Below are 288,358 nucleotides of genomic sequence, written 5' to 3'. Positions count from 1 at the left end.
TTCTTGCAAATAGACAAAGAGGAAATCAAACCATTGTTATTAGACTAGTTTGACCTTGATAACAAAATCATAAATAATTATTGGGTAGGTAAATCACAGATGCAAAGTATTTGAAACTAGTTCCACAAAGAGTTAGGTTTACCTCTCCTCTACAGTATTTAATGCTTATACTGCCTTTTTAAAAAACTAACAAAATATGGCAGAAGTGGTGTAATGATAATTCTGGACCTAACTTTTAAGAGGACTGATGGGTACTACCTTGTTTGCTTGGAGCCCTGAACTACTGTGGAAGAAGTGTAACTATCCTGTTGTATAGACTATGCAATGAGACCCTGAGACTATATGGAGAAGGAGAAGGGCCCAGCTGAACCCAGCATTCCAGCCTTCCCTGCCAATGCACCAGGCGTTTGATTGAATTTGTCTTGGACTTCAGCTCAGTTCTGTCACAAGCTGACTAGCACTGAATGATCTTAGTTAATGGCATACAGAAATGAACAATTTTCCAGAGAAGCCCTGCCCAAATTTCCAAGCCACAAAACCAGGAGACATAATAAAAGAGTTGTTACTTTAAGCCTCTAAAGTAAGTACTTTGTTATGCAGCAATAAAATAGCTGGAACAGACTGTATGGGGGAGCAAATTTGTAATCCAATATCAGATATGAACATAGATGCAAAAATCCTAAGCAAACTATTGGCAAATCAAATCCAGTGAAATAGATATAAAATATATATATTATAATATATAATATATAAATATATATATTTTATAATATATGCATTTTATATGTATATTATATATAGTACATTTTTATATGTATATTATATATATTACATATAATATATATGCCAAATTGGGTTTATCCCAAGTATGCAAGGGATTTTAATATTAGAAAATTCACTGCAATAATGTAACTCACTGCAATAATGTAACTCACTGCAATAATAGATTAAAGGGAAAAATCATAATTTTATTTCAATAAATGAAAATAAGGCATTTGAAATGGCAATGCACATTCACTATAAAAACTCTTAGAAAAATAGGAATAAAAGGGTCTTTTTTTAATCTGATGAAAATTATCTACCAAAAATGAACAGAAGGCATCCTTTTTAATGGTAAAATACATTAGCATTTTATTTAAAATCGGGAAAGTTGTTTATCATCATTTCTCTTTAACATTGTATTAGAGATTCTAGAGAATATGTAACTTGAAAAAATATTAAAAATACCATTTATAATAGCAATAAAAATAGGCAAATAGGTACAGAGTAACAAATCTAACAAGAAATCTGCAAAGCTTTATGGAAACAATTTAAAACTTTATTAAAATATATTAAAGAAGACCTATATAAATACAGACATAACACTTCATGAATAGAAAGACTAAATATCATGAAGATGTGTGTTTTCCCCAAATTAATCTTTAGACTTAATGAAATTCCAAGAAAATTCCAATGGTGGTTTTAGTGCAACTTGACAAGCTGATTCTAAACTTTTATATGAAACAGCAAAATCTCAAGAATAGGCAAGATATTCTTTTTTTTTTTTTTTTCCATGAGGCATTTTATTTGTAAATGTATGTATTATATCCCTAGAAAAAGAATCCCAGGATTTTCCCTCCTGTGTGTTTTCGTCTTGCTGCTTCATGGTCCAGGATGCCAGCTAAGGTTGTCAGTACAATGAAACCAAACTGGTGGGATGGAAGCAGGTTATTCTGCCATTTTTCTAGATCTTTGAGTTGCATATCAAATCTGGGCTGATCCCTCCACACTTGTTTAGCCTGCCTGTAAGGTTCACAACAATTTTCCCAGCTCTGTGATCATCAGTGATTTCAAATTCGCCAATGTAACCATGCTTCATCATCCCAGTGAGAAACCGGACGATGACTTTGGAGCACGGCCTAATAAGCACCTGGCGTTTGCCTCTCTTTTCGGCATTGTTGATGCTCTTGAGAGCATCAGCCAGGACATTCATGCGCACCATTGTGGCGGCGCGGGAAGATGGCGGAAAGGGCGTAAGACATTCTTAAAGAGGAAAAATTTTAAAAAATAAATTTGAGAGGACTTGCCATGTTAGATATCATATATATTATGAAGTTATAGTAGTTAATATACTTCATATTTGTGAAAGAGTAGGCATACTCATTGGTGGAACCAAATAGAGAACAACCCAAAATATGTAAACATATAATGTTATATGTATAATAATATCTATAATAATCAAGGAATACTAAATGTAATAGAGATATTTCAGTAGAAGCTTTAAACTAAATAAACCATTTTTCATAAAAAAATCACTCAGAAGGGATAGTATATGCCAAGAAATCTGATTTTAAGAACAGGAAATTTATGACAACTAACCACAAGTTTTGTATATTTGCACCTAAGTTGAGTACACTACTGTGTCATGCCTCCAATGACTATTCTGTTTTCTCTATTGCCTGATTAGTTCCTAATCATTTTTTAAAAACCTATTTCAGATATTGAGATGTTCTCTACTTAATTGTCTCCGGCCTACCTTAAAGAATAGCTCATCAGTCTCTTTTGTGTACTGTTTTGTAAGGAACATAAATTACTAATGTTTTTGGACTTCAATCACAGTAATGCAATTTACTTACACATTTGCCTTATTAGACTGAGTTCCTTGACAACAAATACTACCCTTTTAATAGATAACAATTTTTGCCAGCTTCTGTACTAGATACATATTAGAGATACAGAAATCAATATGGATTGAGAATGTGGTTGGATTCATAAAAAGGATTAAGATAAGAAAGAAAAGGAAAGGAAGAAAATATAGTAGCATTTAAAAATTATTTTCCATGGTCTAAGCACCATGCTAATCACATTTATATGTAAGGAGTCATGGAATTACAGAGCTGGAATGGACTTTGAGATCATCTCTCAAACCTTCTTATTTTACAGAAATAACTATGTCACAAAGCAGTTAAGTGGCTCATTCAAGGTCATCTGACTATTTGGTTGTAGAAGGCATCAAAGTCCAAACATCCTATCTCCTAGTTCAGTGTTATTTCCTCTACATCATACTGCTTCCTGTTGTGGCCTTTGTAAAATACAAGAACAGAATTTAGTGTCCCAGACCCCTGTATATTATCTGACTATGGCTCATCATCAGAATATCCTTATATTTCCAAAATAACGGTTTTAACTTTGCCTGAGAGGTTATTTTGTATCATTACCTTCCTATGAGAAATCAGCTACAAATGTTTATGGATTAAGTGATTTAATACTAAATTATGTGAGATGGTTTTATCTCTGTATTATTCATGAAACCCAAATGTTATCAAATTATTCTAATTTATGTTAGAGAGAAAAATATCTGTATTAACCCTGGGCTAGACTAGTAGCATTATTCTTATGAAAAAACTCAAGTATATGTACATTTACAGAATTAAGCTTTTTTTCCCCATAGGTTATTGGGGTACAGGGGGTGTTTGGTTACATGAATAAGTTCTTTAGTGGTGATTTGTGAGCTTTTGGTGATACTTTGATTACATGACTGTTTATAATTACATCAAATCAAAGCCTTTCCCTAAAAATTGGTTTCAACCTGGTTTATACCCAATTAGTTAAGACACTTTTATTTAATATTTGCTTTTTTACTTTTGCATGAAGTTTAATAATTCACCTAATTTGACTTAATTTTCTAAAGCCTGAAGTGTTTTTGAATAAGCTTTGCCTTTGGTTGCTATTAGAATTCCTCTTTTCTCATAAACAACTTGGTCTCATTTAGATTGCAAGAAATACACAGAAAAAAAAGTAAATATTTTTCCTGGCTCGTAATGATGTCTCAATTTGTATCTGTGCCATTGAACCACCCAGTTAACTAAAAATAAAAATTTTATACATAATACCAAAGTTTTAGATGTTAGACCATTAGGCACTTCCAGATAGCAACTGATCATTTGTCAGAGATCTGAACTCAGCTAAATAAGTTTCTTTTACTGAAAAACAAAACAAAACAACCAATGACAACATCAGAGTTTGGTGTAGACTGCTCAGCTGGGATATAGTCAATTCAGATACCAAGTCCTACCTGAAAGTGTGAGTTAATCTAGAAAGCACATAATATTTCCTGTTCTCTGGAAACAGAACCTGTAAGAAGCGGAGCCATTGTGCACAGAGATAAAGGATGCTGAAACACCATCTCACTTCTGTATTCTGAGTCACTATGGATATTGACTAACACATCCCCAGACTGTTGAACAATGTATTGGAAATTTTCTCCTATCTTCCCTGACCCCTCCAAAAGTAAGTATTTGATTAATCCACTTTAAGGTCTGAAATTCTCAATATTTCCTAAAACAAAATTTCTGAAAATCTACCTATATCAGTAACAGATTGCTAAGGAAGGTATGTTTATTAAAATCTTCAAAAGTGATGTTTGAATGGCATGAATATGATTTGACTCCATCTATTTCCACTGTGTGTGTGTCTTAATTTGTGTCTTATTCTGTTTTCTCATTTATGAATGGGAAAAATAACTTTCCTGTGGCTGATACCAAAGAGAGCTATTCTGAAGCCAAAATGATTGTGGTTCTGTTTCTGTACCCTGCCACTCTGCTTCTTTGGGGGAAGTGCCCTGTGATTTTGCCAGGGGCAGACAATCCCATAATCACACACCCAATGCCCTGGTCACAGGGGTAGATAACCAGCCAGACTGAGCCAATCAGAGTGGTTGCTGTGGCCTGGCCAGGGGCAGCCACGGGTCTAGAGCAGGTTGGCCAGCGTCCTTCTCTAGGGTGTTCTAATCAGAAGCTGGGAGAGAAAACGTATCTTTTCTATGTGTTCAGGAGCTGTGAAAATGTGGGATGTTCCCTGCCACATGAAAAAACTGAGAGCAGTGGCATTATGCAGTGATGAATAAAATAGGGCAAACAGAGAGAGAGAAAGCAGACAGGGCTGACAATGTTTGAATTCTTGTTTCAGGCCCTGTCCCTACAGGGGCCCTCGTTCCTGTTGTTCTTTCTTCAATTTGGGGGCATAACCCAGGTTCTTCAGGAAATACCCTTTCACTCAAATGTATTTCTTTCCCTTTGCTTTTCATTTTTTCTCTTTCTGAAAACAAAAAGCATAGGCCATTAATTTTGGCTTTTTAATTCTATCTACATGCTGATATAAAGCAGTTGCAACTATATTTTTTCCTTTGAACACCGTATCCCATCAAGGATAGGCAGCACATATAATTTTCACTCAGTTCAAAATATTTTCCAATTTTCCCTGCAATATTTTTGTTTTGACCCATGGATTGTTTAGAATTGTGTTAATTTCCACATATTTGGTGATTTCCACATATTTTTTGTGACTGACTTGTAAAATTGCATTGTTGTCAAAGAACACGATCTGTCTGATTTCTATCTTTTTAACTTTATTGAGACCTGTCTGTGGCCCTATATGTGGCCTATCTCTGTGAATGGTCCTTTGTACAGCTGACTAGAAAGTGTATTCTGCTCTTTTTAGGTGAAATGTTCCAAAAATGTCTATTAGGTCTACTTGGTTGATGGTGTTGGTCACTTCTACTACATGTGTACTCATTTTCTGTCTACTTGTTCTTTTACTGAAACAGGAATGTTAAAGTGACACTCAAATGGATTTGAGTTATGTTTTCTGGATAATACAATTAGTTGCCTATTTAAAAACAAAGCAAAAATAAGTATAAAAGGCTTCTAACAGTAGACACTGTTTTACAGAGTCGTGTATTTATATCTTACGTGAACAGTGGACGAACAGCAACGTGCTCAAGAGTTTCTTCCTTGTTTTGTTAGTTTGTGGAAATGTTGGGAGACAAGAAAATATTCGGAAATGGCTTCTTTCTATGGGGCCTTCACTTCTTATAACAGGCTCTTGGACGTCACGCCAAGTTGGGAGTGGGTGGGAATGGTTGAGTTGGCTACACTCTCTAGGCAGCAGTGCTTCTTCTGGTCTACACCAGTATCCCAAGACCACCCAGGAATGCACTGAAAAGAGTGACTCACTCACCCACTCAGCCCAATTAGAGTTGTACCAAAATGAGCTTTAATGGAAATCTGCAGCACTGATGTTGTATTCAAAAGCTTCTCTCCTTATTAGCACATTTATAAACAAAATTTTAGGCAGAAAATTTATGATAGTGTTAGCTCCTGTAGCCTTCACAATATTTCAGCAAGGAGGCAGGTATTATCTTGTTTACTAGAGAGAGGGACACAGAAGACCAGAGAAACAGGTACTCCCCCCAGTTTTCTGAGTGATGTAAATCTAACAACAGTATGTTGAAAAATGATATGGCATTGGGAAGCATAGTAGCTTTGTCAAGCTCACATGCATGCTCTGAAGTTCCTGTGATAAAAGTAAAATGCTTTTAAAAATTATTTTGAAAGCTGCTACATTTCTGAAATATGCTATAATAATACCAACTTCTGGCAATGGAGCTGACATATTTCAACTTAAAGTATACACATACAGATGTTATTTTAAAAACAATAATTCAGCAATTACCCATGATGTGATAACATTCCTGACTTTATTGAGTGGCAGTGCTTGAGAGGAAATGTTGGATTGTAATTGATGATATCAATATGAAGTTTCATACAATAAAAGTGAAGGATGGGAACAAAGACAACATATAATTGTTTGACAATATTTAAAAGCAATGTCCAGTTGTGGTGAGATTCTCCTGTGCATTTTAGGTAGAGTTTTGTAGTGTGTTGTTTGCTTAGATTAGAGTTTATTTCAGCATTTGAAAAACATTGCCTATTTTTGTTCTTAACCATCATCATAATAGATCTGTGATTATTTGATTTGATAGATGGTAGGATATTTTTTGTGGGACTCAGTTTCATTTAAAAAGCTGTCTTCCGTGTAACGTATGCTTTTGCTAGTGGATCATAATAGTTATTAATAAAAATTAATACATTGTGTTTATTCATCTATTTCATTGGAAACAATTGATAATCTTTCTTAATTACAAGACAAAATGAGTTCTAATGATTGAACTAAAAAATTGAGACAAATTTAAGGAGTGAAAGGAATTATTATCCTTGAGTAAATGCAGGTAGTGATGTAATTTCTTTGTACATTGATGTGAATATCATTACTGAGTTATGTTTTTATTTTTATGTAATTTTAGGATTCATGTGCATGTCCTGTAAGCAACTTTTCAAGAGGGAAGTTGTCTTGGAATATGAGTGGGTTAAATGGAAATTTCCCATATGGATATCACGTAGACAAGCACCACCCAAAGTGTGATCTGTGGACCTTCATTGTCTTCATCACCTGGGAGCTTGTTAGAAATTCAGAATTGTGCTGAACCAGAATCTCTTTGTTGGCGAGGAGCTCAGGAATTTGTTTTAACAGCTCTTTTTTGTGTGTGATTCAATGAATGTTGAAGTTTGAGGAGCATTGATCCACACACATTATACATTTCAGTGCTGGTATCAGGTATAAGAGCTGACTCAGACTCTGTATTCAACAACCATCATAAGATCTGGGTTTTACCCTTCTCCCATGGACACTTACCTGAAAAAATAATCAGATTCCTTTAGGGAAGAACTGGTTAATTACTACCGTTGTGTCTCGACTCCTTCCTCATGGGGTCCTGCTCATTCCTTTGGTAGATGGTTGAGTCAATGAGCTGGCTAGGGATTGTGATACTCCATTGGGGCAACTTTATTTACAGAGTTTTAACTTTTTGAACCATCACTACAATACAGTTTTAGAACATTTCCATCACCCCCTCCCCTTAACTTCTCTCGAGGCTGTCTGAAATCAGTCCTGTTTCCCACCTTTGTTTCCAGAAAACCTCTGATCTGCTCTCTGTCTCTACACAGTTGTCTTTTTCTTGAACATTTCATATGAATGGAATCATACAATGTGTACTCTTTTGCATTTGGTTTCTTTCAAGTTGCATAATGTATTTGAGGTTCAGCCATTTCGTAGCAAATACCAGTATTTTGTTCCTTTTTCTTGCTGAATAGTATTTCATTGTATGAGGATCACATTTAGTTTATCCATTCTCAAGTCGATGGATGTTGGAGTGTTTACAATTTCAGAATATTGTGAATAATGCTGCTAGGAACATTTGAGTACAAATCTATGTGTGGACATACTTCCAGGTCTTGTGGGTAGATACCTCAGAGTGGAATTCCTGCTCATACGCTTACCAGTGGAAGGTGTCCAGGATCTTGGCATTTTGAATAAAGAATTGGACAAAACCCACAAACAAAGCAAGGAAAGAATGAAGCAACAAAGGCAGAGATTTATTGAAAACAAAAGCGCATTCCACAGGGTGGGAGACGGCTTAAGCAAGCAGCTCAAGAGCACTGGTTACAGAATTGTCTAGGGTTTAAATACCCTTTAGAGATTTCCCATTGGTTACTTGGTGTATGCCCTATGTAAATGAAGAAGATGAAGTGAAGTTACAAAGTTATTTACTTGGTGTGTGTCCTATGCAAATGAAGAGGATGTTTCCTGCCATAGCTGAAGTGAAGTTACAAAGTTCTTTATTAATACTTGGGTTTAGAAGGTTGGGGTTTTTCAGTTTAATTTAGTTCTAGGAATTCTTTAGGTTCCCTGTCTGCAGAGCTTATTTCCTGCCTCAATATCACTTCTTATCTTTGCTATTGATTACCTGAAATAATCAATACATTTTAAAATATTACTTCAAATGTACAATTTGGCTGAGAAAAGTTTTTTATATATCACTTTACTCAGATCATGTCAGATAATTACCAAAGATTTTCTGACTGTACAATACTGGTAGATTCATCAGTTTTCAGAGAAATTTATTGACTGTCATTCTCTGAATAATAATTGATCCTTAACTTACTTTCTGTTCATAGCTGCAATTCCGAAATAGACTCTTATTTGACAGAGGCACTTTATCAATCATTTTATTTGCTTTGTCCCCAGTCACTGCTTTTGCATTTATTTGCCTGTAGGATTATATGTGTTTCATCAATTATTTTACAGCAACATAGGGAAGGTTTCTCCAGCTTTTGTGTTCTTATCCATATTACACACAATGTTAGTTCTTAGGATGCCTGAATATTCTTCTACTTTGCCTCAGAAATTTTAATAAGTTTCTCATAATGTTCTTTGTGTGTGTCAAATGACACCAGTATTTTGAGACACAACCTACAATGAAATAGGTTCACTCTCAGCTGACAATTAAATTGCAAATTTCAAACTATTTTTATCATTTTTGTGTACCGTTATTTTTGTTGAAACTTGCATTTTATAACACAAACAGATGATTCAGTCATTAATTAAGTTTTGCCACGATCAACACTAGTGCTCATATTTGTTATAAATGTCTTCTATTATGTCCAGAAAGTTTTTAAACCTCTTAATCATAATAGAATCCATTTTTTTTAAACAGTTCTTCAAAACCACGATGCAATACCAGCTCACACCAATCAGAATTGCTATTATTAAAAAGTCAAAAAAAAACAAATTCTGGCAAGGTTGCAGAGAAAAAGGAATGCTTATATACCGTTGGTAGGAGTGTAAATTAATTCAACCATTGTAAAAGACAGTGTGGAAATTCCTCAAAGGCCTGAAAACAGAAATACCATTTCACCTAGCAATCTCATTAGTGGGCATATCCCCAAAGGAATATAAATTGTTCTGCTGTAAAGACACATGCATGTGTATGTTCACTGCAGCACTATTCACAATAGCAAAGACATAGAAGCAACCTAAGTGCTGATCAGTGGTAGACTGGATAAAGAAAATGTAGTATAAATACTCCATAGAATACTATGCAGCTATCAAAAAGAACAATCGTGTCCTTTGCAGGAATGTGGATGGAGCTGGAGGCCATTATCCTTAGCAAACTAACACAGGAACAGAAAACCAAACACCACATATTATCACTTATAAGTAGGAGCTAAATGACAAGAATACATGGACACATAGAGGAGAACAACACACACTGGGGCCTATAGGAGGGTGGAGGGTGAAGGGTGGGAGGAGATGAGATCAGGAAAAATAACTAATGGGTACTTGGCTTAATACCTGGGTTGCAAAATAATCTGTACAACAAACCCCCTATGACACAAGTTTACCTATATAACAAACTTCCACGTGTACCCCTGAACTTAAAAGTTAAATTTTAAAAAAGTTCAATCTGGATTATAGTTCATGATAATATGTATGTACATTTGACTTCTAGAAGTGCTGAATTGATATATCACTAAGAAATACATGATGATGAGACTGGAAATTCAATATATGAGAAAATATAGTGGTCATTTGTATACTCACAGTATCCTTACATCCAAGGCAGACATTTTAATTATTGACACTTCGATCCATTCATGGGTCCGCATAAGTAACCAGAATTAGTCCGTGGCATTACATATTTTGGCCTTATGGCAAGTAATACCATTTATAAATGATACAACCTCGCCAGTATCTGTTATTTTAAAATTTTAATAGTAGCCATTCTGACTGGTATGAGATGGTATAACATTGTGGTTTTGAAGGACTCTTTTTTTAAAAAAAAATGATCTTTCTGTTTTTTTTGTTTGTTTGTTTGTTTTTTGAGACAGAGTCTCGTTCTGTCCTCCAGGCTGGAGGAGTACAGTGGCACGATCTCGGCTCACTATGTCCTCTGTAATTCTCCTGCCTCAGCCTCCCAAATAGTTGGGATTACAGACGCCTGCCACCATGCCTGGCTAATTTTTTTTATTTTTTATTTTTTGTAGAGCTGGAGTTTCACCATATTGGCCAGGCTGGTCTCGAACTCCTGACCTTAAGTCACCCGCCTGCCTCAGCCTCCCAAAGTGCTGGGATTACAGGTGTAAGCCACTATTTTTAAATTATGGTTAAGAGGTTTAAAAATATTCCTAGACATAATAGAAGACATTTCTAACAAATAAGAGCACTCGTGTTGAAAGCTGTAAAACTTTATTAATGACTGAATCACCTGTTAGTGTTACGTGAACCCGGGAGGCGGAGCTTGCACTGAGCCGAGATCGTGCTACTGCACTCCAGCCTGGGCGACAGAGCGAGACTCTGTCTCAAAAAAAAAAAAAATAAAAAGAAAAATAAAGTTTATTCTGCTAGTTTGTTTCCGGATAGATGTTAAAAATATTGGCTAGGCACAGTGGCTCATGCCTGTAACCCCAGCACTTTGAGACACCAATGTGGGTGGACCACTTGAGCCCAGGAGATTGAGACCAGTTTGGGCAACATGGTGAAACACCATCTCTACAAAAAATACAAAAAAAAAGTAGCCAGGCCTGGTGGTGTGCACCTGTGGTCCCAGCTACTTGGGAGGCTGAGGAGGGAGGATCACTTGAACCTGGGAAGTCAGGGCTGCAGTGAGCTGAGATCCTGCCATTGTACTCCAACCTGGGTGTCTTGTCAAAGCAAGACACTGTCTTAAAAAAAAAAAAAAAAAGTAACTTAAAATGTTAAAACTATATAGCTAGTAAAATGTTCAAATGTTAACCTAAAGTTGTGTCGAGGACTAGCAGTGGTATATGGGATGTGCTTGGGAAATGCTGCTCTAACCTATAACATCAGGACCATGAGTCACCTAAATAAACCCACTATCTTCACGTCATCTCACCACTCACATTGAAGATATAAACTGGGCTGGGCACGGTGGCTCACTCCTGTAATCCCAGCACTTTGGGAGGCCAAGGTGGGTGGATCACGAGGTCACGAGTTCGAGACCAGCCTGACCAACATGGTGAAACCCGTCTCTACTAAAAATACAAAAATTAGCCAGGCACGGTGGCATGCACCTGTAATCCCAGTTACTCAGGAGGCTGAGGCAGGAGAATTGCTTGATCCCGGGAGGTGGAGATTGCAGTAAGCCAAGATCATGCCGTTGCACTCCAGCCTGGGCAACAGAGCAAGACTCCATCTCACAAAAAAAAAAAAAAAAAAAGATATAAACTGTTGGCCGGGCCAGGTGGCTCATGCCTGTAATCCCAGCATTTTGGGAGGGTGGGACAGGTGATCACTTGAGCCCAAGAGTTCAAGACCAGCCTGGGCAACATGGTGAAACCCCATCTCTACAAAAATTAGCCAAGCGTGATGGTACATACGTGTAGTCCCAGCTCCTCGGGAGGCTTAGGCAGGAGGATCACTTGAGTCCAGGAGGTTGAGGCTGCAGTGAGCTGTGATTGCACTACTGCACTCCAACTTGAGTGGCAGAGTGAGACCCTGTCTGAATAAAAAAAATAAAGACATAAACTGTCATGAAGAATCTATCAGTATTCTTAATTCTTGCTTCTGAATCTAACTTTTAAAAAAATTACCAATAGTTGGAATGATTAATAAATGAAAGAGGAAAAGAAAAATTGGAATGAAACCCCCTTCCACTCTCTCCTCCATGTTTATCTAACCAAGGAGCAATCAGGAAGGATTCTGTGAGGTTGTTTTTTTTTTTTTTTTTTTTGAGACAGAGTCTCGCTCTGTTGCCCAGACTGGAGTGCAGTGGGGTGATTTCGGCTCCAGCAAGCTCCGCCTTCCGGGTTCACGCCATTCTCCTGCCTCAGCCTCCCGAGTAGCTGGGACTACAGGCGCCAGCCACCATGCCTGGCTAATTGTTTGTATTTTTAGTAGAGATGGGGTTTCACTGTGTTAGCCAGGATGGTCTCGATCTCCTGACCTCGTGATCCATCCACCTCGGCCTTCCAAAGTGCTGGGATTATAGGCATGAGCCTCTGCGCCTGGCTGAGGTTTTAAGATATCAAATGTAGCATGCCTGGCATAGGGCCTGGTGCATAATAGATATTCAAAATATTACAGGTACTTTTATTTTTATTTTTATTTTAGAGTCAGGGTCTCTGTCTGACACCCAGGTTGAAGTCCAATGACCTGATGATCACAGTTCACTGTAATCTCAGACTCCTGGGCTCAAGCAATCCTCCCACCTCAGCCTCTTGAGTAGCTAGGACTACAGGCATGTTCCACCACACCCAGTTAATTTTTATTTTATTTTATTTTTTTTGTAGAGACAAGATCTTGCTATGTTATCCCAGGGTGGTCTTGAACTCCTGGCCTCAAGCAATCCTCCTGCCTTGGCCTCCCAAAGTGCTGGAATTACAGGTAGTTTTAATCCTTTTTTTTGTTTGTTTTGTTACGCTTGTCGAGCTAAGAATATCCCCCCATATACTTTGTGTGCTACTGTAGAAACTAAGTTACATTATAAAATATTTTCCAAATTGCCTATTAAATATGAACAACATTTTCTTTGAAAATTCCAAAGGCATCAACACATCTAGGGAGGATAAAGAATGGAAAAATTTAAATATTTCTAAAATATAGTACTTTTGTCACAGTGAGAATAGTTTAATAATGTGTTCAAAATGTTGGATATTTTGAGATCTTCAGATGAAAGGCACTGCAGAAATAAGGTGTCATTACAGTTCATTTGAGTACGCCTTACCAAACAAATTTTTTAAAATTATGGAATCAAAACATGTAGCTCACCCTTCCTATCATATTATCCCTTAAAACATGCAGAAAATCTCTAAATTATTAGTGAACTTGAATAACAATATATAAAATTATGATCCCAAAAATGAAAACACAGTATTGTATCCCTTAAATAGTGAACTGATAATTAAATAATATGTATGCATTTATTTATTTATTTTTGAGACAGAGTCTTGCTCTGTCTCCCAAGCTGTAGTGCAGTGGCACAATCTTGGCTCACTGCAACCTCTGCCCCCTGGGTTCAAGCAATTTTCATGCCTCAGCCTCCCAAGTAGCTGAGATTGCAGGTATGTGCCACCATGCCCAGCTAATTTTTTAAAATATATTTAGTAGAGATGGGGTTTCACCCTGTTGGCCAGGCTGGTCTCAAACTCCTGACCTCAAGTGATCCGCCTGCCTCGGCCTCCCAAAGTGCTGGGATTATAGGCGTGAGCCACCACGCCTGGCCTAAATAATATTTTATAGAGAGGAAAAGGTGAAAGCTGTTCAGACAAATTAATATTTAAAGAAAAGACTTCTCAACATAGAATATGTAAAGCAGCTAAGATGATATCTCATCTTAAATATTGTCATCACTTTCATTACTTTCCTTTCCAAGAAAAAAGAGTTTATTTGTGCTGAGAATTTAGGAATGAATTTTAATACCATGTGGTTTAGTTTGATGATTTCTTTTTGGAGAGACAGACTACCTGGAATGATGTAATTTTTCTCAATTCATTCCTGTTTTTCCTTCCATGTTCATGTATTTTCATTCGTCACAAGTATTATGGGATGAACCCACATCAAAGGACCTTGACCATAAAATGTTAAGAATACCAGAAAACCAATGAAAAACCTTAACACCATTCAAAGACTTGTGTCTCTTACAGGCACTGATGACATGTAGTAACACAAAAGAATGTGGTCACCCTTCTGGAATAGTGAGTGAGTCAAGTAAACTTGTATTCGATTCAGGTCATGTGTTGTTTGGCTGGGCTATTCAACACTACTGTAAACTCAGAAATGGATGCACCAAACACACTTATTTTCTTTTAGGTTGTTTACAAAATCTTTCTAAGTAATTTTGAAACTTAAAATGTATATTTCTTATTATAAAAACAACATGTGTTCACTGCACAAAAGCTAGACAACAGGAGAAAAAACGTATTTTGTATTCTGTTTAACATTTTTGTTTAAATCCTAATCTGTCCAAAAACATTCTCGTCTTTTCCTTTCTATAAACATTAACTCTTATGAATAAACACAGTATTTTTTATTATTGGGATCATCATTTTGCATACGCTATTTAAAATTTGCTGACATAAGAAACAAGAAACAAATAAGAACATACAAATAAGCAAAACCCCACCAGTAACCCTGTCATTAGGTATAATCACTATTAACTTGTTGGATGTCTATTTTTCCAGAATTTTCTCAATTTGCAAATCATTGTCAGAAGCAATAGGTCTTAAATTGATTTATTTGTAATCCAAAAATGCATTGGCTCTATGCATTCTGAAGCTATACATTGTTCCATCTTCTACTCTACATGCTGCTAAGAACTATTGGAAAGTCACTTTTAATAAGTTCATAGTTGGCAGTGGGCAGGGCCTTGCTGAGGACCCCCGGCTGGGCACCTGCTGCGGGTTCATCTACGCGTTCCCTCAGCTGCCTCCTTTCAACCTTGTCCACCCATTGCTGTCTCTGGTGCCGTGGTGATGGTTCCTGTTCCTGCCGCAGCTCTCTCCCCTTCTTCCCTCTCCACCAGATCGCAGAGGTCACTCACCATGGTTTTACCCAGTGCGGCTGCCAGGCTCTTGGGAAGCAACAGTGCATCTTGTCTTGTTCTGCTGCCTGGCGTGCCAGTGCTTCCTCCAAGAATTTGAAAGACTTATTGGCTGACCTGATAGTTAAGGAGCAGGCCAGAATTAAGACCTTCAGGCAGCGACATGGCAAGAAGGTGGTGGGCCAAATCACTGCAGAAGCAATGTATGGCGACATGAGAGGCATTAAGGGACTGGTGTATAAAACATCCATTCTTGATCCTCATGAGGGTTTCTGTTTCCAAGGCTTTAGTATCCCTGAATACCAAAAACTGCTACCCAAGGCTAAGGGTGGGGAAGGACCCCTACCCAGGGGACTTATTTTGGCTGCTGGTAACTGGACAGACCCCAAGAGAGGAACAGGTATCTTGGCTCTCGAGAGAGTGGGCAAAGAGGGCAGCTCTGCCTTCCCATGTGGTCACCATGCTGGACAACGTTCCCACCAATCTATACCCATGTTTGAGCTCAGTGAAGCCATGGCAGCCCTAAACAACTTTCCCTGAGCACATGCAGAGGGTGCCAGCCAAACCAAGTACTGGGAGTTGATTTATGAAGACCATGTATATCTAATCACAAAGCTACCTTGTGTTGCAGCAAAGGTCTACCAAAATCTCTACTGAGAGGGCAGCGGTATTGGGGCCACTGACTCTAAGCTGGACTGGTCCCACAGTTTCACCAACATGTTAGACTATACTGATGCTCAGTTCACTGAGCTCAAGCACCTGTAGCTCACCATCCACAGTGACCATGAGCACAGCAATGTAAGTGCTTATAGCAGCCACTTGGCGGGCAGTGCCCTTTCAGACCCTTCCCTGTCCTTTGCAGCAGCCATGAACGGGCTGGCAGGTCCTCTGCATGGACTGGCAAATCAGGAAGTGCCTGTCTGGCTAACACAACTACAGATGGAAGTCGGCAAAGATGTGTCAGATGAGAAGTTACGAGACTACTTTCAACTCGAGATGGGTTGTTCCAGGCTATGGCCATGCAGTGCTAAGGAAGACTGAGCCACAATGTACCTATCAGCAAGAGTTTGCTCTGAAACACCGCATAATGATCCCATGTTTAAGTTGGTTGCTCAGTTATACAAGATTGTGCCCAATATCCTCTGAGATTAGGGTAAGGCCAAGAATCCTGGGCCCAAAGTAGATGCTCATGGTGGGGTGCTCTCCTGTACTATAGCATGATGGAGATACATTGCTATGCGGTCCTGTTTGGGGCATCACAGGCAGTGGGTGTACTGGCACAGCTCATCTGTAGTTGAGCCCGAGACTTCCCTCTAGAAAGACCCAAGTCCATGAGCACAGGTGGTCTGATGAAGTCTGTGGACTCTATGTCAGGATAAAACTGGATACTGGGAGAAACTGACTATCAGAAAGTGAGGAAACCTTAAAAAATGTATATTGTTGTTTCAGGGGGCCTTTAAAGACTTAAGATTAAATTCTATCTGAGGCACTGATAATATGTTTGAGGTTAAAATATTAATTTAGAGTTTAAAAAATGAAAAATGATCCCTTCTTCCCTAACCAGCTCCCTTCCCCTGCCTGGTATGAGTTGCCCATCAACTGTAGGATGACCAGAACTAATGCATGTGCTGTGGTTTAGGTGTGGTCCCTCTGTATCTCTAGAGTGAGAATGTGGCTCCTCTTTCTCTGGGTCAAAGCCAGTTGCAGAGAATCTATAGTCACGTTAGAGCTTTTGCTGCTTCTCTGTCAAACCTCAACAAGCCAGCTAACCAAGACTCTGCCCCTTCTGTTTCCATAGGAATCACACTGGATAGTCAACAGTACCAAGCCCCTTGGCACTCTCTCATGCACACGAACACCTCCTAGAAAGACCTTTTGGTTAGCCAGACAGGCATGCTTTGGCAAATCTTTAAGATACCAAGTGACCATAAAGGCATGGCATTTGTGGTGACTGGCACCCAACGTTAGATTCTATTTCGATTTTTAAAACTATCCAATTAAAATTAAGGCCTGGGAGTGGTCTGTTTCCCATTACTTCAATACTCACCTCCTCCCAGACTTTCCACACCTGTTGTATCTCGAGCTGAGGATGTTCTGGACCTCCTACTCTTGGTCCCTACTAGAAACCTCTCAACAGATCTGTGGTCCCAGTGATTGGGTTTTATCAGTGCTTAATATGAACTCAGGTTTTTTACTTCCACAGAACACAAGCCACTACCTTCTGACTTTCCCTTACCCTTCTAATATGTTGTGGGGCAAAGAACAGGGACTCAGGAATGACCAGCATGGTATTTTCAGAGTCTGGTCCCTGGGGTATTAGCACCACTTTTTGAACAGGGAACTGATTCAAGATTGGACGTGATCTCCTCTGATTATCATGTCCTGGGGTGGAGGGCATTAAAAATAGTAAGCCTCCCTCCTCATCCGCTGCCTCAAGAAAATGCCCCCTTATTTATCAACATCCTTTTCCTGTACCTTCCCCAAGAGCTCACAGTACAATGTTTGTTTTAGAGGCCCCATTTGCACAGGTTTTCAGCAACTCAGAATGCTATGCTGTCTTTGAGGTGGGCTTGAGATACATTCCTGCTGTGCCTCCTTCTTCCCTCCAAACTCCTGCCTTTGTTTGTGTGGATCCCCAATCCCAGAACCACGGTGTTCAGTTGGACACACGTAAATCCCTGGGTAGCCATCAAGTCATGAGGCAGACTTCAGGCTGTTCTGTATAAAATGCAAAATAAACATCTTTATTAACAACAGCAAAAAGTTCACAGTTAAGTGGAGGAATCAGACAAGCATATCACTGTTGTCATTGACACCATATGCTGTAGGGAACTGAGGAGTGGCACCTACTGAGCCTAGAGGAATCTGAGGAGCCTTCACGGGGAAGTGATATTAGAGTCTTGAATAAGGAATAGAGTGTTCATCATTCAGGCAAGGCAGGGGAGGCCTTTGCAAAGAATGTGCAGGGCTGGGAGAGAATGTAAAATAATCAGCCCTGAGTAGGTTAATATGGTGTATGATAGTGAAAAATAAATCTTGAAAGACAGAGACCTGACTGACCATGCAAAGACCTAATGTGCAGATAAGAAGCCTGGGCTTCATCTGGTAGGTCATAGGAATCTATTTAAGGAAGGTATATGTGTGTGGGTGGAAGGGGCTTCTACAAGAAATACACAAGTAATCTTTGGATAGTGCCTTCGGTTTAGTTTCTGAAGACATAGCCCAAAATGGGGATTGAGTGAGCAAAAAAGGCTGAGTGTAGCTGTGGACACAACAGGACACGTGCTTCCGTCTCACCTCTGGGGAAGCTCTGGAGCACAAATTGCACCACAGGGTTAATACCATCCCAAGGCATGGGGTTGCCCTACCTGGGTCGATTAGTCCTTGGCCCAGGGTTTGGTGAGAAGGGAAAGAGGTAGAGCTTCCTGTGCTAGCACTGGCCGAGAGCAATTCTCAGGAGAAGGGGGCATCCATCAGTACTCACAGCTCCCATCACAGCATGAGTGCAGAAGCAGGTAAAGAGGAACTGAGCAGAGCACCAGCAATGCATCCATTGCAGAGAGCTTTAACTAAATGGCACAAATGTATTCTCGATGAACATTTCTGGCTCTTCCTCTGAAAGTTTGAAACTCTGGTATGTCTACATCCATCAGATGAGGAGAGTCTTGTGGTGTTGACAACCAACTAATCATCCCACATTGAGAGAGTGAGTAGACCCAGAGTGTGCTCTTCTGGGTCATAAGGGAGAATTTTCTATCTACAGGGAGAGCCTTGGGGTTGAGGAAATCATATTTCAACATGTAAAAATATTAACTAACAGCAGAAAAGTTAAAGATGTTCATAAGGCAGCAGTACAGCAGCTCACAAAGAAATAGAAGACAATTGTCACATGAATGGCTGTGTCTTCAGTTGGACTAGAGTCACTCATTTGCTCTTTTGAAACACTTTCTCTCTGATACTTTCAAGATACTTGAGAAGTGGCATCAGTTTCACTGCTATTAGCTTACCTGAAGTGTATACACAACATGGGCATGGAAGCAATGCTGCCTGCCTCTCAATATGATGTGTGCATTCATTCATTCATTCATTCATTCATTCATTCAACAAATACTATGTGATATGCAGTGCCCCAGGTGAGAGAAATATCACAAAGAACAGCTCAATATCCCCGAGATTGGGAAGCTTACATTTTAGATTTGCAGAGGCATACAGGCTATATGTAAGTAATTAAGTAAGAATGAATGTCAGCTTGTGATAGGTATAAGGTAAAAAATAAAGCAGGTGAGCTGGGCATGTGGGTGGGTGGTTCACGCCTGTGATCCCAGCACTTTGGGAGGCTGAGGTGGGAGGATTGCCTGAGCTCAGGAGATTGAGACCAGCCTGGGCAACATAGTAAGACCCTCCCTCAACAACAACAACAACAAAAATAGCCAGGTGTGGTGGTTCATGCCTATGGTCCCAGCTACTTGGGAAGCTGAGGTGGGAGGATTGCTTGAGCCCAGGAGTTTGAGACTGCAGTGAGCCATGATCGCACCACTGTACTCCAGCCTGGGTGACAGTGAGACCCTGTCATAAATAAATAAATAAAGGAGATAAAGTGGGTAGAAAGCACCAGAGTGCCAAGGGGTTGATGTTGATTTCTATTTTATTTAGAGTAATCTGAGAAGGCTTCACTTATAATTTAGCTTGAAGAAAACATGAGAGCAAGTCATGCAATGTTCAAGTAAGAGTGCAGCAGTCAGAAGAAAAAGCTATGCAAGGGCCCTAAGGTTGAAAGTGTTCTTAGTGTGTTTGAGAAACATCAAGGAATGTGCAAAAGGCAGAGTGATAGAAGATGAGATCAGAGAGGTGAGAGGTGGGGAGAGGTGTCACATGTGTCCCTGGAGGCCATTGTAGGGCTTTTGCCTTTTATTCTGAATGAGGTAGGAAGCCTTTGTAGTGTCTTGAGCAGAGATGTGATATGATCTGGTTTATGATTTAAAAGACCCAGTTGGGTGCATTCAGGACTGGCTACAGTTTGAAGGACCTGGTGAGAAATGAAAGTGTGAGGCTATTTGTTCAAAAATTAAGATGGCAACAGCACAGCATTAAACCGAGCACTGGGTCCTTGTGAGTGAGGGGCCCTGTGTGACTGCACGGGTCATATGCCTATGATGCTGGCCCTGGCTGTATTGAGTATAGGCTGCCAGGAGTGAAGGGCAGAGGCAGTGAGACCTGTAAAAAGTCTGTGCAAACATCCAGTGGTGGGTGAAAGTATAGACATAGCAGTGGAAGTGGTGAGGAGGAGGCACGCACTGTTGTTGTTTTTATATATATTTTTTGAAGGTAGAGCTGATGGCATTTGCTAATGGATTGGTTGGAATTTATTGAGACAGAAAAGAGGAGGAGCAGATCTTTAATGTAAAGCAGAAGTTCATAGTTGGACTTTAATAAATGTGAAGTCATTTGAAAGCAAGGGGAAGATGACATTTAAGCAGTTGGATGTATGATTCTGGAATTGAGGAAAGAGATCCAGATTGCAGATCCAAATTTGGGAGTCTCATCTCCATAAAGAAAGCATTTAAGATCACAAAAACAGATAAGATGGGACAGATAGGAAAAAAATGGGGAAAGAGAAAAGATAAGGAACAGATATATAAAGGAGAAGAGCAAAGGTAGGGTGTAAGACACTCTACTTAGAGATCAGAGACATTGGGAGGAACAAACAAAAGAGAACTAGAACTGTGAATGAGGAGAGATGATCCAGAGGCCACATGAGAAAAATGTGTCCAGAAGAAAGTGTTAATCATGTCATGTGACCCAGTAGCTGAAGACTGAGGATCAACCATTGAATTTAGCTTCATAAAGGTTGTTTGTGTTCCTGGTAGGAACTGCTTTGGTTTAACAGTGAAAATAAAAACTTCTGTAAAGTGCAAACAATTTAGAATGAAGGGAGAGGTAATGAAAGATAGCAAACACATACAACTCTCAAAGAGTTTTGAAAAAAGGGAAACAGAGGAATGAGTGGTGACTGGAGGGACATATGGGGTTATGTGATCGTTTTTTGTTTTGTTTTTAAATTGTGAGAAATAAAAATGTTTTATTCCCTCTAAAAATTATTTAGAGGAAATTATGTAGTAGAGAAGGAAAATTTGATGATGGAGAAACAAAAGGGACAATTGCTAGAGCGATGTCCTGAATAATAAAGAAAGGATGACGTACAGGGCCCAAGGGAAGTAGGTGGCTTTGCACAGAAACAAAGACAGTTCATTTATATTAATGGAGTTGCGGGGAGAGAGCAGGGTTATGGGTCCAGATGCAGGAAGTGGGTAGATGTTATGTTGGGAGGGTATAGGAATTCTATTCGGATTAATTCTCATTTCTTCACAACAGAGGAAGTAAATTCAACAACAGAAATCGAGGATAAGGAACATGGTGTTGCAGTTCAAACCAGTTCCAGCCAAAATGGACTCTAGTCACAAACAGATAGTCATAACAATCCAAATCGGTGGCTGAATAGAGTTCTGAGGTTTTGAGAAAGAGGTAAAGTTATGAAATAGTTGTCTAGGAGCAGGCAAAAAAGTGGATTAGAGAAAATTAGAATTGCTACTTAGCACTAAGGAGCCACTTGAAATTAGAGGTGTTACATGAAGAGTGAGATTTGAACTGAGTTTTAAAGAATGTTAAGAACTTGGATGGAGAGACAAGGGAGAGAACTTTAGACAAAGATGATCTGTAGGCCCAAGGCCTGCCGTTCGCATCATTATTGTTTGCCTTAGTTTGTGTATCCTCTACAAGCCCAAGGCGAGCATTTATTTGGAAGGGGATTTCAGGAAACACAAGTGAGGAAGTGAGTGAAAGAGAGGTGGGGTAATGAAAAAGCCAGTAAAGGCTTTGTTAAGCTGGCCGCCACTGTGTTCAAATGGCGCTCATTCTCACTGGGGATTCTCTGAGAAAGCTGAACCATGCCTCAGAATTATTCCACCAGCAGGGAGGGAGAGGCGGAGGCATTCATCCACCAGCTATCACATACTCCTTCCATGGGTTGAAAGGTGTATCCCCAATATTTTAATTTGTTCATGCTTGTGGCCAGCAGCTCTTGAGGCACAAGAGAAAGCCTGCAGAAAGAAAGCTTCAGCATGGGAAAAACTGTCTTGATTGCTCTGTCACCTCACCAAAGCAATTTCTCCCTCAGTCTTCCCCAGTTCAATAAATGGCAGCACAATGTAGTCAGTAGCAGGAGCCAAAACTTAGCAGTCATTTATTCACCCTTTACATTTATCAAGTACTTTTACCATGCCTAGCACTCATTCAGGTGCTGGGTGCTAGCCAGACCTCTATGCTGAACTCCTGTAAAATCCCAAATCAGTCCTCTTCTCTCCAAATCCCTTTGTATATCTATAATTTGCAATGAGGCTGGCCATTTAAAATTGTTGCTAAATTGAGACGAAGGGGCTGAGTCTTTGTAATCCTCACTGAGCTACTACCATGCTCCATTCCCATGTCTTTTCCCCGTATGCTTTTGTCTCTGATCTTCCAGACCCCTGTCCAACTAGCCAAATCATTCACCTTGCATATGAGTCTATGTATATTCCTGGCCTAAGCCACTTCTCCCTCTACACCCTACCTAGATGACCAAGTGCACTGTTTACAGCCATCCCCAGTGGGAGGATTTTTCTCTCACTTCCATCTTTCAAGGCACTGTGGGTTGAAATGTATCCTCTCAACGATATGTTGAAATCCTTACTCTTGGTACCTATGAATGTGATCTTATTTGGAAATAGGGCCTTTGCAGATACAATTATTAATATGAGTTCATACTGGATAAGAGTAGCCCTAATTCCAGTGTCAATGCTTTTTTATTTTATTTTATTTTTGTATTTTTTAGTAGAGATGGGGTTTCACCTTATTAGCCAGGATGGTCTTGATCTCATGACATTAGGATCCGCCCACCTCGGCCTCCCAAAGTGCTGGGATTACAGGCGTGAGCCACCGCGCCCGGCCCAAAGCTTCTTACACATAGAAATTTTGGAGACACAGAGAAAGGGAAATAAGGCCGTGTGGTGGAGGCAGACATTGGGGTTATGCAGCCTCAAGCCAAGGAAGGCCAAGAATTGCCAACGACTACGAGAAGCTAGAAGTGGCAAGGAAGCATTCTTCCCTAGAGCCCTTGGAGAGATCATAGCCCTTCCAAAGTCTTAACTTAGAACTTCTGGCTTCCAGAAATGTGAGAGAATAAATTTCTGTTGTTTTAAGCCCCTTGGCTCATGGTGTTTATTATGGAAGCCCTAGGGAGCTAACGCCCTGGCTCACCCTTGAGTGGACTGTGGTATAACAGCAGTCCATTCTCAGCTTGCATGCACTTTTGACACCTCCACCAGTGAAGCGACGCTGTTCTTCCCCTTTATTGTTGGTCAGAAGGGATCCCCGGCACTTATGAGGTGGCGCAGGTGTGAACTGGGAAAGTGATGTTAATGCAATAGTGGCAAATGGCGTGGAAATCTGGGCGGTACACTGGCACAGTGTATTTTTTAATGCCCTCTGGCCCTGCTCACAACTGATTATAACTGATCCTATTCTCACCCCACAATGAACTGCAGCTGTGCCACCTCACCTCGTGATGTGACGACTCTGACAGGATGCACCTCGTGATGGTCAGCTCTCACCCACAGTCACTTGATGTCCTATGGTCGGAAGTCTTTTCACTACCAGGGTTCAGTAGCTCTAGTAAACCAGGAAACACCAACATGTTTCTCAAATGGTATATACTTGTTTGCTGCAGATGGCATGGTCTTGCTGCAGACTGTAGGCGCTCTATGTTATGATTCTTCTGCCGTGGCTTCCCTAAATTCCACGTTATCTTTTCACAGCACAGATACCTTTAGTGACCTAGACTCTTCTGGATCATATGGCCCAAGACGCCAGTGTGATTGCACTGCAGTCTGGACCTGCTGCAGATGCTTTCCCACTCTAAGTCCCACTCAAAGCTGGTAGCCTTCCTCTTTGCCTGGTGAATGGGTTAGAGCTGTATTTCCAAGTGTGAAAAATGCTGCTCCAGATCCCAGAGACACGTAACAAGCTCTATGCTTCCTTCCTAGTGCTGGAAGTGGTGACATGCAGTAATGTGCCCTTTGCTTTTAAATGGATGTTCTTGTGTGCTTCAAACTTTATTCCTTAGACTCTTGCTCCTCAGACTTGGCCCCTAAAATCTTTACTGTTGTGGCCGGGTCATTATGGTAGATATTTGCTGTGATCCTACTTAATAGGGACCCAACTTATCTTTCAATCAATAGGCTTCAGGTCTAAGAATTAGCTCAGGTCTGGAAACTAGGGAAAGGATTGGGAGTTTTTGTTGGAGTGACTGACCCCGTTTTTCTGCTTAATGCACTCTTGATTGTCTTTGATTATAGAGATGTCAATAAATATATATAGCAATGTCTTGTTGGTTGCCCGTTTATCCTGCACCTTTAAATGCCATGTTTTTTATGGTATCTCCATAGAGCCCTGCAAATCAGGCCCTCTTGGCTGTCCTTACAACTTCGTTATTAATTTCACCAACTATTCCCACCTTGCTCCTGTCATTGAAATGGTACCATCTGGACTCTGTTATTTCATGATTATGTAATCTCCATTGACACTCAGGGCCGGGTTTTCTAATAGCATCTCCTGCTGTTAGCCATGACTCAAGGAGAAGAACCACAACTGAGCTTTTCAATGATGCGGATGCCCTTCTCACCAGCACATTTCTCATTTCTTTGGTAAATGGAGTGTTCTCTGGGTCCTCCTATAGAACAGAGCTGGCTGGTGAATTGTTAGGCTTTGAGAAGTATATTCACTCTTGCATACTGTCTTCTCTGAGCCTTTTGATTTCCTTCTCCACTGTCCTCCCCAAAAGATCTGGCATTTATACTGCATGTAGTGTGGGCCATTGATTTTCTCCAACTGCCAAATTAGTAGCATCTCCTTTGGTCTTTGTTAGGGTGTTAAATTTTGTATTATAGGAAGGTACTCCTGTATAAAAAAAACTCCCTTGTTCATTTTTATGTTGCATCCCTTAAACCACCTGTCATGTTCCTGTTCTATATATACTCTCCTGCCTCATGCCAGTTCATGTTGGATAACCCTATACACTTTTAGTGTACAGTTCCTTTCCCTTCCTTAGCAAACCCAGAACATTTTCAGGTTATCCTAAGATTTGACCCTAACTAGGGGTCTAGTGGCTAGGAGGTAGGTGGGGGTAGATCCTGAGGGTGTGATGTGTTGTTGTTCTTCAAGAATAGATCATTGCATCAAATACAAGCTAGAGGGGCAGGCTAACCGTTAACAGGGAGGAGTGAGACACATTTGCTGGCCCATAGGGTTCAGCTATATTTGGGTTTACAGGTTCTCAAATGTTATTGACCCAGACGCCCCCATCCTAATCCAAGGGTCCCACTTTTTAAATGAAGCCTTTTTTCTAATGTTGCAGAGCTGCTGGAGTTAACAGTTCAACCTTCTCTGAGGTTCCACTACACTTATAATTAAATTCTTGCACTGACCTTAGCTTTTTTCACATTTTAGCAGGTGATTCAGCTCAAAAGTTTTGTTTAGAATCTACTTCCTAGGACACACCAGCTTAGGTTGAGTTTCCCCGAATCAGATCTGTGTTGGAGGTTTGTGTGCATGATGTTTATTGGGGAGCTTCCCCAGAAACAACACCTTTAAGTACGGGAGACAATTGAACAGGGAGAAAAATCCTGTAGTGATAAAATTATAACAGAGTCTTAGGTAATCCTTTGGGGCTCTCTGGAACTAAAACGGCCCTTCAAAATTATCTATAAATTGATGCAAGAGGAACACGTCTTCATACTTCACGTTAAACAGTCATCAGGCACAGGCTACCCTAGGAGAAAGCTTGTAACCTTGGATGAAGTAGGTTCCTTCGACAGAAAGCAATTCCAGAAGAGAGATGTACCTATGAAATACCAGCAGCCAGTACTCCCAGAAACTCTCAAGTGATTGCCTGCGTCCTGACAGAGGTGTCTGAACAGTGCAGTATGCCATCCAGTACATCCTGTTTCTACTTTTATCTGTTTATTTTAAGACAATAATTAGAATAAGCTCCAAGAGAACAGAGACCTTGTCTATCTCATACATTGATATCCCCAGAATTTAGAACAGCTCAGTATTTACTCAATAGGTATTTGTTGACTAAGTGATTGAGGTGAATGAGTAATTAAAGTGTATTTATAGGTGCCACATTTTGTAAACTATCACTTGGCATATCATAGAGAATACTAATAAATGAAAACACAAATAGGGAAGCATCTCATAATACTTCTTTATTCTCATATTAAAGTATAAATCTCTAACATAAGATTTTTTAGACCCCCATTACAGCACAGCTACTCTGTGAAAATATGGCCAGACTACTGTTTTAAGCAGATCCCTGATCCTGTTCCTCCTGACTGGGCAGGACCTCCCGACTAGGGTCTCCAGCCACCTTCTACAGGTGCCTTGGGGCAGGCAACAGGTCCATACCTCCCCGGCACAGGGCTTTCGGAGGGAGGGGCGGGCCACCATCTTTGCTGTTTTGCACCCTCCACTGTTGATACCTTCAGGTATTGGAAAACCCAAGGAGACTAGGTACTAGAGCAAACCCCCAGTAGCAGCCCTACAGAAAAGTGGCCTGTTCCCATATCTCCTCACCATGCAGGTCCTCCAGGCCTGGACCTCTACCCACACCCTGCTGGGGCTATGAAGCCAGTAACAGCTCTGCAACTGCCTCGACAGAGCTCCCAGTGGCTGGGCCGTGGGAGTGTTGCCATCTTCACTGTCTTGCAGCCCTTGCCCTTGCTGTCTCCAGGCTTGGGAGAGTCTGTGAGGACCACGGACTGGTCTGGACCCCCAACAAAGAGCAACCCCCTTACAGAAAAGTGGCCAGACTATTCTCCACGCAGATTCTGGTCCTCACTTCTCCTCATTAGGCAGTGCTGCCTGACATGGGACTGAAGCACAACCACCCAACCCTTGCCTGATCACCACAATCAAAGACAGCCCAGCATTTCTTCAAGGAGGAAATCACAGAGTCAACCCACAACCTCTCCACCACTACAGGTGCAGTGGCTCAGCCTTTACAGCCCTTGGACTGGGAAGGAACAAAGGGCCTAGTCATTACACTGGCACCTCCAGCACACCGCAGCCGATATATGGAGGGAAATCCAGACTCCTCTTCCCTGGGGACCAGCACCCTCACTCTTCACCAGGCAGGGGCCCCGGCTCATGAATGCAGAACAGTTGCTCCGCCCACAGCTGAGCAGACCCACTGGTAGTGGCCCAGAGTTTCCCCAGGGAGAGGCTCCAAGAGGCATACAACAGCCCTTCTGCCACTGCTACAGTAACAATTCTATCCTTCCTGCCCTTGGTCTGGGGAAGAAACAAAGAGCCTGAGGACTACATGTGAACTTACAGTACCCCACAGCCACCATATGGAAAGGAGACCAACCTCTCCTCCCTGTAAGTCTTCAACCCCCTGCTCCCCACCAAGCAGAATTCCAAGCTCGCAGCAGCAGTGCAGCCACCCTGCCCCACTGGCTGAACACCCCCCAGTAATAGTCGCTCTGAGTTTCTTAGAAGTGGAGCCCCCAGGGGCAACCAAAAGCCTCTCTGCCACTGCCTCTGCAGCAGAACTGCCCTTGCCACCCTCAGACTAACAAAGGAGCAAAGACCCTAAGTGCTTTATCCACACCTGCAACAAACCAAACTGCTGTTAACCCAAGGAGAGAAGGCCAGCTTGTCTCCCATGGGTCCCACAGCCCCCCTACCCTACTTGTCACCAGACAGGGAACCCCAGCTTGGACCCACAGCACAGACCCTCCATTCTGGGATGATGGTACTGAGTGATTGCTGAACTGCATCTCTCTGGGGTGGAGCCTCCAGGAGACAAGCAAAAGATCCCTGACCACAACCATTACTAAGGTTCCTTCCTCTACTGCCTCCAAGTAGGGAAAGGAACATAAACCCTGAGATTGCCCCAGAGCTATGGTGGGCAGTCCAAAAGCGCCAAGCCTCAATCCATAGCCAGCACTCAAGTGGTAGAGGAGCCCACACTTTCAGAGCATTGAGAGGAAGCATGGCTGCAAGCATGGCTTACCACGTGACCAAGTAAGAGCCTACCAAGTGACCAATATGCCTAAGCACCACCTACTGAATCACACCCCAAAGCTTCAACACCAAAAACACCTTGCAAACATACCCTCTTGTGAAACCAGACACAAGAAGTTTGATGCAAATAAAGACCCTGCTCAAAGCCTTGGCCCTGTGAAAACATCCAGCAGAGAAGTTTATTGACTATACTCAATCTATGCTGTAGTTAAAGGAGCACTCACACCCAGAGATGAGAAAGAACCAACACAGGAACTCCAGTGGCTCAAATGGCCAGAGTATCGTATGTCCTTCAAACAACTGCACCAGTTCTCCAACAAGGGTTCTTAACCAGGCTGAGCTGGCTCAAGTGACAGAAATAGAATTCAGAATGTGAATAGGAATGAAGATAATCGAGATTCAGGAGAACGACAAAATCCAATCCAAGGAAATTAAGAATCACAATAAAATTGTACAGGAACTGAAAGATAAAATAGCTGGTATAAAAAGGAAACTAATGGGTCTGATGGAGCTGAATAACACAATACAGGATTTTCACAATGCAATCACAAGTATTAACAGCAGAATAAACCAAGCTGAGGAGAGAATCTCAGAACCTGAAGACTGGCTCTCTGAAATTAGGCAGTCAGGCAAAAATAAAGAAAAAAGAATGAAAAGAAATGAACAAAACCTCTGAGATGTATGGGATTATGTAAAGAGGCCAAATCTATGAATCACTGGCCTCCCTGAAAGGGATGAGGAGAAAGCAAACAACTTGGGAAACATATTTCAGGATATTGTCCATGAAAACTTTCCCAACCTTGCTAGAGAAGCTAGAGAAGTGAAATTCAGGAAATACAGAGAACCTCTGCAAGATTCTACATAAGAAGATCATCCCCAAGACACATAGTCATCAGATTTTCCAAGGTTGAAATGAAATAAAAAATGTTAAAGGCAGCTAGAGAGAAAGGGCAGGTAATCTACAAAGTGAACCCCTTCAGGCTAACAGTGGGCCTCTCAGCTGAAACCCTACCAGCCAGAAAAGATGGGAGGCCTATATTCAATATTCTTAAAGAAAAAAACCTTCAACCATGAATTTCATATCCAGCCAGACTCAGCTTCCTAAATGAAAGAGAAATAAGATCCTTTTCAGATAAGCAAATGTTGAAGGAGTTCATTATCACCAGGCTTGCCTTATAAAAGATCTTGAAAGGAGCACTAAATATAGAAAGGAGAGACTGCTACCAGCTAATACAAAAGTACACTTAAATACACAAACCAGTAACACTATACAGCAACCACGCAAAGAAGCCAGCATAATAACCAGCTAACAACACAGTGACAGGATCAAATCCACACATATAAATACTAACCTTGAACATAAGTGAGCTATATGCCCCACTTAAAAGGCACAGATTTGAAAGCTGGATATAAAAGCAAGACCCAATTGTGTGCTGTCTTTAAGAGACCCATCTCACATGTGATGAGAAGCATACACTCAAAATAAATGGACGGAGGAAAATCTACCAAGCAACTGGAAATCAGAAAAAAAGCAGAGGTTGCAATCCTGATTTCAGACAAAAAAGACTTTAGACCAACAAAAATCAAAAAAGACGAAGAACGGCATTACATAATGGTTAAGAGTTCAATTCAACAACAGGACCTAACTGTTTTAAATATATATGCACCCAACATGAGAGCACCTAGATTCATAAAACTAGTTTTTAGAGACCTACAGAGAAGCAGAATCCCACACCACAATGGGAGATTTTAACACTCCATTGAAAATGCTAGACAGCTCATCAGGGCAGGAAATTAACAAAGATATTCAGGACGTGAACTCGACATTGGACCAAATGGATCTGATAGACCTCTACAGAACTCTTCACCTCCACCCCCACCAAAAACAGATATACATTCTTCTCATTACCACGTGGCACATACTCTAAAATCAACCATATAATTGGATATAAAACAATCCTCAGCAAATGCAAAAGAAGTGAAATCATACCAAACACATTCTCAGTCCACAGCGCAATGAAAATAGAACTCAAACTAAAAAAATCACTCAAAACCATGCAATTACATGGAAATTAAACATGTTCCTGAGTGACTTTTGAGTAAATAATAAAATTAAGCAGAAGTCAAGAAGTTCTTGGAAACAAATGAGAACAAAGATAAAACATAGCAGAATCTCTGGAACACAGCCAAGGTAGTGTTAAAAGAGAAATTCATAGCACTAAACACTCATGTCAAAAAGTTAGAAAGATCTCAAATTAACAACCTGACTTCACAACTGAAAGAATTAGAAAAGGACCCAGCACTTTGGGAGGCCGAGGCAGATGGATCACGAGGTCAAGAGATCGAGACCATCCTGGACAACATGGTGAAACACCATCTCTACTAAAAATACAAAAATTAGCTGGGAGTGGTGGCATGCGCCTGTAGTCCCAGCTACTCAGGAGGCTGAGGCAGGAGAATCGCTTGACTTGCAGTGAGCCAAGATTGTACTACTGTGCTCCAGCCTGGTGACAGAGTGAGGCTCCGTCGTTTAAAAAAAACAAAAAGATTTTAGAGAAGCAGAACCAATCAATCCCAAAGCTAGCAGAAGATGAGAAATAAAATTCAGAACTGAACCAAAGGAAATTGAGACTTGAAAAACCATTCAAAAGATCAACGAATCCATGAATTTTTAATTAATAAAATAGGCCACTAACTAGACTAATTAAGATGAAAAGATCCAAATAAACACAATTAGAAATGATAAAGGGAATGTATGAATTGACCCCACAGAAATAGAAACAACCATCAGAAACTGCTACGAACTCCTCTAGAAGAGGTGGATAAATTATTGGACACATACACCCTCCCAAAACTAAACTGGGAATAAATCGACTCCCTGAACAGACCAACAATGAACTACAGAATTGAATCAGTATAAATAACCTACCCACCAAAAAAGCCTGGGACCAAATGAATTCACAGCTAAATTCTACCAGATGTGCAAAGAAGAGCTGGTACCATTCCTATTGAAACTATTGCAAAAATTTGAGGAGGAAGGACTCCTCCCCATTTCATTCTATGAGGCCAGCATCATCCTGATACCAAAACCTGACAGAGACACAACAACAAAAAAGAAAACTTCAGGCCAATATCCTTGATGAACAGTGGTGCAAAAATCCTCAACAAAATACTTGCAAACCAAATCCAGCAGCACATCGAAAAGCTAATCTGCCACAACCCAGTAAGCTTCATCTCTGGGACGCAGAGTTGGTTCAAGATACACAAATCAATAAATGTGATTCATCACATAAGCAGAACTAAAGACAAAAACTACATGATTATCTCAATAGATGCAGAAAAGACTTTTAATAAAATTCAACATCCCTTCATGTTAAAATTCTCAATAAACTAGGTATTGAAGGAATATATCTCAAAATAATAAGAGCCATCTATGACAGATTCACAGTCAACATCATACTGAATGGACAAAAGCTGGAAGCATTCTCCTTGAAAGCCAGCACACACAAGGATGCCCTTTCTCAACACTCCTGTTCAACAAAGTGTTGGAAGTCCTGGGCAAAGAATCAGTCAAGAGAAAGAAAGAAAGGGCATCCAAATAGGAAGAGAGAAAGTCAAATTACTATCCATGTTTGCAGATTACATGATCCTATATCTAGAAAAACCCATAGTATTGCCCCCAAAGCTCCTTCAGCTGATAAACAACTTCAGCAAAATTTTAGCATACAAAATCAATGTGCAAAAATCACTAGCATTCCTATAAACCAACAACAGCCAAGCTGAGAGCCAAATCAGGAAGGCAATCCCATTCACAACTGCCACAAAAACAATAAAATACCTAGTAATACAGCTAACCAGGGAGGTGAAAGATCTCTACAAGGAGAATTACAAAACACTGCTCAAAGAAATCAGAGAAGTCACAAACAAATGTAAAAACATCCCATGCTCATGAATAGGAAGAATCAATATCATTAAAATGACGATATAGCTCAAAGCAATTTATAGATTCAATGCTATTCCTGTCAAACTACTAATGACATTCTTTTTGAAACTAGAAAAAAACTATTTTAGAATTTATATGGAACCAAAAAAGAGCCCAAATAGCAAAGACAATCCTAAGCAAGAAGAACAAAGCTGGAGGCATCACATTACCCAACTTCAAACTATACTGCAGGGCTACAGTAATCAAAATAGCATGGTTCTGGTACAAAAACAGACACATAGACCAATGGAGTAGAATAGAGAGCCCAGGAATAAAGATGAACATCTACAACCATCAGATCTTTGACAATGCTGACAAAAATAAGCAATGGGAAAAATACTCTCTATTCAATAAACGGTGCTGGTATGACTGGCTAGCCATATGGAGAAGATCGAAACTGAACCCCTTTCTTAAACCATATACGAAAATCAATTCAAGATGGATTAAAGACTTAAATGTAAAACCCAAAACTATAAAAACCCTGGAAGACAACCTAGGCAATACTATCCTAGACATGGGAACGGGCTAGATTTCATGATGAAGACACCAAAAGCTATCAAAACAAAAGCAAAAATTGACAAATAGGATCTAATTAAACTTAAGAGCTTCTGCACAGCAAGAGAAACTATCAACAGAGTAAACAGACAACCTACAGAATGGGAGAAAATTTTTGCAAACTATACATCTGATAAAGGTCTAATATCCAGCATCTATAAGGAACTTAAATTTAAACAAACAAACAACCCTATTATAAAGTGGGCAAAGGACATATACAGGCATTTTTCCAAAGAAGACATACATGTGGCCAATAGGCATATGAAAAAAGCGCAATATCACTGATTATTAGAGAAATGCAAATCAAAACCACAATGAGATACCATCTCACACCAGTCAGAATGGCTATTACTAAAAATAAAAAAAATAACAGACGTTGGCACGGTTGCTGAGAAAAGGGAACCCTTATACACTGTTGGTGAAAGTGTAAATTAGTTCAACCATTGTGGAAAGCAGCCTGGAGATTCCTCAAAGAGCTAAAAGCAGAACTGCCATTCGACCCAGCGATTCCATTACTGGGAATATACCCAGAGGAATATAAATCATTCTACCATAAAGATACATGCACATCAATGTTCATTGCAGCACTATTTACAATAGCAAAGACATGGAATCAACCTAAATGCCCAACAATGACAGATTGGATAAAGAAAATGTGGTATATATACACCATATATTTCTAAGCAGCCATTAAAAGGAATGAGAGCATGTCCTTTGTGGGAACATGGATGGAGCTGGAGGCCATTTTTTTTTTTTTTTTTTGAGACAGAGTTTCGCTCTTGTTGCCCAGACTAGAGTGCAATGGCGCGATCTCAGCTCACTGCACCCTCCGTCTCCCAGGTTCAAACATTTCTCCTGCCTCAGCCTCCTGAGTAGCTGGGATTGCAGGCATGCACCACCACGCCCGGCTAATTTTGTATTTTTAGTAGAGACAGGGTTTCTCCATGTTGAGACTGGTCTCGAACTCCTGACCTCAGGTGATCCGCCCGCCTCGGCCTCCCAAAGTGCTGGGATTACAGGCGTGAACCACTGGCGTGAACCACTGCGCCCGGCTGGAGGCCATTAGCCTTAGCAAACTAACACAAAAACAAAAGACCAAATACCATGTGATCTCACTTATAAGTGGGAGCTAAGTGATGAGAGCTCATGGACACAAACGAACAATGGATACTGGGGCCTACATGAGGGTGGAGGGTGGGAGGAGGGAGAGAATCAGGAAAAACAACTAATGGAACTAGGCTTAATACCTGGATGTTGAAATAATATGAACAACAAACCCCAGTGACTTGAATGTATTTATATGACAAACCTGCACTTGTACCCTCAAACCTAAAATAAAAGTTAAAATAAGCTTTTTTAGTTTTCTGAAGTTGCAACCACTTCTAACACATTAAGAAAACTGACAAATGGCATGGGCTATATACTCATTTTAGCCACTACCTTCTACTCTGATGCAGAATCGTAATTAACTGACTTGGCTGTTACCGGTGTTAAAGAATATTAAAAGAGGTATTATAATTAAGTCGGCCCTTATAGTTAGATTGACTCACACAGGTAAATTTGGTTTTGCACCTATGTTGCACAAATACTCACTTTCAGCTGCCTCCCAACAGATGTCTGCTTTTGATTTTAAACATAGGTTTTCAAACATTTTTATGAGACTATAAACATATAGAATCATCTGAGACATTTTTCTCTAACCATATTCTATTCATATTAGCACTCTCTCTTATGGTGTGAGAAAAAATAAATTAAGTCTGAAATGTCATTTTGTCCATTCTTTAAATATTTCCTATTGCAAAATATCATAAAAACTCAACATTAGTAAAACACTGTTCCTAATTTTAACAACTACCATGTGTGAGTTCAAGTTTACAATCAAAAACAAATGACCAAACTTGTTATAATGAACAAATATCAGGAATGGCAGTCATGAAGAGTTTTGTGGACCCACTCCCCAGCAAAACAAGCATAACTAGTACAAATTATTTTTTAAAAACCTCAACCATTTCAAGTCTCTGGAACTTGTTTTAAGGGCACACAGCGGATGAAGAAACACTTATTTAAGAAAATCGACCAAAGTCAGTTAAGAATAGCAAGACTTTGTGGCACTTGATCCATGACTGTCTCTTCAGCGCAACTTGATTGAAATTCCATTCCAGGTGGGGGTAGCCGATAAATGGATGCCTTTCCTAAACTCACAGCCAAGGATACAGCATCTCACAGGGAGGCACAGGCTTCTAGCCTCTGTCATACTCCAACTCTGAGTTACAGAAGCTAAATCCCTGGTGAGTGTGGCTGTGGTCATGGTGCCCTGCATTCACCCAGTTGTAACTCATAGGGAGGAGGCTCTACCCAGATATGGCAGGCTGAGAGTACTGGGGCCCTGGTAACTTTTGCCACAGCTGACTAATGGAGTGGAAGAGCCATGCCAGGAGAAGCAATCTGGGGAGACCCGAGGCTACTGCTCCTGCGCAGTACTCAGACCAATCTGCTCAGATATTTTTTTTTCCCCAGGTAGGGAGGCAATCTATAGAAACAGAGAGCTCCCGAACTCTCCTCACAGGGATTGACTTTATGTGAAACCGAGTGTGGTAAAGTTCAAGCCTAAGGGTGCTCTGAAAAACAATGGAGATGTTGGCAGAAAGCAGTTAAGAGGAGGTTGGTACATCTATGGGAGTAACAACCAAAACCACAGGCCAGCTAATTTACCAGAGGCAGCCGGCAAGAGACAGTTAAGAGGAGCCCTCCAGGGGAACAAACCTCAAAAACTGTCCTCCAAAATATTCTATCCCTGAAAAGTGGCCCAAATTCAATAAGATCAGACTGTGAAACAATTTATGCCCAAGGGCATTGCCAAAAACAAGAGATCAATCAGCCAGCAGTCAATAGAGCAATCAGCCAGCAGTTAGTGGAGCCTAACAGCTCGGTGTGATACCAAAGGAGGCAGACAGCTTAACAGAGAGATCAGGAAAAGGAGCAGTCAAAGAAAGTGTTGCTGAAATCACTATCAAACCAGAATGACTGCTTGCATGCCCAAAGCTATGCCCTCTGAAAAGCAGCATCCGAGGTTTCACACTGTAGGGGGAAATAGACTTCACTAAAATTATCTGTCTGAGCCATTAAAAAAGTAAACAAGTAGGCAACAAGAAAAACAAGCTTCAGAGCGGGGAGAGGGGAACCAGTATCCAGTTTCTGCAATATATTGCCCCAATGTCCAGTTTTCAACAACAGCAAAGAATGAGACATGATAAGAAACAGGGAAATGTGACCCATACTAAGGAAGAAAAAGCAGACAAGAGAAACCGCCTGTGACTCAAGACAGTAATATGGATCCATGTGATCAAACAAAGAACACTGGCAAAGGTAACTAAGCAATGATAAGATACAGTATACACACATTTCTTTTATCTGATTTCAATGCAATTGTGTAAGAATATACATACAAATTGTGTTGTTAGACCTATAACACATAGAAATGCAATGTGTTTGCCAATAACAGCATAAAGAAGGTGGGTGAGAGCAAAGATGTATTGGAGTAAAGAAGAGACACCAGATGGTAACTTGAATGCACAGGAACAAGTGAAGAGAACCAGAAATGATAAATAGGATCAATATAACAAATTCTATAAATATATACTTGCTTTTTTTCCCCTCAGCCTCTTTCATGGACAGAAAAGTATATAAAATAATAATTATAACAAAATATTAACAGGTTTGAAACATATTGTAACATAACAACAATAGCTCAATAACGAGGAAGTGAGAGTAGGCCTATAAAGGAATAATATGTATATATTTCACTGGAATTAAATTTGTTTAGGCTGGGCACAGTGGCTCATGCCTGTAATCCCAACACCTTGGGAGGCCAACGTGGGCAGATCACCTGAGGTCAGGGGCTTGAGACCAGCCTGGCCAACATGGCAAAACTGTCTCTACTAAAAATACATAAATTAGCTGGGTGTGGTGGTGGGTACCTGTTATCCCAGCTACTCGGGAGGTTGAAGCAGGAGAATCGCTTGAGCCTGCGAGGTGGAGGTTGCAGTGAGCTGAGATTGTTTTTGCCGCTGCACTCCAGCCTGGGTGATAGAGTGAGACTCTGTCTCAAAAAATAATAATAATAATCAATAAAGAAAATAAATTTGTATCAATCTAAACTTGATTCTGATAACATATGTTTATGTTTATGGTAAGCTCTAGAATAACCACTAAGAAAGTAAGTGGGGAAAAAAGCGAGAAAAGAAATTAAATGTGAAGACTGAGGCAGAGATTGGAGTGATAAAGGTACAAGCCAACGAATGCCAAGAATTGTGGTGTTGGGGCTCAGAAAACAACACCCTAAAATGAAGGCCTCAGAAGTGAAACTTTTTCTTTGACCTTCTCCTGCCGTCCTGTTTCTCAGTCCAATTTTCCTCTGAGGTTAACCATAGAAACTAGAATCCCTCTTCCCCAAAGCCATAAAACCTAAAAAGAGTACTCTCACTTTCCCTCTGCCTTTTGGTGTCAAAAGTGCCTTATTTGACTGTGGGTCATAATACCCCTATGCCAGAGAGAACCCTGTCCCACACCCAGAAGGCAGGAATGCGTGTTCAGAGAGGCCGAGAGGAATCTAGACGGACAGGCCTTGCTGGCTTTCCCCGTTTGGTCTATTAGCATTGGATCACACCCTTCTTTTCCAATCATATTTCTACATGGCTGTCCGTACTTTGTTGAACTTAAGCATAAACATGGACAATTTTCCCTGTTCTTTAAGTCTTCATTCTGGAGGCTCCTATGTATACATGTTAAATAAATTTGTATGCCTTTTCTCCAATTAATCTGACTTTGGTGAGCTGATTTTTCAGACAAACTTTAGAGGGCCAAGGGGAGCTTCTCCCTTAAGACAGGAGAAAAGATTCTGGCTGGGTGTGGTGGCTCACGCCTGTAATCCCAGTACTTTGGGAGGCCGAGGCAGGTGGATCACAAGGTCAAGAGATCGAGACCATCCTGGCCAACATGGTGAAACCCGTCTCTACTGAAAATACAAAAATTAGCTGGGTGTGGTGGTGCACACCTGTAGTCCTAGCTACTTGGGAGGCTGAGGCAAGAGAATCGCTTGAACTCGGGAGGCGGAGGTTGCAGTGAGCCGAGATCATGCCACTGAATCCAGCCTGGCAACAGAGCGAGAATCTTTCTCAAAGAAAAAAAGAAAAAAAGGAGAGAAGATTCTTCCCTAGAGCCTTCAGAGCAAGCACAAACCTGTTGATACCTTGATTTGGGGCTTCTAGCCTCCCAAAATATGAGAATACATTTTTGTTTTATTTATTTTCTTTATTGATTTTATTTTGTTGAGTTAGGGTCTCACTATGACCCAGGCTGGAGTGTGGTGACACATTCACAGCTTACTGCAGCCTCAACCTCCCAAGCTCAGGTGGTCCTCCCACCTCAGCCTCCTGAGTAGATATAGGCACTGGTCACCACACTTGGCTCATTTTTTGTAGAGGCGGGATTTCGCCAGGTTGCCCAGGCTGGTCTCAAACTCCTGAGTTCAAGCGATACGCCTGCCTCAGCCTCCCAAAGTCCTGGGATTACAGGTGTGAGCCACTGTGCCCAGCTATCTCTGTTGTTTTAAGCCATTCAGTTTGTGGTAATTTGTTACAACAGCCCCAAGGAAACTAATAATACATTGAAAACAGTTCTCGAGTATTTTGGGAAATGAATGTTGGTATTATTTCTTAACACTTAGAAACTGAAGAAAAGTCTCAGAAAAACTTACACATGATTGTGAGTCCTGCCCTCCCCCTGATTCATATATTGAAATTCTAACCTTCAGTACCTCAAAATGTGACCTTATCTAGAAACAGGGTTGTTGCAAATGTAATTAGTTAAGATGAGGTCATACTGGACTAGGATGGGTCCCTAATCTAATCGGATGGATTTCTTTATGAAAAGTGGACATTTGGACACGGACACACAGGGGAATCCCATGTGAACACAAGTTGTGCTGGCACAAGCCAAGCACTCACCACATGCTAGGGGTCCTGGCACAGACCCTCCCGTCCTTCCCTTGGGGCCATCAGAGGGAGCAAGGCCCTGCCAGCACCTCGATCTTGAGCTTCTAGCTCCAGAACTGTGAGACTATAAATTTCTGTTATTTAGGCCACTCTGAGTACTTTGTTATGACAGCTCTGGAAAATTGTAACACCCGTTATGCCATTTCCAAGTAATAACAACCGTTAATTTTTTGGTTTCTCTTCTTTCAGTTTCATATCTATAAATATAGAGACCAAAGTTTACTTATATGCATACATACATATATGTAGTACCCATCTAAATATTAGAGGCAAATTCCTCTTAAGAACATTGTCTATGGCCAGACGAGGTGGCTCACGCCTGTAATCCCAGCACTTTGGGAGGCTGAGGTGGGCAGATCACTTGAGATGAGGAGTTCAAGACCATCCTGGCTGACATGGTGAAACCCCATCTCTACTAAAAATACACAAATTAGCTGGGTGTGGTGGCAGGTACCTGTAATCTCAGCTACTAGGGAGGCTGAGGCAGGAGAATCACTTGAACCCAGGAGGTGGAGGTTGCCATGAGCCAAGATCGTGCCACTGCACTACAGCCTTAACGACAGAGGGAGATCCTGTCTCAAAAAAAAAAAAAAAAAAAGAACGTTGTCTAAAATTTGGAAATAAAGCAGAAGGATAACTGTGTGACCTTTCAAACTCATACTAAAGACTAGGTAACAAGCTGATCTGAGTCGTCTATCACACTAAGCAAAGGTAATTTGTTTGATTTACTATTTACTTTTGGTAACAGCCCAGATTCTATAAAGTGCAGTCAATGTGGAGAAAATGGATAAATTGCAAATTAACTTTTATTTTCAATGGCGATTCAAATGATTTTTGTCCTATAGAAAAAATAACTTCCGAGGATTATGATTTCATTGCCCTGTATCTAAATTAGCAATCTTATTTCAGTTTTTTTCCTTTAGTAACTCTTTTTAATTTCTCAAATCCTTTTTTGAAACAGGCTTACCATCCCTGCTGATTCTTTCATTAGTCAGTTCAAAACATCTTTGACGTCTGTATACTATATACCTATATAAGAGTCATGTTTTTAATTTTTTGAAAATTGTACTTTGACATGATTTAGATTAGTGGTTCTCAGACTTTCAGATTTCATAAAGAAGAAAAAGTATTAAAACAAAATAAAGTTGGATGCCAGTTTTAATCTTCCAAGTAATGTCCTTTTAAAAATCACAAAATGGAAAACTATCCTCTACAAATACCAACATTTTATCATAGGCAGTGCAGGGCTTTTTAATACTAAAAGAGTGGAATAAAGTGTAATATAAACCACATAATATTATGAAAGTTTACCCCATTCTATTTATTTTCCTCATTGCACTGCATTTTGGTAAGAAACTCAATGGCAGGCATAATTTAGCAAGACTGTGTATAGATGACTGGTTTCCTTTGTACTCGTGCAGCTTCTTTTATTCATTCATTGCAGGTCTTCACTGAGGTCTTTCTATGTTCCAAGAAGTGCCGACTATGAGAGAAAGAGCACAAATTACATGCGAAGGAGCTATCTTCTATGTACAAACATGGTTCCTGATGTTCTGGAAAATATATTCTAGTGGAGGAAGATTGACAATTAATAATTACAAAATTAAGTGATTATATAATCAAAATTTTGACCAAATTATTATATGACTAAAATTTTGCTAAATATTATAAGGAAAGAGCACGCGTTTAACAATGTGCATTGAGCTGCTTGTATGCCAGTCATTTCTCAGTGAAAACTACTACCCTGATAGAAGGACCCAACAAATTATTCTCAAAATTGCTTCTCCCAACAAAAGAAAGCCATTCCTTAAGGATTAAATATGTGCCTGAAGGTAGCAGATAATCAGTAGTAGTTGACTTTGCCTTGCAGGGCTTCACAAAACCCTCAGAGAAAACAGGGACCTCTTACCTTCCCCTTCCTTCCTTCATCTCTAAAAGAAAGAAGCTGGGCACTGAATAGTTTTCCCTAGAGAAAATAAAGTATAATGAGGTTAGTTCATAAGTTAATCTTTCTGAGAGACACAAAAGTGTGCTGTTCAGCTGATAATATTATTTACTTAATTGACGCTAATTAGCTCACAATCCAACAGATTTAGGCCCCATCTCTGTGAAGCAATTCTACAAGGAGGGGAGAAGAGTATTATCATGTGCAAATATCCCTTCTTACAAACTTTCTGGAGAAAAATTTTGACCTGATTGCATAAGTGTGGGCAACTTGGGCTTCAGGATAGTTTGTAAATGTATAAGAAGAGAACCACGAACAGTTGAGACACTTCGTGCTCTTCCATGCTGCGTTTGAAAGGTGATGGGGAGGACAGGAAACCAAACCCCCTAAAAATTTCTTTAACAAATGTAGGGGTGAATAGAGAGAAAGACAAGGTAAGGTGGTTTGACTAAGAATTGGAGACTATTAAATCGGTTGAGAAACATAAAATAACTGACTCCCAGAAAGCAAAGCCTGTTACATATGCGACCAAAAAAGTGGTTGGGAGGTTTCTCTTTGTTAGATAGTCAGGGAATAACCTTCCATATTTGTGTATGAAGGCAATTTTCACAAAATAGGTTTGGCAGAGGAGTGGGGCAATAAATAATCTTCTCACTCTTCTACCATCACCAAGATTTATCTGTACTCCTCTGTAGACTTCATGGTGTGGGGATGAGCTACCCAAGTTAGGCTCAGTGAAGGTGAGGGATGAAAGCCTTTATACACTTTTGAAAAACCAACAAGAAACAGGTATTTAATTTTATAGAAAACCAGTCAGGTAGGATACTCTGAGGACAAGAGGCCCATTTTGCAACTCAGGGTAAGAAAAGATGGATGAAAAGTTTAGCAGTGTTAACGCTCTACTCTCCCCACTCCCAATAAACCACCAGAAAAGACTATCAATCAACCAAGACTGAATTTATTAGACTTACTAATAAATAGTAAGAGAGAGGACACCAATTTAATAAAGTATTTATAGCTTCTCAAAATGGAGGTATTTATAGGGTTTTACAGCTACCCAGTTTGGGAGATTTCAGGCTGAGTCTGGAAAAGTAGGTAACTTGGTACTGGGCAGAGTTTATGATATGGTAACTTTGACTTGATAAGCACAGCAAGATGAGGTACTTGAAAAGAGTCTTGATAAACAAATTGTTAGTCTTGCTAAATAAGTTGTTAAGTCAGTTCACAGTTTTATTGTCTTGACAATGAGTATTTCCTAGAGGAAGACGAAGTCATTATTTTTACTTGCTTCAGTATTGTTTCACATAAGAATAGGAAAGTATGCCCAGTCCCAGTAGGGTTTAACATAAGGCCTCGGAACTCTGTTGGTTTCAGTTCTCAGGAGTCTTTTTCATTTTTCTCCAGCCTAAGCTACAGAATAGATGATTGTCATCTAGGGACATGATCAATCCAGATTTATATCACTGTTTGATATGTTGTGGTTATATGAAGGGTTTCTGATGATAGTCACTCCATCTTTTATTAGCAACAGATTTTTTTGTTGTTGTTCATTTTGTTGGAAGATCATGTTTGAATCATTTTATGGAACAGCAACTGCATAGCAGAATTTAAAACTCCGGAGAGCACACATTTGAGAGTGGCAACATAATCCCTTCCCTTCCCTTCCCTTCCCTTCCCTTCCCTTCCCTTCCCTTCCCTTCCCTTCCCTTCCCTTCCCTTCCCTTTCTTCTTTCTTTGAAGTCTCACTCTATTGCCCAACCTGTAGTGCAGTGGTGCAATCTTGGCTCACTACAACCTCTACCTCCTGGGTTCAAGTGATTCTCCTGCCTCAGCCTCCCGAGTAACTGGGACTACAGCTACGCACCACCATGCCTGGCTACTTTTTGTATTTTTAGTAGAGACGGGGTTTCACTATGTTGGCCAGGCTGGTCTTGAACTTCTGACCTCGTGATCCTCCTGCCTCGGCCTCCCAAACTGCTGGGATTACAGGCATGAGCCACCGCGCCCGGCCCAACATAGATAATTTCTATGAGAAATATTATGGTATGAACTTGTAGTGACTTTTAAGGCAGAAGCCAAGAGTGACCTAATTTTATCCCCAGTATGAAAAGGCCATATAAGCAGATAGGGGGTATTAGCCAATTTTTATGTTTGCCACCCAGATAATTTTAGCAACATTAAAGATCCAAGAGAGGTCTGTAATAATGCAGGTACAACATTCTTTCCCTAAGTCAGCACACATCCTACCTCAAAAGACCTGTTTTGAACCATCGCCTGTCCACACTTGTGAACCTCTTAGGTGAGAAGTTCTACAGCTGTAGCAATGTTGCCATCCTCTCGCTGTTCTCTGTATCATTGTCTGTAGAATCCTGCCTACTTGTCAAGTCTCATGGAAAGTGTGAAATGAAGAAGAAAGCCGTCTGAAATGTTCTTTCAGTGGTTACTTTTAAAATGTAAATCAAAGTTCCGACATTTTTCCTTTTTGAATTAAAGTATCTAAATGGCTTTTTTTCCTAGAAGGGAAGTTTGCCGGTCAAAATGGAGGCAGCATAATACTAAGAACTCTCCTGAAGGCAGACCTCAGTTTACTCACATTATAGATTCCTGTTCGATTTACAGATCGCGGATTGCAGTCAATAGTCTTTTGTGCTTCGAATACTCATACGGCGATGTCAAATAGAATTGCCCTGGCATAAAGTCTATCACCTAGTGCTAGGCCAGCTCTATCTGACATCCCCATATGAGCATTTCCACTGAAAGCAGATCACTGGGTAACCCCTCACAACTAGTATTGGATATGAAGCACAAAAGACTATTGACTGCAATCTGTAAATTGGACAGAGATGGGGGTTTAGCTTAACTAATGCACCTTTCTTGCAAGGTCTGTAAAAGTTAGGCAACGTTTTAAATATACCCCAACGGTTCTCTGGCCTTTTCTACATTCTATTTCTGTAAAGGGTTGATTGCAAAGGCTAACCCTTCTGTGTATTTTTTTTCCTACAGAAAAAGCAACACTTCATTTATAGGTTTGACATAGCAGAGACTTTAGGTTTCTTGACTATCTGGTCTGTTACGGTTTTTGTCGTCTAAAAAGTGGATTGGTGGTTGAATCCAATTAACTAGGAAACCAACTTATTTATAACAAGGAAAAGGTATCAAATAAAGCTGGGTGGCACCCAGATAAAAATGAGTACAAATCCAAAAGTCAGTTTGATGGTATTCTTTAGCCAAATTGCAATAAAATTGCTGGCAGGTATTGGAATCACGCCAAGAAGTATGTAAGCTTGCCAAAATATTATTAAGGATGGGAACCGTACAGATATTATGTTTAAGAAATAATAACTTTCTGTTAGCAATCAGAAACTTTAACAAAGAGGAGAGAAAATAGCTAGGGAAATAAAGAATGATATATTACACATTAAAGCATGGGAATCACTGGTTCTGGTCATCTGGATCTTGTTCATAGACCTTGAATGGAAGTTGTCTACTATTCACAGTTGTTTCCATGATCTGATAGTCTTGATTTGAAGCTGTCTCCACCCTCAAAATCTATGCTTTTGGAGAATTCCTTAGTTCCTAAGGATCCTCAGCTTGAAGTCCTGCTAAGATAGTCTTTTCAGTGATTTATGGATGAATTATATTTCTTTAATTGAGAGATGTGGATCTTAGAGTCCACACCCTACAGTTTTTCTTTTGTGTTATGTATTAATAGGATCTGAATATATCATTTTCATCAAGCTTCAAGGACACTTTTTTTCCTGTGATCTCTCTTTCAAAATCTAAATCTTCTGGATATATAGCGAAGCAAAATTCTCTTTTAGGTATGTAGTCAATAATAACTCTGGGAGTAAGAACACATTATGAAGAGTGAAGACATTGACAAACCTCCAGGGCCTTTGATTTGTGCTATAAAGTAGACTGTGATCAGCCCTGATTAATATAAGTATTGGAATCAGGTAACCTAGATATCAAATATGTTAGACAATTATTATACCAGTCTGTGCACATGAACAATAGCATGCTTATTTTAACATAAAAATGTGTATAATATTAAAATGTTTTGATAATTAAGATAGGAAGTGTAAACTTTTGTGATATGTCCTTTGTTTGTTAAGTTGAAAAATAAAAGGTCTCTCTCTTCATTTTTGACTTAAAAACATCTGGAGAATGCTAAATAAACCTACTTATCTCCATTATTTTTACTTTATGAGGTAAAAGGAGCAGAATTTTGTGTTACTTGGTGGAAATTCCAGGAAATCTAAAAATAGTTTCAGCAGAAAAGACATCTTAACAATTTGAATAATCTGAATTTATGGACTGAATTCAGAAAATCATAAATTAAGATTGTTTTTCAGAAGAAAAAACATTTAAATACAAGTCCTAGTTTTAAGCAATATTTTGAAAATGTACAATGATACATGACTTTTAGTAACTTATTTTCTCTAAAAAAATAAAACTTTTATCAAAACAAATGAGGAATATGTCAAAAACTTAGAGAAATATCTTGGTGATAAAAAGTTCTTTATTATTGAGCAAAGAACAGCTGAAAATTTCACAGATTTGGTGAGGGAAAATCAATGGACAGATCTAAGAAGCTCAGCAAGTTCCAAGCAGAATAAACTTAAGAAAAATCTTCCAAACACATTATAATTGAACTACTGAAAACCAAATATGAAAAAGAAAATTGTTGAAAAGAGTCACTGAAAAATGTCAATGGACTGGGGGACAGGGACTCAGCTCATAATCCCAGCATTCTGGGAGACTGAGGCAGGAGGCTCACTTAAAGCTAGGAGTTCGAGACAAGCCTGGATAACAAAGTGAGGCCCCATCTTGACAAGTTTTTGTTTGTTTGTTTGTTTTTTAATAGCCAGGCATGGCAGTACCCTTCTGAAGTCCCAGTTACTCAGGAGGCTGAGGAAGAAGGCTTAAGTCTGGGTGTTTGAGGCTACAATCAGCTATGATTGCGCCATGGCACTCCAGCCTGAACAGAGTGCGATCCTGTCTCTAAGAAAAAAATAAAAAATAAAGAAAAAGAAAAGTGTCAGTGATTTGAATAATTGAAGGTATCAGAAACGATGGCGATCAGAAGATGGTGTAATAACATTTTTCAAGTGCTTAAAGAACAAAACTATCAACCCCAAATTCTATTACCAGTGAAAAAATTCTTCAGGAGTGAAGGCAAATAATACATTATTACATGAAGGAAAACAGAGAGTTTATTGTTATAAGACCCTGCCTTAAAAGAAATGCTAAAAAAAGTTCTTCAGGTGGAAAGGATTATAACAGAGTAAAAATAGGAACTTTATGAGGTAAGGAAGAGCAACTGAAATGATATCTGTACTGGTTTCCTAGAACTGCCATAATCAATTACCACATAACTAGTGGCTTAACACAACAGAAATTTATCCCTTCACAGTTCTGAAAGCCAGAAGGTGTGGCTCAGGCGAAGAATCCTTCCTTGCCTCTTCCAACTTCTGGGACTGTCAGCGTTCCTTGGCTTCCTTGACTGCACCATTCTAGTTTCTGTGGTCACATTGCCGCCTTCTCTTCATGGCTGGGTTTTCTTTTCTGTCTCTCATAAGGATACTTGTCATTGAATTTAGGACCCACTTGGGCAGTCCAGGATGACCTCATTTTGAGATCCTTAACTTATTTATATCTTCAAGGACGACTTTTCCAAAGAAGGTCACATTCACCTGTATCAGGGGTTAGGACAGGGATGTATTTTGAGGGGGACAGCATGTAATCTACTACCCATAGTAAATCTATGGGTTACTTGTGGGATCTTATGTACTCTTAGTCCATTTTGGCTGCTATAACAAAATAACATAGACTGGGTAGCTTATAAACAACAGAAATTTATTTCTCAATTCTGAAGGCTTGGAAGTCCAATATTAAGGTGCTAGTGTAGCTGGCATCCAGTGAGGGCCCATCCCTCATAGGTAGCACTGTACCTCTGTATCCTCACATGATGGAAGGGCTGAGGCAGCTCTTTCATAAGGGCACTAATCCCATTAACCCTCATGCCTAATTACCTCCGCAAAGGCTCCATCTCTTAATACCATTGCCTTGGGGATTAGGATTTCAGCATACTAATTTGGAGAGGGGTGGCTGTTACACATATGTAGTTCATAGCACGTACTTAAAATATATCTATATCTATCTATTTTTCTATTGAAATTGAAAATTATAACATTGTGAGATGGGGTTTTCTATGCAATTTTTTCTATGCATTAGATATAATATATGTCACAACTACAATAAGGGGGAGGTAAAGGTAATTATGGATTGTAAAGTTTAAATAGTTGTCTCAAAGGGTAAAATATTGACTCTCAGTTTATACTTTAGGTAATAATTCAAAATAAGGTAAGTATGTATAGTATAATTCCTAGAGTAACTATTCGTGTTGTGTGTGTGTGTGTGTGTGTGTATGTATGAGGAGGTATAGGAAAACACCAATGGATAAAAAAATTCATGTAATCCAAGAGAAAAGAAAAAAAGGCAAAAAGGGAACCAGAGAAATGAAAAAAAAAAGGGGCTATTAAATAACTAATAATAACAATATAATAATATATAGACCTAAATCCAGCCACATAAATAATTACATTAAATGTAAACTTTTTGTATTAAATACAGCGATTGTCAGATTGATGATAAAACCAGGACATAACTATATACTGTCTACAAAAACACTACGTGAAATATAATGATATAGGTAGGTTAAAAGCAAAAGCCTGAAAAATGATATACCATGAAAACACTAATACAGAAAGCTGGAGTGGTTATATTAATATCAGACAGAATAGGCTTCAGAACATGGAAAATTACCAGGAATAAAGAAGGACTTTAAACAATGATAAAAGGCTCAATTCATCAATGAGACATTGCTATCTTAATTGTGTATGCATTTAATAACAACTCTAAAAGCTCTGTTTTACCTAATATAGGCAGTAACAGAACTGAAAGGGATAGACAAATGCACAATAATAGACTTTAACCTTCCTCTTTCAGTAATTATTTAAAAACCATGTATAAAATCACCAAGGATGTAAAAGACTGGAACAACACTACCAAGATGTTTAATCTAATTATCACTATGGAGCACTTTAATCAACAACAGAATACTTATTTTTATGTGTACATGAAATATACACCAAGACAGTCCATGTTTTGAGTCACCAAAAATTTATTAAATTAAAATAAATGAAATCATACAAACTATATCCTATGACCATAAATGAATCAAAAAATCAACATAAGAAAGTTACTTGAAAAAAACCTCTGAATCTTTGTAAATTAAATGACATAGCCCTATAGATTACATAAGTCAAAGAGGAAGTCTCAAAGAAAATAAAAAAGTATTTTGAAAATAAAAATATACTAAAATTTGTGGAATGCAGTTAAAACAGTCCTCAGAGGGCAATTTATAGCACTAAAATCCTTATACTGAAAAAAGAGATAAATCAATAAGGTTAGCTTTCATATTAATAAACTAGAAAATAAGTGCAAACTACACCAAAAGCAGCAGAAGGAAGAAAATAATAAAAATGAGAGTGGACATCAAATAAATTGAACACGTAAAAACAATAGTGGAGGGAGGCTGAGGTGGGCAGATCTCAAGGTCAGGAGATCAAGACTATCCTGACTAACGCGGTGAAACCCCGTCTCTACTAAAAAGACAAAAATTAGCCAGGTGTGGTGGTGAGTGCCTGTAGTCCCAGCTACAGGCTGAGGCAGGAGAATGGTGTGAACCTGGGTGGCAGAGCTTGCAGTGAGCCGAGATCACACCACTGCCCTTCAGACTGGGCGACAGAGCGAGACTCCGTCTCAAAAAAAAAAAAAAAAATAGAGGAGAACCAATAAATAATACCTTGGAAAGATAAAGAAATTGATACATTTTTTACAAGACTGATGAAGAACAAAAAAGAGAGGACACAAGGGCAGTCTCATGCCTGTAATCCAAGCATTTTGGGAGGCCAAGGCAGGTGGATCACCTGAGGTCAGGAGTTCAAGACCAGCCTGGCCAACATGGTGAAACCCCAACTCTACTAAAAATACAAAAATTAGCTGGGCATGGTGATGCACATCCGTAATCCCAATTACTTGGGAGACTGAGGCAGGAGAATCACTTGAACCTGGGAGGTGGAGGTTGCAGTGAACCGAGATCACGCCACAGCACTCCAGCCTGGGCAACAGAGTAAGACTCTGTCTCAAAAAAACAAAGAGAAGACATAAAATACTAATATTAGTTATGAGAGAAGAGATATTACTACAGACCCTACACACATTAAAACTATAATAAGAGATTACTATGAATAACTCCATGCACATGCATTTGACAACTTGGATAAAATGGACTGATTTCTTGAAAGATTTAAATTAAAAGAAATAGAGAACTCAAGAGTCCCATATCTATTTTAAAATTGAATTCATAGTTAAAAATGGTCCCCAAAATCCCTCCAGGCCGAGATGATTTTATTGATGAAATATCAAACATTTCTGGAAGAAATAATGCCAATTTTGTACAATTTCTTTCACAAAATAGAACTATTTGTTAATATATTTTATGTAGCCAGCATTGCTCTGACACCAAAACCAGACAAAGATAGTACAAGAATGGAAAATTGTAGACCAATATCTCTCATAAAAACATGCTTAAAAATCCTCAATAAAATAATAATGTAATAACAAATTGAATCCAAGAAATTAAGTGACATAGGTCTATAGATTATATGGGTCAAGAAGAAAATTTCAAAGAAAATCAGAAAGTATTTTGAAAGTAAAAATACAACATACTAAAATTCGTGTGATGCAGTTAAAGCAGTCCTTAGAGGGAAATTTGTAGCACTAAAATCCTTATACTGGAAAACAAAAAGATAAATCAAGAAGAAAAGCCTTCAAATTAATAATCTAAAAAATAAGTGCAAACTACCCCAAAAGCAAGCAGAAGGAAGAAAATAATAAAAATGAGAGCAGACATCAAATAAATTGACCACATAAAAACATAGAGGAGAACCAATGTAGAAGAAAAATAATAAAAAAAACTCTGAACAACCATACATCATAAGTAAGTAGAGTTTATTTGGGGGAATGCAAGTCTGGTTCACCATTCAAAAATCATCAGTGTAATTCACCATACTAACAGACTTAAGAAAAACCATGTGGTCATATCAATAGATGCAGAGAAGTCATTTGATAAAATTCAATGTCCATTTAAGACAAAAATCTCACAAACTAGAAAGGAGGATGGAAACTTTGCAACATAATAATGCTCATCTTCAAAAATCTCCTAGAACTAACATCATATCTAAGGTGAAAGACAAAATGTTTGTCATCTAAAATCAGGAACAAGGCAAAGATATCCACTCTCATCACTTCTATTCAATGTTTTATTGGAAGTTCTAGTTGGTGAAATAAGCTAAGAGAAAAAAAAGGCATAAAATCAGAAAGGAAGACATAAAATAATGCATATTAACAGAGAGCATGATTGTTTACACAGAAAATCCTAAGGAATTGATTTTAAAAATCCAAGAACTAATTCATTAGCAAGGAACAACTAGAAATCAACATTTTAAAATCAGGATCATTTTTCAAAAGACTGAAAAGTTGCCTAGGTGTAATCTAACAAAATCATTTTAGGATCTATCTGCTAAAAGTCTCTAAACACTTGTGAACAATATGAACGAAAATCCCAATAAATATAGAAATACAGTGTAAATGCAGTGTATTTATACATTTGTATAAATTTATACAGTGTATTTATACAGTTTATAGTTGAAAAACTCAACATTGGCAAAATGCCAATTCTCTCCAAATTTACCTATAGATTTAATGTACTCCCAATTAAAATTCTAGGAGGATTTTTTGGTAGCTATAGATAAACTCTTTCTAAAATTTACGTGAAAATGCCAAGACATTAGAATGGCCAAATTATTTTGTATGAAAACAAAGTTGGAAAACTCACACTACCCAGTTTTAAGATTCACTATAAGGTTAGAGTTGTCAAAATCTTGTGGTATTGGCAAAAGGATCAATAGAACAGTACCAGTGGATCAGTATCTGGATTCCAGATGTAAACTCACATTTTACTTACTATATGGTCAATTAATTTTTTATAGAGGTGCAAAGGCAATTCAATGGGAAAAGTATAGCCTTGACAAAGGGTACTAGAACAATTGGACATTCATATGCCAATAAAATGAACATCCACTCTTACATGACATCATGTAATAAAATTTAACTCATAAAAATAAAAGGTAAAAATATAAAAATTTTAAAAGAAAACAGGAGAAAATCATTGTGACCTCAGGTTAGGCAAAGAGTTCTTAGATAGTACACCAAAAGCGTGAGTCATAAAAGAAAAATCAATATCTTGAACCTCATAAAAATTTAAAACATTTGCTCTGTATTCTTTTTTAAGAGAGTGCAAAGACAAGCCACAGATAGGGAGGAAATATTTGAAAATTATATATCCAACAAATAACTTGAGTTCAGAATATGCAAAGAATTCTCAAAACTCAACAATAAGAAAACAGCCCAATTGAAAAAAAAGTCAAAAGATTTAAAGAGACACTTTATCAAAGAAAAAATATAATTGTCAAATAAGTGCATCAAATATGCTCAGCATCATTAGTCATTAGGGAAATCCAAATGAAAACCAAAATGAGATACCACCACCCACCTCTTAGGATGACATTTTTTTTAATGACAGTATCAATGCTGGCAAATATATGGAGCAATTGAAACTCCTATAAATTCCTGGTGGAAATGCAAAATGAAATAGCTACTTTAGAAATGTTTGGCAGTTAAACATACACTTACCATATAACCCAGGAATCTGATTCCTTGGTACTAACTCTAGAGAAATAAAAACTTACATTCACACAAAAACCTGGATATGTATGTTTATAACAGAACAGCATTATTCATATTGCCCAAAAATAGAAACAGACTAAAACTTCTTCAGTGGGTAAATGGATAAACAACCCATGAAATACTTCTCAGCAATAAAAAGAAATAAATTATTGGTACATGCAACAACATAATTGAATCTCAAATGCATTTACTAAGTTAAAGAAGTAAATCTTAAAAGGCCAAATATGTATGACATTCTAAAAACAGCAAAAATGTAGGGAAAGAAGATCAGTGGTTGCAAGGCTTAGGCTTGAGGGGAGAGTTTGGCTATCTACTGAGCAGGAAAAGGGACATTTTGGGGAGCATGTGGAATTGTTCTATAACCTATTTGTGATGAAGCTTACAAGAATTTGTGCATGTGTTACACTCCTAGAACCATACAAATAATGGAACTTTACTTTAAAAATTGAATTAGAAGAGTAATGTAGAAATTAAAGTACATAAATACATTTTATGTATAAGTAAATGTATAAATGTCTGCATAGTTGATTTTATTAATTACCACATTTAAGAAAATTAACCAACTTTTATTTTTCTGGAGCCTGGAAAGTCCAAGTTTTCAAGAGAAAACTGGAAGATAGGTAACCAAGATCAATAAAACTATTTTTATGAGCATGCAAGTTATTTTACTTAAATAAATTTTAAGATGGCAAAGTAAATACATTTAATATAATTTAAGGATATTTGTACATCTCCTTAATCTGTAGTCATTTTATATATAAAGGTAAAATAAATTTAAAATTATATTTAATAATCAAAATTTTGTTTTTTTCTTATAGAAAAATTATATATCCAAAGATTATTTATTAAATAAAACAATTTAACATTAGTTTAACATCTTAGAGTGACTAAATATCTGGAAAGTACAATTTAAGTCAGAAGATTAAATCCTATGATTTGTAGTATTAGTGAAGTTCACAAGATTATATTCTTTTCGAAAAACATGTGTCAAGACAATTTCATTTAAATTATTTATATACACACATATATATGTATGTATGTGTGTGTGTTTGTGTATATATATACACTTTTATCTTATCTTAAAACTTTTCTAGACAGAATTATATCTTCCAATACCCAAGAAACTAATGGAGGACATTTTTAAAATATAAATTATTGGAAATTAAGCCCAAGTGTTGTATTAAGTAAAATATTTTGCAAACATTATTTTTTACATGATGACAGAACCAAGAAGAAGACATAGAGTTGTTTTTATTGTAAAATTAAATCACTCTAATTTTGTCCAAAGACTCATCTATCCTCAATGTAAACTCACATGTTACTTACCATATGGTCAATTAATTTTTTATAGAGGTTCAAAGGCAATTCAATGGGAAAATTTTTAAGATTCTTGAGTTTATTCTAAACTCTCAGTGTCTATCTTTTCTTCTCATTTGAAATCCAAGGTCATTAACCAAATTTGCAGTTAAACTTATTCTCTAAGTTAGTGTTTTATCTGGGAAAACATACGAAAGAAACACAGTTTAACATTTCTCTTTCTTTTTGACTTTCTTGGCTATTTATCTGGAGAAGATACTCTTAGAGTGTGTACATTAGTATAGAACCATTTCTAAATAATGAATCTCCAAAGTTTCCTAAGAGTAGGGAAAAGGAGAAAGAAAGGAAGAAAAAACAAAAACACAAAAACACAAAAAGCTGGCATCAGATAAATATAATATTAACATTGTAAAGGCTCATTATCTTCCCTCTGCAAGGAAGGGGTGCTATGATTTGAATGTTTGTCCCCCCCAAACCTCATGTTGAAATTTGATCCTTAGTGTTGGAAGGGGAGCTTCCTTGGGTGGAGGTGTTTGGGTCATGGGGTTGGATGGACAGATTAATGCATTCTCTCAGAGGTGAGTGAGTTCTCAGTGTGTTAGTTCCCCTGAGAGCCGGTTGTTAAAAAGAGCCTGGCACCTCCCCCATGTCTCTCTGGCTTCCCCTCTCACCATGTGATCTCTGCATACCTGGCTCCCCTTCTGTCTTCCACCATGAGTGGAAGCAGCCTGAAGCCCTCACCAGATGCAGATGCAATCTTGAACTTTCCAGCCACCAGAATCATAAGTCAAGTAAACCTTCTTTTCTTTATAAATTAATTACCCCATCTTGGATATTCTTTATAGCATTACAAAACAGACTACGACAGGGTGTCTTAATCCATTCAAGCTACTATAATAGAATACCATGCATTAGATGGCTTCAACAACAGATGTTTATTTCTCACCGTTCTGGAGACTGAAAAGTTCAAAATAAAATTGTCGAAAGATTTGATGTCCTGTGTGTTAGTCCAAACTGCACAATTTTGTAAGTCCCTCGCCATTTCCCAGACCTTGGTCAAAGTAAAACATTCCATGGGGATTCAGGCCATGAGAAACAGCCCGCCCAGCCACCGGACTTTCTTATCATATTCTGCTGAGAGAAAGTGCAAGGAACATCATATTCTGCTGGAATAAGGGCCAAACCGCCTCATCATGAGAACATATTACTGACATTTTCCCAGGCAGCAGGCCGCGTTCCCCACATCCCTCCTGCCCAGAGCTATAATTCCTCCAGCCTGTAAGCAGTGGTGGGCACTGGCATTAAGCTGGTGTCCCACCTCTGCAGGTCATATGCTGGACATAGAGCCTGGATTTGCTGTAGAGCCACCACACTCTCTCTCTCTGTCTTTCTTTATCCCTTGCCTTCCCTTCAAAACCTAACACTGTGAGGGTCTGCTTCTGGGTTCATAGATGGCACCTTTTTGCTCCATCCTCAAATAGTGGAAAAAGAATAAAGTAGCTCTCTAGAGTCTTTTTTATGAGGGCACTAATTTCATTCATGGGAGCCCCACCCTCATAACCTAATCACTTCCTGAAGGTCCCACCTCCTAATATCATCACATAGAGGGTTAGGATTTCAACACAGGAATTTTAGGGAGACACAAACATTCAGGCCATAAGAGAGGGAGTAGTCACAGATGTAGGAAAACTCATTTTTCACACACATATATATGCACATACACGGGATTAGGTGAGAGGAGAGAGAGAGCATGTGAGAGGCACTAAGCCAGTTTAAACAGTAACTCAGGCCCTTGACAATTCTATCAAATTTATAATTTAAAATGATACTTTTTAATTCCCTGAAGTACAAAAGCAAAGAGAAGGGTTTCTCCTTTATGGAAGTTATCTCTCTTTTAGATTGACAAGACAGAAAATCTCCTCATGAGGGTTTCCTCCTTTTCTCTTTGAATGTACCTCTCAAATGAATAATCTTATTCATGTCAAAATTTTCCCCAAATGGTCACTAAATATCATGTCCCTGGTGGAATTATGCCAGTTAGAGATAAATGCACATGAAATAAAATAGGAACGGAGGAGGCATTCTGTCTGGTAGGCAAACAATGAGAAGATCCTATTCAAATTGCAGGGGTTACTAAGAATGATGCTTGTGCAAACCTCTGATCTCTAGAAACTGACCAAAGATTATTTATCACCAGTTGGGATCCAGTGAACCCTCCCCTTCTGAGCAGCAAAACCAAATAAAGCAGTTCTCAAGGATACAAAGACAAGACTGAGGAAGATCCTAATAAGGTGTGGCAAGGTGACACAGGGCAAACTTTGTCCAAAGGAAATTGATCTGACCAGAACTTCTGGACTTGTCAGTTCTTAGGGCTGACTTGTGTATCCTCTTTCTATTGACTTTGGCTTACTAGACTCAAGCAGAAAGTGACAGGGGAAGAAAAGGAAACAAACAGAAGCAAGTTTCCAAGTACAAGGTTTAAATCAGGAAGAGCCAATCAAAGATTATATCTGGAGGACTGCTGCAAACTTGTGATAAATGACCAAATAGTATTTTTATAGAAGGTGGAATGAATGACAGACTAAAGATTTCAACTGATTAAATAAATTATGGAGTGTATCATTCTCCATGTGGTTGAATTTTATTAAGTGTCTTTTCTGTATCTCTTGATATAATCATGTGATTTTTCAGCTTTAATAAAATGTCTTAATATTGAACTGCTCTTGTGTTACCGATATAAAACAAACTTGCTTTCATGTTTCTTTATTACACTTCTGGAATAATTTTATAACATTTTATTTAGGATTTTGGCATCTATATTTATAGGTGCTGTTTCAAGTTTCATTAGGATAGCTCAAATAGAGCTTGGAATTGGTTTAAAGAGCAAATAAGAACTCCTTGTTTCAGAAGTGTTTGATGGAGCCTTTCTCTAGAATCATCTAGTACTCTTGCCCTTCTGGGTGAAAAATCTTTCTTTTTTTTATTACCAATTTAATTCATTCAGTGACTCCACATCTATGTGCTGAATGGCTCTAGAGATCCAGTAACTCAGTGAGGCAGTCCATGCGGGAGTAATCACCATGGTGGGTGGTACACTATGCTCCAACTTTCTGCCTATTTGGACCTAAGGATCAGTTCAGATTTCTTACTTCCTCTTGAATTAGTTTGATAATTTTTGTTTTCTTAGTGTTTATGTGTTTTATCTGGGTTTTCAAATTTATTATAGGATATACGTTGTAGTCTCTTAAAAATTTTAAATTTCTCTCAATTTCCCCCTATATTTGTAATAGTCAACTTTTTAATCTTTTTTCCTTCTTATTTTTGGTCAGACAGAAGATCTAAAAAGATGAATTATTCTAAAATAGTTAATGTATACATAGTATTTCCAATCTGTTCTGTTTTATTCATATTGTTTTATTTAACCCTCACAAAACTTTCTGAGGTGGAGCTACCCTGAAATCCTATGCATTTTTAAAAAGCCTATGCCAATTTTCTGTAACTGGTATATTGAAATCTTCATCTTAGTGTCTTGCTATTATTTCTTTTCCCTGAAGGAATATTTCTGTTCCTTCCATTAAAAATTTTTAAGTATTCACTATTTCTGCAAGAAATAATCACTAGGGTGAAAAAGTGAGAATACTACCATCACCACGGAAAAAAAAAGTGATTTTATAAAAGAAGTACCTCTTGCTGCCTACAGGCACAAATGTTTATTTGTTATATGACTAAACGTTCTAAAAGCTTTTACCAAAAAAAGGTAGGAAAAAGTAGATATACAGGGATTATAAATATTACAAATCTGCTTGGGTAGACAAGAAACAGAAGATAATATTTTAAAATATTTCTACTGGGGAAGACGTTCTGGAATTGAATTTATGTAGGTACAGAAGGCAGAATTAAATTTAAAAAAGTTTATTAGAAAGGAAATTTTGAATAAGTGTGAGGAAGAACTTTCTAGCAATTGTAGCTTCTAACCATGGATGAGAAGGGCTGTCTTACAGCGTAATGGATTTCCTTCCCAGATAGGGTGACCATATACAAATTTGAGAATAAAATGGCATGCTTATAATTATAATTACAGCCGGGCGCGGTGGCTCAAGCCTGTAATCCCAGCACTTTGGGAGGCCGAGACGGGCGGATCACGAGGTCAGGAGATCGAGACCATCCTGGCTGACACGGTGAAACCCCGTCTCTACTAAAAAATACAAAAAACTAGCCGGGCTCGGTGGCGGGCGCCTGTAGTCCCAGCTACTCGGGAGGCTGAGGCAGGAGAATGGCGTGAACCCGGGAGGCGGAGCTTGCAGTGAGCTGAGATCCGGCCACTGCACTCCAGCCTGGGCGACAGAGCAAGACTCCGTCTCAAAAAAAAAAAAAAAAAAAAAAAAAAAAAAAAATTATAATTACATAATTACTGATTGCTAAATTGATTGTCTTTTATTTGTAAACTTATGTAAATTCTATTCAAAAACTATTTAAAAATGAAATAACAAGGTATAATCATAATTTTAAAAATGTCATTGCTTTAAAATAAAAAAGTAACGAAAGGAAATGCACACAAACACTGTGTTGGTGTTTGCTGCCCTGTCAGCTTACCGGTTTTTTGGCGATGGAGTCCCGCTCCTTTTGTATTTTAAAGCAATATTTTAAAAGTACTTATATGAATTATCTGTATATAATAATTATATAAGCAGGAAATTATTTTTTTGGTACTTATTTGGGTACTATAGTCAATGACCTATAGCAGCTGGATGCAGTGGCTCATGCCTGTAATCCCAGCACTTTGGGAGGCTGAGGCAGGCAGATAACTTGAGGTCAGGAGTTTAAGACCAGTCTAGCCAACATGATAAAACCCTGTCTCTACTAAAAATGCAAAAATTAGCCAGGCATGATGTCGTATGCCTGTAATCTCAGCTGCTCGGGAGGCTGATGTGGGAGAATCGCTTGAACCTGGGAGGTGGAGGTTGCAGTGAGCTGAGATTGGGCCATTACACTCCAGCCTAGGTGACAGAGCAGGACTCCATCACCAAAAAAAAAAATTACCTATAGGTTAGGACATCTCTGTCTTTATTTCCCCTGCACATCTCATCTTAATTAACCCTATAATTTTCCCTATTTCTCAAAGACTCCACCAACTGGCGAACTGACGGTTTCAGGTATCCTGTTAGCTGTCGCAAGGCCTGTAGTAAGAATCACTGCATCGACCATGCTCCGCTGGATGGGCCACCAGTAAGATGACAGGGCAGCAAACACCAAGACAGTGTTTGTGTGCATTTGCTTTTGTTACTGAGTCCTGTATGATGTCTGTCTTAGTTTGTTCAGGCTACAATAACAACATATCAAAATCTGGGCAACTTATAAACAAAAGACATGTATTTCTCGCAGTTCTGGAGGCTGGGAAGTCAAGATCAAGGAGCTGGCAGAATCTGTGTCCAGTGAGGACATACTTCCTGGTTCATAGTGTCTTCTTGTTGCATCCTTACATGGTAGAAGGAGAGAGGAAGCTCTCTGTGATCTCTTTTATAAGGGCACTAATCCCATTTATGAAGACCGAATCTCCCAAAGGTCCCACCTCCAAATACCCTCACATTGGGGTAAGGATCTCAGCATCTGAATGTTGGAGGGACATAAACATTCAGCCTGTAGCAATGTTCTTGGGAAGTTGCTGTTAGTTATTTTGTGTTTAGAAAGGGTTGGGAGTCAATCAGATTTCACCATGTGTTAAAGTCGGAACTCTGCTCACTGCACAAAATCTCAATTAGATCAGACCGAAGTTTGGAAAGTCAAAGTCCACCAGACCCATCTTAGCATGTTTAACGCAACTTTTGCTGATAGCACTAGGTTAAAAATGGAAATCCCTGAGCAAATGCTAAACTGAACAGGTCAACGATACAACGAAGTGTACGTGGCGACTATCCCTGACAAATTAGTCATGAAGATATCAGACATACGAGTTGAATTCTCTTTTATTTAAACATAAATGCCACACAGGCAGAAGAAAGTCAGAATAAAAATTCCATGGGGTGTTTTAAGTATGTCCAAAATGGGATGACTCTCAGTCATTTGCATCGTCCTTCCTGCCCTGTTGGAGGCATCCAAGAAGGGAAGAAAGTAGCCAGCTGGTTGCCTTCTTTCTCTTTGCCCCTGTCAGAGGCTTGGGCAAGGAGTGCAGCCTCCTGTGAGGGTATGGACTGTGGAGCTGAGTAATCTGCATTTGAATCTGGGCTTTGCCTCCTGCTGGCTGTGTGGCCTGGAGCAATCCCTGTGCTCCGCTCAGTGTCTCATTGTCTCCTCTGTACATGGAGATAACAATAGTAACTACGCCACAAGGTTGTTCTGAGGATGAAATGAACTAACACTTGTAAAATGGCATTCAATATGTAGCTGTTCGTCAAAATAAAATAGGTTCCAGAGTCATGTGGGAGAGAGAATAAAGTGGAAGCTACTGTGTTCTATTCCTTAGCAGACTGGCTAGGGCTTCTCTTCAGTCTACAAGGAAAAAATTGCCTTTGGTGCTAAAATAAGAATCCTATTTGATATGGGACAAAGATACAATGACACGAATGCTACTCTCAAAGGGCCCTTAATGTAGGACCATCTTGCTTGTGATTAGAAACTCGATTAAAGGCTTTTAGGTCCTTGCACTATGGTTAGGAAATATCTTTGAGATTCTGAAACCCAGAGCTATCTATAATCCTTTCTCCAAAGAGTATCAGCGGCAGACAGTAAGTAGCAGCTTCAGTGAATGAGTTGAAAATCTCTTCAGACTCCCATCATAGTTACAAGAGAGAACAAAATGTTAGCACAGTAAACAAGACTGTGACTCATCAAAATATGGTCCCTGAAATTATGCTCATGAAAACCAAAATGCTATGCATAAGAAATCATATAGCAGCTTCAATGTACTGTAAGATTATGTCATTATTCTGGTTTTATATTAAACTACCTGTCATTCCATGTTTATGCTAACCCCACACTACTGAGGGGCATTTGGTATTATTTTCATTCTAGAATAAAATGTTCTTTAACTGAAAAATTGCTCAAATGATTCACAACCTAAGAAGTACACGTGGGCAGCTCATAATAAAATAAAAGCATTACCTTTGCTAATGCATTAGAATAATTTTTTAAAGCAGTATATACTTTGGATTCAATAGTATTTGCTATGTTTTTATAACAGCAGTTGAAAAAAGCATGTGCTGCTTTTTTTCTTACCTGCCGACGTACCTAAATTTTAGTGCTTCTACATGATGCTGGATGCACTTTTTAAGAAAGTAACATCCCAGATTTAGCTACAAATTAGGTTAATCTGGTCATAGCATTCATACTTTTCACAACACCCCCATCCATTATCATCTCGTTACGTGAGTCTCAGCTCCAATTTTTATTATTCTTCAGACACTGTGATGAAAGGAGTTTGAATCATGCGTCAATAGGTAGCTCTTGTCTCACTCAAAATCAAGGGTCAAGCTCTATGCATATACCTCTGGAGTGGACTTGGCTTAATTAAGACTCGTTGAAAAGCTCTCTGCAGGGCTATGTTACAAAGCAGTTTGTTGCTAAGGGATCAAGAGACCTGATTAGCCGCATCGGAACATAGAATGTCCACAAACAGTTCACACACATTTCTATCTGTTCAAATTCTTGGACCCTTGAAAGCAGAGGTCTGAGAGTAAGAAGAGGAACACAATTAATGAAGCTCTTCCTCTTAAATTCCAGGGTTTCCTAATATTCCCCAAAAGTTTAGGTAGTAAAAGTAACAATTTGTTAAGCAGGAAAAAAGTTCTTAGGAGTGGAGATTTTGTTTGTATAAGAAGGCTCATGTATTTTAGATATGTGCAAAAAAAGAATTTGGGTCTTTATTAATTTTGTTGGTGAGGGGTCATTTTTCATAGGTATAACTCCTTTGTGGTTTCATCAGTAAAAGACCAAGTAATTTATATTTGAAACTCAGACATTTAGTTGTATTGATTTAATTGATGCATGAATTGGCAAACCGTGTCCCGAAACCCAGTGTAATCACCCGTTTTTGTAAATGTTTGTTAGGACATAGCCATGCTCATTCATTTGCGTATTACATACGGGTGCTTTCGCTCAAAGACCGAGTGGAATTCAGTTTAAAATAATTACTATCTGGATTTTTACAGAAAACGTGTGCTGAACTCTGGATTAATGCATGATTTCATAAAACTTCCTCAAACACCTCATGGGTTTTCTGTACGGTTGCTCGCCTTACGGGTCCTGCAGGAGCGGGGGGGATGTGATGTAGTTACAGCTGGGCTAAGATCTATTCAGTGATTTTATAGGACTCTGTGCTGCCTTTGTTTACCCACCCAGGCAAAGTTACTTCTTTTGTGTCTTTCTAGACTCTAGAGATGTCTATTTTTAGAGCCATTATTCTAAATGCTTGTGTTTCCTGTTTGATGTGGAGTAACTTGAGAGTAAGGCTCATGCTTGACTTAATTTTTTACTCCCAAGATCTAATACAAAGCTTGGCAGAATACTACAGAATCGAAGCAGTTGAATTAAACTGAGCAGAATCTCCCAGCATCCTCAAAACAGGAACATTTTGTGATGGGTGCAAAGAAAAGAGGCTGAGAGTGCATGCTCCCTCACATCAATTTAAATTGCTTTTTAATAATTTAATATCAACTCTAATCCTAGAGTTACATGAAGGAAAAGGAATTGAAAGCCTGTGATGTGTCTTGATGACACAGCTCAAAGTCAGTAACCAGGAAGTATAGTTAACAAAGACAAGGATTAGTTTTTGCTTTTGATTTTAATTTTTATTTTAAAACAGTTGAACACCATGAACTTCTAGTAACTGAAATGACTGAGGGAATGAAATTTAATAGTTAATTTAGTAATCTGGCTAAATATTAATGGGTTTTTAGAGGGAAAATGACAAAATAAATAATTATAAGGTCATACTGAAAAATGTTAAACTTGCTTTAATGATTCAGAAAACACCTCAGGATCTCGAAGTAATACAGTTATCATAATGAACATAAATAGTAGGTGGTCAAATACTTATTGATTTGAATTCTACACTTCTAAATAGACTGTCTAAGAAATTAGGTGGAAAATATGCTGACCCTATGGTATATTTTTGAAATTGCTTCAGAAACTCTTGATATCAGCTTGTTTACTTGTCATTTATATCTTTCACATGAAAGTAAATTGCAGTTTTAAAAAAGTCAGTTATTTGAGTTTCTTAGCTATTTGCCTCGTAGATAAGGAAAGTTTTATAGTTCTCATATATCTTGAGATTTGGCAGACTTCTAAAACTCTTTTCCTTTCACTTTTGATGCCAATAGTAAGTGTTAGTTTGTACCCATCTTAAACATCAAAAACAAATATCCTACTATTAGTTTTCTTCAAAAAGTTTGGAAAAGAGATGAAGTAATACATATCCTTCTACCAGCGATTGATTTTCTGTCTCAATGCTCAAAGTAATGATTGGTAAGGGCTATGGCTCTAGATGGGTAAAGATAAGTTTGAATCCTGACTGAGCCCCCTATTAGTTGTGTGATCATGGACAAATTATTTGATCCCTCTATGTTTAGATATCCTCATCTGTGGAATAAAGATACTTAAGTCACAGGACTATGGTAAGGATTAATAAGTTAATGAATATAAAGTCTTTGGCTAGGAAGGTCCTGGCATGTAGTTAGAGATCTGAAAATGATAACTATTTTTTCCTTAGAGTTTAAATTATTAAAAATTTTTGACATTTTATTTTTTAAATAAATTTAAATTTTATTTAAATTTTACATATGGTCAAATTCATTTTTGATTTTTGGTGTAGAGTTCTGAGTTTTAGCACATGTATAGATCCATGTAACCACTATTACAATTGAAGTGCAGAACAGTTTCATCATCCCCCCAAAATCTCTTATGCTATCTCTTAGCCACACCCTTTCCCCAGCCCTAACCCATAACAAACACTAACCTATTTTCTGTAGCTATAATTTTTCCCTTTTAGAATGTCATATAATTGGAATCATCAATTTTTGAGACTGGTTTCTTCACTCAGCATAATGCATTTGAAATTCACCCAAGTTTGTATGTGTGTTAATAGTTTGTTCCTTTTATTGCTGAATAGTACCCTACAGTAAACAGTTTTTCTATTCACTCATTGATAAACATTTGGGTTAGTTCCAGTTTTTGGCAGTTTGGACATGTGTGAACATATGTGTGTGTGTGAACATATGTTATATGAACATCTGTTTTCATTTCTCTAAGGTAAATATTGAAGAGTGGGATTTTGGGTCATGGCAAGATATATTTAACTTAAAAAGAAACTGTCAAAATGTTTTTCAGAGTAGCTCTAGCATTTTTCATTTCAGGAATGTATCAGAGTTCCAGTTGCTCTCCATCCTCACCAACACTTGGTAGTGTCAGGTTGTTTTTTTTTTAATTTTAGCTTTTCAGATAGATGGGAAGTGGTACATCATGCTTTTAATAATAATGGTGAGGATATTTTCATGTGGTTATTTGAAAATGTTGTGGGGTATTTTTGGTGAAGTGCCTATACAAATAGTTCACCCATTTTAAAATTTGGTTATTTGTTTACTTGTTGGTGAATTTTTAGAGTGTTTTTTAATATTCTTTATATATTCCATATATAGGAGATATGTATCTTTGTCAGATATATGATTTGCAAATGAGTTCTCTCAGTTAATGACTACAGAATTGATAGTATAGAATTGATAGAATTGATAGACTGTAGAATTGATGCTATTTTCAATCTTTTTACTTTTATTTTTTGAGACAGGGTCTTTCTTGCTCTGTCACCCAGGCCGGCATACAGTGGTGTGATCATGGCTCACTGTAGCCTCCACCTCCTGGGCTCAAGTTGTCCTCCCATCTCAGCCTGCTGAGTAGCTGGAACTATAGGCATGTGCTGCTATACCTGGCTAATTCTTGTATTTTTCATAGAGATGAGGTTTCTCCATGTTGCCTAGGCTGGTCTCAAACTCCTCGGCTGAAGCGATCCTTCCACCTTGGCCTCCCAAAGTGCTGGAATTATAGGTGTGAGCCACTGTGTCCAGCAGTCTTTTCAATAAGCATCCCTTCACAAAAGTATTAACATTTGACAAAGTCCAATTTATCAATTTTTTTCTTTTGTGAATTGTCCCTTTGATGTTATGTCTAAAATCTCTGTCTAACCTCATGCCATGAAGGTTTTCTATGTTTTCTTCCAAAAGTTTTATAGTTTTATGTTTTGTATTTGTATCCAGGATTCATATTGAATCATGTTCCAGTGTGGCTAATCAGGTCTCCTGATCCCTTAGTATCTAGTGACTTTGTAACGTAGCCCTTCTGAAAGCTTCTCAACAAGTCTTAATTGAGCCAAGTCCACTCCAGAGGTATTGAGTTTTGAGATTCAATTTTTGCATATAGATGTTCAGTTGCTCCTTGTAAGATGATAATTTCTCCATTAAATTGCCATCACATCTCTGTAAAAAATCATTTGGCCATATTTGTGTATTTGTGTGGGTCTGTCTCTGTGCTTTATTTTTTTCCATTCATCTTTGTGTTTATCTCTTCACCAATAGCACACTGCCTTGATTATTATAGCTTTGTAGTAATTCTTAAATTACTTTCAAGTTCATTCTGCTGTTTCAAAATTGTGTTGGTTAGTCTAGTTTCATTGCCTTTCCATATAAATTTTAGAATCAGCTTGTATATGTTTACACAGTCCTGTTGGGATTGATTGGAATTACATTGGAATTGACACTTTTATTATGCTGAATCTTCTAACCCATAAACACAGTATGTCTCCACTTATTTGGGACTGCACTGACTTCTTTCCTCAGTATTATGTAGTGTTCAGTATAGGTTTTACAAATATTTTGTTAGATTTCTACCAAAGATCAATTTTTGTGTGTTAATTATGTATCCTGAGACTTTGCTAAGCCCACCTATTAGTTCATCATGGTTTTTTGTGGATTACGTTGGTGTTTCTTCATTGACAATTTCATCTCTTGCAAACAGGACCAATTTTATTTCTGCTTATCCAATCTTTATGATGTTGAATAGGAGTGATGAAAGTGGACATGTTTTTGTTGCTCCTGATCTAAGGGGGAAGGCATTCAGTCTTTAGTCAAGTATGATGTTAGGTAGAGGTTTTTATTGTTTTTGTTGTGTTTTGGTAGATGCTCTTTAGCATGTTAAGGAAGTTTTCTTCTATTCCTACTTGGCTGAGAGACTTTTTTTTTTTTTAAGAATTAAGTGATGGTGAATTTTATCAAATGGTTTTTCTGCATCTTTAATATGATAATATGGTTTCTCTTCTTTAGACAGTTAACATGGTAGATACATAGTTGGTCATGGTGTCCAATGGTCATTATTTGTTTTATATATTGCTATATACTATTTGCTGATATTTTGTAGAGAACTTTCATGTCAGTGTTCAGGAGTGAATGATTCTGCGCTGTAGATTTATTTTACTTTATTGATCTTTTTGTCTGGTATTGATATCAGAGGAATGCTGGCCACATAAACAGATTTGGGAAGTGTTACCTAAGCTTTTATATTCAGGAAGACTATAGAATTGATGCTATTTCTTTAAATACACAAGTGAAATAATGTAAGCCAAGAGATTTCTTGTTTAAACTTTTTTTTTTCATTAAAAAATTCAATTTCTTTAATAGTTAAAAGGTTGCTCAAGAATATCGATTTCATCTTGGATGTGTGTTGTTGGTTTATGGATTTTGAGATATTGGTCCATTTCATATAAATTATCAAATTTATATATAATGAATTGTCCATAGCATCCCCTTATTTTCCTTTTAATATTTGTAGGGTCTGTAATTATATCCCCTATTTCACTCCTGTTATTCGTAATTTATGTCTTCTCTCTGTTCTTCTTTTTCAGTTTTGCTAGAGCTTTATTAATTTTATTAACCTTTCTAAAGGTTAATAAAAACTAATTTTTCCTCTCTATTTATTTATTTATTTGAGACAGAGTTTCTCTCGGTTGCCCAGGCTGGAGTACAATGGTGTGATCTCGGCTCACTGCAACCTCCGCCTCCCAGGTTCAAGCAATTCTCCAGCCTCAGCCTCCCAAGTAGCTGGGATTACAGGCGCCCACCACTACCTCCACTAATTTTTTTGTATTTTTGGTAGAGACAGGGTTTCGCCATGATGGCCAGGCTGGTCTCAAACACCTGACCTCAAGTGATCCTTCTGCCTCAGCCTCCCAAAGTGCTGGGATTATAGGTGTGAGCCACTGCGCCTGGTTGGGTATATATATTTTTTAACTTTCCTTGAGATTTTCTCTTTGACCTGTATGTTGTTCATAGCGTGTTAATTTCCAAGTGTTTAGAAAGTTTTCTGGCCGGGCGCGGTGGCTCAAGCCTGTAATCCCAGCACTTTGGGAGGCCGAGGGGGGCGGATCACGAGGTCAGGAGATCAAGACCATCCTGGCTAACACAGTGAAACCCCGTCTCTACTGAAAAATACAAAAAACTAGCCGGGCGAGGTGGCGGGCGCCTGTAGTTCCAGCTACTCGGGAGGCTGAGGCAGGAGAATGGCGTGAACCCGGGAGGCGGAGCTTGCAGTGAGCTGAGATCCGGCCACTGCACTCCAGCCTGGGCGACAGAGCGAGACTCCGTCTCAAAAAATAAAAATAAAAAATGAGAAAATTTTCTGTCGTCTTTATGTCACTGATATCTAGTTAAATTCTATTATGCTTAGAGAATATGTTTTGCATGATATCAATTTTTAAAAATTTAAGTTTTGTTTTGTAACCCAGGATATAGTCTATATTGGTGATTATTCCATGTGCTCTTGAAAAAAATGCACTTTGCTTTATTTGATGAAGTTTTCCATAAATATGAATTTAATCCACTTAGTTGATACTGTTATTCAGTTCTACATTCCTTTTTGATTTTTGTCTGCTTGTTCTATTAAATACTGAGAGAAACTGAGGTTGTCAAATATAATTATGAGTTTGTTTCTCCTTCTTTTCTGTCGGTTTTTGCTTCACATATTTTGATGCTCTGTTGTTATGTCCATATTCATTTTGAAGTGTTTTGGCTTCTTGGTAAATTGATCCATATTATATTAATGGAATAACCCTTCTTATCACTTTAGCTTTCCTTTGATTAGTGTTTACATGATATACTTTGTCCATTTTACCTTTAACTTAATTTTAACTTACCTTTAATTTGGATTTAGGTATACAATTTTTATTTTTTCTATTTTTCCTTTTCCATATTCTACTGTTCTGTTTCTCCTCTATGTCCTTCCTCTGGATTACATAAACTTTTGTCGTATTCCATTTAATTTATCTATTGTGTGCTTGACTCTCTTTTTTTTTTTTTTTTTTTTAACAGTTTATGTAGTGGTCAATCAAGAGGTATACATGTTTAACTTTTCATGGTCTCTTTAGAATCTATATTTTACCACTTCAGTTAGAATGTAGAAAGCTTACCACCACATAGTTCCCTTAATATTCCTCAATGTATGTTGTAGCTTTCCCACATATTTCATTGATGTACATTAAATAAATCATCAGATAATATGATAATTTAGTTTTATCTATCAAATGTATTTTAAAGAGCTCAAGAGAAGTTGTCTTTACCCAAGTATCTACCATTTCTGTTGCTTTCTCTTTGTTCCTGATATTCAAAGTCTTCCTTTTACTTTTCATTTTACTTTGATCTGAAAAACTTCCCTTAACAATTCTTTTGGAGTAAGTTTTCTGGCAACAAATCCTCTTGGTTTTCCTTCATGTGAGAAAGTATTTATTTTTTCTTTATTCCTGAAGGAAACTTTTGCACTTGAAAATGTTGAGTCACTTCTTTGTGGCTTCCATGATTTCAGTTTGGAAATCCGCTGTCATCTGAATTATTGTTCCCATTTTCTAGTTAAGGTCTTTCTTTCTCACTGCTTAAAAAAATCTTTTTTCTTTATTTCTTAGTTTACAGATGTTTGATTATAATGTGTCTTGGCATGGAATTCTTTGTGTTTATTCTGTTTGGAGTTGACTAATACGTGTGGCCAGCCAATTAGATCAATAAGTAAGGGGAAACTATGCATGCATGTTGTGGTTTGTGAACATGTCCACAAACTTTTTATCACTTTTTTTTTTTTTTTTTTAAGACAGTGTCTCACTCTCTTGCCTAGGCTGGAGTGCAGTGGCATGATCTTGGTTCACTGCAACCCCCACCTCCCAAACTCAGGTGATCCTCCTATCTCAGCCTCCCAAGTAGCTGGAACCACAGGCATGTACCACCACACCCAGCTGACTTTTTTGTATTATTTTTTATAGAGACAGGGTTTCACCCATTGCCCAGGCTGGTCTCAAACTCCTGGACTCAAACTATCCCCCTGCCTTGGCCTCCCAAAGTGCTGGGATTACAGGCATAAGCCACCGTACCCAGCCTAACACTCTTTTCATCAAAAGGTTTGCTTTAACTCCCCTCCTCTTTAATATTGTTCAGTGTTATATTTGTCATTTGCATCTAACAAATAGAATGTATTGAAAAGTAATGCTGTGTCACTACTACCACAGTCATGCTAAAAAAGTCAACAGCTTCTATGTGACTTTCTTTCTTGAGAAACTCCTCCTTGGAAATCAGCCACCATGTTGTGAGGGCACATGTAGACAGCACATATAGGTGTTTTAGCTGACATCCACAGCTAATCCAGCAGATGCTGAGCAGAACAAAGACACATGATCTCTGCCAAGCCTTGTCAAATTTCCGATTTCTGGGAAATATAAATATTGCTATTATTTTATGCCGCTAAGTTTTGAAGAGGTTTGTTACATAGCAAAATGTATCTAGACTTCTGTGAAATAGAAGCTGTTTCTGTTAAGCTCTCTTTTCTCTTGCTATGGAAGAAGTTTTATCACTTACTGTATGAGCAAAATATACATCTACTTATTTTATTGTTTTGTAATTTTTTAAGAATTTGGAATGAACTTGATGTATTGAGTGGATACTGTTTTGAATTGCCTCTTTTGAACTGTGACTGCATACTCTGTACAGCAGAAAGAGCAAAATGGATGTTTGGTGAGCAGGTAGGTAGATTATCAGAGATAGGACTGATTAAAGCTATTTCTTCTTCCTCTTCTTCTTCTTCTTCTTCTTCTTCTTCTTCTTCTTCTTCTTCTTCTTCTTCTTCTTCTTCTTCTCCTCCTTCTCCTTCTCCTTCTCCTTCTCCTTCTCCTTCTCCTTCTCCTTCTCCTTCTTCTTCTTCTTCTTCTTCTTCTTCTTCTTCAATGCCTTGAGCCTTTTGGCAGACTGCTAAAGCATATGTTGTTCTTTTCACTGTTTTTTTTTACTTTGCTCTGAGGACACTATGGTCTAATGACCATGACCACAGATAGATACAAATTAAAGCAAACAAGTGGCTGCTCTGCTCTGGCTTTCTGTTATGGTAATTATATCAATGTTGCCTCTGATAGTTAAATACTACAAGTTGTTCTCCAGTATTATGCAATCCTACCATCTCCACTGACACTAAGGATTCTAGTCCCACAATAGCATCTCCCCAAGTCAATCCTGAGCTACAAAGTAGAGTCACCCAAGAGTGTCTCAGTGATGCTCGTGTCCCCCTCACTGGTGCATTCCTTGCTTCCCTAAAGAAGGATGTGCCTTCCCTTTCCACGGAGCATAGGCAGTAGGTTCTCATAGCTCACATAATTAATCAATTGAAAGATGCCCATTTCCATGACCATTTTGTGCCCTTTATCAATTCCCTGAACACAGTCTGTTGTCTCTAACTCATTTATTACAAGACAGTGTCATGTCCAAGCTCAAGGGAATCACTGCAGCATCATCTTAGAACTAGCTCCAGGTGTCCTTGCTAGTACATTAACTTTTGAAAGAGTGCAACCATGTTAATCATTTGCCCCCACTGTGAGGCTTATATGATGCCCCATATCCTCGGGTCTATTATTCTCAAGATCCACTCCCAGCTTTTGTCAGTACACACGAGCCAAGACTTGCAAATCTTTTGGTAAGCTATTTACTCTTGTAGCAAGAACTATTCTTCCTTGCTATTACTATGCTGAGGTCTTTAGTTACTGGCTGGGAGTCAATGAAGGGAAGTGAGGGCAAGTCTTGAGCATTATCTTACAAGCATCTACTTTAACATCACTGCATGGTCTCCTGGCAATAGAAGGCTGCTTTTCTAGCAAGGGGCAGAGACCACTTTTGATGACCTAGAGTTTAGGATAAGCTGGGCATTCTAGGCTCTCAGTCATACCTACATATCCCATTCTTTTAATTACATTTACCCCATACCATTCAAGTGATATAGATGCGGCATACGCCTTTTGCCTGTACCACATCCCAATATGCCATAGATAAGCATCTTAGTCATTGTGAGGCCACAGCAATCTAGGAGTTCACTCCTTTCCCAACACTTGCCACATGTGACAGTTGCTATCTGACTGTTTAGTAATTCAGTTTCAAAGTCTATAATGAGGGGCATTTTTCTAGAGCCTCTTCCCACACCGATGCTTAAATTGGATTGTCATGAAAGCAGAGCCTGAGATGACGACTTGGTACAGGTAGTTTATTTGGGAGATAGTCCCAGGAAACAGAAGTGAGACAGTGAGGAGAATAAGACAAGAAAGAGAGAAAAGCCAATAAATCTTACTGTGTTGGTTGCTGCTGAGAATAACCGGAACTCAATGCTACTTGCAAACTTCGAAGTTTATAGAATGTGCCTCAGAATTATCTTGCTAAAGAACTCGAGACTGGTCTGTTTACATAAACACTACTGTTTAGCATGGTTCGAGTGTTGCCCCCATGGTTAATAATCCTTCTGCACTTCTGAGCTGCCCCTTGCATCTACTGAGTGACCTTCCAAGACTTCAGATAAATCTCTAAAGCAAACAAAACAAAACAAAATAAAAACCAGAGAGATGTCATACCTGCAGAGAGTCTCTGACAGTATGCATGGAATTGTTTATGTCGGCTGCACTGAAGTCAGATGGACTGAGTAGATATGGCTTTGGGCACTACCAGTGTCTATCATACCTACATTTATAATGGAAGGAAATGCTAAATTTCAGTTTGAGGTTAGAATGGAATTTCTTTTTTTTTTTGGAGACGGAGTCTCGCTCTGTCGCCCAAGCTGGAGTGCAGTGGCTGGATCTCAGCTCACTGCAAGCTCCGCCTCCTGGGTTCACGCCATTCTCCTGCTTCAGCCTCCCGAGTAGCTGGGGCTACAGGCGCCCGCCACCTCGCCCGGCTAGTTTTTTGTATTTTTAGTAGAGACGGGGTTTCACCATGTTAGCCAAGATGGTCTCGATCTCCTGACCTCGTGATCCACCCGTCTCGGCCTCCCAAAGTGCTGGGATTACAGGCTTGAGCCACCGCGCCCGGCCTAGAATGGAATTTCTTTTCCATCTAAGCTAACAGAACTTTTGGTATCCCATGAAAACCATGTCAAAAACTCTAGGCCTAGACTAGCTGTGGTGGCTCATGCCTATAGTCCTACAACTTTGGGAGGCTAAGACGGGTGGATTGCTTGAATCCAGGAGTTCAAGACCAGTCTGGGCAACACGGTGAAACTCCATCCCTACAAAAATACAAAAATTAACCAGTGGCAATGGCACGCCACCTGTGGTCCTAGCTACTCAGGAGGCTGAGATGGGAAGATCACTTGAGCTCAGGAGGTGGAGTCTGCAGTGAGCCAAAATTGTGCCACTGCACTCCAGCCGAGTGACAGGGTGAGACCTTGTCTCAAAACAAAAACCAAACCAAAAACAAGACAAACTCCTGGTCTACAAGCTCAGTAATTGTGCATTCTCTTTCCTGGCATAGGGGAAGCCTCACTCTTCATCTAAGTTGATCACGTGACTGGGTTCTAGCCAGGCTAGGTGACAGAAACAAAGTATACCACTTCCATGCCTAGCCCCTGAAATTATGCCACTTCTTACTTGACAGTCAAGAGAAAATTCAGTGTGAAGATGATGGAGTCACACAATAGAAGGAACCTGAATCACTGAGTCATCACTCGGAAGAAAGCAGCCCAGGCTAGTCACCCAACTCCCATCAGACAGTGACCGGAGTGAGAAATAAGCCTTGTGTATGGGGTGTGTGTGTGTGTGTGTGTGTGTGTGTGTGTTTCTGTGTGTGTGTGTGAATTTGTGGGTATTTTGGGCTGCTTACTTTAGCAGATTATATTACTTTGGCTGACACAGTCAATGTGGTATCTTATATAAGATCGATACTTTCCTGATTTGTACTGCACTTTGGTCATTGAAGAAAGTATTAGTTATCACCTCTTTATCTTATAGGCATGTGATGAACATCGACAGAATCATGTTTGAGGTTTGCTTTTAGCCTTTTAAAGACGAGGCAGAAGGTTAGCTCAAAGCAGTGGTATAATTATTTCCAGATAAATGATTCCTTTCCTCCTAGTTAGGGAGAATCATCCATTGCTATCTTGCACTTGCTGAACACAACTTGACAAAGAAATCCTCCTTCACAATCCCCAGATAATAAACGTGAGAGAAAGAACTAGTATGAAATACTGTCTGCTTTCTCTTTTCTCATGACTGGTTACGAAAATGTCCTGGATATAATGCATAGGAAAGACACACAGATAATCATTCAGATTTTAGATGAATAAAAATGAAGCTGTTTAGTAATATGTCTTATCATTAAAAAAAAAAAGCAAAAGGGTACTATCTATCCAGTATCAGAGATGGACAGTGACAAAGAGGTAAGAATACTCCCTCTTGTGGTTCTTGAGAGAAATAATTCCTGCTACGAGATCATATTGAGAAAATAGAAATACTGGATTCAAAGATCACTTCCGTGGATAATGAAAGCTTATCCTTTTCACTGTGACCTGATTTAATGAAACTAAGTAACCATTTTTGGCTGTGTTGGTGTGGATCTTCCGGCGAGTGTGAGCTTGCACCACTAACCTCAGGGGACAACTAAACATGTGACAGGAGGAGGAAAGGACTCTTCAACCTGAACTGGAGAAGAGCTGCTTTCTACCTGGATTTTTTTCCCTGAAGGGTAAAAGAAACAGTCATTGTCATCAAATTTCCTCTTTCTCTAACTTGGATCTGGTTCCCCAATGTGGCCATGTACTTGCTCTCGGGGAAGCTTTGATTTAACAGAAGTGAATTTGGTTTAGCGCCCTATTTACTCTAAAACACAGCTCATGCTATTATTTTGTGTGGGGATATAAATGTGTCTCTCGGATATATGCTTTTCCCCTTTTTTGGGTGGAATCTTACTTAGCAGCTTTGTTTTCCTCAAGGGAGAGTTGGCTGCAAAATGCCCCAAAATAGGAATTTCCTCATTTCTTAAGAAGTAAAATAGGATGACACAACTGGAAGACAGCACAGATCCAATGTCAGCAGACATTTGATGTGCAATTGTGATTTGTTTTCTCACAATTGATGTCCCTTACTTTTTGCTGCTAGTGTTTCACCATGAGAAATATGATATCCTCCAGTTACGAGGAGGGTTGACATCTGCATGGGAAATCAATAGCATCTATCTATCTATCATCTATCTATCTATCTATCTATCTATCTATCTATCTATCTAATCTGACTCTCTATCTCTCTCTCTATCTATCTATCTATATCTTTCGGTCTGTCTGCCTAGAGAGGTCCTGGTTTATGCCACTGTCTCATTTGGTTTAAAATTTGTTCCTTTTTCATTTTTTTCCAATGAAGAATAGAATTATTTCAATTTTATTCATCACAAAATGTAACTTTAAGAACATTGGAGGTAATTTTATTTAAAAAGATTTAAATATTACATTAAAAAACACATTTTTCAGAAAAATACCATGCATGATGTTAAAAGCAAAGAAACTGATTAAAGTGCATTAATGTGTACCAAGAATAATTGTTCAACTTTTAGCATTTTAAATGTTCAACCAATCAATATAATAAGTTTTTAAAAAATTTTGCAGCCTCTAAGATGGCCCCAATGAGACTCACCTCCTGATATTTATTGCCTCGTGAGATCTCTTCCTTGGCAACATTGAGGGCATACCATTTCCCTGATCAAGTTACAAAAGACTGTGACTTCCATCTTGCTAGTTGACTCTCCCTGTTTATTTCTCCACATAATGCTTTAATGAAGCAAGGTGCCAGGTTGAAGAGGTCCCTTTAGCAAGGAATTGATGGTAACCTCTGGTCAATAGCCAGTGAGGAACTGAGACCTTCAGTTCAAAAGCCTGTTGACTGCTAACAACTAAGTGAGCTTGGAAGTGGATCCTTCCCCATCCAGCCTTCAGATGAGACCCCAGCTTTGTGAACACAGCCGAGGAGAGACCCTGAGACAGAGGACCCAGCTAGACATGCGCACATTCCTTAGACATACACAGATTCCTAATCCATACAAACTGTGAGATAATAAATATGTGTTTGTCCTAAGCTGCCAAGTTTATGGTTTAATTATTTATTGCACAGCAATACCTAATGCAAGCTCAATCCCTTCTCCCAGCCCAAATCCATGTCAGAGTTTAACTTCACTAGGGTGAAGATTGAACTCAAAGTGAGGCTTAGGCAGTTCTGAATTACCCAAAAGATGTAATAAGTATGTATTAAAAATAGAGGTAGTTTTTTTGGGGGGGATTTGAAATTTCAAATTCAAAATAATAAGCAGAAACACATTGGGGCTGGGTGTGGTGGCTCATGCCTGTAATCCCAGCACTTTGGGAGTCTGAGGCAGAAGGATCACTTGAGCCTAGGAGTTCGAGATCATCCTGGGCAACATACAGAGGCCTCTATCTCTACAAAACATTACAAAAAAAATTAGCCAGGTATGGTGTCATGTACCTATAGTCCCAGCTACTTGGGGGCGCTGAGGTGGAAGGATTGCTTGAGCTGAGGAGGTTGAGGCTGCAGTGAGCTGTGACTATTGTGCCACTGCACTCCAGCTTGGGTGACAGAGTGAGACCCTGTCTGAAAAAAAAGAATCACTGGGGGAGTCATTATGAAAAAAATCAGAAGTTTGTTGAAATGCTTCATATATATTTTATGATTAAATATTATTTATATTTACAATTACAGTTAGAGACACCACAATCTTTTTCATACCTAGAACCTCTAAAAATCTTAAAATGACTTTAGCCTCTGGCATGGAAGAGCCAACACTGAAATGGACTTGAAAGTGCAAGAGGTTTATTGGAGGAGAAATGCCTATGAAAGATAAAACAGAGAGGAAGCAAGAGTTGGCAGGAAAAACCTTCATATCATGCTATTGCTCTGACATGAAAGGAAAGAATGAAGAACTCAAATAGGGCAGGGGGAACCTCAAACCATGATGCAGACGTGACAAAGTCTCAGCCAATCCAACAATGGGCAAAGATTGTGAGCAAAGATTGCCATTTGAGGAGTCTCACATGAGGCATTAAAGGCCAGGCCCTCACACCCACAGTGTGCCCAGTAATTGGCTAAAGTTGCTCAGGAAGAACACAACCTCAGCTGAAGGCTGAGGCATATCTTGGAGATGCCAGCGGTTGGCAAATTCTTGTGTAAGGGGAGATTGAATTCTTTTTTAATGGGAGATTCAAGGAGCGTATATCCATGGCCGACACAAGGCGCAGCATATTCATGGCTCTCCTCTGCTAATTTAATCTGTCTCTTGCTTATCCCTGCAAACTTACCTTGTTTTTGGTTTCTTTTTTTTTGTCTATTTTTTCATGGATTTTCTGTTTCTCTACAACTTAATCTCGCTTTTGACACTAACTTACCATTTGGGCCCCCAGGTGCCACATAAATTTAAAGCTTGGCTTTTCCTAGCAAACTGATTTAGTACATGTTACACCTCCAAATTCCTAGGTAAGAGAATTTGGTCAGGTAACCATACTGAGGCCATCAACTCTAATGGGAAAAGAGGGCCAGATTATTTGAGACACAGAGCTATTCTTTAGAGAGGCTACTAACAGAGTAATGGACAATTTGCTAATTTCTATGGCTTAGCAGAATACAAGGTATTTCATCCACATGAGTCTAATGCAGATTTTGGGCAGTCTTCCTGGATAGCTCTCCTCCAAGTGCTGTCTCAGAGACTCAGGCCTTCTCTCCTTCATAGATGGCTCTGATATCCTCACCAAGGGCCTTTATTGTCACTTCAGAGTGATGGATAGTGTGAAGAAGACACCTGTGCTCTCAACTGCCTCAGGCAGAAAGGGACACATCGCTTTTGCTCACATTACATTGGTGTGAACTTGACATATGTCCCCATCTTACACACAAGAGGGCTGGAAATGTAGCTTACCAGTATCCCCAGGAAAAAAAAAAAAAAACATTTGATGAGTATCTTATAAGCTTCTGTCATAGTTTGTCCTTTTGATCATCAAATACCAATTTCATGCTTCCTCTCACACATAGAATATATAAGCCCCTTTCTTAAGTGGAAAACACAAGATCTCATCCAGTCAGTCCCTGCTTCTAGCTCTAAGTCCAAGATGTTCAAGTGATGTGAAATTATCTCCTTTAGTCCTAGATGTGGCTCCTTGTGCTTGCGTAGCCCATGATCTAAAAGACAGTGATCCGTTTGCTCCCCTCCATCCCCAACACACAGTTAGTAAAACAGGAACAAGACAGCCTGTAAATATTCTCATTAAAAAATCAGCAGAATGAAAGACACAGGAAAATCATCAGGCTATGGCAATTCTGAAATTCCACTTAGTCAACATTGTGAGGATTTCCCACTCTGGGGTAGGAGAAGTCCTTTGATTAGTGCCAATTGCTACTGTCCTTGAGGATTTTTTTTTTTTTTTTAGTCTGTTGCTTTCTGTGGCCCCTGGCTTTGATCTCTAGCAATTTCTTCCAAGTTTATTATTTTCCATGGCTTTCTCTGAACTGGGTATTAAGAGTAAGCCCTCTTTGGGAGTTATACAGCTTTCCTAACTTTATTTGTTCATGGAAGTTAAAGACTCAAGCTTTTTGTAAGTCTTAAAAGTCTGACATTTTAATTCAGACTTCTGGTACTGGGCAATGTATTTTTCAAAGAAATTTAGCAGCTTTCTACTGACTCATTTTCATGTATTTACCAAACCCAAAGTACCTTCCTAGAAATAGTTCTCAAGGGTACTTTACTTTGCTTCTTCAGATCCCTGTCTCACATACTCAACTTAATGATGGCAACCCTGAAGCTGCCAGGCTCGAGTGGGAACACCACAGTCTTAATATGTTTTTGCTGAAAGACTGTCATTCTATCCAAGAGGGTACTAGGCTTCCCTCTAGGCTTCGTCTCTGTTTTTAAATATCATCTTCTATGATTTCAAGTTAAGAAATAGTTGACTTTTCCACCCAGCAAGCCCTTGACTTTCTGTACTCCTCATTCCCTTTAACATCTTTCCCCAAACTGGCCAGTCCTTTCCTGTGCTTTTTTCTTGTAATACTTTGCTGCCAGCGGTCAGCAACAACCAACGCACACTATTCGTTCTCCGTTTCCCAGCCTCTCCCCGTAAACCTACTTGCTAAGTAGGTATGTAGTACGCCTTCCATTTGATGGCAGATGACAATTTTAACAGATACTATGTCACTGTATGGTATGACTCTCCAGGCATTCTGCCTATTATCGCTGTGTTCTTGCTCTTCACTGCCCAAGTGCCAAGCTAGTGACACATATTTCACGTTTTTATTATAGCAATGCTCCACTTCGAAGTACCAATTTCAGTGGCAGGGTAAATAATACGGCTGTAACAAACAACCCCCAAATCTCAGCGGCTTATAATAGTGTAAATTTATTTTCCACATAGGCAGAGTCAATTACACATGTTCCTGGTCAAGCAGCTCTCTTCCAAATAGTGACCCAAGGATCTAGGCTTTCTGTGTAGTATTTCTGCCATCTTCAAAATGTGGCCTCCAGGATTACCCTGTGAGGGGAAAAGAAACTGCCCCAGACTGGATGAGACACATAACTTCTGCTTCTGTTCTGTCAGAGAGGCCTGTCATATGGGCCACCTGGATGCACGACTATTGGACACTATCATTCAGCTGCTGGCCCAGAAATAAGAAACAGGTTTGAGGAATACGTAGTCAGTCTCTGCCACGTTATCTCAGAATAGGAGGAATGAAGAAAGGGGGCCATGGAAGACACACGCAGTAGAAAAACAAGAAAGGTTTTCTTTATACCTTATAGGCAAGGAAACTGAGGCTCAGAGAAGTTAAGAAAAATGCCTATAGCCACACAGTCACAAAAAGGGCAGAATTAGGCACCAAACATAAGTCTATGTGACTTCTAGTCCCAACACTTACCGTTACATCTCAAAGCTCTTTTTGTAGTTTTCAGCAATTAAGCACTATTTACATCTTTATCCATGGTTAACAGAAGCTAAGATTTAAGTGATTTGGGTTATTACTTCTTGTTTTACCTGAATTTTAATACTTGCACATATTTTTTGGAAGCCATGGCTGGCTAAGTACAAATATGGAAATGATTTATATATACTTGTCTTCCAATAATTTAGATTCAATGTCAACTTTCTTCTTGTAAAAATTCATTACCTTAATTCTTCATAGACAGGAAATAGCCTCTCCTTTTCCCCATGTATCCACTTACTTTATTTTTCATTTTTGTTCTGATTTGAAACCACAGTTAGAAATAGACAATTATTATAGGATTATTGTATCTCTTATAGGAGATTCTATCATTTTTCCTTGGTTAAGCATAAACATATAACCTGGTTGTTGCTCAAAGTCCTTAGTTTTGAGGGGGAGTAGAATATAAACCTGGAAGGTATCTCTCCTCATGCCCATCATTCTCTTCTACATAAATTATCTTGAGACTCATAAAAGGAAAATAAAATTCTGAAATTAAATTCTTCATTGCCTTTGTTGGCTGATTTTATTAACTGTCTATTGAATGGGTGGCTTAATAGAAGAACTCCCTAAAAACGTGCAGTACACTGACCAATCTGTTTGGCTGTTTTCCACATTTTTTCAGAAGTCAAGACACAAAATCTAACTTTTTTGTTTTTGCCAAACAATGAACAGCATTATGTGGATCTTAGACTTTGAAAAAAATATATGACACATATTATGTAGCCTGAGTACTAGTGCTATGTCCTGCTTTTTGAAGTTACTTTCCGGCAAGGGTGATTTTATCCGACACCAGTGGCCAATCAAAGTCAAAAAATACTAAAGATTGGTTGGTGGCCTTTTTTCCCACTTGCATTTCTGTCTGCCTTCTTCACAGTTCAGTCAGTTCACAGTTGAGCTGTGTGTTTAAAGCAAACTGGATGAAAAAAGTAAAAGGAAGGGACTAAATCATTCCTTCCCATAATGCAAATGCCATTCCTGTTTTGATTCTGCTATTCTCCATGCTATATTTAGAAAACAAGGCCTAATTTTTTTACTTAACTCTGGTCCTGCAGACCTTCTTACAGAAATGACACGGAATAGTTCTCTACCTGTCCTTTCTGGCACTGTGTTTGGTTAATTGGTACTTTACCCTTGCTCTTTCCAAGCACAAAAAGTCTGAGGCTTGTCGTTTGAGGAAGCGCATAAACGAGGGAAGCATAAATCCCCATTTGTCTCAAATGACAAGTCAGACATTTAGCTGCTGAGCAAGAAACATGCTCTCTGTGTTCCTCGGAGAGAAGCAGCTCAGAGTGCTCAATGTTCTCTGAGACAGGAAGCTTGGAGATTCCTTATCAATAGTATGTAAATGGAGTAAGAGAACAGGCTGTAGACTTAACTGGAATTCAGACAGGTCTGGGCATGCCTGGTGTGCTGGTAAGGCCATCTCCCCAAAAGAATTTTCCTGAAGGACTGATATTTCCGAGAAAGTATTTGTCCTAATCTGTGATAAAGCGTTAGTTATCTTTGTGGTTGTGCAATTCTGTATGTAGCATCAACCTTTGCACTTTCATTTGACTTGTAGCAAAGACCCCATTATGTTTTGGTTGAAATACTGTGGAGAGCAATGGGTCTATATGTAAATCTCCAAAGATCTGATCTTCGAAAAATTCTTACATATAAGTACACAAACAATGCTTTACTGGACCTCTCTGAAATAGTGGGAAGCAGAGATGAAAGAGGCTCTTCACACAGTAACTGGGAGGCAGGATTCTAAAGACGCACCCGTGCCCAAGACTTCTGACCTCTGCTTATTCATTCAAATACAAATCCAGGTACTTCTTTGAAGGGATTTTGCAGATATAATTAAAGTCTCAAGTGAATTAATTGACCTTAAAGTATGGTGACAATCCAGGTGGGCCTGATCTAATCAGATGACTCCTTTTAAGGCAGAGCGTTTTCTGTAGGATCAGAAGAGGAAGTCAGAGATTGAAAACGTGACAGGGAGGTGATGCGCTATTGCTGGCTTGAAGACTCGGGAGAGCAGGTTGTGCCACAGAATGCAGGTGGTCTTAAAGAGCTGAGAGTGGCTCCTGGCTATAGCCAGCAGAGAAACGTAGACCTATGTCCATATTTGGCCAACAACTTGAATGAGTTTGGAAGCAGATTTCCTTCCTAGGGCCTCCATATTAAAAAGTCCAGCTAAGTGAATATCTCATGTCAGCCTTGAGAGACCCTAAGCAGAGAACTCAGTTGAGCTATGCCAGAATTCTGAGCTACAGAAGTGTGAGATAATTTGTGTTACTTCAAGTCACTATGTTTGTGGTAGTTTTCTACGCAGCAATAGAAAGTTAATGCAGTAACACGATGTGATGAGGCTTTGTATTTTGTGGGACCCAGGCCTTAGCTGTGGTGGAAGGCCTCAGCATGCCAGAGACTTCACGGTATGCAGTGTTTGCCCAGTGGTAAAAGATGGCGAATGATAAGAACAGACTTGATGAGTGCTTGTGAAACCTCCCCTAGGAATTCCTAGAAATTCTCCTGGGTGGGGAAAAAGAACACTGAAATTTGTATTATTACAGTCAACATGAATGACTAGGACCTACAGGCTGATGAATTCCAAGGAAATTGATTGCACACATTTCCATAAAGTCCAGATTAGTTTGATCTCCTAGTATATGCTTCATTTACCAAAAGGAACATGGGGTTTTTTTGTTTGTTTATTTTGGTTTTGTTTTCTGTTTTACTCCTCCTACTCCTAAATTCCCTTGCCTTATTCACAGACCCTGACCTCTTTTGCTAGATGCCAAGGGAAGGATTTAGTAAGCACGTCCTTGGATGATTGTGACAGTAGAAAATATCTTTTTCTTTGTTAAATCTTTGCTGCTGAGACAAAATAGCAACTTATTCTTGAGAGATAGATGACCTCTTTCAGCATACTTAGATGCCTTTCACAAACTTCCTATTAAAAATAATGAGCAAACATTTTGTATTGGATTATTAAGAAAGGAAACTTGGTGACAATTTAGAAGAGTATAGGATTTTCATCTTCTAAGTCAGGATACAGATTAGTACAGAGATGAGTGTGCTATAATTGTACTGTAATTTTATAAAAATATTGTTGGGAAACAATTTTCCACAGATCTTTTGCATTTCTGTACATCTTCAGAGCAGATACATTGACAGCTTTTATTCTGAAATGTCTTTTCAAGTGTGTTTGCATGGAAACAGTTTTGGAAGATAAAGATAATGTCTCCCTCCAAGGCAAAGGACAGATTTGCTTGCTATTTACGATAATAAAGATAATGTCTCTTTCCATTGCAAAGGATGGGCAAGTTACTGGCAGTCCCTTGAAAAGTTTGCTATCTCCTAAGCTCAGAGAATCTCAGCTTTTATATAAGTCTTGTGTGTACAGGTTGACCAACTTGTCAGAGTTTGCCTGAGACTTTCCTGCTTACAGTACGGTAAATCTTGAATATTAGGAAACCCTTTGGTCTTAGGTAAACGGGGGAGGTGGTCACCCTAGTGAGCTGCATCCATCTGAGATGCACCATATCACTTCCATGAGATTTGGAAGACATGGAAACCAATGAAAAACTTGAAGCTCATGCTGCTTGCTGTGTTGTAAGAAATAAATTTCTTTAGCTCTGACCCAGGAGTCTTGAGCCTTCTTCTAGCATCCTTAAAATTGTGATAGGCTAACTTCTTAGGTAGCAAGTAGAAAAAATATCAGACAGACCCTTCACAGTTCTTTAAAAACATAAGTCTAGTAATTGCTGGAATTATAATTGGAAAAAATAAAGCTTAGAGAAATGGAGTAAGACCGTAAGCTTCCTCTGAAGCTTTCCAAAATCTGTTTTATGAAATGGCTAATTCAAAAGCATATCAACTTGTAAAAGTGATTTGTAAGAACCGGCACTGTTTTTGTGACTTCCATTGCATTTCCCCCCCCTCTTTTTAATAGATTATTTAAAAGTATATTGCTAATTTCCAAACATTTAGGAATTTTTCTAGTATCTTTATGTCCCCATCCTTTAGTCTAATCCCACTCTGGTCAGAGAACATACTCTATGAGAACATACTCAATTCTTTGCAATTTGTTTAGATTTGCTTTGGTTTATTTTGGTAAATGTCTAAGTGCACTTGGAAAAAATGTGCACTTTGCAGTTGTTGGCTATAGTGTTGTCTATATGTCAATTAGGTTAAGATGGTTGATTATATTGTTCAAATTTTCTATATTCTTACTGATTTTTTGAATTTTCTGTCTGCTTGTTCTGTCAGTGATTGTAACATTTCCAAGTATGATTGTGGATTTGTCACTTGTCTTTATATACTGTATTAGGTGATACAAATTTAGGAATGTTTTATTTTCCTATTTATCATTTTGACTATTTCCAGTAACACTTATTGATATGATTTGACTGTGCACCCACCCAAAATCTCATCTTGAAATGTAATCTGAATTATAATCCCCATGTGTTGGGGGAGGGAATTTGTGGGAGGTGATTAGATCATGGGGGCGGTTCTCCCATGCTGTACTCATGATAACAAGTGAGTTCTTATGAGATCTGATAGTTTTATAAGGGGATTTTTCCTACTTCTCTCTCCAGCCACTATGTGAAAAAGGACATGTTTACTTCCCCTTCTGCCATGGTTGTAAGTTTCCTGAGGCCTTCCCAGCCATGCAGAACTGTGAGTCAATTAAACCTCTTTTCTTTACACTTACCCAGTCTTGGGCAGTTCTTTATAGCAGGCTGAGATTGGACTAATACACTTATCTTAAAGTCTGCTTTACTTGGTATTAATAAAATTATGCTAGCTTCCTCCTGTTTAGTTTCTGCATGGTATATATATTTTCTATACTATTCCATGGTATATGTTTTTACTTTCAAATTTTCTGTGCCCTTGTATTTAAAGCGTGTCTCTTGTACACAGCATATAGTGGATTTTTTTTTTCTTTTTTTTTTTTTGAGACAGGGTCTCACTTTGCCACCCAGGTTGGAGTACAGTGGCATGAACACAGCTCACTGCAGCCTTGACCTCCTGGGTGCAAATGATCCTCCCACCTCAGCCCCACCAAGAAGCTGGGACTACAGGTGCATGCCACCATGTCCAGCTAATTTTAATATATTTTTTGTAGAGACGAAGTTTTGCTATGTTGCCCAGGCTGGTTATTGTTCATTTTTGTTTGTTTGTTTTTTGTTTTTGTAATTTAGTATGACAGTCTCTGTCTTTTAATTGAAGCCTTTGGTCCATTTATATCTCATATAACTACTAATATAGTTGGATTTAAGTCTACCAACTTGCTGTTTGTTTTCTATATGTCCTATCTGTCCTTGATATTTTACTTTTCCCTTCTTGAATTATTTTGGATTAATCAGTGTCATTTATTCTTCCACATTCCCTCTATCAGTTTTTTTAGTTACACATTTAAGAAAATTCTTTTAGTGCTTTCCATATAATTGTAATATATTCATCCATATCTTATTGCAGTCTTAAATTAGTAATTTCACCAGTTACTGTCAAATATAAGAACGCTCAACAATTTAACTCCATTTGCCCACCTGTCACTATTTGTGCTAGCATTAGTAACATGACTTGAGGAATTTGAATGAAGATTTTTGTATCCTTCTCTCAATTTATTTATTATTTGAAATTTTGAGACTCAATTCCAAGCCACATTGGCCGCTCTGAACTCAGACCTGTCTCCCTTCAGTCCAGTAAGACTGTTACTTTCGGTTTGAGCTGTATTCCCCTTCGGCATGATTTGAAAAATGCTCTCAGAAAAAAGTCATAGCATGAATATAGACCTCACCATATGTGCTTTCCTTCTTTCAGGAACTGAGAAAGTCCGGCTTGTACTGTTTGTTTGCCAATGCCTTCAAACAGTTGATTTGTATATGTCAACCAGCTTTTATAGTTGCTTTTGGCAGAAGGGTTAGTTCAATACCAGCTACTTCATCATGCATGGCTGAGATTGGAAATCCCTTAGAACATTTTTACAAACAGAAATTTTCCTTCATCTCCTATTTAATAGAACAGTGTTACAGTTCATGTAAATACGTGATTGTTTCAAAATCATGTTTTCAAAATAATAAGATGATTCCCTAGCATCCCCCAATAATTTTTAGCATAGTTAGGAACTCACATACTTAAACATATTTGTTGTGCTTTAATCTGTTGCAGGTATGATTCTTTTTATTTATTTTTGAGATAGGGTCTTGCTCTGTCACCCAGACCAGAGTGTGGTGTCACAATCACATCTCACTGTGGACTCAACCTCCTGGACTCAAGCAGTCCTCCTGCCTCAGCCTCCTGAGTAGCTGGGACTATAGGTGTGCACCACCATGCCCAGCTAGTATTTTTTATTTTTTATAAAGATGAGGTTTCACCATGTTGCCCAGGCTGGTCTCAAATTCCTGGGCTCCAGTAATCCTCTTGTCTCAGCCTCCTAAAATGCTGGGATTATAGGAATGAGCCACCACGCCTGGCCATCGTAGTGTTATTCTTAATGATGCCAAAATGTTCCTATCTTTGACCACTGGAAGCCTCTCTAAGTTAGCTCCTGGGTCCTTCTAATATGTCCTTGGGTGTCTTCACTATCTTCTTTGTTATGTGTATGACAAGACATTCCAAGCTCATCTTGTGCATTTTTTCTCTCTAGCGCTGGAATCAACCAAGATAGAGTATGAGAGAAAGATCAAGGGTAAGTTGTGTTCTCAGGGCACTGCCAAGTTTCAGTTAAAGCAAAAAGGTTATAGAGACTAACCAACGGGAAAGCTGAATTCATAGGCTATTTTTCTTTCTTTCTTTTTTAAATTATTATCATTATACTTTAAGTTCTAGGGTACATGTGCACAAGGTGCAGGTTTGTTACATATGTATACATGCGCCATGTTGGTGTGCTGCACCCATTAAACGTCCTTTACATTAGGTATGTCTCCTAATACTATCCCTCCCCACTTCCCCCCACCCCACAACAGGCCCCGGTGTGTGATGTTCCCCACCCTGTGTCCAAGTGTTCTTATTGTTCAATTCCCATCTATGAGTGAGAACATGTGGTGTTTGGTTTTCTGTCCTTGCGATAGTTTGCTCAGAATGATGGTTTCCAGCTACATCCATGTCCCTACAAAGGACATGAGCTTATCCTTTTTTATGGATGCATAGTATTCCATGGTATATATGTGCCACATTCTCTTAATCCAGTTTATCATTGATGGACATTTGGGTTGGTTCCAAGTCTTTGCTATTGTGAATAGTGCCGTGATAAACATACATGTCCATGTGTCTTTATAGCAGCATGATTTATAATCCTTTGGGTATATACCTAGTAATGGGATGGCTGGGTCAAATGGTATTTCTAGTTCTAGATCCTTGAGGAATTGCCACACTGTCTTCCACAATGGTTGAATTAGTTTACAGTCCCACCAACAGTGTAAAAGTGTTCCTATTTCTCCACATCCTCTCCAGCACCTGTTGTTTCCTGACCTCTTAATGATCACCATTCTAACTGGTGTGAGATGATATCTCATTGTGGTTTTGATTTGCATTTCTCTGATGGCCAGTGATGATGAGTATTTTTTCATGTGTCTGTTGGCTGTATAAATGTCTTCTTTTGAGAAGTGTCTGTTCATTTCCTTAGCCCACTTTTTGATGGGGTTGATTTTTTCTTGTAAATTTGTTTAAGTCCTTGTAGATTCTGGATATTAGCATAAGCAATTTTTCTGATGGTAGTTCATGCTTGCAGCGGGGCAGAGAGAAAGATTATTAGAAGTAAGCAAAGGGTGAGAGATTATGTAAAATGAATTGAGGAGAAGAAGAAAAGGAGGTGAGATGAATGAAAGCCCAGTAAATACTAACATGTATTTTAAGCAGATCAGCATATGTGTGGTTATTGTTTGTTCTAAAAATTTTTGGTATATTAAAAATCACCATCAATCAATTTCCACGTCCCTGATAGTTGCATAGACTCAAGCACTGTGTAGGAATTGACTGTTTAAGGATATTTTTGACCATGCCTTTGTTTTGATCAAAGATTTACCTGAAAAGCATTTCTTTACAGAGCTCAGAAAATTGTGAAGATTTTCTCCTTCTCATTGTCTTGGTATTCTCTTTGCTTTGAGTAGTGGGAATAATTGTCAGACACTATAGAGAAACAGTAAAATGCACTTTAATTTGTACATTTTATTCATTAGTAAGTCTCCTCCATTCCCTACTACATTACTATAATTGTAATACATTTAAATGCATTTATTTCATCTACATTCATTATGTAAAGAATCTCAGGGTGTAAACTGCTGGTCAATATTTTCTAGTGAAGAATGGATGGATTTCAGAGAAGGTCCAGGGATGAACAATACTGTATTATCACTTGTAAGGTAATCTTCCTGGGCAGAAGTCTCTTGAAATAGTAGAGATGCTAATGATGGTAGTTGAATCGCAAAGTCATGTTAACAGTGATAATAAATGGTGTGTGTTTGTGCGTGCTTCAGATGATTCTCATTGTGATAGATGCAGCAGCATCTCTAACTTCAAGAATCTCATTAAGTCTAATGCTAGAGGCAGGTAAGTTATACAAAATATTGAGGATAAGTAGTAAGTGCTTTAAGAAAGTAGGCTTGGGCTGCAGGGAGCATTGTAGGGTTCTCAGAGGAAATGATCCTTGCTCCTTTTTGGAATCATTCCAAACAGAGGGAACAGCAAGTACATGTGTATATAGCGGGGGAAGGATAGGAGATAAGGTTGTAATGTGGCTGTATCTCATGGACCTTTATGCCATACTAAAGAGTTTGTACTTTATCCTATACAAATTAGGTAAGGGCAAAGGAATTAGGTAAGGGCAAGGGAAATTTAGTTAGTAGACTATAACTAGAAGATTTTTAGTAAATAGGTATGGGAGATTAGGGGAAGAGACAAGTTAAGTGTGCTTCCCAGGTCTCTGATTTTCATAACCCAGTGAATAATAGAGTGGCGTTGGTTGGGATACAAATGAGCAGCCACTGGGGAAGTGTGAATCTGATGAATTTGGTATTTATATGTCTCTATTAGTATATTTATCTATAATTGTGTGTGAGTGTATCTCTCATGGTATTTTTTAACCTTAGATATCTCTTGGGATAACCTTTCTACATTTCGCAGATAACAAAATGTATTCTCATGTTTTGACTAGGAAACATTCATCTTGTCTTGCTGCCCTTTTAGTTGTTTCCTTGTTCTGTACACTTTCTTGTTTTCTTGAGTAATGTTATGTATTCAGTGGATATTTTTATAATGAAAAGTCACACATAGGACTTTTTCTCACAGATATAATATTATTCTCTTTAGGAAAGTGTCATCACACAAAAATGGGCCAGATTCAAAGTCAGAAGAATATGTCTTGCTGGTTGCAGCTATGACAGGGGTTTCATACTTGCCAACTGATCTAAATTTTAAGGTAGGAGTTAACTGAAAATCCTTGAGAAAGACAAGGGCAACATGGAGAAAGACAGACAGAATAATGCTAGAATGGAAAAGAAAGCACAGTTTACGAAACTGCTCACACACATTTTTGGCTAGCACAACAGTATGCCAGATTAACTTATTTGTTTCGTGTATAATTTTAAAACGGAAACATTTATACCTCTGAAAGTACAAATGTTGAGACAGATGTGGATTTCCATTTTTTTATTTCACCAAATCCCCTGGCTTTAAAGGAGTTAGCCCAAAGTTATGAAGAGTTGTGGAGCACCACCCAGCATATCTCATGTGTCTTTTTTCTGCCTTGGTTTAGCCTCTTATTACCTCACTCTTGAGCTATTGAAATAGCTTCCTACCTTTTATGTCCCTAGTTCCAGATTTCTTTCCTTCTAATATATTTCAAACACTATTAGAAAGAACTTAAAATGTCATTCTTCCAGTCTTAACAATATGTGTGTTCCTTGAGTCAGTTTGTTATCTACAACAAGACTTCTAGCTTTGTTTTTAACTTCAATATGGGGTTAATGTTTTTGACATTTCTCTCCAAAAGGGTTGAATGAAGTCCAAATATTTTACCTCATTGTTTAAAGCCTTCCATGATCTGACTGCAAATTTATTAGCAGCTATTCTTCCCTTCAGTCATCATGAACCACGTCACATTTCTTATTCATGTCTCTTCAACTTCATATGGCCTTGCTACCCATCACTCAATTATATGCACCATGAGGGCTGATCTCCAGAGACTAAAGCAATGGGGAGATTTTGAAATGAAGAAAAGCATGAATCACTCATTCATCTTAGCACATAGTAAATGCTTAGCAATTGTTCCTTGGACCCATTAATTAATAATTAAAGTTAAAAACCACCTTGGAGGTGTTTTATGGTTTGAAAACTCATGTTAAAATGTAAGTACCGTTGACCTGTAAGGGTTAGGTCATGAGGGTTCTCAGATCATGGGTGGGATCAGTACCATCATAAAAGGGCAAGTTCAGCCCCTTCTTGCACCCTCTTCTTCCACACTTGTGGATGCAGCAAGAAGGTCCTTGCCAAATGCTGGCATCTTGACCTTGGACTTCCCATCCTCCAGGATTGTGAGCCAATACATTTCTGTGCATTATAAATTACCCAGTCTCAATCATTCTGTTATAGCAGTGCAAAAGACAAAGTGGTTGTTGGATAGGTTCCTAAATCTCTAGAATAGGTTATCTCTAAACACAAACATAGATCTCTCTTTTTACAAACAATCAAAAACCAGTGAAAATGAAATTACAGCCAATTTTGGTATTGCCATTTCAGTGATTAGCAACTTTGATAATAGCGGCCATGCTTTATTGAAAACTGTGCCAGCAATCTAATTACTTTAAGTAAATGATCATGGGATCTTTAAAACTACCTTGTGAGGACTCTATCCATCTAAATAATGAGCATATTGAGGCTGGGGCTGTCTTCTATTTGCTAAGTACCGGAACTGAGATTTAAATATTGATCTGAGTGACTCCAAAGCTCAACCCAGTCAGCCATCTGCATCCTTTCATTTAGGAAATATTTTTTTTAACTGAGTGAAATGTCTTGTGTGACACTCACAGTGGAGAATTGTGACCGAGAAACCTGGGTATCTCTCCCTAATGGAGATGTGATGGCTATATTGCCAACAAAGGAAGAAGATACCCTGAATAAAATTTCTAAGTGAAGTTTCAGAATTTAAGTCCATTCTGATCATCATTTTCTATAGCAATTGAGTATTACAAGCTGGAATCCAGTGGTGAAAGTGAATTTTGAGAATATTCCTAACTGTGCTACCTGATTACAGTTTAAAGACCTGTATATTCTGAAGAACAGGAGGTCCCACGATTGCCTTTCTCTATGCTTCCTCATTAACCTAATTTCCTCTGCCTACTTTATCTCCAATCATCCCTAGGATACACTAATTGTAATGTCTCGGTGGGTCAGTGGAAGGTAAAACCACACAGGTACAAAACAAATTGACTGCAGAATCACCAGTTTTATTTTACAGCATCAGCAGATTTTTGTCTTTATGATTTTTGTTTTAAAAGAAGATGTAGTATGGCTAAGTCAATGAACTTTTAATTCTTTAATTGTGTAGTGGGTGCTCGTTATCTGTTACAGGGGAACCACGGAATATTGCCTTTTTGATTTTCCTGAGTTAGGTCAGTAAGGAATGTTCTAGCTCCTTCTTGACTGCCTTCTTCCTGCTTCTCTAATCAGTAAGGAAATTTTTTCTCTCCACTTCGGATCTTCTTTTAGTACCTCCCAGTAGTAATAATTAATACATGAAGATCCCCCATGATTTTGGTATTGTGACTTATATGTGGCATATTGATTATCTTATTTTAGCCTTAAATTACCATCAAAAGAAGGTAGATTGGTAGCATTTTCATTTCTATTTTACAGATGAGAACACAATCCTGTTCTTTCTGAATGTAAAACAAAACAAAACAAAAACAAAAAAACAACTAGTATTTGTAGTCCTGCTACCATCAGAAAACATCAGCCTCAGTTGTAGCAGAGGACCAGGAGAAACGTAAGCTGGACTCGGGTTCCTATTCCTCATTTTTCTCTTGTATTTATCAATAAGTATAGCCCTGAGTCAAGAGCATGACCTTGGACTAGCACAGCAGGAGACGTCACAGCTCTGACACTTTGTAGTTGTGTGTTCTTGGGCAAGTTACTTGACCTGTCTACATCTCAATTTCATGTTCTAAAAAGGTCAGGATTCTAATATTTAAAACCTACCTCAATGAAATAATGTTAGGGACTATTTAATATCCAGATCATCCTCATTATACTTACACTTATCTATTCAAACTGCATATGTTGTTCTAGTATTCGTTCATTCCTCCAACAAATATTTGAATGTCCACCATGTATTAGACATTGTGCAGTGAACCAGACACACATAGTCCCTGTCCTCATTAGAGTGTACATAGCAGAGTATCTGGTTCATTCAGATATCAGAATCTACACAGTGTATTTAAGAACACTCAAATGTCAAAGGTCAGGATTTTGATAAGGAGCTAAATAGGAGATGGACAATGAACTTCCAGTAAGGAAGAAGGAAAACCAGGCATGTACTGTTGTTCTAGTAACCAAGCCAAGAAAGTGTTTCCAGATGATGGTAGTGATCAATTGCATTAAATGCCTCTGAGAATTAGAGTAAGTGAGAGTCTGAGAATGAAACTGATTTGTACAAGATGGACATCAGTGGTGTTCTTGATAAGGACAGTTTTAGTGAAGAATGGGAGAACAGAAAACAACTACTTGGTACATATAAATTTTCAGGAATGAACTTCTAGCATCCTTACCCCATGATCACTAGAATTCTTTTGTTCTCAAAAAGAATATTCATCTTTGGGTAGTGCAGGTGACTTACTCAAATTGACCCTCTGCAGTACTGCTATCCAAGTACCTATTCACCATCAAGTCTTTATCACTGTTATCATAATATCTGGAAATATAATACGTCTTTTGAACTAGCCTATCCATTGCTGGTTTGCCTTTATACTTACCATTGAGTACACCCTAATATCTGGTGATAAACATTCATCACCCTATCTTATTTTTCAAATATCTAGAATTTTTTTTTTGAGACAGAGTCTCGCTGTATCATCCAGGCTGAAGTGCAGTGGCAAAATCAAGACTCACTGTAACCTCTGCCTCAGCCTACCAAGTAGCTGGGACTATAGGCACACGCCACTACACCTGAATTTTTTTCATTTTTTGTAGAGACGAGGTTTCCCATATTGCCCAGACTGGGATACCTAGAATTTTATAATGTGTGATAAAAACGTAACTCTTGATGGTCTGATGAGATGTTCAGTATTTTGAGAGATTTCAGCCATTTTAAGAAACTCGTGCCACCATTTTTAGGCTTCTTTTAGTACGTGGCACTTATTTCTCATGCAGAATGAGACATGGACATCTTTTCTTCTCGGATTTATTTCTTACAAAGTAACTGGGAGACAAGCACATTTGAGTAAATCTCTCCTTTGGAGTTTGTTTGTTTTTTTTTTTTTTGGTCTCAAGTATTAAGTGTATAAGCTCTGGCATTTGATTTCTTGTTTGGGGAGAATGCTGAGAGACTTGAGAGACGGCGTGCAAGCTTGCTTTCGAGCTTCACTGCCAGGGCTGGGGTATCCAACTTTGGATGATAATCACTCTCATATTTGACACAAGGGCAGGGGCACTCACTCTAGAAGTTATAAATGATATTTCAGCCTGGATTGATTTATCAAATTGAAAAAACCAAAAAGAATCCATTCAGAGTGATTTTATTACTTCTTAAAAAAGATTTGAAATTTTGCTTCTATTAAAAAATTACCATAAATGGAATATTAAATAAAATGTGTGATTGTAACATGACATTTAACTGTAGTGCTTTCCCCATGTTATTATGAGCATGTAAAAGAATTCTAGTATCTTAATTTTTAAAAATGTAACGAAGATTTAGAGAATGGCTAGGATTTTTGTTTTTTAATTTAACTGTAAGTATTGTGTAAGTGAATAAGCAGGGTTTTGTTTTTCAAAAAAAAATTACCTCAAGGCTTCTTTATTAATATATAAAGTTGTGGAAATTGGCTTTATTGGTTACAAACACCACATACTTTCAACATTTGAAAAAAATGCTATTTGTTTGCATTTTGGTTTGTAAAGACAGAATATTTATTTATTTATTTATTTATTTATTTATTTATGTATTTATTTATTTTGAGACAGTGTCTTGCTCTGTTGCCCAGGCTGGAGTACAATGGTATCATCTCTGCTCACTGCAACCTCTGCCTCCTGGGTTCAAGCTATTCTCCTGCCTAGGCCTCCTGTGTAGCAGAGATTACAGGTGCGTGCCACCACGTCCAGCTAATTTTTTGTATTTTTAGTAGAGATGGGGTTTCACCATGTTGGCCGGGCTAGTCTCAAACTGCTAACCTTGTGATCTGCCTGCCTCAGCCTCCCAAAGTGCTGAGATTACAGGCATGAGCCACTGCACCCAGCATAAAGACAGAACTTTTAAATGGATACCTTTAAGATTTTTTTGTAGAAATAACCTTACATAAGTTTTCTGAAGCTAGAGCCTTTCTTAGACTGCTTTCCTAACCAAGTATGAGTATAACAAACTTTTCACCCTAGGATGAGTTACCTGTCTCATGTAGATGGACCATGAGCAATGTAGGCCATTGCTTCATTATGTGAGATAGAATATGTTCAGCTATTTATTTACAGAATCTATGAGTGCTTGCCTATCATTGAATATGTGCAACAAATCCATAGGGTGAATGCTATGAAGCTATTCCATCAAGGAAAAGCTATTCACCAAATAGATAAATTACAGCTATCATGTTTAAAGGTATACATACATCTATAAGAAAGGAATAGGGCCTCCAGTGCACATATCATGCCATTTCTTTGAGTAGGTTGCACTGGGGAATAATATTTTAAGAAATATAGGTAGTACTCATAGCAGATAGGAATAGCAGATCATTTGCTTCTTGCTGCTCACATTTGCTAAGACTGTTATGAAGATTTTCCCTGGGCACATGAATCAGTTTAATAATGATTGCTGCCAGTTGGTGGCTAGACATCAGACTGCCAGCCTACTCAACAGTGTTGCCATCTGCTATTTGGATTCACAGTGTGTTGCTGCTACGCACCACCTCATTAAGAACGGGACCCTTGTGAGCCATAGACAGTGGCTTATTCAAGCAAGCGAAGTAAACTCCTCCCTAAGCCAAATTTGTAGAGGCTGCATGCATCTCATCTTATTTGGAAATTGCTCTATGCTGATCATGTAGTCTGATAGCTCATTGTCTCTGATCACTTAGGTTTAGTATTTCAAGCCAGCTCCTTATTTCAAATTAGTGTCAAAATACAAATATGATTATTTCAAAGACTTGTAAAAACTACTCCATTTTTTTTGGTAATGCATTCATATCTTAAAGTGGTATTAGTCAGTGGGTTGCCAAACACATATTTTAATAAGTTATTATAATCCACTGGGCTTTTCTGGATAGTTCTTCCAGTCCTGAAGATTTTTCAGTTTTGTAGAATTCCTACTGCAGTTTTTATTTCTTGGAAATGGACTTTCAAAGGCTTTAATCATATTTCCTCTTTTCCTCTCCTGTTAAATATCTAAAAGCAGCTAGAATGCAAAATATTTGTATCTGTCAGATAGACATGAGTGCATTTTACCTGACAACCACGGATTATCTTAAAGTTTTAAACCCTGTTACAGAAAAAGAAAATTTATTTGCACAGGTCATATAATAGTTAGATCCTCTCCATAGCACCTCCATAGATAGTAGATCCTGTAGTACTTTAAGCATTAGGGTTACATATCAAAATTAAGCTAGTTTCAAATCTCAAAGGAATTCATAAGCTGAGATTTAAGTCTTGAGTACCCCTCCCCTTACTTTCCACACAGGTACTTAGTTCTCACACTTGCACTTACCAGCATCCAGAATGTATTTCTTAAGCCCTACACTTGTTAGGTACTCTATGAAAAAGGGCTTTAGGCCAGGCATGGTGGCTCACACCTGTAATCCCAGCACTTTGGGAGGCCAAGGTGGGTGGATCACTTGAGGTCAGGAATTTGAGACTAGCCTCACTAACATGGTGAAACCCCATCTGTACTAAAAATACAAAAAGTTAGATGGGTGTGGTGGCAGGTACCTGTAATCCCAGCTACTTGGGAGGCTGAGGCAGGATAATTGCTTGAGCCTGGGAAGCAGAGGCTGCAGTGGGCCGAGATCACGCCACTGCACTCCCTTCCAGGCAACAGAAGACCCCATCAAAAAATCAATCAATCAATAAATAAAATAAAAAAAAGTTGGGGGGTGAGCTTTGATGGGCAAAGAAAATTAGAAAGTGGGGTGTCTCAGACAGCATTCTCCAGGATGCAGATTCTGAGATATACTTTAATTGTAGGATATTTATTAAGAAGTGCCTTTTGCCAAACATTTGTTAAAAGAGAGAGAGAGAGAGAAGTGGAATTAGGTGGAGGGAGGAGATGAGTTATAATGCAGGTCCAACGACAGCCTTGGCCAACCCCACAGGGAGCTCTGGAGTTAAAATGGCCCTCAGAGATGTCCTGAGATGGGCAAGAGAACAACTCTGTATCTCCACACTGATCAATCCTTGGCTATGGGCCACTCCACAAAAAAGTGTGACCTTAGGTGAAGTGGTTCTCTACAGCTATGCCAATTCCTGAAGAGGGCTGTCAGCTGCAGGCTGCCTGCTAACATTACACCCAGCAAGTGGGGTGCAAGCCGTTCTCTGAAGGGGGATCTGGGTTGCACATCATACTACTGCCACATGGAACACAGCAAATCATCTCTTTTGGAGAGCTGCACTAAACATTCACATACGAATGGCTTTGAGAATCTGGCACTGAAGGAACTTTCTAATTTAATTTTTCTCCTGGTATCAGTTCATATCCTATGGAACTAGTTTTCCACAGAACGTAATTTGATAAAGGTCTCCCTAATCTTACAGTGCCTTGCAGGCTGTTAAAAGAACTGCATATAGATGGTTTGCTCTGGGCTTGCCTGCCCTTACAACAGGGTCTATCAGTTCTGCCTGAAAACTTTGGTGTTGCTATATTAGTTAAGGACCTGCTATACAATGGCATGTATGTACTGTGATGAAATGAACCATCACACCTTCATAGGGGTCAGATGAATGAATATGTGATGGATATACTGTGATGAACATGTCATAAAATAGTGACAATTCACTAAGGCCGCCAAGAATGAGCCTGTGAGAGGTTACCAGTATCACTAAGTACAGTAGTGGCTTTACTCTTTAGACCAGGGCTGATGGTAAATGAGGTGGTCAGAGAGCTGGGATTGTTAATGATTCAGGGGTTGATGGACCCTCAAATGATAGAGGGCCCTGGAGGACTAGTGCTTAATTACCAAAAGTCAAGAGGCCATAATTACTATAACAACTGGTGAAATCGGAGGGGTAGTTAAGGGGGTTTGATTCACAGGGTGTTTAGGAGATAATTAATTGAAAGTAACACCCCTACAGGCAAAATAGATGGGCACATAACAAGAATGCTGCTTAACGCCTATAACCAAATAAGGCACGAATGGAACCGCACTCCAATGACACATCCCTTTCTCAGTTCCCAGACCTGAAGCACTTTTCACGTAAGGAACCCACAGATGGAAGAACACATAAGTGGCTGGGTTACTAGGTCACAGGTCACTAGGAGGAAGAACCCTGCTATACAGGTATATACTTTGATGAAATGGCAAGTTCTTCCCCAAATAGATTTCTGACTATATGCTGGCAAGCAAGAATATCCAGACACTTCCAGGTTTACTGGGCACACAGCCTGAGTTGACAATGACACCTAATACTCTTCCTGGCAGCTAGGCCTGAATAGAGCTGTGCAGCCCAAGGGGTGGACTGAGCCAGCGTGGAAATGCACCACTGAGATCTTTTGCTGTGGAACATAATTGACTGGGGGGTGTCCCCGCTACTCCTCTCCATATCCATTGATACAGTCATGTCAAGGCTACATTTCTCGTGAGTTGTTTCCATAAGAACAACAGTGAATGAATGAGGCAGGTATACTAATAATGCAGGCCTATTCCTGTGCGGTAGGGGGCTCCTCCAATGGGCAACTTTGGTTTGAGTGTTCTTCATCTGACCACAAACTTTATCAGAACTGTGCTACAGTCTAAGCTTTTTGCTGCTCAACCATCCTTTCTTCCCTCTCTCCTTCTGTATTAGTCAGGGTTCTCCAGAGAAACAGAATCAATAAGTCCTATGGATCTATCAGTCAATCTATAAGGATTTATAATCAATCTATACGGATTTATCCTTATTTAATTATAAGGAATTAAATATAAATCCTTATTTATTATAAGGAATTGGCTCACACAATAATGGAGGCTGAGAAGGCCCCCAATCTGCTGTCCGAAGGTCTGAGAACCAGGAGCATTGAGGTGTCAGTCCCAGGTCAAGGGCAGGAGAAGATGGGTGTCCCAGTGCCACAGTCAGGCAGAAAATTCAAGCTTCCTCCACCTATTTTATTTGGGTCCTTAGAAGACTGGATCAAGCCCATCCACACTGGGGACTGCAATCTGCTTTATTCAGTCCATCAATTCAAATGTGAATTTCTTCCAGAAAATGCTTCATGAACACAACCAGAAATAATGTTCGATCAGATATGAGGCATCCTGTGACCCAGTGAAGTTGACACCCATAAAATTAACCATCACACCTCCATGGAGGCCAGAAATTTTATGTATTCTGAGGACTCTGTCTCTCTGACTTCCTCTCTCTTTAAACCCTTAGCCATTTTCTCCCCACCAAATAAATGTCTTGTAAATTGAATCCTGTCTTTCCATGTGTTACTTTGGAGGACTGGAACTAATAAATTTGGAGTTCGTTCTGGCAGGTAGTTTAGTTATTTACAGTTCAGCTTTATACTATTGAGGCTTGTTTTTAAGCTTTTTGTGTGGGTGGGGAGCAAATGTAGTACAGTTTTTAGTCAGGATACTTTAGCCCTACTCATATAACACGTAATCTTTCTGGGATCTTTAGTGAATGCCTGGTTTTCAGTCAGGACTCTCCACTGTGACTGGATGGAAATTAGATATTTCCCAATCACACGCTAATTTTGAGACTCGTTAGGCGTAGTGTTCCGCTAGGTACACAATGGAGCCACTACGTAGATTTCTGGATTTTTTTGTCTACCTTCTTCCTTGTTGATACTTTGTCCTAAAAAATTCAAACTATCTCAGTCTCAACTCCAATCTTCCTCTCCTCAACTCAGCAAGACTCTGGTCTCCTACGACGGAATCCAGAGTGCTCGCCTCGGAAAGGCAGGGTGATCAGAGGTCTCACTTTGTTTCCGTTCCTCAGCGATCAAGTTGTCTAAACTTTTCCCCCGGCTTCTGGAAACACTGATAGCCAACCTTTCTGTAAAATTTCTAACATAAGTACTTAGAGCTTTAATACGCTGTATTTTCATTAAAATTCATTCAAAATATTTTTGCAATTTTGCTGTGATTTATTTTGTGACTCCTGGGTCATGAGATGTATGTTCCTTAAATGAATGCATTTAGGAAATTTTTTGTTACCTTTATGTACTTGATTTCTGGTTTAATTCATACTCTATATGATTTCAATCTTTTGAAATTTCTTAAGACTTGATTTGTGATACAGCCTAACATGCACCCCAGAACATGTGGTAAATGTTTTGGGGTACACCTTAAAAGAACATGTATTCTGATGTTTTTGAATGTAATATTTTATGTCTTATTCATATTTATAGTACCAATACATAGCACATAGTAGAAACTTAACATATATTGAGTTAAATAATTCAAAGGTTTTATCCTATTGGTGGCAATTCAAGACCAAATAAGAGAGGATAATGATGATATCACTATTTCTGTTAAGATAGGGCTTCATACAACATACAAGAATGTCCAGTCAAGTCACGCAGTTTCTCCTCTATTCTAACCAATGTTAATGCTAACACTTTATATGATGAAAATTATCCCAGTATTTTTCTTCCTATGTGTCTATCAGTTTTCCCTTCATTGATTGTAAGAGCTATTTGACAGTAGGAAACAATTATCTTAGGAAAAGTTAGTGACATTGGTCTATAAAGCTCACAGAGACATAAGAAATGGTTCATTTTATTTTTTCATTTTTCACCAAACAATTCACGATTGTTTCTGAGATTACAAAAGATTAGACAATAGCTAATATCTCTATGCAATGGTCAAATTTTTCAAGTAGAATCATTTTTTAATTTTCCGAGTTCCAATGTCACTTTCTCCTTGAACATGACTCAAGGTTAAAACTTATAAATATACACCTTCTAATGCATTTAACTTTCCTATTTAACCCTTCTGCCAACATTATTCTGGACACTGAAGTTTTGATTATAAAGAAGGAACAAAACAGATTTCGATGAGTCTAACACTATGTTATGTAGGCTTACAAGATGCTTCTTGTGTACGGTCCCATATCTTTTCAACCTCTGAGTCCAGTCATGGCTCTGTTGAACAGTTATGGAAGATATTACACTGCTCTGTGCTGACACTGTCTCACTTCGAGCATGCACCAAGACTCTAGTTTCGTGTCTTAAGACCTCTCTGATGTAGCAATGTGCGATGCTGAGGTACCATGTGGGCTCTCAGCTCTTTGCAGCCCAGAGGGATGGGGTGGTGGGGGCGGTGAGTTAATGCCCCAAAGGAGCAGCCCTCAACAAACAGGAGGTGACTGCTGATGGAGAAATATTTCTCCATTCTCCCTAAGGCAGACAGTTCTGAGATAAAGTTTAAGAAGAATCCTAAGAAAGTTCTGCATTACGTAGCCATTAATAGGGGTGGACCACTTGATAACAGCAGTATCTGGTTTTGCTTGGACTTACTTTCCCTTTTCCCATGTTCACTCCCCTGCCTCTCATTCCTGCTCCTGGGTGCTAGACTCATAAATAGAATGTGTCTACCTTTGTCTCAGGCTCTGCTTTCAAGAATAACCTAGATTAAAACAGTGGGTAAGTGCATTGTTGGTACATTACATAATGCAGGGATGTAATTTTCCTTGACTCTGTGCATGCTACAAAGAAACACTTATTCAGATGGCAGCATAGTTGAGGATTTCCACCTTTTTCCTTTTTGAAAGCTCATGGTCCATCCTGAGCCTGACCACCTAAAGAAAAAAAAGTTGTCGTAATTAGGTTACAGTTAAACAGGCAAATATCTTTGTGAGGATGACTCTAAGCATTTTTTTTTTTTTTTCTGTCTGAGGGAGTCCTCAGCAATTTGGCTGGATATTTTTGTCTAATATGGAAGAGCCCTCAGTCTACTTAATCATGCAAAGATTTGTTGCTTTGGAGACAAGCATATTAAATTTCTTATTTTCCTTGGTAAAAAATCTGGATCTTGGCTGGGTGTGGTGGCTCACCCCTGTAATCTCAGCACTTTGGGAGGCTGTGGAGGGTGGATCACTTGAGTCCAGGAGTTCGAGACCAGCCTGAGCAACATGGTGAGACCCTGTCTCTATTAACAATATAAAAAAATTTTTTAAAAAGTAAAACAAAAAAGCTGGATCTTTTAGTGCTATAACCCCTTTTTGTTAAGATAAAAAAACAAAAATTACTGGAACACTATCAGGGCTTTCTTCATTCGTGAAGGAATGAAGGAATCCTCTGAAAGATACTGAGAGTTATTAGAAATAAATTGAGGTTGTCCATATGCTAGCACTAAGTGAAAACGTTAACAATGATACTTTTTCACTCATTTGGTTCTGAAGACACTTCAGAGAACAAAATTGATTAAAACCCCTCTCTTATTGAAACTGTATTCCAGTGGAACAGAAAGTTAAGACAATAAACCAAGTAAATCATTACAATACATTGAATTTAAAATAAAGGCTACAGCCAGGCATGATGGTGCACGCCTGTAATCCTAGCTACTCAGGAGGCTGAGGCAGGAGAATTGCTTGAACCCGGGAGGGTGGAGGTTGCAGTGAGCTGAGATCGTATCTGTACTCCAGTCTGGGTGACTGAGCGATGCTCCATCTAAAAAAAAAAGGCGGGGGGTATGCAGATGAAAATAAACAAGAGATGGTGTATGGCCTGAATTATGTACCCCCAAAATTCATATGTTGAAGGCCTAACCCCTAGTACCTCATAAGGTAACTATGTTCGTAGATAAGGTTTTTAAGGAGGCAATTAAGTTAAAATGAGGCCCTTTGGATGGGTCCTAATCTAATCTAAATGCTGTCTTTATAAAAGAAAATTTGGGCATGCAGAGAGACACCAGGGCACTCACTCACAGAGAACAAACCATGAGAGGACACAGAGAGAAGGTGGCCAATGGCCAGTCAAGGAGAGAGGCCAAAGGAGAAATCAAACCTGCTGCCATCTTGTTCTTGGACTTCTAGTCTCCAGAGCTAAGAAAATAATTTTCTGAGGGTTAAGCCACTGGGTCTGTGGTGCTTTGCCATGGCAGCCCCGCAAACCAATCCAGATGCTGAGAGAATGTGTAAGTTTTTTGTTTTGGTTCAGCTCACTGAGAAAAATGACATTAGAACAAAGACCTGCAGAAGAGTGAGTTATATAAATATTTGGGGGCAGGAGCATTCTGGAAGAGGGAAAAGCAATCCCCAAAGCCCTGATCTGGAAGGAGGCCAGGGAGGTTTGATACACAGAGCATTAGAAGATGAGGTTAGAAAGGTATGGGACAGGGAGGCAGATCACAGGAGAGAAGGGTTCTCAGTGGATGCAAGTCCGTACTGTGCACCAACAGGATATTTTGAAAAACTGTGAGGAATTTTGGCATTACTGTGATTGCGGTGGTGGTAATGTTAGTGGGCAGGCAACATTTATGTTAAAAGAATAGCCATGCTTAGGACCCTTCCACCTGGCAAAGTATTTTTTCCACATTCTATGTGACTTTAAAATGCCCTGCTGCTCATTCATGGAGATGTAACACTTTATAACCTTTTATGCTAACCTCTAAACTCCATTAATGACAAAATAGGTTACTGGGATCAACTTCTCATTAAACAAGTAAACATTCTGGATACAAATATTTGATCAAATTTGGGGAATCTTTGCTAATACTTTTTCAAGTATTTTTCTGCCTGATAGTTTCTCTCCTTGACTTCTGAAAGTCCAATTTCATGTAAGTTAGATGTCTTTATATTATTTCATGAGTCACCATGTTCTGTTTATTATAAACTTTTTTTTTTTCTCAGTGCACTTTAAATTTGGATGATTTCTATTGACTTTTTTTTTTTTTTTTTTTTTGAGATGGAGTCTTGCTCTGTCGCCCAGGCTGGAGTACAATGGCGCAATATCAGCTCACTGCAGCCTCCATCTCCCCAGTTCAAGCGATTTTCCTGCCTCAGCCTCCCGAGTAGATGGGATTACAGGTGTGCACCACCACATTCAACTAATTTTTGTATTTTTAGTAGAGATGGGGTTTCACCATGTTGACCAGGCTGGTCTCAAACTTCTGACCTCTGACCTCAAATGATTTGTCCACCTCGGCTTCCTAAAGTGCTGGGATTACAGGCATGAGCCACTGTGCCTGGCCCTCTATTGACCTATCTTTAAGTTTCCTGATTCTCCTTACTGTGTGTCCAATCTACTGATAATCCCATCAAATAATTTCAGTTATTATATTTTTCAGTTCTAGGGGTTCCATTTTGTTCTTCTTCTATTAGTCGTATTTATCTTGAAATTCCCTGTCTTCATTTATCATATCTACCCTTAGTAAGAATCTTTAATAATTTAAAATAGCCATAAATATATTTGAAATTCCTTTTCTACTGATTCCAACATCTGGAGGTCTATTTCTATTGATTTATGACAAAGGTGATGTTGCAGAGCAGTGGGGAAAGGACTTTCTTTTCCAAGAAAAACTTAGGTCAATTGGATAGCTACATGAAAAAAAAAAAATAGTCCTCACTTGACACCATATGCCAAAATTAATTTTAGGTAGTTAGCACATCTAAGTGTTCCAAGAAAAACTTAAGGTTCCAGATGGTAACGTAAGAGAATGCCCTTGTCACCTTGGAGTAGGCAATGATTTCTTACAGGTTAGCAAAAGCACTAACCATGAACAAAAAGTGATAAATTAGACCTCAATAAAAATTAAAGATTTACCTTTATCAAAATCTAAAAATAAGAGAGTTAAAATGCAAGCCTTTAATTAGGAAAAGGTGTTTGTTTGCAGCACTTATCTAGAATATACACATCAAGTAGAAGAAGATTAGCCAATAGAAAAATGGGTGAATGCTTAAAAGCCACTTTACTAAAGAGGATATCTGAGTGGCCAATAATTACATGAAAGATGCTCTTTATCTTTAGTCATCCGAGAAATGTAAATTAATACTATATAAACCCCAAATGTTGGAGAGGATGTGGAACAATGAGAACTCTCATCATATAATGCTGGCAGGTCTGTAAATTTAAAAAACTGCTTGGCACTGTAATTATAGCTGGTTATGAGCAAACCTTTGATATGTATCCCAATAGAAATGTGTATCTATGTGAACCGATTCACAGAATAATGTTCATGGAAGTATTATCTGTAATAGCTCCAAACCTGGAAAGAACTTGAATGTCCAGTATCAGCATAAGGGACCAGTCACAAAAGACCACATATCATACGATGCAATTTTTGTGAGATGTCCAGAATAGGCAAATCTATAGAGCAGAAAAATTAGTGGTTGCTTGGGGCTAGAAAGGATAGGGAATTGGGGTTGTGGGAGTAATTGCTAAAGGGTATGAAGTTTCCAGGTGATGGAAATTTTCTAAAACTGACTGTGGTGATGGTTGCATATATCTGTGAATACGCTGAAAGCATTGAATTGTACACATTGAATTGCACACTTTAAGTGGATGAACTGTATGGCATGTGAATTATATCTCAATACATCTGTAATTAAGAAAAAATAACAGCAAAAAGAATAAATTGTGTATACTCATATAACTGAATTTCATACAGCCTAGAATAAAATTTTAAAAAAGACTTGTTACATGCAATGACATGGATGAATTCAAATATAATATAAAGTGAAATAAACCAAGTATTATAAAATATTTACCAAGCAATTCATTTCATGTGAAATGTCAGAATAGACAAAACTAACAGGGGGATGAAGAATGCTACTATTAGTTAATTTCTTGAGCTGGGTTGTGGTTGCCCGGACATGTTTGTGTTAATCTTTGAAAGTTTACTGAAACGTATTTGTCATTTGTACGCTTTCCTGTATGCTGTACTACAACACAAGTTTTATTAAAAGTATTTCTAAAAATCCAATTGTTCAGTAAGTTGTCCTATAATATGCATTAAAAAAGAATTTAAAAATACACGCGCATTTCAAAAGTTATTTTTTGTGGGTTAGGGTTATGGAGAATTTATTTTCTCCTATATATGTCTCAGAATTTTCCAAATGACCATGGAAATTTACATTTATCACCAGAAAAAAATACTATTAAAATACAATTGTCTGAGATAATCTTGTGTTACTTTTACACTAAACTCATTTAGTTCAAATGTGGGGACTTCAGCTTTTGCTCCCAGATGAAAAGAGCTTGTCATTTTGGAGCAAAGGAGGGCGTGGCAGTTGGTCAGAGTGTTTCCTGGTGGCCTAGGAGACTGCCAGGAACTCATCACTGGCCACCAGCCTAGGGGGAGGAGCTGAGGTGCAGGTGCAGGGAGGGATTCAAGAGACTGAACTAAACCTGGGTGGGTCCCTAGTCCTCATAAAACCTGGATCCTAACTGCAAAACTATGGTCGGGCCTAGGAAGCGGTGGAGGACTCACTGGCGCTCTAGCCTCTGTGCTGGGTGCATTAGTGATTAGGCTTTAATCATCACAGTCCTCATGATTCTATTTTTGTAAGGCCAGCAGCTCAGAGTGGTTTTTACATTGTCAAAACAAAGACGAATACGCGACAGAGCCAGTTCCAGGCCCAAATTCTAGAGTATTTGCTTTCTGGCTCTTTACAGAAAAAGTGGGTAAACTTCTCGATTAGAGACTCTAGGCAGAATTCTAAGGTATTTAAAATGTTTACCTGGGAATGCGCTTGCTGGCGAGGCGGAGCCGGCGCCGGCGTGAAGCAAGTGTGCCCAGGGGCACTGGTACCACCCGATGCTGGATTGCCTAGGCTGGTCAGACGGAGCAAATCGGAATCCACCGAAGAAAATTCACCTCTGAAGGATCCAGTCTGGAAAGGGATGGCCAGGCTCTTCCTGGACAGGGGTGACCAAATGGATGAGGATGCTCTCTGCAGCCCTCGGCGGATCGCAAAGGAGCAGGGCTCCGGTCTTCTATCTGGGAAAGCATCTTTGTCACTCGTCGAGAAGCCAACGGAGCCCCTGCGGAGTTTTCTTTCCCTTTCTCTGCGGCGGGCAGAAGCAGCGCATTGAGCAGTTCGCCCGGCTGTCTGCAACTTTGCGAGCTGAGCCGCGTGGGTGCGGCCGGCCGACCGGCGCGTGCGCAGTGAGCTCTCAGCGCCTCCCACCGCGCAGGCTCGGCGTTGGCCTCCGCGCCCCGGGCTAGTGTGCCCTTCTCGGGTCCCCTAGGTCGCGGGGCAGCCGGGGCGGAAGGGCTCGTTCATTATTTTGAGAGTTTGTTGTGAACGTCATAACCCTTCGTCCTTAAATATTGCCGATACTTGACCTACGCAAGAGACAATGTCATGTGATTCAGCCTAATATCTCAGTATGTATCCCCTCAGAAAAAGGGATTGTTCTACATTCTCAACCCCGCGCTATTGACATTTTGGGCAGGATGAGTTTTTGCTATCTGTGCCCGTAAGGTGGGGGTGACGGGGTGGGATGGGGGTGTCCAGAGCTAAACAATCACTATTTAGCAGCATCCCTGGCCTCTACCCATTAGGTGCCAGTGGCAAACCCCTCCCCCAATTGTGACAACCAACGATGCCTCCAGACACTGCCAAACCCAAAAGGTGTGGTTGGGGGGTGGAGAGGGGAGGGGTGGTGGTGAGGGTTGGGGGAAAAAGGAGAGGTGCAAAATTGCCTCATTTGAGGACCACAGGATCACAATGCGCATCATCATACTTAGGAAATGTAATTGTTAGATTACAATAATCGTATATATTTCATATTTGAATTTCCTCAGTTGTCCCAAAATGTCCTTCTTTACCCTATAGTTTGTAAAATGTAAATCCGAGATTTAACAAGAATCACATAGTGCATCAGTAAGAATCATATATTGCAGTTGTCAAGTCTCTTTCGCTTCCTTCAATATAGAACAGTTCCCTAGCCTTTTTTTGTTTGTTTCTCCTGGTATTGACATTTCTGAAAAGTCTAGCCCAGTGGTCTTCCAGAATATCCTTCAATTTAGAGATGTCAGATTGGTTCCTCATTATACGATTCACGAGTAATATGTATGTACACACGAACATATATGCAGGAATTCTACCTACGTGAATTTTATCTATTTTCAAATGACTTTTTAACTGTCATAACATTTAATTTAAAAAGCACCCTCTGACCAGCGATTTGAAATATTTTTATCACATCCATAAATTTCCACATTATATTTGGATCTAAGATATATTTTCTTTTTTTTCCACGTTGATCTTATTGTCTGCTTATGGGCTAATATTATACTGTTTTTATTAGAGACTAAATTTCAGTATCTGGTAGGGCTAGACTGCGTTATTGCTGTTTTCTGAAGTTTTTTTTTTAATATGCTTGGTTATTTTTTCATGTAAACTATAGAATATAGCTCCGTAAAAATACTTTCTAAAAAAAAAACTTCTGCATATCTTTTCCATTTATGATGTTGCATTTTCCTTTTGACATTTTTTTCCTTTTGAAAAGCAAGGTTTATTTTTTCTCTTTCTCAAGTTTCAGCTTTGTGTCTTTCAAGAAAGCTTCATAAAGGTTTTTCACTTGTTAAATTTATTCTTAGAGTATTTCTCTTTTTTTGTTGGAATTATCTCTTCTACTTTTCCTTATAACGGCTAGGTTCTTACATAAATTAAGGTACTGATTTCTGTGTCTAATTTTGTATCTTGCAACCATATTGAATCTCCTGTTGCTTCCAGGAGTTTCATGTTGATTGTATCTGCATCTCTGTTTACACTTTTATATAATTGCAGTGATTATCCATTTTGAATTTCAAATTGCCCATCTTTGGTCATTTTTGGCTCCTTTATTTGACACAAGCTCAAATGTCTTGATTGCTTTCTGACACTGTAAGAGTTCCAGTGTCATATTGTACATTTACTGCCTCACACGTAGAATCAGTCATTTCTCAAAGGTTTCCTGATTGCTTCTAGTGAAAAAGGTATTTGGATGCTACAACCTGCACTTAAAGATGTTCATGGTTAAATGGCTTATCCCTTCCCAGACTCTTCAACACAAGATCTAGGAGAGATGTAGTTTTTCAAAGAAAGATGAAAATAAATAATAACTTTGTGTTGATATTCCAATTCTAATAGAAGATTATAGGGTTTTTACTTACTTGATTTTATATTGCATCTCTTCCCCGATGCTGAAAATCATGGCTCCTAAATGATATTAACAGAATAATTTACTTTTCTCCATAATATATATAATAGTTTCCAAAATCTACCAGTATTACAACTGTTAGTAAAAATGTTAGATGTAGTTAAATACAGTTAGGCTTATTTATCTCATATTTTAAAATCTAGGTTGCTTTCTGGGTGCAGTGGCTCACCCCTGTAATCCCAGCACTTTGGGAGGCTGAGGCGGGTGGATCACTCAAGGTCAGGAGTTCAAGAGCAGACTGGCCAGTTGCGCCACAGTGCTGCAGCCTCGGTGACAGAGGGAGACTCCAAAAAAATAAATAAATAAAATAAAAAACTCGATTGCTCAGTTAAAAAGAAAATTAAATCCAAAATCCAAAAGGGAAAAGAACCTTAAATATATCTAACGTTTTCTTTTTGAGTGAAATATCTAATTCATACATTTCATTATTTATTTAAATTATCAGTTTTGTTCTGAACACTCTAGCTGCATCTTGTCAATTCTAATGTCATGTTTTCATTTTTTTCTAGAAATTCTCATTATTAATTGATACTTCCCTTTGCGGCAAGCTATGTTTAATAGAAAAATTTTAAATTTCAAGATGGGGCTTTCTTATGTTTTGATTATAACTTTCTAGTTTTATCATTATGGTGAATATTTATATTATATTTATGTGATTTATTGAGGCATACATGTCTGTATTGTAAATTACAGTCAATTTTCATAAGTGTTTTTGTATTTTTTTGTCTAAGGTAAATGTACTATAGTCTGCTATTATTAGTGTATTTCGATTTCTCTTTGAATCTCTTATAATTCCTACGTATGAAAGTAGCTGCTGTGTTACTCACTGCATACCTTTTCGTAAATCTTTTATTTTCACTGTGAATTGTAGCCTTTAGGATTATAAGATGTTCTTTGTCTCAATAATGGTTTTTGGTCTGAATTTTATTTTATTGAATTTCAAAATCTCAATTCTTTCTTTTTTTAATGTGCATTTTCTTAGTAGACCTTTACCCATCCTTCCTTTCATTGTTAGCATTTCTGAATTGTTTTGTTTTAGGTGGGTCTTTGTCTTTTATATACAGCATAGAGTTGGGTTTTCCTTTAAAATCAACCTATTTTTCTTTTTGTTTTAACACTGAAGTTGAGCCCTCTGTTGGCTGATATGTTTGGTCTCAGTTATCTCCTGTATTATATTTACCTGTGTAATATGTAGCGTATTTGATGGTGATAAGTGCTATTGAGGAAAATAAAGGAGAAAGGGTGCATAAAAAAATGCTGGGGAGAATATTCTATTTTAAATAGGTGGTCAGGGAAGGCCTCACGGAGGAAGTGATTTTTGCACAAACACTTGAAATAGGCAAAGGAATGAATCATTTGGATAAATGAGATAAGATTGTTCCTGACAGAGGACAGCTAGGCCCAAGGCCCCGAGGCATAGAGTACCTAGTATGCTCTAAGGAACAGCAAGGGAGCTGGTGTGATCAAAGCTGGTAAGCAGGAAAATAGTAGGAGATAAGGCCAGAGGATCAGATAGGGCCCTGTCAGTAGGGAGCAAAGAATCCCTCCTTCAAGAGGAATTTTGGTACCAGATGTTGAAATAATACATCTGCTATACCACAGTAATAAATTAATGACTCTATGAGAACACATAAATAACCCTGGGAATTCCAGTCGAGGTAGGAGAGGAAACTAGGCTTGCGGGTATGATATTTTGGGTACAACTCAAATTATGCATAAAAGAAGTTTCATATTTGCTAACTTTGAGGGTTGGATTACTAAGAACCTTTCCCAACCTGTACGATTGCAACAATCCTTGAATATTCTTCAAGTCGCTCATATTTCAGTTTGTACTTCATATTCCACCTCCAAACATATCAGATATAGATAACAACTATAGCTTTTGGCTATTTATCTGAAGCTGTGCATTTACAGAGGAAGAATCTTATTGCAACATTCCCATTAATGAAAGGTATTTTGACTAATGTTCAAAAAGCATGAAAAACTAAAATTCTATACTCAGAAGCTTGATAAAGGACAGAAAATGAGAGATTTTTTGAATTTTTTTAAAAAAGTCAAGTATTTTAAAAGAGTTTTTTGTATTTTTTGTGTTGTTTTTCTTTTTGTAAGAAATCTGTTTTGACAGAAAACTATATGGCAGATGTGTGCGTGTGTTTGTGTGTTTTGGGGAGGAATAGGGATGAATTCAGTCTGTAATCTGGAAAAACTGTGTATAGGATGGGAACAGAGAAGGGACAAACTTTATATGTATACACAGGATTACTTTTTCCTTTTCATGATGTGTTTTATTTGGAAGCATTTACATCTTCTCTTTTTCTTTTCCTCCTTTTTTTTCCTTCACCTTTCTTTTTCTTAAGCTAAACTGTCACAGTGAAATACTGTGACTAAGCCACAACTCATATAGAAAACTGAACGGTGCATTGTAAAATAGGACACAAAACAAAAGACTTCATCTGAGAGCTGAGATCATCACGAGTACACAGACCCACTGCAGTAATTCAACAGTGTTTCTCAGAGCCCGGGACAATTTCTTCAATTCTTGGTATCCTACTGCCCCCTGCTGTTCATGTGGAAGCACTGACTACAGAAATTAAAGTTTTCATAACATTGCACAGGTTTTAGTGCAATATTAACGTGCTATCAGAGAAAGTTAAGTAGTTCAAAGATTTAAACAGAGTAATTTAAGGAATTGCTTTCTAAAAGACTGAATATCAAACATATTACACAGCAGCTTTCTCGACTCTCTAATATGTTGAAGAGAAATCTAATCCAGTTATTTGGCTTGTGAATCTGGTTTCGTTTTTAAGTTTCTGAGGGGAGCAGAGCAGGAGGAGGCAATTGAGGTAGCTTAGAGATAAATTGGTAAAGAGAAAGCAGGGAGTAGATGGAGAAAATGAAAGGAAAAATGTGCAAGAAGGAGGGGGTAATGAATAATTTACATCCTCGAGGGTAAAGCAGTTCAGTCCTGAACAGATGGTTTACATTCCTCAGGGGGGTCGGGCAGAAACGGGCTCCACGGAAAAGCCCGGATGGACCATTTGTGAGCCTCACTTCTGCTTTCTGCTCCTGGATTTGATCATGGAAACCTCTCATAGCCGTTAGGATGTGAGTTGGGGCCTCTGAAGCAGGGCAGAGGCACATCATCTTTGGAGCTGATTTCCTGGCCTTCTCTGCAATTTGTGAAGAGCTCAGGGGCTGTGTCCTGGATGTAAGTCAGCCCACGTGCAAATGCGTATGTGTGAGCATGCGAGTTGGATGTTATATGTTCCAGGTTTTAGACTCTGAGGGCTGCTAGTTCCTGCATGGCAGACCTTCCCCTTGGGATTAAGTAATAAGGCGCCAGTGTCCCCTGTCACTTAGTAAAAGTAGTTAGAAGCTTGGGGCCTTGCTTCAGCATTTGTTTTTTTTGCTGAGACTCTTTCTCCATGAGGAACACGATTGGAGAAGAAACATTCAGTATTTAGAAAATTAAATGTATCCATGTTATGATAAACGTAGAAATCCAGTCCAAACTGCTCTTGAAAGATGTAGTTTTTGCTATAAATACTATAGGAGTGTCACTTCTAAAACTTCCGAAGTTCCTACTTCAAAGGCACAATGATGGATTTTAAGAAATAAAACTTTAAGACAATATTTACGTGGTTTATTTCAGGTAACAATTAATAACCTGATTCCTTAATGCTTGGGGCTATGTTCATAGCATTGCTTTTAGTGCTATCATTTTCTATTTCTCTTGTATGACATATTGTATTAGTCCGTTTTCATGATGCTAATAAAGACATACCTTCACAAAAGAAATAGGTTTAATTGGACTTACACTTCCACGTGGCGGGGGAAGCTTTACAATCATGGCAGAAGGCAAGGAAGAGCAAGTCGTCTTACATGGACGGCGGCAGGCAAAGAGAGAGAGCTTGTGCAGCGGAATTCCTCTTTTTAAAACCATCACATCTCGTGAAACTTTTTCACTATCACGAGAACAGCACAGGAAAGACTTGCCCCTGTGATTCAGTTACCTCCCACTGGGTCCCTCCCACAATACGTGAGAATTAAAGATGAGATTTGGGTGGGGACACAGCCAAACCATATCATTCCTCCCCTGTCCTCCCAAATCTCATGTCCTCACATTTCAAAATCAATCGTGCCTTTTCAACAGTCCCTCAAAGTCTTAACTCATGTCAGCATTCACTCAAAAGTCCACATCTGATACAAGGCAAGTCCCTTCCACCTATAAGCCTGTAAAATCAAAAGCAAGTTAGTTACTTCCTGGATGCAACGTAGGTACAGTCGTTGGGTAGCCATTCCAAATGGGAGACATTGGCCAAAACAAAGTTCCTACAGGCCCTGTGCAAGTCTGAAATCCAGCAGGACAGTCAAATCTTAAAGCTCCAAAATGATTTCTTTTCACTCCATGTCTCACATCCAGGTTATGCTCATGCAAGAGGTGGGTTCCCAAGGTCTTGGGCAGCTCCGCCCCTGTGGCTTTGCAGGGTATAGCCTCTTCTTGACTGTTTTCATGGGCTGGCGTTGAGTGTCTACGGTTTTTCCAGGCGCACGCCGCAAGCTTTTGGTGGATCCACTATTCTGGGGTCTGGAGGATGATGGTCCTTTTCTCACAGCTCCACTAGGCGATGCCTCAGTAGGGACACTGTATGGGGCCTCTGACCCCACATTTCACTTCCACACTGCCTTAGCGGAGGTTCTCCGTGAGGGCCCCACCCCTGCAGCAAACTATTGCCTGGGTGTCCAGACATTTCCATACATCTTCTGAAATCTAGGTGGAGGTTCCCAAACCTCAATTCGTAGGCACCCACAGGCTCAACACCACATGGAAGCTGCTTGGGCTTGGGGCTTGTATCCTCTGAAGAAACAGTCTGAGTTGTACCTTGGCCCCTATTAGTCACCATTGGAGTGCCTGGGACGCAGGGCACCAAGTCCCTAGGCTGCACATGGCATGGGGACCCTGGGCCCAGCCCAGGTAACCATTATCTCCTAGGCCTTCTGGCCTGTGATGGGAGGGACTTCTATGAAGACCTCTGACATGCCCTGGAGACACCTTTCCCTTTGTCGTGGGGATTAACATTCAGCTCCTCGTTATTTATGCAAATTTCTGTAGCTGGCTTGAATTTCTCCTCAGAAAATGGGTTTTTCTCTTCTATCACATTGTCAAGCTGCAAATTTTCCAAACTTTTTATGCTCTGCTTCCCTTTTAAACTGAATGCCTTTAACAGCACTGAAGTCACATCTTAAATGCTTTGCTGCTTAGAAATTTCTTCTGCCAGATACCCTAAATCATCTCTCTCAAGTTCAAAGTTCCGCAAATCTCTAGGGCAGGAGCAAAATGCTGCTAGTCTCTTTGCTAAAACATAACAAGAGTCACCTTTGCTCCAGTTCCCAACAAGTTCCTCATCTCCATCTGAGACCACCTCAACCTGGACCTTATTGTCTATATTGCTTTCAGGCTTTTAGTCAAAGCCATTCAACAAGTTTTTAGAAGTTCCAAACTGTCCCACATTTTCCTGTCTTCCTATGAGCCCTCCAAACTGTTCTAACCTCTACTTGTAATCCAGTTCCAAAGTTGCTTCCACATTTTCAGGTGTCTTTTCAGCAACACCCCACTCTGCTGGTACTGATTGACTGTCTTAGTCCGTTTTTCATGCTGCCGATAAAGACATACCTGAGACTGGGCAATTTACAAAAGAAAGGGGTTTAACTGGACTTAGTTCCATGTGGCTGCTGAAGCCTCACAATCATGGCAGAAGGCAAGGAGGAGCAAGTCATGTCTTACATGGATGGCAGCAGTCAAAGAGAGAGAGCTTGTGCAGGGGAATTCCTCTTTTTAAAACCGTCAGATCTCATGAAATTTACTATCATGAGAACATCACGGGAAAGTCTTGCTCCCCTGATTCAGTTGCTTCCCACTATGTCCCTTCCATGACACGTGGGAATTCAAGATGAGATTTGGGTGGGGGCACAGCCAAGCCATATCACTTACTAGTATTTATTTTCTCAGAGTTATATTCTCCATTTGGGCAGTGCTAAAGATGTGAAGAAACATAGAGCAGGCTGTGTCTTTAAGACCTTTATAGTAATTTAGAAAAATGTAGAACCACAGCATGATAATCATGTAAGAGTGAGGTGGGGCCAAGAGTAAGATAATAATCTCCCCATTGTCTTTTATTCTATCAGTTTACCCCATCCCCTCCCCTCCCTTTCCCTCCCCTCCCCATCCCATCCCATCCACATCCCCTCCCATTTCTCCCTTCACCTCTTTACTATTTCATTTTATTTGTATTGATATTTAAATTTCAAATCAAGAATACTGGCTATTCTGTTTATATAATTTTGCTCAATCTGTAGTACTCCAGGACATAGTACAATGTTTGCATATAGTTGCAATAAATCTCTGTTGCATGAACACCAACACACTTATTAATTGCCTAGCATTATGCTGCTCCTGTGTAAAACAGATGTACATTTGATTTCAGGAAAGGAGAAAAGTTAAGTTGGAGGGAATTTATGTAGACCTATAGAAAGAATTAGAAATATTTGTTTGTATTCAGATTCTTAGGGGCGATGAGAAAGTTTGTTAATGATAAAAGCTAGAACACAAAAATTTCACCTTGTAAGTACCTGTGGAAATATTTATCTTTAATGGTTTTCTTATGTTGCTAAGAATGATCAACTTTTAACATTTCCCTTTGTGTAGTTCCTTATCAGATCTGTGTACACGCACCTACCAAAGATAGGGTGGGAACTTGCATCTTTTATCAATCCTGGAGAGCAGATGAACATGAGGCCTGTTTTTCAAAAATAAATTTAAACTTATTTTTTTTTTTAGAATCAAGAACTAACTTACCAGTGTTTCACTGTACAAAATTTACAGTTAATCGAAACCTGGTTTTGCCTTCTTAACTGTTTGCGACCCAAATTGCCTGCTCTTATTTAATTGTTTTACTTAAATTGTATTGAATACTAATATCTAACAAAGTTGTAGCCCTAAGTGATTCCAAAATTTCATCAAGTTATTGAGAAGTGGATCTTCTCTGCAAGTGTATTGTGGTGTATACTATAAAGTTGTATTTATATTCTCTTTTCTTCCCCTTCTACAGTGCCAGGGACTCCTCATAGAAAGTTTGGAACTATTTTCTGTTATGTGGTAGTGGTAGAAATTTGGATGGAGGAAGTTCACAGGGTTAAAAAAATAAATTGTTGATAATAACAAAATAGTTTCAAGGCCTCTTTTAATTCTCGTATTTTGTGATTTTCCTTCACATCAGACATTGCATACAGTATGTTTAAAAAAGGTCCCAACTTTTGAGTTTCATTTCAATTAGACAGTAGTTTACTGTCCAATTCAATCACTAGGAAATATTTTGTGAGTGTTTCATTGCGTAGGGTGCTGGAATAGATGCTGATTAGAGAGAACTGCACAGACGATGTTCCTGTCCTCAGGTTATTTATAATAGAATGTGAGATGAAAATTTACAAAAGGTCAAAACACAGAATTAGAAGAAAAGATGAGTAAAGTATTTAGCATTTTACTTCTATTTCAGTAAAATGTCTCTTGGAAGCCTTGGGAGGCAGGATAGAATGATTAAAAATGTTCAAAGAACAAAACTTCATCTCAAATTATCCACCTAAAAAGTTGGAATTCGTAAGTGTAGACCTCCTCTATAGATACAGCAAGGAATCAGACTTCCTCTATCCGCAGACCCCCTACATCTTGTTTAAGCCTGGATCATCTCAGTTTGGATTACGGAAAACCAGTGGAAATTGTTAGAGCTTCTCCTTATTGATCTTCCTTGCAAAGCCAGATAGATAATATGGTTGAGATTTAGAAGGAAAAAAAAGGTCCACGTGACTGAAAAAAAAAAATGTGTTACTGAGATGCTGAAAATATATGATTAAATAGCTCAGATAGACATTACAAATAATTTATGTGTCTTTTAAGTTGGTCAGTATGAGGTTTGTATTTAAATTGCATCTCTCCTCAATTCAAATTGCCTTAGGCTTTTGGGTATTTAAAAATATTTTGTATTCATGAACACTTCTTTTATAATTGATGTGGATGTTTTCTTATAGCCCAAGTCTAATTTGTAAGCTGGAAAGTTCATTTATTTATTCATTTCACATCTATTATATATTTACTATGAGCCAAATATGATGGTATGATAGTAGGGAGTTTTTTTTGAGATGGAATTTTGCTCTTGTCGCCCAGGCTGGAGTGCAATGGCGCGATCTTGGCTCACTGCAACCTCCGCCTCCTGGGTTCAAGCAATTCTCCTGCCTCAGCCTCCCAAGTAGCTGGGAATACAGGCATGTGCCACCATGCCCTGCTAATTTTGTATTTTTAGTAGAGATGGGGTTTCTCCGTCAGACTGACGGATTTGGTCAGGCTGGTCTTGAAGTCCTGACCTCAGGTGATCCGCCCGCCTCAGCCTCTCAAAGTACTGGGATTACAGGCATGAGCCACTGTGCCAGTCCTGGGATTGTTTTTTAAGTTAACTGCAAAGCTTACTTACATTATCATGAGCTCTATTTACCTAAATTCCAAGAAATTCTGCATGTGGGACAAAGCAGGGTCCCACCAAGTGACCCTGCTACACCTTGTCTAGATCTCTGTTGTAGCACTTACTGCATTTTTCTTTTTGACATTAATTTTGTCAGCTGGAATGAGAGCAGAGCGTGGTCTGGTTCGGTCTGATTGTTACGTGTCCTCAGCACCTAACAAAACCTACAACACAATAGAAACCCAAAAAGGGTGGCTTGGATGAGCAAAGCATCATGTACACATGCATTGCTCTAAGGGCAATTTTATTCTCAGTGGTTGTTAAGGCCATTTCACACTCTGGCATATCATCTCTAGGAAAAGGCAAAACCCCTGTTACCTTAATATCTTCCATAGTTTGACTGAATATTGAGCCAAAGCATTTTAACATCACAGTGAAATCTGATTCAAGTCATTTTTGTAATAATTATACCTTAAGGTTTAGATTGAGTTATTTGGGTGATATTTATGAGAACAACTATTTTATACTATTCTTAAGAATATTTTTCAATTTCCTGGTGGGTAAAATCAGGCTTTGGAGAAGCAGTTCTTGCCTGGAGAGACTGATGGGGGGTTCTCTGAGACACCCTTCCTAGCCATCCAGCATTAATTGCTTTCCATGTATTCAGTGGGTTTATGTCCACATAAATATATTTTATGAGTACTTTGAGAATGAAACAGTGCTGAAAGGAGACAGCAGTCATATGCAGCCAGAATTTATGTGAAATTACTAATCATTCTCATTTCGGGTGGGAGTAAATGATGGTACTTTGGAGTGAAATTTCTGGTTCTGTCCTTATAGCTCATACAGGATTGTCATTTACTGCTGAGTGGATTGTGCATTGCACAAAGAAACACATCTAAAGTGTACACTACTTATATAATAGACATTATAAATTTGAATATTTATTAAGATAATTTTATGAGCAGTAAAGTGTCTTGTTTTAATAAAATCAGTATATTATGGCCAATTTTATTACAGATGGAATAAAATTTGATGAAGAGGTACAGTGTTTTTTTGTTTTGTTTTGTTTTGTTTTTGATATGGAGTCTCACTCTGTTGCCAGGCTGGAGTGCAGTGGCACGATCTTGGCTCACTGCAACCTCCAACTCCTGGGTTCAAGCAATTCTCCTGCTTCAGCCTCCTAAGTAGCTGGGATTACAGGCACATGCCACCATGCCTGGCTAATTTTTGTATTTTTAATAGAGACAGGGTTTTACCATGTTGGCCAGGACGGTCTCGATCCCCTGACCTTGTGATCCACCTGCCTCGGCCTCTCAAAGTGCTGGGATTACAGGTGTGAGCCATCGTGCCTGGCTATTGTTTTTAAAATTTGTACAAAGGCTGTATATGGACTTGTGGTGGCCTGAACTTGGACAAGTTACATAACTTCTTTGGCTTTCATATGGAGATATTAATACCTACCTTGCTAAATTGGTTATAAATATTAGCTGTGTGTGGCACACAGTCATTGTTCAATAAATACTTTAGAATGAATATCAAAGCACTAAGCATAATGTCTGTGATAAAGATTTGGTAAATTGTGGCCCATTTTTGCCTTGAATGAGGGAAATTTTAGATTAATAGTATATATGTAAATATATGCCTTTGAAGATTCTTAAGTGTTTCATATTTTGCACTTAATTACTGCATGGTACTACCTAAAATGTTCCTAATAAGATGTTTGGGATCCTTCTTTAATTTCCTGAGGAGTACACATCCAGTATAAAGGAAATTATGACTATATGACACATTGAAAGGAAAAATTAGTGACTCATAGTTGAGCTTATTTTAGAATCCTAAAATATTGGAATCCTAGGTTTGGAAGGAAACATTTAATCCAAACTACCATCAGTTACTTGAATTTCACTTTATTTATCAGATATATATTGATCAGTTATTATATGTTGGAACTGTACTATGCTTGAGGACTACAAAGATAAATGAGATATTCTTGTTGAGAAGTTACAGGTCTTCACGTGAACATTTCCAGGGACAATTCACAATTACTAACCTTATTTTTAGGAATCTCTCTTATGACAATTCAAAATTTATCTTTCTCTATCTTTCATTTATTGGCTTAGCTTTTCTATTAAGAGTACAAATAAGTAAGCGTAATTATTTTTTAGAAAAATCTTTCTTATACATGAATGAAATTGAGTTTCTTCTGAGACATCTGTTCTTCAACTGAAACATCACTGCATTCCTCTGCTGTTCCTCAAGCCTCTTCACCATTTTGCTCACTCCTCTGAATGCCTTCCAGGTTGTCTGCTAAGACGTGGCACACATACATACCAGGGTACCCAGGCTCCAGCTGTAGATCAGCTATCACAGAGCAATTACTTTCACATATCAGATACCGTCTTTCAAATCTGTGGCATGATTAATACTCATAACTGTCTGATCAATATATACTATAAACTGTTTCATCCCTATTGTTTTTCAAAAATTGTATTTATTTTGCACATGTTACTATAGAAGGTATTTTTGGAAGAATATAGATGATCTCTCTAATTCCTTAAGGAGCTTTTCATATACTGTTCCAACCATCAAAATGATAATAATGAGGGCAAACCTTGCTAGAGCTCTAGATTATTGAATTACTATTTGGAAGTCATTTTTGTCCAGTTAATTAATATATATATAATTTATAATTATTATATATTTATAATAATATATTAATATATTATAGATATATTAATTATAAATATATAATATATGATTATATATTTATAATTAATATATCTATAATAATATATTAATAATTTATAATTATTATGTATAATTAATAATTATATAATTTATAATTTAAGCCACTGTAATTTATACAGTTTACAACAGGTAGGTAGCTAAGTAAGGACTTCTATAGCTTTGCAGATCTGTTTTCTATAAATTGCTGTCTCAAACAACTATTTTTTCAATAAACAGTGTGATAATTAATTCTACTTATAACGCTAAGCACTTACTTAAAAACCTTAATACTTGTTCACTTTTTATTTTAATTAACAAATGCATGAAATGCCTCTTTGTACCAAGTGTACTCTGACTCAGCACTTGGGACAAGTGCCCTGCTAGCAGAACAGTAGAAGAAGCCAGTTCTAACTCAGTGACCATTTATAGCTGTGCACACTGCTATGCGTTGCTACTTATAGAAGAAGGAAAGGACAAACAGGTATAGTAAGGAATTGGAAGATGGAGACAGAGAAGAGACCTCTGTCTGGATGAAGGCTGAATGTTTAGAAGCAGTGGGAGAGGTAGACTCGGATAGATGGTATGTTAGTTTCCTAGGACTGCTATGGCAAATTACCACAGACTTTGTAGCTGAAAACAATAGAAATTTGCTCTTCCATAGTCAGGAGGCCAGAAGTTTGAAATCAAGGTTTTGACCTGGCCATGCTACCTATCAAGGCTCTGGAGAAGAATCTTCCTTTGTCTCTTTCTATCTTTGGTGGCTCTTGACAATCCTTAGCATTCTTTGGCTTTTATATGCATCCCTCCAATCTCTGCCGTTGTCTTCACATAACCTTCTTTTCTGTGCCTCCTCTGTATCTCTGTGTTCAAGTCTCTCTCTCCTTTTTTTTTTTTTTTTTTTTTTTTGCGATTAAGACACTAGTCATGAGATTAGGGCCTGACTTAATCCAGTATGACATCTGCAAAAACCTTATTTCCTAAGAAGCTCACATTTACTGGTGCTGGGTAATTTAGTCTGTTTGTGCTTCCATAACAAAATATCACAGACTCAGTAATGTATAAAGACCAGAACTTTATTTCTTATAGTTCTAGAGGCTGTGAAGTCCAAGATCAAGGCACCAGCAGGTTCATTGTCCGGTGATGGTCCAGTCTCTGCATCCAAGATGGCGCCTGGAAAGCTGCATCCTCTAGAGAGGATGAATGCTGTGTCTTCACACAGCAGAAGACAAAATGGCAAAAAAAGATGAACTCTCTCCATCAAGCCGTTTTATAAGAGCAACTAATCTCATTCATGAGGCAGGAGCTCTCATGCCTAATCACCTTTTAGAGGCGATACCTCTTAATACTATCACATGGGCAGCACACTTGAATTTTGGAGGAGACACTTTCAAACCATAGCTAGGAGTTAGGACTTGAACATATCTTTTAGGGGAGACAATTTAATCCATAACAGGTTAGATGGACCAAATTATGGAACACTTTAAATGAAGGTGGAAGAGTTGGGTTTATTTATAAGTCGGGGGGCCACTAGAAACTTTAAGTAAGGGTGCTAATAAAATAGTTATTACAGGAAGGTCTGGTGGAAGTATGCTATAGCATGCTGAGCTGAAAATTAAATTTAGAGATGAGAATATTAATGAGGATATCACAGCAGTGTTCCATGGATAAAGTGAAGGAAAGTTTATAAGGGAAGATATAGAAGAATATATTTTTCCAAAGATGGCCACAGCAATGTCTCTCATACCACTTGCTCTTTGTAATGAGACCTTCTCACAGCCTCATCAATAGGTGGTATCTGTTTCTCTACCGATGCATTTGGGCAGACCCAGTGACTATTTTGACCAATAGAATAGGGTAAAAATGACACCTTGCCGATTATTAATATATGCATAGACTTTTCCGGCCCCTTTCCTACCCTGAGAACACCAAGCTGTGAGAAGCCTGAGCCATGGAGCCATGTAGAGAGGCCCTGGAGGCAGGACCAGGGCCAGGGTGAGGCAAGAGAGGTGTCTTGTACAAAATTTAAGGAGGCGCTCTGAGGTGCATTTGTATGACATTGAGAAGAAGTGTCCCTTAAATTCTGCACCCAAGGCACCTCTCTTAACTCAATTCACACTAGTTCTGGACCTGCCGAGGGAGAAGGAGAGGGAGAGGGAGAGAGGGAGAGGGAGAGGGAGAGGGAGAGGGAGAGGGACAGGGAGAGGGAGGAGAAACACCATGGGAGGTGCAAGACATTGAAGTAAGGAAGCCATCTTGAACATTGGTCCTCTGGCTCAGGCTAACAGCTGGCACCAAGTGGATCAGTGGTGAACCACCAAGCTGATGCATCCTAAACTCATCTACAAAATGATGAGTGAAACAAAATTGTTGTTTTCAGTCACTTAGTATTGAGGTAGTTTGTTATGCCACAATATATTACCTAAAACACCCTCGTGTCTTGCCAGTATTATGTGAAGCTAGTAATTGATTGAGTAATACCAAGTTGCTTTCTATTTACTGAAATTTAACAGAGCTGAATGTTTGATAGTTCCTTAGGGTGAAAGGATGAAAGAAGTGATGAGAGAGATTATAGCGGGTAGCAGTCTAGGAAATATAATTTAATGCCTAATTTCTTCTGTTCACTGCTTAAGCTATATAGCCATATGGCTTTTAATGTTTAGGATTGGCCGGAACAAAAAGGTACGCACACTCACAGTTGGAGTCTTTATAGAAACAAAACTCATGTCTGTTTAGATCTATGCCATGTAGAGTGCTGTGAAATTCCCATTTTCAAGCCAATGGTCTGAATCCTGATGCTAAATGAATAAAATTTTCCCTGGATCTCATTAGCCTCCACTTGGGAAGGAGGGGAGTCAGTTTACTTACTTCTTCTTGGCTTTGTCTGAACCAATCAAGCTTTGAATAACAGGTTTATTTTTATGAAGACTGAAGTTACTAATTTTCATTGAGTATCTCTATTTTACAGTAATTTACACGTTCTTTTGAATGGTTGTTGGCACATTTACTTATTGTCCTCTGAGGCATTTTCTAATTACTTGTAAGCAAGGCTGAGTAAAAAGAAAATCCAGAAAAAACATTAAGAAAGGGACTGTTTGGTAGACAAGGTGTATTACACATAAAATTAAAATATAATGGATACTTTTAAAAGCCTTTAGTCCATTTTATAGCTTTCTCTGCTTCTACAAGTACATAGTAAGTGAAGATTTCCCAACCCATTATTCATTTCTACATGATGTTAGACATTTTTATGACCTCCTAGAGTACTTATAATCTGTACTACACAATTTAGCACCTAATTATATTCTGTTCATTATTATATCATTATAAGTTCTCATCCCCTCAAGTAGATTATATGATCTTAAAAGTCAGAGACCATGTCTTACACTTCTGCATTCACATTCCAACTAGCATAGCCACCACTTGGAACATTTTAATTGATAGAAGCGTATTGAGTTCTAGTCCCTCAAATTTCAGTGAATGTATCTAGGGAACACCTGCCACAGCTCTGAATATAGGGGCAGAAGTAGGCAAGTTACTTTTTCTTTCCCAAGGAGTTTGTCAACAAGTGTTAAGTACCAAGTACTAAGGCGAGGGATTACTTTGATAGAGTGACTTCCTTTCTCTTTTTCCTTTAGTGTCAGAACAGAGCAGAGGAAAAGCAGAGAGCCATGAGCCACCGTGTCATCATTATCATTTTGATGTAAATGGATTATTGGCATTTTTTTACTTCTCCAGTTGGAGAAAACAACTAATGGTATCTGACCTAGGGAGTCTTACTTGGCTGAGCCACTAGGCTAAATGGTTGGCAGCCTTACATTTCTCTTGTTTTGAGTGAGCATCAGGATATCAGATTCACATTTTTTTTTATTGTGATAAGACATACATGACATAAAATTTACCACTTTAATCAGTCTTAAGTGTACAGTTTAGTGGTATTAAGTACATTCACATTGTTGTACAATCACCACCATCATCCATCTCTAGAACATTTTTATCATCCTAAACTGAAACTCTGTACCCATTAAACAAACACTTCCTATTCCTTCATATCCCCATTGCCTGCGAACCACTATTCTACTTTCTGTCTCTATGAATTTGGCTATTCTAGGTACTTCATATAGGTGGAATCATACAGTATTTGCCCTTTTGTATCTGGCTTATTTCCTTAGCATAGTATTTTCAAGGTCCATCCAAGTCGTATGAGGTGTCAGAATTCCATTCCCTTTTAAGACTGAATAATAATCTGTTGTGTTGTAATAATATTCTCTCTATATAATATCTATATTATATATATCTATATAAATAATATCTATATTATGTATATCTATATAAATAATATCGATATTATATATATATCTATATAATGTTTTGTTGAACCACTCATCCATTGGTAGGCATTTGGTTGTGAATAATGCTGCTATGAACATCGATATACATACTGATCCCCATTATTCTGAACACCAACACTGATTTAATGCTCATGTAAGCAAAGTACCTTTCTTAGCCATTAAAATGCCTGGAAGAGTCAGTGAATCTCTGCAATTTCATAACTTGAATTCAGACTTAAATATTCATCAGGAAAATATGACTTGGCAACATTTTTGAGATTAAGATCATGACCAATACTGGGATTCAGCAAATATGTCCTGTTTGTTTGTCCTTCAGAGTGTTTCCTGTCTCCGTTTTTTTTCTATTCTCTCATGGCTTCATTGTATATCCTCATTGCTAGGCAGCAGGACTCCAGCAGTCACATTCTAACTGGTCTCCACCTTTCTGATTTTTCTTATAAAATGCTGCTTTTATCGTTTTATATTACTGAACAAAAATTTTCAGTGGCTCCCCATCATGTACAGGACAAAGCCCAAGCTCGTTTGCCTGGCACATAGGCCTCTTGGGATCTGGCAGCAGCTTACCACTCAGGCCCCACTTCTCTCATTTCATGTAGAAACCCTGCCCAATCCAACATTGTCTTCTCATTACCCCTCTGAATAAATTATCATTTTCTTGGATTTTCTCACTGCTGTTTGTTCCATCATGTATAAACATTTGCATACTGTCTTCAAGTTTTAGCTTAAATATCAGCATCTCTGCTAACTCTTTTTTTAAAAAAGGATTTTAAATGATTGCTTGCTCTTTTGAATATGTGTGCATTTATTGTAAGACTAATCATGATAATGATGTTTTTGCAATAGCTAACATTTTTGAAAAGTGCATTATTTTTATAGCATTTTATATGAAGTATATACTATCATTATCCATTATACAGATGATGAATTTGAGGCTTTGAGATGCTGACTTGTCCAAAATGACACAACTGTTAAGTAACAGATCTAGGTCTTGATCTGAAGTTTTTGCTACCAAAGCATCATTTAAGATGTATGTTTATTGCATTAATTAGATTGTAGGCCTGTAAGTGAATAAGGGCTTTACTGAATCCTGCATGGGAGCTACCCATCAGTGGTCAAAGTCAGAAAACAGCTGTCCATTGAGTGGAAATGTTTTTTAAAATTAGCCCACTGTGGATAAGCTTAGCATGATTTTTCAACTGGATACTTCATACTGTTTCTTCAAGATGAGGAAAGCTTCACAACTGTTCATGTTTGATTAGGTGCACTCCTGAGGCTTGTCTTTCTGTCATAGCACTGACCACACTGACCATAGTTATCTGTAAGCTGTGTGTTTCCAAAACATCTTTGCTTGGATTCCTGGTACCTAGAACAATAGCCTGCCTGCACAGATGCTCAATAAATGCTTATTAAATGAATGAATGTATCTGTGACTATTGTCCATCCTAAAAATTACTTTCTAAATGTGTTGCTGTTACAGAGTTGAGTAATATGTAAGTCCAGTAAAGTCAAATAAAGTATATCCTCAAGAAGGCAAAATGACAATGTAAATGAAAACTATATTTTACAAATTTGTACTGCAACTTACCTTTCATGATGTAATGGTATTTGTGGTAGCATTTAACAAAGGATGCTTGAATGTAAGCGGTTGATGTCTATAGTCATGGAAAAGAGATCCTGTGTATTAAAGGCATGAGTATATTTGGTCTATAGGCGATTTTCTATCGAAAATCTGAAACAGTAGGCATGTTTCAGTTTCATACAGTGTTCTTTAAAATTAGCCGATTCAATTTTGTCTGGATATGTGCTTTCCCAACAACCTTCTGATTAATAATTGAATTATTCAAATACCTTGATACTTAACATCCAATACCATAGAGAGTAGATATTAACATTTCAGTCACTAGGAAACGTATATTCTACACAACAATAAAAGATGAGTCTTTGTGTTTTAATTATTTATGAGTTTGTTAACTTTGTTTATAAAATGGAAGCAGAAAAGCTGAAGACCTACCTGACTTAGACAGCAGTGACACATCTAAAATATTTCCCCCAGAGTTCTTGCCTGAGAAGCTAGTAAGATTTTTCTTAATGTTTCTATATAGATAGATCCATCATTATCTGGCACATTGCTTCGCATACAGTGGACATATACTTTGTTTTTATTTTGTCAGTTCAACAGAATATAGTACTCTAAAGCAACAGCTGTCAATCATTTTCTCTTTATGACACACATAGTAGATGTAACTTCAACCTTCTAATACATTTCTGCTTGCCAACTCAAGTCTATGCTTCATTTTATGTATACCAACTGTAGCTGCACTTTCTGCCTTCCATTCTGGAAGCATATGGAGATGTGCGTGAGAATGCGTTATTGTAGAGGTGATAATAATAAGAAATGATAACAACAGTAATACTATAGCGAGACTATTTCAAATACCAGTCTAATCACTGTTTTGTTTGTAGCCTTGCAATAGTTTCTTGTTGCCTAGAGCCAGTTCCCAAACTTGTGTTTGGGACACAGAACTCACCATGGTGGTAGTACTGGTAGCAGCTGGGTGCCTCAGCCCCTGCAGGATGGAGATTCACTCTGGCAGACCTCCAGGACCCTTCACATCTCACACCATCTGAAAAATCTCCAGAGATGTAGGAATTACAACTTAGCATTCGTTGTGAGCTCATCTTGCTTCCCAGTCAGATGCGGGTATGTGTAGATTCCTGGATAGTCCAGGATTGTGAACTACTCTAGGGAAATCTCAGAGGCAATTTGATATGATCTCTACCTTCCTGAGAGTTTGTTAAAAATGCAGTAACAGAAATACTTTGGCCTGCTATGAAGTTAAAGAAACTGCACAACAAGGATAAACTTACTTGACTTTGAAGATTTTATTTTTGAGCACTATACTGCCACTTCCCATTTCATTAGGAGTTTAATTCTGATAAAAATTCAGCTCCTCTGCACAACAGAATATTAATTTTCCTTGAATTTCAGACATTTTAATAACGTCCATCCTAAAAATTACTTTCTGAATGTTCTTTTGTTCTTTTGTCTCTTATAGGATAGTTTATGGTACTTCCTAAAGGATTCCCAAAGCAATTTGGAACAATCAAGTCATTGATGGGCTGTCTTTTAATATCCTAAAGCTAAAATAGTAAATTATTTATTTATTTACTTATGTATTTATTTAGTGAGATGGAGTCTGTCTCTGTTGCTCAGGCTGGAGTGCAGTGGTGCGATCTCGGCTCACTGCAACCTCCACCTCCTGGATTCAAGTGATTCTCCTGTCTCAGCCTCCCGAGTAGCCGGGACTACAGGAGCGTGCCACCACACCCGACTAATTTTTTGTAATGTTTTTAGTAGAGACGAGGTTTCACTGTGTTAGCCAGGATGGTCTTGATCTCCTGACCTTGTGATCCACCCATCTCAGCCTCCCAAAGTGCTGGAATTAACAGGCGTGAGCCACCACACCTGGCCAATAATTTATTTTCTTCATACTCACATTATGGTATAATGGAAAGAGTGACTAGGTTCAGATCCTGCTTCTACAACTTACATGCTAATTAGACATTGGGCAATGCAGTTTCTTCATGCATTCATTCATTCAGCAGATGTTATTGAGTCCTTACTTTGTGGCAGACATAGTATTAGGCTCTGAGAAGAGAAGTCACTAAAAATAATCTCTGAACTTCCACGGAGATTTTAGTCTATTGGGGGAGACTGGCAAGCAAGTTAGCAGTTAAAGTGGTGTTACCATGGAATTGTGTAGCAGGGTAGAGTCCTGTGGAACTTAAAACCAAGGCAGGTGTGAACTGAGAATGGGGGAGAGTGTTAGGGAAGGCTTGTTGGGGGAAAGCAGTGCTTAAGCTGAGTCTGAAAGCCAAGTATAATTTAGTTGAGTATAGGTATAGAAAGGAGATTCTAGTAGCATGAACAAACTAACAGGGAAACATAAAATAATAAAACATGTTTACAGATCAGTAATTACTGTTTGTGATTACCGATACAAATGTCCCATCTTGATGAGACAAAGGAGATAAATCTAGGCAAATGTTTCCTTTTCTCTAAAATGGAGCTAATTATATCTACCTTGTAGATTTGTTGTGAGCACTCAGTAAAACAGCCTTTGGTGCATAGCCCAGGCATGGTGTTCAACAATACCAGCTCCTTTTGCTCCCTACCGTCCACCCTTTCTCTTGCCCTTTCTCACTCCTAATTTTCCTAGGTAGAAACACCCTGTGATGACTAAGTTATCGGTTTGGAAATGATGGCCATGTGTCGGAATGCAAAGTCTGTTTTGTTTCTGACCTGGATTGTGGAATTGAATGGGGGCCGGGCTCAACAGCAGCATCCCTTATTTTGACCCTGCTCAGCTTCCTGTGTCATCGCAGTTGGTATTTGAGGAGGGCACAGGCTCCCAAAGGGCGCTGTATTCTTGTGCTTTGCTGAGCTTGCATGTGCACTAGAGTGCCCGGAAAAGCCTTTGAATAATATCGTTGTGTATGCTGTCTTGTTTTTCACCACTTTGAGGTCTCTAAATTTGGATGTGCATCAGGGAACACAGTTTTTCAGTACGTATTTTTTTTTCTGGAGAGCAGGTCCATAGCTTCCATAATCCAGCAAATATTAAGGACCCTTCCCTTTGGGGATTTTAAATCTACATTTTAATATTTCTTTCAAGGAGCGTTGTCTCAAATACTGAATTGGGTCACTGGAAAGAATTACCTAGTGTGGAGAGATTTTCCTCATCCCATAGTCTATTGTCAGTAAGGAGCTGTTATTTATGTTCAAGTGAAGGTTTCCCAAATGTTTGCCATTTGCAAATCTCTTTTATTAATTTTGTCATATCCATGGACTATCTATTCTATAACCTGCTTAATATTTTTCTTTAAATCTCCAGCCTTTTAAAAACATACATAAGTTTAGTTTCCTCCCAAGTAATAATAATTGTGAAGTCATGGGCTTGATGTGCTGGTTATATTTTTCTAATATATTTTCAAGCAAATCTTTAAAAATTGTTCATTTCACCACTTAATAAAGGAGTTGGCAAACACAGCCAAGCCATTTTAAAATAGATTCTCTATGGCAGCTTTTAAGCTATAATAGCAGAGTTGTCGAGACAGAGACAATATGGCCTGGGAAAACAACCATGTTTATTATTTGGCTCCTTAAGAACAGGTTTGCCAACCCCTGATCTTAAATTATCTCCGTACTATGAGCAGAACATAAACCTACTCTGCAGAATGTCACCCAGTGCATTCATCAAGAGACAGTGTATTAGATCCTTAACATTTTTTCTAGAATCAGCAAATACTTTACCTTTTTATTCTGAACGTGAAATATTTAATCAATAATATATGTTCTGAGAACTTTGGTGACAAGTCTATTTGAGATCAAAAGAAAAACACAGACATTAAGGATAATTTATATATTTTTAAATAAAGGGAATTTTTGCCTATAAAAATATCTAATGGTAAAAAAAAAAAAAAAAAAAAAAAACCAAAAACAGAAAAGCATAAAGTAAGAAGTCAAAATTTCCCGGCAAGGAAACTCCATTCTCACCCATTCAAAACAAAATTCCTTGTATTTCCTGCAAATCATTTTTCTGTGCCTATTCAAGAGAAAATACATTCTTTTTGTTTTTTAAAATATAGTATCTTTTTTAAAATTAAAAAACATATAAATATGCACCACTTGTTTATAACGTATATATACTTCTTTTGTTTAGAAGTGTAAGTAATATGCCTACAATTATGTTGTTTTATATTCTTTCCAAGTATTTCTTGAGTTTTATTGAGATGTAATTTCTATATTGTAAAAATCACCTATCTTAGGTTTACAATTCAGTGATTTTTAGTAAATTTACAGACTTGTGCAACCATTACCGCAATCCAATTTGAGAACATTTCTACCATTCCCGAAAGATTCCTCATGCCCATTTGCCTTTAATCTGTGTTCCTGCCCCAGCCTCAGGCAACCACTAATCTACTTTGTTTCTATGGATTTGCCGTTTCTGGACATTCCACATAAATGGAGTCATATATCATACAATTTTTTGTATCTGGTTTCCTTCACTTAGCATTTCAAAGTGACTTTAAGGTAAAAGGGGGAAAGGTTCAAATAGCCCAAGGTATCTTTATTCTTTTGCTTAGGTTGCTCTAGTTAAAGTCAATGATCTGTTTCCTTTGCTTTGGAAATTTGCCTTTGAGTCAAGCAGTGATACCAGTGCCAGGTGACCTTTGATGTTTTAAAAGCAGTTCCTGACATTCACCACTTCCCAAACCTGTATGGCACTCATGGAAATGTTGATATTTGTGCAGCACTCTGGGGTGAAAAGAAGAGGCTGCTCACCGCTGGTAGCAACAGGTCCAGGTGGCTCAGGGCCCTGCCTGGCCACTTTGAGGGGAATAATATCTTGGTACAGCTGTAGCAAATGTGCATCAGCCCAGTGTGCTCTGCCATACAGGCTAGGAAGTTCTCCTACAAATCTTGTGGTTTTGATGTAACAAAACCTTCTCAGTGTTCTTTTGAAAGTATTATATGGGTCCAACTTCGAGATCCCTTTTCTCAGCTCAGCTTTTATCTAAAAGGATGACTAAAAGCCTGTTCAGAGGCTGCCAAAACCAGTGAGAAGCTGAGTTAGTCTTCTCTCTAATATGTCCACAAATATAGATGTACCTATTCCTTTTGTAACAACTGAATTAGAATTCCATTGTTTCAACATAATTAATTTGATCAGTTCATTATTTAGTGTGTTTCCTTCGTTTTTCATTATATGAGCTGTGGTAAAATTTCACATTGCCACTTGCATGTTCTTTCCTTCTTGTGCAAATATCCATAGAATACATTCCTTCAAGTAGGCTTGCTGGGTCACAGACTGGGCGCAATTCAAATGTGGATATCTGTTACCTGAAGTGGCAGGTTGATTAGCGGGATCCTGGCCACAGCTGATGATGGTATCAGTGAAAGGCTATGGGTACTAGAGCAGTGGTTCACAGGGTGGGTGCAGGTGGGTGAGGATGAGTGTATTTCAGTGTGTCCTGGATGTGGAAGCGGACTGGGGATTCTGATACAGGCACCACTGTACATGCACAGGTTCACTTCCAGACCACTGCAATAAAGTGAATATTGAAATTAAGCAAATCACATGAATGTTTTGGTTTCCCACTCCCTATAAAAGTCATGCTTACACTATACTGTAGACTGCTGTGAATGCAATAGTGTTATATCTAAAAAACAATGTATATACCTTAATTAAAAATTGTTTATACTAAAAATGCTAATGATCATCTGAGCCTCCAGTGAGTTGTAATCTTTTTGCTGCCGGAAGGTCTTGCCTTGATGTTGATGGATGCTAACTAATCAGAGTGATGGTTGCTGAAGGTAGCGGTGGCCATGGCAATTTCTTAAGCAACAGTAATGTTTGCTGCATCAGTTGACTCCCTTTGATGAAAGACTTCTCTATAGCATGCAATGCTGTTTGATAGCATTTTAGCTACAGTAGAACTTCTTTCAAAATTAGAGTCAATCCTCTCAAACCCTGCCACTGCCTTATCAGGGAAGTTTATGTAATATTCTAAATCCTTTGTTGTCATTTTAACATGCCCTCAGCATCTTCACCAAGAGTAAATTCCGCCTCAATAAACCATTTCTTTTGCTCATTCATAAGAACAACTCCCAGTCTGTTCAAGTTTTATCATGAGATTGCAGCAATTGTCATGTCTTCAGCTCCACTTTTAATTCTAGTTCTCTCACTATTTCTACCCCATCTGTGGTTACTTCCTCCATTGAATCATTGAACCCTTCAAAGTCACCCACGAAGGCTGGAATCAACTTCTTCCAAATTCTTGCTAATGTTGGTGTTTTGAGATCCTTCCATGAATCATGACTGTTCTTAATGACATCTAGATGAATCCTTTGCAGAAGGTTTCCGATGGACTTTGCCCAGATCTATCAGAGTAATTACGATCTATAGCAGCTAGAGCCTTATGAAATATATTTCTTAAATAATAAGATTGAATGTCAAAATTACTCCTGATGATCCATGGGCTGCAAAATGGATGTTGTATAAGCAGGCATGAAAACATTAATCTACTTGTATTTCTCCATCAGAGCTCTTGAGTGACTAAGTGTCTTGTCAATGAGCAGTAATATTTTCAAAGGAATATTTTTTTTGAACAGTAGGTCTCAACAGTGTGGTTAAAATATTCAGCAACACATGCTATAGACAGATGTGCTATCATCCAGGCTTTGTTGTTCTACTTGTAAAGCAGAGGCAGAGTAGATTTAGCATAATTCTCAAGAGCTCTAGGATTTTTGGAATAGTAACTGAACATTAGGTTCAACTTCAAGTTGCCGGATGCATTAGCCCCTAACAAGAGAATCAGCCTGTTTTTTGAAATTTAAAGCCAGGTGTTGATTTCTCCTCCCTGGAACATGCAAGCGGCAATGTGAAATTTTTCTCTATGTCCATATGGAGTCCTATATGGCATCTTCTTCCAATAGAAGGCTGGTTTGTCTATGTTGAAAATCTGTTGTTTTCTGTAGCCATCATCATCAATAATCTTAGCTAGATCTTCTGGATAATTTGCTGCAGCTTCTACATTAGCATTTCCCCTTGCACTTTTATGTTTTATAGAGATTTTTTTTTCCTTAAACATCATGAACTAACCTTCACTAGCATCAAATGTTTCTTCTGCAGTTTCCTCACCTCTTTCACCCTTCATAGAGTTGAAGAGAGTTAGGGCCTTGTTCTGGATTAGGCTTTGGCTTAAGGCAATATTGTTGCTGGTTTGATCTTCTATCCAGACCATTAAAACTTTCTTCATATCAGCAACATTGCTGTTTTGCTTTCTTATCATTTGTGTGTTCACTGGAGTAGCACTTTTAATTTGCTCCGAGAAATTTTTATTTGAATTCACTACTTGGTTAACTGGTGCAAAATACCTAGCTTTTTGGCCTGTCTTGGCTTTCAACATGTCTTCCTCGTTATGCTTAATCGCTTCTAGCTTTTGATATAAAATGAGAGATATGCAACTCTTTCTTTCACTTGAACACTTACAGGCCATTGTAGGGTTATTACTTGGCTAATGTCAAGATTGTGTCTCAGGGAAAAGGGAGGCTATATGACAGGGAGAGAGATGTAGGAATGACCAGTTGGTGGAGCAGTCAGAACACATACAACATTGATGAAGTTTGCTGTCATGGCTGGGCGTGGTGGCTCACGCCTGTAATCCCAGCACTTTGGGAGACTGAGTCAGGTGGGTCACTTGAGGTCAGGAGTTCGAGACCAGCCTGGCCAACATGGTGAAACCCCATCTCTACTAAAAATACATAAATTAGCTGACCTGGTGGTGGGTGCCTGTAATCCCAGATACTCAGGAGGCTGAGGCAGGAGAATTGCTTGAACCCAGGAGGCAGAGGTTGCAGTGAGCCAAGATTGCGCCACTGCCCTCCCGCCTGGGCCACACAGTGAGATTCCATCACAAAAAAAAAAAAAAAAAAAAAAAAAAAAATTGCTGTCATATGGGCACAATTCATGGTGCCCCAAAACAATTACAGTAGTAACATCAAAGATTGCTGATCACAGATCACCACAACATATATAATTGTAATGAAAATGTTTGAAATATTTTGAGAATTGCTGAAGTGTGTCACAGAGACATGAAGTGAGCACGTGCAATTGGAAAATTTGTGCTGATAGACTTGCTTGGCGCAGGTTTGCTGCAAAACTTCAATTTTTAAAAATCAAAAAATGCTATTTTCTGTGAAGAGCAGTAAAAGGAAGGGCAATGAAGTGAGTTATGCCTATACTAGAGTTTCTGTGTTTTCTGCCCAAATGGTTGAATGCTGTTCTGATTGTATTTGGCATCAAGCTAATCAGAGCTGTCATAAGGGGAACTATGGTTTTGGGGTTTGTTGTGCTTGGCAATTCTAAGGAAAGTAGCCAGTAGAGCAGAAGAAAGTGGCCTTACAAACGGATGCTAAAAATATCCCTGGTCTTTGTAAAGAAAATACACACAAACCTCTCATAACCTTTCTTAAAGAAAGAGTAGAGTTACCTTTCCTACATATCAAACATTCAGTCTCTATACTGTCCTTTGATGATGGGATTTTTTTCTCTGCCAATCTACATTCACTGCTTATTTTAAACTTTGGAAACGAGCAAGCAAGCGAGGGCTGAGAGTGAAGAAGCTGAACACATAGAAACATTTATGTGGTTTTGTGCACCATCAAGTAACAAACTGTAGTCTTTGGATCTCTGGACATCTACTTTTGCCCTGTAATAAAATAATTCTAGGGCATAGTTTCAAGTTATAGGACAATGATACTCTGTGAGTTTCAAGGATGGGGGAAAATGAAAAAGGATGTTTTTAAGTGGGGGTAGAAACACTTTCAAAATGAATGAAACTCTTTGAATTACAGTGTACTGTGAAATAAAGAAACAGTTGTGGGTCAACTTCAAAATTCTGGTGTTTTCATCTCTTGGAATTTCTTGGCAGTGTCTCCCACTTGAAGGTTTATAGTGAGTATAATGTACCATTTCTACTGATCAAAGAAAGTTACTGGGTGTCAAAAAGCTACTTGGGAACCAGCCTGATTACTGGGTTATTTCTTAATGAGTTCTGGCACATGGTTCTCATCTTTTTAAGAGGGAAAAATGTAACTCGGCAGCACCAAGTGGAAACATAAGCATTTTGGCAAGTGTGGAGATGCAGCACAGCTGGAGAAAAACTCCCCGCTTTGAAATCTCATATCTCAAATGCTACATCCATTTTTAAGCACATTGCACTGTCAGTTCAGGTTTCAATATGAAGAGGAACTGGGGCCATTCAGTGATACAGTAATAAATCAAAGATTGGGATCTATTCGCTGGATTGCTCGCTCTGTCTTTTTTTTTTCTTCACAAATAATTTGTGAGGACAACAGGTGAGGGACAGTGAGGGAGGAGAATACGATGCACGGGTGTTGCACTGTCGGCAGAAACCTTGGCAAGCAGGACACTTAAGACAGTAATTTATCCTATGGCATGATCTTCACCTCCTGAATCAGCATTCCTCTGGTTAATCAGGGGAACACAGGACAGTGATAATTTTTCTCTTAAAAGTACCTTTTATTTTTTATTATAAAGTGATACATGCCTATTAGATAAAATATAGGAAATAAAGGAAAAATTAATTGGTAAAGATGTTGCCTACTGCAGCTCTCAGCTTTCCGTCTTTTTTTCCATCAACAAACATACATCAAGTTGCGTACCCTGAGTCAGGCACTGGACTAGGTGCTGAAAATACAAAGGGAACACAGATTTGGTCCCTGACACACAAATCTTAATGGATAATGGAAAATGATGAGCAATTAAACTAGTGACTAAGTCTGGGAAATTACTGGATATCTGAAGGCTGAATGAATCTGTATAAAGACTAAAAGAGAAGAAGTGTAGAAGTGGCATGTGTTTTTTCTATGAACACATGTGTTTTCTATGAATCTTGGCTTCCTCACCTGTGAAATGAGGAGGTTAGACCAGATGGTTTACTGGATGATCAACTTGTCCCGGCTTGCTTGGTACTTTCCCAGTTTCAGCAGTGAAATGTCCTAGGAATCTTTTTAGTCTCTGTTTTACAACTGAAAGTCCCTTGTCCTGGGAGCCCCCAAAGTCCTGGGAAAACTAAGAGGGTTGGCCATCCTTTTATATGGTTACTTCTAATTCTCATATTCCGTGATTGTATTTTGAGAAAGAGTACTTGGCGAGGTTTATGATATGGCCACAGGGTAAGACACTTAGATTGAAATATATGGACATTAGCAGTACTATTATTATGTTTTCAATCCTAAAGTGTGATTTATTTATACACATTTTAGGCAAAACAAGCTTTGTGTTCTAGCTTGTGACAAAAACATTAGTATTGTATTTGTGGGAAATTGAGTTTTATTCTTCCAAGAAAATATCTCACAAATAAATATTTGCAAGCACTTTGCAGGGTCACAGAGTTTTATGCAAGCAGTTTTTTTTTGTTGTGATTCTCAGTTGTGTCCTCTGAAAGTCTGGTGTAGTGGAAAGAGTACTGGCTTTGCAGTCCGGCAGTTTTTGCTCTTTTACTTACTAGCCATTAGAGCTGGAGAAAATAACTCCTCTGTGATACAGTTTCTTCTTTTATAAAATATGAATAATGGCCACCTGGTACGGTTGTTAGGAGAATCAGAGTACCTGGGCAGGTAGAAGTGCTCAGTGCTGATTTTTTTTTTTTTTTTTAATTTCTGTAAACAGTTTGCTTTCTGTTATTCTTAAAGGGATCTGGATCTGTTTAGGATTCAGGTGAGACATATGATCTTTATAGGAGTGCGTCAACAAAATCTTGACTATGAATACATATCTATGCAAATACACAAGTATATACATATACAAATATATATTCCTCATTAATATTGCATGAAAGAGCCAAGCCATGTCCTAAATGTTACTACTCAAAATTAAGATCCAATCTAGGCCCTAGAGTCTTGTAAACCCCATTTAAAATAGGGTTGAAAATGTAACTGTTATAATGAAGTAAAAGTGGATTTAACTTGTCCAGTAGCCGTTAAGTCTAATGATTTATTTGTATTTTAAAATACACAAAAAAGGACTAGATATTTGCAGGCAATACCTTACTGAATGCTGATCCATAGGTTACTCTAACAAGGGTAATTTTACATTTTAAAAAGTAACATTTAAAGTCAAAATTCTTAAATGTATACCACGAATGATGGCTAATGAGTAATAACAGCTTAAGTTAAAAAGCTTAGCAATAAGTTAATTCTTGTGTGCGTATATTCCAAACACTACTGTGAGAAGTAATGGCTAAAGTAAAAAAGAGGGCAGAAAAAAACATCTGATGCTATAACGCATCTAAATAAAGAATGTGAAACATAAAGTTCTGTTCTACATCTTCACTGGAGATTTAAAAGGGCAAAAAGACCTAGCTCCTTGAGATGTATGACTATTTGATGCCAAGTTGGAGTGTCGGTAGCCAATGTTCTAGAAAGTGAATAGTATAATTCCTCACCAGCTCTACACTGATACATTTCTTAGCTAGGAGACAGGTGCCTACAAAGATACAGCTGTGAATATTGAATGACCCAGTGCAGTATCCATTACCTGAATGTTGTTGTGTCCCCACTGTATGCAGAGGAGCTGTGGTAGGCATTGGGATGGGTGATGACGATGATGGTAATTAAAAGAGTGAACAGACAAACAAACAAATGGCAGGCATATTTCCTACCCTCTCAGTGTTTACAGTTTTGCTGCAGAGGAATGATTGTATGAAATAACATAAGCAATTTAGCTGAGATTATTTAAACATGAGTTTTTGGAACATTTTCCCCCAGAATCACAAAAGTAGGGTCGGGGCCAAAGCAGCCAGTTTCAAAGTGATGCTCTAAAACCTTAGAAGTTTCCTTGGAGTAACAAAAACTTTCCAGGAAGTGAAACAGTTTATAAATAGTTTCAGATCTTTGTGGAAATACACAGAGAAATTGGCAGAAAATAAATCCATGGAGATATTGACAAGACCCTTCTAAGCAAGATCTAAAGACAACATCAAATGGAGTTGCCTGTGGATTATGTATGTATTGTCAGAGACATTTCATGCAAAATAATGGGTTAGGTGGTGACAGGGTTACAGCTACAACAAGAAAGTGAGATACAGTTAGTGGAATTCTCAAGTGCTCTCTTAGGATGAATAAACCTTAAGAAAAACACCCTGCTTTTATAACGGATGAAGAAAGGTTATGAAAGAGACAGATTCTGGTAAGACAGAGCATTCTCTAACACTAAAGATAACATTTCTGATCTATGGGCACGGGCTTTCACATGGGTTAAATGGGTGCAGCAAATAGTGTTACAGCTGTTTTTGGATTAAATGAGCTGTTCAGGATTTGTAATGTAACAGGCATCCATGGAAAACATTTCAGTATTTTAGAGAGCCGTACCTTCTATGTGTCTCAACAGTGTTGTTTGTGAGCTCTCTGGGAAGGCTTCCCTTATCTAATTCTCTCCCAAACTTTTGAATATAAGTCCTATTATTAGCAATTTCTGTGTGGTGACCATCATCATTTCCCTTTGTCTCTTTTTGAAGGTGAATAATTGCCGAGAATGGAAGTACCCTTTCTCCATCACACATTGGATGAGTGCTTATTAGATCACGTTCCTGATTGAGGACAAAGATGGGAAAACTTGAGAACACTTCTCAGTATAGAAGGGGGAGGGGTGAAGAGAGGCTGCAGAAATGGTGTTAGAGTCCCAGATGACGACAGTACTGGCTTATCAATGTTTTCAGGACTCTGCCGAATGAAACATGAGATTTGGATACAAGAACGTGAGAGCTAAGAAATGTTTACTTTGCCTAGGAAATACCAACTGGGATACTGTTAGGATGGAAGTAATGAGGAAATAATAATGATGATAATATATTTTTTAAGTTCTCTCAGCATTGTTGAAAACTATGATTATAACATTGCGATGGTGGACAACTTATCAATACGAACTTCCATGTAAATCTAGGTCAAAGAAAACCTAACCACAGGCCGAAAAAATAAATCCATGAGACGGCCTTTAGCAAGGTCACAGAAGAAAATAATTTCCAGCCCTGAGAACCCCGTGATTTCCTTCCTGCTTCTTTTCATCTTTATCCATTCTGTATTCCAGTATTTTGTATCTAATGTTCTTCTCCCAACCCTATGCCTTTCTCAGTATGGATATTTTCAGTCCAAGACCTGAGTTTATTGCCACTGTTTTGGTGATTGCTTTTGCACTTGTGTAGCAGCTTTTAAATTCCCATCTTTTTTAGCAGCTGCAGCCAGACAAACATATGAGTCAGTGGGAGGGGTTTAGAGGAACTGGCTCAGTTCTCAAGGGAGCAGTAACCTTTTGGCAGTCCAACAAAAAGAACATTTAAAGTCCAGTGACTGCAAAAGCTCTCTCTGTACATGTGATAGCAACTGCAATTTTCCCAAGGTCTACTAAGGGTTTTTTTCAGGAAGAGTCAGGTTTCTGCCTATAGAGAGACACATTCCTGAAGGCTTAACTCTGACCTCATAGCTCAAATGGATACAAAATAAAATCTGGAGACAGCTGGGAAGTGATAAAGGGCAAGGAAGAAATTTGGGGATCTGAAAGTGACAATGTTTTATTAAATGTTCTCACTGGGTTTTGTTGCCTGTATACCCTACAGTGCAAATAATGAAAGACAGCTAATCTTTCTTTTTTCAGTAGTAGCTCAGGGTATAGGATCTTTCTCTTTACTGTGTTCACATAAGAGATTCTCCAAGAGTTGTTTCCCTACCTGTTGGTCCTTCAGAGCCTCCTAGAGGAATGGGCATTTTCAACTCAATCCTTTTCACTTGTTCATCCTCCAGCAGAGGTCCACAGGCTGGGATGTGCCTGTGTCTGAAACTTCTACTTCAAGCAACTAGTTGCTGATATTTGACTTTTTACAAAAATGCCAGTTAGATCAACTTAAGAGGAATACAAACATAAGAGTGGCTTGTTGATTTCTACAGGAAACCAATAAATGATTCATTGTTTCTTCACTTCCTTGCATTGTTCTTCCCTGTACATTATTTTCTTTCTTCTTCATTGCTTATCATAAAAAGAAGAGTAGGGGAGTCTTATGTGGAAGGGATGAATAATAGAATTTTTTTTGTGTGTGGCAAGTAGAAACAATAGATTCTTTTGCTAAATGAAAATGTAGACAATACTTTATGTGATACACGTTTTGCTAAGATAAAATGTCACAATCAAGAAGTCCGTTTACACTGAAATAGGCAACATAATAGTATCTTAATTAACATAGAAGAAAGTGGCAATTAGAGGTCATTTGGAAAGCTGGAGACAGTGTCCCAATGAGACTGGAAAGTTTTACTTCATGACTCAAGGTACTAGTCTGGGTTCTTAGTTGCAAATAACAGAAAACCTCTGTCCAACATAGGCAGAAAAATAATTTGTTGGAAGGATATTGAGTTTCTTACAAATTGGTGAGAGGACTAGAGATCAGATTTAGAAAGAGATTGGAAATCAAGGGAGGGTAAACAGCTGAGGATCCAGCTGAGATCACGCCATTGAAGCAGCCTGTTGAGGATCAGTCACTATTCATGCTGCCATTTCAAGTGCTGCTTCTGGCAACACACCAGCGTACTGCTGGCCACTAGCCTCTGGCCTCTGCTATGGGGCCAAGAATATCTCTGACTCTTCCAGCAACTTGGAATCTCTCTCTCTCAAGAATCAAAGGTCTAGTCAAGAGCATCTAATTGGTTGAGCCTAGGTCACATGCCTTTGTCCAAACAGCTAAGAATGGTGCCCAAGGCCAGGTGGAGCGTTGAGGGGAAGGAGACTGGGAGGTGGGCATTTTCATTTCCAACTTGATTTGATCCATGAACTCATCCTCCAGCAATGATAAGAAGCCCTATATTTTTTTTAGCCTGTTGGAGGTAATGACATCTACCCTCCTTGTACTTTTGCAATACTTCATATATTGGTCTTACACTGTATTGTTCTATTTATAATTTATATGTGTGTTTTTCCCCACCTGACAGAATTTATGGAGAAGAGGGATTGTGTTGTATTTTTAGCATCATAACCGACAGTGCCTTACATGCATTAGATGCTTAAAATAGATGGGTTTAATAAATTATGTTTAATGATGATGTCACAGGGAAAACTAATATAATGCTAATAAATAATAACAAATGTTGAAGGAGTACTTGTTATATACTGGACATTTTCTCATTTCATTCTTATAACAATCCTGTGAAGTAGGTTCTATTCTTTTTCATTTTATGCATGAGGAACTAAGGCTCAGGTTAAATAAGTTGTCCTTGTTTATATAACTGAAACTGACAGGGCAGAGATTCTAGCTAGGGCGGTCAAATTCCAGAACCCATCATCGAAACTGTACTGCCCCCTGGAGGTAAATCATAGAGAAGAGGAAGATGGATCCAATCTTAGAGAACAGTTGCTATATTCTCAATAGATGTTCATTTAGAGTGTATCGTATTTATTTGATAGGAACCAAGGAATAATTTTATATTTACTGATATAAATGAAATCTTCTTTTGGATTTAATATTGTTCTAAAGTAACAGGCATAGCATAGTAACTTGACTAAAAAAGCATTCTTTTTTTGCAGCATTCCTGGTTGTATTTGCCTCATAATATAATAAATATAAATAAAATAACTATAAATGAATATTTATTATTTATATTTTATATTAATATTTATTAATAAATATACATTTAAATAAGTAAAATATAAATAAATATACATGAATCCACATGAATATAGAATATTCATATGAGAATCTTTAAATTTTGTATCTCACATCAAAATTTTTTTAACTTAATTATCTGAAGTCATAAGATAGAACTTCCTATTTTACTCCAAAACTTAAGAATTTTGATTACTTTTTCTTTTTCATCAAAGATTTTCTTGCCTAAATATCAATAGGCTTGTAGTTTAAAGTAACAGTACCCCATTTTTAAGGCATAAATGTATGTATTTTTATTTTTAAGCTGAGTTATATCTGAGAAAGAACACATGCTTTCATCAGAAATGATAAAAACATGGTTTGGAGAAATGTTTCTACAAAAGAACAACACGTCAGACTTTCATGTACTGTAAGTTCAAAGAGACTGTTTCATGCTGAGTAAGCACAAAGGAAGGATTGGTCCTTGGAAAACACTGAAAGCAGCTCTTCTCCATGAGACTTAAGAAAACAGAATCAAGTGAATCTAGAAAGAGTTACCAACCTGAATTTAAAGGTGATTGCTTGTATTTTTCTAATTAAATTTTTTTTTGTCTTTCAAACCAATATTATTTTATTTAGTTATTTTTAATTTTTAAGTTTTATTTTAGGTTCAGGGGTACATGTGTAGGTTTGTTATACAGAAAACTTGCATATCACTGGAGTTTGGTGTACAGATTATTTCATCACACAGGTAATAAGCATAGTATACAATAGGTAGTTTTTTGATCCTCTCCCTCCTCCTACCCTCAAGTAGGCCCAGCGTCTGCTGTTCCTTTCTTTGTGCCCATGTGTTCTCAATGTTTAGCTCCCACTTGTAAGTGAGAACATGCAGTATTTGGTTTTCTGTTTCTGTGTGTGTTTGCTTAGGATAATGATCTCCAGCTCCATTTATGTTGCTGCAAAGGACATGATCTCATTCTTTTTTTATGGCTTTATGGTATTCCATGGTGTATATATACCACATTTTCTTTATCTGTTCTACTGACTGTTACTGGGTATTTAGGTTGATTCTATGTCTGCTATTGTGAATAGTGCTGCAGTGAACATATGTGTGCATGTGTCTTTATGGTAGAGTGATTTATATTCCTTTGGGTATATACCCAAATGGGATTGCTGGGTTGAATGTTAATTCTGTTTTAAGTTATTTGAGACATTACTACACTGCTTTCCACAATAGTTAACCTAATTTACATTCCCACAGCAGTGCATAAGTGTTCCCTTTTCTCCACAACCTTGCCAGCATCTGTTATTTTTTGACTTTTTAATAATAGCCACTCTGACTATTCTTATTAATAATTCTTATTCTTTTTAATAATAATTATTCTCACCTACATGGTATCTCATTGTGGTTTTGATTTGCATTTCTATAATAATTAGTGATGTGCATTTTTTCATATGCTCACTGGCTGTGTATATGTCTTCTTGAGAAGTGTCTCTTCATGTCTTTTGACCGGTTTTTAATGGGTTGTTTGTTTTTTGCTTGTTAATTTAAATTCCTTATAGGTTCTAGATATTAGACCTTCGTTGGATACATAGTTTGCAAATATTTTCTCTCATTCTGTACCTTGTCTGTTTACTCTGTTGATAGTTTCATTTGCTGTGCAGAATTTCTTTAGTTTAATTAGGTCCCATTTGTCAATTTTTTTTTTGTCGTAGTTGCTTTTGGCATGCTTGTCATGAAATCTCTGCCAGCGCCGATGTACAGAATGGCATTTCCTAGGTTATCTTCCAGGTCTTTTATAGTTTTAGGTTTTACATTTAGTGTTTAATCCATCTTGAGTTGATTTTTGTTTATGGTGTAAGGAAGTGGTCCAGTTTCAATCTTCTGCATATGGCTGGCTAGTTATCCTGATCTGCTTGTATTTGGATAACAAGTTGCTAATGTGAAGAGATACTGTTATGTCATCATTTTTTCCTGATATTTGAAGCATTTTCACAGAAAGATGCAGATGTCATACCTGTAATTGTATTTTTATGCCTTTTTGTATAGTTTTGGAGTAAATTTCTACAAGGCTAAATTTCTACATATGGACTTACTTAGATTATAAGTTTCAACTAAATGGACAAGTATTAAGGGCAGATATAGAAGAACAATTGATTTTGAATAGGCTTATGGGAAAGATTTTGTAGGTGATGAAAGATTGAGCATATTTGTACTAGAGGGAATAGAGTTGTGGTGAAGGAAAGAGCAAAGGTGTGAGGGAAGCAGGAGATTGGTTTATTAGGCTGCAGATTGTTGAAGAAAGTAGAAGAAAAATGATCAGGTTCAATAAAGGAGAGATAAGTGGTGGAGCCCAGAGAAGGGAAATAGATAGATGAAAACTGTCAAGCTGGGGCATTTCCAAGAGATGATAGTCTGCAAAGTGGGTGAAGTGGATCACGGTTGTAGTTGTTTGACATTGAGAAGGTCAAGAAAACTGTGGTGGCAGATGAGGAGCTGTAGATTTTTGTCTTAGGTGCTAGAACTATTAAGGAATTGAGGAGGTGTCCTGGAGCTCACCAGATGGTAGTGATAAAGATGTAGGAAAGTGCATAAGGGAGCAAGTGTGCCTCAGCAGAGGATGCTCAGGGCTGGTGAAGGGCAATTTTTTGGCAGCAGCAGTGTAGAATACACAACACTAACTCCTCCAGGCCACGGAATTAAGAGGAAGGAATGCAAGATAGCTCCCACAGGACAGAAAACTGGCAGTGAGTATCAACTAGGAAAACTGAGATTTCCAATGCAGTCAGGAGAATGTACATCTCATTTTGGTTGATATGGTTTGGCTGTGTCCCCACCCAAATCTCATCTTGAACTGCAGCTCCCATAATTCCCACATATCATGGGAGGGACCTGGTGGGAAGTAATTGAATCACATGGGTGGATTTTTCCCATGCTGTTCTCGTGATAGTGAATAAGTCTCATGATCTGATGGTTTCATAAAGGGGAGTTTCTCTACACGAACTCTCTCTTGCTTGTCACCATGTAAGCCGTCCCTTTGCTCTACATTTGTCTTCTGCCATGATTGGGAGGCCTCCCCTGCCATGTGAAATGGTGAGTCCATTAAACCTCTTTCCTTTATAAATTACCCAGTCTTGGGTATGTCTTTATCAGCAGTGTGAGAACAGACTAATACATTGGTTCTGTCTTTAATTACTAACACTGTCAATGAGCAGTAACAATGTGGTAGACATCATGCCAGATATTGGGAATTCAGAGATTTAAAACAATGCACCATTATGAAAAGTGGGTGCACGTTGAATACAGCTGAAGTTAGCTTTCAAATCTGACATAATCACCACCAGCTCTGTGGCCCCACTAAAGTTCTCAACTTCCTGGAGACCCAGTTTCTTCATGTATAAAATAAGAATACTAATAATTTACCTTTTAGGGTTGTTTTGAGGATAAATATAATGTAAATAAAAAGTCTGTCATACTGCTACCTGAGAGTTGCTATTATTATTGTTATTGTTATTTTGGTTTCCAATATCAAAATCTGTTGGGGCAAATGTATGTAACTAACAATAAATTGGTGGAAAGACTTAGGTTAAATCCCCCCTGACAGTCTTACTTTGGGAACTCTGGCATTGGGTTAAGATTTAATGAGCTACATAGGCCAGGAAGTTTTGTCACTGAGATGAAATAGGGAGATAGATCACAGGTGGGGGATAGTAATAACACTGAAGTTTGTGTAGTGATCATGGGTGCAGCCTGGAAGTAAGGTTCATGGTCTGTCTTGGGAACACATTGGTAGAGGAAGCAATTGCATCAAAAACCAGAGAAACCATCTATCTGGGCTTCAGTTTCTCTTTTATTGGAAAAATATACCTCCCCCCTCCTGTTTCATCATTGTGAAGATTACATGAGATAATGTAAGAGAAGGTGCTTTGACAACTGTGAAGGGTATATCTATATCAGGATGGTATGTTTATGAATATTTGTGGGCAGAATTTCCAGTGGCTGCTGTTCCCACCATCCTGATGAGACACGGAGAAAACATGCTATTCTCTACAGGACAGTAAATCTAAGAGTTAAAAAAAAAACAATATTATTGAAACATTTGTGAATTATAAGAAAGAAAAATTTTGTAGTTCTGAGGAGAGAGCTTCTCTGGTAACTTCTAGTGTTATTCATCACTAGAAAATATTTTGCTTAGTAACAAATACTGTAATATGATGAAATGTGACCATTTTCTAAGCCATTCTTGGATTCTTCAAGGGAAAAAAAACTTTCCGGTGTTTATTTGGAATAATATCAGAAAATAGAGCTTTCTTGTCTGCTAATATTTCTATTCAGACTCGTTTGGCTCTTCTCTTTAAGCAGCCAGCCATCATAGCACATGTTCATCCTTCCCTTTGCTTATCTTTTGCCTGGTTGGAGCAGGTTCTCCTAATTGAGTTAACTCTTTATACATTTGGCCTCCAAATGATCTGTTGAAACTAATTTTTTTTTTTGAGATCTAGCCAGGCTAAACATGGTAATAATAGGTAAAATGAACAAGTAGAAGAGATTCATTCTCCAGAAAATACTGCCCATTTTAAGACCAGATGTAAAAGATCAGCATTCATAATGATCATAGCATAGTGAATGTAATGATGTAGCGGGTGCTGTTCCTGAAGTTCTGCATGTTTCAACCTGTTTAAAGTCCTCACAACAATGCTAAAAGCTGTTATCATGACCCTATTTTAAATGTAAGGGGTTTGAAGTACAGAGAGGTAAAGTTACCTGCTCAAGGACTCCATCTAATCAGTAGTGCCAGAGTTGGGACTGGAACCCAGAGAGCTTAGCTTTAAGCACTAGGGTACGCCTTTTTTTTTTTTTTTTTTCCAGTTTTGAAAGACTCACAGAAGAATGTTAAAATGGAAAAAAATCAATCAATCAATAAAAGCACTGGAAAGGATAATATATTTAGTTATTATATTTTAGAATGTGAGGAGTAGGAATACTTTTTTAAATTTGAAAGAGGTAAATATAGCACAATAATTGAAAATGTGTTTGATAAATTTATGCAATTTAGTAACCCAAGAGGTGATTCAGACTGGAAACCCACTCTTTAAAAAAAGTTCCAGTGAAATAAATGTACATTTGGTATCCTTGCTCTTTGGGTATACATTCTCACATTTTCAGGCTTTTTTCAGGACCAATCATTACACTCACCTTTTATTCTTGAGGTGCTATTGATAGAACCATAGTACTGCACTGTCGGAAACTGTTTCTTTCTTTTTTTTTTTTCTTTTTTTTTTTTTTTTTGAGACTGAGTCTTGCTCTTGTCACCCAGGCTGGAGTGCAGTGGTGCGATCTCAGCTCACTACAACCTCCGCCTCCCGGGTTCAAGTGATTCTCATGCCTCAGCCTCCCAAGTAGCTGGGATTACAGGCACCTACCACCACGCCTGGTTAATTTTTGTATTTTTAGTTGAGACAGGGTTTCACCATGTTGGCCAGTCTGGTCTCGAACTCCTGACCTCAAGTGATCCACCTGCCTTGGCCTTGCAAAGTGCTGGGATTACAGGTATGAACCACCATGCCTGGCCAACTTTTTTTTTTTTTAATTGTATACATATATTTAAGGTATACAACATGATGTTTTGATATACATAGCAAATATTGTATATAGTGAAATGATTACTACAGTCTTGCAAAGTAACATATCCATCTGTAGGAAACTTTTATGCTCTGACTTGTGAGATCTTGTTAAATTCCTTGTGTGGGTTTGACTTTAATCTCATGTCTGTGTCTCCCCAGGGAAGTTTCTCTTAGCTTTTCAAAATCACTTTACTGGATTCTAAGAATAATTGCCCTCCCTTTGGCTTGAGAGACTAAATTTTGGGTGTCACCCATACAACATTAAATAGGGCAATGATATTGTGATTGGCAAGAGGCAAGAGGCTTAGGTTTCCAGTGATTTCTATAATAGCTGAATTTATGGTTACTTATAAGTACTCTAAGAAGGAGCTTTACATTATGAAGTCAGCATAACAGATTTTTGGATTTCAAAATCTGTCTTTGCAATATTATTCTGTGCTAGTTTGTTAAAATGTGACACTGGATCTTTCATTCAGAGATATGGGTACTGACTTGGTGTCACTTGTAGCTGTGAATTTTTATGACATATCCATTTCACTTTAAATTATGTAGAAGGAATGGGTCAGACGCGGTGGCTCACGCCTGTAATCCCAGCACTTTGGGAGGCTGAGGCAGGTGGATCACCTGAGGTCAGGAGTTTGAGATCAGTCTGACCAACATGGTAAAACCCCGTCTCTACTAAAAATACAAAAATTAGGTGGGTGTGGTGGTGGGCACCTGTAATCCCAGCTACTCAGGAGGCTGAGACAGGAGAATCACTTGAGCTCAGGAGGTGGAGGTTGCAGTCAGCCAAGATCACGCCATTGCACTCCAGCCCGTGTGACAGAGTGAGCACTCGTCTCAAAAAAAGAAAAGAAAAGAAAAAAAGATTGCTTTATTTTTTAAGTGATTTCATTTGTTTTTGGCCAAGTTTCTCTTTAAGGTAAGATTGTACAGTTATTATATTAATAGGGCCAGAACAATGGTGTATTATTATTTTGCAAAATATTTTAGCAAAAGAAAGGGCCAAATAAGGAAAGTGATCATTCAGTAAGCTTGCAGAGACACACTTATTGTAAACTCTCTATGCAGTTACTCCTATGGTGCTCCTGCTCTTTTGCCAGTAACAGGAATTTATTTGATTATATAGTTTAGAAATACCAAATTATGCATTCTAAATCATGTGTATTGAGATATGCTATGTAAGTCAAATGGCCTGGTGTTTTGTTTAGAGCTTGGAAGCTGAGATGTTCCAGCTACAGTTCCGTGTTTCCCTAAGGGACTTGTGGGGAAATGGGACAGCCTAGTTCTCGGCTTCTGTGGCTGTAGCAGGAGTCGGACTGGCGGCCTGGCCCAAGGGAAATATCCTGGTCTCTTGGTTGCGTTTCTTGCACCCTCTGGGTCTATATGCTGCATTCTCTCAGGCACATTTCATGCTCGCATGAGAGGAAAACACCCTTATTGGCACTTTCAGGCATCAAGAGGCCTTTACAAATGTTGTCTCTGACAGCTTCGGAAGGGGCTTTTCAGCTGTCCCTGTGACCCCTGCTGGCCTAAACATATGTTTAAAATATGTGGAGGAATGGTCAGGTTTAGAGGCTCTGCTGCTGCTCAGTATTATTCCTGGCTCTATTTTCTGCATGACTTGCCAACATGCTCATTGTGTGGGGCTTGCAGCTGCCACACAGTCATACATACTAGTCTCGATTTGGTGCTTCCGAACTCCCAAAGATTCCACCACTTCTGCCAGAAGTCCTGCTGGTTGTTACCACCCAGAATACTTTCAAGTTAGGAGACAAAGCCGGGGAGACTGCTTCTCTCTCTCTCTCTCTTTCTGTCTCTCTCTGTCTCTCTCTCCTCTCTCTCATTTAATTACATACTTCAAGTTCATGGAGAAAAGCTCTGTTAACTGCCTGTGTGGTGTCCACCACAGGCTCTGTGCAGAAGAGTGCTTAATGAATGGCATAGGATCACCCACCAATGTTTTTCTAAGAGTGTCTGGGTTATCTTCAATGCTTCTATGAAGCAGAGGATTCTTCCATTGTAGTAATGCAGATATAAATTGATCATGAGTAGGAGATGTCGTGATATTTGACAGCTTTTCATAAAAAAGATCTACCAGGTCTTTTTGAATGAACCCTTCAACTTCCTGCCATCTCCAGTCACTAAATGTGGCAGTCTAGATTTTTTTCAGGGTACAGTAAAATAGTAGACATGACATATTTTGGTTGTCCCATGAGATCTCATTAAAGAGTCTGTAGTATAGTTGATGCTGGCGTTTTTGAGTTGCAGCACTGAGGAAAGGGGAGAAATGAGGTTTGGAAAGCAACTAAAATGTTTCTCTTCCGGGAGCCACGTTGGGATCTTTATAAGCATTTTCTCATTTAATGCTCACAAAGCCCTATGATCTAGTCATTTCCCTCCTATTTTAAAAATGGAAAAACTGAGGCTTAGAGGGCTAAGTATCACACCCTAGAATACATATATGGTAAGTGGTAGAAAATTTTAAATCCAAGTGGGTCTGACTCCAAAGATAATGTTCTTTTGCTTGCATATAGTAGCCCCCAAATTAGTTCACATTTACTTTTGTAAGTGTATAAATGTATATGTGTTCATTTTTGAAGGCTATTTGCCTGTGCTGTTATCATCTGCCAAAGCTATTGGCCAGAATTATTACCTACTTTACGAGTTATAAATATAAATTAATGGGGCTCCTTTAAGAAATGTTCTGTCTCTATTTGTGCCAAGTAAGAGCTGCCCCCGAATATCATATACATCAGGAGGCTATGAAATGACACCAAAGCCTGTTACTGCTTGTGGCATTTTAGAAAGTTCTTAGAAATTGCTTTCAGAGCTGATTTAGAAACGATTCCTTATAAAGTGCTTGAGAGGAGTCAGTGTTTTCTACAAGAGTACAAGTAAGAAAAGACATTCTGGGTGGCAGCCTGGATAAGCATATTGGGATCTTCCAAAGGAGTTGCCATGGCTAAAATGGAGAGTACTGGCAAGTGATGGACCTGGAGCAACAAGGGAGGTCGTCCAGCACTGTGATTAAGAGCATGGACCTGGGAGACAGGAGATTTGGGTGAACCTCAAATCTGACACTTAGTAGCTTGTGACTTTAAGCAATTATTTCATTTCTCAGATTCTCTATTTCATCATGTTTAAAATGGGGATAATGATTCCACCCTCTTTCTCACAGAATTTTTGAAAATAAACAATAAATTGTGTTTTTAGAGCTTTAGCACAATGGCATGCAGTAAGCACTGATAAAGTGTAGCTATTATTTCCTACAACTAGCAATGAAATGTCTTCCATATTTTGCTAAGGGGTTTAGATGTTTTTCTGAGGCTTTCATAAATAATATGATCAGCAAGTGTCTTAACGCATTGTATGTTGCTGTAACAGAATACCACAGACTGGATAGTTTCTAAGGAACAGAAATTTATTTGGCTTATTGTCCTAGAGTCTGGGAAATCCAAGAGCATAGCACTGGCATATGGTGATGATCTTTCTGCTGCACCATCCCATACCAGAAGGCAGAAAGGCAAGAGAAAGTGAGAGCAAACCAGCAGAAGAGGGTCAAACTTGCCTTTTCAAAAAAAATTTTGTGGGTATATAGTAGGTGTATATATTTATGGGGTTCAGGAGATATTTTGGTACAGGCATGCAATGTGTAATAATCACATCATGGAAAATTGGATAGCTACCCCCTCAAACATTTATCCTTTGTGTTACAAACAATCCAGTTATACTCTTTCAGTTACTTTAAAATGTACAATTAAATTATTGGCTATAGTCCCCCTGTTGTGCTATCAAAATACTAGGTCTTACTTATTCTCTCCCCTCCCCTCCCCTCCCCTCCCCTCCCCTTCCCTCCCCTTCCCTCCCCTCCTTCTCTGCTCTCTTCTCTTTTCTTTCTTGGTCTTGCTCTGTCACCCAGGCTGGAGTGCAGTGGCATGATCTTGGCTCACTGCAACCTCCACCTCCCAGGTTCAGATGATTCTCCTACCTCAGCCTCTTGAGTAGCTGGGACTACACGCGCCTGCCACCATGTCTGGCTTATTTTTGTATTTTTTTGTTTGTTTGTTTGTTTTTGAGACAGAGTCTCTCTCTGTCGCCCAGGCTGGAGTGCAGTGGCCGGACCTCAACTCACTGCAAGCTCCGCCTCCCGGGTTTACGCCATTCTCCTGCCTCAGCCTCCTGAGTAGCTGGAACTACAGGCTCCCGCCACCTCCCTCGGCTAGTTTTTTGTATTTTTAGTAGAGACGGGGTTTTCACCATATTGGCCAGGCTGGTCTCAAATTCCTGACCTCAAGTGATCTACCTGCCTCGGCCTTCCAAAGTGCTGGGATTACAGGCGTGAGCCACCGCGCCTGTCGCATTCTTTCTATTTTTTTTTTTGTACTCATTAATCACACCCACCTCCTCCACTACTGCTCTTCCCAGCCTCTGGTAACCATCCTTCTATTCTCTATCTCCATGAGCTGAACTTACTTTTATAACAATGGACTCTCATGATAATGAACCCGCTCTTGCAAAACAACATTAATCCGTTCATGAGGGCAGAGCCCTCATATCCTTGTAATCTCTTGATGGTCCCACCTCTTAATATCATTACAATAGCAATTAAATTTCAACATGAGTTTGGGAGGGGGCATTCACACTATAGCAGTAAACAACATATTAAATGGATGTTTTTGCAAAATAGTACTGTGGAAAATGAATTGGAAGGTTTTGAAAGTAGACACAGCAAGTTTCAGAAACAACAGAAATAGTAAGATACTGCAGGAGCAAAGAAGAAACAACAAATAAAAAACATAAAGGAGATCAAATTGACTGCTCACTCACTGGTGGACATGAGAAAGAAGAAACTAGGTTAATTCTGTTGGGGTCTGGATGAATGGGTGGCACCAGCTTCCACGAAAAGAAATCTAAGAGCAAGCAGATTTTAGCTAAAAGTATTATTTTTGAGATGTTGGATTTGTGATGCCTTTGAAAGAGGCAGGTGACAGCATATGACCTAATGCCCATCACCCAGAAGAAAGTCTGGTATATAGAAAGTGCTCATAAATATTTCGTAAATAAATGGGAGAAGAAAGCCTGGGAACCATATATATGGTGATAGAAGGCTTAGACGTTAATGATATTATCCAAGAAGGTTGAGAAGAAATCCAGGGCTAGACTTGTGGGGACCCATTAACACTAAGGAGTTGAGAAAAATGAAAGCAGCTCAGAGAAGAGATGGAGAAGGAATTACCAAAGAGTAAGAAGAAATAAACGAAGGTTGTGTTTTGCAAGTTCAAAGAAGAGTTCCAAGTAGAAAGGAGTCTTCTACAATGTTCATTTATAGAGAGGAGAAGTGAGATGCATACTGAAAGGAGTCCACACTGATAATGAGGTTAGTCATTTTCATCCTTGTCAAAGGACATTCAATGGTGGTAGGGGCAAAACATGGCTTAAGAGAGTTGAAAATAATTGTGGGTGAAGATGTGGGTATAGCAAATGGTGACTGAATGTAACTGTTCTTTCAGTGAACAGAGTTGACCCCATTTTCTAATCTGCTCCTGTGCATATTGACGGTTGGGAAGGGGCAGAGATCACCTGACCAAGTTGGAAAACTTCAAAATAGTATTTTCAAAAAGATGTAGCTGTTCTTGGTCTATAACTTCAGCCCAATGTGAAAGCCACTTTCACTGTAATTAAAAAAAAAAATCAGCTAATTCTAATGATATCTTTTGGATGACAAAAACAAATAAAATCAACTTATAGCTAGTTATTACATTTATATTCAATTTGAAATGTAAAATGGTGAATGAAGTTGATGAGAAATTAATTTTTTTTATTGCTTAGGTTCTAAGCAATAAAAAGAAAATACAGGATTTTTTTAATTGCCTGTGCTCTCAGTTTTAAATCTGAAGACAGAAGTTGGTTTTCATCATCTGGGGCAAAACACATGAAGAACTTTAGTTTTAAAAAGTACAGCTTACATTATTCAAGTTTATAATGACAATACAGAGTCTTGGTATGTGAAATGAGCGACATATTTGTCTTTTAAAAAACAATTAACTTTATTTACATTAGAGATTATTTCAATGCTAAACTAGCATGCTATTTCATGAATAATATCTATCTTTAAGTAAACTGCACCCTACATACAATAATGAGATCATTTAGTGTAAATTTACAACTTGTATATTCTGATAAGTACGGGAATTTCTAAATGTCACAGAATTGTCATAAGTAATATCTTCACTGAAATTGCTTATCTGCAAAGAAGGTACTCTCCTTTATTAATCTACTGAATAATTTATATATTTTGGAAATAATGTGTTAATTTCTGTGAAAAGTGATGATACTATTTATTGAAAGGTCCGTTTTTCTGCAAATAAATGGTTGTCTAATCTGCAAACATTGTAGGTATAAATCAAGTTACAAATTAAGTTAGACACAGATTGATTTGACAATTGCCTTCTAGTGAAATAGCCTGGACCCAGTAAAATTCTCTCCATTGATTTCTAGAAATGGCATTTGGTATAGCCTCATGGTATTAATGTGATGGTCATGGCCTGGTATTTGTACTCAGCTATGGTAGCAGAATAAGCTTAAATTGATAAGATTGGATAAATAGCATTCTTCAGATGTTCTGGATGACAGCACATTTAATGTAATTGCATTTGTCTGCCAGTTTCTATGTGTTAGAGCACAAAAGAGTTTGAACCATGCATAATTTTGATAGAGAAATTCAATCCACTTCCTTCTATAATATACCACAAATTATAAATGTTCATTACAACTATTCAATCACTTGAGATAAGAATGCATTTCAAATCAGGTTCCATGCCAAATACCTCATTTATGGAGCTATGCTGCTTAAAATTGGACAAATTGATTACCTTACTGAACATTGAAAATACTAGTTGGAAGCATTAAAACCATCTTTATTAGCTCTAGAATCTAGTAATACATATACTTGTGTGATAAATATTAAGAGCTACTAATATACCAGCTTTTAAAGTGTGAGAATTCTCATTTGCTTAATTGTCGGGATATGATTACGCAGGCCTGAGTGTGGAAACATGACTAAAACATTCAAGAATCCTATCAGCTCCTTTGGGCAGATAATAAATATCCCCATTATATAGTCTGACGAGATACTATGGGCTTCAAAGCCTGATCATAGTTGTGACTTATGCCTGTATGAGTACTTTTATTACAAGATCATGAAAGGCTATGCGATCACTCACTAACTGAAAACCATAATTCCTTTAGGAGCTAAGTGGCTAGTATTTATTTTTTGTTGCTTTAGTATCTGGTTACTTTTCAAGATGCTAATATTTTAATCAATTGCTTTTGGCCCCAGTAACTACATAACTGGAATATATAATACTGAATTGAACTATAATATTTATAGTTCACTTTAAAAAAAACTCATTTTTTCAAAAGTTTTATTGCCAACCCCATGCACCCTTCCCTTACTTTAAAATTTTAGATATAACTCTGTAGCTTTACCAAAGTTTTCTGATTTTTGTCATGTAGAATCAGAGAATCATGATTGCAAGTGATCTTTAAGGTTTCAGAATGTGACTCTAAGCTTGAATCTCCTCCCAGCCATCTCTGAATGATGGGCATTGGCCAGGACCATATACATGTTCTCTGGTGTTTGCACTGAGAAAGCCCTGATTTGTGTCCCTATCTAATGAATCCAGTGGGGTTTATTGCAAATTTTTCAAGATAAACTTTTTAGTTAAGAGCCAGCTTGAATGGCTGTAGTTTTATTTTTATACCAAAAAATAAAAATTTCTCTTGAAATGGCCCCAATGTGGCTCTAGGAATTAATAGAGTATGTTGCTTCTACTATTTCAGCTCTTTTAATGACTGATATGTTTCCTTTAGTCTTCCATACTCCATGGTAAATGATTCTAATTTCTTCAATCCCCAAGTATTAACATGGTTTGCAGAGGTCAAGAAGGTCCCCCTCATCAAGGTTTTCTGGTGTTTACAGTTGTCTTGAATTGCTGTTTCCAGAGTTGAACATGCTGGTGAAAAACAATAATAGCTAACATTTTTTTTTTCTAGGCCAAACACTGTGCTAAGTGGTTTATATATACATTAGGTATTCTTTAAAATTAAACTTTTTATTTTAAGGTAATTGGAGATTTTATCACATGCAGTTGTAAGAAGTAATGCAGCGTGATCCTATGTACCCTTTACTCAGTTTTCCCCAATGGTAACATCTTGCAAACTATAGTCTATTATCATAACCGGGAAATGGACATTGATGTAGTTTATCCATCCTATGTGGATCCCCCTAGTTTTATTTGTACTCCTTTGTGTTTGTGTATTGTGTTCTATGCAATTTTATCTCATGTGTGTTTGTGTATCTACCACTCCAGTCAAGATAGAGAGTATTTCCACCACCACAAAGATCCCTGGTGTTGCCTTTATGTGAACATACCTATTTCCTCTTTGCTTCCCCTTCATAACCTCATCCTTAGCTCCTGGTAACCCCTAATCTTTTCTTTGTTTCTATAATTTTGTTGTTTCATGAATGTTATATAAATGGAATCATACAGTATATAGAGTTTAGGGGACTGGCTTTTTTTCACAAAGTAGAATTCTGTGGATAATCATCCAAATTATTGTGTCTATCAATAATTGGTTCCTTTTTATTGCTGAGTAGTATTCCGTGGTATGGATATGTACCACAATTTGTATAACTATTAACCTGTTGAAGGACCTCTGGGTTGTTTCCAGTTTGGGGCTATTATGAACATGAATACATTGTGTACAAGTTTTTGTGTGAATATAAATTTTTGTTTCTCTGAGATAAATGCCCAAGAATGCAATTGCTGGTATGTGTGATAATTACATACTTAGTTCTTAAAGAAACTGCCAAAGTGTTTTTCAGATCTCCCCAGCAGTAATTATAAGTGATCTAGTTTCTCTATATCCTTGCCAGCATTTGATGTTAAGACTTTTTAAAAAAATTATCCATTTTGATAGGTATGTAATGATATCACATTGTAGTTTTGATTTGTATTTATTTAATGGCTAATGATTTGAACATTTTTTTTCTTGTGTTGTCATCTGTATATCTTTTTCAGTGAAATGTCTCCGTGTGTGTCTTTTTTCCATTTCTAATTGAATTGTTTGTTGTTTTGTTTTGAGAGTTCTTCATATATTCTAAATACCAGTCCTTTGTTGGATGTGTGCTTTGGAAAATTTTCTCCCAGTCTATAGCTTGTCTTTTTATTCTCTTAAAATGGTATTTCAAAGAGCAAGAATGTTTAATTTTGAATCGGTCCATTTTATCAGTTTTTCCTCTTATGGGTTGTGCTTTTGGTGTCAAGTCTAAGAACTCTTTGTCTAGCTCTAGATTCAGATGATTTTCTCCATTAGGTTGGTTTAGGTTGGGGTTCAATTTTTTTTGTTTATGAATGTCCAATTGCTCCAAGGCCATTTGTTGAAAAGACTACCCTTCTCCCATTGAATTGCTTTTGTACCATTGTAAATAACCAATTGAGCGTATTTGTGTGGGTCTATTTCTCGGTTCTCACCAGTATTTTGGAGGGGATTAGGTCATGATGGTGGAGGCCTCATGAGTGAGATGGGTGTCTATATACAAGAGGCCCCAGAGGCTTCTCTTGCCTCTTCTGCCATGTGAAGACACAGTGAGAAGATGGCTGTCTATGACCCAGGAAGAGGGCTCCCACTCTGCTGGCACCTTGATCTTGGATTTCCCAACATCCAGAACTGTGAGAAATAAATTTCTGTTGTTGATAAGCCACGTAATCTATGGTATTCTGTTATAGCAGTCTGAATGGACTGAGGGAGAAATTGATACTTAGGAGTGGGGGTAGTGCTGTTACAAATACCAAAAAGTATGCATGTGGCTTTGGAACTGGGTAATGGGTAGAGGCTGGAAGAGTTTTGACATGCATACTAGAAAGAGCCTGCATTGCTGTGAACAGACTGATAAGGATGATTCTAGTAAAGGCTCAGAAAGAAAAGAAGAGAGCCTTAGAGAGTGTTGGTGGAAATAGATGGTGAAGGCCATTCTGTTGAGATCTCACATGGAAATGAGGAATATGTTATTGAGCAATGGAGTAAAGGTCATTCTTGTTATAAAGTGGCAAAGAACTTGGTTGAATTGTGCTCATGTTCTAGTATTCTGTGGAAGGTATAACCTGTGAGTGAAGAAATTGGGTATTTTGGCTGAGGAAATTCCTAAGTGTTGAAAAGTGACCTGCTTTTTCCTGACAATTTATAGTAAAATGGAAGAAGAGAGAAATGACTTAACGGCAGAATTGTTAATTAAAAAGAAATCAGAACATAAAGGCTTGGGAAATTCTTAGCCTATTCATATTGTAAAAATAGAAAAAGCATGTTCAAGAAAGAACACAAAGGGTATGGCCAAATGACTGTTTGATAAGGAGATTTGTTAGCTCTTTAAACAGAAGTCAGGAGCTGTTCAAGAAAATGGAAGAATGACTCTGAAGGCAGTTCAGAGATCATCAGAGCTGCCACTCCCATCACAGTGTAGAGGCCATTGGCACATGAAGGATCACAGTGTACCCTGCCTGGTGCCTCCTCACATTGCAGGCTCTGCTCACTTCACTCCAGTGCCCATGCTCCTCAGCTGCTCCACATGTGGCTCTGGAGGGCCCTGGTGTGGTATGGCTGCACCCAGCAAAGCTGTGGGGCCATGTTGTTCCTACCTAGATTTCAAAGGATCAGGCCTCCCAGCTGAGGCACAGGGCACAGGCAGAGAACAGCCATGGGGATGGGGGCCAAGGTACAGAGCTGCTGGGTGAGACAGGGCCACCTAAAGCTATAGGAGCAGTGCTACATGGAGTCTTGGGGTCCCCCTGCCTGGCAAAGCTTTGTGGACAGGAACACTGTTCAAGTGTGTCTACTGGGTAGGACCTCTGCTCCAGTGGATCTTGAGGTTACAGCATACAGCCAAAGAAGATTATTCTCAAGCTTTAAGGTCTAATGGAATTAACTCCACTGGATTTTGGACTTGAGACCTGTCACTACTTCTTGCCTATTGCTCCCTTTGGAATAGGAATGCCTATCCTATGCCTGTCCCACCATTGCATTTTGGAAGCACATAAAATGTTGGTTTCACAGGTTCACAAGTGGAGAGAAGTTTGCCCAGGTTGAATTAGACCTTTTGTCTCTTCCATATCTAATTTAGATGATATTTTGGTGAGACTTTGGACTTAGACTTTAAAGTTGTAGCTGAGATAAGTTTTGACTTTTGGGGCTATTAGGGTGGAACAAATGTGTTTTGCACATAAGAAAAACATGAATTTTGGGGAAGGAGGTCAAAAGCAGAATGCTGTAGACTGTATGTTTATGTCCCTCCAGAATTTATGTGGTGAAATCAGATCCTTAATGTGATGATATTTGGCAGTAGGGCCTTTGGGAAATGGTTAGCTCATGAAAGTAGAGCCTTCATGAATGGGATTAGCACTCTTATAAAAGAGACCTCATAGATTTCCCTCTCCTCTTCTACCATGTGAAAACATAGCAAAAAGATGGTCGTCTGTGAACTGGGAAGTGGGTCCTCATTAAACAACAGATCTGCCAGCACCTTGATCTTGGAACTCCTTCTCTTTAGAACCATGAGAAATACATTTCTATTGCTGATAAGCCTTCCAGTCTATGGTATTTTGTTATAGCAGCTGGAATGGACTAAGATACCTATAAATCAATTGGGGGAGAATTGACATCTTTACTATGTTAAATCCTCAAACTATGAACAGAGTATGTATATCTTTTTACGTAGATCTTTGGTTTCTTTCATCAGCACTTAATAATTTTCTGCATACAGATCTTGTGCATGTTTTGATAAAATTGATAAAATTATACCTGATTATTTTAGTTTCTTTGGAATGATTGTAAGGGTACTATGAGTGTTGTTAGCTGTAGGTTTTTTGTGGATGTTCTTTATTAAATAAAGGTAGTACCACTCTATTCCTAACTTGCTGAGAGGTACTTTTTCTCTCTTTTTGGTCAAATGCTTTTTATACATCAATTGATATGAACAGGTAATTTTTCATCTTTAGGTATTAGTATGGGGGATTGCATTCATTAATTTTCAAATGCTGAAACAACCTTTTATACCTGGAATAAGCTTGTCATGGTGTTTAGTTCTTCTTATATATTACTCAATTTGAGGATTTTTTTTTTTTTTTTGCTTATATTGTTGGGGATTTTTATGTGTAAATTTTACGAGTGATATTAGTCTATGGTTTTTGGGTTAATCCTATCTTTGTATGATTTTTGATATTCAGACAATACTTCATAAATGAGCTTAGAAGTGTTCCCTACTTTCTGGAAGAGATTATGCAGAATTGGTGTTAATTATTCTTCAAGTGTTTGGTAGTATTTTCCAGTGGAACCATTTAGCCTGGAGATTTCTTTTTTGGAAGCTCCTAAGTTATGGATTCCATTTCTTTAATGGTTGTAGGGTTATTCACTTCATCATAATCAAGATTTGGCAGTCGTGGTGTTTAGGGAATTGTTATATTTTTTCAAAGTTGTTGAATTTATGAGCACTACTTTGTAGTATTCCTTTATCATTTTTTAAATGGCTGCAGGATCTGTTGTGGTGTTTTCTGTTTCATTGTTTATATTGCTAACTTTTTCTCCTCTTTTTTAAAAATATAGTCATTCTTGCTAGAGGTGTGCTAATTTTATTAATTTTTTTGAACAAGCAGCTTTTGATTTCATCGATTTTCTCTATTGTTTTTCTGTTTTCAATTTTATTAATTTCTGTTCATGTATTTACTATTTTCCTTTTGCTTGCTTTGGGTTTAGTTTGCAATTTTCTTTTTCTAGTTTTTTGAGGTAGCATCTTAGGTTATTAAATTGAGATCTTTTCTGACATGAACATTTAGCATTATCAATGTTCTTCTCAATAATACTTTAGCTGTACCCGTATATTTTGATCTATTGTATCTTCCTTTTCATTCAGTTATTTGTGGATTGCTCCTTTTATCATTATGTAATATCCTTTTTTGGCCCTAGTAATTTTCTGTGAATTTTCCTTGATCTGAGTGTACTTTATCAGGTATTAATACAGCTTCTTTTTTATTGTGTGGTATATATTTCAACCTACCTGTATTGTTGAATTTGAGGTGACTTTCATGTAAATAGCATAGGGTTAGGACATATTTTTCTATCCACTTTTTCAATCTATGCCTTTTAATCAATGATTTTAGATAGTTTACATTTTAGGTAATTATTAGTATTTTAGGGCATAAGTCTGTCATTTTATTAGTTGTTTTCTCTTTGTTACTTCTGTTTCTTTTTTGTGTTTCTTTTTGCCTTCTCTTGGGTTATTTGAACATTTCTTAGGCTTCCATCTTGACTGATTTATGTTGTTTTTAGTGTATTCTTTGTATATATTCCTTAGTGGCTCCTCTGTGTATAATAATATACATATGTTTCTTATCACAGTGTTATCAACATTTTACTACTTCCAATGAAGTGTTTACCTTACTGCTGTTTAAATTCCTTTATGTTTTCTGCTTTTAAATATCATCATATTCAGTATCAGATAGCGTTATAATTTTTTTCAATAGTCAATATGATTTATAAAATTCATGGGAGATAGTTTATTTTATGTACTTATATTTGTGTTCTTTCAGTGACTCTTTTTCCTTCCTGATGCTCCAAGATTATGTTTTCCTTATCATTTTTCCCAACAGTTTAATAAGCCACACTTGAGTTTTTCTCCAAGGTAAGGTTAAACCTCATAGTTTCTGGAACCACTGTACCTATTACAGATTTTTTCTTACATTCTCTGTATTCTGTCATTTGAAATCTTTAAGAACTACATGAATTCTGTATCTCATGCTTGGAATATAATATATGACTATGGAGACTTGCATCATTTAAATAATTTTGATATACTCTTTTTTTTTTTTTTTTTTTTGGAGACAGAGTCTCACTCTGTCTCCCAGGCTGGAGTGCAGTGGCGCGATCTCGGCTTGCTGCAACTTCTGCCTTCCAGGTTCAAGTGGTTCTTATGCCTCAGCCTCCCAGTTAGCTGGGATTATAGATGTGCACCATCATGCCTGGGTAATTTTTGTATTTTTAGTAGAGACAGGGTTTCACCATCTTGGCCAGGCTGGTCTCAAACTCCTGACCTCAAGTGATCTGCCTGCCTCAGCCTCCCAAAGTGCTGGGACTGCAGGCATGAGCCACCGTGCCCAGCCAATTTTGATATACTCTTATCTCATTGTGTACACTTTTCCCTATCTTTAACCATTCCATACTGTTATTCTTTCCGATAGTGTTTTACAGGGATTTCAATACTATCATTCTTTTCATTTTATCATTTTTTAATCATTTTTTTTTCTGTTTGAGGAATTTCTTTTAGCCATTCTTTAAGGGAATGAATGTATACTATCAGCAAATTAGTTTCTTTCTCTATGGGAATTTCTTTATTTCTTCTTTGTTTCTGGAGAATAGTTTCGCTGATTATAAAATACATAGTTGACTGCTTTTAACACTTGAAAAACATTCCACCATATTTTTCTGGCCTCCATGGTTTCAGATGAAAAATCTGTCATTCAAATTGGTTTTCCCTATACACAATGTACTGTTTCTCTCTGGTTGTTTTCAAAATATTTTGTCTTTATTTTTCAGAAGTTTGATTAGAAAGTCCTTGAATTGAATTTCGTTTTCTCATATTTGAGATTTGCTCAGATTTTTGCATTTGCATGCATATGTCCTTTGCCAAAACTGGGACCCTTTCAGCCATTTCTTCAAGCACCTTTTCAGTCTCAATCTCTTTTCTCCTTTTGAGAATCTAATGATGAGTTGGATCTTTTGCTAATTGTCTCTCAGGTTCCTGAGGTACTCTTCACTTTTTAAGATCAGCTCTTTTGTTCAGATCGAATACATTCTGTCAATCACTGAGTCTGTCCCTTGTCATCTTCAATGTACTATCAAGCTCATTTAGTGAGATTTTTCCCACCAGTTATTGTACTTCTCAGTTCTATTATCTCCATTTGGTTATTATTATTTACAAATTCTGCTATATACTCCAGACTTCCTGTTTTTTCATTTAGAAATTTGTAATTGCTTGTTGAAGTATTTTTAAAGCACTTTTACAGTTTTGTATTCCATATATTCATCTTTATTCCTTCTCTTTTTAAAAAATTGTACTTTGTTGAGGTATTTTTATGATGGTTGCTTTAAAATCATTGTTCGATAATTACAGCATTTAATTAATCTTGCTGTTGGTGTCAGTTGATTGCTTTTTTTTTTTTTCATTCAAGCTGTGATTTTTCTGGTTCTTCATATAAGGAGTGATTTTTAAAATTGTGTTATGGGCAGTTTGGTTATGATGTTAGAAGGTTTTGGGTCCTATTTAAATCTTGATTTGAGCAGGCCAGGCAGTCATCACTTGTAGGTTTAGTCTTTAGGTCCTGGCCTACTTTTGTTGATTGCAGTTCCAGTAGAAGTTAATTTTAAGAGCTTTTATGCTACTGTTTTCATCTGTTTGGTATCTGGTACTGCCTGAGCTCTCATGGATTCCTTCTGGCGCTGCCTGATGGGGGTCACGGAGCTTCCCCAGTCCAGGCTTTCCGGTGACTCTAATTAGGAGAAGGAATTCTATGGGGATGACAAGTACTTCCTAGGCAGACTTTGTGTGTGTGTGTGTGTGTGTGTGTGTGTGTGTGTGTGTATTGCCTAGGAAAAAGGATTTTCTGGCCCATAAAGACCAAAAGGCTTCCTAAGCTAAGCCAATGAACTTGGTGTGATTCCTCTTTGCTGGTGCTACATGACGACCCTCAGGAGGAGAGCACAGTCTCAGGCCCAGCAGAGAATGAGTGCTTTCTGTGGCCTTTTATTGTCCTTGGGATTTCTGATCAATCTGCCAATACTGATAGGCTCACCTAATATTGTTGTTGGGACTCCCGTTAGGACTGGGGAAAAAATGAGCCTGTGTGGTTTACCTTCTGCTGATAGATTGGATGTTGGAAAATGCCCGGCCTGGTTTACCTTCTTCTGTTGAGTCAGAGGTCATGACTGCTGTATTCTTCCAGTCCTGGAGTCCCTGTCAGTCTGTCTTCCCCTTTCCATATTTCAGTGTTCTCTTTTAACTCCTTCTTGCATTATTTCCTGGGCTTGTATTTGTATTTAGTGAGGACGAGCAAAGAGAAACAAGTTTATGCCATGTTGTCTACCATATACTATATATATGTTAATTATAGGAACTACTCTTTGACATAGGAATAGTTGCCTTCCTGCTGCTGCCTGGCGTACAAGACACTTTTCTTCAGTAATTGGTGTTACAGCTGTCAAAATGTTTTGAAAATTATAAAAGGGGATTTTATTATTATATTAATTTATAGTCTAGTAAAATCTAAAATCATATATTTGGGAAGATTATATTTCAAGTATTTTTCCAGTGACTATACTTTCCTTCTCATTTTCCCCAATAGTTTAATAAGCCACACTTGAGATTTTCTCTAAGGTGAAGTTAAACCTACTAGTTTCTGGAACCATTATACCTATTTAAGAAATTTGCTTATGTTCTATATTCCATCATTTCAGATCTTTAAAAACTACATGAATTCTGTGTCTCATGCTTTGGGATATAACATATGAATATGGAGACTGGCATCATTTAAATAATTTAGATATACTCTTATCTTGTTGTGTACGTTTTCCCCTTTCTTTAACCATTCCATACTGTTATACTTTCTGATAGTGTTTTACAGGGATTTCAATACTATCATTGATTTCATTGGTGAAAATGGGAAAAAAATAAGAGTTGAATAGTTCTGTGTTCTTTGTCGTTTGTTAACAATATACTACTTTCTCCCTAAAAGGACTTATTTATCTTTAGGACATCCATTTGTTCTAAATGGAAGTCTTGTTCTTTACTATATTCTCCATCATTTTTCCTTTGATGTTTACTCCAAAACTTCTTTCTAGGTCACACAATTCTTACTACTTCTAAGCAGAGAAAATTGTCATTGTCATTATGTAAGGAAAATGGTTAGTTTTTTCTCAAATATGAAAGTAATATTATTGCATGTAGGTTCTTACTAGGTTCTTACTAGTTCTCCTAAGCAGAGAAAATTGTCATTGTCATTATGTAAGAAAAATGGTTAGTTTTTTCTCAAATATGAATGTAATATTATTGCGTGTAGGTACTACATAGTATTATGTGCGGTTCATCATATACAATGATAAAAATGATATATTATCACATCAGAATGAAATCCTTTTGGATGGCATTTTTTGGTGTTGATGAATCTTGTTTTTATTTGTCTGTATGGTTTCATCTTTTTTCTCCTTTGTAATCAAGGACATGTTTTTGAGGTAACTGTCAGAGATAGGGGTACAATTAGAATATGACAACTAATCGTATGAGATTTGAACCCAGACATTAGCCTCAAAGTGCTGTTTGGATTGAGCTAGCTAGCTATCTGACACTATCATTAATGATACTATGGAGAATTTTTGTCAACTGAGTTAAGAAGTTACTTTTTGGCCGGGCGCGGTGGCTCAAGCCTGTAATCCCAGCACTTTGGGAGGCCGAGACGGGCGGATCACGAGGTCGGGAGATCGAGACCATCCTGGCTAACACAGTGAAACCCCGTCTCTACTAAAAAATACAAAAAAAAAACTAGCCGGGCGATGTGGCGGGCGCCTGTAGTCCCAGCTACTCGGGAGGCTGAGGCAGGAGAATGGCGTGAACCCGGGAGGCGGAGCTTGCAGTGAGCTGAGATCCGGCCACTGCACTCCAGCCTGGGCGACAGAGCGAGACTCCGTCTCAAAAAAAAAAAAAAAAAAAAAAAGAAGTTACTTTTTGTCTTACATAAAGGTTGTTTCAGTTTCTGAGGATATACTCGATATTTTTTCTAACTATTCACTCTTAGGAATACATGGTCATGAAAGGGATATTCATTACCTAAAGATGAATGACTTATTCAGATGAAACTTGTTTTGTAGGTTACTCTTATTTTTAGACAAACCCTATGTCCCAAGGTTATTTCTCATCCTTATTTTTCATATAAACAAACATACCTCCTATATTTTTAATGTTTATCTTCTTCCATTTTTCTAGCCAACAATCCTAGATATGAGGAATTATCTTACCCTTAGACCAGAGGAGGCAGCAGATGCCACAGCTCAGTACATGGTTTTGTAGTCAGACTGTATCCAAACTCCACAACTTAGTGGCTTAGCTTTGTGAACTTGGGCAAGTAAATAAATTTGGCATACCTCAGAACAAATTGGCAAGATAATAGTCTATTTTTCAGGTGTTCAATATTTAAAGTTAATTTAACTATAGTTGTGTTTTGTCTGCTATGGGTCCCACCCTATGGGCCTTATCCAGTGATATCCATTTTTTCTTCCTTGTTCCTTCTTGATAAAATTCACATAGTATAAAATTCGCCATTTTAAATGCACAATATTATTGAATTTAGTATAGTTATAAGGTTATACAACCATCATCATTATAAAATTCTAAAACATTCTTATAATCCAAAAAAGAAACCTTGTACCCATTAGCATGCACTCCCTATTTCACGCTTCCCACTAATACACCTTCTGTCTCTATGGATTTGCCTTTTCTCAATATTTCGTGTAACAGAATCATAAAGAATATGGCCTTTTATGTCTAGCTTCTTTCACTTAGCATAATGTTAAAAGGTTCATCCATGTTGTAGCAGTATTTCATTTTTTTTTTTTTTTTGCTGAATAATATTCTATTGTATGGATGTGCCTATTTGAATTATCCATTTATCAGTTCACGGATATTTGGATGGCTTTCACATATTGGCTTTATGATAATATTAACATTTATGTATGAATTTTTGTGTGAATATGTTTCAATTCTCTCAATTATGTACCTGCAAGGGGAATTACTGGGTCACAAGATAACTCTGTGTTTCTACATTTATTTAACTTTTTGAGGAACTGCCAAAATGTTTTTCAAAGTGATTATACTATTTTACACTCCCACTAGCAGTGTGTGAGAGTTTCAACTTCTCTCTACATCCTTGCTACCTAACACTTGTCATGTTTTTTATTTTTGTATTTGGTAACAGTCATCTTTGTGGGTGTGAAGTGGTATCTCATATCTCATTGGCATTTAATTTGGATTTCTGTGACCATAAATGATGTTGAGCATCTTTTCGTGGGCCTATTGTCCGTTTGAGTATCTTCTTTAAAGAAATGTTTATTCAAGCCCTTTGTCCATTTTTCAAAATTGGGTTATTTACCATTTTAATGATGAATTTAAGCATTTCTAAAAATTCTTGATATTAGACTCTGATCAAATCAATCATTTGCAAATATTATCTTGAATTCTGTGGATTGTATTTTTACTTTGTTGATGTTGTTCTTTGAAGCACAATGTGTTTTAATTTTCTGAGGTTCAATAGAAAGTAAAACTAGATTATTTTTACTTTAGTTTCTTGTGTTTTAGGTGTTATATATAGGAAAATATTGCCTAATTCAAGGTCATGAAGATTTACTTCTTCTAAGAGTCTTCAGGTTTTAGCCGGCTGCAGAAATTTGCATGAGTAAAGAGAAGTCAAATAATAATGGCCAAGACAATGGGGAAAATGTCTCTAGGGCATGTCAGAGACTTTCAAAGAAGCCCCTCCCATCACAGGCCCCGAGGCTTAAGTGGTAAAAATGGTTTTGTGGCTCAGGCCCGGGGCCTAGCTGCTCTACACAGGCTTGGGACGTGGTGCGCTGTGTCCCAGCTCCTCCAGCTCCAGCAATGGCTAAAAGGGGCCAAGGTACAGCTCAGGCTGTGGCTTTGGAGGGTGTAAGCCCCAAGCCTTGGCTGCTTCCACGTGGTGTTGAGCCTGTGATGTGCACATGGCAAGAGTTTGGGAACCTCTGCCTAGATTTCAGAGGATGTATGGAATTGCCTAGATGTCTAAGCAGAAGTCTGCTACAGGGGCAGGGCCTTCATGGAGAACCTTTACTAGGGCAGTGCAGAGGGGAAATGTGGGGTTTGAGTCTCCATACAGAGTCTCCACTGGGGCACAGCCTAGTGGAGTTGTAAGAAGAGCGCCACTATGCTCCAGACCCCAGAATGGTAGATCCACTCTTAGCCTGCATTGTGTACCTGGAAAAGCTGTAGGCACTCAACAGCCATTCAAGAAAGAAGCCATGGGGGCTGTACCCTCACGAGCCACAGAGGGGGAGCTGCCCAAGGCCATGGGAGTCCACCCCTTCCATTAGCATGCCCTGGATGTGATACATGGAGTCAAAGTAGATTATTTTGGAGCTTTTAGATTTAATGACTGCTTTGCTGGGTTTCAGACTTGCATGGGGCCTGTAGGCCCTTTATTTTGGCCAATTTCTCCCGTCTGGAATGGGAGCATTTACCCAATACCTGTATCCCCATTGAATCTTGGAAGTAACAAACTTGTTTTTGGTTTTACAAGCTCATAGGCAGAAGGGACTTGCCTTGCCTCAGATGAGATTTTGGACTTTTCACTTTTAGATTAATGCGAAATGAGTTAAGACTTTGGGGGCCTGTTGGGAAGGCATGATTGTGTTTTGAAATGTGAAAAGGACAGGAGATTTGGGAGGGGCCAGAGGCAGAATGATATGGTTTGGCTCAGTGTCTATACCCAAATCTCATCTCGGTTGTAATCCCTACATGTCAGGGGAGGGGCCTGGTAGGAGGTGCTTTAATCATGGGAGATGACTTCCCTTTATTAGTCTGTTTTTACACTGTTATAAAGAACTTCCCTGAGACTGGGTAATTTATAAACAAAAGAGGTTTAATTGACTCACAGTTCTACATTGCTGGGAGAGCTTCAGAAGACATACATCATGGTGGAAGAGGAAACCTTCTTCAAAAGGTGGCAACAGAGAGAGCAAGAGAGAGTGTGTGTGTGAAGCAGGAACTGTCAAACACTTTTAAGTATGATCTCTTGTGAGAACTCACTCACTCTCATGAGAATGGCATGGGGAAACCACCTCCATGATACAATCACCTCCCACCTTGTCCCTCCCTCAACACATGGGGATTATGGGGATTACAACTTGAGATGAGATTTGGGGGACACAGAGCCAAACCATATTTTTTCATTCCTGGCCCCTCCTAAATCTCATGTCTTCAGATTTCTAAACACAATCATGCCTTCCCAATAGTCCCCCATAGTTTTAACTCATTTCGGCATTAACCTAAAGATCAAAAGTTCAAAATCTCGTCTCAGACAAGGCAAGACCCTTCTGCCTATGAGCCTGCAAAATCAGAAACAAGTTTGTTACTTGCAAGATGCAATTGGATACATTCTCTTATTCCAAAATTGGCCAAAACAAAGGGGCCACAGTCCCCATGCAAGTCCCAAACCCAATAGGGCAGTGATTAAAATTAAAAGCTCTGAAAGGATCTCCTTTGACTGCATATCTCACATCCAGGGCACGCTGATGCAAGGGGTGGGCTCCTATGGTCTTGGGCAGCTATGCCTCTTTGGCGTTGCAGGTTATAATCCCTCTCCTGGCTGCTTTCATGGGCTGGCATTGAGTGCCTGCAGCTTTCCCAAGTGTAAGGTGCAAGCTGTCAGTGAACCTGTCATTCTGGGGTCTGGAGGATGGTGGCTGTATCTCACAGCTCTACTAGGCAGTGCTACAGTGGGGACTCCTTGTGGGGGCTCCAAACTAATATTTTCCTTCCACACTGCCCTAGCAGAGGTTCTCCATGAGGGCTCCACCCCTGCAGCAGACTTCTGCCTGGACATACAGGCATTTCCATCCATCCTCTGAAATCTAGTCAGAGGTCCCTAAACCTCAATCCTTGACTTCTCTGCACCTGCAGGCCCAGCACCACATGGCTTAGGGCTTACATTCTCTGTAGACCAAGGCTTAGGGCTTACATTCTCTGAAGCCATGGCCTGAGCTATATTTGGCCCCTTTTAGCCACAGCTGGAGTTGGAGCATCTGGGATCCAGGTCACCATGTCCCAAGGCTACACACAGCAGCAGGGCTTTGGGCCTGGTCCATGAAACTATTTCTTTTTCCTAAGACTCAGGACCTGTGATGGTAGGGCCTGCTGTTAAGATCTCTGACATGCCTTGGAGACGTTTTCTTCTTTGTCTTGGCTATTAACCTTGGGCTTCTCATTATTTATGCAAATTTCTGCAGCTGGCTTGAATTTCTCCTCAGAAAATGAGTTTTTCTTTTCTATTGCATTGTCAGGCTGCAAACTTTCCAAACTTTTGTGCTCTGCTTCCCTTTTAAACATGTTCCAATTTTAGATCATCTCTCTTAAGTTTAAAATTCCAAAGATCTTTAGGGCAGGGGCAAAATGCTTTCAGTCTCTTTGCTAAAGCATAGCAAGAGTGACCTTTGCTCCAGTTCCCAAGAAGTTCCTTATCTCCATCTGAGACCACTTCAGCCTGGACTTCCTTGTTCACATCATTATCAGCATTTTGGTCAAAACCATTCAACAAGTCTCTAGGAAGTTCCAAACTTTCCCACATCTTTTTATCTTTTTTTCTGAACCCTTCAAACTGTTCCAATCTCTGCTTGTTACCCAGTTCCAATGTCACTTCCACATTTTCCAGTTACTTTTATAGCAGTACCTCACTCTCCATGGTACCAATTTACTGTATTAGTTTGTTTTCACACTGCTATAAAGATACTACCCAAGACTGGGTAATTTATAAACAAAGGAGGTTTGACTTACAGATCTGCATGGCTTAACAGGAAGCATGACTGGGAAGCCTCAGGAAACTCACAATCATGGTGTAAGGTGAAGGTGAAGCAAATACTTGTTACCATGGTGGAGCAGGAGAGAGAGACCCAGGGAAGGGGTAAGTGCCACACACATTCAAACAACCAGATTGCATGAGAACTCACTCACTATCACAAAAACAGCAAGGGGAAATGATATGGTTTGGCTCTGTGTCCCTACCCAAATCTCATCTTGAATTGTAATCCCCATAATCCCCACGTGTCAAGGGAGGGACTTGTGGGAGGTGGTTTGATCATGGGGGCAGTTTCCATTATGCTGTTCTGATAATTTTTAGTGTCAGGAGTGATTTTTGTGGGCCAGGCCCAGGGCCCTTTTGCTGTGTGCAGCCTCAGGACTTGGTGTCCTGTGTCCCAGCTGCTTCAGCTCCAGCTGTGGCTAAAAGGGGAGAAGATGTAGCTCAGGCCATTGCTTCAGAGGGTGCAAGCCCCATCCCTTGGTGGCTTCCACAGGGTGTTGGAACTGCAGGTGCACAGAAATGAAGAATTGAGGTTTGGGAACCTCCATCTAGATTTCACCTCTCTCCAGGTCTCTCCTGAAAAGTGTTTCATTTGCAGTTGAGAAAAATGTATATTCTGTTGTATGGAACATTCAGTAGATATCTTCTAGGTCTAGGTGGCTTATGGTGTTGTTCAGGTGTTTTATTTTCTTGTTGCTGTTCTTCCTGGTTGTTCTATTCATTATTGAAATGGGATCTTAAAGTTTTCAGCTATTATCATTGATATTTCTCTTTTTAATTGTCACTTTTTCCTTCTCAAATTTGGGGGCTCTGTTGTTAAGTGCATATATATTTATAAATGTTATATCTTCTTGATTTTGTCATTGTGAACATCCTTCTTTTATCTGGTAACAATTTTTGTCTTAAAGACTATTTTGTCTGATATTAGCATATCCACTCTACCTCTCTTTTGGTTACTGTTTTCAAGGTATATGTTTTATCGTTTATTTAAAAATAAATTTAAAAATAATTGTTAAAAATTATTTAACAATAGTTTTTGTCTTGTATGCAGTATGTAGTTGGATTATGGTTTTGCATCTGTTTTGCCAAGTCCAATTAAAAGTCCAATTAAATTATAAAATTATAACCAGTCCAATTAAAAGGCAGATACCTTTAGGTTAGTAAATTTGCATAGTCCTCTGTTTTATATAGACATTTGTACATTTGTTTCCTCAGGATAGATTTCTATAAGTGTAATTTTTACTTTAAAGTAAATGCCTGAGTTTTATTTTGATTTTTTTTTCATGTTTTTTTTTTTTTTTTTTGAGCTGACTCTTCAATTTTAGACCACTTTTCTATGGTACACTCTAATAGGTAATCAAGACTTATTGCAAGATAGCCCAAAGATTTAATGGAAAATATGGTTTTCACAGTGATAAAATCTTGCTTGAGTAACCCAATTCTGAGATAGATATCTTTCCTAAGTGTCCCCACAATATGACATACTTCTATTATGATCGCTGTTTATTGGTCAGTATCCCTTGATAGACTGTAAACTCAGTGATGTCTGGTGCTGCTGCCTTGAATTGTATTTTACCTGTAATTCCCAGCCTCTGCCTCAGTGCTTTGTGCATAGTACATACTTGATGAAAATAATTAAATTGAAGAGCAGAAGAAATACATTTCAAAGAATTTTGTAAGTACCTCCAAATAATTCATGGTACCTAAAGTAGGACAGGCACTGCTCTCATTCAACTTCCATCCTTTCATTATTTAAAGCTCTTTTTATTCTTTTTTTAAACTTTTGTTTTAAGTTCAGTGGTACAAGTACAGGTTTGTTACATAAGTAAACTTGTGTCATGAGGGTATGTTATACAGATTATTTCATCACCCAGTTATTAAGCCTAGTACTCATTAGTTTTTTTTTTTTATTATCTCCTTCCTTCCACCCTCCACCCTCTGAAAGGCCCCACTGTGTGTTGTTCCCCTCTATGTGTCCATTTGTTCTCACCACTTAGCTTCCACATATAAGTGAGAACGTGCAATATTTGGTTTTCTGTTCCTGTGTTACTTTGTTAAGGATACTGGCCTCCTGTTCCATCCATGTCCCTGCAAAAGACATGATCGTGTTCTTTTTTATGGTTGCATAGTACTCCATGATGTATATGTACCACATTTTGTTTATCTAGTCTATCACTGATGGGTATTTAGGTTGATTCCATGTCTTTGCCGTTATGAATAACACTGCAGTGAACATACATGTGCATGTGTCTTCCTAATAGAATGATTTATATCCCTTTGGGTATATACCTAGTAATGGGATTGCTGGATCAAAGGGTATTTCTGTCTTTAGGTCTTTGAGGAATTGCCACACTGTCTTTCACAATTGCTGAACTAATTTCACTCCTACCAACAGTGTATAAGCATTCCTTTTTCTCCACAACCTTACCAGCATGTGCTGTTGTTTGACTTTTTAATAGTAACCATTTTCACTCATGAGAGATGTTATCTCATTGTGGTTTTGATTTGCATTTCTCTAATAAGAAGTGATGTTGAGCTTGTTTTCATATGCTGTTGGCTACATATATGTCTTCTTTTCAGTAGTGTCTGTTCATGTTCTATGTCTACTTTTTTTATGGGGGCTGTTTGTTTTTTATCTTGTGAATTTGTTCCTTAGGGATGCTGGATATTAGACCTTTGTCTAAGGCATAGTTTGCAAAAATATTCTTCCATTCTGTTGATTGTCTGTTTACTTTGTTGATAGCTTATTTTGCTGTGCAGAAGCTCTTTAGTTTAGATCTCATTTGTCAATTTTTCCTTATGTTGCAATTGTTTTTGGTGTCTGTCATGAAATCTTTGCCTGTGCCTATGTCCTGAAGTTATTGCCTACATTGCCTTCCAGGGTTTTTATAGTTTTGGGTTTTATATTTTAATATTTAAGCCATCTTGAGTTATTTTTTGTATATTATTTTGTTAGTCTATTCTCATACTAATATAAGGATACTACCCAAGACTGGGTAATTTATGAACCAAAGAGGTTTAACTGACTCACAGTTTTGCATGGCTGGGGAGGCCTCAGGAAACTTACAATTATGGTGGAAGGTGAAGGGAAAAGAAGCGCCTTCTTCACAAGGTAGCAGGAGAGAGAACACAGGGGAAACTGCCAGACACTTAACAAACAGCAAGATCTCGTGAGAGCTCCCTCACTGTCATGAGAACATCATGGAGGAAACTGCCCCCATGATCCAATCACCTTCCACAAGGTCCCTCAGTGAACATATGGGGATTACAATTTGAATTCCAACTTCAGATGAGATTTTGGAAGAGACAAAGTCCAACCATACGATTTTGTCCATGCCTCCTCCCAAATCTCATGTCCTTTTCACATTTCAAAACCAAATATGACTTCCCAACACTTTCTCAAAGTCTTAAATCATTCCTGCATTAACTCAGAAGTCCTCGGTCAAAGTTTCATCTGAGACAAGTCCCTTCTGCCTGTGAACCTGTAAAATCAAAAACAAGTTAGTTACTTCCAAGATACAATGGGAGTGCAGACATTGGATTAATGTTCCTATTCCAAGTGGGAGAAATTGGCCAAAACAAAGAGCCACAGGCCCCATGCAAGTCCAAAACCTGGCCAGGCAGTCATTAAATCGTAAAGTTTCAAAATAATCTACTTTGACTCCATGTCTCACATCCAGGGAATGCTGATGCAAGGGGTGGGCTCCCACAGCCTTGGGCAGCTCCACCCCTGTGGCTCTGCAGGGTATAGACCCTTTGGCTGCTTTCACAACCTGCCATTGAGTGCCTGCAGCTTTTCCAAATATATGGTGTAAGCTGTCAGTGACTATCATTCTGGGGTCTGGAGGATGGTGGGCCTCTTCTCATACCTCCACTAGGCAGTGCCACAGTGAGGACTCTGTGTGTGGGCTCCAATCCCACATTTACCCTCTGCATTGCCCTAGTAGAAGTTCTCCATGAGGGTTCTGTCCCCGTAGCAGACTTCTGCCTGGAAATCCAGGTGTTTCCATCCGTTCAGTGAAATCCATCCATTCAGTGAAATCTAGGAGGTTTCAAAGCTCAACTTTTGTGTTTTGTATACCCATAGGCCCAACACCACGTGGAAGAAGCCAAGGCTTGGGACTTGCACCCTCTGAAGAAATGGCTTGAGTGGTACCTTGGTCCGTTTTAGCCATGGTTAGAGCTGGAGAAGCTGGGCCACAGGGCACCAAGTCCCAAAGCTGCACAGAGCAGCTGGACCCTGGGCCTGGCTAGTGAAGCCATTTTTCCCTCCTATGCCTTTGGGCCTGTGATGGGAGGGGTTGCTGTGAAGGTCTCTGATATGCCCTGGTGATGTTTTCCCCATGGTCTAGGCTATTAACATTCAGTTCCTCATTACTTATGCAAAATTCTGCAGCCAGCTTGAATTTGTCCACAGAAAATGGGTTTTTCTTTTCTGCCACATGGTCAGGCTGCAAATTTTCCAAACCTTTATGCTCTGCTTCTCTTTTAAACATAAGTTCCAATTTCAGAACATCTCTTCATGAACACATATAGCTGAACACTTTCAGAATAAGCCAGGTCACAGCTTAAATGTTTCGCTGCTTAGAAATTTCTCCTGTCAGATACTCTAAATCATCTCTTTCAAGTTCAAAGTTTTACAGATCTCTAGGGCAGGGGCAAAAGGCCCCTAGTCTCTATGCTAAAGCATATGATGAGTGACCTTTTCTCCAGTTCCCAATAAGTTTCTCATCTCTATCTGAGACCACCTCTTCCTGGTCTTCATTGTCCATATCACTATCAGCATTTTGGTCAAAACCATTCAACAAGTCTCTAGAAAGTTCCAAACTTTCCTACATCTTTCTGTCTTTTTCTGACCCATCCAAACTGTTCCAGCCTCTGCCTGTTTCCCAGTTCCAAAGTCACTTCCACATTTTCACTTTATCTTTATAGCAGTACCCCACTGTGCTGGTACCAATTATCTGTATTAGTTCATACTCACAATGCTATGATACTACCTGAGACTGGGCAATTCATAAACAAAAGAGGTTTAATTGACTCAAAGTTCCACATGGCTGGTGAGGCCTCAGAAAACTTACAATCATGGCAGAAGGTGAAGGGGAAGTAAGCACTTTCTTCACAAGGTGGCAGGAGAGAGAGAGAACACAGGGGCAACTTACCAAACAACCAGATCTCATGAGAGCTCCCTCACTATTATGAGAACAGCATGAGAGAACCTGCCTGCAGGATCCAATCACCTTGTACCAGGTCCTTCCCTCGACACATAGGGATTACAATTCAGATTACAATTTGAGATGAGATTTGGGTGGGGACATAGCCAAACCATATCAAAGATGTAAGTATGTGGTCCAGTTTCAGTCTTCTGCATATGGCTAGCCATTTATCACAGCACCATTTATTGAATATGGAATCCTCTCTCCATTGCTTGTTTTTTTTTTGAGGTTTTCAAAGATCAGATAGTTGTAGGTGTGTAGTCTTATTTCTGGGTTCTGTATTCTGTTCTATTGGTCTATGTGTCTGTTCTTATACCAGTACCATTCGGTTTTCATTACTGTTGTTCTGCAGTATAGTTTGAAGTCAGGTAGCATGATGCCTCTAGCTTTGTTCTTGTTGCTTAGGATTGCTGTGGCTATTTGGGCTCCTTTTTGGTTCCATATGAATGAATATTAAAATAGGTTTTTCTAGTTCTGTGAAGAATGTCAATGGTAGTTTAATGGGAATAGCATTGAATCTGTAAATTTCTTTGGGCAATATGGCCATTTTAATGATACTGATTCTTTCTATCCATGAGCATGGAATGTTTTTCCATTTGTGTGGGTCATTGCTGATTTCTTTGCACAGTGGTTTGTAGTTCTCGTTTAGAGATCTTTCACCTCCCTAGTTAGCTGCATTCCTAAGTATTTTATTCTTTTTGTGGCAATTGTCAATGGGAGTTTGTGTTTTGGCTCTTGGCTTGAGGTTGTTGGTGTATAGGAATGCTAGCTATTTGTTTTTGTTTGTTTGTTTGTTTGTTTTGTTTTGTTTTTGAGATGGAGTCTTGCACTGTCACCCAGGCTGGAATGCAATGGTGCAATCTTGGCTCACTGCAACCTCCACCTCTTGGGTTCAAGCAATTCTCCTGCCTCAGCCTCCCAAGTACCTGGGATTACAGGCACCCAGCACCATGCCTGGCTAATTTTTTTATATTTTTAGTAGAGACGGGGTTTCACTATGTTGGCCAGGATGGTCTTGAACTCCTGACCTCATGATCTGCCTACCTCAGCCTCCCAAAGTGCTGGGATTACAGGCAAGAGCCACCATGCCTGGTTGAATGCTAGCTATTTTTGCACATTGATTTTGTATCCTGAGACTTTGCCGAAGTTGCTTATCAGCATAAGAAGCTTTGGGGCTGAGATGATGGGGTTTTCTAGATATGGGGTAATGCCATCTGCAAACAGGGATAATTTGATGTATTAGCTCGTTCTCACACTGCCATAAAGAACTACCCCAGAGCAGGTAATTTATTAAGAAAAGAGGTTTAATCGGCTTATGATTCTGTGGGCTGTACAGACTTCTACTTCTGGGGAGGTCTCAGAAAATTTACAGTCATGACAGAAGGTGAAGGGGATGCAAGCACATCTTCACATGGTGGGCAGGAGAGGGGAGAGGTGCTGTAAACTTTTAAACAAGCGGCACTGGGGGGGATGGTATTAAACCATTAGAAACTGCCTCTATGATCCAATCACTGCACACCAGTCCCCTCTTCCAAAACTGGGGATTATAATTTGACATGAGATTTGGGCAGGGACACAAAGTGAAATTATATCATTTGATGTCCTCTCTTCCTATTTGTGCTTTCTTTCTTTCTTTCTTTGCCTAATTTCCTTGGCCAGAACATTCAGTACTATGTTGAATGGGAGTAGTGAGAGAGGGCATACTTGTCTTATGCTGGTTTTCAAGGGGTATGCTTCCAGTTTTTGCCATTCAGTGTGATGGTTGTTGGGTTGCCATAGATGGTTATTATCATTTTGAGGGATGTTCCTTCAATACCTATTTTATTAGGTATTGAAGCTTGTTAAGTTTTTGACATGAAGGGATGTACAAAAAAAGTACTGGTAGTGTTCCTACTGAAACTATTCTAAAAAATTAAAAAGAAGGGATATTGAATTTTATCAAAAGCTTTTTCTACAGGAAATAAATTCTGTATCCCTTCATGTGAAAAACTTAAGTGATTATCTATTGAGATAAGCATGTGGTTTTTTTCTTTGGTCCTGTTGATGTGATGAATCACATTTATTGATTTGTGTATGTTGAACCAGACTTGCATCCCAGGGATGAAGCCTACTTGATCATGGTGGATAAGCTTTTTGATGTGCTGCTGGATTTGGTTTACCAATATTGTGTTGAGGATTTTTGCATCAATATTCAGCAAGGATATTGGCTGGAGTTTTCTTTTTTTGTTCTGTTTCTGCCAGGTTTTGGTATCACGATGATTCTGGCCTCATAGAATGACTTAGGGAGGAGTCCCTCTTTTTCAGATTTTTGGAATAGTTTCAGTAGGAATGGCACCAGCTCTTCTTTGTACATCTGGTAGAATTTAGTTGTGAATCCATCTCATCTTGGGGTTTTTGCAGTTGGTAGAATATGTATTACGGCCTCAATTTCTGAACTTGTTATTGGTTTGATCAGGGACTCAATTTCTTCCTGGTTCAGTCTTGAGAGGGTGTATGTGTTCAGAAATGTATCCATTTCTTCTAGATTTTCTAGTTTATGTGAATAGAGGCATTTGTAATATTCTCTGATGGTTGTATTTCTGTGGGGTCAGTGATACTATCATGCTTATTGTTTCTGATTGTGTTTATTTGAATCTTCTCTCTTTTCTTCTTTGTTAGTCTAGCTAGTGGTCTCTTTATAAATTTTTTCAAAAAACCAGCTCCTGGATACATTGATCTTTTGAATGATTTTTCATGTCTCTATCTCCTTCAGCTCAGCTCTGATTTTGGTTATTTCTTGTCTTCTGGTAGCTTTTGGATTTGTTTGCATATGGTTCTCTAGTTCTTTTAGTTGTGATGTTAGTTTGTTAACTTGAGATCTTTCTACCTTTTAGATGTGGGCATTTAGTGTGATTAATTTCTCTCTTAACACTGTGTTAGCTATGTTAAGAGATTCTGGTATTGTTTCTTTCTTCTCATTAGTTTAAAATAACTTATTGATTTCTGTCTTAATTTCATTATTAACCCCAAATAATTCAGGAGCAGGTTATTCAATTTCCATGTAATTGTATGGTTTTCAGTGAATTTCTTAGTCTTGAGTTCTAATTTGATTTTGCTGTTGTCTGACAGACTGTTACTATTTCAGTTCTGCATTTGCTGAGGATTGTTTTATGTCTGATTATGTGATCAATTTTGGTAATAAATGCCATATGGCAATGAGAAGAATGGATGTTCTGTTGTTTTTGGGTGAAGAACTCTGCAGATATCCATCAGGTCCATTTGATCCAGTGCTGAGTTTAGGTCCTGAATATCTGTCAATTTTCTGTCTTGATAATCTGTTTAATACTGTCAGTGGTGTTAAAGTCTCCCACTATATTGTGTAGGAATCAATATCTCTGACATTCTTTAAGAACTTGCTTTATGAATCTGGGTGCTCCTGTGTTTGGTTCATCTATATCTAGATATATATATATCTAGATATATATAGAGAGATATATATTTTAAAATGGAGTTTCGCTCTTGTTGCCCAGGCTGGAGTGCAATGTCATGATCTCGGCTCAACACAACCTCTACCTCCTGGGTTCCAGTGATTCTTCTGCCTCAGCCTTCCGAGTAGCTTGGATTACAGGCATGCACCACCACACCTGGCTAATTTTGTATTTTTAATAGAGACGGGATTTCTCCATGTTGATCAGGCTGGTCTTGAACTCCTGACCTCAGGTGATCCACCCCCCTCGGCCTCGCAAAGTACTGAGATTACAGGCATGAGCCACCGCGCCCAGCCTTTGGTTCGTATATATTTAGGATAGCTCTTTTTGTTGAATTGAACACTTTACCTTCTTTGTCTTTTTTGATCTCTGTTGGTTTAAAGTCTGTTTTGTCAGAAGGTAGGATTGCAATCTCTGCTTTTTCTTTTTTTGTTTTTCTTTCAAGATGGAATTCCATTCTGTCACCCATGCTGGAGTGCTGTGGTGCAATCTGAGCTCACTGCAACCTCTGCCTCCCAGGCTTAAGCAATTCTCATGCCTCAGCCTCCTGAGTAGCTGAGATTACAGATGCATGCTACCACGCCTGGCTAATTTTTGGTATTTTTTTGTAGAGACACAGTTTCACCATGTTGGCCAGGTTGGTCTTGAACTTCTGACCTCAAGCTGTCTGGTCATCTCGGCCTCCCAAAGTGTAGAATTACAGGGTGAGCCACTGTGCCCAGCCACTCCTGCTTTTTTTGTTTTCCATTTGCTTGGTAGATTTTCCTCCATCCTTTTATTTTGAACCTATGTGTGTCATTGCATGTGAGATGGGTCTTTTGAAGACAGGATACTGATGGGTCTTGACTTCTTATCCAGCTTGCCACTCTGTGTCTTTTAATTGGGGCATTTAGCCCATTTACATTTAAGGTTAGTATTGATATGTGTGGATTTGATCCTGTCGTCATGATGTTAGCTGGTTATTTTGCAGACTTATTTATGTGGTTGCTTTATAGTGTCACTGGTCTGTGTACTTCAGTGTGTTCTTGTAGTGGCTGGTAATGGTTTTTCCTTTTCATATTTAGTGCTTCCTTCGGAGCTCTGGTAAGGCAGGTCTGGTGGTAATGAATTCCCTCAGGATTTGCTTATCTGAAAAAGAACTGATTTCTCCTTTGTTTATGAAGCTTAGTTAGGCCAGATATGAAATTCTGGGTTGGAATTTCTTTTCTTTAAGAATGTTGAATACTGGCCCCCAATCTCTTCTGGCTTATAAGGTTTCTTCTGAGAGCTCTGCTGTTAGTCTGATGGGCTTCCCATTTTAGGTGATCTGGCCCTTCTCTCTAGCTGGCCTTAAAATTTTTTCTTTCATTTTGACCTTGGAGAATCTGACATTATGTTGGGAATGATCTTCTCATGGAATATCTTACTGGGGTTCTCTGCATTTCCTGAATTTGAATGTTAGCCTGTCTTGCTAGGTTGGGGAAGTTCTCATGGATGATATCCTAAAATATATTTTCCAAATTGGTTCCATTCTCTTATCTCTTTCAGGTACACCTGTCAGTCATAGGTTTGGTCTCTTTACATAATCCCATATTTTTTGGAGATTTTATTATTTCCTTTTCATTCTTTATTCTCTATTCTCATCTGCCTGTGTTATTTCAGAAAGACAGTCTTCAAGCTCTGAGATTCTTTTCTCCACTTTGTCTATTCTGCTACTAATACTTGTGATTGCATTATGAAATTCTTATAGTATGTTTTTCAGCTCTCTCAGGTTCATTACATTCTTCTCTATACTGGCTATTTTGTCTGTCAGCTCCTGAAATGTTTTGTCATGATTTTTAGCCCTCTTACATTGGGTTACAACATGTTTCTTTCACTCAGCGAAGTTAGTTTTTATTCATATTTTGAATGCAACTCCTGTCGTTTCAACCACCTCAGCCTCAGCCTAGTTCTGAATCCTTTCTAGAGAGGTGATGTGGTCATGTGGAGGAAAGAAGACACTGTGGCTTTTTGAGTTTTCAGTGTTCTTACACTGATTCTTTCTCATTTCTGTGAGCTTATCTACCTTTAATCTTTGAGGTTGCTGACTTTTGGAATTTTTTTTTTTTTTTTTTTTTTTTTTTTTTTTTTTTAACAATCTGGCCACTCTTCTGTATGGCTGCTGCAGTTTGCTTGGGGTCCACTCAAGTCCCTAGTTGCCTCCAATTTTCCAGTTATTGGAGGTATCATCAGTGAAGGCTGTGAAACAGCCATGATTGCAGCCTGCCCCCTCCTATGGGAGCTCCATCCCAGAGAGGTACAGACCTGTTGCAGCCTGAATGTACCTGTAAGAGTTGGCTGGAAGCCCCGGTTGGGAGATCCCCACCCTGTGAGGAGGAATAGGATTGGGGACCCACTTAAAGAAACAGTCTGGCCGTGTTTTGGTAGAGCAGCTGTGCTGTGTTCGGGGGTCCTTTCTGCCCCTGGTTGGCTTGGACTCTTCAAAGCCCAGAGGCTGGAATGGCTGAGTTCCCCAAACTACAGACATGGTGGCCCATCCCTCCCCTCCCCTGAGTACTTCATCTCAAGGGGAATTCCAATTTCTTTTGACTGAAGAACACCTGCAGGGGTGGCTTGAGGCCCCAGTTCAGAGGTTCTACCCAGTGAGGAGGAATGGTATTGGGGATTCACTTGAAGCAGTCCGGCCGCACTTTCATAGAGCAGCTGTGCTCTGCTGCAGTATCACTTCTGCCCTGATCAGCTTGGGCTCTATTTTTAATTTTTTTTTTTTTTTTTTGAGACAGGGTCTTGCTTTTGTTTTCCAGGCAGAATGCAGTGATGCAGTCATGGCTCACTGTGGCCTCAACCTTCTGGGCTCGAGAGATCCCTCCACCTCAGCCACCTGAGTAGCTGGGATCACTGGTGCATGCCACCATGCCTGACTAATTTTCTTGCATATTTTTTTTGTAAAAATGGGGTTTTGCATGTCATCCAGGCTGGTCTCAAACTCCTGGGCTCAAGCGATCCACCTGCAATGCCTTAAATTGTATTTCGTCCTGGAGAGTTGGTATAGTGTCTTGTCCCACCAAAACAATGTGTGAAACTGGGGATATTAAAGTTTTAGAACTATGCAGATCAGCTTTCTTTGCATATCTGGAAAGCCCAAACTTCTTTGATTTTCCTAGTTTACTCTTTTCATGTTCAAATTCAACTTGTGAATGTACTAATGTTCTTTCTTAAGTACCAACTCTTTATCTCCTGACATTTAAGCCTGTAGCAATGTACCCATAACCTATATCTTCAAGCTCATTTCCCATCTTTTCAACTACATTGCACTAGTAACACTCAATTCAAGCTCATCTACTTTTGTCTTTTTTTTTTTTTTTTGGAACCTATTGAATTCCCTATTGTTGGAATATCCTTTCCCATCCCTATTGTTGGAATATCCTTACCTATACCTCTTTTGGCAATACTTTTCATTCTTGAAGGCTCACGATATATTTTATCTATGAAATAATCTCTATTTCTTTCATATAAAAGTAATCTTAAAATCATTTAAATCTCTGCGGAAAGAAAATAAATCTCAGGACCCCAAACTCACTATGCCAAAGGGAAAAGTCAAGCTGGGAACTGCGTCACACAAACCTGCCTCCCATATGATTTCTAAATAAGACAGCTAAAAGATAAAAAAGCTATACACCATTCCTCACAATTTTCCGACAAAGAAATTCCTTATGGGTCTCATGATCTTCATGCTAAAATAGTTCTGTTGAATTTCACACTGGCAATCAATTGAAAGCTTATCTTCACAGGTGCAGGACAAAGGACAGAACTCAAAGTCATCCTGCTCACCTGAGACAAATGCATATCTGATTGCTTCCTCTGCCCTATTGTTTATGTTATGTTATGTAAAACTGCAGATTCACTGAGCCAGATGTAGGCATCAAGGGAAATGTCAAGGGGACATTTCTATGTGACTATTTCTGTGACCACCCTTCTCACATGAAAAATGTGTATTCAGGGAAAGGTTGATCAAATACTCAAAAGGATTCAACCATTTGTCTCATATCTACCAATACATTTTTAAAAATATTTTTTCTTCTTCTCCCATTGTCTGCCCTTTCCCCTGGCTGGCTTGCTTGCTTGCTTCCTTCCTTCCTTCCTTCCTTCCTTCCTTTCTTCCTTTTCTTCCCTTTCTCTCTCTCTTTCTTTCTTTCTTTCTTCTTTCGAGATGGACTCTTGCACTGTCACCCAGGCTGGAGTGCAATGGCATGATCTCAGCTCACTGCAACCTCCACCTCCTAGGTTCAAGCGATTCTCCTGCCTCAGCCTCCTGAGTAGCTGGGATTACAAGTGCCCACCACCATGCTTCGCTAATTTTTTGTATTTTTAGTAGAGATAGGGTTTCACTATATTGGCCAGGCTGGTCTCGAACTCCTGACCTTGTGATCCACCTGACTCAGCCTCCCTAAGTGCTGGGATTACAAGCGTGAGCCACTGAACCTGGCCAGTATTTTTTTTTTTTCTAATTTTACTTTAAGTTCTGGGATCCATGTGCAGAACGTGCAGGTTTGTTACATAGGTATACATGTGCCATGGTGGTTTGCTGCACCTATCAACCCATCTTCTAGGTGTTAAGCCCTGCATGCATTATGTATTTCTCCTAATGCTCTTCCTCCCCTTGCTTCCCACCCCTTGACAGGCCCCAGTGTGTGATATTCCCCTCCCTGTGTCCATTTGTTCTCATTGTTCTACTTATGAGTGAGAACATGTGGTGTTTGGTTTTCTGTTCCTGTGTTAGTTTGCTGGCAATGATGGTTTCCAGCTTCATCCATGTCCCTGAAAAGGAAATGAACTCATTCTTTTTTATGGCTGCATTGTATTCCATGGTATATATGTGTCACATTTTCTTTATCCAGTCTATCATTGATAGGCATTTGGGTTGGTTCCAAGTCTTTGCTATTGTAAATAGTACTGCAATGAACATACATGTGCATGTGTCTTTTTAGTAGAATGATTTATAATCCTTTGGGTATACACCTAGTAATGGGATTGCTGGGTCAGATGGTATTTCTGGTTCTAGATCCTTGAGAAATCACCACACTGTCTTCCACAATGGTTGAAGTATTTTACACTCCCACCAACAATGTAAAAGCATTCCTGTTTCTCCACATCCTCACCAGCATCTGTTGTTTCCTGACTTTTTAATGATCACCATTCTAACTGGTATGAGATGGTATCTCATTGTGGTTTTGATTTTCATTTCTCTTATGACCAGTGATGATGAGCTTTTTTTCATATGTTTGTTGGCTGCATAAATGTCTTCTTTTGAGAAGTGTCTGTTCATATTCTTTGCCTACTTTTTATGGGGTTGTTTTTTTCTTGTAAATTTGTTTTTAAGTTCCTTGTAGATTCTGGATATTAAATCTTTGTCAGATGGATAGATTGCAAAATTTTCCTCCCATTCTGTGGGTTGCTTGTTCACTCTAATGATAGTTTCTTTTGCCATGCAGAAGGTCTTTAGTTTAATTAGATCCCATTTGTGAAATTTGACTTTTGTTGCAATTGCTTTTGGTGTTTTAGTCATGAAGTCTTTGCCCATGCTGATGTCCTGAATGGTATTGACTAGGTGTTCTTCTGAGGTTTTTATGGTTCTAGGTTTTACATTTAAGTCTTTAATCCATCTTGAGTTAATTTTTACATAAGGTATAAGAAAGGGGTCCAGTTTCTGTTTTCTGCATATGGCTAGCCAGTTTTTTCAGCAGCATTTGTTAAATAGGTAATACTTTCACCTTTGCTTGTTTTTGTCAGATTTGTCATATATCAGATGGTTGTAGATGTGTGATGTTTTTTCTGAGGTCTCTGTTCTGTTCCATTAGTCTATATATCTGTTTTGGTAGCAGTACCATACTGTTTTGGTATGGTAGCCTTGTAGTATAGTTTGAAGTCAGGTAGTGTGATGCTTCTAGCTTTGTTCTTTTGGCTTAGGATTGTCTTGGCTATACAGCATGTTTTTGGATCCATATTAAATTTATAATTCTGTGAAGAAAGTCAGGGGTAGTTTGATGGGAATAGCATTGAATCTATAAATTACTTTGGGCAGTATGGCCATTTTCGTGATATTGATTCTTCCTATCCATGAGCATGGAACATTTTTCCATTTGTTTATGTCCTCTCTTATTTCCTTGAGCAGTGGTTTGTAGTTCTCCTTGAAGAGGTCCTTCATGTCCATTGTAAGTTGTTTTCCTAAGTATTTTATTCCCTGCATAGCAATTGTGAATGGGAGTTCACTCATGATTTGACTTTCTGCTTGTCTATTATTGGTGTATAGGAATGGTTTTGATTTTTGCACATTGATTTTGTATCCTGAGACTTTGCTGAAGTTGCTTATCAGTTTAAAGAGATTTTGGGCTGAGATGATGGGGCTTTCAAAATATACAATTATGTCATTTGCAAACAGACACAATTTGACTTCCTCTCTTCCTGTTTGAATACCCTTCATTTCTTTCCTTTGCCTGATTGCCCTGGCCAGAACTTCCAATACTGTGTTGAATATGAGTGTTGAGAGAGGGCATCCTTGTCTTGTGCCAGTTTTCAAAGGGAATGCTTCCAACTTTTGCCCATTCAGTATGATATTGGTTATGGGTTTGTCATAAATAGCTCCTATTATTTTGAGATACATTCCATCAATACCTTGTTTATTGAGAGTTTTTAGCATGAAAGGACATTGAATTTTATCGAAGGCCTTGTCTGCATCTATTGAGATAATAGTGTGGTTTTTTGTCATTGGTTCTGTTTATGTGATGGATTACATTTATTGATTTGCGTATGTTGAACCAGCCTTTCATCCCAGGGATGAAGCTGACTTGATCATGGGTGGATAAGCTCTTTGATGTGCTGCTGGATTTGTTTTGCCAGCATTTTATTAAGGAGTTTTGCATCAATGTTCATCAGGGATGTTGGGCTGAAATTTTATTTTTTTGTTGTGTCTCTGACAAGTTTTGGTATCAGGATGATGCTGGCCTCATAAAATGAGTTAGGGAGGAGTCCCTCTTTTTCTCTTTTTTGGAATAGTTACAGAAGGAATGGTACCAGCTCGTCTTTGTACCTCTGGTGGAATTCAGATGTGAATCTGTCTGGTCCTGGGCTTTTTTTGTTTGATAGCCTATTAATTATACCTCAATTTTAGAACTTGTATTGGTCTATTCAGAGATTCGACTTCTTCCTGGTTTAGTCTTGGGAGGGTGTATGTGTCCAGGAATTTATCCATTTCCTCTAGATTTTCTAGTTAGTTGTATAGAGGTTATAGTATTCTCTGATGGTACTTTGTATTTCTGTGGGATCAGTGATGATATCCCCTTTATCATTTTTTATTGTGTCTATTTTATTCTTCTCTCTTTTCTTCTTTATTAGCCTAGCTAACAGTGTATGTATTTTGTTAATCTTTTCAAACAAAACAAAACAAAACAAAACAAAACAAAACAGCTCCTGGATTTTTTAAGAGGTTTTTCATTTCTCTATCTTCATCAGTTCTGCTCTGATCTTAGTTATTTCTTGTTTTCTGCTAGCTTTTGAATTTATTTGCTCTTACTTCTCTAGTTCTTTTAATTGTGATGTTCGGGTGTCAATTTGAGATTTTCCCAGCTTCCTGGTGTGGGCAATTAGTGCTATAAATTTCCTTCTAAAAACTGCTTTAGTTGTGTCTCAGAGATTCTGGTATGTTGTCTGTTCTCATTGGTTTGAAAGAACTTCTTGATTTCTACCTTAATTTCATGATTTACCACAGTAGTCATTCAGGAGCAGGTTGCTTAGTTTCCATGTAGTTGTGTGGTTTTGAATGAGTTTCTTAATCCTGAGTTCTAATTTGATTGCACTGTGGTCTGAGAGACTGTTATTATTTCTGTTCTTTCACATTTGCTGAGGAGTATTTTACTTCCAATTATGTGGTAAATTTTAGAATAAGTGTGATATGGTGCTGAGAAGAATGTATATTCTGTTGATTTGGGGTGGAGAGTTCTGTAGATGTCTATTAGGTCTACTTGGTACAGAACTGAGTACAATTCCTGAATATTCTTGTTAATTTTCTATCTCATTGATCTGTCTAGTATTGACAGTGGGGTATTAAAATCTCCCACTATTATTATGTTGGAGTCTAAATCTCTTTGTAGATCTCTAAGAACTTGTTTTATGAATCTGTGTGCTTCTGTATTGGCTGCATATATATTTAGGATAGTTAGCTCTTCTTGTTGCATTGATCCCTTTACCATTATGTAATGCCTTTTTTTTGTCTTTTTTGATCTTTGTTGGTTTAAAGTCTGTTTTATCAGAGAGTAGGATTGCAACCCCTGCTTTCTTTTGCTTTCCATTTTCTTGGTAAATATTCCTCCATCCCTTTATTTTCAGCCTATGTGTGTCTTTGCACATGAGATGGGTCTCCTGAATACAGCACACCAATGGGTCTTGACTCTTTATCCAATTTGCCAGTCTGTGTCTTTTAATTGGGGCATTTAGCCCATTTACATTTAAGGTTAATATTGTTATGTGTGAATTTGATCCTGTCATCATGATACTAGCTGCTTATTTTGCAGATTAGTTGATGCAGTTTATTCATAGTGTCATTGGTCTTTATATCATGGTGTGTTTTTGCAGTGGCTGGTACTGGTTTTTTCTTTCCATATTTAGTGCTTTCTTCAGGAACTCTTATAAGGCAGGCCTGGTGGTGACAAAATCAGCATTTGCTTGTCTGTAAAGGATTTTATTTCTTCTTCACGTACGAAGCTTAGGTTGGCTGGATATGAAATTCTGGGTTGAAAATTCTTTTCTTTAAGAATGTTGAGGTCAGACGTGGTGGCTCATGCCTGCAATCCCAGCACTTTGGGAGGCCAAGGTGGGTGGATCACAAGGTCAAGAGATCAGGACTATCCTGGCCAACATGGTGAAATTCCATCTCTACTAAAAATGCAAAAATTAGCTAGGCATGGTAGAGTGCCCTTGTAGTCCCAGCTACTCAGGAGGCTGAGGTAGGAGAATCACTTTAACCTGGGAGGCGGAGGTTGCAATGAGCTGAGATCATGCCCCCATGCTCCAGCCTTGTGACAGAGCAAGACTCTGTCTCTCACACACAAAAAAAGAATGTTGAATATTGGCCCTCACTCTCTTCTGGCTTGCAGGGTTTCTGCAGAGACATCTGCTGTTAGTCTAATGGGCTTCCCTTTCTAGATAACTTGACCTTTCTCTCTGGCTGCCCTTAACATTTTTTTCTTTGTTTCAACCTTGGAGAATCTGATGATTATGTGTCTTGGGGTTGCTCTTTTCGAGGAGTATCTTAGTGGTATTCTCTGTATATCCTGAATTTGAATGTTGGCTTGTCTTGCTAGGTTGTGGACATTCTCCTAGATAATATCCTGAAGTGTCTTTTCCAACTTGGTTCCATTCTGCCTGTCACTTTCATGTACACCAGTCAATTGTAGGTTTGGTCTTTTCACATAGTCCCATATTTCTTGGAGGCTTTGTTCATGTCTTTTCATTCTTTTTTCTCTAATCTTGCCTTTGCACATTATTTCAGTAAGTTGATCTTCAGTCTCTGATATCCTTTCTTCTGACTGATTGATTCTGCTATTGATACTGTGTATGCTTCACGAAGTTCTCCTGCTGTGTTTTTCAGTTCCATCAGGTCATTTATGTTCTTTTCTAAACTGCTTATTCTAGTTAGCAGTTCCTATAACCTTTTATTAGTGTTATTTGCTTCCTTGCATTGGGTTAGAATATGCTCCTTTAGCTCAGAGGAGTTTGTTATTATCCACCTTCTGAAGCCTACTTTTTCTGTCAGTTCATCAAACTCATTCCTCATCCAGTTTTGTTCCTTTGCTGGAGAGGAGTTGTGATCCTTTGGAGGAGAAAAGGAATTCTGGTTTTTGGAATTTTCAGCATTTTTGTGCTGGCTTTTCCTCATCTTCATGGATTTATCTACCTTTGATTTTTGAGGCTGATGACCCTTGGATGGGGTTTTTGTGTGAGGGTCCTTTTTGTTGATGTTGATATTGTTGCTTTCTGTTAGTTTTTCTTCTAACAATCAGGCCGCTCTTCTGCAGGTCCACTCCAGATCTGGTTCACCTGAGTATCACTAGTGGAGGCTGCAGAACAGCAAAAATTGCTACCTGCTCTTTCCTCTGGAAGCTTTGTCCCAGAGGGGCACTGGCCTGATGCCAGCCAGATATCTCCTGTATGAGGTGAGGTTTCTCCAAATCAGGAGGCACAGGGGTCAGGTACCCACTTGAGCAGTCTGTCCCTTAGCAGAGCTCGAGTGCTGTGATGGGAGAATCTTCCTTGTCTAGATCAGCTGCTCTCTTCAAAGCCAGCAGGCAGGAAAGTTGAAGGGGTGGCCTGCCCCTCCACACCTGTGGGCGTTTCTCATTAGGTGGAACGAGAGACTTGAGAAAAGAAATGAGACATAGAGACAAAGTATAGAGAAAGAAAAAGTGGGCCCAGGGGACCGGCGCTCAGCATACAGAGGACCCACGCTGGCACCAGTCTCTGAGTTCCCTCAGTATTTATTGATTATTATCTTTACCATCTTAGAAAAAGGGAAGTGGCAGGATAATAGGATCATCATGGGGAGAAGGTCAGCAGTAAGACATATGAATAAAGATCTCTGTGACATAAGTTTCAGGAAAAGTGCTGTGCCTTGATGTGCATATGCAAACATCTCCATACACCTTTTTAGTGCATAAAGAGCAGCATTGCACTAGCAAGTCCCACCTTCAGCCCTAAGGCGGTTTTCTCCTTTCTCAGTAAACAGAACATACAATCCGGTTTTACACCAAGATGTTCCACTGCCCAGGGATGGGTAGGAGACAGATGCTTTTCTCTATCTCAACTGCCAAGAGGCCTTCTTTCCTCTTATACTAGTCCTCTTCAGCACAGACCCTTCACAGATGTCAGGCTGGGGGACAATCAGGTCTTTCCCTTCCCACGAGGCCATATTTCAGACTATCTCATGGGGAGAAACCTTGGACAATACCTAGCTTTCCTTGGCAGAGGTCCCTGCAACCTTTGGCAGTGTACGTGTCCCTGGGGACTTGAGATTAAGAGAATGGTGATGACTTTTCACAAGCATACTGCCTTCAGGCACTTGTTTAACAAAGCATACCCTGCACAGCCCAAAATCCTTTAAATCTTGAGTCACAACAGCACAGGTATCTTTCAAGGACAAGGTTGGCGGTAGGGTCACAGATTAACAGCATCTCAAATACAGAACAAAATGGAGTCTCTTATGTCTACTTCTTTCTATATAGACACAGTAACAGTTTGATCTTTCTTTTCCCCACAAAAGTTTTAAGTCAGCTGAAGCTGTGCCCACAGCCACCCCTTTCCCCCAGTGCTCTGTCCCAGGGTGATGGGAGTTTCTGTAAGCCCCTGACTGGGGCTGTTACCTTTCCTTCAGAGATGCCCTACCCAGTGAGGAGGAATCTAAGAGAAGCAGTCTGGTTGCCATAGCTGCTTTGCCGCGCCGTGGTGAATTCCACCCACGCCAAACCTCCCGGACTTTTTAGCACTGTCAGAGGAAAACCACCTACTAAAGCCTCAGTAATGGTGGATGTCCCTCCCGCCACCTAGCTTGATCATCCCAGGTTGACTTCAGACTGCTGGGCTGGCAGTGAGAATTTCAAGCTAGTGGTTCTTAACTTGCTGGGCTCCATGGGCGTGGGACCTGCTGAGCAAGACCACTTGGCTCCCTGGCTTCAGCCCCCTTTCCAGGGCAGTGAACGGTTCTGTCTCTCTGGGGTTCCAGGCGCCATTGCGGTACAAAAAAACTCCTGCAATTAGCTCAGTGTCTGCCCAAACAGCCACCCTGTTTTGTGCTTGAAACCCAGGGCTCTGGTGGTGTAAGCACACAAGGGAATCTCCTGATCTGCGGATTGCAGAAATCATGGGAAAAGCATAGTATCTGGGCCTTGTAGCACAGTCTTTCATGGCTTCCCTTGACTTGGCAAGTGAGGACTCCGGCTTCTTGCATTTCCTGGGTGAGGCAATGCCTCACCTTGCCTCTGCTCACCCTCTGTGGGCTACTCCCACTGCGCAATCAGTCCCAGTGAGATGAACTGGATACCTCAGTTGGAAATGTAGAAATCACTTGCCTTCTGTGTTGGTCTCTCTGGGAGCTGCAGACTGGAGCTGTTCCTATTTGGTCATCTTGCCCTCTTGCCCCCTTTCAGTATTGAAACCCTCACAGTCATCTTTGGAGAAAGGTGTAGACCTGCCTCCTGGAAACTCATATTTATCTTTGGCAAATAAACCTTCTAAAATGATTGAGACTCACTTCGGTTATCTTTATTCATTTATACCTCTATAATGCTTTATGCTTCCCTAATTACAATGAATTTACTGCTTATTAAATTTTTATAGTGGTCTTATACTTCTGCATAACAGATTTTAATTTATTTAAAATGAAGGGCAATCTTTGCAATTTTTGTTTTCTCCAAAGTGACAATATGTGTCTTGTATATCATAGGAAATCAGATATTAGTGAATTAAAACTGATTGTCCTACGACTCTATCCTTTCTTTTTCTGCTTCTCAGTAATTTGGGCTCTTACTATTTCCTGTCTGTCCTAATTTGATATCCTAACCGATTTGGCTGAGTTCATCTGTTTTCACTCTAAACCAATCTACATGTTGTATTATAATAATTTTATAATCCAAGGCAAATCGTGCCTTTTTTTCTGCCTCAAACACAATATTGCCTTCTAAATAGGGAGTCTACTCGGTATGACATCCAAGATCCTCTCATCTCTTTGCCTTATCTACTCAGTGTCTACTCTAAATTCTGTGCATTTGTCTTGGTACCTGAAATGAGGTCCGTGGTATCATAGTATGTATAGGAATGACATAGTAAGTCACACTGGGGTAACTGCGCACAACTGCTTATGATAGGGATAATAGACATAAGGTTTCTGGCTGCTTCATTCTTCACCCAGCTGCCCCAGAAGTTGAGGAGAAGTTATGTAATCACAGCGATAACGTATTTAAGACACAACTTGGAGGCAGCTTTGTACCATGCTTACATACCCTTTGGCTTTCATTTGTGTTGTCCCCTTTTTTGGGGAAATACTGCCCTCCACCAGTTCCATGGGGTTCTCCCTGCCACACTGGTCATTGTTAAAATGTATACCAATCTTTCAAGGCCTGACCGTGATGTTGCCTCAAAACTTTTATCTGACCTCTTTCTCTAAAATTATTTGTGTTTTGCTTTATGTTTTCCCCATAGCATTTTATTTGTATATTTTTAATAAAACTACAAATAATCTCCCTGGTATTAGGCATATCCTTGTTGCCATCCCTCCCTTTAATGCCATAAGGTTTCAAATCTTTGATTTGCATTCTGTTCACTATTTAATCTATTCGCTTTTTAATCTTCTTTAGCAGACAAACAGTAGCCTGCACATAGAAGCATAGAATACACTTTTTTTGAGTCGATTTGCTGGATATCTCGTAAAAGTAATGTTTTATGCTATATATAGAAGGGGACAGTTAGATTGGTAGTGTTTCTTGTCATTTCTTTTTAAAAAATAAATTATTGAAATCATTATTTCAGTGGTTCTCAAACTTTAGTGAGAATAACCTAGAGAGCTTGTTGAAACAGATTTCTAGGTTCCAATCCCAGAGTTTTTATTCAGTAGGTGTGGGATGGTTTCCAAAATTAGCCCTTCTAACAAGTTTGCATGTGATGCTGATGGTGCTGGTCAAGGGATTACATTTTGAAAATGCTGCATTGAACTGCAGATATGCATATTTGGCTTTAGGAAGTTTTGTAAAAGTATCATTTTAGAAGGATATTCTTTGAATACGTGTGACAAGGTAGAATTTTTGGGTGATATAACAAAACCAGAGGTTACATTTTCTGACTTCAGCCATTTTTTGTTAGGCTTATGCATAGGAAATAAAAATGTTCCTTTGGGATTTACTCTTCTGCATTTATACTGGTATTCTCAAACTACAAATGTACAGTGCTGTGCCAGAGAAGGTACTCCTGTGCATCATGCATCTTGGAGCCTCTTTATTTGGCTTATTATCCTCTAGAAGCCAGAAGACACTAACTCTACATTATATCAATGTCCAAGTTCTGGAGGACAGTGGGGAGAAGGGCCAGGTTGTCTTACTCTGCTTCCATCTTGAAAATGAATGATTACAACAAATGTCTGGTAGAGAGGAGAGGACAACTAAGAGCGAGAGAGACACATGTTCCTGGGGCCAAATAATTTCCTTCTTATGCCCTGTGAAGGGCATTTACCCCATAAAGAACAGCCCGTTATTAAAGACAGTGTCATTTTAATTATGTTGCTAGTTTACCAGGGCTTTATGGATGACACTTGTGAAGCTGGCCATCATTTATAACACTGCTTCTTGGGATAATGCATTCTGATTTCCAAATAGCTAATTTGGAAATCAACTCAGGGAACACAACCTGTCTGCAAATTGGGTACTGCTTGTACTGCAGTTTCTAGAGCATATTTGTTCTACTCATTTCCTCAAATGGTTCATTTGTATACAGCAGGGTAATAATACAAGCAGGTGCTTAGTCTGTGCAGAGAAATTGACAATTTCCTATGGATATTGTTTATTCGCATAGGGTGGAGAGAATGATGTAAAAACCTTGTGGCCGTTACAGATTCTCATTCTGGATCAAAGGAAGGGTAAAGGCTGTGTCTGTTAGCCAACACTACAGTGTTATGAGTACACTAAAGCTCCTGGGTAAGTAGTGGCCTCTCTGGGATGTGTTTGGCTGGTAGGAGGTAGAGGAGGACCCTTAGGAAATAAGGACCAGAATAAGAGGCGTACACTGTCTATGACCCACAGTGATGGTCCAAAAACAGTGACCAAGAGGGTTATGAATGTTCATTTACACATTTTGTGTGGATATCTGCACAGCGTTAACAATAATAGCTAAGTCAGTGGTTTTGAGTGTGGAATGTGGTGACCTATTTTCACCAAGTAGGTTCCCCAGGAAGCTGACTCTGAGCCAGAGATCAGCATGCAGGATATTTGTGAGGGTGAGCTCTTAGGATCAAAGTCTGTATTACTCAGGGTTTTCTAGAGAAATAGAAATAATGTTTTACCTGTTATCTGGGCATCCCTTAGCCCAGTCAGGTTGACACATAAAATTAACCATCACAACATCGACAGGAAAAAGCAAGGAAGCAGGACTGGGCTGAGCCCCCCAAAGCTTCCCTCAGCCAGGGCTGTGGGGGGCTCTGAGATTGGGATGACCTCTCAGCATTTCCCTGCTTTGGGCCAATGGGACTGGCCTGTATTCTTCTGTATCCATCAGTCTTCGGATACAGGCTGCCCCTGGGAAAGGGGTTGTGACTTTGGCTGAGGGGATTCTCAGAGAGGGCTGAGAGTGTCTGCCAGTAGCCAGACATGCATCCTTCTGTTCTGAAGGGAGGTCTGAGTGTCAAGGCAGAGCATCCATGACACCTGTTCAGGAAGTAAGAATGTCTGTGGGCAGCTGGGAATACATAGAATAGGCTCTCTCTGTAGGGGAGGATCAGAGGTCCTTAGCAGAGGTCCATGGTTGCAGGTGAATAAGCAATTACAGGGCACTGGGCATGTTAAAAGGAACTAGAATAATATAACATGGCCTTGATTTATTGAGCTTCATCAATATGTTCATCAACTCATATACAGTATTGCTAACCCATACAGTAGCCTCAAAAGTAAGTACTGTTAATTCCACTTTACAGAAGAAGGCTTGAATAGAAAAGTGCTTGCTCATGGCCAGATAGGTGATAGATGCCTGCAGCAGACTCCAACACCAAGTATCTTTCTGAAGCTCCTGCTTTTTTGACTCTGTTCCCTGAACAGACTCAAGAAATTTGGTCCACACAAATTTTCAAAGCCAGGACAAATCCAATAGTAGCTTCAGAATGGCTGAGCACAGGCTGCAGGAAACCATCCCAGGGTGCCAGGCTTGAGGTGATATGTGTTCCTAATGATGAGTGAGCCAAGGCCCCAAGAGGCACTTAGCCCACAGATGGGCAGAGCTGGGGAGGAGTGATGGCAGACAGTGGAGGCAAAACCTTGGTGTTTCCAGCTTAGAATGAGGTAGCTGACTGACTGAAATATAATGATTTGTTATTGGAGAATCAGGGTTTCCAATTAAACTCATACTATATTAAGCTGTGCAAAGGGCTTGTAGCTCTATTTTCTACAGAAGATTTTATCTCCTTTGAGAAACCCCTTCTGTCTAATTAGTGAGAGGGGGGAATAAAATATCTAAATTTAGTCATTCTAATTCAATAATTTATATGGTCTCTTAAAGTAAATCAGTTTCTTTTAGATCAAGGCCTAATATTTCAGATTGTTACTTCCTCACTCATATTTTCTTCCCATACGATGTTGAGATGTATGGAGGTATAAGAGATTTGGCCTGATGGTGCTGGGGAATAATGATGGGGGCTCCAGGAGCCATGAGCAGGTCCTGGCACTGCCTCCTCTTCTTGTGGTGGCAGTTTCCCTCATTCTACCTGTCTGCTCAGGTCAACTGGAGGTCTCTTTACTCATGCCTCAGTTATAACCCAGAGGACCTCCCTGAAGACTCAGCCTCAGCTTACCTTTGATGGGCTTGTGGACCTCCCTGAAATCTGCTTGCAACTGATCTGATTCCCAACTCTGGTCATTCCAGCACCTTCCAGTGTCTGTGCCATTTGACTTTCATAGCAGACACCTCCCTTGCCAGCCAGCACTATCCTCCCTTCTGCATTGCTCCACAATGCATGTGGAAACATGAAACTATTGTCCATGCTTTCGGGAGCTGAAGCCACCTCCAGAAAGACTCCAGTAAGGCCCGGGCCTTCCATCTCTAACCGACAGTGATGCACCACCCCTCTCATTCTGCAGTGGTCACTCCGGTGCTGAGGTGAGGAAAGCTTCTAAATCATCACCTCACTATCTCAGACAGAAATGGGGTCAGAGGACACCAACTTTTGGCTTGAATCCCCATCTCTTTACCTTGTTGCCTGCATTAGTCGAAGGGAGGACAGGGTGATGTCTTCTTTTTCTTCCTCCTGCCGTCTTCCTACTGCTGCAGTGCCAAGCTCACATGCTCTTTCTCCCATCTCATGGGAACCTGCTGCTTCCTCATAGGCCTTTCCCATTTTCTTCTTTTTCCAAAGCGATGATGGTGGAATTGCTACTAGGGGGCAGGGAGAAGACTGAAAACACATCAATTTAATATTCCCAAATATCCCTTTTCTATGAGCTATGGCACATGTGATGAATCATCTTTCTTTGCACCCTTTCTCAGCATCCTGTTTTTGCCGTGCAATGCAAAAAATGTACCATTTGCCTTAATTTCCCCTGACTTATGATGCCTCTGAATTAAATACTTGCCAAAGAGAAGGAAAAAGCCTTTCTAAAATTTGCAAGTAAATGAATTGCTGAACTCAGTAATTTAAAGAATCTCTTGGTTCCTTGGTTGTGTGGTCACAGTAATAAGAAGCTATAGTTAAATTTCTCAGAGATTGAAATATTCATACATTGAACTATTTCTGATATAATTGTAAAGAGTACTTTTAAGCCTGTGGTGTGTGATCAGAATCTAAGAGGTCAAATGAGCAATTTAAAATAATTAATATTAATGACTTTTTTAGTAATTCAATTTCCTTTAAGACCTCATCAGTATGTAGTTTACGTTCATCCCCTACTAAGAGACCATTTCTAACATTTGACAGTGTAACTGTGTTTTTTTTTTTTTTTACAAATCTAGTATTCTGAAGTGCTGTGTAGTTGACAGTCTTCTACTCAGAGTGTCCTCCTGAAACAGCAGACCTGGTGTTACCTGGAGCTTGTTAGAAATGCAGAATCTTTGGCTCACTCCAAACCTACTGAATCAGAAGCTGCATTTTAACAAGATCCCCAGGTGACTTGTATGCACATTAAAGTATGAGAAGCACTAGTCAGCGACACTGGGGAAAATCCTGCAAAGAGACATTATTAAATTCACTCAGTGTGTTTTTATAAACCATTTATAACAAATAATAAAATGAAGTGGAAGTAAATCATCCCTTTGCACCCTGGTTCTTATAATATTATTTTTCAAATCTGTGCTCACTTCCTTCCCCTAATTAAAAAAAGAGACAGCTGTTCACTGGGTGCACCTGGGTTGACCCCGGTCCAGGCTCAGTTAGGCTTCTGCATCAGTCAAGCCAGCTAAGCACAGCTGTGGCATAGCTTCAGATCAGCAGTTCTTCAGGCCACCTGTTACAACAAACTACATTAAAACACTCCCAAGCAATCTTGTCTCCAATTCCTTCCTCCCCTAGCGCCCAGTAGTATGCCATAGTAATTGAATGCAATATAAATTACTTGTCAAAAGTAAATCTCTATGAAGAAAAGCAGCTGTGTTATAGCGAAAGAACCTAATTTCACTACATAGTTCCCTTCCTCCACATCAGTTAAAACCACAGGAGAGAGGGGTGGGACGATGGATTATAAAATTCCCTGAAATCCCACCAGAAGAGGCCTCTATAGCCAAAGCAAAATGAGGATCTAAACAAGGATCTTGCTAATGTAGCCAAGCCCAGAACTGCCGGGATAATTGAGGATAAGAGTTGCTTTGTTCTCGCTTCCCACTCCCTGCTATTTTCTCCTTCTCAACCCCCCATTTAGCTTTACCCTCAGCGATTGCTCTACCTTTTTAGCATTCCAAGAATACCTCTAAGCATCTACCTCTTTCTGTGTACACCCACCCTTTCCTGCTCAATAGTCTTTTGTTTCTTGGTTAACTCAGTAGCGAGGCTATTGAATCCTGGCCTAAAGCTCACGTACATATTCAAAGACAGGGGACAAGAACCATAAATGGGCACACTCAATAGCATGCAGCAGAGGTTTAGGAAGAAAAAGGACAGTGAGGTCACAGAATCCAATGTACCTCGTGATAAGTGGCAGCTTTTGGCTTTGATTAGGGAGGTCCAGCAATTATAAATAAACATGATAACATTAGTTACATCGGAACGCCTACATCATGTTCATTTATTACAGAGCTTGGAGGGAGGTATTATCACCATCACCACTTTAGAAAACCAAAGCTCTAAGAGATTTTAGAAAATTTCTACGGTTAGTAAACTGTTGTATTAGAAGTAACGCCTGGGTTTGACTCCCAAATCACTGCTCGTGTTACCGACAGCCTGCTTCCCTTCTGGGTGTCTCAGCAGATGGGCACAGCATGAATACAGACATGTCTGGCAACAAGGTGATATGTGGATTTGCAGCCAGGTAGTCATATGGTGGGTATTAGGAAAGTCTGCCCGGAAGTAACAGAACATCTGCTACGGGTCTGCGGTTCAGGGACAGGACTTGAATGCTGAAAGTAAAACCAAAACTAAGTAGGGTCTACTGTTAGGAGAATTAGGGTTCCTGACAGTTGTCAATTGTGGACCCTCAATTCAGGTAGAAGTAGTCATCTGGAATAGAATGTGGGGACTGAGTTCTAGCAGGCAGTGACTAAGAAGTAGGGACAGCAAAGGAGGAAAAGAAGGAAACAAGGAAGTAGGAAAAACATCCCATTTTCACTTGAGACACGGACCTGTTGAAACCTGTCCAGTTGTCCCATAGAACTGATGTTTATGGGTTTTTTTCTTTTTTGAATAAACATAGAAATTGAGTCTCCCAGTCTTAAAACTTGATAAAATTATATTTGTCTTATCTGAGTTCCTTCTTCAGGAAACCAGCCCTCAGGCCTCCCAGATGGTATCAAGCAACTGACACTCACTAGACCACCACATCCAGATAATGAGAAACCAGACCCTTCATCCCTCATGATATCGTTACCCCACCCTAATTTCTGTTAACCTGCATGTGATTACCATCCTTCCCTGCTATATAAACCCCTAATTCTAGTTGGTTGAGGAAATGGATTTGAGACTGATCTCCCATCTCCTTGGCTGCAGCATCCAAATAGTCTTCCTCCTTGGCAATACTTATTTTGTCTTAGTGATTGGCTGTGTGGCAAGCAGCAAGACCTAGATGGAACCCCTGGTGTTTCGGTAACACTATGAATGCAGTGAATTGTGGAATTCCCTCTACTAAGCATAGAACTGGTCCTGGAGACTGGGATGTAGTGGAGTATGAAGGTGGCAATGAAAACAAAGATGGAAAAGACATTTTTGGGGGCTTTCTTTTGTGGTACTAGAGATTTAAGAGGAAATTACAGAGTCCAACTTAAACTAATTATAAAAGGAATCCTCTAAGAATCCAGACTCCAAATTTAAGACTAGCCTGAGCAATATTGCAAGACTGTATCTCTATAAAAAATAAAAACAAACAAACAAAAATTTAGGACTCCAAGGTGGAATAGAATGCTGTATGAAGGCAGTATGTTCCTATCCCCAGAACTTACAAAAACATTTCTGTGCTTACTAGGATTTAATGATTTGTGTCACACTTCTGATAACAATCTAAACTTTTACTGTGGCCCTGAAGCCCTATCTAATGTGTCTCCTGTCTGGCTCTCTGACCTCCTCCCTATCAATTTCTCTATACTTACTATTCTCTGTCAGGGCTTCTCGACGGAGGTGCTGGTATTTTGGTTGGGAAAATTCCTTCTGGAGCAGGAGTTTTTCAAATACTTCTAGGTATTTAGCATTCCTGGCCCCTGTTCACAAAATACCAGCAACACCCCCTTGCTATCACATGCCCCCACACACTTCTGATGCTCCAGGGGGGACTTGATCTGTGGCTCCCTGACATCCCCTCACTTTAATATGTGAAGCTCATTCCTGTCTCAGGGCTATCACATTGGCTTTGAAACTTCTTCCCATGATATTTCATATTCTCATTTTTCAGTCTACATACCACTTCCTCTAAGGGCATCTCCTAACCTTCCTTCAGAGCATTTATCATGATCCGAGATTACTTTGACTTTTCTTCTTTCTCTTTTTTCTTCCCCTCACTAGAATGAAATCTTTATGAGAAGGAAATTGTGTACTTCACGTTCACCACTGTACGTTGACACACAGAAGACTGCTTCATGTGTGGTAGATCCTCAAATGTTTGTTTGTTTGTTTGTTTGAGATGGAGTCTTGCTCATCGCCCACGCTGGAGTGCAGTGGCGCGATCTCGGCTCACTGCAAGCTGCGCCTCCTGGGTTCACACAATTCTCCTGCTTCAGCCTCCCGAGTAGCTGGGAGTACAGGCGCCCGCCACCACGCCCAGCTAATTTTTTGTAGTTTTAGCAGAGACGGGGTTTCACTGTGTTAGCCAGGATGGTCTCGATCTCCTGACCTCATGATCCGCCCTCCCAAAAGTGCTGGCTTGGCCTCCCAAAGTGCTGGCTCAAATGTTTTTTGAATTTTGTGAATTAAGGAAATGGAATTTTGAATATTATGAATAAAGGGATAGGTTATCACTTTCCGAGATTGTATAGATGAGGTTTCTGCATTGGGTAGAATACTGTATTCCATATCAATGTAAGACTCAACTATTCTTTTCTGTAGCTTCTAGAGTGTTTGAAGGAGAAAGAATTTTGCTCACTGAGCTTCTTATAAATTTTAGTGGAATACATACATTCAAACCATTGCATCTCTCAAGTTAATGTTGAATAAATCATTTTAAAATAAAAATCAGTTAGAAAAGCCAGGTAGCTTTTCTAAAGGTCAGACTGATTTTCAAATTAAAGCAAAATGTCCAAGAATAACCCCTAACCCCAACCTTAAAAAGTTAACTAGGTTTGTTCTCCTCATGAATGTATTCTCATGGGGTGATGCTAATGACACTTTGCCTCTGGGGCCCCTTACTTACCCAAGGCCCAGAGAGAGTCCTTACCATTGTGGTATTCATAATATTTATTTTTTTTAAAAAAAGAGAAGCCCAAAATTGTATAAGCCTCAGACTCCACAAAATCTGTATCTACCTCTATATGTACTATTAAAATAGACATAATTCCTCCTTGGTTATTGCAACCCAGAGAAAAAGAAACAGACAGTGGCAGGGCAGGGGGAGATGGGGTACTACTTTTTTCTCTTTTCAAAGACTGTTATTTAAAATGAACAAAATTATGGAAGTATCCATACCTGAAAGTAGGGTGATCAAATGAAAACACCTAAGTGCTAAAGGAGTGGAATATTTTAAAGAACTAGCTGCCATGGAAGCTGGTACAACATAAATTATATGTACAGATAAACTCAACATATTTTATGGCTTTTAATGTGGATATATGGCAAATTCCCTCTTCTTATTTTCCTCCTTTGAGGGTGACTTTAAGGATTGTAAAAGTTTTTTTTTATTGTTCTTTTTTCTTGGAAAGATGTAATAAGGACTTAGGAACAGAAGACATGTCTGTGTGCCAGGCAGCTGTGAGACAAAATCATGGATCTCCTCACTGTAACTCCCCAGACCCAGGGCTTATATAACCTAGGGAAATGGTGATTCAGAAGGGATGTGTAGGACAGTTGAAGTACAAGAACATCAAGGTTGTTTCACCTAAGGACCGGATTTATGGTAAGTGCCTGCTCTTACACCAAGAACAAGAGATAAACTGGAAATTTTAGAGGCCTTCCTGGAACTGGGGTTAATCAGAAGTCAATATGGTAGATTAGCATCCAACATGGAGTGGGTTTGGCCTCCATACTCCATCCCCTTAATTCAGCTCTTACAATTTCATCTGCTTTCCTCTTCGGTGATGGTCCCTGAGCCTTTAGGGAAGATGCTTGATATGGTACAGGTTTAGCAGTATATGTTGGCAATGGAAAACAGAGCAGGCCTACTGAGATTCTCAGTGAGGGAGATCCACAGGCTTTGGTGAATCATCTCTAGTTTTTGAAATCCTGTGACTTCAGTTTTCTCAGAAGAAGTAAAACAATGAGAGAGAGATTAATAATTTGAGTAGTAGAATTATAATGCATACCAGGATTAAAATCAAAAGAGAATTTGAGGCCAGGTGTGGTGGCTCTTGTCTGTAATTCCAGCACTTTGGGAGGCTGAGGTGGGCGGATCACTTAAGGCCAGGAGTTTGAGACCAGCCTGGCCAATATGGCGAGACCCCATCTCTAATAAAAATGCCAAAAATTAGCCGGGCATGGTGGTGCACACATGTAATCCCAGCTCCTTGGTAGGCTGAGGCATAAGAATCTCTTTAACCCAGGAGGCGAAGGTTGCAGTGAGCTGAGATTGTGCCACTGCATTCCAGCCTGGGCAACAGAGCGAGACTCTGTCTCAAAAAAATAAATAAATAAATAAATAAGAATTAGAATGCCAGAAAAACAAAAACATAAAAGAACCTATTCCATTAAGGAGCCAATTACAGTCATCACGAAGAAATTAAAATCCAGCTCTTCTTTAGAGATTTGTTGCAGTCAAAAAATAATTCAGGATTAGCTCAAATTTTAGGCAACTATTAACTCCAAAACAATGATTAGGGCTAGCATCTAAGTTTTTCTCTCTATAGTTTCCCCATTTCTACCAAGGATAACCCATACTGGGACAAATTTATTTTCACAATAAATTTAGTTTTATTATACTTGGCCTGATTATTTGTATAAAGTGTAGCAAAAATACTGATGGGCCACATAGGCTCTTTTTAAGTTGGCTTTGCTGGAACTTTTATAAGAAATTTCAGATTTGACTTTTTAAAAGCCTCAAGGCAGTAAGTCAAGCCAAGGATTTGTCATTAAACTGTGCTTGTAATACCTCTCTTTTCAAGGTCCCAAAATGTCTTGAGGTTCCTGAGCCTGTTAGCAAGTGACTTTTTTTTTTTTTTTTTTTTTTGAGATAGAATCTTGCTCTGTCACCCAGGTTGGAGTGTAGTGGCGTGATCTTGGCTCACTGCACCCTCTTCCTCCCTGGTTCAAGTGATTCTCCTGCCTCAGCCTCCTGAGTAGCTGGGATTACAGGCACCTGCAATCATGCCTGGCTAATTTTTGTATTTTTAGTAGAGATGGGGGTTCACCATCTTGGCCAGGCTGGTCTTGAACTCCTGACTTCAAATGATCCACCTGCCTTGGCCTCCCAAAGCGTTAGGATTACAGGTGTGAGCCACCGTGCCCAGCCAGAAAGTGACATTCTTTATTTACCACAGATCAGGAACCTTGTAATGGAACAATTTAAACAAGATACCAGGCTAGTCTTTCCAAGGGGCTTTTTATTGGCTCTATAAAGTTGACTTCAATTCCTCAAAGCAATCTGATCATATCTGAAAATATGCCATTCCAGTCAAAGCTTCACTAAAATAACCAGTGTCTCCAATTGTGTTCCATTATAAAAGAAAATATATTCTTACTGAATTTATGCACATAACTAGATTGCCATAAAATAAGAATACTCCTGAATAGTTTCCAAATTTTGGAGAACTCAGGTAGAGAAAAAGATAAATTTTGCTCTTGTTGAGTATTGGAAAAAATACTCAACTTCTTGGTACTAGAAAAACTTCAGCTGAATTAAATTAGTGTTTAATTGAACAATGAAAGATTTGCGAATCAGGCAGCTCCCAGAATCACAGCAGCTTCAGAGAGACTCCAGGGATGCCTCGTGGTCAGAACAAATGTATAGACAAAAAAAGGGGAAGTGACGTACAGAAATCAGAAGTGAGGTACCGAAACAATTGGATTGGTTACAGCTCGCAGTTGCCTTATTTGAACGCAGTTGGAATGCTCAGCAGTGTGTGAGTGGTTGAATTATGGCTGCTGGGATTGGCCAAGACTCAGCGACTGTTAACAGGTGCATACTCCTAAGTTAGGTTTTCAATCTTGTCTACCTATTAAGCTAGGTTGCAGTTCATCCATAAGGACTCAAATATAGAAGTATGGAGTCCTTCTCAGGTCGTATCTAGTTTGCTTTAACATTCTCTAAGCTATAAATAGCTCAAAAGAAATAAAGATATCCTTGATTCTTCTTCATTTGGAGTAGCAGCCTTCGAAACAGAATGTTGTCCATTCACCTGGGAACTGCCATCCACAAATCAAGCAGCCCTTTGTCAGTCAAGTGAGACCTGTTTATCAGGCCCTGTGGAATCCAGTGGCTCCTCACACAGTTCTAGAGTTAGTCCTGTGGAAAAAGGCTTTCTACTTAAGACTATCATTTCCTTGCACTTCCCAGGTAGCAACATCTTATAAACCACTTGCGTTTTCTTATGGAACTCCTTTGGCCATTGCTATCCCCATTAGCACAGGAGCAGCTTCATTTAATGTCCCACAGCAAGGCAGTAAATGCCCCCCAGGTGGAAATTCTCTAGTCCAAAGTGCCAGTAGTCGTTGTTGGGAGGTGCCCACAAGCTTCTGCCATAAGCCCCAGTAAATGCTCTACAAACAGCTATTCGGTGGAGAATTCGTTTTGACCAGAACTCCAGCTTCTACTCTATACTCTGTGGGCTCAGGCAGTCTTAACTCCCATTTAGCATGTCCAGTTAATATTGCTCAAAGGGAAGATTTACCTGCCTTCTTTGTTTACAGTACTAGGTAGGGGAAGCGTTCCCTGTTTAGATACAGCATCTGTTTTCATAAAAGGTTTAAAGAATATCCAACCACTTTACATAAAGCCTGTTTAAACATTTCAGCTTTTATCAACCCTTATGTTTTTATCTTCTGGTCCCAGGAACTTCTCTTTTCCACTCCCATTTTACCCTCTGGTGAAAAAGCATTTGGGTTCCCAGCAGGGCGTTGAGCCGGGGAATTCAGGCCTTTTTGTCAGTCTTTGTTTTGATTTACCTGCCTCAACACTGGCCCAGGTAGTTGTTGGTCAGCTTTCTTACTATAACCTTTGCCTTCTGATTTCTTAAAAAATATATTTCTCCAATCTGGGGTAAATATAGAAAATTGTTTTGGGGCTCTCTTATACTGGGGGCCCAGCAGGGGTCTCTTTGGTCCACTCAACCTGTGATAGTGTATTAAGGTCTTTGTTTTGCCTCATAAATTTCCATTTATTTCTTTCCATTTCTTAGTAACCAACTAAAGATTCCCAACCTGCTGGGATGGGTCCCATGGCCCTCCCCTTCTTTTTTCTCTTAGTTTCACCCCCATTAACTTTTTTAAAAAATACACTTTACTTTTTAATAAGCAGTTAAAAATTTTCACCTTCCTAGGATGAGTCCTTGGAATATATAAATTGCTTTTCCTCATGCTCTTGTTAATTATCCTAATGTTTTTAATCAGTGTCTGTAAGACAGATGAGGGGAAGTTAAACCAGCACATTTGATACGGCTTCCTGAACTGTCTTTCGGTTTGTAGCAGCAATGGTGTGCCTGTGCAGGAGGGGCCCCCTTCACCGCAGTGCTTCACATGACCTGGGTAAAGGGCATATTCAGCAGGTGAATATCCCTGTCATCATAAAGCCAGTTCCACCTGGCTTGCTTACAAAGCATATCAGTTGCTTCATCTACGGTGCTCAATTGGGCATTTATAGGGAATTTGGGAAATCCCCCTTCTCAGGGTACACAGACCTTACAAATGTCTTTTATCCAGTTATTGCCTCTGGAGTAGCCTCCTGTGTATCTGGATTATATATACCCACCTGTGATTGTCCAGTAGTGAACTGTGGGTCCTGCATCAACCGAGGCATGCTCTTCTGCTCTGCAGCATTTAAAACCAAAGATACTGCCCCTAAATTATCACTCTCACAATCCATTTCAGTAAAGGTTCCTTAGGAAGCGGATAATATCGATCTTCAAAATAGACCAGTTCTTTCACATTTTACCTTCTGGTTTCAGTGGTTACCTGGTTTTGCCCTTCCCTCACATGAAATATCAGATACTCACACACATACACATTATATACACGACACATCTTGTTTTCAACTGAGCTTTTTTTTTCTTCTTTCTTTCTTTTTTTTTTCTTTTAGAGATGGGGTCTTGCTCTGTTGCCCAGGCTGGAGTGCAGTGGTGTAATAATAGCTCACTGTAGCCTTGAAGTCCTGACTACCTTCATGGTAACCACAGGTCTCAGAGGTACTTTCTTTTGTCCCCGCCATAATTTTCCCCTTCATGGGTAGTTTTGAGGCTAATGGCCAGAGCTCAGACAGACTCACATCAGAGCTTGGTTCAGCCTCAAGGCCCAACCCAGTGCTCTCTTTTAATTTCATTTCAGCTAGTAGAGATAACAATAACAAATTATATATTGCCCTTTCTGCTTATTTGTATGCCTTTCCTAATGCAGTCAGAGAACCAACTTCCCAAAGTTTGATCCATCTCTGAATTCCTCTGCTAACTTTTACCTTTAGTAACTGAATGCCGTACAGCTGCTGCTCCATACCAGGGGTGACCATGTGGCCAGCTAGGAATCAAAATCTCCTCATTCTCTACCCTTTATCCTTTTCCTTTCTATCCGTTTAATTTTATCCATATCATTTTTCCTTCATTTGAAACAACCTTTAAATAACCTCTAAACTAGGCAAAATTATTTTTCCTTTAAGCCAAAACCATACATCTGTGTTCCTTTATAACCTTCTTTACCAAAGCACATCTTACTTTATACATTCTGTATATAGAATTATATCTAGTAGTTTTAATTACATGTATTAACTATTATTTTAACCCTAATTTCCAGTGAATAACCTAGGACTCTTTAATATAACATAATATGACTTTAAGATTTTAAGTTACTGAAAAACATTTGGAAACTAGTTTCATTTACCAAAGATTACTAAAGTCGCAGGAGCTAAAAGGCATTTCTATTTTCTCTGAGTTCTTTCATATATTTTCATAGTGAAATATCACATGCGTATGATACATCTTATTTTCAGTTTAGTTTCTTTTTTCTCTCTCTCTCTTTTTTCTTTTTCTTTTTTTTTTTTTTTAAGAGACAAGGTCTTCTCTGTCACCCAGGCTGGAGTGCAGTGGTGTGATCATAGCTCACTATAGCCTTGAACTCCTTGGTTAAGTGATTCTCCCACCTCAGCCTCCTGAATAGCTGGGACTACAGGCATGCACCACTGAGCCAAGCTAATTTTTAAATTTTGTGTAGAGATGTGATCTCACTTTGTTCCTCAGGGTGGTCTTGAAATCTTGACTTCTAGCAGTCCTCCTGCCTTGGCCTCCCAAATTGCTGGGATTACAGGCGTGAGCCACTGCACCTGGCCAGTTTGTTTCTTAATTCAATCACTGACTTCAGAATGGAGCCCTTTAAGGAAAAGGGCTAACAAAGTATGCAGTTTTTAGGGCCTAATATTTATTGGAAGGCGAACACTCACATCCCCGCCAAAGCCAAAGAAATCAGATAACACGATACAAAAGAGAGAAGAGTTTTAGACCTGGAAAGAATCTGTCTGCTCTGCAACTCTTGGGGTTCTATTAAGAAAAACAGATTCCTCCCAAAAAGGAGTCTGTGGGGCCTTTTCTGTTTTCTCCCAAGGGAGTCCAGGCTGTCAGAAATTCCTTTTTATTAGGTCTTTTATGTGGCATTGAGGGTGGCAGGAAGAAAGAGGGACAGGCAGAAGCAAATGGAGAAACAGAATTCAGTTGACAGAGTTTAACAGAGAAAAAACAGGGGCCTTATAACAACACACGTGTATACATATGTACCCCAAATACCCGTTTTCACTAAGTTGACTTTTGACTCCAGAGCTCTTTAAAAAAAAATCTTTTTCCTAATTGTAATTCCTACTCAAGCCATTTTACTTTTGCTTCTGATGCTAGTGGGGCGCTCATCGTCACAAAAGCATCCCACAGAAACAGCCATCCACTGCAGCAGCTGCTCATCGCCCTTCTGTAGTGCATGAGATGGACAGCTTTCCGCTGACAATCTCTCTAAATGTGACAACGTTTTTGACATGTCCTGTACTCATCCATAAGTGTCTGAAAGATGAGCCACACCATTCCAGGAAGTGACAGCCACCTAGGACTTCCCCCATGGATCCTTCATTCCCTTTGCTCATTTCTTAGTCTTTCAGCTCCCGATCTGGCTCGCCACATGTTTCGTGGTGGCCAGGTCTATGCAAACCTATCCCCAACTCCATGGCAGCTGACAGGCTAAAGAAAGAGGATGACAAATCCAGTTTCTTAGAAAGAAACATTTAATAGAGACTCAAGAACAGAAGCCATGTCTGTGTCCCGGATGGTGGCTAGACAAGATGGCGGATCCCCACTGCAAAAGTTTCTGTAACTTTCAAAAGTTCAAGGCCTAGAGGCTTCTGACAAAATCAGCACTAGCAAAAGCAGCAGGAACAGCTTTAGTGAAATCACTAAGACAGAATTCACACAAGGAACTCAGTGTTTGTACAAGTGAGTAATCTCTAAAATAGCAATTCACAAGGTTAGGGTTGAGGGGGGGTGGTCAGAGGTTCCTTTTGAGATTCTGAACAGTTTATGTATACTCCATCCAGAAAAAGGCATAATCACATTTTGCATATGATTTCAGGGGCTTGTTAGACTCCTCTGGAAGTCCATCCATGGTATGAAACTTGGCTAACCTTTGATTTATCAGTTACTCAGCCCTCCATTTACTCAGCTCCTCTCACACTTAGATGATTATATATTATACATTATATTGTATTCCTTGATTTCAATAGAATGTTATCTAGCAGACATACTAATATTTTGGTTACTTACTATATATGAAAAACACAACTTCTTTATTTTCTTTTTTTTTTTTGAGGCAGAGTTTTGCTCTTGTTGCCCAGGCTGGAGTGCAGTGGCACCATCTCAGCTAACTGCAACCTCCATCTCCTGGGTTCCAGCGATTCTCCTGCCTCAGCCTCCCAAGTAGCTGGGATTACAGACTCCCACCACCATGCCTGACTAATTTTAAAAATATTTTTAGTAGAGAGCGGGTTTCATCATGTTGGCCAGGCTAGTCTCGAACTCCTGACCTCTGGTGATCCACCCGCTTTGGCCTCCCAAAGTGCTGGGATTATAGGTGTGAGCCACTGTGCCCAGCTGACACAACTTCTTTCTAAATAATCTTTATGCAACTTATAAGTTATAATCCTTATTATCCTAACGTAGAAGTATGACCCAATCTTTGAGTTTAGTTTCTTTGTTTACTCATCAAACAGTCTCTCTTTCATTTTTAATTGTAAGAAATTAGTTCTGTAACATAAGTGAGCCTGAAAGAAAAAGAACAGGCTCCGATAATGGAGTAGTTTTTATCAGACTAATCTTCCCAGCAGTCCCACACTGTTCCACTCACACACAGTCACACTCAGTGCCTTCACAGGGGCAGCCCATAGCAGAATAGGATGCACACTGCTCTGGGATGGAAGGAAAGGCAAGACTTCAAGGACTGGGCCGCCTAGCCAAACCTCTTTGATGTGTTGCATTAAATTTTTGAAGTTTTTATGGATTTTGGAGGCAAGGAGAGATACAATAAGAAGCTCAATTAACTAAATGACTTATCTTTTATCAAAACTTCATCTCACCCTGAATGGGCTTTCAATCATCTCCCTAGTCTCATAAGCGAGCACGGAGGGATCCTTGCCTTGGAATTAGTCAGTTCTCTATGAATAGGCATTTAGGAACGTTTCTCTCTGTAGGTAGAATGTCACATCAGCTACCCAGGCATTTACTTGGTTTCTGTCCTGATAGAGCCCAAGTGCTTATGTGAGAACCTAATTCTCTCACCTTGTCCTCCTGTTCTTATGAGTTTTAAAAATTCTTTTCCTTGACTCCACAAAATGATTGTGTCATTTTGGCGTCTGCCAGGTTAGCAGCTTCCTTGCTTTTGATTCCAACTTCATTGTGTCCCCTAATCCATAAATGCCTGCTTGATTTCAGCCCATTTCCTTGCTGATCTCCAGTGGCACTGGCGTGTGTACAGACACACTGAGTTCCATTTACACGTGCCTGGGGTGTGCACTCAGCCTCACAATCATCCACACTCGTGTCCCCACTTTCCGACAATCACTTGTACTCAGTGTCCTCCATTTACTCAGCCCCAGTCACTCTCGCCCAACCATATACACCCGTTCCATTCACTCACACTCCTGGTCGTTCCCTTCACATTCACACTCCTTCACACTCTTGACTAGCCACCCCACTGCCCTCCATTTAATCCTACCCGCTCTCACCTAGCCCAACCCATATGTACACCAGAGTCAGCTCACTCACAGTTGCACAGTCAGTCCCTCAAATGCAGTCACTCCCTCAGGAACTCCTTCCCTCTCAGGCGCAATGTCTCATTCATCTTCAGTGCCCTTCACACACTTCATATACACACTGGGTATGTGTCACACCCAGTCACACAAACTTCAGGCACAGCCAGTCCTACCCACACTTATTAACACTTATTTCACTCATGCCCAGCCCCACCCACTCACACCTAGTCACACTCACACGTGGTCCCACACAGTTCGAGTACACCTAGCCTCACACAGTCCTACTCATAGTTAGTCACACTCAGTCATGCTCACACATGGTCCCACACAGTTCCAATACACCTAGCCTCACATAGTCATGCATACCTAGTCACACTCAGTCACACTTATACATGGTCCCACCCACTCACACTCACACCTAGTCACACTCATATAAGGTCCCACACCGTTCCAATACACCTAGTTTCACACAGTCATACTGACACGTACTCACACTCAGTCACACTCACACATGGTCCCACACAATCACGCTCACACTAGTCATACTCTATTCTACTATCTCTCAGATAATTCCACTCTATTCCATTCTCTCTGTGTCATTTGTCCCCTCAGAAGGATGCAGCATTCAAGGTTCTATCTTGGAAGCAGAGACTGGGCCCTCACCAGATGCTGAACTTGCTGAGCACCTTGATCTTCCACTTCACCTTCATCAGAACTGTAAGAATTAACTTTCTATTATTTATAAATTACTCAGTCTAAGATATTTTGTTATAGCAGCAGGATCAGATTGAGACAAGGAATTTATACAAATTTAGACTATGCATGAATCCACAAGAATCCAAGTGGCACAAGAATCTAGCACCAAAAGGGCAGCTCAGGGAAAGCTGATTCAATTTAAAGTTCAAAAGAAGAGGCAAAACTAATTCTAGAAACTTGTTCCCTTGAGATGCTTGGAGACGTGCCCTGGTTTAGAAAGAAAATACAGAATGGAAGCTTTGCTCTAAAAGACAGGTTCTTGCATTAGGAAAAGGGTTACTTCAGACTCATTGGCTCTAAATAAATTAGTCAGGAGAAAACTAATGAATGTCACCATGGAATTATCAATAGGACTTAGCCTCCTCAAAATAGTTGTGAATGGGATAAAAGAGCAACAATGAGTTAACCAGAGAGACTGGAAGGTGTTAATTAGAGAGAGAGAAAAAAGAAAATGTCGTATAGAAACAAATGTTGGTACAAGCATACAAATAAAATTTTCAAATGTGTCATTAATAATTTCATTGTATAATTAATTTGTAAGCTGCTAAGAATTCCTCATTTACTGAGGAAATGTCTGATTGCCACAAAAGAAAACTTGTCTGGCTTTGGGAAGCAACAGGCTTAGAAAAAAAATTAAAGGCATCTTTACTAGAAGTTCAAGGTGAAAACATTGCATTTTTTCTAGTACTTCACTACGTAATCTAAAGATGTCTGGAAAGGAGCCAATCAATTAAAAATATAGCTAGAGGAAGCCATTCAGGGAGAAGACTTGTGGCAGTAGCAGTCTGTGCAAATATTTCTCTTTCTGTTTTTCCAAGCAAAAATTAAACCTTGATTATCCCTTTATAAAAACAGGTACTCATTTGCCAGTGAAATGTGTGAACTGCTTCTCTTTAGCAGCATAGTACCCAATTATTCTCTTATTTTTTTTTTTTTTTTTTTTTTTGATACGGGTTTTTTCTTTTTCACCCAGGCTGGAGTGCAGTGGCCGGATCTCAGCTCACTGCAAGCTCCGCCTCCCGGGTTCACGCCATTCTCCTGCCTCAGCCTCCCGAGTAGCTGGGACTACAGGCGCCCGCCACCTCGCCCGGCTTGTTTTTTTTTTTTGTAGTTTTAGTAGAGATGGGGTTTCACTGTGTTCACCAGGATGGTCTCGATCTCCTGACCTCGTGATCCGCCCGTCTCGGCCTCCCAAAGTGCTGGGATTACAGGCTTGAGCCACCGCGCCCGGCCTACCCAATTATTCTCATAGAAAATAATTTTATTTACATATTTTAGAAAGTATACTGTCTTCTTGGTGTGATTGTTCTTTTTGTGTGTACAGATAACCCCATTTAAAGTAATATTTAAAACTCTATCTTGGATTTCTTGAGGGATTCTGGTTTGATTAGGCCATGTGAGTAGATAAACTAAAAAATGATGCAAATGTGCTGACACAAGAAACAATATTCAAAGGTAGACACCACCCAGGTGACATTTCTTATTGCTACGCATATGTATGTACATGTGTATGCTGGTGTGTATTTACATACCTTTGGGAAGACACAGGTGTAGCCAGAATGCTCTCACATGGTTGTCATTATCAAAATTCTCACAATATATCCATCTCTTCACTTTTTGAGCTCATGGTAGGATTGAATTCCATGATTTCATGGTTCTATTGTATCTGTGTGGGAACCATGTGACTAGTTTTAAGTAAATATTCATGAGCAAAGGTGACTTTGGTTAGTCTCTGGTTAATTGCAAGTCTCTCTGGAGCACCCTTTAACTCTGTGATGTTTGAATGTGATGTTTGTGACTGCTTTATGAGCCTGAGTCTCTAAATAACTAAAAGGAACAGAACCCCCTGTTAACCTGTTATGGACATGAATAAGAGAGAAATCTTTCTTGTTTAAGTCATCAAAACTATGGAATTGTTTGTTATTGCAACATACCCTAGCCCTATTCAGACTTCTATAATCTGATAGTAAGGGCAGATTTGGAGACAATTTACCAAAACATAATTATAATTCTGGTGACTCAGTTTGGGAAAAGAAATCCCATTTGACGTCAGAGAGTCCATCTCCAGAAATCAAGGGCAGTTGCTTCAATTTTTACAGATTCCTATTTGTTTTTGGACTAGACTCCAAAGAATTTGTTGTACTGTACAATGTTTAAGAAACTTAAGCTGAATAAATCACCTGAAAAATTCATTTTTGCCTGTAGAGCTGCTCATGGACTATATTGAATGGTAGCAACCACTTCTTACCACCTTGGTTATACCACAGGCAATGCTAGTTTTTCTTAGCAAAGTTGAACTAACTATAACTTTGATTTATAATATATGTTAATGTGATGCAAAAATGATAGTTCTTTTGTTTGGGTCTTTCACTGAACACATTTTATTGATTGCAGAGTTGTACAGCCAAAGGTATTGTAGAGAGGGTTGGGGGATGCCTAAAAATGCTGAGTTTGTTGGCAGCATCGAGATGACTCCTAATTTCTAACAGTTTCATTTTTCTGAGGCAGGAGGCAAATGTTATATTGTTTTAGCCAAGCTTCTTGAAAGATTAGCCTATAATTTCTTTCCTTGTTTTCTGACATTCTTTCTTACGATCATTAAGTTTTAGTCACCACCTTGACACCAAACTTGCACTGGAAAAGGTCTCTAATTTACTCCAGCGCAACAAGATCTTTGGGTACATTTCGGACTTACGATTTTGATCTCCTGGAAGCTTTAGAAACTGACACATATTGTTTATGTCAACTTTATTGGATCCCAGGGTCCCCGTATATTTGGATAAACATTATTTCTGGTGTGAAACAACAGAGTGAGGTTGTTTCTGGATGAGATTAGTGTTTGAATTCGGAGACTGAGTGAAGCACAGTGCCCTTCCCAGTGTGGCTGTGCATCTTACCATCTGTTGAGGGCCTGGACAGAACAAAAAGGTGGAGAAAGGGAGAACTCGCTCTGCCTGCTTGAACTGGGACATTAATCTCGTCCTGCTTTCAGACTGGGGTTTACACCATCTGGACTCCTGGTTCTTAGGCCTTTAAACGTGGACTGGAACTATACACTGGGGTTTCCTAGGTTACTAGCTTGCAGATGGAAGATTATGGGACTTCTCAGCCTCCATAATTATGTGAGCCAATTCCTGTAATAAATCTCTTTATACAGATAGATATAGATGTCTATCTGTGTATACAGTTGTGTATCTGTATATGTCTGTCATCTATCTATCTAATCATCTATCTCCTATTTGTTCTGTTTCTTTAGAGAGCCCTGACTGATACACTAACCAATAATTTCCTTCTTGAAACTCTTTCCTACCATTGTTTCTTGACAGCAGTCTAGCTTGGAGGTTCTGTTTCTTCACTGGAATCTTCTACTCCATATCCTTGGGCTCCTTTTCCTCTCCTTACCATTTAAATATTGGTTAGTATTATTTTATTTTCATTCCACTACCTGAATGCTGATGATTTACAAATCTTTGTCTCCATCCTAAAGCTGAGTCATGGGTACAAGAAGTACATTAAAAATATGCACCTCCTGCTACTTCGATTAGGATGTTCTATGGGGCTTCTATATTCAACCCATCTAACAGAATTCATGATCTTCCCCTCCCTAAACATCTCCACTCAAAGTCTGTTCTTTTATATTTCCATTCTTGAGAAATGAAACCTCCATCTGCTGAGCTATTAAACCAGAAACATGAGAGTAATTACAGAACCTTCATATATAAGTGTTTAAATACTATTGTTTCAACTCCCTAAATATCTGTTGAATTTATCTCTCCCCCAATATCCTCATTAAAGCTTCCATATTTCTCTGTCTTCTTGTCCATGAATTAGTATAGATGCTCCCTGACCAGTTCACTTTCCTCCTGTCTTAGCTTCCCAATTTACCTTCCACAGGGCAGTCAGAATGATCTTTCCAAGACAAATCAGAATGTTTCCCTTCCTTGAGGAAAAACCCATCAATGTTTCTGCATTGATTTAGGATTATACTCCAAACTCTTTTATATGGTGCACAATGCTCCTGAGGGCCTAGAACTTTCCTGGTTTTAGCCCTGAAATTCTCGCCATCACAGACAAAACCTCATTCCCTGGGCACACTGCAATGGTTTATCATCCCAGCTCAAAATATCTTTTTTGTTCTGGTCTTCTTGACTTGTCTTCAAGGTTCTGCTTAAGTTGAATTTTTCTAAAATCTTATCCCAACCAATTTTTTCTCTAGCCTGAAATGTGTATACAGTGCTTGTATGTCCTCTAAGAGAAGGGATTATCATATTCTGCTTTAATCTGGTCTTGCTACACTTTGTGCTTTTTAAAGAGAGATCCTCTATTGTTTTCATCTCTACATTTCAAACACATCTAGCACAGTGATTAGCACATTGTCAGCCATTGATAAATATTTGTTGTATGATATTAGAAAAACTCAGGGCATCCATCTTAATGCTGTGTTAATTAAATAACATCACTCTTTGCTGATTAACTTAGTATTTTCACATTTTTATTGTTTCACTTTGAAGTACAATCTTTTATTTTTCCTCTTCTGTTTTACTACCATTATTTATTCAAAAATAGTGATGATTTTTCTTGTTCTCTTAGTAGATCCCCTGTAATATGTTTAAACTCATTTGAATATCTTCCTGCTTCTTCCATCCTAAAAGATTTAGACATGTTTGGAATAATTAAGAATATTTCCAAAAAGGATTTCTTACAACAGTTAGTGAGGATCAAAAATGTGCCAGGTTCTGTAAACCTATGTGTAAACTGAGGAATTTTGACTTCTGTCCTACAAAAATTTACAATCCAGGCAGTAAAGCTGAACAATCTAGCCTGAAAATCTATTTTAAAGCTTTTCCCCCCTAGTCTCAAGATATAACCTTGAAGCTTACTGCAAAACCCTTTTTTTTCTTCTCCTTAGTCTTAAAATATGACCTTGGAATGTACTTTCTTTGAAACACCATGTCCCTCCCTTTCCTGCCATACACTCCCTCACCTCCGTGCACATTTATCTAACTGTATGCTTGTATCTAATTATGTGCTTACTTAGAAGTTCCAGGGGGCTAATCTTAAAACAGACAAAGCATAGAGACCCAGCTGCCAAATTCCAGAGATTACCTCAAGGCAGTTAGTCAACAGCCCGGCCAGTGCCAAGATGACACCAGCCTGTGCTCCAGATGGCCCAAGGCTTCAGATAGCACAAAACATGCAGACCTTGGCCTCAGCCTCCCTCCCTCATGCCTCCCATTCCAAGTTCCCTTTTGTAAGCCCCTCTTCCCAGCCTGAAGTTTGAAATGGTTCCTAGAGGCGTAAGCCAGCTGCATCCCCATTGCTAGCTTTGGAAAATAAAGTCACTTTCCTTTTCACTGCACTTCGTTCTTGTTATTGCTTTTGCAAGTGGTGAGTAGCTGAGCCTGAGCTTGGTTACAAGGCAAGCATATGCTCTTAAGAATTTCATTTTAAAAAACCCCAAATTATGAATATATAATCTAATGACCTGGGAATCTCTTCGTGTAATATACAAAATGTCTTTTAGGGGTAAATAGAGGGGGCGATATTTAGTTTCTTAGGTGCAAAACCCAACCAAAAAAGGCATATTTGAAACAAAACTGAATATTTCCCTTTTCCTTTTATTGATTTATTTTAAATTTTAGCTGTCCTGTTTTTAATTTTTAAGAGCTTCTTGTCTCTATTACTCCTTTTAAATAGTATTCTGTTCTTTGTTACTGACATAAACTCATTTCTCAGAGAATAGTAATGGCAGATTTAAAAAAATGCTTCTTAAACCCTGCATTGCCTCGTCTTCCTTTGTATTCCTATTTTTTCTTTTTTCCCCTATTTCTAAATGTTTTTCTGCTGGAGGTTTCTCTAAAATACTTGTGGCAGTCATGTTTTAAGATTGAGGCAATAGAAAGTTGATTGAACGCTGCAGGCCAAGGGAACTTATTTGCTGATAATTTAGAGGGTAGTCCAGGGCAACTAAGCTCTTTCATTAGGACTCTTCAGATTTAAGGTGTCTTTTCCTTGGGACTATTTGTTCTAGGGAGGCATCCTCTCATATACTATCTTGGAGTGGGGCTTTAAGCCCAGCTCTAGCATTCTATAAGAAGGGAGGAGGAAGGAGGCTGAGGCTGGATCTACTATTCACTGTGAAACTTTGTTTATTCAGTCCTATTGTCAGCTCCATGTTCCCACCTTCCTGCCTTCTACTTAGGTACCCTAAATCTGAAGCCTTCAGATTCTGTCTTTTAAGGAAGCAGTAATGGTGGGGGTGAGATGTAAGAGGGATAACCACCAAACTGCCAAGGATAGTTGAGAGTGGCATATATATATAGGGAGAGAGAGAGGTTTTTTTTTTTTTTTTTTCTTTCTTTTTTTTTGACAGTCTCGCTCTGTCACCCAGGCTGGAAAGCAGTAGCATGATCTTGGCTCACTGCAACCTCTGCCTCCCAGGCTCAAGCAATTCTCGTGCCTCAGCTTCCCAAGTAGCTGGGATTACAGGTGGACCCCACCACCTTTGACTAATTTTTGTATTTTTTGTAGAGACGGGATTTTGCCATGTTGGCCAGTCTTGTCTCAAACTCCTGGCCTCAAGTGATCTGCCAGCCTTAGCCTCCCAAAGTGCTGGCATCAGGTGTGGGCCATGGTGCCCAGCCTGATCTAATATTTTCACACAGAATTTTAATTAATGCCTCTGCTTTTAATCATATACATATTACTCCTATTTGAACTATTTTGATAGTTCAAAAGCAGAATCTTTCAAGGCATCCTCTTTGTAGAACACTGTTCATACTTCTTTCCTATATTAAGTCTGTTACTAATCCTCTATCTGTTTTCTATCTTTTAAAAAAGTATTGAAGTCTTTCAATTTCGGTAGTCATATTATTTTCTTCCCCTTGGAACTTGCACCTTTTATATTTTAATTCTCATATTGTTATTTGGGGAAATATCATTATTTCAGGACAGAGAAGAAATAGATGTACATATTCATCTACTGTTGTTTGAAATAAATTTATGATGCTTTTGTTTGCTAATTTTCCTTTGCCACATTCACTGGTTATGTGAAGAACATACTCTACTACTTACTCCTTCTAAAGCAATTACACTTTATATTTGTCCTTTCTAGTCACTGTAAGTGCAATGAGTGTGTTGTAGAACATGGCCTATAGATGAACGTGAAACTAACCTTCTTTAGAAATTCTAGAAAAAATCAACTTGCAAATATATCTAATCACTAAAAGCATATTCTGTGCAGATAGTCTTTATTTACTAGTTGTCAATTTACTTGCTTATTTACTAGTTATCAAAGGGTTATTTTCATGCAAAATAAAGATATACCAGTAAAAGCCTTAAAACTTTGGAGGGCTGATTTTCCACTTCATGATCTTTTTTTAAAAATGTCAGACATGACTAAGGAGTGAGGTCTTTTTCCTTCCTTTCTATATAGATATAAAACCCCTTTCAATCTCCAGGTTTTGTTGATTTTGTTCTCTGTCTTTTTTTTTTTTTTACTTTCTATTTCCTGCACTCTGGTCAAATCACCCTCACCACTCACTGGCTGTAATGAAAATGGCAAATACCGTCCCTGCAGCCTGTCTGCTCCTAGCTCAGCCTGTTCTTCACACTGCCACCATAATGATGTTTTAAAGACAAATATAATCATAATCCTAGAGCAGAGATTGTTCACCTGAAATCATCCATGGTTGATCAACTTTATAAGTCTTTGAATCCCTTAGATTATAGACAAAAAATAGTGTTTATGATTATTTTATTTAGGGGCGAAGCCTAGGTATTTCGTCATATCCTTGAAAGAGTCTGACACTTCCGACTTTTAAAAATCACTCCATGGAGAATCAAGTTGATGAATAATGATGAGACTAGCCAGTGATCTCAACACAAATGACTACCAAAATCTCTATTATTTTTCTGGAAACAAGATTACCAGAAATCTAAATGGCATCTATGATTGATTGGTATTCTCTTCTCCCCACATAAGAATGGCAGAAGAATGACTGTTAGCCAAGTGTCTGTCAAAACAAACTACAAATATATTCTTTAGAAAACAGGCTGTTAAAATGGATCAGGTATAAATATGTTTTGCATATCACAGAAGACACCTAAATTAAGGAAAGCTGTGAAAGAGCAGATAGCCGTTTTTCAATTACATATGACCAATGTGGCATTTTTTGATATCTTAGTCAGTTATTCAAAGGTCTGGAAATGCCATACGTGCCTATGTAATTTGGAGTCACTGCTTTTGATACAGGCAGTGAGTCTAGAAATTTCTACCTTACTCAGAACAATCATGCTATGACTTTTTCCTACTTGTGCAATTACCAAGATTTCACACCATTTAACATTTTATGTTTATGCACATGAATATTTACAGGGAAATAGACTTGGGCATTAAAAAAAAAGAAGTCATTCAGCTTCCTTGACTTCATCAGGTTGTTTGTGGAGAGGCTATTTCACAAACACACAAGCTACAAATCAAAGGTATATGACACCTTTTTATATTATCAGGCAACATGGTGATGAAAAAAATGAAATGGAGTTTGTGAATTTTATTACTCAGGGTGACAATTTAATATGTGGGTGATGGTGTGCAGCTCCCAAATGAGATTTGTTGCATCCTCGGAACTGCATAAAATGTCTAAAGAGAGGGGCAAGCTTCCATGCCATATATAGACAGACTCATTGGATCTCCGGAGGAAGTTAGATTGGAAACTTGTAAGTCCACAGTCATTCACAGATGATAAAGTGTGTGAAGTGGAGAGCAGGGAGAGGCTGTGCTTGCATGAATAATTTTAATGACTTAATGTTTCTTCTTATTAATTTTAACATAGGGCAGTGGGATAAGGAAGTCATCAGTCTTGCATATGTCATTTTCTTCTACAGATGGTACAATGGTTGATTTGGTACAAGCATCATACCAAATATGTATGCAGGAAGCCAAAAAATAGAATCAAATCAAACATGATTTTACAGTTGTTATTATTCCTAAGAATATCTGTGCTCCCATAGGCATACGTCTTAGATAGGAGAATGCTATTGGAATTTCTGGTCTCTGCATTGAGGGGCTGTTGGTCTTTTGGAAAGATGTGCTTATTGAATGGGACAAGCCAGATCCAAGAGGCATTGCTAGGGCTACTCCCAGACCTACTTGTGATTCAAGGCTGTGCTTCTCCTCTGCACATGAGACGGGTGAGTTATGTTACTTCCTAGGTAAGAAGGAGGAGAAGAGGTAAGTTACCTGAAATCATCTGATGCATTATTATCCCCTTCAGTATGGACATAATGTCAGAAGAGGATCACTGAATCAGATAGGATAAAGCATTCTTTCGACCTCCCTGCTGGGGGCTTGTCTGTGCTGGACTAGACTGTGCAGGTGAAAACCAGATGAACTCAAACCACTTGTCTGATTAAATGGGCCAACTGTTTCAGTCATTGCCCAAATAAATGGTGTTTCTGTGCCAACTTTCATGTGTATACTTTGGAGGAAATTGTTACTTCCTATTCTGATCTCATCTTTTTCATAGGAATCTTAGAAGTATTGGAAAGCTGTTTTGAAATCCATTTTAAAACCTAAGATTGAGACTCACAATTTTTTTTTCCTTTATATAGGTATTCTCAGTTTAAATTGCTTTACGTTTTTACTTTTTCATTTCACAAATAGAAAGTAATTTATTTTGTTCCTCTTTGAGGGTGCTAAAATAGGATCACTGATTAGAAACTGATAACCACCCACTTGAGCCAGAATTTCTATCTTCTTATGAAACAGCGCTAAAACATTTGATGTAAAATTCCTCAGTATTTTTCGGATCAGACCCTCATTCATTTTAACAAAATTTACCTACCTGTGAAAGATCAGAACATGTGCTTTCAGGCTACTATTCCCTTATTAAATCAGTGAGCAAATGGCCTTAAAAGGGATTCAATTGAAATCAAAGAAACATTGTTTGAGTGCCTGTTGTATGTCAAGCCCCTTGAAAACACTGGGGAGAAAAAAGCAAATATTATAGCGTATAGGAAAGTAAGTAAAGATATTTAACAAACGACACTAACACAATGTGATAAGTGCTGTGATAGGGAATTTGGCTGTGTGATTTCAGTGTCAGTGGATTTCTTATTCAGTTAATCTCATCTGCCAAAGAAAATATTTTTGTAGCGAGGAAATGTCACCTCTGTTCACCATTGGAAATTACTATTTATCAAGTTGTCATTTACTTGGATACTGTTATCAGGTATTGTCTAACAGATAATATAGAGGGAAAATAGAACTATCCTCAATAGAGCCCCCTTTGACTTGTAAACTATGATACTCATAATGTTTAGTGCATGGTGTATATTTAGCCTCCTGCCCATCTGGTCTTTTGTGGAGGGACTGAACAATTGATTTCCATAAGATCCAGTACTAATGAGAGCCCTCATTGTGGTTATTTTTATTACTCTCTTTCTTGAGGCATTGTTTTCCGAATGAGAATATTTACTGGGTACAAATGTAATTGCTTCAGAGATTTCCAGAAAAGGTGCTAAATTCATCCTTATCCCAAAGCTGAATTTTAATTGATCTTTTTTCCTCACCGACTTTTTCAGTTTTGTTTTTCACCACTTACAAATAAGAATCAGTTGCATGTTCCAATCCTGGAGGTCTCTGAGTTTCCAAACTCTGAAGAAAGGGGCAAGAAAGGAAGAGTTAGGGATGCCCTGTATTCGTTCCTATGTGCCTTCCATCTGTCTTATACCTGCTGCGTGAGGAGCTGACGCCAACACCCAAAGCCCTGGACAAAGATTTCCTCCACAGTCACTTTCCTCTGACCCACGGGAACCTCCTTGGTTCCTCTCCCTCTTGCCTTCACAGCTGGACTTACCCTTGTCATCTTGCCCTGTTGGGATGTGGCACCCGCAGAGCTGCTCTGGAAACCCCATAGGGCCTATCTCTGGCACTTGCACTACTCCACTCGCTCTCAGTAATGTGGGCGTGAGGTGTCCCGTCCCCTCGCCTAACCCTTTCATAACATGGCTGGAAAGTCTTGTATGTACTGTCCCCAAAACAGATCAGACAATGTTGACCCAACAGAAGGAGCATGGTCACCTCAGTCCCGGTGGGGTGGGGGGTGGGCGGGGGGGAGTACACAGTGAAGGAGGCCTTGGATTTGGAGACAAAACTCATTTTGGGAACCTGGAAGCTCTCTGGAACTGGACACAAACTCTTGTCTCTGTAGTTTGCTTACCCAGGGGACTTGGCTAAGAGCTAGTGAATAACTTGTATAAGTATTATATGACCTTAATACATAATATTGTTTAGCCTGAGTTTTTGATACAGTTTTCAACTGCATGCTGTTCTAACTCTGTCTGAGTTTCACAGAATTATTTCTCCAGAGTAAATTGACTTATTCTTCTGAGCAGAGCCCAGGTAGCCTAGTTATCTTAACTGCGAGGAACTGATAGAGCTCTCAATCTCCTTGGGGGATGTTTAAAAATACATAAAGCAAAATTATATCACCTTAAGAACGTTATGAGTTTCAAAGCATGCAGTCAGCCCTGCCAAATTTTCCTCTGCCTTTGAGAATTGGAATAATTATTATAAGTGCAGACAAAACTAGGTTTCTCTTGCAGGCAGATTTTTGTGATTGCACCCTGGACTTCCGTTCAGAATTCTTTTCAGTTTCTTAGGAAAGCTAAATGAAGTTGCTGCAGTAAGGCCAGAGGGGGGCACCAAATAATCGTGATTGATAGAGTGGTTTGGCTGAGCATTAGCAGGAGGCTCAGGCATCAGGCCTGTTGAGCCTCTGTGTCTGTTTTGAGCATTTTGGGCATAAAACATATTGAAGTCTCTTTGTTTACCGAATCATCATCAAGCCAGGAGCTGACACCCGAGCTTCAGTGGCCCAAAATGTACTCGGCTAATGGGGAAGCAGCAGTTGGCAGGATCTGTGGTTGTAAACATTTTAGAAAAATTTCTTCACTCTTTTTAGCTCCTTCCTTATTTCACTTATCAGAGTTGAACTGTGGGAAGAACTGAGAAACAAACTCTGCCATGCTCTTGGAAGGCGAGAATACAGAGATGGGTCGTTCTTTCTGAGACAGAGGAATTATTGGCAGTTTTCTAGCATTAATTGTTCTTGATAAATTGCTGAAATATCTATTTGGTCTTCAGGAAACTGGGGAGCGTTCAATACCATTTAAAGTGTTTCTGCATTGTTGGCTATTTCAGAAAAGTTGGCTTCCTCTGCTGTATTTTCTAAAGCCAGATTTCTAAATTCAATACAACTTTCCACCACAAGTGTTGCAATTTATCTTGTGTGGAAAAGTAGTGTTTCATGTTTGTTGGTAGTTACTACTCTGTGTGGTCTGTAGTTTGCTTAGATGTCCTTATTTATAGTGAATTAATTTAGAGCAGTGGGCAGGGGCCAGGGCCAAGGAGTTGGAATGTCCTCTATTCAATTGAGGAGGGTCTAGGTACGCTTACTTCATTCTTTGTTAATACATGATGGATTCTAAGTCTTCTTGCAAAATACGTGTGGATACGAAAGTGATTAATTATGATCATGTCAAATTTGAGACTGATTTAAGTCCTGAACTATAATCTGTCACCTCAGTTTTCCTTTTAGACTTTTTGTATGGTTTAAGAATATTTCAAAAGTGTCCTTTGACCATCTCTTTTCGTAAAGTAAAATCTGTGATCATGGGGTTGCATGACAAGTGAATTCATGCACACAGAACAATGCTGACTCATGGAGACAGAGACTGTGAGGGTTCTTATAAATGCTGACCCCTTCCTATGCCGACATTTTCACTTAGTGTTTACGAACTTGAGCTCTGGAGCCAGATTACTTGGGTACTTGGGTAGGAATGTAGGCCCTACCACTTATTATCTATATGACTTTGGCAAGTTACTGAGCCTCTGTGTGCCTCAGTTTCCTCATCCATAAAGTGGAGTAATGGTGGTATCACAGAGTTAGCTGAGAATTAGATGAGTTACACGTAAAGCAGTTAGAATAGAACCTGGTGTATACAACTTCATAAGTACATGCTAAATAAATGTTTTAGGCCAGGCAGGGTGGCTCATGCCTGGAATTCTAGCACTTTGGGAGGCCGAGGTGGGTGGATTTTCTGAACTCAGGAGTTCAAGACCAGCCTGGGCAAAATGGTGAAACTGAGTCTCTACTAAAATACAAAAAATTAGTTGGGTATGGTTGTGCGTGCCTGTAATCCCAGCTGCTTGGGAAACTGAGGCATGAGAATCACTTGAACTCAGGAGGTGGAGGTTGCAGTGAGCCAAGATCATACCACTGCATTCCAGCCTGGGTGACAGAACTAGAGTCTGTCTCAAAAAAAAATAAAAAGAGTTTTAAAGGTGATATAAAACCTATTATGTCAGTCCTATAGAAGTTTTCCAGAGAAATTTACCATCAGGTGATTGTTATATGTGCATATATTGACTTAGTTGTTTCCTGTGCCTAGCTTCCTGGCTGGTATCTTAGGACCCTGCTGTTCTTTTATGCCTATAGAAACCTTTGGCCAGGCGCAGTGGCTCACATCTGTAATTCCAGCACTTTGGGGGGCCAAGGGGCGTGGATCACGAGGTCAGCAGATCGAGACCATCCTACTGGCTAACACGGTGAAACCCCATCTCTACTAAAAATACAAAAAAAAAAAAAAAAGCCAAGCGTGGATGCGGGTGCCTGTGGTCCCATCTACTCGGGGAGGCTGAGGCAGGAGAATTGCGTGAACCCGGGAGGTGGAGCTTGAAGTGAGCCGAGATTGCGCCACTGTACTCTAGCCTGGGCAACAGAGCGAGACTCTGTCTCAAAAAAAAAAAAAAAAAAAAAAGAAACCTTTAAGAGAGAAGAAATAGAACAACCAAAATCTTGTACAAAGATCATGTTACAACCGACTCTTCAACATAATTTATTTAACGAACATTCATATAGCACTTACAATGTGCTACACACTGTTTTAAACGCTGTACAAATATTAACTCATTTAATCCTCATTATAACAGAATACTTGTTGAATTTCAATTAAGTGATGTGGGAAAGTCCTCTAGCCTGCTGTCTGACATGATAATCCTTTAATAAATATTTGTTGAAGGAATGAATACCTGTGAGTGACTCAATCAATCAGTCTGCCTTGTTTGGCTAACAAAAAAGCAAACAATACAGGAGGATGTTATATTAAGTGGCCTAATGTGTTCTCTGAAACTGGAAACAATTGAGAATCTTTATCCACAGCTGTATTCAGTTTGTACTGAAGGGACTAAAGTGGCCTAAATGTCCCTGTTCCTTTCTGAATATTAAGTCACTTGTTATTTTGATATTAAGCTTAGATGTTTAGGTGTCATAGAATTGGTAAAGTCTTGGTGACTTGTAGGTGTTACACTCAACTTATATTGAATATCTTAGTGTACCATTCTAAATTTCCATTTTTATCTTTATTTTGGATTTTGAGCAGACAGTATTATGATTCTGTTTAAGACATGAAGACGTGCCAGTTTTCCTTCACTCTTTCAATTGCTTTCTTTTGTTTTAATCTTGGAAAACATATTTGCATCATATTTCTTAATTTGTCACAGCCTGAGAAGTGACGTTATTGAATGACAGTAGGAGCTTGAATATTGTGCTTTGAAATGCCATTGAGGATACCATTATTCATGTGACAGCCCTGAGAAGATTAGCAAATAACTACTTAACATTTTATAATGCTTTATCATCATAAAAATCTACATATTAAACGAGGAATAAATTACTTAAAAATATATCACTTCTATTCAAACACCATTTGGAAAAACTTGAGAGATAAATGCCAGTTTTTAATGAAGCTACAATAAATGTTTTTATTCACCATGTTATTGCTCCAATCAATTGTAGATTATTTTTATAATTATTAAATTAGCTGCATTTAGCCCTAAACCCTACTTGTTGAAACACAGTTAACATGATAGAAGAGAACCAATGTAATAATAATCTAAGACTTCAATAGTCTCTGTGCCTGTCTCTCTTTTCTGTTCCTTTCTAGGTACCAACTGAAATGATCTCTTCCTAATCTATGACAAGTATCTGGGAAGGTTGAATTTGATTTAATTTTTTTTTCTTTTTGACATAGAGTCTCGCACTCTCACCCAGGCTGGAGTGCAGTGGCGCGATCTTGGCCCATGGCAACCTCCGCCTCCCAGGTTCAAGCAATTCTCCTGCCTCAGCCTCCCGAGTACCTGGGACTACAGGTGCACCGCACCATGCTCGGCTAATTTTTTTTAATTTTTAGTAGAGATGGGGTTTCAATGTGTTAGCCAGGATGGTCTCGATCTCCTGAACTCGTGATCCGCCTGCCCCAACTTCCCAAAGTGCTGGGATTACAGGCGTGAGCCACCGCGCCCAGCGGAATTTAATTTTTAAAAATGAAAGTGTTGAGATGTGGTACTGAAGGGCACGTGGAAAAGAGTGGGCAACCTTCCACGAGGAGCTCAGGTCCCTTTGGTGGCTATGAAGAAGTGGAGAGGAAAAATCAAATCTGTAACCTCTTATCTCTGAAACTAAATGTTGTTGATACTGTCAGAGTAGACATGGGATTGTGGGCAATTCCTGGTTTCAGGGAAGTCAACAAATCTTCTGAAGTTACAGTGTAGTTAAAAATGACAGTTCAGGAGTGGGATTGCTCTGTGCCTCATCCAGTGGTCAGAAGTGTAAGGTGGGTTGAAGTTTATAAATTGACAGTCAATAAAATCTATCCCAACCCAGGGAAGTAACTGGCAGACTTGAAGCCTGAGAAGAAGCTATTTGAGGTCTACTCAAACCTGAGTAGCTTCTATTGCAACTTTGACACCCTTGTTTCGTATAGCTCTGGGATAGAGGCAGAGGGGTGGTCTCCTGACTACATGTTGGAGATTTTTTATGGGATGAGGGGCAGAGTGATGAAAAGATGACATTATTGGTAAGTCCAGATTTCAGTGGTGAGCTGATACTTCAAGTTTTGGTAGTACTGAAAGTGGACAGCCCCTCAGTAGGATGAACAGGTTTCTGATAGGAACTGTGATATCTGCTAGCTTTAAGTAAAACATCTGAATTCTGTCTCCAGAGGTAAGAGGCACAGACTATTGGTCTTAGATACTAGGATTCCAGGATATTACAGGATGGTAGTATGGGGCAGGCTGTCTGGAAGAAAAGATACTGGACTTGTTTAGTTTGGTTATAAGCTTGTCCGTGTCAGTATTTAATAAACATTCAGGTGGCTCAACAAATTTTATGGGAAAAATTTGCATGACGGTAGGAGCTTGAATATTGTGCTCTGAAATACCATTGAGGATATCATTAGTCATATGACAGTCTGTAGAGTAGGAGCATCAAGTTCAGATTACCCATCCGTATATCCACTCTCATACATATATATTCAAACATGCTGTAAGTTCTCATTTACTCCCTTCTGCCCTTTTTCCTACCAGAATGAAGGAATCTCTTGACGAATCTGCCCCATCCTGGTCCTCACCCCCACACCCCTGTCAAGTCAGATTTGTCCCCTCAGCCTTCCTGAACTTGCCTTGTTCGTCATCATCCTAAAATATTTCTCATTATATTTCTCTTACCTGGTTGTTTTCAGCTTTTCCTTTTTGCCTCTGTGAATATTATCCATTCGTTAAAGTTGAATGACCCTTCTTTGGCTACTTTTCCAAGCTTGTGCCCTTTCTACAACTTCATCTGTCTCAATAGATTGAAAACTTCTTCAGAGTAAGGGCCACATTTTTGTTTGCTTCTTTGCTATATTCTGTGTACTGTACCACACTCTGGTGATGTGTGACTACAAGCCAGGTAATGGAAAATCCCAGTTTTTGCAAAAAGGAAAATTTTGCTTGATCTACTTTGTATTCTCTAAATAAACTTAGCTGCTGCCTTCACAAATTACAGATTGCTTCTGATAAGTTCATTTTTAAAAATGGAATTAAAAGTCCCCTTTTGTTTTGTTTTACATTTATCCCCTTGAAATTCTCCTTGACTGTAATCATGGTCAAAGACTTGAAATAGTTGGAAGTTTCCTCAGGTGGACAAAGGTGCTGAGATTAGATGTTCTAAAACATAACTTCACTCATTAAGGCCATAATCTGAATTAAGTTTCCTAGTAAATTACTGTAAAATGCTTATTTAAGTCTTCTGATCACTATACCTTGTATGTATCAAGACATCGCTTTGTATCCCATGAATATGTACAATTATTATTTGTCAATTAAAACAAATAAAAAATTTAAAAACACACATAAAAATAAAGTTATCTGAAAGCTTTTAATCTAAAACTGATCCAATTAGACAGATGGGTCATTGCAAGCTACAATGCTCAAATTTATGATATTAATAGTGAAATAATGTACTGTTACAATATATTTAAGCTCCCTGGAACCTTAATGTCAAGCATATTGTTAGGCACACATAGTAGGTTCTCAATAAATATTTGGTGGAAAATTGATATATTTTAATCTATGCATATTTGAGTGAGCTATTTCTATTTTTGGTGTCCTGTCCTGATTTATAATGAAATCTCTCAATCTGGATTATTTTGGCACATTACCAAACATAATGTAATGAAATAGAAAATTCTGTTCATACTAATTTATGACCAAATCTAAAACCTCTTTGAAATTAGTAGAGGTGCTTTTGTCTTCACAGAGCTTGGAAGACAGTGAACCATTTTTCACAGAGACTATGTTTAGTTATTTTCTTATTATAACTGTATTTAGCACAGACTGGCAAACAACTACATCAGCATTATCATCTTTATCCTGTATTCACAAACATTTAAATTAAATTAGTATTCTTTCGGTTACATGTGACATAACTTAAATTCTGGATAAATGGTTATTTTTATAGTTGCATTATGGACTTTGGCATTATTCAAAGAATACATAATTTAAATTCTGACAAGCTTTTAAAACATTTTCTTCTAAGCAATGCCTGCAAATTAGTCTTTTCCTTCCTTTTTTAGACTGGGGCTGTGGCTGAGATGTCACATGGGAGATAGGATCATAAATTTCTGTTGTATCTGGATGGAGATGAACAGGAGGATCTATGGGTGAGAAGAATCAGTTACGGATGGATTCTAGAGCCTGCTTGCTGATCCAGGCTTGCAACTGTGGACTTTATAAGCTTAGTTTTTAATTTGCTATCAGCTAGCATAATACCATAAATGCATAAAAACCTAAATATTTAGTCTTAAGAGAAATGCCGCCTTGACCTGACCCTTTATCCAAATAAATTGACAAAATATCTCGTTCTCTAGGATGCCAGACAAAAATACCAGTTGCAATGTTTTGTTGCATACAGCTTATTCTAATTTAAATTAGTGGCATATAAAGTCATCATCTTGCTTGAACAAACATCTTATTAAATTGAGTATGTCTTTTATCCCATGAAATAAAATTAATTTTGAGATAGTTATTTTTCAGTTGCAAATTTATTGAGTTAATAGAAAGCAAGTTATATAGTCTTCCAAATAATATGTTACATCCACTTGCATTTTGTTTTTCTTCAGCATTGTGTGGTTTTTAGAAAATCTTGCAAGTTAAATATACTAAAGTGGAAACTGAAAGAAAATAATTAGAGATAGAGCACTAAATTTGCAGATAAAGATTATTTTTAAAATAAATGTTCACTGTAGTTTTATTTATATAAAAAAACCCCAAACTACCCAAATCTTCAAATAATAAAGACACTGTTAAAAAACTGTTACCTTTCCATTTATGGATTATTAGGTAGACTTTAAAAATACTTTAAAAGATGTTTTAAAAGGTTATGCCAGTTTCCCTAATGTAAAAACAAAGTAAAACACCAAAACAAATCCCCAGAAAACCAACCTGTATATTCACTATACCAACCAATTGCATATACACTAGAATTTTTGTTTGTAAATAGATGAATGTGCATAAGACAATGTGTTAAAAAGTACAGACACTTCATACCTCATACAGATTGAGTTCTTACTATGTATTCAGTTCTTACTATACTCTAGACTCTTGGCTAAGCACTTTAAGGGCCTTATCACATTTAATACTCACAGGAGCACAATGAGATTGTTCTGGGCAAGCTGGAAAATCACACTGTCAGAAACTGATTGGCTGGGTGAATACTTTCAGATCATTTTGAAGTTGACAATCACAGGCAAACACTTTGAAGCCATGCCAGTTGTGTATTGGAAGGAATTAAACATGCAAATGTAGTGAGTGCAATAGATTTTAAGAGTGTGTTTCTTCGGAGGTGATGCAGTAATTGCTGTTGTTGGGACTGTCTCTTGAAGTGGAAACTAGATGAGTAGGTTTAGACATTAACATTCTTAACAGTGATTTGCTCCCTCTGTGGCCTTGGATAGAGCACCTGTCCCTTAACACGTTAGAGCTCCAATAAAATAAACTGCTTTGCCCCAGCTAAAAGGAACAGTCTCTTTGATGGAACTTGAGCTCCAGTCATGGTGATTTTCCACCAGGTACTTCAAAGAGGACATCCTCTTCTGAAGAACAGAAGAACCTGAAATGTTTGGAGCCTAAGGTTTCTAGGATCTTCTTTTGCCAGTCTTCCCCATTTATTGCCCTCCTCCCATCAACCACACTGACGTTTGAGGGGATAAAGAGTGTTGCATAAGGGTTTACACTAGGGAGTCCATTTTCTCCTAAGAATTATTATATTACATAATGTTGCCAAGACATACAAATGAACAATAACTGGTTTAAATACATAGAAGAATCAGGCTTGTTTTGCTTCTTTAAGAATCATACATAAAAATTGGTGGCAATTTCTTTTTGCATGTGAGGAAAATAAAACACAGAGAAGACTGTAGTTTCACTAAAGTCACACACCTACTGCATGAGAGACAGAGTCAGAATTTCAACGCAGCTCTGTCTGGCTTCAGAGACCTTGGTTATTTCAGTGGTGGGATCATAGATTATATTTCTTCCTTTAAAAAATATTTCCTCTGTATTTTTCTAAATCTTAGATGATGATATTGCTTTTATAATTAAGCAATACATGTTATAAAAATAAAATATTTTTATGTAAGCTGAAGAAATGAGAAAAGAGATTTTTCCTGTTAAGGAAAAACAAGTTCCTATTCTTCTTTTCCATTGTAGACTGTTTGCTGTGATTGCACTTGCCATCTTATGCAGAAATGACCTGAAGACAGACTGAAACAACATGTTCTACAGCCTGAAAATATCTACCTTGACGTACAGTTTCATTAATGCTGTTGTGATCAGACTGGGCAAAAATTAGCATATGTTACTAACTAATCTAATTCGAGTGCCAATTCTTAATAAAAACATAAAACAATAAAAGCAATTCAGAAAATATTTACTGTTTGATTTCTTCAAGCTCCAAACAGGATTGCGCTTAGCTGTAGAAACTTGAATATATGCAAATCTACATGGATAGAATTCTTAGTCTTCTTTGGGCCAGGTGTGTTAGCCCCTTGGGAAAGGAAACTAAAGTTTTGGAATATATTTTTATTCATGAACCTGCTCTCTTTAAGACTTCTGAGGAAACGAGTTGCTGAGCAGATGAGTAGAATATGTTACTACTGTTCTGACATTTCTACCCATCAAAACTAGCTGATATAGTACACTTTAATGACCCTTCTATAGTCAAAACTGACATTGACATTGACATTAACAGAAAAGATTTGGGACAAAGAACTGTGTTCATGCCGCAAATCAGCCTTAAGCTTCACCACAAGCTGCACATTTTATGCTACTGTATTCTGCTTAAGCACATATTTGTATTTATATAAATGGAATGATCCTTTAATACTTAAGGACTTTATTCTGGGTGAGTTAGAATCATACCGTTTTGGCAGGAAAACTCTTTGACAGGAAAAACTATGATTTAAGAGCTAAAAGTAACCAAACTTGATGATTTAAGAGCTAAAAGTAACCAAATCAGTAACTACTGAAATTCTTCAATATCTGTTAGAATATCTCCCATTTGAGCCGTGTTTGTAAATGATGTTCAAAGCCATTTCAAAAGCATGTAAATTAAAAAAACAATTCATTTGATTCTGCTACGGTTTAAATATATATGTCCCTTGAAAAGTCATATGTTGGAACTTAAACCCCAAGGTGATGGTGTTAAGAGGTGAGGGCTTTGGGAGTTACTATAATTAGGCCAGGAGGGCTCTGTCCTCATGAATGGGATTAATGCCATTATAAAGGAGACTTCAGAAAGCTGCCTGGCCTTTTTCTATCTCTTCTGCCTCGTAAGTACACAGCATTCATCCCTTTTGCCCTCCCACCTTTTGCCATGTGAAGATGCAGTAACACGCAGGAACCGTCTTGGAAGCAAGAGCGCAGCTCTCACCAGACACCGAATCTACCTGCACCTTGATCTTGGACTCCCCAGCATCCAACTATGAGAAATAAATTTTTATTACCCAATCTCAGTATTTTATTATAGCAGTACAAACAAACAGAGACAGATTTTGACAGTCATATGAAACTTCAACTACTTTGTAAAAAGAAAATATAAATGTTGAATGATTGAAGATCATGAAAGACTGGACAATGAGAAAACGTGGGGGTAGTCGTTGTAGAAATGGAGTGGTATTCAGAGACATAACTAATTTAAGCTATCTCTAGGACAGGGTTAAATAACAGAAAAATCAAATGGGCCTCTGACTATTAGTGTGTTTTGTTTGGGTACTAAGGGGTAGAGTTGTATTAGTCCATTTTCATGCAGCTAATAAAGACATACCCAAGACTGGGTAATTAATTAAGAAAACAGAGGTTTAATGGACTCACAGTTCCACGTGGCTGGGGAGGCTTCACAATCATGGTGGAAGGTGAAAGGCATGTCTTACATGGTGGCAGGCAAGACGGAATGAGAGCCAAGTGAGAGCAGAAACCCCTCTTATAAAACCATCAGTTCTTGTGAGGGAAAGCAGAAACCCCTCTTAAACCATCAGTTCTTGTGAGGCTTATTCACTACCACAAGAACAGTATGATTTGCCTCCATGATTTAATTGTCTCCCACCAGCTCCCTCCCACAACACATGGGAATTATGGGAGCTACAGTTCAAGATGAGACTTGGGTGGGGACACAGCCAAACCATATCAAGAGTGTTCAGCTTTAAAGAGTGCCTGAGAGTATGGTCCAGGAGTTTGGATATCCATAGCTATTGTGACCCTTGGCATAAACTGATAACTTTCAAAATTAAAAGAATTCATCTTAAACTGTTAGTTCCTCTGAAATACCAGCAAAATACTCAGGTTTGAGAATTTCTGACCACTGTCTATTAATTTTAGGTCAATAACTAGAAGATAATTAGGCTAAGAGCTCTATCAGTTATTTTACATTTGGGGTGATAAATGTCAATATTTACATGTACGATTTAGGTCCTTTTGTGTGGATCTTTGCATTGTGGCAAATTGAAGAAACCCTAGATATTTGGGATGGTTGATTTGGATTGCTAGAAGGAGCCTTCCCTGTTTTTCACCACAAAAATATTGGTTATTTCCATGACCTCAGTATCCCAGGAAAAAGTGAATGAAATAGCTAAAGGGAAAACACCTAGGTAATTACTTCTGTTGATTATTTAATGTTGGTAAATAGAATATTTCATAGAGATTTTAACTGATCAAGGAGAGGAAATATTTTTTGTTCTATATGAATGCAACCTGATAATTCTACTAAAGCAAGAATAGAATAAAAATCTTTCCACTGACACAGATTGTGGTGGATATGGGATGTAATACAGCAGAAAAGAAAAACACAGGCTCAAAATGGAGATAACGCATAGCTGAGAGAAACTTTCCTAGGTAATAAGCACTTGCAGCTAAGATTTCCTAGGGTGTTTTGGAAGAAAACAACTGCCACAGAAATGCAGCTGGGAAAGACTATGTTGAAATTATGAATTTTGCCGTTTGTATAAAGAGAACAAATATTATTTGTGAATTGTACTGAAAACATGGATATAAAGAAGTGATCATTGGGGGGTGGAGGAGGAGCGAGCCAGGCCAGGGGGCGGCTGCACAGTCTCTGCGATCCCCAGGCCTGGAGTAGGGTCTGTGCATGGCTGGCTGGCTCTGCCCCACGTCCAGTCCCGAGCAGGCCTCCCTTGGGCCAGCCCGACGTAACTGAGCTCAGTGGACCCTGAGGAAGGAGCAGGTCCATCGTAGAGCCGGAGGGTCGGAGGAACGTGACATCACAGAAATGGTTTCACCCAAATATCACTGGTGTGGAGGCAGAAAACCTACTGTTGACAAGAGGAGTTGATGGCAGTTTTTTGGCAAGGCCTAGTAAAAGTAACCCTGGAGACTTCACACTTTCTGTTAGAAGAAATGGAGCTGTCACCCACATCAAGAATCAGAACACTAGTGATTATTGTGACCTGTATGGAGGGGAGAAGTTTGCCACTTTGACTGAGTTGGTCCAGTATTACATGGAACATCACGGGCAATTAAAAGAGAAGAATGGAGATGTTATTGAGCTTAAATATCCTCTGAACTGTGCAGATCCTACCTCTGAAAAGTGGTTTCATGGACACCTCTCTGGGAAAGAAGCAGAGAAATTATTAACGGACAAAACAAAGTATGGTGGCTTTCTTGTATGAGACAGCCAAAGCCAGCCTGGAGATTTTGTTCTCTGTGTGTGCACTGGTGATGACAAAGGGGAGAGCAATGATGCGAGTCTAAAGTGACTCATGTCATGCATGATTCGCTGTCAGGAACTGAAATATGACGTTGGTGGAGGAGAACGGTTTGATTCTTTGACAGATCTTGCAGAACATTACAAGAAGAATCCTATGGTGGAGACATTGAGTACAGTACTACAATTCAAGCAGCCCCTTAACACGACTTGTATAAATGCTGCTGAAATAGAAAGCAGAGTTCAAGAACTAAGCAAATTAGCTGAGACCACAGATTAAGTCAAACAAGGCTTTTGGGAAGAATTTTGAGACACTGCAACAACACTTCTCTACAGCCAAAAAGAGGGTCAAAGGCAAGAAAAAAAAAAAAACAAAAATAGATATAAAAACATCCGCCCTTTGATCATAGGGTTGTCCTACACAACGGTGATCCCAGTGAGCCTGTTTCAGATTACATCAATGCAACTATAACCGTGCCTAAATTTGAAATCAAGTGCAACAATTCAAAGCCCAAAAAGAGTTACATTGCCACACAAGGCTGCCTGCAAAACACGGTGAACGACTTTTTGCGGATGGTGTTCCAAGAAGACTCCCAGGTGATTGTCATGACAAGGAAAGAAATGGAGAGAGGAAAGAGTAAATATGTCAAATATTGGCCTGATGAGTATGCTCTCAAAGCATATGGCGTCATGCGTGGTAGGAACGTCAAAGAAAGCACCACTCATGACTATAAGCTAAGAGAACTTAAACTTTCAAAGGTTGGACAAGGGAATATGGAGAGAATGGTCTGACAATACCACTTTCGGAGCTGGCTGGGCCACGGAGTGCCCAGTGACACCAGGGGCATGCTGGACTTCCTGGAGGAGGTGCACCATAAGCAGGGGAGCATCATGGATGCAGGGCCGGTTGTGGTGCACTGCAGTGCTGGCATTGGCCGGACAGGGACCTTCATTGTGATTGATATTCTTATTGACATCATCAGAGAGAAAGGTGTTGACTGCAACATTGATGTTCCCAAAACCATCCACGTGGTGTAGTCTCAGAGGTCAGGAATGGTCCAGACAGAAGCACAGTACCGATTTATCTATATGGCAGTCCAGTATTATATTGAAACACTACAGCGCAGGATTGAGAAAGAGCAGAAAAGCAAGAGGAAAGGACACGAATATGCAAATATTAAGTATTCTCTAGTGGACCAGATGAGTTTAGATCACAGCCCCCTCCTGCCTTATACTTCAGTGCCACCCTGTGCAGAAATGAGAGAAGACAGTGCTAGAGTCTATGAAAATGTGGGCCTGGTGCAACAGCAGAAACGTTTAAGATGAGAAAACCTGCCAAAACTTCAGCATAGAAATAGATGTGGACTTTCACCCTCGCCCTAAATACCTGCTTCCCAATTACTCATTTCCTCAGATAAGAAGAAATCATCTCTACAATGTAGATGTTATATTTTATAGAATTTTGTTTTAAATTGAGGAAGCAGTTAAATTGTGCGCTATATTGTTCAGATTATGGGGATTCAAATTCTAGTTATAGACCTTTTTTTTTCTTTTTATAACCTTAACCAGTTTAATTCTTTTTTTCATGTGGGGGAAGATAAGAAGAAATGATTTGGGAAAATTAAGTAACAACATCCTAGAAAAGTGAGAACAATCTCATTTACCATGATGTATCCAGTAGTGGATAATTCATTTTGATGGCTTCTGTTTTTGGCTAAATGAGAATTAAGCCAGTGCCTGAGACTGCCAGCAGCTGACTGGTCTACCTTTGCATTGGCATTAAAGATTCACAGAAAAAGAATCATGGCTATTTATGAATTAAGATAAGAGGTGTGGCTTTTTCTTTTTTCCAGCCGATGACCAATTATAGTTCGACTATTGACTGAGAAGGTTGTGGTGGGAAAACGTTTGCCATATTTTCTTTGCATTTGAGTAATTGTCTTGTACTTAGAAAAAAAGGCATCTATGAATGACCAGTGTTTTTGGTTGTCAAATGTTGCTCACAGACTTGCCCCAAAAGTTTAGGGGCTGAAAACAACCCCACCCCCAACCGTTCTTCAATCTGAGCTGGGCTCAGCTGGGCTGTTCCTCTGCCAGCCTGCAGGTGGCCGCTCAATGTGGTTAGCAGGTGGGCGGAGAGACCGGGATGACTGGGGTTCTCTCTCTGCCTGCAGTCCTGAGTCTCTCCTTCTCTGTGTAGTCTCTTTCAGTGGCCTGGCTGGCGGGGTAACTAGGCATCTCACTTGCAGTTCACAGCTCCCAAGAGCTCAAAAGCAGAAATGGCCAGTCTTTCTGAAGACTTAAGTCCAGATTTGTCTCAGTGTCCCTTCTACTGCCCTCTATTGGATGATGACGATGATGAATGTTTCTAATTAGAAGAGCGCTGGAGTATGCCCTCTACTTATTAAACAAGTCACAAGCCCAGCCCAGATTCAAGGAAAGGATGTGAAGTGGAGGTGCAGTTAATTGGAGGCCACTAGTCTAACAGACGGTCACAACCAGTGCCATGGAAAACCAAAGATATTAGCAAAAGTAGAAGTTGCTAGTGACCTTTGGAAGCCAAAGTCACTTACAGTAGCTGGGACAAAGTGATAGTCAAACTGAGAAATAAGGAGAGGGCCTTCAAGGAGCTTCCTGAATGATTTCTGCCAGCCCTGAGCCTATTTTTGGAACCAGCACTTGGAGAAACTGATCCTGTGAGAATGGATGTGTTTACGGACACAGGGCTTTTGAGAGCAGCACCACCCCACTGGGCCACCCCCAGACTTGAGAATGTGATACTTTCTTAATGCCACTGGTTTTTAGTCAGGCCACAGTAAGAAGAAACAGCCCTCACACACCTCCAGCCAGGTTGAACGAGCTCATTTTTATTTTAGCCAATGGTAAGATTTTCTAATGTTCTATCTTAAGTGCCTTCTCCAAAGACATCCTTCATTGCCTCATATGTTGAATCATCATTCAGTGCAGATATTTCAGTGAAGATATAATTGGTTGACTTGTGTAACGGTAATAAAATGCTATGGCATCTTTACCGTGAAAAAAAAAAAAGAGAGAAGTGATCATTACAATAGATATTTATGGACAATATCATTGGTGTTGAATGCAGACAAGGTTTGCAGATGGAAAAAAAGTAGGTGACTAACCAAACCTGAGGCCAAACAGAGTAGTACTTGGTCATTTCCTTGGCTTCCCTAATTCCCCAGGAGGGAAGAGCTGGGTGCTAATCAACTAAAACCAATAAACTGCTCTTCCTTTGCCCCTAATTATTTATTGTTCTATAGGTGAACAGAAGAGGGTGAGTGTGTTTGAGGGTGAGTAAAGGTCAAGTTTCCGTATCTGCAACAAAGCATTTGTGGTTCAAAATCTCCTCTTGCATTCTAATAAGGGTGGACCCTGAAAGCATACTTTTATTTGCTGAGGTGGATGGTGAGTGAGGATACAAACTGGGGAAGTTAAGGATCTACTACATTGCTTAATTTAATGAAAGTACATTGAGAGGTTGGGGAAGGTAGTTCTGGAAGCAGTGAGTTGGCTACAGATGTGGAGAAGAACTTTAAGCAACTGGAGTGGGAGAGGAAATTGGGGGCAAAGAAAGAGTAGTTTAAAGCAGAGCATTTCTGATTATCTTGCTGGGTAGTTAGAACTCTCTTTTTCATTTCCACATAGACACTTCAGCCAGAGTGACTTCTATTTTTGGAGTGGTGTGTGTGTGTGTGTGTGTGTGCGTGTGTGTGTGTGTGTGTTTAGATATGACATACTGAAGCTGCATCCTTGTCTGGGGTAAATACCTGAGGTTCGTTGTCTCCTGCCAGGGAAATAGAGGATGCGGATACACAGGAAGTGAGTTGAAGAGTGGAGGTTTGGCCAGGCATGGTGGCTCACACCTGTAATCCCAGCACTTTGAGAGGCTGAGGCAGGCAGAATACTTGAGGTCAGAAGTTTGAGACCAGCCTGGCCAACATGGTGAAACCCCATCTGTACTAAAAATACAAAAATTAGCCGGGAGTGGTGGCAGTTGCCTGTAATCCCAGCTACTTGGAAGGCTGAGGCAGGAGAATCACTTGAACTTGAGAGGTGAAGGTTGCAGTGAGCCGAGATCGCACCATTGCACTCCAGCCTGTGGGACAAGAGCGAGACTTCGACTGAAAAAAAAAAAAAAAAAAAAAAGAGTGGAGGTTTAATAGGTGAAAAAAAGGAAAGAGAATAACTCTCCTGCGGGGGTGGGGGGGGGTTCCCGAGTGGGTCTTCTGGTTTTGTGGTCAAATGCATGAGGTTTTATAGACGAGCTTGAGGAGGTAGTGTCTGATTTACACAGGGCCCAAAGATTGGTTGGACCAGGTATGGTATTTATATAGTGTGCGAAGAAGCTGGTCACCCCACCCTAATCTTTTATTATGCAGATGGATTCTCTACCTGGCCAGCGCCATGTTGTCTGTTCCTTACTGTACATGTGGTTGACAAAAGGGAAGATGGAGCTGCTATACTGAACATGCCTAGCCCCCAGGTAGCCTTTTCCTATTGGCACAGCTGCCGGCATTTACCTGTGCAAGCTTTTCACTTGCTTCTCTGTGCTTGCAGCTTGATTTTTCAGGCTGCTTTTTGTTATAAAAGAAATTATTTGGGGGCTGCTTTTTATTAAAAGGAAACCTTACCAAGGACTCTCTTACCCTCACTAACTTCCTAAATAATTTCTTTCTAGCTCCTATATCAATATCAGGTCTGACTTCAAGGTACATTTGGGAGGAGATGAGGGAAGCCCAGTGTGGCCAGTCTCATTTGAATTACAAGTGAATAAATTGAATTTTAAGCTGTATGCAATTATTATTCTATAATCTATCATGTATATTTAATCACATGATAGATTATAGAACCATAATTTATCTTTATTTTTATAGAATACTTATTTAATCCCCACGCCTCTCAGAGTTTATTACACAAAATTAACTGAGTTGGAATATGTGCCGACGATTGCAGTCAAGATTCTGTGGCTAGAGGGTAGAGGGAGTAATAGAGGTTTTTATAGAATGATTCCAGACTAACTTTCATTTCTGTTGACATGAGCTTGACATAATATATGCCTACAAGTTATCATTATTTGTAGATTAATAGGACAGTTTATAAGCTTCGTATCCATTTTAGTCAAGATATAATTCTTTATACAACTAATGAGAGATTGTTAGCACATAAATAACATTCCAAGAGTGTGTTTTGTCCATTTCAGTAAGTCAAATACTTATTCAATTGGTGATAAAAGCAAGAGCTAAATTCACAAGCACTTTATGTCCTTCCTCAGTTGAAGGTATAACGGGAAGTAAATTAAGGTTCTATATAATTTATTGGATTTTTAAAAGCTTTGTGCACTTTTCCTAAAAATGCCTTGAGGCATTAACAATAAAATTAACTTATGCATCTACTTATAGCCATAATGATACATTCAAATGGAAATCAAGAGCATGCAAATCAAGCAATATGCTGTTACCCTTAGAATATTGAAGAGTGCATTAAAGATATATAGTTATTTTAATAAGCAAGGATGAAAACCTTTCATTTGTCCTCTTTTTATACATTCTGTACTTCTCTTGATCGAGCAGCAAAACAAACAAAACCACCAAGAAACCAAAACTCCCCCAAAACTAATAGAAGCTAAGGTTCAGGGACTCTACTTGGAATGTGAATTTCCAAGTCTTTTCTTCTCTGTCTGTGCCCTGCCACAGCCCCTCCTCCCTCACACTGTGCTGGGGATGGCTCTGCTTCTTGCACACACAGCAGTCCTCCATCGTAGAGCTATGCTGGTGACACACACCTTACCTGAGTGCTTGCTGCCAGAGAGCGGCATGCATCATTGTTCTAGAAAGTGGTCTTTCTAGTAGATTGCTAGAGGGCCCTTTACTTTTATGCTTTATTTATTTAAAAAATTCTGAAATGTAAGAAGGGGGAGTAGAAATATACAGCATAATTCATGTGGGAAATAAAAGGAGCTTTGAAATTTTTCTGTAACTGATTTTATCTTGCATGGTGATCTCTTTTGTGCTAATGAGGTAAAAACTTAAACTTTACAATTAAAGATAATTAAGACTCTACTGGTGAAAACAGCCTCATTAGATAAATATTCAAGCCATTCGAAGTTCAAACTCTCTCTCAGAGCTGTTTCTTTTCATACAGGTGATACCCCTGCCTCCCTCTCTTCCTTCCCAGGGTGGCAGGTAGGTGCAGGAGGCGACTTAAGTGTTGTCACAGTGGTGGGTGGGAACTAGAAGCCTGGACGCTGGAACAGGCGCAAATCCACCGAGTCCTCACCACCAGTGTCTCCTGTCTGCTTGTTTGTGGGGAAAGACCTTGGCCTCGCTGACATTATCTGGTGCCCAGCATGAATAGTGCAGTGGGCTCTAGATTGCTGGACTGTTCCTGATGATGTCTTCCTTCCCCACCTCTGCTTTCCCTGATTCTCTGGATCCCTGAGGTTTGGCTGTGACTGTCATTTAGCCCCACCTTGACAGTCAGTCATTCTGCTCACATTCTTGGCATTACTTCTCTATCTGTGCTTATGTGCCAGGCCAACTCACTAGCCTACAACCTCAGCTATCCCCTCTGGGACAGAGGACATTGAAGGGTTACTTGCATGTCACACTGAGGACCTGGAGAACTCAAGGTACAATCTCAGGCCTTCTCTCTGTCTAAGCCTGTCATGAGCTATTTCATTTCAACATAGTCACTCCAGGTTGGCAAAGGTGATTTGAGAGGTTGCCTTTCAGAGTTCCAATGGCATTTGGCTTTCCCTTTAATCTTGGGTATTTCTATTACTCTTCTTGACCCTGATCTATAGGTCTTTGTAGTCCCTCCTCTCCACTGCTGTTTTCCTCTTATTTTTCCCTGTGAAGAAGGAGCCATTTATCTATGGGAAATACAAAGGGGAAAAAAAGAAAAAGGTGATCAATTCCCTGTAATCTTTAGTCAAACACACATCTCAGTCCCAGCTCTCCAGGGTTTGTTGTGTGCTGTGACATCAGCTCCTTTGATGCCTGCAAGTGCAGATGCACAGCCAGTGCCTGTGTTAGCAGGTAATTGTTAGAGAGAAGAGAAGCCACAGAGAGCATGCTAGGAGGATCTGTCACAAAAATTGTGGTCAATAACTTCAGAGTGCCAGCAACAGGAATGCAAGACAGTTGTCACCTAGAAGTATGGATTTGTTTTCACTAACTCTGTTCATCTCCTCAATTGAGAAATGAACTGGCTTAGTGACTTTTGTTTGCTTCTTGTGTTTAACCCCTCATGGAAAGAATAGAATAGGCACCAATAATTTTATTTTTACTGTATTCTTACATAGCAACTCTATTAGTTTGGTAGGGCTGCTATACCAAACCCCACAGACTGGATGGCGGAACATTTATAAACAATTATTATAAACAATAAACAGACATTTATTTTCTCACAGCTCTGGAGGCTGGAAGTCCAAGATCAAGGTGGGGGTAGGTTTGGTTTCTTCCAAGGCTTCTCTTCTTGGCTTGCAGAGGAACCCCTTGTTACTGTGTGCATGGCCTTCTGTGGCCACTCATCCCTGATGTCTCCTCCTCTTCTTAGGAAGATACAAGCCATATTGGATTAGGGCCCCACCCTAACAGTCTCGTTTAAATTTAATCACCTCTTTAAAAACCTCATCTCCAAATATGGTTACCTTCTGAGGTACTGGGAGTTGATACTGAAACATGAATTCACGAGGGGACACAATTCAGCCCATAATAGCAATGACATTCTAAGGAATTTCAGTACTTTTAAATTATAACCATGACTAAAACAAAAGTTAATACCATCCCTGCTATTCAGATCATGAGACACAAGGATAGGGAATGGTTACATCAGAGGTTTCAAAGCTCAGGGGAGAAAGTGAGAACTTAATTCAGTTCTCTCAGAATGAATGGGATATAGGCTCCTATATTTTAAATGTTCTTCTTTTAATTACACAAAAGTACTTTAATATGTGATTGGTGGGGAGATTTCAAACTATCCAGAAAAATACAGCATCATTGTCTTTCTGACTTTATATTTTATATTCACTCTTTCTGACTGTATAGTCACTCTTTCTTTGTCCCAGCGATTAATATTTTAGTATCTATTCTTTCTGATTAAAAAATAATATTCATACATAAATATAATGTGCAGGTTTGAAAATTTTAATTTTGTTTTTCTAAGATGGGTTAGTACTATATGTACTGTTGTTTGGCTTGTTTTGTTTCACTTAACGTGATGACTGACAGTTTTTTCTATGTTAGCATAAGGCAAGGTTTCTCAGCCTTGGCACGATTGACATTTGGGGATAGATAATTTTTTGTTGGGAGGGTGCTGTCCTGTGCGTTGTAAGGTGTTTAGCACCATGCCTGGCCTCCATTCAATAGATGCCAGTAGCACTCATCCCTCTGCCAGTCATGTCAACAAAAAATGTCTCTAGATACTTATTGCCAAATGTCCACTGGTGGGCAAAACTGCTCCCAGTTGAACACTGGTATAAAGAGATTTCTCTAATTTTTAAAAATTGCTGCATATCCAGTGCATGGATTACACCATAGTTTATTTTATAATCTTCCTATTAATGGAAATTTAAGATTTTCCATTTTGTTACCATTAAGAGCAATCCTGCATCAACCATCGTTACATATGACTCTTTGCTATGTATACTAACCACCTTAGATTAAAATAGATTGCCAGAAATTCAGTTGCTGTGTCAAGGAAAATTCATATTTTATATTTTAATAGATGCTATGAAATTATCCTTCAAAAGCTTTGTACAATTTGGATTTCCTGAAATGAGTGCCCATTTCTTCACAACCTTGCCAATGCTGAATAATATCAAATCTTCTAATTTTGTTAGTGTGACTGAAAATGTTCATCTTGTTATATTTCTCTAATTACTAGAACTTAAGCATCTGTGTACTTGTATTTCTGTTTTCGTGCCCTGTTTGTCTTTCTTGCCCCAACCATTTTTATGAGTGGTTTGATTTGCAGGAATTTTTCGTATGTATTCTGGCTCCGAATCTTCCTATTACTGCATGCATTGCAAATTTTTTCTCCCAATCTGTTGCTTATTTTCTAACTTTGTTAACACAGCCTTTTATGAACAGGAATTTAATTTTTTACAGTTAAGCATTTGAAACTTATTTAAGACAGCCTTCCAAACTTCTCTTACATAATGCTTTGTAGTTTTATTCCTCTTGATGGATTTTTATCATGCTTCACTTTTTATCATTTTGTTCTTTCACCCATCTATAATCTATTTTTAAGACTTTTTTTAACAAGAGTTTTAGGGTCACAGCGAAGCTTTCCATTTATCCCCTATCCCGACACATGCATAGCCTCCCTTTTTATCAACATTCCCCACCGAAGTGGTACATTTGTTATAATTGATAAACCCACACTGACACATAATCGCCCAGAGTCCATAGTTTACATGAGGGTTCACTCTTGGTGTTGTACATTCTATGGGTTTGGATAAGTGTATAATGTCATGTACCCATCACTATAGTATCATACAGGGCATTTTCGCTGCCCCCGAATCCTCTGTGCTCCACCTATTCATCCCTCTCCCCATCCCCAATCCCTGGCAATCACTAATCTTTTTACTGTCTTCATAGTTTTGCCTTTTCCAGATGTAATATAGTTGAAATCACACAGTGTGCAGTCTTTTCAGATTGCTTTCTTTCACCTAGTAATACGCATTTAGCTTTCCTCCCTCTATTTTCATTACTTGATAGTTCATTTCTTTTTTATCACTGAATAATATTCCACTGTCTGCATGTACTACATTTTATTTATCCATTCACTGACAGCAGGACATCTTGGTCACTCTGCTAATCACCTTAGATTAAAATAGATTGCCAGAAATTCAGTTGCTTGGTCAAGGAAAATGCGTATTTTATATTTTAATAGATGCTTATGAAATTATCCTTCAAAAGCTTCATACAATTTGGATTTCCTGAAATGAGTGCTCATTTCTTCACAACCTTGCCAATGCTGAAAGTTTTGAAAATTATATATTAAGTTACTACAATCATCCAGGTGTAGATTTTTGTATGGACATGTTTTCAACTCCTTTGGTTAACTATGAAGATGTATGACTGATTGCTGAATCTTATGGTAAGAGTATGTTTAGTTTTGTAAGAAACTGCCAAACTCTTTTCCAAAGTGGTTGTACCATTTCACATTTCCACCAACAATGAATGAGAGTTCCTGTTGTTCCACACCCTTGCCAGCATTTGGTGGTGTTAATATTCTAGATTTTGGTCATTTAAATAGATTTGTAGTTGTATCTCATTGTTTTAATTTGCATTCCTCTGATGACATATGATGTTGAACATATTTTTCACATGCTTATTTGCCATCTGTATATCTTCTTTGGCCTATTTTTTAATTGGGTTGTTTATTTTCTTTTTGTTGAGTATTAAGTGTTCTTTGGATTTTTTGGACAACAGCACTTTATTAGATGTGTCTTTTGCAAATATCTTCTACCACACTGTGGCTTTTCTTCTAAGTCTTTTGATATTATATTTTGCAGTGCAGAAGTTTTTAATTTTAATGAAGTCCAGCTATCAGTTCTTTCTTTCATTGATGATGACTTTGGTGTTCGACATGGTTAAAAACTCATTGCCATACCTAAGGTCATCTAGGTTTTCTTTTATGTTATCCTCTAGAAGTTTTTAGTTTTATGCTTTACCTAGTACCATGATCCATTTTAAGTGAATTTTCATGAAGGGTATAAGGTCTACGTCTAGATTTATTTATTTTTTTGCAAGAGATGTCGAATGTTTCCTGTATCACTTGTTGAAAAGGCTCTCTTTGCTCCATTGAATTGCGTTTGCTTCTTTGTCAAAGATCAGTTGATTATAGTTATGTGGGTCTATTTCTGGGTTCTCTATTCCCTTTCATTGGTCTATTTGTGTATTCTTTTACTAATACCACACTGTTTTGATTAGTGTAGCTTGATAGTAAGTCTTGAAGTCCGGTAGTGGCAGTTCTCCAACTTCGTTCTTTTCCTTCAATATCGTGTTGGTTATTCCAGGTCTTTTGCCTCTCCATATAAACTCTAGAATCAGTTTGTTGTTATCCGCAAAATAACTTGTTGGGGTTTTGTTTGGGATTGTGTTGAATCTATAGATTGAGTTGGGAAAAACTGACATAATGACAATATTGAATCTTTCTGGCCATGAATACGGACTATCTCTTCATTTATTTAGTTCTTCTTTATTTTGTTTATCAGAGTTTTGTAGTTTTTCTCATGTAGATCTGGTACATATTTTCTTAGATTTATAACTAGGTATTTTACTTATTTGGGTGGTAATGTAAATAATATTGTGATTTTATTTTCAATTCCAATTGTTTATGTCTGGTATATATAAAAGTGATTGACTTTTGTATGTTAACCTTGTATCTGCAATCTTGCTATAATCACTTATTAGTTCCAAAAGTTTTTTGTATATTATTTTGGATTTTCTACATAAAGAATCATATTATCTGGTAACAAAGACGGTTTTATTTCTTCTATCTCCATATGTATACCTTTTGTTTCCTTTTCATGGCTCATTGTATTAGCTAGAACATCTAGTACAATGTTGAAAAGGAATGATGAGAAGGGACATCCTTATCTTGGTCCTGATCTTAGTGGGAAAGCTTCGAGTTTTTCACTATTAAGTATGACGTCATGCGTAGTTGCTTATAGATTTTTTAAATCAAGTAGTGGAAATTCCCCTTTGTTCTTAGTTTACTGGCATGTTTTAATCATGAATGGATGTTGGATTTTGTCAAATGCTTTTTCTGTATCTCTTGACAAAATCATGTGATTTTTGTTTTTTAAGCTATTGATGTGATAGATTACATTAATTGATTTTCAAGTTTTGAATCTACCTTGCAAACCTTTTATATTCACTGCAGGTTAATTAAACTTTGCACTCAGGAAGGAAAACAATGAAAGAGTTAGAAAGGGTCTGAAAGAATATAGCCTTGCATACCTCATATAAATCCCTGTAATTTATTTTTTATAAATGGTTTCATATAGGAATTTTTTTTTCCATTTCTAAATCAAGCATTTATGTAAACACATTTGAAGCTGTTTGACCAATCTTCTTATGGGTTGCTGTGTCTAACACAAACATGATAATAAAAAACAAATACAATTTGCATTTCTATTCATATTAAAATTATTTATAGATCTCCTATCTCTCCTTTACATAGAGAATTTGTGGCACTTAGGACAGGTGATTTTCTTTTTTTTATTTTTTGAGATGGAGTCTCGCTCTGTCACCCAGGCTGGAGTGCAGTGGCGCGATCTCGGCTCACTGCAAGCTCTGCCTCCCGGGTTCACGCCATTCTCCTGCCTCAGCCTCCCGAGTAGCTGGGACTACAGGCGCCCGCCACCACACCCGGCTAATTTTTTGTGTTTTTAGTAGAGACGGGATTTCACCATGTTAGCCAGGATGGTCTCGATCTCCTGACCTCGTGATCTGCCTGCCTCAGCCTCCCAAAAGTGCTGGGATTACAGGGACAGGTGATTTTCTAACTTATGCCATCATTATTCCTACTGGCTACCTTGCTGAAAGCAGATGAAATAGAGCTCTCCCTGAGTAAGGAAGAGAAGAGCAGAATTCTGATTATTTGTAGCAGGTGGTTGTTTTTCAGAAAGCAGGATCATCATCCACATGAGGTCTTTGAATTTCCTTTTCATTTTGCTGTTGCCAATCCTCTTTATTTATACCATCCAAGACCTAAGTTTTCTTTTTCAATCCCATTGTTGGTTAGTCTGGCTGGCTCCAAACGAGATCATCACATATTGAAGGACCTGTTCTTCTTGGATTGCAAAACCGTGAGGATGACCAGGTGAAGGGGGCAGGGTGCAGGAGGGTCTAGGAGGCAAAGATCTGAAAGGGGCTGCTGTAAAGGTAGCAGCCCAGAGCCTGAAGCTTTAGCAGAGATGGAACAAATCTGTGCATTCCCTACACTTGGTTACCAATTCTGCCCCCACACTGGATGAGTTCAAACCCTTTTATATTCACTGCAGATTAATTAAACTTTGTACTCAGGAAGGAGAACAATGAAAGTAGAAGAAAGGGTCTGCAAGAATATAGCACGCGTGATATTTTACATGAATTAGAACAAAATAAAAATGTAAGTGGGAGGTGATGTCTGTTTCCTCCTCTCTGACCTCATCTCCTACCAGCCTGTCCTTCCACTCTCACCAAACTCTGGCCATACCTCCCCCTTGCTGCTCCATGAACACACCAAGAGACTGCTGTTGTGGATCTTGCCAGTTTGACCAGAGCACTCTTCCCCCAGTCTCCCCAGCCTGTTAGCTCCCTTTCTTCAGTCTAGGCACACAGAAACCTGTTAATGAGACCTTCCCTGGGCATTGCCTGTGCAATAACATGCCTCTTCACTCACCTGGCCCAGGTTTATCTTTCTCTGTAGCCTTTAATACCTTCTGCTGTGCTATGTATTTCACTTGTGCACATTGATTACTGTCTGCTTCTCTTACTGAAATGCAAATTCAAAGAGGGAGTTTCTTGTTTCTTTGGTTCATACCATGTCTCCAGTGCCTACAACAGTACCTGGTGCTCAATACATATTTGTGCTGAATGAATAAATAGATTCAGATTATTCAGCTAAGACATGGGGAAGATAAGGTGTGAAATGCTATCATCTGATTGCTGGTTTTTTGTTTTTTTTTCTTAGAGACCCCATTTAAAACAAATATAATATTCCAGGATGAAGGAAATATACTTCTAATGTAGTTTTTGTTTGTATCATTTATGGTACATCTAAGTTTTGGTAACTTAAAGGGCATATTAAATGTGCTGAAATAAATGCTGTTGTCAGTAACTTTGGAGTATTGTGAGATAAGGAAGCAGAAACTAAGGGAAGCAGTGTTACTAAGATAGATTTCCATTCTGCCTGTGGCTAGCTTGCACCTCTCTATGAGGTCATCCATGCAGATCTTTCTATTTCAAGCTTGTTTCAGTAAAGTGCACTTTTAGGTAGAGAGTTCTTCTTTTTTGAATAATAGGATCAATGAAAAATTAGTGGGATGTTCCTTGAAAACTAACAAGTCAGCCAACAGAGGACACACATACGTTTCGGTACAGATAATACTTTTTCTTCCATAGTACCCATTTCCCAGTAATTGTGAACACTTTCTCTTTACCTTATGATATTATTATACAGAAAATAGAATCAACTGTATATAGTTTTAATAAGAGCACTGTAATCTGCAGAGGGTCAAATAAAACCTGTGAACCCTGCTTTCCTGTCTTGTATATTTTCATAGAATGTTTGAATCTTTTTGCAATGCAAAATTTAAAAAATAAAATGCCTGTAGAGTATTGCCCTGAAATTGTATCCATTTTCAAATCTTATTTCAAGTTATATTTTCTCCATGATATCATCCTGAACTCTTCAACCTGTTTGGAGCTTCCTACCTTAGGACAAAGAACTACTTTGGACTTTCCTGAAAATTCTTGCTGGCTTTGTATTCTAATAAACTATATGTACATGTCCCATTTGGTCTATGAGATTATACTTTAAAATTTTATAGCTAAACTTGGGATAGGCCTTTTAAAATTGAAAAACAAAGTTGCAAATATCAGCTTCATAATAAGATAAAATGGGATTTTAACTTTGATTATATTTAAGATACCCCAACAACTTATTTGGAATAAAAATATATTTTAATGTTTATCAAAGTATATTATTAAATGCTGGGAAATGAGAGAGTGCCCTCTAACATTAAAGGGTTCTGGTGGAAAGACATTAAAATAAATATCCGGAATATTTGGGGAAGTTACAAAAAGAGAAATATTGAGCTAAATAAAATTCTTAATTCCAACACTTAAGCCTTGTTTTGTTTCTAAGGGTTTCTCCTGTAGAATTATGGCACAAAAGGAAGGCAAACATATACAGAGAGACAATAGAAATTTTCCTTTGAGTGAACAATGCAATTACTAAAATTGCTAAACTGGATATTTATGCATATAAAAAGCCAATGTTTGTTGCTTTTGTATACACTATCAACATGACTACCAAGACTGTCTCATGCCACAGTACCTTGTCTTATTAAATGATATTAAGAGTGAAGAAAGGATTCACTTGTATTGTTTAACAAATATTCTCTGATATTGAGTAGTTAACAATTTTTCCTTGAAATTTTTTGCCTATTTTTGAATACTTCAATGTTTGCCAAAATATAGGTTATAAAAGAATCACCTGCTCGAAACCTTCTTTTGCAGGGATAACACTCAGGAATAGGTTAACTAAGGCTTTTTTGAAAATGTTATCCCAAGTGGGGATTTGTAATATGTAGTTGGCTCTTCAGTCTAAGCTAAATCTTATGTTTAATAGCTTCATTGACCTAATGAGATACTACTAGAGACTTATTGACAGTCCACCAATTCAGTGAGAATCTTTAGAGATAATAGCATTGCTGCACAGTGGATCCAAAAGATACCACTCATTTGTCAATGACCATGAAATGAAGTGGAAATGGCTTCCGGTGAATGTCAGATGTAAGCCAGGGCTGGAGATGACATTTTCAGTCAACAGTGCCCATAAAACTGTCAGAAAAATAAAAGTTCCTTTGGTTAAAAATAAAGAAAAACCTTTTGAAAATCTTTCTAGGCATGCCAAACATGTCTGACTTATGCGGTAGGTATTTTCAAGGCCATTTTGTTGTTGTTGCTTTTCCCTTTTCTCTATAAGCAGCAACTAGGTATCTGAACAGGCAACAGAGCACAAGTATTTGTTTCTGAAAAAGTTACCTGAAAGAATAGCTTAGGAGCTGACATGATTTCTCTCTTTCTCTTTCCTATCTAAATATTTATACAGTTGCTTTTTCCTCTGCTGGGCACACAGTGTTGGAAATCAGCCTACGACCAAGGATAATATCAGGATTGTATGCTTCTTTCTGCACGCCACGCTTTTCTACAGCATTGGTTCTGGAAGTAATCACTGATAATTACTACTGTTAGCTACATGGTATGACAGAGACCCTAAGACTGTATCCTTCCATGACGTTTTCATTACAAATCCTACCAAAATGTGATTCATTGTCTCAAATATTCTATACATTACCCAGAATCACTGTTCAAGCCTGGTATTATAACCCACTCAATACCATTGCTTTATGATCTATCCAACAAAACAAGGTTCTATTGTCCAAACGCTGTGTATATGTAATAGCAAAATAATATCTATTGAATCTTTATGAGAAACTAAACTTTTTTATGTAAGACTGTATGAATGGAGGTTCCATCTCCATGCTATTCACTTATTTTATTATTGTTGGCATTAACCAGCAGAGCTACATCCTCTAAAGGCTTTTCTCTAACCCTTATCGACATTCCAAGCATGTCTGTAGAATGTAAGTTGTTTTGGAATAAGAGCTACATCTTTTGAAGGTGTGCATGAGTTTGTAATATTTAATATCCATGGATATTGTATTAGTGATACAATACACTTAATACAAAATATTAAGTGATAACTAGAATGAAGATGACCCTAGGCTTTAATTCTCATTTATTGTTGAGAATCATAACAATACTAGTGTTTTCCATCTTGAAGTTCCCACTACCTCATAGATCATTTCATAAACTGTCTCAGAATTGATCACTTTGTCCTAGCCTAGATAAGTTCCTGCATATGTGCAATGGGCCACCAGGCTCAGTTTCTTTAGGCAAGACAGAAATCAGGAGGGACCTACCTAGAACTTTCCAAAGTGCTCAATTTCTTCCAGCTGCTCTTTGGGAAACCAAAGTTCTCAGGCCATAAAAATGAGTAGACCTGTGGTGTCTTCCGCTTTCCATTCATGTTAGTTCCTTCTTCTTATAGATAGGTGATGAGGAGTCTGGCTGTTGGCCAAAAACCTATGTATGATTTTTTTTTTCCAAAGTTGACCCTAGGAAATTACAAAGGCTTCAGCTAGCAGGACTCACTGGAAAAGCTGCCCTCCTCACTCCAGACTTGGGGCACAGCCCGTGCATTGCAGTCTCTGAAGGAAGTTGCAGTCAAGGTTTCAGCCCCTCTGGCAGGCTATGCTCTTAGTTGTAGCTGCATTGGTAGCCTAGGTGCCTCTATTTGGAGACCTCCTTGCTGAGAAAGTTTGGCACCTTCCTCAGGTGCCTCTGCTGAGATGGCCTTATCTATGCGATGGGAAAACCTTGAAGATACTTTTTATAGTGTCTTCACTAGAAGAAAAGTACTCAGTAATTTTCCATTCCTGACCCTTCCCTTTCTCCCTCCTCCAGACCCTTGGTTCCATAAAACAGCAAGAACATTTTGTTTGAGACTCCCTTGGCAGAGATGATTCCTCACATCTGTGTCCCATGCTCCTCCATCTGACCATCCCCATGGTGATCCATGGCAAAAAAATGAACAACAAAGGAGCTGGCATTTTCTCCTATTTGGCCTCTTTCTTATATTATGGCAGTAGCTGATGGAAGGTTTGACTGCTACTTTCATTTTGTATTATCGTCTTAATTGACAGCTACATCACCTGGCAACTCAGCTAAGCCCTTGACAGAAGATATTGCTTTCATGTAGAGTAATCTCACCTCATTCTAATTTTACATTCAGATTCAAACAAGAAATCTAATCATTGAACCACAACTTGGAGTAGCATACAGGGAGGGGGAAATTCACCGGTTCGGTTTGTTTGTTTATTTTTCAGCCAAAGTCTCACTCTGCTCCCCAGGCTGGAGTGCAGTGGTGTGATCATAGCTTACTATAGCTTTGAACTCCTGGGCTCAAGCAATTCTCCTGCTTCCATCTCCTGAGTAGCTGGGACTACAAGTGTGCTACCACCTGTATTTTTTTTTTTTTTTTTTTTTTTTTTTAAATTTATTTATTATTATTATACTGTAAGTTGTAGGGTACATGTGCATAACGTGCAGGTTTGTTACATATGTATACTTGTGCCTTGTTGGTGTGCTGCACCCATCAACTCGTCATTTACATCAGGTATAACTCCCAATGCAATCCCTCCCCACAATAGGCCCTGGTGTGTGATGTTCCCCTTCCCGAGTCCAAGTGATCTCATTGTTCAGTTTCCACCTATGAGTGAGAACATGCAGTGTTTGGTTTTCTGTTCTTGTGATAGTTTGCTGAGAATGAGTTTCCAGCTGCATCCATGTCCCTACAAAGGACACAAACTCATCCTTTTTTATGGCTGCATAGTATTCCATGGTGTATATGTGCCACATTTTCTTAATCCAGTCTGTCACTGATGGACATTTGGGTTGATTCCAAGTCTTTGCTATTGTGAATAGTGCTGCAATAAACATACGTGTGCATGTGTCTTTATAGCAGCATAATTTATAATCCTTTGGGTATATACCCAGTAATGGGATGGCTGGGTCATATGGTACATCTAGTTCTAGATCCTTGAGGAATCGCCATACTGTTCTCCATAATGGTTGAACTAGTTTACAATCCCACCAACAGTGTAAAAGTGTTCCTATTTCTCCACATCCTCTCCAGCACCTGTTGTTTCCTGACTTTTGAATGATCGCCATTCTAACTGGTGTGAGATGGTATCTCATTGTGGTTTTGATTTGCATTTCTCTGATGGCCAGTGATGATGAGCATTTTTTCATGTGTTTGTTGGCTGTATGAATGTCTTCTTTTGAGAAATGTCTATTCATATCCTTTGCCCACTTTTTGATGGGGTTGTTTGTTTTTTTCTTGTAAATTTGTTGGAGTTCTTTGTAGGTTCTGGATATTAGCCCTTTGTCAGATGAGTAGATTGCAAAAATTTTCTCCCATTCTGTAGGTTGCCTGTTCACTCTGATGGTAGTTTCTTTTGCTGTGCAGAAGCTCTTTAGTTTAATGAGATCCCATTTGTCAATTTTGGCTTTTGCTGCCGTTGCTTTTGGTGTTTTAGACATGAAGTCTTTGCCCATGCCTATGTCCTGAATGGTACTACCTAGATTTTCCTCTAGGATTTTTATGGTATTAGGTCTAACATTTAAGTCTCTAATCCATCTTGAATTAATTTTCGTATAAGGAGTAAGGAAAGGATCCAGTTTCAGCTTTCTACTTATGGCTAGCCAATTTTCCCAGCACCATTTATTAAATAGGGAATCCTTTCCCCATTTCTTGTTTCTCTCAGGTTTGTCAAAGATCAGATGGCTGTAGATGTGTGGTATTATTTCTGAGGACTCTGTTCTGTTCCATTGGTCTATATCTCTGTTTTGGTACCAGTACCATGCTGTTTTGGTTACTGTAGCCTTGTAGTATAGTTTGAAGTCAGGTAGCGTGATGCCTCCAGCTTTGTTCTTTTGACTTAGGATTGTCTTGGAGATGCGGGCTCTTTTTTGGTTCCATATGAACTTTAAAGCAGTTTTTTCCAATTCTGTGAAGAAACTCATTGGTAGCTTGATGGGGATGGCATTGAATCTATAAATTACCTTGGGCAGTATGGCCATTTTCACGATATTGATTCTTCCTATCCATGAGCATGGTATGTTCTTCCATTTGTTTGTGTCCTCTTTTATTTCACTGAGCAGTGGTTTGTAGTTCTCCTTGAAGAGGTCCTTTACATCCCTTGTAAGTTGGATTCCTAGGTATTTGATTCTCTTTGAAGCAATTGTGAATGGAAGTTCATTCATGATTTGGCTCTCTGTTTGTCTGTTACTAGTGTATAAGAATGCTTGTGATTTTTGCACATTAATTTTGTATCCTGAGACTTTGCTGAAGTTGCTTATCAGCTTAAGGAGATTTTGGGCTGAGACAATGGGGTTTTCTAAATATACAATCATGTCATCTGCAAAGAGGGACAATTTGACTTCTTCTTTTCCTAACTGAATACCCTTGATTTCTTTCTCTTGCCTGATTGCCCTAGCCAGAACTTCCAACACTATGTTGAATAGGAGTGGTGAGAGAGGGCATCCCTGTCTTGTGCCAGTTTTCAAAGGGAATTTTTCCAGTTTTTGCCCATTCAGTATGATATTGGCTGTGGGTTTGTCATAAATAGCTCTTATTATTTTGAGGTACGTTCCATCAATACCGAATTTATTGAGCGTTTTTAGCATGAAGGGCTGTTGAATTTTGTCAAAAGCCTTTTCTGCATCTATTGAAATAATCATGTGGTTCTTGTCTTTGGTTCTGTTTATATGCTGGATTATGTTTATTGATTTGCGAATGTTGAACCAGCCTTGCATCCCAGGGATGAAGCCCACTTGATCATGGTGGATAAGCTTTTTGATGTGTTGCTGAATCCGGTTTGCCAGTATTTTATTGAGGATTTTTGCATCGATGTTCATCAGGGATATTGGTCTAAAATTCTCTTTTTTTGTTGTATCTCTGCCAGGCTTTGGTATCAGGATGATGTTGGCCTCATAAAATGAGTTAGGGAGGATTCCCTCTTTTTCTATTGATTGGAATAGTTTCAGAAGGAATGGTACCAACTCCTCCTTGTACCTCTGGTAGAATTCAGCTGTGAATCCATCTGGTCCTGGACTTTTTTTGGTTGGTAGGCTATTAATTGTTGCCTCAATTTCAGAGCCTGCTATTGGTCTATTCAGGGATTCAACTTCTTCCTGGTTTAGTCTTGGAAGAGTGTAAGTGTCCAGGAAATTATCCATTTCTTCTAGATTTTCCAGTTTATTTGCGTAGAGGTGTTTATAGTATTCTCTGATGGTAGTTTGTATTTCTGTGGGGTCGGTGGTGATATCCCCTTTTTCATTTTTAATTGCGTCGATTTGATTCTTCTCTCTTTTCTTCTTTATTAGTCTTGCTAGTGGTCTGTCAATTTTGTTGATCTTTTCAAAAAACCAACTCCTGGATTCATTGATTTTTTGGAGGGTTTTTTGTGTCTCTATCTCCTTCAGTTCTGCTCTGATCTTAGTTATTTCTAGCCTTCTGCTAGCTTTCGAATGTGTTTGCTCTTGCTTCTCTAGTTCTTTTAATTGCGATGTTAGAGTGTCAATTTTAGATCTTTCCTGCTTTCTCTTGTGGGCATTTAGTGCTATAAATTTCCCTCTACACACTGCTTTAAATGTGTCCCAGAGATTCTGGTATGTTGTATCTTTGTTCTCATTGGTTTCAAAGAACATCTTTATTTCTGCCTTCATTTCGTTATGTACCCAGTAGTCATTCAGGAGCAGGTTGTTCAGTTTCCATGTAGTTGAGCGGTTTTGATTGAGTTTCTTAGTCCTGAGTTCTAGTTTGATTGCACTGTGGTCTGAGAGACAGTTTGTTATAATTTCTGTTCTTGTACATTTGCTGAGGAGTGCTTTACTTCCAATTACGTGGTCAATTTTGGAATAAGTACGATGTGGTGCTGAGAAGAATGTATATTCTGTTGATTTGGGGTGGAGAGTTCTATAGATGTCTATTAGGTCTGCTTGCTGCAGAGATGAGTTCAATTCCTGGATATCCTTGTTAACTTTCTGTCTCGTTGATCTGTCTAATGTTGACAATGGAGTGTTGAAGTCTCCCATTATTATTGTATGGGAGTCTAAGTCTCTTTGTAAGTCTCTAAGGACTTGCTTTATGAATCTGGGTGCTCCTGTATTGGGTGCATATATATTTAGGATAGTTAGCTCTTCCTGTTGAATTGATCCCTTTACCATTATGTAATGGCCTTCTTTGTCTCTTTTGATCTTTGATGGTTTAAAGTCTGTTTTATCAGAGACTAGTATTGCAACCCCCGCTTTTTTTTGTTCTCCATTTGCTTGGTAAATCTTCCTCCATCCCTTTATTTTGAGCCTATGTATGTCTCTGCGTGTGAGATGGGTCTCCTGAATACAGCAGACTGATGGGTCTTGACTCTTTATCCAGTTTGCCAGTCTGTGTCTCTTAATTGGAGCATTTAGTCCATTTACATTTAAGGTTAAGATTGTTATGTGTGAACTTGATCCTGCCATTATGATATTAACTGGTTATTTTGCTCATTAGTTGATGCAGTTTCTTCCTAGCCTCGATGGTCTTTACATTTTGGCATGTTTTTGAGATGGCTGGTACCGGTTGTTCCTTTCCATGTTGAGTGCTTCCTTCAGGGTCTCTTGTAAGGCAGGCCTAGTGGTGACAAAATCTCTAAGCATTTGCTTATCTGTAAAGGATTTTATTTCTCCTTCACTTATGAAACTTAGTTTGGCTGGATATGAAATTCTGGGTTTAAAATTCTTTTCTTTAAGAATGTTGAATATTGGCCCCCACTCTCTTCTGGCTTGGAGAGTTTCTGCCGAGAGATCTGCTGTGAGTCTGATGGGCTTCCCTTTGTGGGTAACCCGACCTTTCTCTCTGGCTGCCCTTAAGATTTTTTCCTTCATTTCAACTTTGGTGAATCTGGCAATTATGTGTCTTGGAGTTGCTCTTCTCGAGGAGTATCTTTGTGGCGTTCTCTGTATTTCCTGGATTTGAATGTTGGCCTGCCCTACTAGGTTGGGAAAGTTCTCCTGGATGATATCCTGAAGAGTGTTTTCCAACTTGGTTCCATTTTCCCCCTCACTTTCAGGCACCCCAATCAGACGTAGATTTGGTCTTTTTACATAATCCCATACTTCTTGCAGGCTTTGTTCATTTCTTTTTCTTCTTTTTTCTTTTGGTTTCTCTTCTCGCTTCATTTCATTCATTTGATCCTCAATTGCTGATACTCTTTCTTCCAGTTGATCGAGTCGGTTACTGAAGCTTGTGCATTTGTCACGTATTTCTCGTGTCATGGTTTTCATCTCTTTCATTTCGTTTATGACCTTCTCTGCATTAATTAGTCTAGCCGTCAATTCTTCCACTTTTTTTTCAAGATTTTTAGTTTCTTTGCGCTGGGTACGTAATTCCTCCTTTAGCTCTGAGAAATTTGATGGACTGAAGCCTTCTTCTCTCATCTCGTCAAAGTCATTCTCCGTCCAGCTTTGATCCGTTGCTGGCGATGAGCTGCGCTCCTTTGCCGGGGGAGATGCGCTCTTGTTTTTTGAATTTCCAGCTTTTCTGCCCTGCTTTTTCCCCATCTTTGTGGTTTTATCTGCCTCTGGTCTTTGATGATGGTGATGTACTGATGGGGTTTTGGTGTAGGTGTCCTTCCTGTTTGATAGTTTTCCTTCTAACAGTCAGGACCCTCAGCTGTAGGTCTGTTGGAGATTGCTTGAGGTCCACTCCAGACCCTGTTTGCCTGGGTAACAGCAGCAGAGGCTGCAGAAGATAGAATATTTCTGAACAGCAAGTGTACCTGTCTGATTCTTGCTTTGGAAGCTTCCTCTCAGGGGTGTACTCCACCCTGTGAGGTGTGGGGTGTCAGACTGCCCCTAGTGGGGGATGTCTCCCAGTTAGGCTACTCAGGGGTCAGGGACCCGCTTGAGCAGGGAGTCTGTCCCTTCTCAGATCTCAACCTCCGTGTTGGGAGATCCACTGCTCTCTTCAAAGCTGTCAGACAGAGTCGTTTGCGTCTGCAGAGGTGTCTGCTGCTTTGTTATTGTTTTCTGTGCCCTGCCCCCAGAGGTGGAGTCTACAGAGACAGGCAGGTTTCCTTGAGCTGCTGTGAGCTCCACCCAGTTCGAGCTTCCCAGCAGCTTTGTTTACCTACTTAAGCCTCAGCAATGGCGGGCGCCCCTCCCCCAGCCTCGCTGCTGCCTTGCCGGTAGATCACAGACTGCTGTAATAGCAATGAGGGAGGCTCCGTGGGTGTGGGACCCTCCCGGCCAGGTGTGGGATATGATCTCCTGGTGTGCCTGATTGCTCAAAGCGCAGTATTGGGGTGGGAGTTACCCGATTCTCCAGGTGTTGTGTGTCTCAGTTCCCCTGGCTAGGAAAAGGGATTCCCTTCCCCCTTGCGCTTCTCAGGTGAGGCAATGCCTCGCCCTGCTTCAGCTCTCGCTGGTCGGGCTGCAGCAGCTGACCAGTACCGATCGTCCGGCACTCCCCAGTGAGATGAACCCAGTACCTCAGTTGAAAATGCCGAAATCACCGGTCTTCTGTGTCGCTGGCGCTGGGAGTTGAAGACTGGAGCTGCTCCTATTCGGCCATCTTGCTCCGCCCCCCTGTATTTTTTTTTAAGTTATTGTATAGGGGTTTTCTATGTTGTTCAGGCTGGGAATCAACTGTTGACCATTACATGGACAACTCATTTTATAGATGGAGGCAATACTAATTATGGTGGGTGAAACTCACACCTGAGCTGTCTTCCTTCCTCTGTCTACAATGCCCTGCTTTACCTTCCATGTGGATAGAAATTTTAACCAATAATATATCCAATTAAATAATAATCAACATTTATATTTCCAATTAAACAATAACCAACATTTATTGAATGAATACTTTGTGTCACATACTGTATTGGGAATATAGTGATAAAATACCTCACAAGTTCTGTATAAAATATTGGAGCAAAATATAAGTGGGTAGTGCTAAAAGCAATGTGTTGTATTTTCAGTTCTTTATAATAGCAGGGTGCTTACTGGTGGTTGGGTGAGATGGAGACAAGTAGGGAGAAGACTCTCAGCGGCTGGCAAAATTTAGCTAGCATCAGGATTCGGACCAAGTAGGCTAGAGCTCAGGGAATGGTACATATACCATTATGTCATTGAAATGTTGGATAGGAAACAGATTAGTAATGTGAATGAAACAGTAAGGTAGGTGTCAGAGAAGACAGGGAAGGTTATTGTGATGCAGAGAACTATGGGTATGTTAATAAATGGTTAGCCAGCCTAATCCCATAAACAGACCCTAACCATTAAAGCTTCCACTTCCAACCTCATATATATAATCAAATGTTGATAGGCAGTGAGATTGGTGACTTATCTACTTGCCCTGGTGAGGACTGGTTTATGAACTGGACCAGGATGTCCTTGTTGTACAAACTAGTAAGTAGGAAAGAAGTTTGAACAGAAACAGAGATCATTTATGACTGGCTAATCTGTTGAATATAAGGGGTATAGACCTTGTATATCTTTAAATACAAGGATTTCTGCTTTCTGTTTTGTGGTAGAAAGTTGCAAAAGACTCCAACTGTATAAATGGCAGCAACTCAGCAAAGAGCTAAAGAAACATAGTGAATTAAATTCTAGAAAGGGATAGGCCCTTCCTAGCAGAGAAAGACTTATGGCTGCTCTCATCCTGGGGGAAAAGGTCAGTAGAGAAGGCAACTCTTTACTTCAAACTGGGTAAGAATAGACCAGAAGAATTTTTAATAAACATTTAACCATGTCTGTGGGTTGGTTTGTTGTATTATATCCCAAGAAGCCTGTCAGAGATCAAGGCCACACCTGCCCTCCAATTTTTGCTCACTGGGAGTATAAAAGCAGCATTGTAAGGGCAGGGGCAGATCAGGAACGTGGAGAGAAACCCCTTTGGCATCCAGTGGGTTTGCTGACTGCGAGGCAGTGGGCTGCTGATGGCTAGGGGAAGGGCAGTAGGTTGCAGAGAGGTCTTCATGTTACCTAAATCTTGATGCTACCTAAATTTTACCAGCCACCAATGCTTCCCCCTACTTGTCTCCCTATCACCCAACCACTAGTCAGAAGAGCAAAGGAAACTCCACAGACATCTTAAAAACTGGCGCATAGGCGATAAAGCATGGAGTGACCTCTGGAGCATTGCTGCTGTTCAAATAACAATTTCTGATTGCACCATGGAAATATTTGAAGGCATTGGTGACTAGAATTTAAGTAAAGCCACAACAAATCCAGACCCAGCTCAACTACACATTAGACCTACTCAGCCTGGAACTGCCACAGCATCATTTCTGTTGCATTCTGTTGGTCAAGCCAATTAACAAGGTTACTGCCAAGTCAAGAGTAAGAGAAATAATCTTCATCTCCTGATGTGAGGAGTGAGTAGCATGCACACGTGGAGAGGGGAGGGGTTGTTGGGACCTCTATTTGTAGATGAGTTACAATATTAAGCAATACATTTAAAAATAACCCATTGTTCTAGGAATAAACTACAGTTTTAAGAATAGGTCAAAATAAATTAGAAAATATTTTAAATTAAGTGAATATGCAACCTATCTAAATTTGTGGAATTTAGCCAGCACAGTTCTTAGAGGAAAATTTATAATGTTAAATGCTTATATTAGAAAAGACAAAAGGTTTAAAAATACTATTCTAAGTGTCCAATTTATGAAGGCAGCAAAACAAGTTAAATTCAAAGTAAGAACAAAAAAGTAATTAATAAAGAGTAGAAATCAATGAGTTACAAAATGGACAAACAATAAAGTCAATAAAGCAACAAAGCCAAAAGCTAGTTCTTTGAAAAGATTAAAAAATTGATAAAACCCTAGGAAGACAACTCAAAGAAAAAAGAGGGAAAAAAATCCCACAAATGAGTAATACTGGAAATAAAAAATGAGATATCACAAAAAGAGATAATAACTTTATGCTGGTAAATTTGGCTATTTAGATAAAATGAATAAATTATTTGATAGACACGTATTACCAAAGCTGATGCAAGAAGAAGAAGATGATTTGAATAAACACAAATGAATGAAAGAAACTGAATTTGTTATCAATCACAAGAAAACTTCAGGAGCATTTACTTTTACACATTTTTTCTATAAAAGAAAGGATGAGAGAACACTCTAACTTGTATTTTGAGCATATCCCTGATACCAAACCTGAAAAGGACATTTCAGGTTAAGAAAAATAGAGGAATATTTCTCATGAACATAGACACAGAATCCTTTGGTAAAATATTAACAAATCATTCCAACAGTGTATAAGAAAGTAAGAAATAAAAATGTTACCAAGTCCCCCACCGACTGAACAGACCCCTTCTTGGCCAAGGGGACCCCAGAGAAACCTTAAAAACTGTGTTTCCAGCCATGACAGAATGGGAGGTCAGATATGCCTCCCTTATTAACCTTCGACCAGGATTCTTTCCTAAGGAGTGAGCAGAGACCAGCTTTAGAAAACAAGACGTGAATGCCTTATTCCTTTATGGCCTTTAGCCAGTCATCTGAGGGCATGGCCAGACTTCCTTGCAATGCGTTGCTTCCTAAAAACTGACCACCATTTCCAGGCCGGTTTTGGCTGACTTGTGCAGTGGATGTGCAGTAAGCGTTTACATATCCTCTGCTTCACCTTTTGACAGCAGAGGGCTGACAGCTCCACCCTCAGATCATGCTAACACTGCCAGTTTTTTGAACATGTGACCTATGAAGAGGCATGTGCATGGTTTCTCCTTTCATAAATATTTATGACTCCTCTTGTAGCTTATTAAATATGTATATTTGGCCACCCTGCTCAGCCTGAATTCCTATTTCCTTTGCCCCTTCCTCAAAGTGCTTGTTCTTGGCTTTTACTGGAGACTATGCTTCCCAGCCAGTAGGATGGGCAATCTGCAGATTGTGGGCCTTTATGAGAAATAAAGCTCTCCTTTCCAAATGTACGAACCTTGTGATTCTTCAATTGATAAAAGTATAATAAATGTATTACATTAAAACATGCCATGGGCATTCATTAAACCAAGGTAAATATTATTGTGTTAATGTAAAATAGTCATTTTTTAAAAGAATTTGAGGCACTGTCTCACTTTGTCACCTAAGCTGGAGTGCAGTGGGCTGATCATGGCTCATTGCAGCCTCAACCTTCCCAGGTTCAGGTGATCCTCCCACCTCAGCCTCCTGAGTAGCTAGGACTACAGGTATAGGCCACCACACCAGGCTAATTTTTTGTACCTTTTATAGAGACAGCGTTTCGCCATGTTGTCCAGGCTGGTCTCGATCTCCTGGGCTCAAGCAATCCACCTACCTTGGCCTTCCAAAGTGCTAGGATTACAGGCATGAGCCACCACACCCAGCTTAATGTAAACTAATCTTAAAATGATTATATACTTTAAAAAATTGATGATGGAGGATGACAGATATGCTTTTCAGTATCACAATTACAGGATAGGTTGTTGGGTGTGACTTTAACATGCTTGAATCATTAATTCTATTAGGCATGTTAACTAAATTTGGCCTTCAGGCTGTCGAATGTTTAATAATTTGAAGTACAGTTACTGATAGAATTTCTGTCTGTATCTCTGTATCAATCTATGTATGTATGTATCTATCTACCTATCTAATCTCTCTATATGGTCAGCATTAATCCATTTTCTTTAATCATATTCTTGTTATTTATCTTTCTACACTAGTGCTTCCTAACATGTGTTGATCACAAATTCTACAGGCTGTTAATAGTTTAAGTGAAACCAAACAGGCTTCTTTAAAGCCAGAAATTGCAAAGTGTTAATGGCCCTGATGCATGTAATAATACCAGAGGTGGCCTACTTGGGAGCTGCCTGTGACTGTTAATGCACTCCCCAAACTCACCACTCTGACTTCAGACACCTTAAAGAATAATGTGGATCTTAATCATTGGTATTCTTGAAGAGATAAACATAGTTTATGTGGTAAATTACAAGGCAGAACATTCCTTTATCCATCATTTAAGCAGCTACTCAAAAAATACCTTCTCTTTGCCCCATAATCTTCCTTTCTCCTTCCTCCTTTTCCCACTTACCTGTCAGTCTATCCATCATTCTGTGTTCATCTGTCTCTCCACCCATTAATCTGTTCATTCTCATTCTTTTTCTACTCCTTTGTGTTTCTACTCCCCACAGTTCTTCTTTTTTCTTCTTTCTCCTTATTTGCTCTCTCTCTCTATATATATATACACACACACATACACACACACACACGTGTGTATATATACGTATATATGTGTGTATGTATATATTCTGTTCCTAATATCTTTGATAGCAACCTTGGAATTTTAACACAGTCTATGCTGTGTTTTCTTTTTTCCCTTCCTTTTCCCTTTCTTTTCTCTGCCTCTCCTTGCCTCTCTTCTCTCTTTTTGCCTCTTCTTTCTGTAGAAATAAGAAGTACCTTCAAGTCCTGGTGAGAAAAATGTTCGATCTAATTATATTTCAGTTTTCTAAGAGAGGCGTATATATGTTATATAATGTGTACTGTTTCCTAAGCTTATTTAACTACATAATTTTTTGAGGGGCATTTTTGAAATTGGTTTTATATTAAAAAATTGGGATACCCTGCTGTATTTTAATAAATTATATCTTCCTTTTTTGCTTTTAAAATAATAAAAGGAAAATAAATACTTACTATAAATGAAAATTTTGCAGAAGTGTGTAAAGTAAAAAAGTTAAAATTCTCTATACATTTCAACTAATGGTATGCTCCATAAAGGGAGGGGCCAGGTTCTATCAGGTTCACCACTGTGTCGCTGTGCCCAGCACAGTGCTAGATACTGAGGAGATCCTAAATAAATGCATGTTGAATCTTCTAAACTGACACAAACATATATGATGCATTGGTTGTTTATCAGGAGCTAAAATGTATTTCAACTATTTTGCATTTACATGTCATATAGTTTTTAGTCAGTGACTCACAATGAACTCATAGTTAATCCAGTTACTCTATATGATGTGAAAGTCCTTGTCGAATAGAGCAAATGCAATCCAAGGCTTTAGAGTGAATCATTGAACAATTTAGGACTGCATTCTCAGAAGTAATGAGCTACTGGGAATCTCCCTGCCCAACCTTCATTTAGAAACCCAGGATTGTATTATATGCAGCAGTCTCTAGAGTCACCTGCTATCTATTGAATGCCAATCACATTTTCTCTGCATCACCACTGGCAATGGTAGCTATACTCTCATTCAGGAACAATATTAGAAACCTTCAAATCACAGTCTCAAGTAACTGCTCTTCTGTCATCTGCCAGTGTTGGCAGATGTCTTATAATTTACAACCATGTTACCCCACATATTATCTATGCAGATCATAATTTAAACTTATTTTGATAACCAGTTCTTTAAACTTGAAAACAAATTCATGCAAGTTGTAAAATGGTTAAACAGCGTGGAAGATAATACAGTATAAATAAGTGTAGTGACCTCGACCCACCTAACCTGCCCTTTCCAGAGATAAATGCTCTGATAATTTCCTGTGTTTCCGTCCAGACTTTTTTTGATCACAACTTATATCTTCCAAGATTGTTTTTTGGGAAAAAGTTAAAGGCATATAGAGAAAACACATAAGAAGAGATCTTTAAGAATAAAGAAAGAAAAAAGGAAAGAAAAATAAAAAGAGCCTATTAGATTCTGTATACTAAAACAGGAGATAGAGATTAGAAGAAACACACATACATACCCACCTTTTGTAGCTCAAACCTCTTGCTTTTCATGTTCTTCATGGGGTGCTGAGAATCCTAGCAAATTGTTTTGTGAATAAAAACTCATGGAATGGGAGGTGTCTTGGCTGTTGTCTTAGAGGTTTCGCGTTTGATCACTCCTCCTAAGAAGGAGTCATTTTAAGAAAAATTCCTTTCTCTATTCATAACTTCTTGTGTCATATTATAATCAATCAAAGATGTTCTCAATGTGACAATGATAGGTGGGGTGATACAGGTTTGGAACTGGGCAAATTTATATGAGCTGTCTTTAAACCAGCAATTTTATCTTCCCACGGAACATTAAGGAGCAATTTTGTCTTCCCAGGAAACATTAGGCAAAGTCTGGAAACATTTGGATTGTCATGGCTGGGGGTGGTTGAGCATTGCTGGCATCTAGTGGATGGAGGCCAGGGATGCTGCTAAACATTGTGCAAGGCACAGGACAGCCCCTACAGGAAAAACTTATTTGATTCAAAATGCAATTGTGCTGAAGTTAAGGAATTCTACTTTCTCCTTATTTTATTTTTTTGAGACAGAGTCTCACTCTGTCACCCAGGCTGGAGTGCAGTGGCATGATATTGGCTCACTGCAGCCTCTGCCTCCTGGGTTCAAGCAATTCTCCTGCCTCAGCCTCCCAAGTAGCTGGGATTACAGGTGTGTACCACCATGCCCGGCTACTTTTTGTACTTTTAATAGAGATCGGATTTCACCATGATGGCCAGGCTGGTCTTGAACTCTTGACCTCAGGTGATCTGCCTGTGTTGGCCTCCCAAAGTGCTGAGGTTACAGGCGTGAGCCACCACACCCGGCCAGGAACTCTACTTTAAATGAACTCTTTTGCAACTTTTTTCTTTTAGGGACAGTGATTTTCATCAGAGAAACAACTCAAAATAAGCATCAATATCAACAGCAATAAAATCTTAACCAGTTTTCCATTGGGTTTAAAGTTTGGGCTCTTGAACCTCAGAACATAATGGATGAGTTTGGTGTCCTGCTGATTCATCCAGAAAAATAATTTTTCATAGCATTACCTATCCTTGGCTTTTTCCCTTTTTAAACTTTCTGATTATAATGCCTATGGAAAAAGCCAATTTGTTTCAGTCAGATGAAACTTGAACAGCAGGGAATAATAGCAAATAACTATATATTTGTTTGGAAAATAGTAAAAAATAGACAATAAGTCCCATGTTCATTGTCTTTTGCCAAGTTTTGTTACCAGCTACTTTAGAATCTTTTATTATTATTATTAAGGGTGATTACATAAATCTTTATTAGGGTGAAGCCTGATAACTGGGTTCTGGTGGGATAATTGTATTTAATCTGCTCATTTCTGAATGCCAGAACAGATTAAAGCATATGAAAAATTAAGTAATGTGAGATTGCAATGACTCTGGGTTAGAAAGATTCTTGACCCATAGTAAATCCTATCATTGCTTCATTAGAGTGGAGTTTATGGCCTAGAGAAAAATGTGGAATATTCAACATTAAAGTTGTCTTAGTGAATAAGGGAATTAGACCATTGGAACTGCAATAAAATGGTTTAGAGGGTGTGGAACTTACTCCTTTAAGTTGTTGACTAGAAAGTAGAGGCTCTAAGCTGGTAAGTGACTGGCCCTGGGTCAAGGTTAGTGGCACTCCTGGGGCTAGAGTTCAGGGCCCCTCATCTGAGTCCAGTGTTCTTCTGGCACTGTTTCTATGCTGCAGCTCATAATTGTCTCTATGTGGCCAGAGCTACCCAGAATAAAATATACCAAAGACAGACCATAATACCTTACATGTGTTCATCACTTCAGAATATTCAAACTACTTTCACACATATTCTCTCACATAAAAATCAACCTTATTACCTAAATAGGACAAGAATCTTGTCTCCATTGATCAGAGAAAATTAAAATTCAGAGATATGAAGTCACTCATTTGAAGTGACTATTTAAATAGCTATTAATAATAGACCCAGATGTTTCAGCCCAGGACTCTCCTTATCATTTAATTGCAGGTTTATTACAGGCACAAACTAGTATACAATTAGCCTCTCTTTATAGGTGGCTTACCATGTGCCTGGTACTGTGCTAAGGGCATGAATTAGCCCATTTATTCCTTACAATGACTCTAATAGGTTGATATGATTTTTATCTCACTTGTTGATGAAGAAACTGAGGTTTAGTGAGGTTCACTATCATTGATTTAGCTTAAGTCTGTATTAATAATAGCTTTAGACCAAGATCCGTTTCATGCCAATATGCATGTTTTAGTCATTATAGTATACTACCAGCATTGTTCAATATGGTGTTTCTGTGTCTATTTTGGTAACTAATACAATGTTTGATTGAAATAGCCATTGTGCATTCAATTTTATGTACTGATGTTCTGATTTTCACCAAAATCTTTTCCCCTTTTTAGCCCTTATTTATAGCTGATGTTGGGGAGAATGGAGGCCATAGGTTAACACAGTTTTCTTTTTTTCCCTTTTGCATTTATCCAGTAATTTCCATCTGATTTCCCTCCCCCAGCATTCCTACACTTATCCATTCAATCTAACCTACCCAGTGCAGCAGGGCAGGCTTTTTAGGAAAGATATCCGATTGTGTCATTACTTAGAAGCCTTTAATGGATCACTCATAACTTCAGACACAAGGTACTGCATGATCCACTCCCTGCTTTATTATAATTTTATGTCTTGCTAGTTCACTTCAGACTCTGTCCCAGCCACCCTGCAATTTAGTATCTCCTCAAGCTCAGAGTGTGTGCATTTTCATATTCTTTGAATTACCTCTCCACACTGCCCCCTGCCTCCTTTCTCTTCCCCAGTGTAGCCCTCATTCTTTTGGTCTTTAAAGCTTTGTTTAAGAATATTGCTTCTGAGCTCCCCAAACACCCAGAATATAGTTTGATCATGGCTCCGTCACTGTAGATGATAATTGACTTTCCTTTCCAACTATGCTATGAACTTTTGATAGAAGGGACCATTTCTAAGCCTGGCATAGTAGCTGATACCTGTAGACCCAGGCTGAGGCTGAGGCAGGAGGATTGCCTGAGACCAGGAGTTTGAGACCAGCCTGGGTAACATAGCAAGACTCTGTTTGTAGAAAAATAAAACACTGGCCAGATGTGAAGGTGGTGCACCAATAGTCCTAGCTACTTGGAAGGCCAAGGTAGGAGGATCACTTGAGCTTAGTCTGATGTTGTAGTGAGCTGTGATTGCACCACTGCACTCTAGCCTGGGTGACAGACAGAGTGAGGCCCTGTCTCTAAAAAATAAAATAAGAGGGGACCATTTCTTAGTGTCTTTATTTCTCCGATGCTTAGCTCAGTTCCTGGCCTGTAATGGTAAGCTAATAAAGTTGAATGAGCATGGTAGTATCAAAAGAAGTTGAGGATTGAATAGATATGGAAAGTATAGGAAAGAGAAGCATGAAAGATAGTTTCATGAAAGAAAGAAAGACATCTCCTTTGGGTAACTGGGAAGATCTTTATGTTATTAATTGAAACAGGATATTTACGATAATGAGACGAATCTGCTGGGGAAAAGGGAAGTTGGTCAATTTGGTTTGCTCACGTGATATGTACAGTATAATAAGGTGATCATAGAATAGTAATCTCCAACCAGCTATAAACATTATGTATCTGGTAGAGTAGTTAGAAATTTAGGTTTCATGGACCAAAACAATTTAAAAAGGCTCTGTTAGCCTTTGTAATTGTAAAATAAATAGATCCTAAGTTCCTCTTCAATGCATGTATTTATGAAAATGAAAGGAAAGAATGAGGCCGACTTCCTCGCTCAGACTCCAGGTTTCCCTCCATTACCTTTTTGACATTGCTCAGGCAGAAGCAGATATTGACCCTAAACTTTACAAGCAGCTGATCTGCAGCAAGTGAATGAACTTTATGAGCTTAGTTGAATGGGATGCTATGTAAAAATGGAATGGTTTTTCTGGTAGCTAAGTGGCTCTTCAAAACATCGTATAAATATCATTCATTACATTAGCAGAGTAGGAGTAGTTTGTCTTAAGATATTTATGTCTTTGGTTGAATATGCAATCATATTGTTTAAGCAGGAAATTTGTTTATGTAGGTGGACCTTTGTTCTTAGAGTCTGGGCTGTGGGGACTCAGTCTCGGTTGGAAACAAAGAACAGAGAACAATCCGGTGAAGAATAAGCCGGCTTTGTGAGAATGATACAGATAAAACAGAAGTGTAGATAGTACATGGCTAACTTGGTCTTTCCAGAATGGACTCATCTGGTTTCTTCACTAATATTTTATCTCTTACATACTTTGCAATCTTTTGGCAAAATGTAGCCACAATAATTTCTAATTCTATAAGATTTTGAGTGTATAGAGAGCCTCTCCGATTCTCTGGCAGAGGGGCTAGTGAGTAAAGCATAGAATTGTCTTAACAGAGAACTTACTGTGAATGCAGTTTCAATATTTAAAAGGTGAGCTCATTGGTGGGCAGTAGGAGTCTGTCATGGCAAGTGCTGGATAGCATCACAATTTTGGCCTTCCCAGGCCTTTCTCAGGGCATGTCAGTGAACAACTGAATATGAGCATTCTGAAACAAGGAATGAATCTGCTATATGCTGAATTGTAATGTTTCCCCAACACCCAAATTTACATTTTGAAGTTCTAACCCTCAAATTTGACCATATTTGGAGATAGGTCTTCATAGGGGTAATTAAGTTAAAATGAGGGCATTAGGGAGGGCCCTAATCCAATATGCACTGGTGTCCTTGTAAGAAAAAGAAATTTAGATGCAGACACACATAGAGGGAAGACATGGAAAAACTAAGGGGAAGATAGTTATCTGGAAGCCAAGGAGAGAGGCCTCCATCACATCCTTTCCCTATGACCCTCCTTCCTCAGAAGGAACCACCCCTACTGGCACCTTCATCTTGGACTTCCGGCCTCTAGAAATGTGAGGAAATAAATTTTTGTTGTTTAAGCCATCCAGTCTGTGACACTTTGTTATGGCAGCATTAGCAAACTAACATGGCACTTTCTTGCCTTTGTAACCTCAGGCCTTACTTCAGGCACAGCCTGGGATATAGCAAGTTTTTAATAAGTGTTTTTGAACCAAAGGAATAGAAAAGAGTTAGTACAACTTCTAGGACTATGCATAATCCACAAACTATTATCCATTTAAAAAATTCACCAATCAACCAAGAGTTGCCACAGATTTATGTTAGAGCTTGTGGTGGGTGCTGTGTATCCACTGTACTCACAGATGTGGGTGTCAGCCCTGGCTTTAAAGAGGCTTCACCTGGGTTTGCTCCTCCTAGGAAAGTACAGACTTAAGGAGTGGTCCCACGGTAGCCCTCTCTGCACCGGTGGTCCTCCTGCCTTGTGCCTCATCTTGTCTGTACTGACAGTGGTGTTTTTTTTTTTTCTTTTGAGGTGGAGGAGGACAGGCATCAATAGTTTAAAGAGCCTCCTAAACACATACATTCAAGTTTTCCTGCCAGTAGGTGGGGGAGTAGGCTGGCATAATCACAGGTTGTTTTTTGCCCTGGGCTTCAGGCTCATGATCAGATGATCATTAGGGTCCACTGGAATTTAGGCATTCTCCATTTCTCAGTATCATTTTAGTGTTCTTTACTTCGCTTTTTAGCAGAAGAGGATATTTACCCTGTAGGTAGACTATTAACTGAATTTACTGTGGAGTTGAATGAAACATAAAATATACAAGGTTAAGTGTAAGTTAGACCAAAAATCTTTTCTCATATTGAGAGCTGGCAGATATTCTCTAGCCATCCAAGGATTCTTCAACATTTCAGTCTTGCTTTCTGGGAATGAGAATTATTCTTCTTCACAACATTCTCTATTTAGCGTACATGTTGTTGTCTCTTTGTAGGTGCCATTTTATTTCATTCCTACAACAACTCTAGGCAGTGAATACCATTGTCATAGCCATTTTACAGATGAGGCGATTGAGGAACACAGAAGTTAAGATCATTTGACGATTAAAGCTAAGGTTCAGGGAGTTTGGCCTTTCTCTGGGGCCCATGGCCCTTGTTGTGCCTCATTATATCCCTGTTTCCATTGATGTTCTTTTGATCCCTGTCTCCTAGTCTTTTCCTTTGGATGGAGTTTGTGCAATGGGTAGAGGTTGGGAGGACTTGCAACTTCCCGATGGCAATTTCTTAACTTTCCTGCTTCTTTTCATATGCTATTCTTTGTGACTCTGTGATTCCTCTCCCAAGCATCTTCACTGAAGGAAACTGTCTGCTCCATGCCTTGCTACTGTATATCTTCATACTGTGACTTCTCCCTCCTCTCCACTCTAGCCCTTCATTTTGAGATTTCAGCCTTGTCTGCTTCATCACCATCCACTTTCTTTTCTTGTATCCTTTGCGTTTTCTTTCCTTGCATTGCCTGTACTATACCTGTTTATCTCTGCACTTGTCTGCCCTCTAACCTATTATTTGGCTCACCTAACAGGCCTGGACATTGGATAATTGGTTTCATGTAGTCTTGTGGTCCCACTTAGTTGATTTGTCACTTTATAGGTGAAATGGAAGCATGTCTTTTGTGCTGGAAGCTTCCCTCTTTAAGTGGAAAAAAGACCTACCTGTGAGATGACCTGGCATGAAAATTATATTCTCCACACACAAAACAAACTTTTTGTGGTGTTCTCACATTTTCTTATTTTCAAGAGACCCTATGACTGATAGATATCAAATCACATAGAAGCTTTATTCCATATGCTTCTAGACTTGAATTTTCCAGTATGTGTTCCAAGGAGTCTTAGTTTGTAAGACTCTCCTTAATTATTAACATCATGGTAACATCTTCCTTTTGCCAGAGACAGGATATTGGAGGTGGAAGGAGCCAGTCACAGGACTCTGGGTACTCCTTGTGGTGTCATCTGTGCCCCTCACTCCTGACCACATTCCCCATCTCTTCACCACAAAGTGCCCAAGAGACCCACTGAAGGAGGCTACAATAACACTCAATCGTCACTTTCTCCAGGATGTCATCGAGCCCTGCATCCTCACTTTCCTCAGTTACTGCAAAAAACCCAAGCCTCCCACTCATGCCCCATCCCTAAGACCCTTATTTTCACTTTTTTAGTATAGCTGTGCACAATCTCCGATGAGTTCCAGTCTCCCTGCCTTCCCAACAATTCTGCCGTACATTCTGGAATTCACAGTGTGTGTGTAAATCAGAAGCAGCTAGATTTTACTGTAGCAGCAAATCAAGCACACACACATACACACAGTGCCCTAAAACACTACTGGTTCCTTTTAAAACAAAGGTTTATTTTTCACTTCATATTCTACACTGGTTGGCAGGAAGTCAGTATTCCAGAGTCACCCAGAGATGAAGCTGACAAGGGCTTCACAATCTTCTGTCAAAAACATCTGGAAATGAAGCCTTCTTGGTGGCCTCAACAGGTTAAGAGTGAAATGAGAGACTTGCTTATGGGTTTTTCACTGTCTCAGCCTAGAAGTGACACATGTCATTTCTCACATTTCTGTGCCAGAAATATTCAGATGACTTTGCCTAAGCACAAGGGGGCTGAGAAATCCTCTCTTCCCCATGGCTAAAAGAGTAGGGGAATGATATTAGTAGTGTCTGTCTCTGAGATTTAAAAACTCCCCGTCTTCAATCTCTGCTCATAAATTTCCCTTTGACTTCTCGTTCTAAGTAAAATTGGCTTTTCCTAAGGTCACTGCTTCCCCTGAGTTCTGAAATGGTGGCTCTTTTTTCCCCTACATCCCAGGTGCTTCTGGGCTTGAAGGTATGATAGTACATCCTTTGCTTCTCACTTCTTCTCCCAGAATAAGGTTTTCTCTTGCTTTCCTCACTTTTCCCCAACAACTCCTCAGTTCCCTTAAAGCTCATACCGTCTGACTGCACCATCGGATCCCCTTCCTGTTGCAGTCATCTGTCATCCTTCCTTCCATCTGCAGACACGTGCTAATGGAACATTTTAGCACTCACTATATTTTGATTTACTGCATTTTTCTCCTTCATGTCTTCTGTCATTTGTCTTGGTGACTTCAATAGCCATGAGTACAGTTCTTCTCATACCTTGTTCTTGACCTCTTCCCTTCAAAATGTTTTGCCTTTTCCTTACCTCTGACACCTATTCTCTTCATCATCCTCTAGACATTTACCTCTGAAACCTCAATTAACAGCATCTTACTTACTGGCCGTCATTTTTTGTTTTTCCATCTTAACCCCCTTGTTATGGGCTGAATTGTGTCTTTCCCAAATTTATGTGTTTAAGTCCTAAGCCCTGGTACTTCAGAATGTGACCATATTTGGAAACAGGGTTTTTAAAACGGTACTTAAGCTGAAATGAGGGCATTAGAGTGAGCCCTAATCCAAGTGACTGATGTTCTTATAAGAAGAAGAAATTAAGGCGCTGAGGGGAGATCATGTGAAGATACTGGAAGAAGATGGCAGATAGGATTTGGTTGTGTCCCCACCCAAATCTCATCTTGAATTGTAGCTCCCATAGTTCCCACATGTTGTGGGAGGGACCGGTTGGGAGATAATTGAATCATGGGGACGGTTTCCCCCATACTGTTCTTGTGGTAGTGAATAAGTCACACAAGATTTGATGGTTTTCTAAAGGATTTCACCTTTTGTTTGGTTCTCATTCTCTCTTGCCTACCACCATGTAAGGCATGCCCTTACCGTCTGCCATGATTGTGAATCCTTTCCAGCCATGTGGAACTGTGAGTCCATTATACCTCTTTTTCTTTATAAATTACCCAGTCTTGGGTATGTCTTTATCAGCAGCGTGAAAACAAACTAATACAATGGCTATTCACAAGCTAAGGAGAGCGGCCTTAGGAACAACCATGCTGGCACCTTGATCTTGGACTTCTAGACTTTAGAATAAGTTTCTGTTGTCTAAGCAAACCAGTCTGTGATCCTTTGTTATAGCAGCCTTAGCAAACTAGGGCTAGTTTGCCCTAGTTTAGTACACTCCTCTAATACTAGTACACTAGTATACTCTAACAATGGTACACTCCTCTAATATCCTTGTGTTCTTACCTCCCCTTCTCAGCTCACATTTTGTGGTCAAAAGAATAATAGTGGTTTTCTACACTTCTTTTCTTTTTTCTGGTCCCCTGTCTGTCTGCTATATGTTATAATTCTTGTCTGGCAAAACTTCCACCATGACTATATCCAGCTCTCCTCCTTGTTAAGCCTACAGCCAAGCAGCTAAGCATGGCTAAAAGAAAACAACCCCCATGTAGTCCATGCTGGGCCATCTCATTTTCAACATTCCTCTAATCCTTCCATCTCCTTTTCTCAGAAAAGGCTGGTTTAGACCATCTTCTTGGTCCTCAGACTACCAATCCCCTCTGAATTCTCAGCTGATGATTTGCTTCTTTTTCTAGGCCAAAATAGAAGTAATCGAAAAAGATGGCGTGATTCTACCTCCACCAAATCTACTAACTTCCCACCTTCTGAACGCTCATACTATGACATCTTGTCTGTAAAAGGAATGAATCATTCACATGTCCAGCTAAGGCAACCTGTTTGCTTGTGCTCTGGATTGCGCACTCAAGGAAATTGCCCCTGCAATTGTGTCCCCGACCTCCTGCATCAGTGCCCTCCTGCTTTCTGGAGAACCCTTTCTATCAGCATACTCGTGTGCCTCAATACTTCATGAGAAGAGGCTTTTTTGGTGGTGGTTGTTTGGAGCTATAATACCAGCTCCAGTCTTAATATATACAGTGATGATTTATTTCTTGCTCATATAACATCAGATGTGTGCCAGATGGATCTCCAGGGCCGTTCTCCTTCCTGAGGGTGATGTGGGATTCCGGTTCCTGCAATGTGTGAGGCCACTGGCTCAACACATGGCTCCCCGTGTCCCTGTGGCAGAGGAAAAGAGAGGGGAAGATGGCATACGCATAGTAGGGGAAAGAGAAAAACATTAAAATGATTTTTTTTTTCATCCTGGGACAAGCTGCTTTAGAGATAAATAAAAATCCATGATATTTTAATTTTAATTGTGCTATCCACTATGTGAGAGGCCATGAACCACTGACAAATAAAATGAGGATGATGATCTCCTTTGTATGCTCCAGACGTGGTAGTTATACAGTTTTCTTTCATTTCCTTTGTGTGTATGTGTGTATGCATGCATGTGTGCGTGTGTGTGTGTGTGTGTCTTCTCCATAGAATTCATGGTAGTACACTCCTCTTACCTTTGGAAGATAAAGGGTGATTTCATTCAATAAGTCTGCAATGGGAGAGAGGAATGGTTCCTCTGGATTACGTGTTTTTTTTTTTTTTTTTTTTTTCTTTGCAGAATATGGCATAGAATGATCTGAATTCATAAATGAAAGGAAACTATTTGCTATCCATTCATGTCAGGGTGAGAGCAAGTGAATTTGTTTATGCCTGTGCATATATCTGCTTGGGGTTTTCTGTAAGTGTTCATATTGCTCCAAACTAATCTTTCACTAATTAATGTGTGAATGAAGTAGAAGAGAGAGGGTTACTAGAGGGATGACAGATGGCTGCGACAAGAAAGAGCATCTAGTGGTCCAGTCAGAAGGCACGTGTTAATCTTTGGTGTTAAGATTTCAGTGGCATCTGCTTTGGGAGACTGACATGGGCAGATCACCTGAGCTCAGGAGTTCGAGACCAGCCTGGGCATCATGGTGAAACCTCGCCTCTCCCAGAAATACAAAAAATTAGCTGAGGTTGGTGGCACGTGCCTGTCCTCCCAGCTACTCAGGAGGCTGAGGTAGGAGGATGACTTAAGCCTGGGAGGTGGAGGTTGCAGTGAGCTGAGATCACGCCACAGCACTCCAACCTGGGTAACAGAGTGAGACCCCATCTTAAAAAGCAAACAAAAATAAAATAAAACTAAACTAAGCAAAAAGAATCCAGCAGCATCTTTGTATTTACAAATATGTCCTTCAAAACTGATGGAACTAATGAAGAAGAATATGGTATATAGTTGCTTTTTGTTACATAACAAACCATGTAAAAATTTTAGTAGCTTAAAACACAAGTTTATTGAGCTCATGATTCGGTGGGTCAGTGGTGTTTCCGGTTTCACTAGTTTGCAGTCAGCTGCCTATTAGCTAGGCAGTTCTGCTTCTGAGGGTTTGCTGGCTATAGGCTGGGGTGAAGATGGAGATGCCTGGGCCACATCTCTCATCTTCCTTCAAGACAGCCCAGGTATGTTCACATGGAAACTGGGCAGGATCCTAAGAAAAAGAGTGGAAGATATGTATACATATGTAACAAACCTGCACTTTGTGCACATCTACCCTAGAACATAAAATATGATAGAAAAAAAAAAGAACAAGAGTGAAAGAACGCAAGGCTCTTGGACCCAGGGTATACTACTGGTGCACTTGTAGCTCTGCCACAGTCAGACAAGGTCAGACAGGGCACATCGCCACCCATATATAAGGAGGAAGGGCAAGAATTCCTAAGTTAAATGCAAATGGCTATAGAAAAATAAAGAGAAATAATTCATGGTCATTTTGTAACCTACCACATAGGACAAACATTTGAGCAGTGCAGCCTGGGGTATTTAAAAATCGTTCCCTCACCTACAACTAGCCAGTGAAGAAAGCAAAACTCAGAAGCAAGTCTTTAAAACCTCGGCCTTACTGAATATTTATCTTTTGCGTGTCAACCTCTACTATCACTATTAAATAGTTTTAAGAAAATAGTCTTTTTTTTTTTTTAAACAAAAAGCTTCCATTTCTAAGCTCATTTATTTTATAGTGGAAATAGTATTTCTGAAAGAGGAAGTGTGTTGATTGCATTGAGAAGGACCAACATCTTGTCCCCATGGTGATGGCATCTTGACTTCTCCAAGTGTTCACCACCTGGTGTTTGGAAGCCCAGTAGCCCTATAGTAACACATTATACAATGTGGAAGATAGAATCTACATGTATAACATGTACAATGACAGTGGGCCCACAGGTGAAGTTTGGAATCAGATTAAAATTATGGCCTATGAGATAATAAGAATATGGTTAAATTGCTAAAAATAATAATCATGTAAATTAGTCTTTCTTGTAGAAGATACCTGGATAACTCTGCTACCTGTGAAAACTACTCTTTCCAACAATGTAGGAATAAACCATGTTTTAATGCTTTTTGAATTCATCTAAAGCATGAGGTTTACATGCACATATGCAAACACACAGGAACATATATATATATATATATGCACACACACACAATTGTTGAGTCTTGAATTTGAACCAAAATGATAGCAGCCACAGTTGGCCATTCTTAATTACTGGATTATTTAAAATGATTACTCCTATCCCGACTTACTATAGTCTTTTAAAGAAGATGTTTACAAAATACAATGTCCAAGTCATAAGATATTTGGTGAATGGTTGTCTTTCCACAGAAATTGTTCTCTCCCCCAAACCCTTGTCTCAGTTTGTGTCACTGGGGCTTTTGAAAATTAGAATTTAGATTCAAATCAAGCTGCATTTTCATGCAGCGATTTTAGGTATATAAGTGACAGATTTGATATCTGTCACTATCTATGACTACTATTAAGCTGCACAGGAACCACGAGAGAACAAATCCTTGCTCACTGTGATAGCTGAATGGCTGCCTTTACTGCTGACACTGTGAAGCAATTTTCTATTGTAAAACCCATAGTAATAGAATTCAGGAAGGTGGATCCCTAGGGGGATTGAAGACGGGATGTGTGTGGGATGTTTTTGAATGAATCACTGGGCAGAGTTGGAGGTGTTCTTCAAATTAGAAACAGGAAGCTAGTGGGTTGCTTGGAAAGGCAGACATGAGCTTTGAACTAAAAAGAGATGGAGGTCTTCCTGGACCCTGGGAGGGATCTGACGTGAGGCAGAAAAATTCCCAGGATAATGTTATCCTCCTAGAGCGAATACACAAAGTATGAAACCTAAATCCTGGCACTAACTGCAAACATGCAAACAGTAGGTTAAGACTTTCCCCCTCATTGGCTACTGTCATGGTTAAAGAAATCATCGTGGCAAATGTTCCTTAAAACTGTAATCTACAAAGCACTTTCCTCTTCACAGAGGGTTCCTGCAGGAGGAGTAGTGAGGAAAAAGAAGGTAGGAGGAGATTTTATGAAAGAAAACATTGCCGATGTACACCTCTCTCCCCTGTTCTCCTTCCCTTTTTCCCCTTCCCCAAGCTGCGAAGAAGCCAGCTCCCACAGGGCTCTGAGATCCAAGATATGAAGGAAATATAGAGTGGAAGACCTTTCCAGCTGTGTCTCTCAGGTCACTTGACAACTGGATGTTGGTTATCTTAGGAGAAGGAATTCTGCTCAACAAAGATTTTCCTTGCTTGTCCTTGGATTGCATGAGGGGCCATTTATAATCCACCCGAGATAGTCACACAGATGCCTATCCTCTGTATGTCATTCATCTCTCACTATCACTCTATGATGAATATATTTGTAGGTCACTAATCCCATATCTGCAATGCCAAAATCTAGAAGGCTCTATATTGGAAAGTTCCTTTTATAGTTTTGGTGACAATACCTGACTTGAATGCCATGAAAATAGTAATACATTTTATTTATCTCTTTCAGTGGATTATTGATATATTTTGCTGAAGGAATATCAATATGTTTGCTTACTAAGTGCTACCTTAGACATTAGGGGTGTCATATAAAATTCAGTATATGCATAACATTATAAAATTTAAAAAAAAACCCTGAAATCTAGTCACAAGAACTTCACGTAAGAGACTATGGATGTGTATTATCTTCAAATGATGTTCAGTGAAGTTAATGGCTGGGCTTGAGGTTACATAGCCAGGAAATGATGGGTTGGGATTTCATCTCAGGTATATTGAACCTCCGTAGTTTCTTTCTCTACCAAACAGCAAACAGTTTCAATGAATTCTTTGTTTTGGGGTTAGGGAATTATTTTGATATACCACTTCCAAAAGAATAACGTAAAATGTGTTTGAGAGCTGTTGCCATAGGCAAGCACTCACCATCAATCTATCACTCAAGTTACAGAAGATAGAAAAACCTTCCATTGTTCCTTCAACTAGCAGAAGACTGTTCATTCCTTACTCTTTTCTCTTTAGCATTAGTTTTTGGCTGACATACTGGATTTCTGTTATCCCAAGCTGATATGCTTTGGCTGTGTGTTCCCACTCAAATCTCATGTTGAATTGTGATCTCAAGTGTTGGAAGTGGGGCCTGGTGGGAGGTGGTTGGATCATGGGGGTAGTTTCTAATGGTTTAGCACCATCCCCCTAGTGCTGTCTTGTGATAGAGTTCTCACAAGATCTGGTTGTTTGAAAAGTGTGTAACATCCCCCAATCTTCTTTGCACGCTCTGTCTCCTGCTGTTATGTGAAGAGGTGCTTGCTTCCCCTTCGCCCTTCTGCCATGATTGTAAGTTTCCTGAGGCCTCCCCAGCTATGCCTTCTGTACAGCCTGTGGAATGGTGAATCAATTAAACCTCTTTTCTTTACAAATTATCCAGTCTCAGGTAGTTCTTTATAGCAGTGTGAGAATAGACTAATACACAACCTGAATGTCTTAGTAACACAAATAAAACATGGTGAGTTTAAAGGTAGTTCCAAACACAATGTGCTTGCCCAACTCTTCCACTCTCATGGACCCTCAATATATGAAGTCTGAATCTTGAAATCAATGTCACTCTTTCCAGATTTGGTTCTTCATCTTAGTCTGTGTCTATATTCTTTTGTTTTTCCTTTTACACACTCTGGGAAAGAGTGTGGTTTGATATGATGCAATTTCGACATTTTAAGGGCTTTTTCTAAAGGGCTCATTTTTTCTTTTGTTCCAATCCTGTGCCAAATCATAGGATTTCATTGATTTAGTGGTGAATAGTTAGGATTTTATGATTGCAATCATGTTTATTTTAGAAATGGAAAATTCAGTAAGGCAGAAATCATCTATTCAATACGATCGTAATCTTTTAATATTTAAAAATGCTACATAGGTGTGCATATAGTACAGGATTGGGAACTGGAGAGTTAGGTTCTGATTTCTGCTTTGCTATTGTGAAAAAACAAAACAAAACTTAATCTTTGGACTTCTGTTTCATCATATGTTAAAGAATAAGGTGGCTTAAATGATTTTCCTATAATAACCCAGTTTAAATGATTTTGTCAAGAGTCTTAACACTATGCTACATGTAAAACAGAGCAACAGATCAATAATAATATCTCTAAAATGTATTTTAAAGACTTTATCTATGGCCAGGCACAGTGACTTATGCCTGTAATCCCAGCACTTTGGGAGGCCGAGGCAGGTGGATTACCTGAGGTCAGGAGTTCGAGATCAGCCTGGCCAACATGGTGAAACCCCGTCTCTACAAAAATACAAAAATTAGCCAGGCATGGCGGTGGATGCCTGTAATCCCAGCTACTCTGGTGGCTAAGGCAAGAGAATTGCTTGAGCCTGGGAGGCGGAGGTTGCAGTGAGCCGAGATCACGCCATTGTACTCCAGCCTGGGTGACAAGAGTGAGACTCCGTCTCAAAAAAAAAAAAAAAAAAAAAAAAAAAGACTCTATCTAACTTCACATTTTCTTACTAGTGAGTGATTTATTCATCTTCTGACTTGCTGCAAGAGGGTATTTTCTTAGTTTCAACGGTTCTGAAATTAAGTTTTTCAGCTTCTGCTTAGTGGATATTTATATGAGAGGTAATACTTGACTTTTAATTTCTTTTCAGCTTTTCTACTGCTCTTCTTTTCTTATTACTTCTTTTTAAGTTAGCTCTGACTTTCTATTTTTGGAGAGAAGCAATAGGGATGGCACAGTGGTTACAAGAGGTTAGAAACAATTGAGATGAAAAACCTATTTTTGTTGATATAATTTATATGCAATTTGTAGCTTCAAAATTAAACACTGACATGGTCACCTTTTTAAAACTAAAAAATGGTATAAAATTCCCAGTGCATGTGTTTTAAAAAAATCTTTCATAGTGAGCAAATCATGGAAGATATTAATTTTTTTCCCTAAAAAGACTATTCTAAAGTCTCCCTGAACATGTGCCTTCAAAATGTAAACAAAGAAACAAAACTGTCATTTGTTGGGGTTGGGTGTGATTTTTGTCCTTTGTCTTCTCTGTCACATTAGTTTTCAGTTGTTTGCTATAAAGTGGCCCACTTTTCAAAGATGCAGTTGTGTGGATTTCAGGGGGCCATCAGCTTGCCTTCCCCAGGTGCTCTGGGCCAGCTCTGGTCTCCAGAAACCTCTGATGGAGGCGAGTCCCATAGTTGATAACTAGGAAGAGACTGTGTATGCCAGGGACAGATGACAAGATGTGCTGAGCCTTGGGGAGACGCGGCAGGATGTTACTAATGAAAGAGGGCCCTGCTGCTGAGGGAGGGGAAGGAAGCAGATGTGAGGGCAAGATTCAGGTGACAACCTCAGCGTTCCAGAGATACAGGATATTATGGAGGAGGGAGAAAAGTAAGTTGGCATTTGGCAGAATGCACAGAGGCGAGACTCGAGAGTGGGCGGTGGAAGCTGAGGCTTTCAAAGATTTCTGACCTTCTGCCTGCCAACTTGGAATTAGATTTCTTGATGGAGGGGGAGGATGGGGGAAGGGGGTAGAAAAGGCAGATGCCAAGAGAGATTACTGATTTGGCAACCAGACAAAAGGATGCTGCGGCTGGCACCTGCAGCAGAGAAGGGCAGAACGGTGTAGCCAGTAGGTCTAAGGCAACGGGCTGAGTGCCAGAGTTTGAGCTGCTTACAGAGAGTCCTGAGGTGGCCTCTTTTTTAAACACGAGAAAACAGTCTGTAGAGAAAAACAATTTAAAAATGAGAAATTTAATATCTTTGGATAGATTTTTAGGATTGGCATTTAGAAGCATATTCAGTTGCCTTTCTCCTGTCTGAGGGGCATAACCTTTTGTGGTCTGATTGATGATGCTCTTTAAAAAAAATCCCAGTAATATTGTTACATTTCCAATTCCAAAACTAAAGTGGTGGGATTTGACTACAGGTTTCCTCATTTTCCCAGCAGTGAATACTAAGTGACTTTTCCACGTCCCAAATGTTGACCCAGAACAATAACTTTCCCTGTGAGACAGGAGTAACTGATTACATTAGAATACAATTTTGTTGACAGAGAAATCAGGAACTTTAAATTTAGCAGCTTTTTCTAGTTTTTTTGCTCTGGGCTCTCACCAAGCGTTTGCATTTCTACGTCCTATATCACCATGCACCACTAGATGTCACTGTTACTCGGGCCTTTGGGTAACAAAATCAACAATATACCTGCCCTTTTGTGCCTGGGAAAAAACAATCTTCAGAAGGGGAGGATAATACTGTCTGTGTGGGTTTAAATAAGACCTCTTTACCTGGCATTTTTATCGAAAAACAGATACTCCATATGTTGTGTTGATTGCTGTTTCTCTTTCTGTTTTGAAAGGGAGAGACTGAATTATATGCATTTCTTCCCACAAATGTACCTTACCATTTATCCTTATTCTCATTTCTCCCTTAAAATGTAGCTTTTAGCTCCATAATATAAGAAATATTTGTTAGAAAATTAGGAAAATCATCATACTATGGGTATTTAGAATCTATATATGGACTCCAAATGTTTCTTCCCTAATCTCTTCCTAACCTTAGAGAACTTGAAAATGCATTGTCTCATTTCCTAAGGAAAAATGTAACTCTAACTAAGAAAAGAATCCTGTGGGAGCACAACCAGTCAGCGTTAAGAACAGAATTTTCATGACTACCCTCAGATACATCCTTAAACCCAAGGGACAAATGTTGCCGTGAGTTTCAGGTTGTTTAAATGGTGGTGTTGGACACACAAATCATTCATTTTCCTGCTAAATTTCCTTTTCTTTTATTGAATATTGGACACAGGTATGTCTTTTAAGATGTGATCATTGATTCATATATACCAGAGCATTATTTAAACATGAAATTAAATAAGATAATTAAATAACAATGCATTTATAAAGCATTCTTGAAAATAGATTATTTAGAGCATTTGAGTGAAAAGTCTCAACACGATTTTACTATAGCAAATGATAGCCATTAATAAGTCATAACAAGATAATAATATAAAATAGAAAATGAAAACCTCACAAAATATGTCTTAAAAAACAAAATAAGGCTTTACTTTGAGTTGAGTTGGTGGTACAAAATGAATCAATTTGTTCTTTTTGGAACTTTATCTCCAACCGTGTAATATTTGTGTCTTTAACTGTTGGCTGCCTCCAACAGTTACTGAGCCAATTGACCTCCAAACTAGGACTACATCAATCTGTTTTCTCTCTAGCTGTGACATCACAGTATTTATAGGTCATTCTGCACTGGAATTTTACCCACTGGAGATAACGTGTAGCTATGGGCTGATGCCAACTCACTCTGACTTGGGTAGGGATAATGGTCCTTGAGATGAAGTTGCTATGGACTTTAAGAATGTTTAGAGTCTTATTCTCTCTGCTCCTCTTCTCAACTCCTCACACTTTTTCCCTCCCCTCTCTTCCTCTTCCCTTCAGTTCTCTATTCTTCTGTATCTCTTTCTTTTTCCTCCTGCCCTTTCTGTGTTTTCCTTCCATATGTGTGACCTACTTAGATTTATTGTAGAATTGTAATGGAGATAGAATTATGATCACTTCTATATTAGTTTCCAGTGGTTTCTGTAACACATTATCCAAATTTGGTGGCATTTATTATTTTTCAGTTCTGGAGGTCAGAAGTCTGAAACCCATTTACTGGGTTTCAGGGTCCTCCCTCTGAAGGTTCTAGGTGTATCTGTTTCCTTGCCTTTTCCAACTTTTAGAATTGCATTCCTTGCATTCTTCTGCTCCCCACCCCATCCTTCAAAGCCAGAACTGTAGCATCTTCAAATCTCCCTCTCTGTTGAGGCCATGACATTGTCTTCTCTCTTTTGTGTCAAATCTCCTTCTGCCTCCCTCTTGGGACACTTTTGAGCATATTTAGGACCCACCTTGATAACTCAAGTTATTAACTTATGTTTCCATTTCAAGATCCTTAATCACATCTGAAAAGCCAGTTTTTGTTTTTGTTTTTGTTTTTTTTGTAATATAAAGTAACACTACAAATTCCAGGAATTACGACCTGGATATATTTTAGGGCCATTATTCAGTCTCCCACAGCTTTTTAGCTGTGTGTTTGTGCAATTTACTTAGTCCCTCTAAATTTTAGTTTCCTTGCCGAATAGTGTTACAGCGAGGATGTAATGAGAAAATGCTTGCAAAGTGCTTAGCATAGTGCTTGGCAAAGAGTTAAAGCCACTTTAAATTAAAATAATTTAAGTGCTAATAAATATGATTCCTGCTATCAAATAAGATTATCTCATTCTTTCCCTCCCAGTCATCTCTATGGTACTTCAATCTACCTTCTGACCTCATCACTCTACCAGAGCATTTATTCATTTATTTCAAAATCTCCACTCTCTTCTGGCTGGTCAAATTCTTGGGCTTCATTTAGCAGCACTTAATTAGGTAAACCACTTATTTTACATCTTTTCTGTTTTTTTTTTTTTTTTTTTTTTAACTACTTCACTGGATGCTTCTGTTTTCTTTACCATCTTCTCCTTCTTTTAATCTACAATAAAATATTGGTGTTCCTCAGAATTCTGCCTTGAATACTCTTTGTCTATTTTTATACTGAGATGAGGAATAGCCTGGCAGTTTGATGATCTTAAAGAAGATAGAGGGGCAGGAATACAGACAACAAGGGGTGGGAATGGCCTGGGATAGAGCTGGAGTTGTGGTCTGGATCAGATTCTGTGGTGACTGACAGGCCCTGGTATAAGGATTTTGACAGTAATCTTAGGAGTTGTGAGATGTGTCTTAAGCCTCAGAAATAGATTTTGACATTGGTGTATTAAATGAATATCTGAATCAGTTTGAGCTGCTATAACAAAATACCACAGATTGGGTGGCTTATTTATTTTTCACAGTCCTAGAGGCTGGAAGTGTGAGATCAGGGTGGCAACATGATCAGTATCTGGTGAAGGCCCTCTTCCGGGGTCTAGACTGCTGATTTCTTTGTATGTGCACATGATGGAAGGAGGGTGAGAGAGCTCTCCGTGGTCTCTTTTGTAAGGGCACTTGTTTCATTCATGGAGGCTCCACTCTCATGGCCAGTCACCTCCCAAAGTGTCTACTTCCTAATACCATCACATTAGGGGTTAGGATTTCAATGTATGAATTCTCAGTGGGTGTTGGTAGTGAATGACTGAATTATTTCCTCTCCAAAAGGTCTACAGCTGATGACCTTCTCCTTTCTGAAAGCTGCTGAGCCATGAGCTAACCTCCTATCTGGTAATACTGGGCTTGGATAAAAGGGCAGGAGAGAGATGTCAGAGGTGTGAGTGGAATGTCAGGGGCTCAGCTTTAAACCCTATATTTAGTAAGAACATGGGAATTTCCTATGAGTTGGAAAAACACCACTAATTGTGTCTGTGATTTAGGCAATATTGTAAATACCTTCTGCTGTGGCTGGTGTTAAGGCAAGAAGGAATAGCCTTAGCTATAGCCTGGTCTTAGGAGACCAGGAGCCAAGGGACCATGCAGTGGGAGAGGCCCAAAAGGCCCTCTAAGAAGCTACAAAGAGCCAATGCTTGGAAAACTCTCTCAAAGGTGAAATTGCCAAGTAGTCAGTGTTCAACAGAGAAAATAGCAGCAACCTAAAGAAAGAGAATGGTGGGCCTGTCACCGTTCATCGTGGTTGCTCAAGTAACTATTTCTCTCCCTGCCTCCTCTCACTGCTGCTGAAGCTTCAGTGGAGGGTGCTTTCTCTGGAGACCACACCCCTTCCTCCCTACCTTCAAACCCTTCTAGTTAGTAGTGTGTCCTGCTTTTGTGGAAGACGGAGGTATTTAAATAAATATAAGAAAATCTTAACCCAAACTGAAGAAATGTCATAAGAATGAGGTGAGAGATATATAAGGAGCTTGTACCTAGGTAAATAGAAGGTGAAAGGAGACATTTGATAGGTATTATTTGGGAAGATGGGAAGATAATTCCATGTTTATAGTTTAATGAGTTGAGATTCTTCAATCAAACAAGTAAACATATATGATTTAATTTTATTATCATTTTGCTCCATATAACAAAACTTAGAGTTAAGTGCTCCAAACTCTGATCTTGCAGATAAGTGAAATGAGGTTTCATGAAATCAAGTGACTTGCCCAAGAGCGCCAAGATAGCAAGATGCAGATGAAGGACAGGGGTCTTCCTGTTCTTGACTTTCTTGACTTTGAAGCCTGTGCCTCTTCTCACCCACTGTACTGTTACATACACCATGCTGTTAAATTGGTCTCATGGCAGTGGTGAGTTTAGAGTTTAAAATGAGTAACTATTAATGATATTACAATTCCACATAGTTCAGTCACCTAAAATTGCAAAGAGTAGGATGATGCAAATAATTAGCTAACTCTGGAGGCATAACAGTTCTGATTTTGAAGTTAGATTCTGCTAAGACTACAGAAAGAATTATGCTACTCCCCTATGTGTTCTTTATCCCATCACTCTGGATTATTTTAACCATGCCATATTATTTTTGTATTGTCTATTTTCCTTCATCCCCCGCTTTAGAATGTCAGCTCAATGACCTTTTTGTCTTTTTTACTGATGTTTTGCGAGCAACCTAGAACCAGAGCTTGGCACTTAAGAGGCCCTCCTTAAATATATTCTGAGTAAAAGAGTGAAAGAGGAAATGATATGTAAGCTACCACCTAAATTCTACCCTGGAGTTAGAGGCAAAAAAGAAGGATAAAAAGGAAGAAGAAGAAGAGAATCTCAGTACAGCACCCATCTGGTTATTCAAGAGTCAGTGGTTGGCAACGTTGCATAAACATATCATTATGGGCAGTGGTTGTCTTTCTAATGGGTTTGGTGACATTGCATTAAAAAATCTGTGAAGTGAGAGTCACCATAAGAACCCAGTTGCATAAAAATTCTTTTTCCAAAAGCCTAATCAGGTGCTGAGCTGCTTCATACCTGGCCTACAATTTCTAAGACTTTTGTCACTTATTTGGGTGGTTGGGGTCTAGCTTGAGTCAAAGAGACTTAGACAAATAAGTGTAACAGATATGCTGGTACATCTGCTAGAAGTTTCTTTCTAGAGAAACCAATGATCTTCTTGGTGAGATAATTTATTCTTAAAGGGATTTGATTTTCATCCAGTAATGAAGATTTCTTGTTTGAGTGCAATAGCATAAAAGGCTGGAGTGCAATGGTACAATCTCAGCTCACTGCAGCCTCTGCCTCCCAGGTTAAAGCAATTCTCCTGCCTCAGCCCCCCAAGTAGCTGGGATTACAGGCACCTGTCATCATGCCCGGCTAAGTTTTGTATTTTTAGTAGAGATGGGATTTCTCCATGTTGGCCAGGCTGGTCTTGAACTCTTGACCTTAAGTGATCCACTTCCCTCGTCCTCTCAAATTGCTTCGATTACAGGCATGAGCCACCATGACAAGCCTGTCAGCCTAACTTCTATTAGACACATAGCTGAATCATATGGTAGGTGTAGGTGTGTGTGGCAGAGGGGATGTGTTTGTGTTCTGAGAGCTCAAAGTGAAAAGTTGCTGGACTCAAGTCATCATAAGATATCAAGGTCTGGGCCGGGCGTGGTGGCTCATGCCTGTAATCCCAGCACTTTGGGAGGCTGAGGCGGGCGGATCACGAGGTCAGGAGATCGAGACCACAGTGAAACCCCCTCTCTACTAAAAAAAATACAAAAAAATTAGTCGGGCATGGTGGCGGGCGCCTGTAGTCCCAGCTACTTGGGAGGCTGAGGCAGGAGAATGGCGTGAACCCAGGAGGCGGAGCTTGCAGTGAGTCACGATCTCACCACTGCACTCCAGCCTGGGCGACAGAGCGAGACTCCATCTCAAACAAAACAAAACAAAAAAAGATAGCAAGGTCCAAGCAGCCCTACTTTGAGATCTCTTCTTAGGGTATCCAACCCTGGTAATGCAACTAGGGGTATTTTTTGAATGAGCTGAATGGCATTGGTAGAGTCGTTCATGAGTTCATATGAAATGCTTTGCAGAACCTCCCAGAAGATTGTGAAAGGGTTTGAGGGATAAGGGCCAATGAATCCTTACTGTTGTACTCAGTGCAAGTATGCAAGTAAATTTACCTAGGTGTTTGAATACATATAACTACTTTTCAAAACTCATCAATCCGTAGTCTGCTTAAAGGCAACATACATAATTGTAATAGTTTCCTGACAAATGTAGTCACCTTCATTCTGTTGTTTTAGATATAAAAGGAATTAACTAGATTAATTAATTAACTCCCCTGCCTTCTTCTCCAAGTGAGCATCATTGTCAATGTCCTGACGCTGGTCCAAGCTATCTTTTCTCCATACATACATCCACTAACTGAGATGCCACTCATCCTGTCTGGTGTTTGGCCTTTGGTGTCACTTCTTGCTACCATCATCGAAGATGCCAGTGTTACCATTTGGTGGCTGGTCGCAAAGCTCTCTGCTGCAGAGAGATTCCTCGTTCTGACCCCAGGACACTTCAAGGACCCCCTTTCAGCTAAGTTCTACATGCTTCTAGGGACCAGAGAGATTGGGCTTCTCTCCTATGCTATTGCTGGCTGGGCAAAGGATGTCTTTGTTTGACTGCCTCAGGTGCTGTCTGACAAACTTTTCTCTGTTGCAACTACACCAGGGGATCCTGCATTGGGAGGGAAACTGTAGGACTTATTCCCTCTTTAGAGTCCCCACCTAGGAAGATAACATGCTTTCTTTTTGCTCAGATTTTAAAGCGTTTCTGAGAGTTCTATTATTGTCTCCCATTTTGAGGCTAAGTCAAGTCATATTTTGATTATACACAAAGGTGGATGCTTAAGGTCACCTTTCAGAACTGAACTCTTGGCCGGGCACGGGTGGCTCACACCTGTAATCCCAGCATTTTGGGAGGTCAAGGCGGGTGGATCACTTGAGGTCAGGAGTTCAAGACCAGCCTGGTCAACGTAGTGAAACCCCATCTCTACTAAAAATACAAAAATTAGCTGGTCATGGTGGCGGGCTCCTCTAGTCCCAGTTACCCAAGAGGCTGAGGCAGGAGAATCGCTTGAATCTGGGAGGCAAAGGCTGCAGTGAACTGAGATTGCACTACTGTACTCTAGCCTCAGTGACAGAGCAAGACTTCATCTCAAAAAAAAAAAAAAAAAAAAAAAACCCTGAGCTCCAATTACAACTGTTTCTCTTCCAGTCTTTCTCATCTTAGAAAAGAGCCCCCATCCACCAGGGGAGTCATCTCCAGGTTCTGCCTTTTTCATCCACTGCCACATTTACTCCAACACCAATCCTGTCAACTCAGCTTCTGAAACACCATTCCACCACCTCCAGCATGGCCACCTAGCCACCACTGTTTTCTAGATGGTTCTGATAACAGCCTTCTATGTCTCTCCACATCTACTTTTGCTTCTACAATCCACTTTCCACAATGCGGACAGAGAAGCTTCATAAAAGTGTAAGTCTGAGCCTGCTACGCTGTAGCTTAAAACCCTGATAATGGCTTTCCCTTGCACTTTGCGCAAAATGAAAACTTACATAGATTAAAGTGATTTAATTATTTTCTAATAGAATCCTAATTCTCTTCTCATCCACCTTGCTCTGGCCACACAACCTTTCCTTAAGTTCCCAGACATGGGATGCTTTCCCTACTTTGACCAGGCTCTCCCCTCTCCCTGGTCTCACCCCTGCTGCCACGGCATAGCTGGCTTCTCAGCCTTCTTGTATCCATTGATGTATACCACTAGAACCTAGCACAGTTACTGGCACGTAATAATACTAAAGGAAAAGCTTGTTGAATTAATGAATATTTGAAAAGAAACCAGTGCTGTGGAACGCCATTGTTAGGAGAGAGGACTCTGGGGCAGACTTTTCTGAATTCAGATCCCTTCCCAGTTGTGTGACTTGGGCAAGCCACTTACTCTCTCTGTGCTCAGGTTCTTCACTGATAAAGTGAGGATCATAACTATACCAACCACATAGGGTAGTTTTGAGGATAAATATTTGAAATATATTGACATATATAAATATGCCTGGCACATAGCAAGCACTATGTGTTAGTGATTGATAGAAGAGGGGAGACAGATGCAAGACCATTGTCCATGTGGACCTACAGAAGGTGAGTTGGAAAGTGGGGGAGAGATCTTGGCATGACATTGACAACCCCCCGGTGAGAGGGCAGCAGCATGGGCTGTGGAGACCCAAAGGCTTCAAACTGGGCAGGGAAGGGGACAGGGTATAACAGGTAAATCAGAGAGACACCTTGGAAAGGACAGCAATCTGTATTCTGTCTGAGAGAGGGTCTCCAGGAGGAGTATTATCAAATGAGAGCGTCACCAACAACAAAACAGTCATTGTTGAATGTTGCCTGTGGCTTGCATGGGACTGTCTGTCATTGACAGGGACCAAACAGCTCCTGACTTGGGCAGGGATTTATGAAACTGACATTTTAGAATTTATTTTTCTCTGTGAAAAAATCCTAATCAGCAATCATAAGAGAGAAAAGGTACGCATGCTTGCAGACCTGTGGTTTGAAAATTACTTATAATTCTCCTATTACTGTCTGCCATGAAAATACCTCAGCCTGACAAGATCAGAGCTACTGTCATCCTTTTACATTTAATTTTAATTTACACGAAATAATGTTCTTCCTGCTCCATTTCTTCCAATTCTTTTCTTCTCCTCCCCTGTTCATTTCTCCTTATCACTTCAAAGTTACTCCTTTCAGCAATGTCATCTCTCCTTGCTGTAATGTACCTCACCTTTATACAGCTAATAAAGGCATGATTTTCATTTCACGTTTATGTCTTCTGTGGCTACATTTCTGAGCAGTAGAATTAACCTTAGAAAAAATAGTAAGCTGACTAATAGGAACGATTTCTCTTTTATTAACAATCACTGGCTGACATTATTTTGGAAATTTTTATTTTTGAATTTAATTTAGAAATTCAGGGAGCACTAGAAAACTCAGCAGTGCCTCTTATTTTTGCCTCCTTCTTCCCTTCCTTTTCCCTACCTGTCTTCCCTTTTTTCCTTTTCTATGCCTTTGTAACATTTCATAACATGAAAAAAGATATATTTTATATTTTGGCTGTGACTTTGAACATTTTCTGTACCTTGGATCTACCACTAATAGATTTACCATCAATTTTCTTTACAAAAATGTTTGCTGTGACAAAAGATTCTGCATTGGGGATTAACTTTAGCACAAGATTTCTGCTAATTGAGATAAATATACAGTGCACAACTTTAGGGGTAAGAATTTAGTTTTTTTTTTTTTTTTTTCAGGTCAG

The 288,358-nt window shown here is 39.0% G+C and overlaps 1 long non-coding RNA gene and 3 pseudogenes across 2 annotated transcripts; 3 read left to right on the top strand and 1 right to left on the bottom strand.

Moving 5' to 3' along the window:
- Positions 1-1,589: 1,589 nt before the first annotated feature.
- Positions 1,590-2,003, bottom strand: LOC112619429 (annotated as a pseudogene).
- A 12,458-nt stretch (positions 2,004-14,461) lies between these two features.
- On the top strand, positions 14,462-16,596 carry LOC112618297 (annotated as a pseudogene). Its single transcript, XR_003118059.1, has one exon. The product of XR_003118059.1 is annotated as a citrate synthase, mitochondrial-like (transcript).
- An 88,222-nt stretch (positions 16,597-104,818) lies between these two features.
- On the top strand, positions 104,819-226,974 carry LOC112618968. The gene is made up of 3 exons (XR_003118151.1): positions 104,819-105,002; positions 208,217-208,321; positions 226,319-226,974. It is a non-coding gene; the product is annotated as an uncharacterized LOC112618968 (long non-coding RNA).
- Positions 226,975-230,831: 3,857 nt separating this feature from the next.
- Positions 230,832-233,286, top strand: LOC112618439 (annotated as a pseudogene).
- The last annotated feature ends 55,072 nt before the right edge of the window (positions 233,287-288,358 follow it).

This window comes from Theropithecus gelada, chromosome 2 (genome assembly GCF_003255815.1).
Source record: "Theropithecus gelada isolate Dixy chromosome 2, Tgel_1.0, whole genome shotgun sequence".
Lineage (NCBI taxonomy): Eukaryota > Metazoa > Chordata > Mammalia > Primates > Cercopithecidae > Theropithecus > Theropithecus gelada.
The sequence above is the reverse complement of the archived record's forward strand: the minus strand, read 5'-3'. Positions and strand labels throughout refer to the sequence as shown.